The 251531-nt window shown below is 42.6% G+C and overlaps 18 protein-coding genes across 33 annotated transcripts; 6 read left to right on the top strand and 12 right to left on the bottom strand.

Moving 5' to 3' along the window:
* Positions 1–25536: 25536 nt before the first annotated feature.
* ndufs4 (NADH:ubiquinone oxidoreductase subunit S4) lies at positions 25537–43559 on the bottom strand. Its single transcript, XM_086111770.1, has 5 exons — positions 43438–43559; positions 41226–41304; positions 27595–27767; positions 27438–27511; positions 25537–25744 (listed from the first exon to the last, which is right to left on the bottom strand). Exons 1-5 carry the CDS (start codon positions 43530–43532, stop codon positions 25641–25643), a joined length of 525 nt encoding a protein of 174 aa, XP_085967896.1. The 5' UTR covers positions 43533–43559; the 3' UTR covers positions 25537–25640.
* Positions 43560–45588: 2029 nt separating this feature from the next.
* Positions 45589–52976, bottom strand: fsta (follistatin a). Of its 3 annotated transcripts, XM_086111792.1 has the most exons (8): positions 52943–52976; positions 52479–52523; positions 52086–52293; positions 51289–51486; positions 50924–51142; positions 49784–50008; positions 49098–49328; positions 45589–46874 (listed from the first exon to the last, which is right to left on the bottom strand). In XM_086111792.1, the coding sequence occupies exons 3-8, from the start codon at positions 52174–52176 to the stop codon at positions 46792–46794; spliced, it is 1047 nt and encodes a 348-aa protein (XP_085967918.1). In that variant the 5' UTR covers positions 52177–52293; positions 52479–52523; positions 52943–52976; the 3' UTR covers positions 45589–46791. The 3 variants fall into 3 exon arrangements, with proteins under 3 accessions (XP_085967918.1, XP_085967920.1, XP_085967919.1); XM_086111794.1 differs by lacking the exons at positions 52479–52523; positions 52943–52976 and having other exon boundaries at positions 45589–48965; positions 52086–52443; XM_086111793.1 differs by lacking the exons at positions 52479–52523; positions 52943–52976 and having other exon boundaries at positions 51295–51486; positions 52086–52438.
* A 1127-nt stretch (positions 52977–54103) lies between these two features.
* Positions 54104–72015, bottom strand: itga2.2 (integrin, alpha 2 (CD49B, alpha 2 subunit of VLA-2 receptor), tandem duplicate 2). 2 transcript variants are annotated; one of them, XM_086111829.1, is made up of 31 exons: positions 71865–72015; positions 71399–71629; positions 69793–69919; positions 69367–69476; positions 69160–69251; positions 67503–67617; positions 67241–67368; positions 66932–67080; positions 66695–66845; positions 65524–65689; positions 65327–65403; positions 64752–64890; positions 64470–64615; positions 64229–64372; positions 62895–63098; positions 62673–62803; positions 62253–62416; positions 62005–62156; positions 61544–61654; positions 60864–60949; positions 59579–59720; positions 59397–59480; positions 59235–59311; positions 59055–59138; positions 58670–58772; positions 58460–58570; positions 58126–58236; positions 57926–58039; positions 57752–57841; positions 57554–57670; positions 54104–56586 (listed from the first exon to the last, which is right to left on the bottom strand). In XM_086111829.1, the coding sequence occupies exons 2-31, from the start codon at positions 71436–71438 to the stop codon at positions 56503–56505; spliced, it is 3549 nt and encodes a 1182-aa protein (XP_085967955.1). In that variant the 5' UTR covers positions 71439–71629; positions 71865–72015; the 3' UTR covers positions 54104–56502. The 2 variants fall into 2 exon arrangements, with proteins under 2 accessions (XP_085967955.1, XP_085967956.1); XM_086111830.1 differs by having other exon boundaries at positions 69793–69916.
* A 3428-nt stretch (positions 72016–75443) lies between these two features.
* paip1 (poly(A) binding protein interacting protein 1) lies at positions 75444–81189 on the bottom strand. The gene is made up of 11 exons (XM_086112271.1): positions 80806–81189; positions 79196–79347; positions 78884–79081; positions 78627–78739; positions 78418–78529; positions 77764–77889; positions 77571–77677; positions 77357–77471; positions 77227–77281; positions 76959–77043; positions 75444–76143 (listed from the first exon to the last, which is right to left on the bottom strand). The coding sequence occupies exons 1-11, from the start codon at positions 81017–81019 to the stop codon at positions 76056–76058; spliced, it is 1365 nt and encodes a 454-aa protein (XP_085968397.1). The 5' UTR covers positions 81020–81189; the 3' UTR covers positions 75444–76055.
* Positions 81190–84553: 3364 nt separating this feature from the next.
* LOC147205130 (fibroblast growth factor 10-like) lies at positions 84554–93420 on the bottom strand. Its single transcript, XM_086111480.1, has 3 exons — positions 92852–93420; positions 86185–86288; positions 84554–85232 (listed from the first exon to the last, which is right to left on the bottom strand). The coding sequence occupies exons 1-3, from the start codon at positions 93303–93305 to the stop codon at positions 85041–85043; spliced, it is 750 nt and encodes a 249-aa protein (XP_085967606.1). The 5' UTR covers positions 93306–93420; the 3' UTR covers positions 84554–85040.
* An 8620-nt stretch (positions 93421–102040) lies between these two features.
* On the bottom strand, positions 102041–127648 carry adamts12 (ADAM metallopeptidase with thrombospondin type 1 motif, 12). 2 transcript variants are annotated; one of them, XM_086111429.1, is made up of 26 exons: positions 127537–127648; positions 126973–127459; positions 126141–126490; positions 117791–117968; positions 116968–117158; positions 116253–116336; positions 115873–115997; positions 115629–115778; positions 114126–114269; positions 113601–113745; positions 111743–111835; positions 111518–111663; positions 111270–111439; positions 110263–110396; positions 109986–110106; positions 108463–108707; positions 108214–108355; positions 107694–107820; positions 107402–107612; positions 106347–107336; positions 104955–105107; positions 104706–104882; positions 104482–104628; positions 103447–103600; positions 103312–103387; positions 102041–102279 (listed from the first exon to the last, which is right to left on the bottom strand). In XM_086111429.1, the coding sequence occupies exons 2-26, from the start codon at positions 127076–127078 to the stop codon at positions 102225–102227; spliced, it is 4614 nt and encodes a 1537-aa protein (XP_085967555.1). In that variant the 5' UTR covers positions 127079–127459; positions 127537–127648; the 3' UTR covers positions 102041–102224. The 2 variants fall into 2 exon arrangements, with proteins under 2 accessions (XP_085967555.1, XP_085967556.1); XM_086111430.1 differs by having other exon boundaries at positions 102041–103387.
* A 2069-nt stretch (positions 127649–129717) lies between these two features.
* On the bottom strand, positions 129718–133674 carry LOC147205128 (THAP domain-containing protein 6). 2 transcript variants are annotated; one of them, XM_086111431.1, is made up of 6 exons: positions 133500–133674; positions 132022–132214; positions 131557–131679; positions 130647–130857; positions 130308–130461; positions 129718–130234 (listed from the first exon to the last, which is right to left on the bottom strand). In XM_086111431.1, the coding sequence occupies exons 1-6, from the start codon at positions 133577–133579 to the stop codon at positions 130042–130044; spliced, it is 954 nt and encodes a 317-aa protein (XP_085967557.1). In that variant the 5' UTR covers positions 133580–133674; the 3' UTR covers positions 129718–130041. The 2 variants fall into 2 exon arrangements, with proteins under 2 accessions (XP_085967557.1, XP_085967558.1); XM_086111432.1 differs by lacking the exon at positions 133500–133674 and adding an exon at positions 132998–133457.
* Positions 133675–134635: 961 nt separating this feature from the next.
* On the top strand, positions 134636–144538 carry agpat9l (1-acylglycerol-3-phosphate O-acyltransferase 9, like). Of its 5 annotated transcripts, XM_086112564.1 has the most exons (14): positions 134636–134738; positions 136027–136239; positions 136555–136621; positions 138923–139071; positions 139150–139295; positions 140121–140195; positions 140286–140375; positions 140453–140546; positions 142170–142285; positions 142938–142993; positions 143163–143248; positions 143482–143610; positions 143681–143760; positions 143950–144538. In XM_086112564.1, exons 2-14 carry the CDS (start codon positions 136096–136098, stop codon positions 144056–144058), a joined length of 1341 nt encoding a protein of 446 aa, XP_085968690.1. In that variant the 5' UTR covers positions 134636–134738; positions 136027–136095; the 3' UTR covers positions 144059–144538. The 5 variants fall into 5 exon arrangements, with proteins under 5 accessions (XP_085968690.1, XP_085968686.1, XP_085968689.1 ...); XM_086112560.1 differs by having other exon boundaries at positions 143482–143760; XM_086112563.1 differs by having other exon boundaries at positions 134644–134738; positions 136074–136239; positions 143482–143760.
* Positions 144539–147343: 2805 nt separating this feature from the next.
* On the bottom strand, positions 147344–149194 carry myl7 (myosin, light chain 7, regulatory). The gene is made up of 7 exons (XM_086112567.1): positions 149086–149194; positions 148925–149026; positions 148785–148860; positions 147874–147978; positions 147719–147797; positions 147589–147637; positions 147344–147499 (listed from the first exon to the last, which is right to left on the bottom strand). Exons 1-7 carry the CDS (start codon positions 149086–149088, stop codon positions 147395–147397), a joined length of 519 nt encoding a protein of 172 aa, XP_085968693.1. The 5' UTR covers positions 149089–149194; the 3' UTR covers positions 147344–147394.
* A 665-nt stretch (positions 149195–149859) lies between these two features.
* On the bottom strand, positions 149860–158808 carry gck (glucokinase (hexokinase 4)). The gene is made up of 10 exons (XM_086112565.1): positions 158586–158808; positions 156970–157132; positions 156728–156882; positions 155516–155635; positions 155345–155440; positions 154462–154561; positions 154187–154370; positions 153067–153222; positions 152527–152760; positions 149860–151970 (listed from the first exon to the last, which is right to left on the bottom strand). The coding sequence occupies exons 1-10, from the start codon at positions 158592–158594 to the stop codon at positions 151823–151825; spliced, it is 1365 nt and encodes a 454-aa protein (XP_085968691.1). The 5' UTR covers positions 158595–158808; the 3' UTR covers positions 149860–151822.
* Positions 158809–160550: 1742 nt separating this feature from the next.
* On the top strand, positions 160551–165202 carry ykt6 (YKT6 v-SNARE homolog (S. cerevisiae)). Its single transcript, XM_086112566.1, has 8 exons — positions 160551–160748; positions 161057–161199; positions 163155–163237; positions 163476–163576; positions 163642–163746; positions 163846–163911; positions 164064–164165; positions 164289–165202. The coding sequence occupies exons 2-8, from the start codon at positions 161096–161098 to the stop codon at positions 164322–164324; spliced, it is 597 nt and encodes a 198-aa protein (XP_085968692.1). The 5' UTR covers positions 160551–160748; positions 161057–161095; the 3' UTR covers positions 164325–165202.
* A 685-nt stretch (positions 165203–165887) lies between these two features.
* On the top strand, positions 165888–167924 carry LOC147205123 (uncharacterized). The gene is made up of 5 exons (XM_086111378.1): positions 165888–166021; positions 166394–166445; positions 166852–166923; positions 167026–167110; positions 167183–167924. The coding sequence occupies exons 1-5, from the start codon at positions 165959–165961 to the stop codon at positions 167217–167219; spliced, it is 309 nt and encodes a 102-aa protein (XP_085967504.1). The 5' UTR covers positions 165888–165958; the 3' UTR covers positions 167220–167924.
* A 947-nt stretch (positions 167925–168871) lies between these two features.
* On the bottom strand, positions 168872–205767 carry arhgef28a (Rho guanine nucleotide exchange factor (GEF) 28a). Of its 5 annotated transcripts, XM_086111373.1 has the most exons (40): positions 205612–205767; positions 204859–204905; positions 201236–201377; positions 200131–200240; positions 199495–199681; positions 197738–197921; positions 197009–197210; positions 196707–196782; positions 196249–196295; positions 194856–194922; positions 186158–186279; positions 185375–185748; positions 184665–184797; positions 184252–184363; positions 182978–183058; positions 182343–182385; positions 180825–180914; positions 180152–180275; positions 179300–179444; positions 178995–179050; positions 178355–178412; positions 177000–177141; positions 176713–176834; positions 176482–176622; positions 176127–176377; positions 175928–176053; positions 175730–175847; positions 174528–174782; positions 174373–174449; positions 174114–174292; positions 173868–173965; positions 173575–173766; positions 173206–173337; positions 172982–173115; positions 172844–172891; positions 172179–172283; positions 171937–172101; positions 171587–171838; positions 170652–171027; positions 168872–169878 (listed from the first exon to the last, which is right to left on the bottom strand). In XM_086111373.1, exons 2-40 carry the CDS (start codon positions 204889–204891, stop codon positions 169694–169696), a joined length of 5484 nt encoding a protein of 1827 aa, XP_085967499.1. In that variant the 5' UTR covers positions 204892–204905; positions 205612–205767; the 3' UTR covers positions 168872–169693. The 5 variants fall into 5 exon arrangements, with proteins under 5 accessions (XP_085967499.1, XP_085967500.1, XP_085967501.1 ...); XM_086111374.1 differs by lacking the exon at positions 182978–183058 and having other exon boundaries at positions 174060–174292; XM_086111375.1 differs by lacking the exon at positions 182978–183058 and having other exon boundaries at positions 205612–205766.
* Positions 205768–207086: 1319 nt separating this feature from the next.
* On the bottom strand, positions 207087–211725 carry utp15 (UTP15 small subunit processome component). Of its 2 annotated transcripts, none has more exons than XM_086112461.1 (12): positions 211548–211725; positions 210945–211076; positions 210751–210843; positions 210464–210648; positions 210075–210253; positions 209867–209992; positions 209097–209232; positions 208910–208994; positions 208656–208811; positions 208130–208231; positions 207917–208050; positions 207087–207733 (listed from the first exon to the last, which is right to left on the bottom strand). In XM_086112461.1, the coding sequence occupies exons 2-12, from the start codon at positions 211032–211034 to the stop codon at positions 207433–207435; spliced, it is 1587 nt and encodes a 528-aa protein (XP_085968587.1). In that variant the 5' UTR covers positions 211035–211076; positions 211548–211725; the 3' UTR covers positions 207087–207432. The 2 variants fall into 2 exon arrangements, with proteins under 2 accessions (XP_085968587.1, XP_085968588.1); XM_086112462.1 differs by having other exon boundaries at positions 211581–211725.
* Positions 211726–211939: 214 nt separating this feature from the next.
* On the top strand, positions 211940–214761 carry LOC147205120 (transcription factor BTF3-like). The gene is made up of 6 exons (XM_086112231.1): positions 211940–212011; positions 212634–212702; positions 212781–212894; positions 213484–213685; positions 213760–213816; positions 214589–214761. Exons 2-6 carry the CDS (start codon positions 212634–212636, stop codon positions 214633–214635), a joined length of 489 nt encoding a protein of 162 aa, XP_085968357.1. The 5' UTR covers positions 211940–212011; the 3' UTR covers positions 214636–214761.
* A 2825-nt stretch (positions 214762–217586) lies between these two features.
* il12b2 (interleukin 12B 2) lies at positions 217587–219905 on the top strand. The gene is made up of 6 exons (XM_086111622.1): positions 217587–217638; positions 217715–217963; positions 218056–218158; positions 218694–218884; positions 219415–219563; positions 219660–219905. The coding sequence occupies exons 1-6, from the start codon at positions 217602–217604 to the stop codon at positions 219822–219824; spliced, it is 894 nt and encodes a 297-aa protein (XP_085967748.1). The 5' UTR covers positions 217587–217601; the 3' UTR covers positions 219825–219905.
* Positions 219906–221862: 1957 nt separating this feature from the next.
* Positions 221863–224116, bottom strand: LOC147205118 (uncharacterized). Its single transcript, XM_086111888.1, has 2 exons — positions 223036–224116; positions 221863–222204 (listed from the first exon to the last, which is right to left on the bottom strand). The coding sequence occupies exons 1-2, from the start codon at positions 223639–223641 to the stop codon at positions 221863–221865; spliced, it is 948 nt and encodes a 315-aa protein (XP_085968014.1). The 5' UTR covers positions 223642–224116.
* Positions 224117–226906: 2790 nt separating this feature from the next.
* On the top strand, positions 226907–245151 carry hic2 (hypermethylated in cancer 2). 2 transcript variants are annotated; one of them, XM_086112017.1, is made up of 2 exons: positions 226907–227032; positions 242718–245151. In XM_086112017.1, exon 2 carries the CDS (start codon positions 242780–242782, stop codon positions 244523–244525), a length of 1746 nt encoding a protein of 581 aa, XP_085968143.1. In that variant the 5' UTR covers positions 226907–227032; positions 242718–242779; the 3' UTR covers positions 244526–245151. The 2 variants fall into 2 exon arrangements, with proteins under 2 accessions (XP_085968143.1, XP_085968147.1); XM_086112021.1 differs by lacking the exon at positions 226907–227032 and adding an exon at positions 238530–238654.
* Positions 245152–251531: the final 6380 nt, after the last annotated feature.

Here is a 251531-nt window from a genome sequence, read left to right as displayed (position 1 = left end):
CTTAAATGCTGGAGGGGGCCACAAATTTTATTCAATGCTGCATGGGGGACCCATATAGAACCACACACTGGCAAAACAGATTTATGACCAAAAAAAAAAAAAAGAGCTATTTTAAAAAGACAAAAAAAAGTGCATACGTGCAACTGAAAATACATTTTTCAATGCATGTATAAAGGATCCCATATCCTAATGCAACAGTAAAGCAATTTTCTTGATGTACGGCACAGGTGTCAAAGTCAAGGCCCAGGGGCCAGATCTGGCCCGCCAAATCATTTTATGTGGCCTGTGAAAGCAAATCAAGCATGTCAAGTTCCATGATGCTTACTAAAGTCTGAAAAAAAAAATTCAAATTGTCATATATAATACACAATAACAGTCATTATTCTTGACTTCTGATTTTAAAACTAGTTTTCCATCAATTTGTTGTGCGCTGTGTATGTCATATGTGGAGGTGATTTAACCTTTATATGGTTTCCCAAAATTCATAACGGCCCTCAAGGGAAACCGTAACTACAGTGGCCCACGACAAAAAATGAATTTGACATCCCTGATGTACGGCTTTTGAACACAGAGAGCTGTGATGATTCCAGTACAGTGGGACGATACATTCCAATAATTTGCAGATAATATGAAGTGGTCTGTACTTTTTTTGTAGGCTTGCCCTCATGTCACCGTCAATAAAGGCCACCCAGCAAGTAAATTGAACACAAGTCTTCATAGTCAGAGCGAGTAAACAGACTACCGGTAAATGCTTTTTTTTTTTCTTCCTGTCCTCTGTGTGATCTTTGTGCGAGGCCGCTGCTCTGAGCTGTAAAAGTCATTAATGCCTGATTGACTCTTAAAGAGTTGAACTTTGAACTGCTTCACACAAGTCATATTCGTCTCGAGTGGCTTTCGCTTACAGTACACGCACGCATAAAAGCAGCCGTGCGCCTTTTTTGGTCTGTTGAACCGCTTGACATTTTTGAATGAATCGTCGGTACTTGCAATTAAGTTGAAGGCGGAGATTAACGATTCATCTGCCTCGTATCCCTCAGTACTCATCACTGTTTGCGGCACTTGTTACGTTTAAAAATGCAAACTCATTTATTTTACAGCACATAACACTTCTGTGTCTGAAAGTCTGTGGATACACGCATTTTTAATATTTACGATGGCAGGGGTTGGGGGGGAGAAGAAAAATCACTCTTGGTGCACGCCACACCACAGGATAATCGCTCAGGATAATCTTTTAGCAAACGCATCATGACTAAAATATAGAAGAGTTTGTGCAAAGGTTACTCCTGACCAATCTTTGCGAAAGGATATTAGCCACAATTTTTTATGGTTTTTGTTTTGTTTTGTTTCTTTCAAGCTCCTCCCAGCAAACATCCTGTCAAGCAGAACGGCACAGGAGCAAAATCTAGTAAGTAACAGTCGGGTGACATGACTCTGAGAATCAAATCAAGAAAAAATTAACATCAACCCCCCCCCCCCCCCCCCCACCACCGCCTTCCACACATTCAAACTTCATCAGCACCGAGAACAAGTGCCCCCCAGCGTACGTTTATCCAAGGCCACCTGAACCCCACGTAGCGTTTTTTTCCCGCCTGGCTTGTGACTTTCGTTGTTTTTCCTGCTGTCTGAATGTGTGTGCGTGTTGTTTCTCTTCCTCTCCACGTGTCCCGGGTGCTGATGGAGACCCGCATCCCAGGTGGGCCCCCCCCCCACCCCCTTAACTCCTCACCACATCAAAACAAGAGCAGGGAGAGCAGCCCTCTTGCTTTTCAGACAAACATCACTCACTTTCTTTGTTGTCAGAGGGACGGGGGGCACGGCGGTTTATCTCCCAAAGCACACCCACCCAGCCTCCCCTTCCCTGCTATCGCCTTGCACCCGTCCGTCGCTAAAAACAAACGTCCGTCAAAGCGAGGGTGGCGCATTCCTTGGAAAGGTCAATTAATGGCGGCCACCGCTGTGAAATGGACTCTGAAAGTGGGCATTTTCATCTTCAAAATGGACCCCACCATTCTCAAGCCTTCCGTGAGTGCTTTGGGGACACTGGACCCAGCAACCCCCCACCCCCCATCAATCTTCCATACCGCGTGCACTCATTAGGGTCGGGGGTGACTCGGAGTCTATCGTGGCTGACTTTGGGGCGAGAGGCAGGCTACAGTCTGGACTGGGCACTAACCAATCACGGGGCATACTGTATGTAGACAAACAACCATTCACACTCATCTTGTGGAAAACAACTGCAAGCCAAGATTTGAACATAGAACGCCACAACTGTGAGGCTGCCGTGCTAACCACTAAACTATGGTGGCTTCATAAGTTTTTTGACCAGCTCCTGCAAAAATACCACAAGGTTGATGGCTATTATTCTGGCTCCTGAAAAGCCATATATAATTTGTTTTCTGTTTCTATAGTTACAGGGCTGCTTTATTTTGTAAAGTAAATGTAAGTTATTGTGAAAGGCACACCGAATGTTGTTGCGTGAGACACTTCGTGTTTTCCGTTATACAGAGAAGCTCCAAAAGCTGTACCGCAGCTACGCGTTCTAAGCCAAGCACAGCATCTTCGTTAGTATCTTGTGAATTTATGCAATGGTATTAATTAGTGGGGTTTGTTCTCCGTGAATTTACATTTGAAAGACGTTGCCATTAATTACGATTAGCATTTACGATAGTGATTAGCGCATGAGCTCGCGAACGTTAGTAATACTAGCTTAGTCACCCGTTCGTCATATACCAGAATAGTTGGGCACATTGTTTTATTTTCAACAGCATGTCAGTGTTTTTGTATGTGTGTTTTACAGTTTTACACTTTCTTGACTCGCCTCTACGGTGAATGAATTGCAAGAAACATCGACAGGTGTGGTCATTGAAGGAGTTGTCTGTCTGTCTAGCCCAGGGGTCAGCAACCCGCGGCTCCAGAGCTGCATGCGGCTCTTAAGCGGCCCCCTAGTGGCTCCCTGGAGCTTTTTCAAAAATGTTTGAAAATGGAAAAAGATGGGGGAGGGACAGTATCTACCGCAGTCCGCCTGCACACATGCAACCGTTTGTATCTTCAGGCATAGGGATGAGGGCCAGTAGGTCCTGACCCATGTGGGCAGGTGATTTGGTGTCCAAGCGGAATGGGAGGGGTTGCGGGGGCTTTTATGAGCGTGACCCTAACATGGCCGTCTCGACCAGTCTAGACTCCGGAGTACCCGTCCTGCTGCTGCCTATCAGACTGTGACTTTTTACAAGGCACAAAACAAAGGCGGAAGAGTGGCAGCGTGTAGCGCCCTCATTGGCACATAAACTCACCAAAAGACCCATTTACTTAACTGTAGAGAATACCGGGCAGGGAGGGAGGCAGTGGGGGGTTGCAACCAACACGCATTGCTGACACGCTAAATTTCTGAACATCACAATGAGATGTTAGCATGACACGCAAAAATCCATCAGTCTTGAAAAAAATGTTAATTTCAAAAATTGGTGTTTTTCATTCTTTTTTTCCCCGTCAATTTAGAATTCAATGAATCAATTATAAATCAATGTTCATAAAGTCATTCAATTCAGGTATTAGAACAAACAAGGGGGACAAATAAAGTATGGTTGCTTTTCTTCCATCCGTTTGTTTTCATCAACATGCGCCTTGTCGGTTGAGCTGGAGCTAATCAGTCATTCTTTGCAGAGGATAAAGAACATATGACTGTGTACTCTTGTCTGTCTCCATGTGTTGCTGCCAAAATGTGTAAGTCGAGTCATGCAAACTTCACACAAGAAAGCCAGCGTTGAGATTCGAACCCAGAACCTCTGAACTGAGACAGAAATGCCAACCACTAAACACAACACTGCCCTGAATTAATCTCCCACTACCACATGTCATTTTAAAATGAAGACAAAAAGAACACTTCACATTTTTAACAACCCTGGGCCTGGAGTGATCCCCCCACAACAAGCCGGCGCTCAATAAACCGCTAATATTGAGCTGTACCTCCTTCACCGTTGCTTCTAAATGCAGCCTTTTGCAAGATGACTTTGCCATGCCTGGTGTGCCGCGTGGCGGTAGGCCAAACGCCGTAGGTGGATTAGCTCATTGAATCCAAACAGTTTACAGCTGACGACACTCTGTGGGCAGCTTGCACGTCTCCACAATACAAAGCCAGAAAAAAATAATAAGAAAAAAAAATGAGCGTCTTTGGCGAGGGACAATCGAGTAAACACGGCCGGGGCGCGCGGAAAAAGAACACCTGTGTTTTCTACACTCGGCCGGCGACCGAGCGGCATGACTCATGCCGGAAAACTGCAAAGTCAGATGAACAACCGCGAAGAAGCGAAGGTGGCCGTGAGTCAGCTTTGTGACGGCGGCCAATAAGCCGGGAGCTGCGTCCAGGAATAGCGCTTGGAGATTAGGGTTAAATGTCACACAGGTTCACGGAAGACACCGGCGGCTTCACTTGGGGTTTACACACGACTGGCTGGAAAAGAAAAGAAAAAAAAAAGGTTCTTGTCGGTAAAACATTCAAGGTCAAGCTGTGTTAAAGCCATTGGACGCACGCACACGTGTTGCTCATGTGTGCATGCGTGAGAATGCTGAAATGTGTTTTCATCACATGATGATCACGTGTTTGCCATTGCGTTATGCTCAGGACGCAGCCTAAACATCCCCTAATGGGATTAACGGCACAAAGAGCCCAGAAGAAAAAAAAATGGAGCTTCTTAACCAACATTTTGCTCATATTTGAATTAATTGTGATTTAACTTCACAATCTAATTGTGAACCCCCCCCCCCCCCACCGAATATTGAGATTGCAATTTAATATGCATTTTTTTCCCCCAACAAGCCATGATATATACTGTATATATATTTATTTATTTATTTTAAGTAATTAATCTGTATTACTAGATAGAGCTGGATCGGATCACCAAGTATTTTGCATTTCATGCGAAATCAGTTGGAATGTCATAATTTGCCATTTGATCAATGACATCATTGATCGGATCCGCAAAATAAGACATTACATCTACACAATCTTGTTCACTCTGGGTATGTTCTGCGCTGCCGTCATTAAACAATCCAAAGTTTCTCATGTTTTTCCTTTTTTTCCCACAATATTCTTTTTTTTTTTGGGCTGGTTTTTGGGTGGCTCTGTTTTTGGGGTTGTTAGTTCTTAAATGATCTTATTTCCTTCCCTCAATGTATTTCTACACAAGTTTTGTCTATTCATGAATAGTGCGGCTCGCCTGTACAGAAAATAAACAACCCAGTCAGCAAAATTGGTCTGGCCCAGCTCTGGGGCAGACACGGCACGTACACTCGGCCCACATACCTCAATGAATGACGGTCCTGCAGTGGCCCACGTCTGGCATCCATCGTGTGGGCCGCATTCGGCCCAGATCTGAGCCGCATTGTAAAACCATATCTGGCCCTACTCCGGCCCGACGCTGGGCCAGAACAGGTTCCTGATATAAGATAAGATAAGATAAGAAAACCTTTAAGTCTCGCAATGGAGAAATTCCCAATTCACAGCAGCAAAGTTATGAAAGGAAGAAGTCTGAATCAGCCTGAATTCAACCTCAACTAAGCCACATCTTTCATGAGCCATATTTGACCCACATTAAAAAAAAAAGGCTCAAAAACGACTGTTATAAAAATATGTTTATTGTCATAATTTGTGAACCTCACATATAACTCTACATACACTGAAAAAATGCACTTTTCTTTATTTAACAGCGAACACAGTGTCCAAATTGGAATGCAGTTTACTCTTGAACGGTATTTTTCTGTTCATCAAATTGTTGCGCTCTCCATGTCCTCTTTTCTTCTCATGCTCTCCTTCCTGTCACCATCCCGATCAGGAGCCAGATGTAGCCGTCTTTTGTTTGTGACATCAATTTCCTGGTCTGAGGCCCAAGATGTTAGGTTGTTAGGTCTCACAGCGGCTTTAGGAACTGTAAGAAAACAAGAATGGACAGTGTGTTAGGAAAACAAACATTTGTACATGTCATGAACAATGAATGGTCAGTAAAAATAACCCCTGACATTTCTTATAATAATAATAATAATAATATATTTCATTTATAAGCGTCTTTCAAGACACTCTAGGACACTTTCCAACCAAAACTAAACTAGGTGTGACGCTGTGGGGCAGAATATTTGCCACCAAAAACTAAACATGAATAACTTTTAAATAGTTTATACAGAATTTGAATTACGTGAATTGAAGGTTAGTGGGTTAATTGACGTTTGTATATTTTACTCTGAATCATATTGAATAACTGAATCTGAATTGTACAATCTGAATTTGAAACGATAGACTTTTTTTTCTTTGAATCTGTATTTGATCCTCACTGAAAATTTAATTCTGTTTATTTTCATATTCAGTCTTACAAATACAAAACGACGTTTTAAATTAACTTTATGGTCAAGTATGAAGTATCCGGTTTGTATTGCAGCAAACTGAATCAAAATTAATTTCATTGTAATTCAGTGCAGAAAGGGTTCTTTTTGGCAGCACCTCTGACTGTTCAATCACCTACATTTTCACAAGTGATGTGTAGGTCACGAACGAGCCGGTACAAAGAAGTCTTTGAAGTGAACGATGAGCCGTTTTTAGCCGAAAAAAACAACTATGTATAGTAAGGCGTTTTTAGCCCAAAAAAAACAACCATGTATAGCAAGGCCTTTTTGGACGAAAAAAAACGACCATGTATCGTAAGGCATTTTTAGCAGAAAAAAAAGACCATGTATTGTAAGGCATTTTTGGATGATATTTTTAGCCCAAAAAAACGACCATGTATAGTAAGGCGTTTTTTGCGAAAAAAATGACCATGTATACGAAGGCGTTTTTAGCCGGAAAAAAACCGACCATATAAGGCGTTTTTGGACGAAATTTTTAGCCGAAAAAAACGACCATGTATAGTAAGCCATTTTTAGCAAAAAAAAACGACCATGTATATTAAGGCGTTTTTAGCCGAAAAAAAACGACCATGTATAGTAAGGCATTTTTGGACGAAATTTTTAGCCGAAAAAAAACGACCATGTATAGTAAGGCATTTTTGGACGAAATTTTTAGCCGAAAAAAAACGACCATGTATAGTAAGGCATTTTTAGACAAAATTTTGAGCCGAAAAAAACGACAATGTAAAGTAAGGCGTTTTTAGCCCAAAAAAACGACGATGTTTAGTAAGGCCTTTTTGGACGAAAAAAAACGACCATGTATAGTAGTGATGGGTCCATGAGGCCTCATGAGGCGTGTCGACACAATGACACACTGTGTTGATACTGTACTGATACTGTGTCGCTGACCACTGCCACCTGCTGGACCTTCAAAATCCCTGCAGCCAACCCACTTGACAGACTGAACAAACTGATTTGATGATGACGTGTATACAATGCACTACCTCACTCTACCCACAATAGCCACAAGCGCCATTGTTTATGTTGTTTATGCTGTTTATATTGTTTATATTGTCTATACTGTTCAGATTACATGTCTTTTTTATACAGTGTAGCTGCTATCCTTTCTTAGCTGTGTGTGTTTAATGCACAGCATGTTTGCATGCATGTATGCACTGAGGATTGAGAGGAAGAAATTTCATCTACGCTGCATGTCATACATAAAGCATATTTGACAATAAAGATGCCATTGACCCTTGACAATATCATTCACATCCATGCATTCATATTGTATCATTCAATGTGTTTCAATAATGTGAAAATCATGTGAATGAGGATGCTTGTGGGCTTTGTCTTCACAAATTTTGATTTAGAAAAATAAGATGCTCCAGTGTTTTAAATTTCACTCTGTTGCGTTTAATGCATGCTATTTCCCCTGTTGTGGAGAACACACACACACAATGGAATAAGACATGTCAAAAATCCGAGAGGCACTTGGAGAGACAAGGAGATTTTAATAAATACCTTATTCTCCAAAAGGAGATCAACATGGCTCTACATGGCGGACAATTTGTATTTGTCCGGAAGCTGCTCCATAATATGCACATACTGTAGCAACGTCACTCGAGTGAAGCGCGTCTCAGCAGTCGATAGTCTGCTGCTCTCTGCTGTGAGCGCGTGAGCGCGAGCACATACTCGCGGCGCCGACCCAACCCACGCCACATATTAAGCTTTGAACTACGACAACAGCTAAACTAGCCTAGCCGATGTAATGATGGTCAGCAGACAAGGTTTACGTTTTATGTGACTTTTAATAGCAACGTGGCAGAGTGATCAAACATGCGGTGTGCTCACTCGCAGTCACTTTCTGGAACTCCCCCTAATAGGCGGGACCTCTCAATCAACTGGAGTATGACGTACAGTACAAACGTTCATAAAGCACTTCTCATATAATAATAGCCTATTATATGACAGCCGACATGACGCTCGAAGTCAGACGGACACATTATATGACAGCCGACATGACGCTCGAAGTCAGACGGACACATTTTTTCTGATAATCAGTGTGTTTTCCGTATTGCCCAAACATATATTTTTATTCGAGCGAGGGTGAGGTCTGGCTTGTTTCGGCAATCGGCATCGTGTCGCCAGACGCACTTCCTTAGGATACACTGTGCGGGCTTTTGCTGCGTCAACGCCCCCTGCACTGAGTCGACGCCCCCTGGACTAAGTGGCGCAGCTTGGACTGTGCCAAGCAGCCGATGCAGTCTAAACTGCACCGGTGCAGTTCACGTGTCAATTAGCAGCCTGGACTGTGTCAACGCAGCCGATGTGTCAATTAGCAGCCTGGACTGTGTCAACGCAGCCGATGCAGTCTAAACTGCGCCGGTGCAGTTCAAGTGTCAATCACGTGACGTAATGAAGCAGCACATGCACCGACACGTGGTTTGCTTTGTGAGCCCGGCGCAGGCGTCAAGGCATCGGTGTCGCTGGACCCATCACTAATGTATAGTAAGGCATTTTTGGACTAAATTTTAGCCGAAAAAAATGACAATGTAAAGTAAGGCGTTTTTAGCCGAAAAAAACGACCATGTATAGTAAGGCGTTTTTAGCCGAAAAAAACCCGACCATGTATAGTAAGACGTTTTTGGAGGAAAAAAAACGACCATGTATAGTAAGGCATTTTTGGAAGAAATTTTTAGCCGAAAAAAACGACCATGTATTGTCAGGCCTTTTTGGACGAAAAAAAGGACCATGTATATTCAGGCGTTTTTAGCCGAAAAGACCCGACCATATATAGTAAGGAATTTTTGGACGAAATTTTTAGCCGAAAAAAACGACCATGTATAGTAAGGCCTTTTTGGACGAAAAAAATGACCATGTATAGTAAGGCGTTTTTAGCCGAAAAAAATGACCATGTATAGTAAGGCCTTTTTGGACAAAAAAACGACCATGTATAGTAAGGCGTTTTTTGCTGAAAAAACCGTCTATGTATAGTAAGGCGTTTTTTGCCGGAAAAAAACCGGCCATGTATAGTAAGGCTTTTTTTGGCCGTAAAAAACGCCAATGTATAGTAAGCCGTTTTTTGCCGAAAAAAACGACCATGTATAGTAAGGCGTTTTTAGCCGAAAAAAACCGACGATGTATAGTAAGGCGTTTTTAGCCGTAAAAAAAACGACCATGTAAGAAATTTTTGGACAAGATTTTTGGCCGAAAAAAACGACCATGTATAATAAGGCGTTTTTAGCCGAAAAAACCGACCATGTATAGTAAGGCGTTTTTAGCCGAAAAAAAACGACCATGTATCGTAAGGCGTTTTTAGGCGGAAAAAAATGACCATGTATAGTAAGGCATTTTTGGACGGAAAAAAACGACCATGTATACTAAGGCGTTTTTAGCCGTAAAAAAAACGACCATGTATAGTAAGAATTTTTTTTGACAAAATTTTTAGCCGAAAAAAACGACCATGTATAGTAAGGCATTTTTGGAAGAAATTTTTAGCCGAAAAAAACAATGTAAAGTAAGTCATTTTTAGCGAAAAAAACGACCATGTATAGTAAGGCATTTTTGGACAAAATTTTTAGCCGAAAAAAACGACCATATATACTAAGGCGTTTTTAGTCGAAAAAAACGACCATGTATAGTAGGGCGTTTTTAGCTGAAAAAAAAACGACCATGTATAGTAAGGCCTTTTTGGACGAAATTTTTAGACGAAAAAAATGACCATATATAGTAAGGCGTTTTTAGCTGAAAAAAACGACCATGTATAGTAAGGCCTTTTTGGACAAAATCTTTATCCGAAAAAAACGACAATGTATGGTAAGGCGTTTTTATCCGAAAAAAAACGACCATGTATAGTAAGGAGTTTTTAGTCAAAAAAAACGACCATTTACATAAGGCGTTTTTAGCCGAAAAAAACTACCATGTATAGTCGGGTTAGCCGAAAGAAACGACCATGATTAATAAAAAAACACAACTCCACTGCTCTATGTGGTGCTTTGGCTCAGTGGTAGAGTGATGCAGTGCCACACCAGAGGTTGAGTGTTCGATCCCTGGTTGCTGCAAGAATGTCTACTCTCTAACCACCATATACAACTTATTTGAGGAAAAACACAAAACAACCCAAAGGTTCATTGTGGTTGCTTAGCTCAGTGGTAGAAAGCTGAAGTCCCAAATCCAGCGGTTGGGTGTTCGATTCCGAGTGTTTGCAACAAGGTCACATCTTTCTGTAACCACCATTTGCAGCTTTATTGAAGACAACACAAAACAAAGAATAGGTTATGTGTTGGTGTGGTTCAGGGGTAGAGAAAACATGTCCTAAACTCGCAGTTTGGTGTTCAATCCCCGGAGGTTGCAACCATATCCCTTCTTTCTTTGAACAACATAATAAGTAAGGCTTATTGAAGTCGTTTTTTGTATCGTAAGGCGTTTTTCGCCGAAAAAAATGACCATGTATAGTAGGGCGTTTTTGGACGAAATTTTTATCCGAAAAAAACGACCATGTACATAAGGCGTTTTTAGCCGAGAAAAAAACGACCATGTACATAAGGCGTTTTTAGCCGAAAAAAAACGACCATGTATAGTAAGGCATTTTTAGCCGAAAAAAACCGACCATGTATAGTAAGGCATTTTTGGACGAAAATTTTAGCCGTAAAAAACGACCATGTATAGTAAGGCGTTTTTAGCCGAAAAAAAGGATCATGTATAGTAAGGCGTTTTTGGACGAAAAAAAAGACCATGTATAGTAAGGCGTTTTTGGACGAAAAAAACGACCATGTATAGTCCGGCGTTTTTAGCCGGAAAAAAAAGGACCATGTATAGTAAGGCGTTTTTAGCCGAAAGAAACGACCATAGTAAGGCATTTTTGGACGAAATTTTTAGCCGAAAAAAACGACCATGTATAGTCAGGCGTTTTAGCCCAAAACAACGACCATGTATAGTAAGGCGTTTTTAGCCGAAAAAAACGACCATGTATAGTAAGGTTTTTTTTACCGAAAAAAAACGACCATGTATAGTAAGCCATTTTTGGATTAAATTTTTAGCCGAAAAAAAACGACCATGTATATATAGTAAGGCGTTTTTAGCTGAAAAAATCGACCATGTATAGTAAGGCATTTTTGAACAAAAAAAAACGACCATGTATAGTAAGGCGTTTTTAGCGGAAAAAAACGACCATGTATAGTAAGGCGTTTTTAGCCGAGAAAAATGACCATGTATAGTAAGGCCCTTATGGACTAAAAAAACGACCATGTATTGTAAGGCGTTTTTAGCCGAAAAAAACGACCATGTATAGTAAGGCATTTTTGGACGAAATTTTTAGCCGAAAAAAACAACCCTGTATAGTAAGGCGTTTTTAGCCGAAAAAAAAGACCATGTACATAAGGCGTTTTTAGCCGAAAAAAAAACGACCATGTATCGAAAGGCGTTTTAGCCGAAAGAAAACGACCATGTATAGTAAGGCATTTTTGGACGAAAATTTTAGCCGAAAAAAACGACCATGTATATAGTCACCTTACTATACATGGTCGTTTTTTTGGGCTAAAAACGCCTGACTATACATGGTCTTTTTTTTCGGTGAAAAATTTCGTCCAAAAATGCCTTACTATACATGGTCGTTTATTTTCGGCTAAAAATTTCGTCCAAAAATGCCTTTAAAATTTTTTTTTCAGCTAAAAACGCCTGACATGGTCGTTTTTTTCCAGCTAAAAACGCCTTACTATACATGGTCGTTTTTTTCGGCTAAAAACGCCTTACTATATATGGTCGTTTTTTTCGGCTAAAAAATCCGTCCAAAAATGCCTTAAAAAAAGGTTTTTTTCAGCTAAAAAGCCTTACTATACATGGTTGTTTTTTTGGGCTAAAAACGCCTTACGATACATGGTCGGTTTTTTTCGGCTAAAAACCCCTTACTACATATGGTCTTTTTTTTCGGCTAAAAAATCCGTCCAAAAATGCCAGACTATACATGGTCGGGTCTTTTTTTCGGTCAAAAACGCCTTACTATACATGGTCGTTTTTTTTCGGCTAAAAATTTCGTACAAAAATGCCTTAAAAAAATGTTTTTTTCAGCTAAGAACACCTTACTATACATGGTTGTTTTTTTGGGCTAAAAACGCCTGACTATACATGGTCGTTTTTTTCGGCTAAAAACTTCGTTCAAAAATGCCTTACTATACATGGTCGGTTTTTTTCGGCTAAAAACGCCTTACGATACATGGTAGTTTTTTTTCGGCTAAAAACGCGTTACTATATACATGGTCGTTTTTTTTTTCAGCTAAAAACGCCTTACTATACATGATCGTTTTTTTCAGCTAAAAACGCCTTACTATACATGGTCGTTTTTTTCGCTAAAAATGCCTTACTATACATGATCGTTTTTTTCAGCTAAAAACGCCTTACTATACATGGTCGGGTTTTTTTCGCTAAAAACGCCTTACTATACATGGTCATTTTTTTCGGCTAAAAACGCCTTACGATACATGGTCGTTTTTTTTCGGCAAAAAACGCCTTACTATACATGGTCATTTTTTTCAGCTAAAAACGCCTTACTATACATGGTCGTTTTTCTCGGCTTAAAAAATCCGTCCAAAAATGCCTGACTATACATGGTCGGTTTTTTCGGCTAAAAATTTCGTCCAAAAATGCCTTACTATACATGGTCGGGGTTTTTTCGGCTAAAAACGCCTTACGATACATGGTCGTTTATTTTCGGCTAAAAAAAAACGCCTTACTATATATACATGGTCTTTTTTTTCGTCCAAAAATGCCTTACTATACATGGTCGGGGTTTTTGTCGGCTAAAAACGCCTTACGATACATGGTCGTTTATTTTCGGCTAAAAAAAACGCCTTACTATATATACATGGTGGTTTTTTTCGGCTAAAAATTTCGTCCAAAAATGCCTTAAAAAATGTTTTTTTCAGCTAAAAACGCCTTACTATACATGGTCGTTTTTTTGGGCTAAAAACGCCTGACTATACATGGTCGTTTTTTTTCGGCTAAAAATTTCGTCCAAAAATGCCTTACTATACATGGTCCTTTTTTTTCGGCTAAAAACGCCTTACTATACATGGTCGTTTTTTTTCAGCTAAAAACTCCTTACTATACATGGTCGTTTTTTTCGCTAAAAACTTCTTACTATACATGGTCGTTTTTTTCGGCTAAAAATTTCATCCAAAAATGCCTTACTATACATGGTCGGTTTTTTTCGGTCAAAAACGCCTTACTATACATGGTCGTTTTTTTTTCGGCTAAAAACGCCTTACGATACATGGTCGTTTTTTTAGTCCATAAAGGCCTTACTATACATGGTCATTTTTTTCGGCTAAAAATGCCTTACTATACATGGTCGTTTTTTTTCGGCTAAAAACTCCTTACTATACATGGTCGTTTTTTTCGCTAAAAACGCCTTACTATACATGGTCGTTTTTGTCGGCTAAAAATTTCGTCCAAAAACGCCTTACTATACATGGTCGTTTTTTTCGCTAAAAATGCCTTACTATACATGGTTGTTTTTTTTTCGGCTAAAAACGCCTTACTATACATGGTCGTTTTTTTTCGCTAAAAACGCCTTATTATATATGGTCATTTTTTTCGGCTAAAAACTTCTTACATGGTCTTTTTTTTTCGGCTAAAAACGCCTTACTATACATGTTCGTTTTTTTCGGCTAAAAACGCCTTACTATACATGTTCGTTTTTTTCGGCTAAAAACGCCGTACTATACATGGTCGTTTTTTTCGCTAAAAATGCCTTACTATACATGGTCGTTTTTTTTTTCGTACAAAAAGGCCTTACTATACATGGTCATTTTTTTCGGCTAAAAATTTCGTCCAAAAAGGCCTTACTATACATGGTCGGGGGTTTTCGGCTAAAAATTTCGTCCAAAAACCCCTTACTATACATGGTCTTTTTTTTTAGGCTAAAAACACCTTACTATACATGGTCGTTTTTTTCACTAAAAACGCCTTACTATACATGGTTGTTTTTTTTCGCGAAAAACCCCTTACTATACATGGTCATTTTTTTCGGCTAAAAACTTCTGACTATACATGGTCCTTTTTTTTGGGGCTAAAAACGCCTTACTATACATGTTCGTTTTTTTCGGCTAAAAATGCCTGACTATACATGGTCATTTTTTTTCGTCCAAAAAGGCCTTACTATACATGGTCATTTTTTTTCGGCCAAAAAGGCCTTACTATACATGGTCGGTCTTTTTTCAGCTAAAAACGCCTTACAATACATGGTCGTTTTTTTCGGCTAAAAATTTCGTCCAAAAACCCCTTATTATACATGGTCGTTTTTTTAGGCTAAAAACACCTTACATGGTCAATTTTTTCACTAAAAACGCCTTACTAGACATGGTCGGTGTGTTTTCGGCTAAAAAAGCCTTACTATACATGGTCATTTTTTTCGGCTAAAAAAGCCTTTCTATATGTGGTCGTTTTTTTCGGCTAATAACGCCTTACTATACATGGTCGTTTTTTTCACTAAAAACGCCTTACTAGACATGGTCGGTGTTTTTTCGGCGAAAAACGCCTGACTAGATACATGGTCGGGGTTTTTTCGGCTAAAAACGCCTTTCTACATGTGGTCGTTTTTTTCCGCTAAAAACTTCTTACTATACATGGTCATTTTTTTTCGGCTAAAAACGACTTACTTTACATGGTCGTTTTTTTTTTCGTACAAAAAGGCCTTACTATACATGGTCATTTTTTTCGGCTAAAAATTTCGTCCAAAAGGCCTTACTATTCATGGTCGGGTTTTTTTCGGCTAAAAACCCCTTACTATACATGATTGTTTTTTTTAGGCTAAAAACAGCTTACTATACATGGTCGTTTTTTTCACTAAAAACGCCTTAGTATACATGGTCGGTTTTTTCACTAGAAACGCCTTTCTATACATGGTCGGTTTTTTTCGGCTAAAAACGCCTGAGGTACATGGTCGTTTTTTTCGTCTAAAAACGCCTTACTATACATGGTCGTTTTTTTTCGTCCAAAAATGCCTTACTATACATGGTCGTTTTTTTCGGCTACAAATTTCGTCCAAAAATGCCTTACTATACATGGTCGTTTTTTTCGGCTAAAAACGCCTTACTATACATGGTCGTTTTTTTCGGCTAAAAATTTCGTCCAAAAATGCCTTACTATACATGGTCGTTTTTTTGGGCTAAAAACGCCTTACTATTCATGGTTGGTTTTTTTCGGCTAAAAACGCCTTACTATACATGGCCATTTTTTTTGGGCTAAAAACGCCTGACTATACATGGTCGTTTTTTTCGGCTACAAATTTCATCCAAAAATCCCTTACTATACATGGTCGTTTTTTTTCGACTAAAAACGCCTTATGTACATGGTCGTTTTTTTGGGCTAAAAACGCCTTACTATTCATGGTTGTTTTTTTTCGGCTAAAAACGCCTTACTATACATGGCCATTTTTTTTGGGCTAAAAACGCCTGACTATACATGGTCGTTTTTTTCGGCTACAAATTTCATCCAAAAATCCCTTACTATACATGGTCGTTTTTTTTCGGCTAAAAACGCCTTATGTACATGGTCGTTTTTTCGGCTAAAAACGCCTTACTATACATGGTCGGTTTTTTCCGGCTAAAAACGCCTTACTATACATGGTCGTTTTTTTCGGCTAAAAACGCCTGACTATACATGGTCGTTTTTTTCGGCTAAAGATTTCGTCCAAAAATGCCTTACTATACATGGTCGGGTTTTTTTCGGCTAAAAACGCATTACGATACATGGTAGTTTTTTTTCGGCTAAAAACGCCTTACTATACATGGTCGTTTTTTTCGGCTAAAAACGCCTTACTATACATGGTCGTTTTTCTCGGCTAAAATATCCGTCCAAAAATGCCTGACTATACATGGTCGGTTTTTTCGGCTAAAAATTTCGTCCAAAAATGCCTTACTATACATGGTCGTTTTTTTCCGGCTAAAAACGCCTTACGATACATGGTCGTTTATTTTCGGCTAAAAACGCCTTACTATACATGGTCGTTTTTTTTCGGCTAAAAATGCCTTACTATACATGGTCGTTTTTTTTCTGTCAAAAACGCCTTACTATACATGGTCGTTTTTTTCGGCTAAAAATTTCGTCCAAAAATGCCTTAAAAATGTTTTTTTCAGCTCAAAACGCCTTACTATACATGGTCGTTTTTTTGGGCTAAAAACACCTGACTATACATGGTCGTTTTTTTTGGCTAAAAATTTCGTCCAAAAATGCCTTACTATACATGGTCGTTTTTTTCCGGCTAAAAACGCCTTACGATACATGGTCGTTTATTTTCGGCTAAAAACGCCTTACTATACATGGTCGTTTTTTTTCGGCTAAAAATGCCTTACTATACATGGTCGTTTTTTTTCTGTCAAAAACGCCTTACTATACATGGTCGTTTTTTTCGGCTAAAAATTTCGTCCAAAAATGCCTTAAAAATGTTTTTTTCAGCTCAAAACGCCTTACTATACATGGTCGTTTTTTTGGGCTAAAAACACCTGACTATACATGGTCGTTTTTTTTGGCTAAAAATTTCGCCCAAAAATGCCTTACTATACATGGTCGGTTTTTTTCGGTCAAAAACGCCTTACTATACATGGTCGTTTTTTTCGGCTAAAAACGCCTTACGATACATGGTCGTTTTTTTAGTCCATAAAGGCCTTACTATACATGGTCATTTTTTTCGGCTAAAAATGCCTTACTATACATGGTCGGGTTTTTTTCGGCTAAAAACGCCTTACTATACATGGTCGTTTTTCTCGGCTTAAAAAATCCGTCCAAAAATGCCTGACTATACATAGTCGTTTTTTTCGGCTACAAATTTCGTCCAAAAATCCCTTACTATACATGGTCGTTTTTTTTCGGCTAAAAACGCCTTATATACATGGTCGTTTTTTTCGGCTAAAAACGCCTTACTATATACATGGTCGTTTTTTTCGGCTAAAAATTTCGTCCAAAAATGCCTTACTATACGTGGTCGTTTTTTTTCTCGGTCAAAAAACGCCTTACTATACATGGTCGTTTTTTTCGGCTAAAAATTTCGTCCAAAAATGCCTTAAAAAAATGTTTTTTTTCCGGCTAAAAACGCCTTACTATACATGGTCGTTTTTTTCCGGCTAAAAATTTCGTCCAAAAATGCCTTACTATACATGGTCGGTTTTTTCGGCTAAAAACGGCTGACTATACATGGTCGTTTTTTTCGGCTAAAAATTTCGTCCAAAAATGCCTTACTATACATGGTCGTTTTTTTTCGGCTAAAAATGCCTTACGATACATGGTAGGTTTTTTTCGGCTAAAAACGCCTTACTATACATGGTCGTTTTTTTCGGCTAAAAACGCCTTACTATACATGGTCGTTTTTCTCGGCTAAAAAATCCGTCCAAAAATGCCTGACTATACATGGTCGGTTTTTTCGGCTAAAAATTTCGTCCAAAAATGCCTTACTATACATGGTCGTTTTTTTCCGGCTAAAAACGCCTTACGATACATGGTCGTTTATTTTCGGCTAAAAACGCCTTACTATACATGGTCGTTTTTTTCGGCTAAAAACGCCTTACTATACATGGTCGTTTTTTTTCTGTCAAAAACGCCTTACTATACATGGTCGTTTTTTTTTCGGCTAAAAATTTCGTCCAAAAATGCCTTAAAAAATGCTTTTTTCAGCTAAAAACGCCTTACTATACATGGTCGTTTTTTTGGGCTAAAAACACCTGACTATACATGGTCGTTTTTTTCGGCTAAAAACGCCTTACGATACATGGTCGTTTTTGTAGTCCATAAAGGCCTTACTATACATGGTCATTTTTTTTCGGCTAAAAATGCCTTACTATACATGGTCGGGTTTTTTTCGGCTAAAAATGCCTTACTATACATGGTCGGTTTTTTTTCGGCTAAAAACTCCTTACTATACATGGTCGTTTTTTTCGCTAAAAACGCCTTACTATACATGGTCGTTTTTGTCAGCTAAAAATTTCGTCCAAAAACTTCTTACTATACATAGTCGTTTTTTTCAGCTAAAAACGCCTTACTATACATGGTCGTTTTTTTTCGGCTAAAAACGCCTTACTATACATGGTGGGGGTTTTTTCGCTAAAAACGCCTTAATATACATGGTCATTTTTTTCGGCTAAAAACTTCTTACTATACATGGTCATTTTTTTTCGGCTAAAAACGCCTTACTATACATGTTCCTTTTTTTCGGCTAAAAACGCCGTACTATACATGGTCGTTTTTTTCGCTAAAAATGCCTTACTATACATGGTCGGTTTTTTTTCATCCAAAAAGGCCTTACTATACATGGTCATTTTTTTCGGCTAAAAATTTCATCCAAAAACCCCTTACTATACATGGTCATTTTTTTCGGCTAAAAATGCCTTACTATACATGGTCGGGGTTTTTTCGGCTAAAAATGCCTTACTATACATGGTCGTATTTTTTTTGGCTAAAAACTCCTTACTATACATGGTCGTTGTTTTCGCTAAAAACGCCTTACTATACATGGTCATTTTTGTCGGCTAAAAATTTCGTCCAAAAACGCCTTACTATACATAGTCGTTTTTTTCTCTAAAAACGCCTTACTATACATGGTCGGTTTTTTTTCATCCAAAAAGGCCTTACTATACATGGTCATTTTTTTCGGCTAAAAACGCCGTACTATACATGGTCGTTTTTTTCGCTAAAAATGCCTTACTATACATGGTCGGGTTTTTTTCATCCAAAAAGGCCTTACTATACATGGTCATTTTTTTCGGCTAAAAATTTCATCCAAAAACCCCTTACTATACATGGTCATTTTTTTCGGCTAAAAATGCCTTACTATACATGGTCGGGTTTTTTTCGCTAAAAATGCCTTACTATACATGGTCGTATTTTTTTCGGCTAAAAACGCCTTACTATACATGGTCTTTTTTTTCGCTAAAAACGCCTTATTATACATGGTCATTTTTTTCGGCTAAAAACTTCTTACTATACATGGTCATTTTTTTTCGGCTAAAAACACCTTACTATACATGGTCGTTTTTTTCTTTAAAAATGCCTTACTATACATGGTCGTTTTTTTTTTCGTCCAAAAAGGCCTTACTATACATGGTCATTTTTTTCGGCTAAAATTTTCGTCCAAAAAGGCCTTACTATACATGGTCGGGGTTTTTTCGGCTAAAAACGCTTTGCAATACGTGGTCGTTTTTTTCGGCTAAAAATTTCATCCAAAAACCCCTTACTATACATGGTCTTTTTTTTAGGCTAAAAACACCTTACTATACATGGTCGTTTTTTTCACTAAAAACGCCTTACTATACATGGTTGTTTTTTTTCGCTAAAAACGCCTTACTATACATGGTCATTTTTTTCGGCTAAAAACTTCTTACTATACATGGTCTTTTTTTTTGGGCTAAAAACGCCTTACTATACATGTTCGTTTTTTTCGGCTAAAAACGCCTGACTATACATGGTCGTTTTTTTTCGTCCAAAAAGGCCTTACTATACATGGTCATTTTTTTCGGCTATAAATTTCGGCCAAAAAGGCCTTACTATACATGGTCGGTCTTTTTTCAGCTAAAAACGCCTTACAATACATGGTCGTTTTTTTCGGCTAAAAATTTCGTCCAAAAACGCCTTACAGTACATGGTCATTTTTTTCGGCTAAAAACGCCTTTCTATATGTGGTCGTTTTTTTCGGCTAAAAACGCCTTACTATTACATGGTTGTTTTTTTGGGCTAAAAACGCCTTACTATACATCACTGGTGATTACAAACTAAGGATATTTCTATTAAATGTGTAATTGTGAGAGTGCTATTTATAGCGTCTGCTGTAATTGGTCTGTCTCAGTGATGGACTGAGGCTGCTGTTGTCTTCTTCTCTAGTCAAAACAGTGTCCCCTAGCGGATACTCAATAAATTGCACCTTATTAAAAATATTAATTCTGTGTTTTTATGCATTTTTTTCTTTTTTAAATTATCCTGCGGGCCTGATTGAACCTCACGCACGCGCGTGTGTGTGTGTGTGTGTGTGTGTGTGTGTGTGTGTGTGTGTGTGTGTGCGTGTGTGTGTGTGTGTGTGTGTGTGTGTGTGTGTGTGTGTGTGTGTGTGTGTGTGTGTGATGAATGGAATTCCGCATCGGTGTGCAATTGTAAAACAAGGCTGTGTGTTGAAAAAATAAATCTGAAACTGCATTTAAGGGTGGCTCAATACTGGCTGGCCATATACGGGCCGGAGTTGTAAATTGATTTCTGGCCCAAATACTTCACTCCACAACTGGCCCTCATCTGGTTTGCCAGAGTCAAGCCAGTGCCTCCTTTGCCACTCCTGGGCCGTCTTTGGCCCACATGCATTATGCCAGTGCCGACTCAAGGCCAGCTGTGCCAGCTTCATGCCGAATCCGGGCCAGATGCCTTTGCTGACTGGGAAGTTGTTTCAATAGTATGCATAGATTGGTCCATCTTCTGTTCAGATCGGTGTTCTGTTTTTGTTTTTGGGTTTTTTTACTCGCTGATTGGTGATTGGCTCGAAAATCCTGATCGTGTAAAAGCTCGTATTAAAATAATCAGTTTTTAGGTTAGGCCGACTGTGCGCTAAAATAAAGGCAAATGCACCACGAGTGAATGTGAAAGGCACTTTATTTATCCACTTCACTCAGACTTGTTAACTCACTAAACTCTTTGACTGGCGGTATTTCAAGTGTTCAGTATGACAACTTCACAAAATTCGACCAAACAAGTGTGGCGGAAACATAAGTCACTAAGTCATAAATCCGATTAGAACAATAAGGCGGACAAATGTGTGGCCTAATCACGTCAATGTTTCATGTTTCCTGAAGGAATCGGCGGTAAACATGGGAACTGCGGTCAAGCACTGAACTTATCGAGAGCACAGGTGTCAAACTCGAGGCCCAGGAGGCAGATCTGGCCTGCCACATCATTTGATGTGGACCGCAAAAGCAAATCAAACATGTCAACTTCCATGATGCTTGCTAAAATCTCTACCAAAATTTTAAATTCTCACGTGTAATAAATAAGAGACATAATGTAAGCATTTTCTTATAACCAAACCCCTCATTACAATAACTTAAACAATAGTTGAATAACACGTTATTAGCAACTTTTTTTATTTGGTTTCAGTCATAACGGCCCTCCAAGGGAAACGGTCACTAAAATGTGGCCTGCGCCAAAAATGAGTTTGACACCCCTGCACTATAGCAACCAATACACAAAACGACCGTACATACCGGTACAGAATATAAAAATAAAAGTGTTGTAAAATGAATGAAAATAAAGACCCTTGCGTTGTGTTTCCAGACTAAATTTGCACCACACGTTCAAAGTTAAGAAGCCAGAGTTCCTCCTCCACTTGGCCAAAGCAAATCGCGCGCTTACGGCAGCGCCACTGCGCTGCTCCGTCGTTGCCCCTCCCGCCACGCCAGCTTCACATACACAAGATTAAGTAGCAAAAGTGACATCCAAGACCAATCGGGCCACCCAAGAGAAGCGCAAGCTGCGGAAAGGCTGTCAGAGACCCCCCCCCCCGACCCCCCTTTGGCCACATTCATCTTCAAGCCTCTCCTGCCCTGCCAACTCACATCGCCTTCAAACGGCGGCCCGGTGAACTTTTCCCTCCCCGGCGCTTCGAGTCGTGCCTATCGCTTAACTCTTTGGGGGACAATTCATCGTCGCCCGCCGCGGCCCGGACCACTTCAAACACGCAGGCTAAATGAATGACTTTTCCAGACTCTGCGAGACTCGCATTTGGCTGCGCCGAGATGAGCGAATACATGACGTGTGGGAAGCTCAGGGAGTCATTTACAGATGGGCAACATGCTAACTGGTCGCCTTCGTTTATCATCCTGGCAAACAGGGAAGCCTCTCTATATCGCGGGTCGTCATTCACCCCCCGCCACCCGCTTTGTCGTCTATTTGTTACAGTACGTGATCGTTTGAGAGAGTTTTTACAGTGTACAGTGGTGTCTTGAGATACTGCAACTTAAAACACTTGTTTCCTATTGAAATAAATGGAAGTTCACCCCCCCCCTCCCAAAAATAACTGGCGCAATATGTATTAATGAAGAAAAACAGCACTACATAATATTGTACTTCAGAAATTTATAAATCAATAACAGTTAAATATAATTAAAAAAATAACACTGTTCAACAGTTCTAAACAGATAGTTTTATGTGGACAGACGGTACAGCACAAATATTTGTCATTCTTCACAGAGGATCAAGAATATATGACTGACTACCAATAGGTAGATTGCCTGTCTACATGTGTTGCTGCACCGATTGGATTCAATCCATCATTTTAAGAGTCATACCACAGTGTGTGTGTGTGTGTGTGTGTGTGTGTGCGTGTGTGTGTTTGTGTTTGTGTTAATTAAGGCAGCAGTTGTTTGAAGGTTTGTAATTGCCATACATCCAATGCTAATATACGTTAGCTAATTCATGTTAAGCTACCTGGCTTTCGTCAACTTCAGGTCAATTACGTGAAGCAAGCACGCTTTACATCTTATTTGGGTCGGCTGTGTTGGGTAAAAGTGACAACAGGCACAAAAAATGACTTGAAAAAGTGTGTTTGAATCATATTAAATGTTATAAGAGTGTGGAAAGAGTACAAACGTTTTTATATGGTCTCAATAGCGCAGATTTTCACGTATTGCTGGAGGGTCTGAAACGTATCCTCCGCCATAAATGGGTTTACTATATAACCAAGGGCATCTTTCATCTCTTTTTGGAGGGGTGAGGTGTGTGTGGGAGGGGAGGGGGGCATCCAACCTGATATTGGTGTGAATGGGAAAGCAGCACAGGCGAATAAATGGCGGAACATGAGTGTGTAATCCAGCGGATGCCTTGGGTCCCAGGAGAGGGCCTTCCCCTAACCCCGAGCTCAGCGCGGGGCAACTCCCACCCCCCAAAAAAGAGGGGGCACGTCGCGCCATCTAAAGCGAGTCACCCCTCACCCCCCTTCTCCCTTTTGAAGACACTGGGAATCAAGCAGCATGCCTCAGATACTTTCTACTGGTTCCAATTTACTCCACTACGCAGAGTTGTAAATCTGCTGATGCGTTCAAGGATCACACCACCGGTATCCTCTTTTTGTTACTTCCTCCAAAAGAGAAGAGACGGACGGGATCCATCAATCGCTACTGTAGCTTTTCGAGATCATCCAATTAGGATGTGGAAATGCCTCCCTCAAATACATGCCTCCTTTTTTCTACATCCCCCCAAAAAACAACAATTGTAACTGTAAATATGTTAGCTAGCAACAGCTACTGAAGCACATGAAGAGTCTCAAGAGTTGGGATGCTTCTCACATGTTGTACATAAGTTGGCTGCACCGTATTAAATATGATCAAATGTTTTGTCTTTAATGTCCATTCCAGCACGCTATTGTCTACACACACCCTGACGTGGTTGCCAGCCAATCGCAGGGCACACAGAGACGAACAATCATTCGCGCTCACACTCACGCCTAGAGACAATTTGGAGTGTTCAATCAGCCTGCCGTGCATGTTTTGGGAATGTGGGAGGAAACCGGAGCACCCGGAGAAAACCCACGCAGGCCCAATGGGAACATGCAAACTCCACACAGGGAGGCCGGAGCTGGAATCAAACCCGGTACCTCTGCACTGTGAGGTCGACGCATAAACCACTGGGCCGAGATTTACTTTTAGCGATATGCAAATTCCAAATAATCTTGTGTTTATTCATGATCTCTTTTTTTTTTCTTGTCATAGCAAAAGCACAGAATGATAATTTTGAACGCTGCTGATCCGTGGGTACAGCGGACATTAACACCCTTGTTCTAAGTATGTTTGCGAATCTGCTGTTGAGCAGCAGTGCGCATGTCAAGCCGCTCATAATGAGGATTTTGTTGTGCAATCAATTGCGCATACATTCATGCACTTATAATGGTTTCAACTTTTACGAAGAGCGTTCCCCCCCCCCCCCTCCCTTCCCCTTCCCCTTCTCACCGAGCGCATTTCAAAGGCTAACAGCAACACATTGCCGTCTTTCACGGCCCGCCGACCCCATCGGACCATTACACTCCTATTAGATCGGTGCCTTTGATGCGCCCGGCGACAGACCAACATAAATAGCGAGCACAAGGCTGTGAAAGATTTGCAATGCGGTGCATTAATTAACGAAGGGTTATACCAATTAAGCGTCCATGGCTGGTATGTGAACGTCAGTGCAGTCACGCAGAGTGGGACCGGGCGGCAGACTAACACCACTGTTTACCGAACACAAAGGCCGCAAACAAGCTCCGGGAGCGAGTCCGCCACCAAATGTGAAGCCCCTCTTTTTCTAACCATTGGCCGCTCGTTCACATCATCACGTTAGCGCGGAAAGGCGGTTGGCTGTTTTATCGGCTGTGATGTGTGTTTTTTGTTATTCTTCTGTGGGAAAGGCTGTATAAATTCCAGCACTATTATGAAAAAAATGTTTTTATTTTACTGAACCCGACATTGGTGGTGTCAAGGTAACAAACGGCATGCGATGATCGACTGTACATCGAACAAAAATTTTTCATGAACGGAATCCAAATCCAAAGACTCTTTCCATGTTCCACAAAGGCCAATTTCTCCCAAAGATTATCCACAAGCCAATTGCAGCTTGTCGATGTTTTCCTACACAGTTGCGCATCAAAACCGTTGTGTGCGCTCAGGATGCCGTCACTCTCGCTCTGAGTTACCGAACGATTTGAACGACACTATGAGTTTCTGAACGTCAGGGGTGAAACAATGCCTACCTGGAGCATATTTTCAACTGCACTCGTGACTGGATGGGGACCATGGCTGTTCCTGGTCTCGGTTTTTGTAAAATACAAAAAAAAAAAAAAAAAAAAATTGCTCTGGACAGCAAAATAAAGCATGTAAATAACACAACCACTTCATTCTGTACATATTGTTGTCATCAGGGTTTAACCATCGTCTAAGGAAAGAAAAACAAAACTCCAATCAAAGGCAGATGGAAACAAAATGTCGCCCAGAAAAACAGAGCAGGTTGAGCCAACACATATATTTACCGCAGCGTTTAAACAGGTTCTGATTGTTGGGTCTTTGTTGCACAAGCCTCCTCACACTGCAGACACTTCATGAATCAAGGGCGAAACATTAGGAAGTCGGTAATGAGGTGAATGTTTGAAAAACGAAAGCAATAATGACTGCAAGGTTTTGGTTGAAGCGTGTGATGAAGCTTTTATTGACAGGAATTGTACAGGTCCGCTGCGGGCGGGACAACGGAAGGTCACGGCGACCAACAGATGCCTCTCGGGTTTACTTAGCGGATCTTCTGGTCCTCTTGTCCCAGGAGAAGTTGGCGCCGTAGGATTTGGCGCGAGGCTTCGGGGTCCGTTTGTCGGTGATGTCGTAGCTCCAACCTGGAGGGCAAAACGATCAGCGTGAGCGGTGGTCGGCCAAGTTCGCCTTGGACGGCTTCCAACTGCGGCGGGCCGACGTCAGCGGGCTGGCTGTTGTCACCCAGCCATAAACACAGCGTGGCCGTCCTTTCAACAAACTTTTCCCAGATGCTTTTGAGGTGACATCGGCCGTTTGAACTTTGGACGCAATTATTTCAAGTCCCATGCTTCAAAGGTCGGGTGACTAGAAATTTTTGTGTTTCATTGAAGGACATATTTTCCATTATTTATGAGTGCACAATGTGTCATCATAGCTATCCATCCAGACTGGCTTAATTAATTATGCTTAAAATAACCTGTGTGCTAAATTAAAAGGAACAAACTTGGGCCAACTGTATTTGCGTCATAAATTGCCATTCAATGATATGTTCTATTTTGATATAAAGGTACATTACATTTTTTTTCATCATATACTACATTACGTAACTTATTTCCGCAGGTTTTGGACATGTGCGATACCAGTATGGCTGCCGTACGCATGTCTGAAATTGCTCTTCTGTGGTCCGAGGAATGCTCAGGGAAGTTTGTGTTGATGCTCATAGGCATGGAAAATTATAAGATGTATTTTCTATTCATAATTTGGTGTCTTTGAAACGGATTACTTGGTTTTACATTATTTCCTATGGGAAATATTGCTTTGGTTTTTATTGTGTCGGTCAGTCAAGACATTTTGCAACAGATTAATCACAAAAACCGAGGCTACAGTGACATTTTGATTTGATATATGGGTTGCTTTAATCCTAATCAAGTTTTTCCACTCCACGATGTCTATCTTATAATATCAGGACATTTTCTCATCTATGAATTCAAGACAGAAGAGAAAGTCCACACGACGCAGTCGCCTTTATAATGAATGAACCCATTTTCTTCCCATGGCACTCATTTAAATTTCACTGTATTGCTGCCGGGCGGCCCAGTAGTCCAGTGGTTAGCACGTCGGCTTCACAGTGCAGAGGTACCGGGTTCGATTCCAGCTCCGGCCTCCCTGTGTGGAGTTTGCATGTTCTCCCCGGGCCTGCGTGGGTTTTCTCCGGGTGCTCCGGTTTCCTCCCACATTCCAAAAACATGCACGGCAGGCTGATTGGATGCTCTAAAATTCTCCCTAGGTGTGAGTGTGGGCGTGGATGGTTGTTCGTCTCTGTGTGCCCTGCGATTGGCTCGCAACTGATTCAGGGTGTCCCCCGCCTACTGCCCGGAGATGGCTGGGATAGGCTCCAGCACCCCCCGCGACCCTAGTGAGGATCAAGCGGTTCGGAAAATGGATGGATGGATGGATGTATTGCTGCCTTCAGACTGAAATTTGTCTCGCACATTTGTACGCCCGAGTGACTACACACTGTGGGTCGCTTTGAGCAAACAAGAAGAGTAGGGACACTCCGCTTTATTTGGCTGTGTGTCTGCTTATGATTGTGACGTATTCGGCACGTTCTCGAAGCTGATTGGCGACGCGGCCAAAACTTCACGTGGGCAGAATGGACAACGGGAGCAATGCTTCTGATTGGAACGCTTCAAACGCGCCACCGGGAACCCCGAGCATGTCTTTGGTCCGCACGTAGCAAATCGGTATGGGACATTTTCGGGTTCCTTTGCCGTTGCAGTGTACCGAACCGAGCCACACATGGAAGTAAGATTTAAAAGGCTGAAACTTAATTACCATTTTTTTCCGCAAAGGCAATGGCGTCTTCCTTGGAGGAGAACGACAGCACCATGTTGGATAAGGGATCAGCACTGTGTAAACAAAGCAAAAAGTCAAACAAGAAACTTGGACGCCGACTACGTTTGACAAAAGTCGTGAAGGAGCGCTTTCGTACGATGAGGCCCAGCCCATCAGCGGGTTCTCCCAACGTTCCCTGGTGTCAAAGTCCATCTTCCACTTCTTGGTGCCGTTGACTCCCGACTGCATGGCGGTTTTGGTAGGCACAAAGATGTGAACTTTACGGGTTTTGATGTGCTCCTCCGGCACCCCCGACACGGTGGTGATGTCCTGGCAAGCACAAAGGCACGAATGACCTTTAACCCTTTCATGCACCCTGTAACCTGATCACATGAAAAGCTGTCCACTGTAGTTGGGTTAAATAAGGTGAGGAATGAATACGTTGTTTGTAGGGTGAACTGAGGTGAGCTGCTTCAGATGCTACGTCATTTGGCAATCGGCAAACCTGCGCTCTTCCAGGTTCTTTCGTTTTATTTGTTGAATGATGCACCCCCCCCCCACCCCCACACAACATTTGAGCATGAAATATTTGTGAGAGAGGGTCGGGGGGGCGCTATGGAAGAAGGTTGACTTGCAAGGTGCTCGAGAGGCTTCAAGGAAACGCCAATGGATTCTCTGTGCCAGAATCAGAGAAGAGAGCAGGAAGCCTTTGCACGCATCAGATAATATTTGTCCATTTTTACACTATACACACAAAAAAAAAACTTTTTATTGCTTCTGATTCGAGCATATATTTCAACGCAACGTCAACGTTAGCATTTGATACGGACAATATATCTTTCCCGCAGTAGTTGGGAAATTCCACCTGTCTTCAGTCTTTTGGGATGGATGAAGTTCTTCGGAACAGAAGGCAAAAATAATAATAAAGCATCTGTGTCCAGGATAGCGCATCGGGCCTTTCCACCAAAATGATTCGAATACATGAAGAATTTTGGAACTAAAAAGTGACCAGGACAAAAAAAGGTTCCTGGTAAAGGCCATTAAGTTCCTGGAGGCGGGTTCCTATAGCCCCGCTGCAAAGATCTCTCGAGGGGCAAGTTGGACAAAGTGAAAACCTGATGCTTGGTTGTGATATATTTCACACAAGAGGTGCCAACAATCGACAACTGATCACATTAATCGACGACTAGTTTAAGAATGGGGAGCCATTGTTCTATTAAAAACAGTCCAGATCGTGTGATCTCAGCCTCTCAAGAGTAATCGTTCTCTGAATTTCTGCAGTCGGCCATGAAAGCGGACCGATTGTCTTTTTGCGTTTCATCAAAATAAAACTTTCCACAAACATCTGCTTTGATTTTGGAAAACAATGACCGGACGGACCCGTAACTCAATCGGTTTCAAAAAGGTTCGCAAGTACAACATCAACCACCCCCCCTCGTGGGATATTGCTTTGATGTTGTTTTGTGTTTTGTTTTCTTTTTTAAAGAATATCAGATAAACATGAATAATTGTTTCATAAACTGTGATGAGTGAAAAATTGTCATCACTAATGCAAAATAATTATTCTTTTGATGAATCGATGGAATCATCGCTTCTAACATGATTTGATAGTGACTGGCCTTATTCACACCAAAAGTAGGCAGGCCACTGTGACAAGAAGACGGGATAGTTAAGGTGGGCGGCAGGTCGTATATTCCTGAGCAAGTGGTGCCCTTTCAAACTCTATCAAGAATCGGGTCCAATTCTTGACGGAATTAGCAAACAAGCGATGGGAAATGGGTGACAAAACCCCGAGGAACCTCCCATCGAGCCGGCAGCAGCCACCCAAGACAACTTCAAAGAATCAAATTTTCATCATTGTCCGTCATCCGCCGCTTGATTTGTCGAGAGGAGGAAGGTGGCGGGGGGGAGGAGGGGGGGGGGGGTCGCTTTGCATGAACCCCGCACACAAAAGCCCGTCTATGCTGCGGCAAAAGAGTTTCCAACGGTATTAAAGCTTTGCACAAATGACATGTCCAACCGCTCGACGACAAAAATGATCCGCGCGGCCGTGCTGCGACTCAATGTAATCATAAACGAGATCTGCGCGTTGAAAGCAACGCCAAGAGGGAAAAAAAGGGGGACAAAAGAGGGAGAAGAATTCACAAGTGCTTGGTAATTATTTCCGTCTGCCCCGTCTACTTAACCTTAACAATTCCTGCGTGTCGCCCAGAAGACAAAAACATGTTCTCTTCACCCGTAGGGAGCGCAGCGCATGGCTGATGACACAAGAACACCCAAGACAGTGTGAAAGTGCAACGAAATTAAGGCGCCGATGTTTGGTTGGTTGTTTGTTTGTTTAAGCAAGTAGGAAGTTACTGAAGAAAACCAAACATGCTTGGAAAAGTTGCTGTGGGGCCGGATTTAAGTAGCAATTGTACGTGGATACAAGAAGGATCCAAGAGGGAAAAAAAAAACATGTTTCTCAGCATTCACATCGGATAGTTTTGGAACCCACTTTCCAACATTTGCGTAAATGCTCGTCTCTCTCGTGATAAGAAAGAAAAATGATTCCTGTAAAGGATCTATTCTCGGCAATCTCACCACACGATTTTCCCCTACAAAACAAAAGACCAGTGCCGAAGCTCGTCTCTCAGCTTGGACGCAAGAAGAAAAACGACGTCAGTAACAAAAATTTCCCGGCGCACAACAGCGTTCGCGGAAATGTTTCTTTGTGGGCCACGACATTTGCACAGAAGCTCTATTTTCAAATGAGGGCATTAAGCGTGTGTTCTTGTCTCGTAGCATTGGCACAATAAGACAATAAAAACTTGAACTGAGTGCTTGATTCTTTGCATTCACATTTTTTTCAGGGGGGGGCGCGTGGGGGTGTGAAACATTTGTCTCCAGTTCAATTTCAATGGACATTGTGCTGCTCTTTCTGGTGTGTGTGTCATGGCCACTTGGGGGCAGCATAATACAGACTCACGAACAGACACGGAGACGGTCAAAGCTCCCAAGTAAGCTGCAGTAATACACGTGGCTCTTCATTGACGAGTATTGTTCTATAATCCAGTGGTCCCCACCATCATTCTGCAGCCCGGCCAATTGGTAACAAGCCGCACAGATTTATTGTGGGGGGGGGGGGGGGGGGGGGGGGGGGACATCCCGATCGTCATCATGAGTGTGAATGTTTGATCCTCTGCATTCGCACCAGAAAAATGATCAGACTCAGACGAGTATGAATGCCTTTTTCTCGACAGCCACACCAGCAGAACGACACGTAATTGAATTAAAATGAATTGGATCCAACTTTATTGTCAAATGTGCTGTATGTCCGACACACAGTACAGATGAAATTTCTTCCCTCTCAACTTAAAACAAAACATAATCAACAGCGACATTAGCGCAAACACTTGATACACCGATTTCACCATCCGGACGTAAAGCGAAGCAGTACGGTGAGTGATTTCATCCGGATGGAGATGGTGCTTGAATCACATCTCACTCCAAAAAGAAGGTCCTTGATGGAAGGGCGGTGTGTCAAAACAAAGGCACTGGAAACACTCGGAGCTCATTATGGGTCCCACTGTAAGCACAAGTAGCAGTCTAGACTCGGGACCATGCCTCGCACGCATGAGACCGAGCACTCACGAGGTTGCCGGCCCCGGCAGACTGCGGGCCACAATACCGGGGATTCACAAAGGGAACGATTGTGGCTGGAATGCGCTGTGTTCCCAGGAGGACTAGGCGGCAGCCTTTACAAAAAAGGGGAAAAACCCGCACGGTGGGCACTTTTTTTTTTTCCTTCTGCCACGTACAGGAAGCAAAATGAGAACTATCAAGTTTGACACTATTCACAGGGCCTTCACGGGGCCCGACAATACCTGGCCGGGCAGACAGAATGCGTAGCTTAAGAGCTGAGGGGGGGAGGCGCCGGCGCTCAAGTCTCCGTCACGTGAAAGCGTGTCGGTATTTGTGACACCTCCGGGCGGCGTGCCAAATAAAGAGCATGGGGGGGGGCTTGTCGCGGTGGGGCCGACGGGGACCGCCACAATGCTGAAAGCCGGTACACCCCCCCACCCCAAAATGCTGAAAGGAGAGACCTGCTGGGGGCCGGTGGCATCGACGCCGCGCAATTTGGGCTGTGCAGGTATTTGTATTGGCGCTTTGACAATGTGTTTTCGAACTCTAGGTTGAAGCAAAAATAATCAACAAGTGCCCCCAATGCTCCAAGCATCCATGAAATCAAAGATGTTTGGCCCTATTTTGGCATTTCAAAGTCAAGACTGACTTCCTGTCCACTGGAGCATTTTGTTATTTTGCACTTGGATGACCTCCACCTCCTTTAATCCTGATTGGTTACGTCCAATCTGCCATTAATGTCATGAATGTCCGACTTTAGAGTCGTTTCCAAAAAAAACTATCAAAGGCCACGGCTACGGAAGCTTACCGAAAGCACGGAGGGACGGGGCTGCGTATGTGTGACGGACACAAACTGTCTTCCGGGGCCAACGCGGTGTCCATTTTGTTTGAATGATTTACACAAAATTGTTCACATTTCCTGCCGTGCGTTTCCCACACTTTGGACAGTGGAAATTCAAACCCACTTTTGCCTCCTCGGTGATATCTGCTCTCGACATTCTTGCTGATTTCATTTGCAGATCTACTTAAAAAAAAAAAAATAAGTAGGGGACATTTTCAGGATTTTTGTGGCTCAACGTAAATGGAAAGAAAAGTGCCTCAAAAATATTTCTGAAGAATGACATCCAAGAAAACGCACTCGGCAATTCATCTGGGATCGCGGGCGGCCAAGTTGGATGACGGCAGAAAACGCGTGGAGGTGGAGGGGGGGGGGGGGGTGGATAAGGCCTAGCAGCTAATACCGAAAGACCTCACGGAGTTTTGGCGGAACATCGCCAAGAGCTGGGAGCGGCGCGTCCTCTGCGCCGTTACTGTTCGTTCGCTTAGCCCCGCTTTCCTCGGGGCCAACACTTGATACTCCCCTCGCGGCTATTGAAGAGAAGAGGATTATTTTAGTCCTAAAACAAACCATAAAAAGACAACTCACATCTGTTTGTGTTGCTCCTTGACAGCTCAATTATTGGAAAATCATCTGCGTGCAACCGAGCCAGGAGGTGGATGTGCACAAAGTTAGTGTAGTGGACTTCAGATCAGAGAGCAAGTGTGTGCTAATGCGTTTTGCTTTTTCTTCCGCACTTGGAAATGCTGTACACAGCCTGTCCATTGACAGGTCATGTTTTTTTGGGGGGGAGGGGGGGGGGGTTCATCATTCAATTTGTCTTTAACTGTTAGCTTTAGCATCCGAACCAACTGGTCCATTGTGGTCACTCTAATTGACTCTTTGTAAGTTTTCCAACTATCTTTATTCTTGACTAAAATGATATCCTATTCTTGACGGTACCTGAAAAAGTAATGAATTCTGTTTATTTGAAATTGATGACGGGCGGCCCGGTGCTCCAGTGGTTAGCGCGTCGACCTCACTGTGCAGAGGTACCGGGTTCAATTCCGGCTGCGGCCTCCTGTGTGGAGTTTGCAGGTTCTCCCCAGGCCTGCGTGGGTTTTCTCTGGGTACTCCGGTTTCCTCCCACATTCCAAAAACATGCACGGAAGGCTGATTGGACACTCTAAATTGCCCCTAGGTTTGAGTGTGAGTGTGGATGGTTGTTCGTCTGTGTGTGCCCTGCGATTGGCTGGCAACCAGTTCAGGGTGTTCCCCCCGCCTACTACCCAAAGACGGCTGAGATAGGCTCCAGCACCCCCCGCGACCCTTGTGAGGATAAGCGGATTGGAAAATGGATGGATGGATGTGACGAGGCTTCGTTTTTCATTTTCACACCGACTACATGAGGTAATGGACTGAACGTCAGACCGATGGACCCCTGGTTATTTGACAAAATGTCTCAGTTGGCGGCAGGCGCCATGACAGCTACGACACGTCAGTCGTACGCTCGGGCTATGGTAGCGCAAACATCCGCACGACAAAGCTGCAACTCGGCAGCACAGAACGGTGGGGGCGGAGTCAGTGGAGCTGAATCATGTTGAGTCAGCATGTGTTGAAAGCACAAACACATCACCCTTAACCCCCCCGAACCCCCCACCACGGTGTCCCGGCAGCACCCAGACCGAGACCCTCACTCAACAACCTCAGCCGGTTCCCACCTTCGCCCCATCTTTGAAGTGCAAAAAAAAAAAGTGTGCCAATTACCGATTGGACGTCGAAACAAATCTCAGGTTGCTTGCCTCATGTATGGCAGCGGTCAAGAAGCAGCTGGCGCGAGGGTCATCTTGGATCTCACGTTACGCATACCATCAGGATGGAAAAGGCCGGATGGACCGAGTCCTTTGTGGGTCTCATGTCCGCTGTTGTGTAGCATCCCATCCCGAGCTCGCTTCAAGTGTTCTTTCGGACAGATGTTGTGAGTTTTTGCCAACATTACAAAATGACATCAATCTTTGGCAAAAGTAGCGCAGATCCAGATAAAATGATTTGCCAACATTGGACGGCAACCAATAAAAAGCCGCTGTTGAAGCATTATTGTCAGAGCACGTGAAGCCCCCACACAACGCGTTTGGAATGACAGGTTCATGAGGCTAAATACCTGAAACGCGATCCAAAATGGAACCGGCTATTAGAATTTGTCACTCATTAATCCTGCCTGTCTGTCTGTAGTCTGGAGTCTTCCAACAAATCTAACAGTGATACATTACTCTTTCGTCCAGTCTGTCCAATTTGTTTTATGGTACATCGATAACAAGTAGCCAGAACAGAGATTAAAAAAAAAAAAGTTGGGATTTCACGTTAACCCTTTTGTGCACCCTGTAACCTGATAACACGATAAGTTGTCCACTGTAGTAACCACTGTCCCTGAAAGGGTTAAAATCACACAACTCGATTGTATCCATAAGAGGGTCTGACCCGGGGGTCGGCAACCCGCGGCTCCAGAGCCACATGCGGCTCTTTAGCGCCGCCCTAGTAGCTCCCTGGAGCTTTTTCAAAAATGTTCGAAAATGGAAAAAGTTGGGGGAGGGAAATATATATATATATATTTTTGTTTTAATATGGTTTCTGTAGGAGGAAAAACGACACAAACATTCTTAACGTTTTCCAATGCTGTAAAAAGGTGTAGAATAAATATTAAATTTCAACATTTGTGTCAACAAAGATTTGCGTCATAGCCTGCGACACAGGTTTCTATTAGCAGAGCGGGATGCCAGGCAAAAAACAAACAAACAAAAAACCCCCACAGTGTTTCATGTACAATTCACCGAGGGTACTGGCAAAGAATGAGAATGTGGAGGGCCGAGAGAAAAATGTTGATCGAAAAGTAGCTCTTCGGTCAAAAACGGTTGGGCACCCCTGCTCTGCAGGATGCAGTGCGGGGAAAAAAAATATTTAATCATTAAGGCTCATTGTGTATTTGTAGCCAACTTAGTCATTTTGATTGTAGGCTAATATAGCTCACATAGATACATACAACATGTTTCCTTCGTTATAAGTCCTTAATTTATTTATTTATTTAGCGGCTCCAGACAGATTTGTGTTTTGTTTTTTGTATTTTTTGGTCCTATATGGCTCTTTCAACATTTTGGGTTGCCGACCCCTGGTAAAAGAAGTAACATCCGAGCTTTTTATTGGATCTGCTCAAACGACACTTTGCTAACTTTCTATAAAACTGGTCAACGCCGACAAGGGCTGAGGACTCCTCTTCAGAGGCTTCGTTTTGAGGGAAGAGAGTGTCGATGAATGAAGTACTATTTAGCGGATGATGCATAATAAAGCCACTTGTCTGACACCCTTCAAAGACATCCCACATCCGCAGACACAGCTGACATTTTTTTTTTCATGTGCTTTTCGAGAGGGCGACCAGACAAAACACACTTCACTTGTCTGGGGTAGGAGTGAGGGGATGGGAGGGTGGGATTGGGGCTGGGTCTGGTGTCGCAAACGTGCTCGGTGTCTGAGGCTAGACAGGCTTGGAGAATTATACACCACTGTTACTGCAGACTTAAAACTGGATGGGCGGCCCCGCCTGTGAGCCGGTTTTATCGTGATTCTGCCTCTTCAGTGGAAAAGAAATGAAATTTTATTTTTTGAATGGATATGTACAAAGGTGTTGGAGTTGAGATGCTCTTGAGCAACACAAGAATGAGTTGATAAGTCGTCATCCTGACCGAAGGCCTTTTTATTTCTTCCGTCTTTGTAAAGGCAGAATGTTTCATACAGGTCCCGCATCGGGTCCTAGTAGATGGCGAAGGTGCGCCTAATTCAGAACAATCAGGTTACATAAACCGCCGCGCCGCTCCATCTTTTGGATCAAGGCGGGTCGTTTTTGAGAAGCCGCCGACAGCCTCGCTCGCACCAACGAGAGCATAGCCCTTGGCAGAAGTAAGAACGGCTCCGTCCAAAACCTTCCCGACACCGTACGAACTAAGCAAAGAGCGTGATTGGTTGTGACACAATTAGGACGATGATAATTGGACGCATCTTGGAGCTGTCAATGGATTTCATAACAAGACGGCACGGACTTGGCGCCAAGAAAGATGCGGTTTGCTTTCTCACAATCAGATCGGTTAAGTTAGACCAGGCGTGTCCGGGCTCCGGTTCTCGAGGGCCGCTGTCCTGCTTATTTTAATTGCCTCTCGCTACCCTAACTCACCTGATTCAAATGGCCAGCTCATCAGCAAGCTTTGAAGAAGCCTGATCCTGCTACCGATGATTTGAATCAGGTATGTTGGGAGCAGGGCGACATCTAAAACAACTGCGAGCTACATTGGCGCTATTGCCACGCGACTAGAAGGGAAGCAGGAACATTTGTGGTTACCGAACCCCTCCAAAAGTTTGAACCGCAACTCTTTTGCTTGGACGGGATGTTCGATACCCGGCAAAGACTTTCCTGTAAATGTTCGAAGAAAGTAAATATTTCCTCAATTAAGAAGCCTCTCTGTGCTACGCGGCAAACAGACCAGCTAGTTTCGTGCTTCAGCACACGTCTTCGCCCCGGCTCACCACTTCTGACCTGTCTCCACTCTCTTGTAAAACCCCAAGTGCCTTTCGAGAACTCTATAACAAGGCTTCACAAGCACTTTAAGATGACGGTGTTGTCTTTATGTGGGGAGAGAGCGAGAGAGAGCTTGCGCCGCGGCTAACTTCAACAGCGCTACTCAGACATATCGGCGGTGGATTAGCCCTTCAATTTGACGCACTTTGCAAGACGAGCGGTGTCAATGATCTCTGCCAAAAGGTGAGAAAGCAAAGCGGGAAGGCTGGGCCACGAGTGAGGGGAGGTCGCAGACATTCCGTGTAAAGCTGTGTATCAGTGGCCTGCCAGCCGGACGCTGGGAGCTGCCCAGCATGCTTAATCAAACAGTAATTACAAACAAAAGCAGGTCGGCATGGGCAGTCTAGGGAATAGCTCTGGGCACCGCCGCTCCATCACGCAGGGCTCCCCCCCCCCCTTCCTTTTGGCAGGGTATCAATTGAGGCATTTTTGGGGGGGGGGTCGACATTATGCTCAGAGACATGTCAAACCGTTGAACATTTTGCGGAAAAGACTCACCGTGAAGGGCAGTTATTGTCATTCTCAAGTTCCTTGACCCCAACTGAAAGGATTTTCACTTAACAGTACCAGCCAATTCTAGAACAAGTCTGAAAAGACGTTTAAAAACGTCTTTGGGAGTGAATGAGTTAAATGACATCGAGAAAACTATTTGACTTTGTTTTGAATGGCCTGGAGGAAAGAATCCTTTTTAGCTCATTGCAAAACGTACTATATGATATGATCTAATTTCTGAATTGTTGCCGTCCCAATCAATCTTATGGTATAGTTCGTTTCTGCAACACGAAGAATGTCATTGATGTGTGTACGGACACATGTCTTTCATTGACGAGTGACAAGACGGTCTGAACTGCCAATGAGAAACAGATGAAGACGGGGAGGGGAAATTGACACTCTCGAACTGAAGGGGGCAGAATTGTACGAATCAGTTTCAGAACAAGAACTTAAAAAGACAAGTCCCCGCAATTTGAACGCTTCAGATGGAAGACCACAACTTTGCTCTGTTTTCTCAAGACCGTAACAACATAAGCTTCCTAGCCACACAGCATCCAAGAAGTAATTGTTTTTTCCCCCCATCTGAGTATTCTTTCTAAACTCTCGCAAAATCCTGAGCTCCAGGAGACTCGCCCCCCCCCCCCCCCCCGAACCTCCCAATCCTTCTGTAATGGAGATGAGCATTGCACAAACTGCAGATGCAAGTTCCTGTAAGCAGCGTTTTGTTTGGGACAGACGGGATCGATGGGCAAGATACTGAATGTCACCCCAAAGACTTGATGGCGCTGTATCAAAAGATCGTTTCGCCGGGGCCAATATGCAAGCTCATCTAAATGAGGTTATTCACAAAGGTTGGCAACCACGACACAGCACTTTTTTCTCCTCGGGCTGCTCGAGAGGGAGACCGCGTGCAAACCCGACATAACCTTTCGGCGCACCGAGACCTTTATTTGATTGGTCGAACCAGAAAGCAATTCGCACATATTGACGTCCGGATGAATGACTAGCGTGCTGACATAGTCTGAATGCCCAAAAGGGAGAGCTCTCCCACTAGCCTCTCCCATGTGAGACGGGGGGGGGGGGGGGGGGGGGGAAGCACCGACTGTCCTGCAAACAGCTGAGGGCCTCTCTTTTTGGGCCTGTCTGAGCAAGTGTTGGAGTTCTCCCGCGACGGCGGCCCACAAAGGGACCTCTGTGGCCGACAGCACTAAAGTGGCCACTGTCTTTTTTTCGCGAGTCTCAGGGTGTCTCACAAACTTTTTCCAAGCTTCTTTTCTTTCACCACCAGCACCCCCTCCTCATTTTTTTGAGGCCCTCTTTTTTTTTTCTTCTTCTCTTCTCCGCTGTTCCTCTCACTAGCCCCCACTGAGAGGACAGAGACAGACACTCCACCCAGCCAAAGGTTTGTCTGCCAGCATGGTCAGATTTTGGTGAGGAACAAAAGCACACTGACGCTGCCCACACACAGCACCGAGCCCCGCCACCCCATCCCACCCCCGACCCAGCAAACCCCAAAAACAAGCCCCCCAACAGACTCCCTCGTTCTTAGCAACCTCCCTATTTGTTATCTTTTATCTCAATTTTCTTTTAATGGCTTTAACAGTCGCACCACTCAGACCAGCACAATCTGCTTGAGGACAAATAGTCCATCTCGGAGATTTGTTGAAAACCAATTTACAATACAATACATCTTCATCTATAAAAACGCTTCCAGCTCTGGCTTTAAAAAAAGCGCAGTACTGAACATTGAACATAAAATAACCGTAATACTACAGCAACTGACCCTTTTTCCCCCTTTGGGAAACAGTGGAAATATACACCATTAACAAATGTACATACAATGTTTGAAGTAATATTTTCATATTTGGGCTCTGGAAAAAATTTAAGCAACCGCTGCAAAATTATCAGTTTGCTATTTATAGATTCCTATTGTGTAAAATGACAATCATTTTTATTTTATTCTATTACAGGACAATTCAAAATCAAATATTGTCATTTCGAGCATTAATTTGGTGTCTTTTTTCCAGAGCAGTGTGTAAACATAAAGTGAAACACTATTTATTAACAAAAAATATATATAATACTAAAATTAAAGGGGAAGTAAGCCCCCCAAAATTCTTCACATTATGTTTCAGGCAGCCCCACTAATCAAAAGATGATCCGATCAATACTGCGTTTGCGGAATATGAAATAAGCAGCAAAATCCCCCCATTTTTGTCCATCCCAGCGGGGCGGCCATTTTGCCGCTTGCTGTCGATTTAAAATGACATCACAGTTGCGCTGGGCTCAGGTAACGACCAATCACGGCTCCGAATGTCACATGAGCAAACTGAGAAAACAAGTGCAGTGTGATCGGTCGTCACCGAAGCGTGAGCAACTGTTTTGTCATTTTCAGTCGACAGAACGTGGCAAAATGGCCGCCACCTGAAATGGATAAAAATAGGGGAGATTTTGCTGCTTATCGCTTATTCCACAGATGCAATATTAATCAGAATGCTGTGTTTGTACAACATTGCCTTGTTACAGCCATAAATAACACTGATTGTGTCGGGTGTTTTGAAAAAAAAATAAAAAATAGCATCCAACATTAGCATGAAGTGCTGTGTCGGACGTCAAGACACGGGCCAGTACACCTTTCGTAAATGAATGCAATAAAATAAACAGCACATTGTTTTACAGAAAACAAAAAGTGTGTCCACATTCGATTTTAGTCAAACCTCCCTACTTACCGCCGTTCGTATTGAGGAACGCTTGGTGCATGCTAATTTGTGCTGCCTCAGCTCCCTGCGAGCTACGGCTTGCTAGCTGACGTGGCCCAAACACGATGCGGAACTGCAAATTCACTTTGCGCCCAGCGTCAACACAGCGCATATCACAAGTCACGAATTATCGCCTAAATGGCCGCGAATAAGCCACACGTCTGACTTGTTGTCATTATCACGCAACGGTTAGAAAGACGGAGAAGTCGTGCTAATTGCTAATCTGTCATGACGGAAATTAGTGATTGGGCTCTGACAGTATACGTGTCACATCGAGAATCACGACAGAATATCCACACACTTCAATAACTGCCAGTGCATTTGCTTCTTCTTGTTAGCATCTTATTTCCCCCCCGCCCCCAAAAAAGTAACATTTTCAGAGAAAAAAATCCTTTAATGCGAGTACAGGTTTTATGCTGTAGTTTTTCGTGGCTTTTGCGGTCCCGCCGTAAATCTGAGATGCTGCTTTTGTTTTGCACATCGCTCATATTGGATTTCAAAAGCAACAGTGCTACTTCATATGACAAGTATGAACAAAGCCGCTAAAGACTCATTGTGTGGGGTGTTTTTACAAGATTAATTTAAGCTGGAAAATATGAGCAAGTTCATGGGTAAAATATATGAGAGATTGGGAATGTGAAAAGTGCAAGTTCAGCAAAGCCAAGGCCCAAACTGGATCATGGGACAAAAGCTACGTTAGCTCCATATTCATTTACAGTGTTGGAACCAAGTAGCCTGTCAAGGTCAAATGAAACAGTTATGAGGTTTGGGGTTCGAATCTTGGCTCGGGCCTCCTTGTGAGGAATTTGTGTGTGTTCCTGTGGTTGTGTGGCTCTTCTCCTGGTTTTCTTCTTCCCACATTCCAAAAACTTGGAACATTAAATTAATTGCAGACTGTGGACAAGAAATTGTCCAAAGGGCTAAATGGCTCTTTTCTTCCTCCAACTGACTGGCGACCCTGGCCAGGGTGTCAGCCGGGACAGACTCCAAGCTTCGCAGTGACCTTTCATGAGGACATGTGCTCTCCACTTTATAGAAAATGGTTGGATGGTATTGCCCATTGCTCATTTTGCCGTCTGTATTCATTACCGGCAAATTATCATAACAATAACAAATGTCACTTTTGTAGGCAGAATAGAAGATTGCTGCTTGGAAAGGAATGACTATTATTACAGTGACTTTAAATATAAGTTTCACGCTTTTTAAAATTTTTTGGGGTCATTTTTCCTGTCACTTTATCTTGAGCACATCGATCAACACAAATCACCGTATCATAATTACAGTGCTTGCCAGGATTTCAGTTTTGACGGATTGCAGGGTCAGTTTGGCAGGTGACGAGGAAGGGTTTGTAACACGTTCTTCCACAAAAGCGTGATTGTTCTGGCCTTTGATGAAAGCATTGTGTGGTTGGAAAGCAGCGCATGAGACAAACATCAACTTGTGCGTCACGTTGTAACGAGGAGGGAATTCCTTACCAGTTTCTCTTCTACTGTGATAAGCTGCGAGTCTCGTCCAGCTCCCTCTGCCAGCCTCTGCGCGGACGTGCTTGTAAACCTAAAACCATTAGATACGTCTTACACGCGGAGAAAAACACATCAGAAATTGCGCAAGAAGCCGCAACGGTGACAATCATGCGAGTCGGACTATCTCGGAAAATGAAGCGCCAAGGTGGGAATGCCCTCCCTGCCGACGATTACTTCTGTCTGGTGAATTTCTGGCCTCGTATGGCTCTCATCCTAATGACAGGGCGCGCTTCGTGTCAACTGCGGTCAACCGTCCGGCGAGGACCGACTGTGTAGGCTCTTTGTCGATGTGCAATGTGGCTCCAAGAGTGTCATTCTTCTGGACAACTATAACGCCGCTCCGCTTAGCCATCTGTAGTAATACACCGATCGCAATAACGGTGTCAAGGCCAATATTTGTTCGTCTATACTCATACTTGGTACTGATAATACTCTAATCTCCATCTACTTACTTCACAAGTAGGTGAGAAAATTTCTGTCGAAACCTTAAGGGCTGAGTGACATGGCCTAAATTATTCATTTATTTCTAACCTTTTATTTAACCAGTAATGTCCCTTTTTTCCCCAAGAGGCAGCAAAATGTCAATGTTTCAATTTAAAGGGAAACTCGACCTAGAAATCTTTACAATAACATTGTATGTTCTCCCCCCCCACACACACACACAAATGAGTCTAAACACAGCAATCGGTTTGATATTGCATCTGTGGAATATGAATTAAGTAGCAAAATCCACCCATTCTTAGCTATCTCAGGGGGCGTCCATTTTGCCACTTGCTGTCAACGTGATGTTATTTTAAATGTGTTGTCAAAACGTTTGATAATCGATCCATACATTTTTGCAGTGTTAGTATTTTTGTTCAACTGAAACGCTACTTCTACTCTGTTATATTCTTTCATTTGTATCCTCAGTTAGGCGTACAAAAATTCTACTTCGAACTAGAGAAAACATGTTGCGGTTTTCTATGTAATCTCAGCCTGGGCAGCATGCGGACAGTTTTCTTATTCCATCACGCACTGCCATGCTGGAGGTCAACGCATTGTTTTCTTACAATGAGTGAGTTATTGTTTGACTAGAGAAGCCTCCTGGTCCCAAACTGCAACAAGGTGGACAAACAAATACTTATCACGTGATCAGACATTGTTTATTGATCTTTTTCAAGAGTGTAAAGAAGGAAAGTTCAATTAAGACCATTTCTGTAGCCTTCATTTACCGTATTTATATAAGTGTGATATAAGTTGGGCAACAGTTTTAAGTTGCACATTTCCATCTCCTGATTTTCAAAAATGCTGTTGTTTTTTTCCAATGAGCACGTATTATTTAATATTTGATTTATAGGACGGTGCTTTCTCCCGTCTTTATGACCGATTTGTTTTACTGTTTATTGTATATGTATGTATATGTTAAATTGCTCCATATACAGCACTTTGTATGCAGCGATGGCTGTTTGAAATTGCTCTATAAATACAGTTGAGTTGAGTTGAGTGAATCTTCACTTTTACTTGAGCCACAATATTGTAGTTGAAATCCGTTATTTTTAAAAGGGACATTGTAATTAATTTAAATTTTTAATCATTGTAATTGCCCCCAGCGAACTGAAAAGCTAATTTTAGGTGAAGGAAAAGACTGCCAGGCTGAATAGCGTTTGCTTCAGGGAGATTGTGCAGTTCATCCTCGCTGCACCCCTCGTAGCTCTATTTGCAACAATACTCTTACTTAGATAACAATTTGGGTTCCACTACCCATCTCCAAAGATATTTTTTTTCAGTCACGACACAAACATTTAAGAACTTATTAGCGCACGTTTATCCTCCGCAGAGAAATGTTCAACTGAGCAAATCTGCGTAATGTTTCACTGCATCTAGCATTGGCTAGTCAACTGGCTAGCCGAAAGTGTTAAAGGGTGTTGTTCGGACATTAATTTTCTCAATCTTGACATAATCATTGTAATGGTTCAATACGCACGTTTGGCTTCCACATTCTAACAATCGTTTCTTTTGATGGACATGAAGGCATTTGAAGTCTATTAGCCATTGACAAGCAAGCCATACGACCTGCGTGCTACGTTTTCTTTTTTCCATCAATTAGAAGTAGCATATCTTTCAGAGTCACTCCAACTACACTCAAACGGGTGTCAAATGACCACACGGGTGGTGTAATGTCTACCTGAGGGGGTTCAGGAACACTTTAGAAGCCGCGTCGATCACAGAAAGACGTCTCAGTCCGACAAGTGACATTGAGGCCGCCATGTTTGTTGTCATCAAGCACCTACGGCAGCTGCGGCGGGTCAAAACACGGAGTGCAAACAGTCATTTGGACGGTAAGGCAACACGTCAAGCCAGAAGATTTCTTTGAAATAACGTCGATTACGCCTTTTATTAGAAGTACAATTAAACAGGTATGTACGAATATTGCCCCTGTTCATTAAGTAAAAGCAAAAAATAAAATTAAAGTACAGACTCGGATTTCTAGAAAAGTAACTTTTTATATAAATATTTAAATGTACTTATTTTCTTTTCAAAGAAATTGAGGAAAAACAGGAACGCATATGTTTAATTTGTATACTTTTTACAACATTGCATCCCTGTTACAGATACTCAGGTACCAGAAAAATATGTACTCCAAAATATTTACAATTATTGCTTTAAACTCATTCACTTCCAAAGACATATTTACTGTATATGTCTTTTCACACTCCACACGTTTAACCCCAGATACTTTTTTTTTCAAAAATTTTCAAGACTTAGGGTAAAAAAAAAAAAGGGGTCGGGGGGTCTAGAATTAGCTGGTACTGAATGAGTTTTAACCGGATTGTAAGTCAATGCTAATGTCAGCATTATTGTTCACGAGTACATGTAAGGTGTCAATATGTTCCGGGAACATGTACTGCCAATATACTAACTGCAATGTCTGCTATTGGCAGTAATTGGGGCAAAAATTGCAAAATAAGGCCTCTACAGAAAAAAAATAGATCCCACAAGATAAGATGGCAAAAACATGATCTCATGACAATTCATTGACACACTTGGTTGATATTGTGCACCTCTTTCATGGCATTCATTTTGACATAGTCTCGTAGCACAGATACGTTTAGCATGATTGTACAAAAAACAGCAAACCCAATATCCACGAAACTTCATTGCAAGGTAGTGCATGAGACAAGGGGGAAAAAATGGGTCAATCTGGATATAGATCCCGACACATCAATATCAGTGGCGGATGGTGCATTTTGGACCTAGACCCTCAATGGGCACTTAAGTCACCTAAATTACTTCTTAATACCACCACTATCACGTGACAATTTAAAAAAACTCGATAAAGTTATTGTTGTGTAGTGTAGTATTCGTTGTATTCTGTTTTGCGTAGTCGGAACTAGCTTGTTGCCGCACTCAAACATGCTCCTGCGCAAGTGCCAAATAAATCATTTTCCGGGTTGAAATAAGACAGCCAGGTGCAGTGTTGGCTGAGCTATCCTCACAATGTCCAAGTTTCCCGTAAAGTCCACCTTGAAAATTATTTTTTTAACAATGTTCGACATTTGTCCTCTCCTATCACCCATTTGACAAATGGCAAGACGATTTAACTCTGATTAACCAATCAGAGGACAGAAAAATGCTGACACCAAGCCAACCCTTTTCCAATGTCAGGTATGGTCAATCTAAAATACAATTGGTTTAAAAAAAAAACTGCCTTGGCTACTAGTGTGTAAGTATCATGGGCCAGCACTCCTGATTCTCAAGGCCTTGGGTAGAATATATTGACATGGCAGCACGTAAAGTTGAAATCTGATTTGACAAAAAATAATAATAATAAATAAAAATTTTAACGGACACTACTGGTAATTGGGCAGCCAAGAGAATGGCTAGGCAATGAAGATCATAGTCTGCTGGAAATAAATTATGCTATTTCAAGTAACTTCTAAATCTAGGTCAGTTCCTTTCGATAGTGTTTAGGCCCACTAGAGTAGGCCTTACAGGCACTGACTTCACACCACAAATGAATATGCAAAGGTTTTTTTTTTTTTAAATGTTTGAGACACCAAGGCATCAATACAAATCAAGCTCATAATCATTCATAAAATAGAAAGTAGCATGCTAATGACTAAATATTGGGACAAACTACCACAAAAATTGTTTTACTTTTTTTTTCTTTTTTAAAGTTTGGTCCTGGCGCTGGCATGTGCTTTACTGAGTGATATCACTAAACAGCAAATCAAATGGTGGCCTTTTAAACACTACCGTATTGAAATAATAGGAGTCTTCCCGTCTAATTTTGCAAATTCAAATCTTCCCAAGACAACAGAGTCAGGAAAACGTATAAGGAAAAAAAACTTTTATTGTTTTACTCTTGATATCTGTACAAATATCCTCAAACTTTTTTGTATGTACATAGGACATTTACATAAAAAATACAAAACTATATATTCATAACAGAATTTTATATTTCTCTTGCTGATGCTTTAAAATCAACATTAAATCCGAAGGAAAAAAGAAACAAAACAAACAAGAGTGACAAAGTGTGATATTGTGTTGAATACTGCAGTAAAACATGCATTTATCCTACCAGAGCTCTTCGAGAGCAACATTGGCATAGGAGAAAGACAACAGCGCACAAATGTTAATGGCACATTGTTTCCAAAGTCATCAAGTATCATCCCAAACATACCTCTTTTTTTTTGTTTGTTTTGTTTTTTGTCTTGTTGTTCTAATGCCACAATATAAATGCTATTATAGAACGCTGACGAATCTAAAGGGCTAAATGTGAACTGAAAAACATGAAAAGAAAAATTAAATGGCTTTTTTCTTTTTCGCTTCCGTGTTAATTACTGCTGTGTTGTTTAAAAAAAAAAAACATTGAGAGTCTCCCTTTGGTCAGTTATTATTATGAACTGTACACAAACCAGAAATACATCTGTACATTAAAAAAAGAAAACAAAAAACAAACGTTGATATATTCCCAATAAATAAACACACAGCCCAAACATGCATTTACGTTGGTGTGACATAAACATCTGTGATAGAGATTTGACAGCAACAAGCAGATTTTCTTTTTCTTTCTTTCTTTCTTTTTTTTTCTTTTTACAGCTGAATGAAAGCGGAATGCAATTTACAGCATTTGTCGAGGACTCATACTTACATGGTAACGTGACAAATAAATAACACTGTTTCTCTTTGGACAAATATATTTCTTCATGGTAATAGAAAAAAAAAGGAACGGAAAGTAAAAAGCACAACAACAACAACAACAAAAAAGGAGAAAATGAGTGGTAGATTGTAAGCCTGACATTGTAAATGTATAAATAAGAAAACACGAAAAAAGTATAAATAAACATCTAGCAGACTGGACTATATGTATACTTCCTTTTTGTTTAAAAATAAATAAGCATACACATCATGTACAGTATGGACATGGTTCCTTGGGACTGGCATGAGCAGGGGGAGTGGTGGCGGAGCGAGGGGGTACGGGTGGGGCTGCGGAGAGGGGTGGGGATCATGTTGGGGTTGGGGGTTGCTTGGGAGGCTATCCATCCAGTATAGAAGGTAAACCCACATAGGCCTTGTAGTCGTCCTCGTCCTCCTCCTCCTCCTGCTCTTCTCTGATGGCTATATGAAGGAATATAGCCGTTGTATGAATACGGACCACAACACAAATCACTAGCGAGTCAGTGGGTCTACAAAATGAGTGGTGAGGGGTGGAGGGGGTGGATGGACGGATGGGAGGTGACAGTGATGGGGTTCATAGGGTTCGGGGTCCAGTGGATCGGGGTGAATTTGGGGGTGGGGGGGGGGGGGGCATGGTGCTTTTCTGCGATGTATGTAGCTTGTTGTCGTTCTTGGTGAGCGCAGGAGGCGTCACGGCGCCGGGCTCGGCAAGCAGCTCAAAACATCATCAACACAACTCTGAGGTATGGTATTTCCTTTCCTTTTTACATTTTTTTTTTTTTACATTTTAGACAAAAAAAATCAAAGCAAAGCAATATATATATATATATATATATATATATATATATATATATATTACAAAACAAACAAAAAAAAGGATATCCCTCGTCAATCCAAACATTCAAACATGGTATATCACATTCAGTGGAAAACAGCAATGACAATAAAGTTTTTTGTTTGTTTGTTTTTGTTGTTTTTTTAAACGATGAAAGGAGGGCGTGGGTGAACTTCCTCCATCAAAGATCACATTGAGAAATATTCAGCCCATGAGGTGATCGTAATGTTGGTCCCTCTGGTGTCATAGCACGAGAAGCTAACAATGAGACATTCTTTTGAGTGGAGCAACATGGAATGTAAATGCGATACTTCCTTCAGGGCTCTTGCTCAATTTCAACACCGCTTAACCTCCAGCACCACCTCCCCCCCCGGTCCTCCTCCCTCCCGACAAATGCCGTCTGCTCTCCAGATAGATAGGTAGTCTACACGCGATTAGCAAGGTTCAACTTTGCCGTTCGTCTTGACCCGTCACGACACCAATGTTACAATCACCATCACGTGAATACGGTTAAAAGGGTTGGCGGCATATTCACAAGAGACATTAGAAATGATTGATTTTCAGCTGACCAAAATAAAACATATTTATACAAAAAAACGGAACCAAAAGCACACAAATACGCTAGTGAGGTCATTGGGGGAATTTGCAACTACGGATGGGCATAATAATAAACCATTCATCGCTTCATTGGTTGTTGAGACAACCTGTGTTATGAAAATATAGAATGCACGATATGAATGGTTGATGTTTGTCCGGCCAAAGTCATTCCAAATTCCAAAAACATGCATTTTAGTTTCAGTGAACACTGTGATTTATTCATACTGTAGGTTTGAATTTGAGTGAAAATGCCTGTTTGTCTAATGTCTAGCGATTGGCTGCACGTTAGCTTCGTTGAAGACTTTGAAATTGTCCATAGATTTTTGGGATACAGCCGAGGGACAGGGACCGGGCGAATATCAAAATAGTGAGCATTTGCGCAAAATTGACGGCCATTGAAATGCTTTGGATTTCTCTCTCCTTTTTCTTCTTTTTTTTTTTTTAAATGATCCCAAAAATTAAATCAAAAATGCGAATCAACCGCCAATATGTGTTTTCCCCAAAAACGGGGTTTGCCCAAAAAAAAATAAAAACCTCAAAAAGATTTTTTTTTTAATTACAAAAATTTGGGGGGGGGGGGGGGAATGTGCAAATATATGAATAGGTCCACTGTATACCTCGCCTGTCGCCCCAAAGTTGGCTGGGGTGGACCCCAACACAACCCTACTGAAAGACAAGCGTTAATAGAAAAAAATGGATGGATGGTGTGCCCTCCCCTGGGCAGCATTATTCTGCCCGGTACAATACTGACATGGAAATAGGAGTTCAGAACATTCAGAGGCCAGCTAAATGGCCTGTATTTGTGAAATTGAGGAGTCCAAATGCCCGCCGCCTACCCAGTCCATTAGTTGCTCGGCTGAATGAGATTTAAGGCAAAAATATACTCCGGCACTCATCACATACATGTGGATATCTACATATGACCACTGCAAACTCCCACCTCACTCGTGCTGAATTAGTCTCTCTGTTATAATGCTTTGCAGAAGTACATGGGGAGGGGGGGGGGGGGGGGGGATTAAAAAGAAAAAAAAGACAACATCATGCAAGTCCGTTCCATTCCAAGTCCGTTCTCCTTGCGAAAGCTGTGCTTGGTGGTGTGTCTGGGGTGGGAATTCAGGGAAAGGAAAGGGGAAGGGGCAAGAGGGTCGTTTAAGCAATGTGGAATACTGTCTTTTTGCCTTGGACAAGGGAGGGGGACGGGGGGTGGGTTCTTTCTTTTTCTATTTACTTACAGTTGCAAGATCCCGAGTGCTTGACCTCCAGCAGCACCCCCTCGGAGCAGGCGGCCTGTTTCATTGCGCATTCGCTGGGGTAGGTGGTGTTGTCGCTAGCGCACACCGCCTCGTCCGTCCGGCTCTCGGGACACGTGCCTTCGCACTGCGAGCAGCGTCCTCGGCTCATGCGGGCGTCCCACAGACACTTCTTGCCGCCGCCGCACTGGATGTCCTCGCATGACTTGGCCTCTGGGGAAGGGGGGGGTTCAGAGAACAGTTGTTTGGCCACTCTATATTGTGTATTTGAACTCATTCACTCCCAAAGACGTTTTCAAACGTCTTTTCAGACTTGGTCTAGAATTGGCTGGTACTGAATGAGTTAAATGGGGTTCATGGTAAAAAGTAAGAATGTATCCTCAAATAAAATACAGACATCTAAAAGAAAAATGTAAAAATCCTTAAGCACAGTAAGGAAAGGTTTGCACTTGGTTGACTTCAATCCCCCCCGCACTGCACTTTGCTGTTCCTCCCAACTCCCCCATAAGGGGAAGTGCTGCCAACATCAGGAAATAATCAAGTGTCCATCATTTCTTGAGCAAACACTCAACATCCAACATGGAATGTTGGCAGCAATAAACGCTCTCGTTCGGGGAGGTGGGTCAAGCCAGTGTGTGTGCGCACACGTGTCTGTGTACGTTACTCACTGATGCATTTGCCCTCGTAGGCCACCCCGATGGATCGGCCCAGCAGGCAGGTGGCCCGCCTCAGGTGGCAGGCGCTGGCGTACACGATGCCGTCGTTGCCGCACAGGTACTGGTCGGGGGACGTCACCTCGGGGCAGATCCGATTACACGTCACACAATAGGCGTTGTTGGTCTGGTCCACCACGCAGGTGGAGCTGCCCGGGCACAGCACGTCTCGGCATGTTTCTGCATGACGGAGGAGCGTTACATCACAATCGGATAACAAGCCGGTCGATGCTGTCGGGCGGAAGCCTCTGATGTTCGCATCTGTTCAATTTTTGATTTTGGACAATATGGGCAGTTCCCATAACTGTTCTTCACAGTTGCTTTGGTACATTTTGAGGACATTGAAAAGCAGTTTCTCATTTCTTTGAATAGGTTGCTAATAGGGACATCCATGCGTGCGATAAGGAGTGGGGGGGGGGGGGGCTGATGTGTACTGTATTCCCATTCGAGTCGTGTATGCACCACTTCAAAAGTTTACATCAGAACTTGCCAAGTTATACTGACAACATTATGAAGCAATTTGACTGTTTTAGCGCATCCACAATAACTTGATATTTCGATGGCACCGACATGTTCATGGATAGATACTAACTATTCAGGATCAAGGATTCTGAGCAAGAGGCTGACTTCTTGCGGCTAATCCACGTTTTGCTATTCATACCGTTTGTTTTGAGAAATGCACTTCGGGTTTTGCAAATTTTGAGAACGATTTGAGAAATGTACCAAAGCGATCTGAAAACAAAACTGTAATAACCCATCCAAAGTCATAACAATAGCTTGGAAACTTGAATGATACAATGTTTAACCCTTTCAGGGACAGCGGTTACTACAGTGGACAGTTTATCATGTTATCATGTTACAGGCTGCATGAATGGGTTAATTTTTTTTTTTTTTTAGTTTCCTGAAAAATAGCGATTTTGGAAATGTGAGGATTCCGCCCTACAGAGATTAGAGATGGACGAGGGGGGTCGTGACATACAGAGAGAGAGTGGAAGTGTTAGAGACAACTATCACGGGAAATGGGGGAGCTGGAAAGATGCACAGACAGACAGACGCAGAGAGAGAGAGAGAGAGAGAGAGGCGAAAGTGACTGACTTTTGCATTTGCCCTGGTACTGCACGTCCAGGTCGGGGTGCGCTTTGCATTTGGCCTTGAGCAGCGCACACTCGTCCTTGTAGGTCTTCCCGTCCGAGCCGCACACGGGTCCCTTCCACGTGACGTTGGAGCAGTCTGGCGCGCAAACGCAGCGCGGCTTACTCCTCCTGTTCATCTTGCACCTCTTGCCCGGCCCGCAGTCCACGTTATCGCACGACTCTATTACGCAGCCGGGTGGGGTGGGGGATGGGGGGTGGGGGCGAAATCAAGTCCGTTATAGTCGCGCGCCAACGATTTACGACAGGCTTCAAAGGAGAAAAGGACTCGTGCTTAATAATGTGCAAACCAAGGGAAAATGAGTGCACCTCCACCTTTGCAAGGTATGCAATTGGGGGCTCCGCCGTTGAAGATCATCCACCTGAACAGCGTGCTGTTGGGGACGTCCTCCTCGGTCCAGGACGTGCCCAGTCTCCCGCTCCTGCAGCACTCCTCCCTGCTCATCCCGGGCATGTAGAGCACTTGGCAGCGGCCATTCTTGCCCTGCTGCAACCAGCAGTTACCAGCTGCAAACAACCCCCCCCCCCAAAAAAAATTATAGATATCGGAAATCAAAAGTTGGCATTTGGGCGCGCGCAAACAATCCCGGGACACCCTCCCTCACGCTATTTCGGCACTCGCTCCCGTGCGTGAGTGACAGCGTGGACAATGCGAGTACCAAATAAGCACACGGGAGGGGGGGTGGGGATGGGGGGGGTGCTCCTGATTCCCACAGCCGCGGAACGTCTAGACTTGCAGCACTAAAGCGCCACAATAAGCAGCAGCGGCGCGCTATGACGCGCCGAACGCGCATCAAATTATTTTTTTTAACATAACGGGACGCAGGCATGGTGACTTAATTCAATCCAAAACATATTTATTTCCCCCCCCCCTCAAAAAAAACTGAGATTCAGTAATAATACTACTCGCAGGTTTGGCACAACTTAGTCCAAACAACTGAAAACTTGTCAGCGTGTCCCGTACAAATGGCACCTGTTTTACGCACTATTTTACCTCATGAAAAATGTTTTTTTTTTTAAAGTTGCCTAGGCACTGCACGTGAAGCTGCGTGTGCTTTGAGAGCGGGAAGGGGAAAAAAAGTGTCTAAAAGATGAGCATGGCTTACCTTGAACTTTCTGATGCTCCATGAGGTGGCAGAACCACACGAAGAAGCAGAACAAGCCCGGCTGGAGGTGATCTTTCAGCATCCCAAACATGATGGAGGAAGAAGGCAAAGTGGAAAGAGAGGAGAAAAGAGAAGAAGAAGAAGAAGGAGGAGGAGGAGGAGAAGCGGCAGCAGTCGGAGCAGCAACACGAAAGCGCCTGTTTTGACCCTGCGAGGCAGCGCAAAAAAAAAAGTAATCTGCTTAAGGTAACACTGTTGAATAAGTGTCAGTCTGAGAATGCAGCCTCTCTTTTTAAATCTATAAGGGGTCTCGGGTTGACTGTCTCTGGTGGGCGGTCTCCTTTTTGCCGTGGGGGTGGGGAGATGTTTTTTCTTCTTCTCTTCTTCACTTACCAAAGTTCTTTCGCTGCGTGCAGTCAGGTGACGTGCAACTTTCTCCTGCACCAAAAGAGAAAATACGGATGCAATTATGATGACATATTTTTAAAAGATATATCATAATAACAATGACAATGCTGAAGCGGTTGCTATGTAAGTCAAGATGTATTGTATCAGAATAAAATACATAATAATCTAAGTTTTATGGCTGAGGGTGCTTTTCTGCGGTGTTACTGGACATTCGTCCTTTCAATTAAAAGCGCTTCTGTGGTGGTAACTGATATCGCCCCCCCCCCCCCCCAACACCACCACCAACTGCAGACAAATGTCTACATCTTGCGATGGAAATGGAATAATGTCCCCCACCTCCATGCACCGATAATATGTGCAAACCCCCCACAGGCGCGCTTGCGTCTAATATTAGCACAGACAGTTGTTTGGGTTTCTCTCCCGGGTCAAGCTTTTAAATATAATCAAACCTGTTTCCGAAGGGGGGCTTCAGACAGAGCGGCAAGGTGTTACGTTTCACTGAATGGAGCTCACACACTTACGCACGCTCGTACACGTGCATGCACACACATAGCGGAGCAAAGTTTGGACCTTTCACAAAGTCCTTGTGCGACCTCTTCAGCAGGAGTCTGGTCACAGTGGAAGAGAAGCGACTTTTTTTTCTTCCCCCCCGAGCAGACGCCGACGAGGGGTGACGATCTGGCGGGCAGACAACCACCGTGTCACCGCCTGCTCCACACCTCTTCCCCCTCGGTGATCCCTTCTTCCTCAATATATCCTGCTGTCGCACACGCATTAGCGCCACAAACGGGTAGTCAAAAATAGTACATTCATTAATTTCATTCATATTGGGTCATTCATTCCCCAAAAAAAAATGCTGCTGTGCATGACTTCATGAGGCTTTTCTTGCAGATAAGATCTAGTCAGTCAAAGTCAGCCTGGGGTCCCCAAATATGCCCTCCCCCCATCAAGGGCCACATGAGTAGCCATCAGGCCTCTTCTAAAAATAGCAAATCGGTGAGGGGACATTGTAATTTCCTAGGTGTGGTGATGGTGATTTGCTTAGAATATCTATCTATGCTTGCTTACCTCATGAAATCATATTAGTGTGATCAGTGTCAAGGGGTTAATTATCAAGAATAACATTTCACAAACATAAAGATGCTACCTAGTACAAATGTGGTTCTTTAGCACCCATTCTTAGTGGTTCTAGGTATAACAAACCATTATACAAATAGCACTAAATGGTTACAACCTAACAAATATATTACCTAAAGAACTCCATAGACTCATATAAAATCATGAAATGATTACCTTTGTGAAGGATCAGTCATGAACCCCCAAAGAACCTCAATGCTGGACAATGTTGCTATACAGAACCATGGAACTGCAATACATAGAACCCCCGATGAACCTTTATAATCGTAGAGGGTTATTTCAGTATTTTTTATTTTATTTTATTTTGTTATTTCAGAAGTGTGTATCAAAATGGTCAGTACCCAAGAAGCAGGTCTGGTGACGCTGGATTTAAGAAATATGACAATGATGAATATTGTATAAGACAATGATATCATACTTAAAGGATTTATTGGGATGCAAATATATATTAAATGTACCTCAGAACCATAGAATTAAGACCAAAACTGGAATTTATTCTCAACCCAAATCCACGATTATTCCACAATTAAATAAACCATAAAAAACAGTGATTAGAATTCATGTGACCTCCCTATGATGCATTATTTTTCATCAACATACAGTCAAATAAACCTCAGATCAATACAAATATTCATCAAATTTGTAAATCTGCACAGTTGTGTCTCTGAATGCTAAATGCAGGGCAACCGTATCAATATTGGTGCCATGTTTGACTTTGTCAAGTGTACATGGCATAGTGTTCCGGTGATCCAACCAGGAGGCGTGTGTGTGTGTGTGTATGAGTGTGTGATGCTCATCATCCATGTGAGCAACATTTGGCCTCCAGATGAAAAAAGCTGCAACAAGGGTTATTTGGAAGGAAACTACAAGATAATTAATGCTCGTTTTTGATTGCCACGACAGGCATTCATTTAACCACATGCTTATTAACCGCGGGTGTAGTTTGCAGCACTATTATACCCAGATTGTAAAGTAAAATGATGAACAGCTCTCAGGATAATAAGAGTGTCGTTTAACAACCACACGAGCTAACTTGTAAATGCCCCCCCCCCCCCCGACTGTGCCAATCAAATGCGGACAATTATGAGCAGGACTTTGTTGATGCCAATTCATTTATCTGGCGCTTGCTTATACAACAACAAAAAAAGAAATCGACCATTAATAAGATTCATAGCGTTCTTGAAATTAAATCCAAATTAAACCGTCTGGAAAACATTCAAAGGCATCTCACACCACAAAGTAAAAACACCCGACACTCAAAAAATTAAGACAAAATGCAATCAAAGGTCCACTAATGACGTGAATTATTTAAGATTTACATTTGGAATTGTACTATCGTGGCTGTACCTGTCATGAGTCTTCCTCTCTCTCTTTTGATTTTGTAATCATCTACGTCCACATTTACAGAACTGCAGTGTACAAACGGATTCCTTAAAATATCCACAATACAACAAAATTGTCCATCGAACCATAGATTAAAAACACACACATTCGAAGAGCATTTGAAGCCCAATTTTCTGTATCCCAAAACATCGACAGTCAAAATAGAATCAGTTTGGCAAAAGCAACCCGTACTGTACACTTTATTAAAAACCAATGAAGGCTCTTTGCGACTTTCATTTATATTTAATAAGGTAATTCAATATAATCACATAAAAGTCATAAACTGATCCACGGGGAAATGCTGAAGAAACTCAATGAGTAATTTAGATCTTGCTGCCCTCTTGTGGCAAAAGTGTGCCAGTGCAAATATGCTGCTCCCTCGTGACGAACCAGTTTTAGTTTGCTACAACCGCTCGGTTCAAATCATTTTGATTTGGTCATTTTCTCATTTGATAGTGTTGGAAGTATTGCACCGTTGCTTAGTGCCTATTAAACAAGATCCGGTTTTAAAGCCCACCAAATAAACACATAAATACAAAAAATATTACTCACAGAAACCATTCAAAGATAAAACCTTAACCATCATTTCATTTTACAGTATATACACACGATAAAAATACATACAACTGTTGAAAGAAACACGCATATTTCACGTTTCGTTCTATTTTGCTTTTTCATTACTGATTCTGGGTGGCACGGTTGTAGACTGGTTAGCACGTCTGTCTCACAGTGTAAAAGGTGCAGGGTTAGATTCCAGCCCCTTTCCTATGTGGGGTTAGCATGTTCTCCCCGTGCCTGGGTGGGTTTTCTCTGGGTACTCCGGTTTCCTCCCACATTCCCAAAACATGTATGCTAGGTTAATTGCACACTCCAAATTGTCCCTGGGAAGGAAGCAATTTCCTCCATTCCACCTCTGGAAAATGTCCTATTTTCAAGAAACCTAACATGCATTCTTTTGGCATGTAGGAGAACCTGAAAACCGGGGCAGAGATTCAAAACTAACCCTCAGGACTGGAAGGTGGATGTGCTAAACAGTAATCCACCATGCTACGCCACCACAATTCAAGTACTCCGAAAGCAAGAAAAAGCCCTGAGGATCTATTACCCATGCCAGTAGTTTAAGCACCCAGCGCACGCACCACTTACTGTGTGTGCTCAAATGAGCCTAAGTAGAAAAAAAAGAGTTCAACTACAGTATCCATGTTGATAGTGATGAGCAAGTATTTTGTCATCACCCGCGTTAAACCTGTAGAGTACAACAGAATGACCTCATTGCGTGTTTTTTTTTTCTCCCCCAGATAAACATTACGTTTGTTCAAAGGGTCAAGAAGTCTCTGAACAAATCCAACTAACTGTGCAAAAGGACCAAACAGGAACAGGGAGAGGGAGAGAGCTTCGGTTGGTCAGTGCGCTTGAGAAGTACCAGTGAGCACGCTGGATGACTAGCCAGTGGAGTAGGAAGGTGCAACTTGGTTGACGTGGTGGCAACTCACAACACGCCATCCTCGTAGGCGTGGCTCTGCGCATCGGCATCTTTTTGCAGCTTCTGGTATTTCCTTTTGAAAAATCCAAACTAGGGGGGGAAAAAATGTACACGCTGAATTCAGAGAGTTGAAGGAGCCACGTAAAAATTTGAGAATGGCCCTCAGCGTCAAGATGGGGAAAAAATGTTGATATGTCACAATCGGTGTGATGTGGTTGCTGCAAATGTTTGCATGGGTAATCTAGTGACTAATTATTCAACCTGACTGAGTGACTGACTGGCTAACTGACTAAATTACAAACTAACTAACCATGTAACTAAGCAATTAACCAAATACAAAACTGACAAATTAAACAACAAGTCGTCACCCAGACAAACGGCAAGCTTGTAGACAAACTAAACAATCTCACTAACTAACTGATGGTCTAACTAACTGACCAATCAACCTACTAACTAACTGTTTATATCTAACAAACTGAATGACAGAGTGACTGACGACTGGCTGATTGACTAAGTAATGTACTGGCTGTTTAATGAACAAATTGCCTCACTCACAGGTGTCAAACTCAAGGCCTGGGGGCCAGATGTGGCCCGCCACATCATTTTATGTGGCCCGCAAAAGCAGCTCAAACATGTCAACTTCCATGATCCTTTCTAAAATGTCTAGCAACATTTTAAATTCTCATATGCAACGAATAAAAGATATAGTCTAAGGATTTTCTTGTTACCAAACGCCTCGCGCTAGTAAGTTGCATCAACAGTTATTCTAGACTTCTTTGTATGGTTTCAGTCATAACGGCTGAAACGGGAACTAAAATGTGAAACGGGAACTAAAATGTGGCCCGCGCCATAAATGAGTTTGACACCCCTGGCCTAATTGATCAACCAACCGACCAACCAACTAACTACCTAACAAGCAACCAAATAATCCAACTACCTAACTTCCAAATCACCTAACTACTCAACCAACCAACTAACCAAACAATGCGAGTGGCAAAATTGCTATGTGAGTTACGTAACTAGCTGGAGATTTGGTGAAATATCGAGATGAGCTGACCTTCCACAGCAGAGCAACAGCCAGGCCCAGTAGCACCAGTCCACCGATCACGCTGCCAACAATCACTCCCACCGGAACGTCGCCCGTCGCTCCTGGTTTACTCACTGTGACCACCACCTGAAAAAAAATCCAGTCAAAAAGTCTTCTCGGACATGATGTCGCTCTTGAATTCATGAACATTATGCGACGTGACTTTACCGGCAGCTCTTTGAAGCGGAGAATGAATAAATCGGGGTTGGAGCTCTCGATTTCCACAGCGGAGGTCAGCTCGGTGGTCTGATAGGCCGCCTGACAAAAGGCACGTACGGCGGAGCTTTAAAATGACCGCCCGTGACGTAACGTGGTACAACATGAGGTCATTATCGCGAATACCGTAATAAATGTCCCGCTCCAAATCCTTGTTTTAACTTTCACATAGTAGTCGCTGGTGACATCAGCGTCTTTGAGGAGGCATTTGATCTGCTCGCACTTTGCACTCTGGCAATCCTGGAATTGAAACAGGCCAATACTAAGGGAGTGCAGACTAAGAGCATTCCAAGAATTAAACTCTGAAGTTCTGTGCGGTGACCGACCAGCTTCTCGATGCCTCGGAGACTCTCCTCAGTGAAGGAGGCTTGGTGGTCCTTGACGCCGATTCTCAGTGGGTCCACCAGGCCTTTGGTATCACAGCTGACAGAACCGCCCTGCGCATGGAAAACAATTAGCCACATGTTACCAATGTTTGATACAACACTTGTTTTGGATGTCAAATAACTCCACGAAGGACTAAGTGACCAGAGGTGGGATTTTCCTTAAGAGACTTTTTGGATACATTGTACGTGTTGGACTAGTTTTGAATGCAACGTACTTTTTTGACCTTCATCGGAGATATGTAAGAAGTCAAAATTGATTGATGTGATGACTCACAAGTTGCGTGTCCACACCGGTGAGGTAGAGGAGCGGGTTTCCTCCCTTGGTGCTGATTGGTAGGGAGATGGTCAGATAGAGGAGGCTGACTGGGAAGTTTCCTGTTGAAACCTTTTGAAATGAAACAAGTTCAAGTCGAGTGAGGCCGGGAAGGAGTCACGTTAGGGATGCGCGAATGGACAAGAAATATTGTAGTCGTGTTAATTGCACCTTCACAGTGAAGTTCAACTCGGGTCCGATGTCATCCAAAGTTTTCACCGTTGTTTCCGGTGCAGTGGTTGAATTTGCTACATAGAAGTTGATGTTTGACTTCCTGCAAGGAATGAAACAGTAAATGCTTTTTCTAATTGTCAAATGGACTTGCTGGACATTAAGACATGGAATTACATCATATGCGAGACAGTATGATTCAAGTCATTTCCAAAGTGGCCATCTGTCTGACTTCCTGTTCCTGACCAAGAGTACCTACCTTGTTATTCAAACAACCGATTGGACCTGACTGGTATTGGTCAATTATTTTACGGCCTAAAGATCGCGAAAACTTAAGCTTGCAGATTTCTATGAATTAAAAAAAATTCTAATAATAATAAATCACCTGGATAAAACAATTCCTGCATCGTATTGAAGAGGAATGGACACATCCACTTGGTTGTCTGCGGGAACCTGCTCTTTACTGTCACTGCAAAGCAGCAAAGAACACAACATACAAACATCGATGCATAAACAAATAAAAACCGAGCCATATTTTTACTCGGCATTATCGCCGGATGTTCACCTTTTAGCCTCAAACTTGACCTTTGCCCGATTCAGCGGATGGTTGAGGTTGTAATCGAAATTGATCTGAAATTTCATCTAGGCAGAAACGACACAAATTTGAGCAAACAAGAGCATGTGAAAGAGAAAAGAAATTTAAAAAAAAAAGTTTTCTGGCACTCACCATTTGGTCTTTTTTCAAAGCCGGGTATCCCACTTGACAAATGACAGTTTGCTCTTGTGTTGAGGTGCATTTGACTCCTTCTGTCTGTAAAAAATTCAGTCCGTAGGAGAATTGCACTGCCACATTTCTCAACTGATCATAATAATAATAATGAAAAATGCAGACAAAAAGATACTACTTACGGGAGGAAATACAGAGGAGTAGAAGAGGTTGCCCGAATATGTGACCAACACTTGCGTGTTGTAAGCATTTTCATTTTTGTTCTTCACCGTGACCTCGAATGACAGTTCCCGCTTATTGGGGCTGACCAGAAAAGGGGCTGAGCTGTAGAACAAGTCATAAACTGGTCAGAATTGGAACCGACAAACTATTTTGGGCCTTTATTGAGTTTTTAAGCAATGTTATACACCCACAAAAATACCAACATTTAAAAAGAATTCTAATAATCGCATCTTAAAAAGGTGACTGTGTTTTGCAGGTCACAAAAATGTGGATGCTTTGACTATAAATACCAACTAAACATAACATGAAATAGACAAAGCTTTGGCAGGTTGTGGCTTCAGAGGTTAAGTATTAAGCAACAGTCAGAGTTAAACATTGACACAAAACATTCTTCGACATTTACTCCGTGTGAGTTTAACCCTTTCAGGGACAGCGGCTACTACAGTGGACACCTTCTCGGGTTATCGGGTGACAGGGTGATCATTATTTGTGCGTGAAAAGGGTTAAAACGGAGACGTGTAATTGGGGTTGTGAAACTGGTCTGAGAAGATCAGTGGCGGTTCTGGATCAATTTCACTGAAATGGGGCCAGGGGTTTTGATGGGGGGGCACATTCAACGCAGGGCTAAAAAGACAGATTCGAAATTGAAATTGCAGTCATAACATTACAGTGATGAGAAAAAAACAGTATTAGGAGGGCTAAAATGTCTGCAAGCGTAACAATACGTCTGTTGAGAATATTCAAGCCAGGGGATGATATGGTACCAGCCTGCCGGGGACAAAAATTGCAAATACACTGAAGCTAGATGTTTTACATGCATATAATTATCCAAATTTTAAAAGGCAATGTCTTATATATTGATCCTGTTAAATAAAAATTAAAATAAAAAGGGAGACTAAAAAAGTTACAGACACACACGCACACACGCACACACGCGCACACACACACGCAAATAGCACTCGTGTCGTGGTAATTTCCTTCTCTGCGGACTGCTTTTCATTTTCCCGCTCATTTTTAAATGGCGCAGCGCACTAAAGGGTCCGACTAGAATGTTAAATCACGCACTTTGGTTCCACCTTTCGCGTCGGCGACTCGGCACGACTGCGTAATCTACGCTCGGAGGAGGGGCCACAGGGGGGGCCAGAATCGGTGCTACAGGGGCACTGGCCCCCGTTGCCCCCCCCCCCCAGAACCGCCACTGGAGAAGATGAACACACACCAGACTATACAATAAGTCACTCTCACCTTGACCCCTTTGTGTCCGTCGTCACACTCAGCGCCAGGTCACTGACGCACACCTCATCTGAGCCGCAGTCTTTCGTGAAGGGGATCTGAAACACGTCAAAACGCAGCCACGCGTCGTCTACTTTGTCACTCAAATATCAGATCTCTCTCATTCATACAGTGCTTCCCAACCTTTATTGAGCCAAGGCACCAAAAAATATATGTAATTAATAATAATAATCTCACTGTACACCATCAGACTAAATTTTATAAACGGAAATAAGAATGGTCTGATTATAATTTATCAACAATTTAATCTGCGGGGAAATCTGGGCCTCTTTTAAGTGAGCACAAAGCCAATATATTGTCCCATTCGGTGAATTGGTCTCAGGGCTTCGACGGAGCCTCTGCCATAGAGGTTAAAGGAAAAAGATAGAATATTTGTAGTTGATAAAGAACATTTTTGGCGACCAATTCAATAGAATTTGAGGTTTTCCTGCTCTAGTAAATACTGTACATAGCTCGGGTGAAACATTAACTTCCCGCATTGCAAAACTGAACTTGTTGCAAAAGGTGGGCACTTATATGACTCCCGCAGGTGCTTGAAGACAGTAATAATCAGGTTATGTCATCTTAAACAAGTGCCTGCAAAATAGCTATTAACTCTGGAGCCTCAAAAAAAGAAATGGACGGCAACTTACGAAGAACTCCCAGGCGGTCACAGAGAAGACGTCAAGGACCGGGTTAGCGTCGGCGTTCTGCTGTTCGATTTCCACTTTCAAACTGACTGAATTGACAAAATCGGGCGTCTCCTGATGGCAAAACAAACGCACCCGGTCATCATTTCCAAACAGCAACCCAAAAGCACAGAGACAATTGAAGTGACAGTCAGTACACTACATAACTCTGGTTGGAAATGTTGCACTTATTCCTGTGCACAAGTCTCAGGCCACCATTACACTTGCTGCCATTGAGTACAGATGTGGGTTTAGTTCCCATTTGGTGATTGAAATTTCCGTGAGTGTATTTGGATGTCTGTTTCGATTTGTGCCCCTGTGTCATCTGCCCTGAGCCCATAGTCAGCTTTGGACAGGCTCCAGCTCCCTGCGACTTTCAAAAGCATGAGCAGAACTAGAGACTCGATGAATGGATCAGCCACTACCTGTACGTAGACTTGGAAGTCTTGACACTGCATTCGAGATGAGATCTTGGCATTCTCCGAAATAAAACGCTCATTATTTTTCATGAAAAGTCCTCTCGAGGTGACACGAGAAGCCTGCAAATCAGCATCTAGCGTCAATGTGTAGGTGACATCTAGAAAAGGAGAACACACCTTAGTTTCAGTCTTTCATGTTTCGTTGGAGAGTGAATAGTGTGATCAATGTAACTGCAAAGTTACATTGGATTTACCAATGGGTCCAACTGGATTTTTGGGCCTGAAGGTCGGGCTGAAACAGAGGTTGGTGGTGAAACACGACATCTTGCGTCCACCGACGTCGCAAGATTTGCTTAAAATGTTGATCATCTCGGGTTTAAAGGAAGCACTGGCTGAGAGTTTGGCCACACCTCGGGACCTGCGGGATAATCAATAAAGCATCAGCTCCATCCATTCATCTATTTTCTGCAGAGCGTGATCTGGCTAGCTGACTTTCCAGCCTGGACTGGTCACCATTCAATTGCAAAACATAGAGAAAGAAATATTCAGACTCCCATTCACACAAAAGGACAATTTAAAATCTTTAATTAATGTGCCTAACGTTTGAAACGTGTGAGGAGCGCTTGAAAATGTTCATCTAAATCGGTTTAGACAAGTTCTTAATTTTGTCTCACCAGAGCTGGACCACTTTTCCATACGCACCCACTGAGATATCAGTGAGAGTGTCATCATTCAAGTCCTTGTAGCTATCCAGGGACCTCCCAAAAAACCTGAACTGCGGATCCATTTTGGAACCGAGTATTTTCTGGGGAAAAAAAAGAAGAAACAACCGGTCATGTATGGAATTTGCATCCATGAGTTCAAGACCACGACATCAGCAGAGAACATGTCTGTACCTGTGAGAACTGCTTGTCTAGAGCCTTCTTCCTCCCATTGTAGATATAAATGACGCCTCTTCCTTTGTCCTCTAAAGGCGCGCCGACGACGACGTCATTGTAACCGTCAAGGTCCAGGTCGGGTATTGCCGACATGGCCATCCCGAAACGGGCGTTCTCAATCGGAGGGGACCCTTTGAGGAATCCTTGCTCATTCAGGATACCCTTCAGATCGGAACATAGAAAATAACACGGATCTTTGGGCGGCTGATTAATTTTGATGTTTGGGTGATCAAGTAAGCGCCCTTCCACGGCGAGGTCATATCGGTTACTTTCAAAAGGTGTTGGCTTAAAGGGGAAAATGAGTCAAAAAAGTTCTTTGGACTATTAGCTCATTCAGTAACAGCCAATTCTGGACCAAGTCTGAAAAGACGTTTAAAAACGTCTTTGGGAGTGAATGAGTTTTTAAGTTTGATATGGACTTGTCAGACCACAGAACACTTTTCCACATGGGATTAGTCCATCTCAGATGAGCTCGGGCCCAGAGAAGCCGGCGGCATTTTTGGATGTTGTCGTTATATATAACTTGCTATGCATGGGAGTATTTGAAATTGCTGTTGATTTAGCAACAAAATGTTTTAACAGACAATGGTTATCTGAAGCGTTCCTTAACACAATATCTTGTCTTTGTCGTGCATTCAATTGAATATAACTTCAAAAGGATTTGCAAATCATTACATTCTGTTTTTAGGTTCATTTTAAACGACATCCCCAATTCAGTGGAATTGAGTTTGTCAATTATATTTATCCTGCTCATCTAAAACCACGTTACATTTCTATTTTTTTAAAACAATTTTTACATATATTGTTTCCACAATTCTATTAGCAGGTCAGTCCACATGTGTAGGTGTTATTTTTCGAAATGACTGACCAATCTAAAGTGTTGTAAATGGTTGCTTCCCTTGGATGATGCAATGTTAACGGTTGAGCAAACCATTTTGGGATCCTCCTCAAAAGTGATGATTGTGGAGGTACAAGGATTCCGTCCAAAGCCAGCCAAATATATTACGATGTATACATAATATAATACCATAATATATACGGTAGTTTCATTTTATTTGTATTAAATAATTGGTTATTATTTATTGTAAAAAAAAATAGTAAAAAAGTATTTGAAACACACAGAATTTTATGGACATTTTAACTTCACATTTTTAAAAAAAAATCTTATCTACAAATAACCTGGTCCATTCGTTCATTTAAAAAATCAAATTAGGACGCAAAAGTTAGCTCCAACAGCTCCTGAAGAGGGTAAACATAATTGAGTAGCAAATGGATAAACGGCTGATCGTTACCCTGGTGACGGTGAAGAGGTAAACACGGCCTTGCTCTCTCTTCTGTTCGCTCATAAACATGGGCGCGCCAACCAGCAGCAGGTCCGTCACCCCGTCTTTGTCCACATCCAGCGAACACAGGACGCCACCAAAATAAGCTCCAATCTAGAATGCAAAAAAAAAAAAAAAAAAAAAGCCACTCACTGACATTTGACTTCAAATCGATCCGCATCATTGTGTGGAATCTGGTTGGGTGTCCTACCTGCTTTCCTCTTTCCGAATCGATGATCGTGAATTGCTTCTGGGCGTTGAAGCTGTAGACGATTACTTGTCCGGAGTGGTTGGAGCGAGGCGCACCGGCCACAAAATATTCTGTGGTGCCATCACTCAGCATGCAGACAGAGTAACCTGCAAAACGGCAGACAAAAAACCCCCCCAAAGCCATCAAATACTTATGTTGAACCCTTTGAGGGACAGCGGTTACTTACTCCAGTGGACAGTTTATCATGTTATCGGGTTTCAGGGTGTATGAAAGGGTTCATACCCAGTAAGGAGCTGTGGTTTCGATCTTGAAGTGTTCCCTCAAAGACGGAGACAGGAAGAACATCCACTTTTGAGCCCGTTTGGTGGACGACAGTCCCAGCCCAACCATAGGCACCCACTGCTCCCAGCATCAGCATGTCCTTTAACGGCAAATTCACCAAAGAGGTTTTAAACTTTTTTTTTTTTTACACACACAAATACATATTGTGATGGTACAGTATAATGAGGATTCATTTCACTGTAACTCTGAATTGTATGGATTTGATTGTTGATTAATTGGGTCTTGAAGCCGCAGCGGCAAAATGGAGTGCATTGAAATCAACAGAGGTTGAATCACTCTCAACTAATGGTTTGAATGACTTGGGACATTTTGGAGTCGACTATAATGAAAAATTGCAACCGTACTTCACAGACTATAAAAAAAATCACAAGGTCTCATAATTTTGACTTGCGGTTGGTTCAACTACAGAGCATGACACAATGACTGCTGCTGAAGTAAGTAAAAAAGTCAAGAGTAAAAAATATTATTTTCCATGTGCTGGGATGATTGTTGTTTGAATGAAAGTATCGATGTACCTTTTTGCTGGAGTAGTGAGCGCTGAAGCCCACCTGCGACATCTCCATCTTGAAATTGTCACCTCCCTTTCCTGTGCCTTTAGTGAACACAAATAGGAAGGAATGAATGGAAGAGCAAACATGTGGAGACGTGCCTTGGATGAGAATCCACCGTGACGTGCTGAGGAAAAAAATAACACGTAAGAAATAATCCGCACCTTCGATGTTGAAGATGCGGCTGCCCAGCGTTCCGGCGATGTTGGACAGGGCCGCTTCTTCCGACACGTTAAAAAAGTAATTTTCCGTGGGCGTGCTGGCGATGGATTTGATTTCTTTGATGAGGTTTTCGGTGTCGATGTTGTTTCTGGTGTAGTAGCCCAACACCTATGGAGGAACGGGAGCAAATAGTTCTGTGTGTGAGCAAGACACAAATTGAAAAGCCTGTTGACTGTCACAAGGAGAGAAAAAAAAAAGACAAAAAAACAAGAGCGGAAGCTTACACGTATGGAACAAAAGTGAATCACATCATCCATGTATACGGCACTGTAATATTTCATTGCTGTCGAGGGGAACTTTGCAGTTCTAAAAATGGTCAATTCCATTTTTTTCACAAACTGACACGATGTCCTCTTGTCTTTTATTTCCCATTTTAAAGTGTTTGAGGTCCCCCCCACCAACCCCTTGGGCATTTTAGCTGTTCAAGAAGTGTAAAACTCCGCCTTTTGCTCTCTCCGAAGGAGCTGTGCAGCATTAAGTCACCTCAACATTGAAAGTCAAGATGTTTTTTAGACCATAACAAGGGAATTAAGTTTGGTTAGATTCATCTGAGTCGAGCCGTTTTGTTAAAAAAAAAAGATTGCTATAATGCTTCGGTGCAGAAGGAACTGGTAAGCCACAAGGATTCATCTGCATGCAGATTACAAGTGATGCCAGTAACGTGTTACAAAGTAGCGCATTACTTCTAATTATTCACATTTTTGGGATCACCTACGGAGCTTAAATAATAATACGTCAAAAACAGATCAGGGGTTGTGCGCTATCAAATTCACACCAGGTTTTGTGACTGCGTGAGGTCCCTCAATGAAATGGTTATTTTATCAACAATGTATATTACAAATGCTGAGTTTTGCCATTAAAATATTAATGTTTAAATATGTCAAGTAAAAAAAAAAATAATAATATCAATTAAAAAAAAATACAAATTGGAATCTTGGAATAAATATACAAAACTGAACTAGGGCCCACAGGACTGAATTCGACTTGAATACTGAATGTAATAAGGGTTGTTTATGTGACCTGGAAGTTTGGTAACAAGCGTTAGTCAAGATGCAGGACGTTCGTCTGGTTATACCGTCGGGTGGAAACACGGCGTGGTTGGTCAACACTCACAGCAATACCGAAGCGTGTGATTCCTTGCTTTTCACATTCACTGATGACTGTATCTCTGAAGGCTTGGTCATGGGACTCGCCATCAGTGACGACCACCATTACCTTGGAAGCGCTCGGTCGAGCACCGTAGATCGGATTAAAACCCCACTGGCTTCAAGAGCAAAGACACACACGCGGTAGAACCATTTCACATAGCGCGTATGTGCACAGAAGAACGTCACGCTGCGAAACACCCACCTGGCGTACTGGATGGCATGGAACGTATTGGTTAAGGAACCTTGCATTTGTGTGAGTTTGGATGCGGCATTCAGCACCTGCTCTTTGGTTCGGTACTGGTTCAGCGTGAATTCGATCTTGGGATCGACGGCATACTGAATGACGCTGACCTGGCCACACAGTGGGATGAGATGATTGACAGCTGATCATTTTATCAGGTTACGGGGTGCATGAAAGGGTTAAACTGAGGAGGAAGGAATCTATCGAGCGCAACACAGTAACTATAGCAATGGCGTGTACGACGGGAGGGCCAAAGACGGCGGGCGTCACCTGGGTGTTTTGGGGTCCGATTTCGAGAGACGGTAAGAGTTTCTCAATGAACTCCCTCATTGGAGCCCAGGGGTAGATGCTGTTGGAGCCGTCCAGTACGATGACAATGTCCATCGGCCCTCCGCAAGCTGGAGAGGAGGCGGACACAAATTCTAAAGCAAGCAGCCTCGCGCAACTGAGATCGATGATGATTAGACGGTATTCATATGCAGTATCACAAGTGGAGTTGTATGGTTGATCAAATATTTTTAGGGGCTCTCACTCTGGATGGCAGGAGCGAAGGCAGGTTGAGGCTGAAAGAGCGGGCTCAGTTTTGAGCAGATTCCAGGGTAGAAGTTTTGATCGCCACACTTCTGTGCCCAAAGGGGACCGCACATCTGCATGGCAAGACAAGATGGAAGACAAGTTGAACATATCTGTAAAGTTCTGAAAACATACTGTAACTTCTTGGACTGTAACTTGTTGTTGAGCTGTAGGTGGCAAGTATGAAACGATTCACATAAATATGCTTCCCGTCCCACTGTGGACGTCGTCAAAGTTATTTTAGAACTTATTACATACAGTCAGGTTTTCTTACGTTCACTCCATCTTACTAACAGGCAACTAGGTTTCTCATCTGCAGTGTGACTGCCGTGGCAAATATTTTGACCATTTACACATTTCGCCGGGCTTCGTATCGGACAAAAAAATATTCCAAGAAAAAATATACACTTAACAAAAAAAATTTTTTTTAAATCTGCGGGTGCCGAACCTGAAGTATGCGGTGGTCCATTGTACGTACACTACAGTTCAAAACTTTCGGGATCAAATAGAAATGCACTTCTTTTTGAAAGAGGATCAAGCTCTGTTACCACCAAATCAATATCTCAACTTTAAACTATCTTTAATTAATTTCCTTTATCTTCATTGAAAATAAACTGCGTTTTCATGGAAAATGTGATGAAAATATGTTATATCATACACAAATTAATTAAACATTCAGCATGGAAGTATAACCCTAATTTCTGTGTGCTGTGAATCTAGGTGAGTTTTTGAAGTGAACCACTAAATGAATTCCGTTGCACCTATGAGGGAAAAATGTAGGAGACTGGACTGTCCCAGAATTGTTTATGTTATTTTTTCCTTTATTGTGTGTTCACAAACCCCCAGAATTTATTTTGTGATTTCCTAGCTTGATTTTCTATTCTGGTGGACTCTTTTCGATTTTCTTCGTGTCATTGAAGTTATCGTTAATTTACGTTTTTTGGAGGCGGTCCTTGAACGCCTCTCGAGTTGAATGACAGAAGAGAAGGCACGTGCCTGTATTTGTTGAGACTGTGAAAAGCATTAATAAATTAGACGTTTTCAAAACCAACACCACAGCTCTCCTTTTTCGGAGCTGCAACAAAAATGAAAATTATATTTTTGTCAACACTGACGCAAAGAACCAAACGCTACAGTAAATATTGTTACCACTATACACTGTTGCTTGCTCATAAAGGGCCCAACTATCTCACGCAGAGGGTAAGCTATTTTTTCCCCCCCACATCCGCCTCTCGCCCACTTCCTTTGTGGTGTCCAGAAGATAATCAGACACCAAAAACTTTTTTTTTTAATCACCTAGTTCAGTCTCCTTCCTGTCCCTCTTTTTGCTTCCGCACTCCAAACACACCATTACTACTTCTTTTGTAAATGGACCTCCTTAATAATATTGCGAATCGATAGAAATCCGTGATATTGATTCTCTTCCCACATTCAAAACTCATCTCAAAACCCACTTATTTAAAATTGCATACTCAGTTTAAACTCATCTCTTCTTTTATTAGTTGAATTTTATCTGTGATTTTATTGTTCTTGTTTGATTGTAAGGTGTCCTTGAGTGTTTTGAAAGGCGCTTATAAATAAAATGTATTATTATTAAAGACAAGACGGATGCGTACCATCAGACCGTTGACTGCAGGCATGCGAGTCAGGGTCATGCCCAGAGACATGTTGACGTTGACGTTGGTCACGTCTGGAATATTCATGGAATCTGCGGGGATATTTGCAAAGCGGCTTTTAGGATGAAGTGCGTTTTTATTCGGTAGCAATGGTTCAAGTAGCAAGAGGTGAGGCTCAAAGGTGGAAAGCCAAAAGCCACGCCTCACCTTCAAGGTCGAGCTTGTCGCATCTTGTTCTGGACCCTGACACCGGACACTTGTACAAATCCCCCTTCCTGTTTTGAGGATAACCACTCCAAGGAGCACCAACCAGAAGCCTATACAGACAATAATATTTAGATCTTTCTTGCTTGACGCAGTGTTTTGGACAGATGGATTTACTTTGCTTACTTTGTCCAAAAAAAGTGGAGTAAAGTGCATTTGTGTCAGCTTTCTCAGACGCTAAACACTCAAAGCTCGGTTAAATCAAACAGGACACTCCTCCAGATGATGAATCAGTGTGTGCTGAGGACTAATCGTACACTTACTGGACTAAATAAATCCTCAACATTCCCAAGTACAACATATTCAGGAACGTCTGAAAGCATGAGGAAGTCGTGACGGCTGAAGGAAAACCTGTGAATGAATTGTTACCATTTGCCCTCATGGTTGGCGGCCTGTTGGACCGTGTAGCCAAACGCTTCGATCGGCGGCCCGCTGAAAATCTTAGCCCCCGCAGTGCCCACGTTGAAAGAGTGTGAGAGGCCGATTCTGTCAGCTGCTGGAAGTCACACATGAATAAACGAGGCATTAATCATCGTAATATTAACTTTTTCATGCACAAATAATGATCATCTGAAACCTCGGCCTTGTGATACTTTTACTGGATAAATGGTAGGCATACTTAAGTGTTGCTTAACGCGCTGTGCTTTTGTCTCATGAAGGGATTGAAATTGAAATTTGCTTTTAATCTGATTCATCAATTCATCCCCAAAAAAATACTGACAAAATAACTAGTTTCAGCCCTAGTTGGTATCATGAACCGAGAATAGTGGTGAGCATGTCTGCCTCACAGCGTTGTGATTTTGGGTTCGAAACCGGGTTCCGGTCATGGATTTTGTCCGGGTATTCTGACTTTCTCCCACATTTCAAAAACATGTGTCAGTAGTGACCAAGACGATGCCCGCGGGGGACCCCCAAGGACCACATGAATAGCCCGTGGGACTCTCCTAAAAGTAATTCAGCATTGACGAAACATTGTGATTTTCTAGGAATGTTGTCAAAGTGATCGTAAAAATCGGTGAGGATGTACAGAGATAACATGTTGTATTTATCCAACAGCACTGCAATTTATCCATTTTGTATTTATATTGCGCTTAATTGAACGGTGTTTGTTTGTTTTTTCTTCTTCTTTCTGCCTACATTCTTGCTTCTGGAGGCTGTAAATTTCCCCAGTGTGGGACAAATAAAGGATATCTTATCTTATTTGGATATTTTCCTTTTTCCTAATTATTGTACAAAATTGTTAACATCACCAGACTCTGCATAAATGAAAAACATAACACTATCGATAATTTGAGTACCGGGTACACTTTATTTTATCATTATTATATCAGAAATATGTATCAAACTGGTAGCCCTTTGCATTAATCGGTGCCCATGAAGCAACTCTATCGAAAATGAATGAAAGAATATATTTTGCGAATGATTTAAAGAAAATCCTCTTAAATTGAGACGTAAAAACATGTCCCAGCCTCAAATAAAGGAGTTCTTTGGGGGCTTAATCACAAGCAGTCAGCTTTGACTCATGGTGGCAAAAAGCTTGGCAACAAATGTGAGGTCCTACTGCATATTGTGTTTTCACATAGGAGCGAAATTGCACATCTCGCAGCGAAGTGCATCCATGTGAACTTGCGCCCTGAGGACAGGGAATCTATAACAGCCAAACAGGTCCACACAGGCACAAGAGTTGAAGAATGTGAACGTTCACCAGCACAACCACGCCCGTTTTACCTCTGACACCCAACTTTTTTTAAATCACATTTTATTTGCTACACGAATGCTATTTCTACTATTTCTTAGAGCTGACGCATAATCGGAATGCGATTCGTTATAATTGCTAGTTACTCGTCTTTCAATCTGCTGCAGCCCAATTATGGGGGGGAAAAAACAGCAACAAGGGAATTCTGACAGAGAGACTTCGGAGCATGCGGCATGGCAGTAAAAACAAGTTCAATGGTCGAAAACGTTCAATACTCACTCATGACAATCAACGCAAAGCAGACGACGAGGTACTCCATGGTCAACTTTTATTCCATGTGACTGAAGCGCTTTAACGAAGTCGCAGCTGAGGCTCCGCTCAGCGATCTTGAACCAGGCACTGACGCACGTTTCCAAAGCAAGGATTTGCGCTTCTTCTTCCTGGCTGTCCGTGTGCGTACGTTTGTGTCTGTGGTAATTTTGACTCAGCTGTGAGTGCGCCCCCTGACACCTGGACGTGGGGGGGAAAGGAAGCTAGTTAGGAAGAAAAAAAAAACTACAACTAAATTTTATGCATGTTATAACTATAGACAACTGTAAATGTTCTATGCCTACAAAAAATAATAGTTGGTATAAAGAACCCTACCCCCCCCAAAAAAAAAATATATATATACAGTATATATACCGCCCCCGAATATTTGGTTGACAGTACATATTGTCGGTGTTATTCAGCAAAGACAAAACACCTTTGAGGTCAGCGTAACGACGAGTCTTGAACGCAAACAGGCCAAGGACTTCTTTGTCTTTTCTATTTACGAAAGAACAAAATTATACAAAAAAAGGGGTCTCTTTGTTTGTTTGGTCAAAAAAACAACAACTATTGCTTCTGGCTTGAGCTTGACCTCATCTACCTCTCATGTCCGCCTCGCTCCTCCTCCTCCACATTGTTGCCAGTCACGTGACGTCATAACAAATAGTTCCATCAACGAAATATTGGAATTGTACTACAGTATATTTTAAACAAATGGAATCTAACATGTGCGTAAAATTATAATGTCAATTACTTCAACTCGGTTATGAAATATGCCAATTCAACGTATGAAGACGACACGGCAAATGGAACACGCCACAAAAATCTATAAAAGGCAATTAGAATATTTCAATTGGAAGGTGGCAACTCTCTCAGTGGCTACTTGTATTGCATAATCATGTTTGCAAACGTCAGATTTTGCACATCGAATGCATCATCCGAGGAAGACTTTTCAGAGTTGCTGCATTTCCTTCTGTCGTCTTCTGGATGTAGCAACCCTGATGACATCATCAAAACGAGGACATTATGGGAGTTTTAACAATAAAGTCTTTGTGGTAAACTGAGCATGTGGAATTTGAAAAATGTGGGCTCTTAAAGGAAAATTAGTTGCTTGTTGATAGGTACGTTTGAACTTGACAGCAAAATGAGATGGCTTCATTTGGAAAGGGACTAAAAAGACAGCAATATGCATTAATTTTTGGATCACCAATTATGTTTTTTTTTTTTGCGTGCAAGAGGATATAGTGTGTGAAGTTAGTTAGCAGCCTGTCTCAGACAAGTGTCGGGGGAGGCAGAGAGCGCACGCAGACAAACAAAACTTCAGTTAATGATTCAGCCCAAGTCATGAAGCCCCGTTGAGAAGTCATATACAAGCGCCTCCTCTGTTTGTACACTATGAATGGAGTATAAACTATGTGGTTAACTACTCAGACATGCTAAGTCACCTCAGATCATTTATTATCTTTTGAGGTAGTGGTCCATTCTGCCCCATACAGTCCACTGTACAACATTGGACTGATTTAAGGTCAGGGTCAGATCATTCCTGGATCTGAAAGGTACAAGTCGTCAATCCCAAGATGTCAAAGTCAAGGGGACAAAAAAAAGACACAATCTGTGACAAGCCATTGGTCACGGGTTGTTGGGCTGTCAAATCAAGAACACTGAACATGGTTTGTCCAAAAATATCCGATCCCTCGCGAGGCCAATTTCATTCATACGTCCATTTTCCATCACACTTGTCCCCATTCGGGTCAGTCGTGAGTCAAAGCCTATCCCAGCTGACTTTGAATGAGATACAGGGTAGAAATCTACCCCACAACTACAGCTGGGGCCAGCTATGTGAATCACTACACTACTAATCAACAAACCAAATAGCTGTAGTGACACTAAAGTCACAAATTCCCATTCTTTTAGTCCCCCTCTTGCTACAGCTTCATGAAAACAAAATGCTTGAGTCAGCGCCTTTCTCATAAATCAACATCCAAGTTCTTTTCCTCAATAAGGAGTGACGTCAACCAAGTTGGGAAACCAGTTGATTGTCCTACTCAGACATACAATAGCGTTGCGGCCGTATGTAATGAACACTGGATCTGTTGCAACTTCCTCAGGAAGAGGAGTACCGTATTTGTTTGTCCATCCATAGTTTCCAATGAATGTCGGGGGTTTTCTTAGTGGATACACAGGGTTGTAAAAATGGAACAATAGCTGTCGTGATCACAGTTAAGAGCAATTTATGTTGTTGACTCGTGTTTGGTGACACAAATTTTTGCTACGTGGGTCCGACATAACGCAACAATGTAGGCAAGTCATTAAAAATCCCCACTGATTCACCAGTCTAGCTCCTTATCAACAGACTTTGTCCCCATGTTGGTTGTGGGACTGTTTCAGTCAGCTCAAATGGTATTTGTCACTTAACCTCATACAAATAAATTGTACATTAAGACGTCAATGTTGTCTCAAACAGAAGAATGACTGTGCATTCCAATAAAAGAGTCACTAGCAATTCTTTTTTTTTCCTCCTAAAAGGACTTTTATTCCATTTAATGTAAAATTTGTTGTTTTTAGCCATAGAGTGCCTGTATTTTTGATTTTGGATGAGCCAGTGGATATTTTGCCATTCATTCAAGAGTTTTAAAGGCACAATTTACAAAACATACACACACAATAGGAATCCTGGGTGAATGGATTGCAATGCTGAGCTAATCCCTCTTTTGCACTCATGTGCTGACCTCTTTAATCTCTTTTTGTGGACCCACAAAAGCGCATGCACAGAGGGTCTTATGACTCAGAGACTGCACATTAAGGATGGGGGACAAAACATTATTTGACATGCATAGAAGGGGCTGTTAGGGACATCATATATGTGTGTGTGTGTATATATATATATATATATACATACATACACACACACACAGAGAGAGAGAGATCTCAGTGGTTCTTAACCTGGGGGTTCGACGAAGCCTCTGCCACGGAGGTTAAGACACGCCCGACTCAAACTGTCCATTAGTTATGACACGCCCGCTTGGCTATCGCTAGCTGCAGATGATCACATTACATTGCTTGTCCAATCAGTGCTTTATTTTTCATTAATGAATGGTTCGGTGAACGTGCATATGAACTGGTTGGGTTCTGTACCTCTAACAAGGTTAAGAACTGGTATATATACTGTATTCATATATTTTCTTACAAGCAACTGAAAGTTTTTAGAAATATTGTACAGAACGTTTGGTCAACATTGAGGATTTTGTCACCAAGGAAATTTGGCAAACTGTACATCGACGACTGTTGTATCCAGTGGCTTAGTCAATCAGGATGCAGAACATAATGCACTATTTATTTAAAAAAAAAAACTAAATAGAGCGAAAATGTGAAAGACGAACCGTGTTATAGCGAGGGATTACTGCACACCAATGTGCAGAACCCAGTTTGATTCACCTCTACGGTGCCAATGTTTTACCTTAAATTGCCAATAGAGGGCGCGCTGACACCATTCTCAAGTGATTGACTGCATCCTTTGAACGCGGAGTGCTCATCTGAAAGAGGCAGAACATCTATGCGATGTTTTAATTTTCAGTTAAACAATGCGGCAATAATTGTACAGCACAAATCGGAAACCATACAGAATGTGTTATGCAATTTCAATATGACGAGACAAGCACAACACTGCTAACTGCAATTTCCAACAACATTCAGTTCAAAACAAAATCACCAATTCTGCAGTTTTCTCCATCTTTGCAAGTATTTGGAAGACTGTGAGGGTGACCTTTAGCTTCAGCGCACCGAACCTCGTTCGCGAAGACTATTTGGAGTTCAGAGATGGCAACAAAGAATGTGACAAACTGTTTTTACAGGAAAATGGTTGTGTATTGTTACAGAAAAATTTTTCAAGTGGTGTCAGTAAGAGAGCAGGGCCGATAAAGGTCAATAATCTTGAATTACTGTATGAGAAAGTGGTTACTAGTTCTAAATATACATTGACCTTAATAACCTACTTCAAATGAACAAACATAAAATGTCACATTATAAAGGTTTTATTGCAGGCAAACAATACTATAAATAATATGAGCACACTGTATATATAAAACAACATTCTTTTATACAGCCTCTGTAGATTGCCAATAAACAGTCTGAGTCTCATGACAACGAACGTTGATGCAGTGGAGGTGATCCACTGACTGATTCCTACATTCAGATTTTATTTTTTTTTTTAAACACAGTCTCAGACTTATACTCACCTACTGTAGACGTTTGACATTTGAACAAAATGTGAACACTTCTGAGAAAAAGAAACGTCACAGCAAACTATGTTCCTCTTGGTGGTTATTTGGAGCTTCAACTAGTTTCAAAAAGGCTAAAATATACTGCAGGAAAAACAAAACAAACAAAGTGTCCAGGAACGAAGAAAATATTAATACCTCAACTTTTTTGTTGTTGTTAATAAATCATTTCACCGATTGTCTGCCTTTTCTATTCTACACTGACCAGAAGCCAAGGATCAGATGTGCATCTATAAACAGCTTTGTTACAACGCTTTTTGTCGACAGTCAAATAATTTTTGGAGGCTATGACACAGTAGTTTGTTTTGCTTCACAACATTTGGGCAACGTACTTGAGGTGCCCACCGGTGTCATTGCTGTCGTTTCCTCTCCGACTCTAAACAGAAATTCTCAAAGGCTTCTTCGATCTCGGGATCCATTTCGTCGTCAAAGTCGTCTCTGTGAACATGGCAGGGAGACATTTTGTTTTTCTCTAAATTGTGAAGGGACACATGTAGCCTTGCTGTGAATAGACTTAAAGAAATGTAACACGCAGGCACTCAGGAGTGATCTTGGACCTTTTTTTTTCCTCCTTTGCACAGTATTAGTAAACTGAATGGTAGGCCCATGCTATTTTCAAGGTTACGAACGGCATGCAACAAGGCCCTTGAACAACTGCGCTTAGCACGCTATGCCTTTGACCAATGTGCCGCCACGGCGCAAGTGCGCAAAAGTGTTCCGCCGAGGTTGGTGCCACGTCGGGTGGGCTCAAGCCTTCACTGTGACGACATCTCGGCACATCCAATGGGAGCGATCGTGGCGGAGTGATTACAGAATGAGCAACGGCGAAAAGATCATGATGCTGAAGTTCGATTGTGAAAATGAGCATTGAAAAGAAAACGGCGGAATCAGTAAAGACCATCGTTTCTTGAGAATAACACGCACTCAAATATGAGACGCTCCACCAAAATCGCTCTTCAAAAGATGATTTTCCTTTGGACACAACTATTGTGTACTCACACAATAAAAGTAAAACACGAGAATCAATCATGTTTAAAAGAAACTATTTTACAAACTATTTTGAGTTGCTTTTTTCCCCTTTTACTTCATATGTGAATAAAATGTCTCACTTATTCATGTAAAAATTACACGAAGCCCTTAAGCACCGTTTGCCCACGCGTGGGTCTATTCAATTCCACTGTTGGCCACAAACGGAATTAAAGAGACGACAATGTGGATACAAGAAAAAAAGAAAATGGAATAGGACGACTTACTCATCATTTTCAATTTCATTTTCCCCACCGAAATCGTGGAAATAGTCTTGTCTTTCCATGAGCTCCTGGTATTTCTCAGCATATTCTGTGAAAGCAAAAACGGCCTCACTTAGGAGAAAAGCTTTCCTTATAAGACTTGTCGTCTACTTGAACAGAGGAAACACAGTGAGCCAAACAAGGGAAAAAAACCCCGCAAATAGAATCATAACCAAAGCAGTGCAAATCTGCTCCTTTTTTTTCTCATACAGCTCCTCCACCATAATCTTACCTGGGTCTGCTGCTGTAAAAGGCGTTCCGTCCTCTGTGTAGAAAGTGGGCTCATTCTGTCCGAAAAAAGCAGAGATACAGTAATAAACAAATAGAGGAGGAATGAGGAGTCCAGCACACGTCGCACTCACCATGAAGTAGTTGGGATCGTTGTCGGGTGTAGCATTGCTGGCCGCTGCGGCGCACACTCTTCCCCAGTCACTGGACCTCAGCTCTACCAGCTTCAGAAGCATTTGTCGGACATCCCTGAGGCGAAAAGTCCACTTTGTCATGCTGCTTTGCTATTTATAGCGGTGCTGCCTCCCCCCGTTGATACAACATGTTGAGGTGCTTCCCAGCACACACCTACTGCATGTGGCATCCAGGACAATAGTTTCGATCCTCTGGATCAGTTCTTCCATGAATGGGTTTCCTCTTTCTTTCCAAGCATCATCCAAGGCGGAACCTGTCAGCTTCGAAAAGTTCAATCAATTAAATAAACCAAACAATATAGCAATTGCAAAATTTAACATGAGCTAAGTCATTGCGGCTTTCGAACCTTGAGCAATTTGACAGCGCAGATGATGTTTGCATCCACGGGGCTCGAGAGCAGCGTGTTCAACAGGTCTTTTAAAGCGAACAGGAGGACGTGAGCTCGATTTAAAGCTCCTTTGCTGCTCTTTATCTAAAAAAAACAAAACAAAACAAAACAACAACAACAACAAAAACCGAATGAAATGCCTTTTCGCACACGACGCTACAGTGGTGGTCTCTCTGTTGACCGATTGGCTGCCAGTCAATTCCAGAGCACACGCAAACCTTTTGACAGTGAGGCAGATGTGCTACAACCCCGTCCCCCCTGTCATAATGCCGACTGGTTACCTATTTGTCTCATATTCTCTTCAGGATCACGGGGGACAGGTAGCCTCTCCTATTTTGCATGTGGGAGAAAATTGGAGTGGCATTCACTCACATGCATACCTTAAAGCACGGTGCAGGCATCAACCCCACACTGAGTGCACAAAACTCATTTGGTGTAGTGCACAGTGCTAGCGGTTAGTACATCTGCCTCACAGTTCTAAGGTTCTGGGTGTGAATCTCTGCTCACAGAGGCGTGCGCCAAGCGCATCTGCAGCCCTAATGAGGACAAGCGCGATAAAAACGGATGGATGAGTGAGAACGCTAGCAAATGAGTTAAAAAAGGATTTCTTACCTCCAGATGAAGGTAGAGCTCTCCCAGAAAGAGCACAAACGCGTGGAACCTTTTCTGTGTGTCAGGGTCTCCTTGCACGGCTACATCTCTCTGCTCAAATTCTTTTTGACACCTGGAAAGACACAAAGCTTTGTTGTTGTGTGGAGGAGGAAAAAAAAAAAAAGAAGTTACATACCGGGCGGGCACTGTATCATGGAAGGAAATGTTACTTTTGTAAGAGCAGCTGACGAAAGTTCCCGCTGGGTGGGCTGAGGTTGAGATGATGAGACAGATAGTTGCAAAATCGTGCTCCCGTGTAAGCGAAGTTGGGAATGGCGGTGGACTGCAACGAAAGGGAAAATGAAAAGAGAGCTGCGGCCCCCAATATTTGCACTTCTGTAAGAGACTTTTTTTTATACAGCGAATGTGCCTGAGAGCAACCCGAGTACAGACAATGAGGAGCTAAACCAGACAGAAGGAGCCATACCTCCGTGTAAATCAGATCCACCAGTTCTGCCAACAACTCCACTGTAGTAACGTAGGAATTAAGCACGCTTGTTATGTGTTCAACGTCTGACTCAAACATTCCAGGCGAGGAGCTCAGGTGGCAAAGGAAATCCCGCACCATGTCGGCCAAGGACGGAGCAATGAAAGTGTCATCATTGTCCTCATAGAAAGTCTGGACCTTAATAGGAAAAAGCCAAGAAAACAAAAGTGAATCTTCATTTTGACATTGTTTTGGATGAGGAAATAAAAAATAATAATAAATGAATAAGAATGGCCTGATTATGCTACTTACGTCATTTTGGTACACACTAGTCGGGACAAATTCTGGAGCGCTTGCAGAGAGCTTGGACGACTCAACCAAGGAATCCAAATTATTAAACCCCATAGACACAGAAGGACTGTTGGCATTGACATTGTGCTGGCCTCCACTCTGTCTTTTACTGTCTAAAGGCAGAAAACGGGAGATTGGTGACACAATTATCTCAAAGAGAGTACAATAACTTCCCACAATACGGTGGTGCTTTGAGATATGAGTTTAATTCATTCCATGACCGTGCTGGAAACCCAAAATACTTATACCTCAAAGAATCTTTCCCCATTAAAATGAAAGAAAATATTATGAATCAATTCCAGCCTCCCCGGAAAAAAAAGACAAGTCACAAGTAGAAACAAAAGCAAATCTGTCCACCGAAGTTAGTCGGTCCCTCGCATCTCAGGGCACCACTGTGGTCTAAATTTTCAAAGACACAGAATTTGGGGGTTTCAAGTCCTTTAATTGGAGGTATAATTATAACTTGAAATATTTCACTCTGTGTGGAATAATGTGATGGCAATATAATCTATGATGTGTGTCAAGAAAAGTTCCAGGAATAGCCTGACAAAAGATATGCTTCAAATCAAAACTATTAGTTTGCCATACACTCTTGGAAGGATTCTTCCAGGATTCTCCACAGCTCTGTCATCCAAATCATGAAAACGGATCCCCCTTGACAACACTCTTGAGCTTGAGATGGGGTGGGGGCGATGACACAGAGCCAAGTCGATTAAGTCGGGAGGTTGCTCCAGCATAGCCTTGCGCTTCTTAGCAAGGAACTATCAGATGCTCGAGCCGTTGTCATGATGAAGCAGCCACATGTTCTCAGGCCACAACTTGTTTCTTCTCGCTAAAATGAACAAAGCAAACGCCACAGGGTCTTTTTGTAGACGTGCTGGTTGATCATCTGGCCCACACTGATGGGAATAAATTGATTGTCGTTTGCAGTTTGGGTTTGAATGATATTTTTCGCAACTGTAGTCCTGGAACCTTTCTGACACGCATCGTGTGGGTTTCACTTTCTTAACCCTTGTGCGCGACCAATGAGTGACAAAAATATTTGCATTTTGATGATATTCAAATGTTTGCTTTTTTTAAAAAATGATATGGGAACATTACTTGGAAAAGGAACAATGGCATTATTATTAATGTCATCAAGTATGTTGGCTTGACAGAGATTTTGCAATACCGGTCACCTGACTACAACATACAATTGCCACAGCGTTAATATATTTCTGTGTACTGGTGGATTTTACTTAAATGGCATTTTTAAATGGTGCTTATATATTAAACGTCGCGAGTAGCTTCGTAATAGCCTACGACACAACATAAAAACGCTAAGTGCTAAAATAGCTCTATCCGGAGGTTATTTTCGACTTGCGCTCACAGTAACACTTCCACATTTGGACATGGCGAAAGTAGTTTGCCTTTTCGTCAAGAGAATACTCAAACAAGATGTGTTTAAATCGAGGTGACGCACTTTGGCCTATAGTAACCTAACAAAACAGGTGCAAGTTCAGAAGATGGATTCGAACCTGAACGCTAAAGGCTAGCTAGCATTAGCCCGCCTGTCTGTATATGCTCCTTACCTCCACTACCACCTGCAGCGCCATTTTCAGTGGCCGTGCTTATGTTGCAGTCCCCGGGAGCTGGGTGGTATGTTCGAGGCTGCCTCAAAGGTTCCCTTTGATTGAAAAATCTTAACCGACTGTCGCTGTCCCAACCAGTGCTTGGGATTGCGGGGTCTGCTGGAACATTTCGGCTTCTCCCTGCTCCGGGAGCTCTGTTAAAATTCTCGTTCATGACCCGCTTGTTTTTTTCAGCTTTACTGCTCAGAAGAAGACATCTACAATGAATAAAGTCCGTTTTCCCGAAAAAAATCCTGGTTGTTTTTATGCGCCACTATTTCCTTCGGTTAGATCATGTTGGTGTTTAGTCCATTATTAACTTTTTGGGCCACTTCCTGACAACAACCCCGCTGTTGTTTTAATATTAGAGGGTGAGTTATCGTCATCTACTGGTGTGGAGTGGAAGCTCAGTAAGTAAGTATCGGGAAGAAAAGGTTAGGTGGAATGAAAAGTTCAAAGGGCAAATCTTTGACATAAAAAGGACCTTGATAATTTATTTCATAAACATTTCCACCAGCAATGTGACTTACAACATAACGTAACCATTTCATCAGACCATAACATCAATCCAATGACAGAGAGACAAGCAGGAGTTTGGGAGAGTGGAGGTTAATTTGAATGTACATTTGAACATACTCGCAAATACGTTGGAACGCACTTGTAGGCTAAATTCTACAAATGTAGCATTTTTCCATCATGCCACGGGGTATTGACTAGCCCGTGGCATTGTGGGAATAAAATACGGAACGCAAATAATCCACTGCAGATCAAAACATAAAATTATGATTGAACAATATAATTTAATTTTTTAACGCATTGGTATAATTTAGGGCAAAATCTAAAAACAAAAACAAAAAAAAACCAACAGCTTTTTTGAGTCACACATGCGCAAGTCGATACCTTGTGGTATTATGGGAAAATGCTACGTTTATAGCATTTAGCCTACTTTCATACTTTCTAATGTAAGAATGAACCTGCAAGGGTCTTGTGAAATTGACCCCTCAGAGACCTCACTGTTATGGTCCTTACTATGTTTTCAAACTTTTCTCACTTTATGGGTGAAATTGGTGTTTAAATAGTTTAATTGCAGAAAATCTAAGAACAACGAAGAGTTTTCCTTGTGACATTGTCCATTGTAACGCAGTGTAACATTTTTGCCTGACAGAATATACAGTAAATATTCCCATCCCCGGAATTCTATGGAAAGGAATATCCTTCACCCGGAATAAAAACCTATGCATTAACATTTTGACTACGATATTACGTGTTACCGGAACTTGCGTGAGCGGAAATTCCAGTACCCGTTACCCGGATGGAGGTGTAATGCCGCGGGAGCTTAAATACACGTAATGCCCACCCGATGCGACGTAAAATACACAACGCTGAAAACAAGTTTTCACTTCGCGTTTTTCGATCATCAGATTCTAAACGACGACGTGTAAGTGATTTTTTATTGCCGTGCGTTTTACTGTAATTGTCAATGATTTTAACTTTATTCACTTACGTCCTGGAGAACGCGGCACTAGCTTAAAAGCAGCACCCACTCGACTTGACCGAAGAAACGTGTTCGCTTCGCCGTTTTCATTCATCAGATTCGAAACGAAGACGTGTAAGCGACTTTTTATTGGTCTGCGTTTTACTGTAATTGCGAAAGATTTTAACTTTATTCACTTACGTCGTGTAGATCATCGCATCGAAACGTAGAAGAACTGTAACAACTGGAGCGGAGCGAGTGAAATGCAACCGTTTGAGCGAGGCTGGACACAAAGTTAAAAAGATCCAGCATACACTTGGAGTTGGAAAGACGCAAATCTACGAAACTTTAAAAAACAAGGCATCGATTCAACTCCTGATGACAACCCACCATCCAGCAAGAAAGCAATGCAAATGGCAACAAAAATCCTTCAGTGTGCACAAGAATTACCAGACATCGGTGATCAACGGGACACTTACTTGCAACTAGCAAGAAAACTGTATGACACGCAGGCAAACATTGTCATAAACCAAAGAATGCATCCAACAAAACAATCCAAAATACAATTTTTTTCCCCAAGACAGAATAAAATAAACATTAAAATACTGTACGTATTTTACTGTTTTAATCTTTTTTGGATACACCTGTATTGCAGTTTTTGTTATATAAACAGTTTTTGGACAGTATATTTTTGTATTTTATTGATTGTGTTGTTACACGTGCATTTTGTCAACATACTTGCAGGTTCATAAAGGACATGTACCATGCTCATTTCCCAAATGAGGAATTTCTGTTATCAGGACAAATTGGACAGCGCAAACACGAGTCCGTATTAGAGAATATTTACTGTATTCAGAAGCCTTTCTCCCAGCCGCAACACATTCGGTAGCGGCCCACTACAAACATGTGTTGCACCAGACTTCTCAGTATAAGTATTCATTAGTTGTTTTCAGCCTAGAGCCATTTTCCACTTGTTTCCCCAAGCTGGATCGCATTATGCCGCAGTGAATTCCCGCGCCACAATGCGAGGACCAACTTTGATAAAAGATTGCCGTAGCTATTTTCTCTTATTGCTGTCCCCCATATACCAGCGTCCCGGAGGAAGTTCGAACACTTTCAAGTGTCTGGGGAGTGCAAATGCACACGATGACAAACGACACCGGTGCTAATGGCGGAGGAGGGGTCGGGGACAAGGGTGTCTGCTGATGGACCACGCTCCCTACAAGGCCGCTATTCATTAGCTCCATTTAGGTTATTTCCCTTGTGCCTCATTATATAGTATCAAGAGCCATTAGGAATGAATTAAAGAAAATTCAAGGCTACTCTGTGGTTTAATTTCATCCAGGGGGCCAAAGACTTCCCCCATGGGAATGTGTAAGCTAAATTAGCTTGGATTTAGTAACGCCAACTGTCTGATAAAGTAAATACCATGCCACTGGAGGATTTCACTGCAGCATTTTTTATTCCTTGAGTCACCACAAAAGGAAAATATAATGTCTATCTGTCTATCTATCTATCTGAATCTCTTGCTAGCTAGCTAACTATCTTGCTAGCTAGCATTTGGTCGGTCCGCCCGTCCGTCCGTCCGTCCAGCCATCCATCTATCGATCCATCCATCCATCCTTCAAGGGGTCTTGACTTGGTGGCAATAGCAATATGACAATACGAGTCTTGTTGAGAACCACACCCCTGTACCTTCCCAGTGTGCCGTAGCTTTGCCAATATTGATATTTGTCAAGACAAGATAAGAAGACATGAGGCCCAGCAGATTGTGGCATTAATGTCCCACACCGTGCTCTTTTGATCTGCCATCGAGGCATCTGTCACTGATTAGCATGGTCACGCATGAGGATTGAGGGAAGTGGGTGGTCAGATATACACTGTAGGTCATGTCGCAGCAACCAGTAAGCATCCAAGGACAGGCAGGTTTTTCTATATTCATATTTTTAGCAGGTGCTTCAAAGTCGTTGTTCATCATGGGTGTCCTCAGCTTGAAGTCAATTCTGCCTGCATCTACAACCCATATCAGTGCAGCGTTCTCCCTCCCTCCTGTCTTGTCTTTATGTTTCCGCTCAGTTAGGGAGATAATGAGAGCAATGGTTGCCACATGGATTAGCCAGCCCTCAGACATTAATGGTTGCCTGGTCAGCCATGCAGATAAAGACTCACATACCGCGACCTGAACACTCACAAGTCCAGAGTGTGCGGCGAACACAACAGATGGGATGCAGAGGATTAAAAACAGTATTTTATTTCCACTTGATAGAAATCCTTTAAAAAAAACATGAAGAATGCCAAGGAATGCTCAGGACGTAAGTGTACCCCTCTAGTTAAATAATCACAAAATAAATAAATCAGTACAGTGCAGACAACACACGGGCATTAAGTAATCAACTGCTTTGTTGGGCCCCCTAGAGTTTAATGATAAAGGACACCCACTTGTCTGCTTCTACACTTGCATATTAGTTGAGCGAGTCATGTTTATTTATATTTGCCATTTAGCTCAATTTTGGCACAGAAATAAGATAAATATTGCATCCTGTGCCACATCAAACACAAAAACACGCTCCTCTCGCAAATAAAGTACATGATCTCTGTTCTTTGTCAGTGTTAGTGCCTTGTTTCTAAAATTTCCTAGTAAGAGTCTTCACCCTCAGGAGAGGAATGCCTCTCTTTGCCAATGCTGCATTTTGTCATTTTTCCAGCGCATTTGACGATGGGCTCACGCCATGATGGGAAGGAAGTGGGTGGCCGTGTTTTTCCTTCGCGTTCTCTTCCCTCGCACAGGCCTCCCGTGGATGTTCAGACCCACAAACATTTGCCGCTTCTTGTTCTTCCACTCGGCTGACGCATAGGTGTTGTAGCCGTTTTCCTCGATGCGCTCCTTCAGGGTGCAGTCAATGCCAAACTCCCTCTAGAAAAATCCGGAGGCACCATGTGTCAATTTCACACTCCTTGTGTAAAACAGTTTTACTTGCAAATATGTTAAGTTTGTCCATGCAACGACTCCCTAATATACACCTGGACACCCCTGAAGTTGAAAATTCGAAGAATTTATGAAAAGAAATACACCACTAAAATCAACAATTTGAACTGTCATTTAGTATGACATTGAGTAATTCATTTCAGAACCTGATTTGTTGTGAGACTTTATTTTTAAAGGAGTAGACTTTACACTCGTTTTTAAGAGAAAAATGTGAAGAGAAATACCAAATTACTAAAAGCCAAATTTCATTCTTTTGTCAGTTAAGAATTTCTGATAAAAAAACAACAACATGTATTTGTGTACGCATGACTTTGAATGTGTGTGGCTTTAAAAGGCGGGGCCTGGCCTGGTGAGTGACGTTTTCATCAGCGAATGAAAGTAGTTGGCTGTTATTCACTCAGGTTAGCCAGTCTGCAAATTGAGTGAGGTCAGTAAATGTATTACGTGTTTCTTTTTTTGCATTAACGTTGGAATTTCATATTAAAAGTGATCAACTTGTTTCATTATGTTAAAATGTTACAAACTCTGTAAGGGTCTTCTTTTTTTATTAACCCTACAGTCTGACACATTTACACTGTAGTTGTGTAGTTGGGAATGAGCCTGCAGTATGTTGTCTGCATGGAAGTCAACCACTGTACAGTACCATCAGTGACTCGCCATTATTACCAGAGGGAAAACTTGTTTAAAATCAGATCGTGTTTGACCTCAAAGTTCACTGTGATCTAATTTGAGACTGCACTGTTCTTTCTTGTGTTTCCTGTGCGAACACTTGACAAAATGTAACTGCAGGGGATTAACAGATAAGATCTTTTTTTTTTTTGGATAAGATCACCATGATGTGTCTAAAAGCATCTATGGGACCTCTGACCCGGACACTCACCGCTCCGTACAGCTCTCCCTTCCTGCTGATTGCCAGATAGTAGTTGCTATTCAGCCCTTTGATAGCCACCACTCCCACATCCACCGATGTGATTTCCAAAATACCTAAAATACAGTAACAACAGCATTTTATTAACATGCGCCCCCATTCAGAGTGTTTCTATGGAAAAATGGGAATCGCTTTTCGGTCCACAAAGACAACACTGAGATGGCAAAGGATGTAAATGTGTTAAATGTTTTCCTGCTGCAGATAAGAGAAGAGAACAATGCACATTGTCTGTCACCTGTGTCGTGTGGGATGCTAATGAGTCCTTTCTTTCCTTCTAAACATCAACAAAAGTATGATTACCGGTGCATTTTAGGAACCCCTACGCAAGGGAACACGGAAGGGAGATTTAAGGTTTTACAACTGTAAACAAGATTTACAACTGTGTAATCGGTTTCAGCTGCACAATTTGAAAATGAATGGGTGAACACGACTGAGAATCTCCGGCTTGTTTAATTGCGTTTGCTTGGTCAGGTTTCTGAGTCCCTAGGCAAATAATTCAAGGTTCTCAATGGTTGTTAGTGGGGCTAATTTATACCCCAGCTATGCGGTCTTTGTAAGAGGTCAGAGAGATATAACTTCCCAATATGTCCTTTGACCACAACAACTACTTGTCTCATTTTCCACTGGCAGTATGTGAGAAGAGAGCTAGCAATGAGCACGTAGGGAGGACATATTGGGGCACTTATGGGCCCCTAGGGGATAAAATGCAAGTGTGCATAACACCAACATTTTTTTGGGTACCGGTAGGTTGACAGCAGCTGATAAAATGAGAAAGTTGTACTCAACGACCCCGTAAGGTGAATTCAGAGATGGGTTCCAAAATACATTACAAATATTTGAAAACAATTGCTGAGCCTGTGCAAGTTATAGAGATTTCTTTTTTGCGCCTTGACCTGCGTCAAGAGTGACATACTGTAAGACAGATGTAACAGAGTTTCCGGTAATTTTTCAAAATAAAACATTGTTCACATTGCGAAATAAATCAAATGGAATGAATGTAAGTTCCTTCTTCTTTCTGTGCGGCCCGGTACCAAATGACCCACGGACCGGTACCGGCCCGTGGCCCGGGGGTTGGGGACACACAGTAGTACAGGATATATAATATATGCTATATACCTTTTGTCATATTTTTGTTTTGTGATCGGTCATTAGATTTTTCTCATGTAATGTATGTTCCTTTGGCCCACAAAAGGGTTGGGTAACACTCATGTAAAAGGGCTCCTTCAGTGCATATGAGGACAGTGTTCACTCATTCACTCACAAAGACGTTTTTAAACGTCTTTTCAGACTTGGTCTAGAATTGGTCGGAACTGAAAATTAAAGGATTCTGGTTGGAACGGTGGTGACTATGGTTATGGTTAGGCATCAGGAAACGAGCGCCAATCAATGTAATGTGCTCGGGAAGTGGCTGTCTGGAGTTCCCGTGATTTGTTTGATGTCATGACTGCCTCCCTCACTTCAGTAATTCCTTGAGCCGCTGCACCCTTGCATGTGGAGACAACCCATCACGGTGAACGGGACGACACGCTTTGATCAACGCTAGTCTTCTCTCTGATCACTTTTTGGATGGCACCGGCTTCCGCGATAGGCCTACACCCTATTCCGGATCTGAGGCCGGAAGCTGTATCGCGGAGTGGACAGTGGAGCACGCAGGTGTGTCCCAAAAAAGAACAATCCCTCCCTTAAAAGGCACGGTGGCTTCTCTCCTTGTCCGCGAGGTCGTGACTGTATCAGTTTCGAGTTCAAACAGTGGCACCTCAGGGCGATGAGGTCTGAAGCGGCAAGGCGGCAGTGGGGACTGTGACACAACGGCCATTGAAGATCTGAGAGGAGCTGGTTTCTGTGTGGGGATCAGGTGTCTGGGATGAAGTGAGGATGTAAGACAATCTATGGCCGGGTCTGGCTGCTCTGTAAACACGGGAGGGATGAAAAGTGAGAGAACAGAAGAGGATAGTGGAGCCATGACAGTGAGACTGGTGGGGGGTGGAGGGAGGATTAGAAAAGGCTGTAATGATCACTGATCAAAGTCAGCCACCGGAGGCAGGGGCGAGACAGCTTGTATATGCTCCGGCTCACACGCACACGCGTTCATGTGCTCATGTATGCTTATGAACACATTAAGCAGACGGATGTACTGTACATTCAGCATTGGCTACACGTGTACAATTTCATACGATCTCATACAAGAGCTGGAGCAAACATTCTGCTCAGTGCTGCATATTACGTACATTTTCAAGAAGTAAAAATTGTAGTTTGCAGTAGTGTAGAACTGCACTGCAACATTCTGAGAGCTGCCTGGAATATTTTGTACGTCTCACGTCGCTAAACAAGGGATAATACGCAAGTGCAATTCTTCACCAATGCTAAATGCAACTTTAATACTGTACTCAATGTGCCAAACCAAAGGACATCCTTCAATTGTTTCTGATGCTCTAAAGGGGATTCTCGGTTTATGCATTCCGTTCCTACTGCGGCGAGATATCCTGAAGTTGTTAGAAAGTCAGAATGCGCCAGTGGCTCCCTCTCACCTTTGCTGTCACTATAGTCAAGTCAATTCCAGCAAATACCCGTATGCCAAACACTATACATACTGTTTAAAACAATAAAAAATAAACACGACAGTAACTTTGCAAACTAGACCCTTGCGAATGAAAGCCCGGCCTGTGCACAAATGCCAACCGTTGTGAAATGACTGTGACTAATTGATCTTCTTGTAGCCTCACAAATTTTCCTGTTTTCTCAGATTGGTGAAACCCCAAAATAAGTACGAGTGGAGTTTTCACAAGCAAAAGCCAAATCATCTCTTGTTGTTGTTTGAATTATCCCTTGTAGAGGGGGTCTTCAGTTTGCAACTTGCCATAGTCTAAGTCACAACTGCTGTATGAAACAACCAAATGAGAAACAGTAAGTATAGAGGAAACTGAGCATGGCCTCTTGAGCAAATTGACAACATTGTACACAGGACCAAACCGAGGACTCCTATGTATGCACAATACATGCAAATGTTTTTTTTTTTCAACAAAACAATCGGGTTTCATTACAAAGTCAGCCCAAATGAAAGCGTAAACGGTCTTGTCAAAAATGTCTTCCTTCATTAAAAGTGAAGCAAGAAATACTATTTTGAGCCCAATTGCTGATTGAAAGTACACGTACACACAAAACTGACCTGTGACAAATGTGTGAATTATGAAACTAAAATCCCCTCCCAATCCCTGTACTGAGTCCTATTAGATTGTGCATGTATACCTAATGAAGCAACTATGTGGATTTGGAATGCAGCAACATAGCTAAGGTAATGTGTGGCTTGTTGGATACGCTCAACAACTGCAAATGGTGCGTTGGTTGTGGAATGGAAGCGTTTTTCCCGAAAAGATACGAGAAGGCATGCAATTTGCAGCTTGTTTTGCGATCCTTCCTCACTCATTACCTTTTTTTTTTTAACATTTAATCTTCACACCTGGCGCAAAATAACATGTCCTTTTCGTGCTGATGTGGGAGTCTGGACATGTCCCAATAGCACTAATAAAAAAGGACCACACTGGATGTATTTACACAGACTGAATATCCATCCTGAGCGTCATTTCAGTGAAAAGATACAAATCTCTCTCTTTGTTTTTTCCCCAAACCTCGGTAAGAGCTCCATCTGTTTTTCCCATGCAAAAGGGCCATGGCTCTGATTAAAGAAGACGAATGTGTATGAAGGAAAAACCCACTTGCCCAAACTCAACATGTCCACAGGCATCTCCGTGCACACATGGCACCTACACACTCCGACACGCATACGCACGCTTGTTGACAGGCTTGTACCATAAGCGACCAAGTCAGGGAATTTAAAGTACAGTGGTACCTCTACTTACAAAATTGATTGGTTCTGGAAGAAATTTCTTAACGAGAAAAGTCGAGACGCCGTTCGAAGCCCCCCAAAATTCAGACATAAATGTTTTCTAATGCATAGAAATGCATCAAAATATTGAACAAATACATATTATTAAACAGCTTCTTCCCTCTAGCCATTAACTCCTTAAACAGTCACTCTTCTTGTACTACAAATACTGCTACTGGTTACTCTAAAATGGTTCAATGATTTGTTGTTTACGATGATACTAATGCAGCGTGTTATACCGGAGACAAATTCCTTGTGTGTTCTACATACTTGGCCAATAAAGATGATTCTGATTCTGATAATTAGATTATAGCACAATAAACGAGAGTTGTACATAATGTAAAAAAAAAAAAAGAAAAGAATAGCATAAAGAGTAAAAATGATGGTGATTTTAACTTTTAACTTGGTCCCAATCGTTTTTTTGCCCTCTTTAGTTCATGTTCTCTCTCAGAAGTGATTTTTGACTGGCGTTTTGTAAAGAACTGATTCAGGGACGTTTGCTTTTATCGGGTTTTAACAATCCTCCGAAAATGTCCAAGGCAAACATCAGCATCGTGAGCGATCGCCTGACTGGTGAACACTTTTTCTGTGTGATCCACATTTACGTAAAACTATCCGAACGTTTCACGGCCCGAGGGGCGAAAGACCAGGACGCTGCATAGACATACTGTAGATCTGTCGCTCTATTTATCTATCAACACACATAAACACATACGGTAGCGGTCCCTATTAGCCAATGGGATGCCAGGATGATGCTCGGCAATAGCCAATCGCAGAGCAGCTATAAGTATGTGGCGTTCAGGAAACTTCGCAGGTGCGCGGAGCATCCCATACCTTTTGTACAGTAGCTTGAAATTTATTTTGTAACAAGAGGCAATAATTTCTTGTTGAGGCGTTTCACAACTTGAAAATTTAATTGGAAGAGACGTTCGTAAGTAGAGGTACCACTGTACAAGGTACAGTAAGTTGCAAGTGGTCTATAAAAAACAGCACTCAGCCAGTTAACATATAATGTATATTTAAACACATGCTTATGCATTTACATACATAGCAAAGAAGCTTGCTCTATCTATACAGTATCTCGTTCCAACCTTAACACATGCTCCAGCGGGTTCGAAAGCCACGTGGGACAGTTTTGCGCTGGCATCCCTATAAATCTGTGGGAGACTCGGATCCTAGCTCTTTAATTCATTCAGTACCAGCCAATTCTGGACCAAGTCTGAAAAGACGTTTAAAAACGTCTTTGGGAGTGAATGAGTTAAGAGACACTGCGCTCGGTCCTCGTTGGGCCACAGGCAGCACCCTAAACCAGCGCTTGCGCATCCTAAGCACCTTCATACATCTATCCGAGGTACTGTCACATTTGAACTGCTTGCATTTTTTATGCTCGGGGACGAGCAAGGCTGTTCTAGCACTCATAAGAACAAAAACGAGATATTTTGTCACTTCAAGGGACTGCGTCGAGTCGACAAAAGACATCAGACCTGGGATCATGTCTGGCCCCAGGGAGCAAAGACTGAAGCTACTGTTGTGTGGTGTCCTTTACCGTGTGAACCTGATACAAGAGCACAAAATCCACACAGTGTCCCCGGACCCCCTCAGGACAGAGCTTTTTGATGGCAGCCCCATTGATGTGGAGGACACGGCTTTGATGTGACCACAATGATCAGCCTCGCCATTCATGAACTTGTAGCTCCAACTCATCCCATCATTTTCGCTGCCCTCCCTGATGGACAGGCCACGCTAAATCCTCCTGACGTTTGAAAAAGGTGACGCACATGCTCTCGAGAGTGAGACGTTCTACGCCGTACGTAAAGTTCAAGGCGCATTTGCGCACACCACTCGTATAATGGAGTCAGTTACCTGTGCACCCTGCATGTCAGTTTTACAACTGAAGAGAAACATCGAACAAATATGTCAGTAAAGGCATCGCCGTATAATACGCCCTGTAAATAAAGTTGCTTCTGTCATGACCTTGTCAAAACAAAATCTCCCTCTGACATTGTTGCCCCCTTTGATTGAAAGTGTGGTTTCAATCAATCAGGGGGGCAGGGGGGGGGGGGGGGGGAGAACATTAAAAGGTTCCACACACTCACTCGGGGTTGGGAGGGAGAAAAAAAAGAGCACGTGAAGAGAAGATGTGAGCGAGTACTCGCTGAGCACATGTGTCGTTGTCGGCAGCTCTAAGATCACACACCCACTGGAGCATGTGAGTGGCCGGGAGTCCGATAGGCAACGCTTATCGAGAAGCCCGATACGTGTAATTGCTTTAAAGTTTTTTCTGAAACCAAATCTCTCTGACTGGGAGGGGGGGGGGGGGGGGGGATGTAATTTGTTCAACTGGGAGACACAGAGAGGCAGCAAGATTATAGAAGCATGATCGGGGCTGACATCCATATCCCCTTTCCCTGTCGCTTGGTGGTTGTTATCAGCGTTTACTCTGGGCTGTGAAGACTGGCTGATAATGGGCAGGTTATCTGTCTTTGCTTCTTCTAAAGCCGTTTGAGAGCTACCAATTCAATGCTGAGTGTTTGGACAGGACAGATACCAGTGGATGTCTGGTTTGAAACTAAACAACCGGGGATGGCTTCATTTCGTAGGATAGAATCGGGTTTCCTCTGAGACTCTTGGAACAACAGTGCAATGAAGTCACATGCAATACGTATACAGTAAAACTCTAAATTGATGACGTTAGATAAACCTGTGCGGCTTCTTTTTTTTTTTTAAATTACTTACTGAGAGGGTCATCCTTGCTCTTTGTGCCATTGACCCTTCCGTTCTTGTCGATCCTCAGGAAAAACTTCTGGAAAGAGAACAGCTTCCTCCTCCGTATGTCTCCTTGGAGATGGTTGTAACTGCGCACGTGCCTACCCTGTGGTCCCCCGGTCTGACCCGGGGGCCCCCCAGTGGCCCTGGGCTTGTAGACACCCTCGCTTTCTGAAATGTTCTGCAGAGCCCTGTGGCTCCACGGTATGGTGAGCCTCAGTCTGTCTCTCCTGAGCTGATGGCAGGTTGCGCCGGGGAGGGAGATGGCGAGAGCTACAAGAGCTAGCAGGAGAGGCAGAGACCACGAGGAAAACAATGTGGCGGGCCTCAACCAGTGGCTGGTCCCAGAGCGAGAATGAGCCCCAAAGTCAGTCCTGGAGCAGGACAAGGCAGCCTTACTCCCTCCAGCAGCACATCTGATCATGGTAGTGTGCTGTGTGGAGGACTCGAGGTAGCCTCGGAGCCTGGGACATGCTGCTGGGGGCGCAGATAGGCTGGGGAGGGCAGGGAGGGAAGCCCTCCACAGTCCGCCAGTATGCGTCGGGTCAGATACCCCCCCCCCCCCCACCCCCGCGCAGAATCCAAATTATGAAGCACCTGTATGAAATCCTCCGATTTCCCTTCTGCTTTATGTTTGACTCAAAAGCTAGTCACTGATCCTCCAGCTGGTATTCCTCTGAGGTCTCTACTTTTGGGAAATCAGAAAGTCTGCAGTCCAAGTTACGAGCAAATCTGGTTGGAAGGAACAACAGTTCGGAGAAAAAGAAGGGATCGATTTAATGCGTATTCCGGTAAGACACCTGCTTCTTAACACTGCAAAACTGTTCTCTCGGTTGCCGTTCTGTGGGTCTTACTTCCAGGCAGCTGCGATAATTAGGCAAAAAAAAAAAAAAAAAAAAAGTTCACGGATAGGTGGAAGTCTTCCTCATTGAGTGAATTAAAATGAAGGGTAGCACACGGTGTGCTTGCTACCAGCCAGACTCTCCATGCGCAGTCAAGACTTTGTACAGTTTGCTCTGAGAGCCCCCTCAAAATTTAAGCATCATGTCGGCCAATCCAGGCTGGTGTCAGATAATCCATTTGACTTGTATCGCTCTCGTTCTCTTCATCTCCGTCTGTTGTCTCTTTTGATCCCCCTCACCCTCCCAAAAAAAATGACCGCACAGCGTCACACAGCACCAGGGAGCTCAGGTACTGAGGCAGCGGTCCAGTTGGGGTCACACTTTGAGCCTTCCTCTTCCTCTTCGTCAAGTCTTTGATGTGAGGAATTCTGGTACCATGTCCTCACCTGAAGGCTGAACACAAAAAAATGAGTGTATTGCACAGAGCCGTGCGACTTTTAGTGACTTGAGCCCTCCCTCCCTCACATATGGGAGCAAGCGTTCTCGGTGTGTGTGTGTGTGTGTGTGCCTCCTTGCTAACTTTTGAGACTGTGGGAGAAGTGATACTATATCTTGAGCTGTTGCTCCAAAACAGTGAGAAAAGATCTGCAAGGATCAGATGGGTGTTTGTATTTTCAGTTCCTGGACTGGATTACAAAAGTGGAAGTATGTTTAGCGGAACAATTTTTATCTCAGTACCGTGCTTCAAGCCATCATTATTCGAGATGTTGTCTCGCAACGCTGTGATGAATTCAATTGGTAAGTACATAAAAACAAAGAAAAAAAACCCAAGCTGTCACATCAACACCGCATGGTCATTTGTCACAGTTAAGTGTGTGTAGCATGCAATGAAAAAATAAATTCTGTTCATGTTATGTAATACCCTAAAAAAAAAAAAGAGCAGTGTTAGCAAACAATTGTTTTTAGTTTTTATTATTTTTGGAACCTAAATGAAAAAAAAAGACATTTTGTGTGGATTAATAAAAAATCATTTCCAAACGCCTCTATTGTTCTTATTTAACCCTTTCAGGGACAGCGGTTACTACAGTGGACAGTTTATCATGTTACAGGGGGCACGAAAGGGTTTTAAATATACAGTAATTCAAAGAAGAAAGGTTTTGCTCAGTACTGCACATTTAAAAAAAAAAAGAGTCCAGTTAATTACTGGAGTGTACAGATGTCAAACTCATGGCCCGGGGGTGCCATTTCTGGCCCACCACGTCATTTTATGTGGTCGGCGAAACATGTGCCAACTTGCATGATCCTTGCTAAAATCTGTACCAAAATGTCAAAATGTCATGTGTAATAAATAATGTTGAGATTTTGCAATAATTTTGTGAACCTGTTTACACTCACTTGACCAATAATTAAAGAAACTATTGTTGACTTGAGTGATTTCAAAACGAATTGTGTATATATAATATGGATCGATCTACTGTATGGAAATACTTTGGGCATGCACATTTTAATTACGGTCTGACCATTCTACAGTACCTGCCGTAAGATACACACAAAGAAAGTACGGAAAGCCCTCCCAGATGAATTGAGTCAATCAAGTCGGATTCCCCCCCCCCTCATGCATTTCAATATGCATATGCAGATTTCGCTATTTGTGAGCTTGCCTGGTCCCAATCTCCCATGAATCGCAGGAATTCACTGTATAGATAAACAACCATTCACACTCACATTTACACCAACCGTGGATGTGAAATAAAGTCAACCCACCCCTGTTCGAATGCCCGTTTTTTGCTGTTGGTGAAAAGTAATAGAATTGATCAGCATCATAGTCACGGTTGACCTCCGGGTGTCAGTGATAACGATGAAACCATAACTGCATACTAGCTATGCGGTGGAGTGTATCGCCGTTTGCTGCACATGTTATGGCTAACGGCTAACCCTTTTGACTTCTGGCCCCGGTCTGTCCTGGACTCATTTTGCCTGGCCTCTGTTTCTTTTCCATTACAACAGGCACCGATCAAAAGTGGGAGGGATTGTGGCAGGATCAAGAAGGTGAACACCAGCCCATTCATCATTTCCCACATTCTTGCTTCGACAATGGATGTTGTGGAGACTGTGCTGTTTTTCTTCCTTCCTGTTTTATTCAGTGGATGAAAACCCGTACTCAGAAGCGTAAACGTCTACTTTGTATCAGCCAACCAAATGGCAGTGATGACATTGTGGTTCATAAATGTCTACATCTGTCTGCCAATCAGATGACCGTGACATCATGGCCTAACTCGCCCTGCGTTCTGCAAAGTAGAAGCAGAGCAGAGGAGGTTCCGAGAAAGAGTGCCATTGTCACCGCTTCGAAAAAGTGGAATGGACCACAAAAGATGGAAACAGGTCAGCTTTGGGTAGAAGCGGTACAGTGGAAAAGCCGCTTTTGTCAAGTTGCAACAACCTGCTTATCTTTGGTATATACGGGGACACATTTAACGTCATTTGAAATGAAACAGCAAGAGCATCAATCTTTTCTTTTTAAGAAAGCGCAACATTCAACCTTTGGTGTGGGAACTCTTAAGAATCGTTCCATCACATACATAATTGCCGGAGCATTTGGTTACTAACGTTTTTATGATTGGATAATTCGTTTTGAACTGAATGGTGTCAAGCTTTCACGGGAGGCGGGCGGGGGGGGGGGGGGGGCACATAGAATGACGCAGAGTGAGTTTGACACCTGTCATTGGGGACCAAACCGTTCCGCTGTGCCGTAACATAACATGCGGTTAAGATATTAACCGCATGTTATGTTAACCCGGCGGTCAAATATTGTTTGAAGATGCTAGTAAGGGGGAAACCCAGTGCTAAAAAGACAACTCACTAACTGTAACGCTTTGAAAGCTTGTTGAAGTTTTCAGGCTTTTGACCTTGCTGACATAAATCAGATGGCAAGCTGACATTTTTAACCCAACCTGTGTGATAAACCAAACCAGTGCTGGCACTCTTATCTAATTCGCGCTGACCCTCGTATCTTTAAATGTCGACGTCTGGTCTGTTGCTCACTTTCCCGGCATTAAGTCCCACTTTTTACTGCCCGCTTTAATGTCCATCAACGATGTACGGCGAGAGTGGCGGTCTGGACTCAACTGCGCATGCCGCGCTTTTATCTGGGGATGCAAACATAGCAATCTTATCAGCACTTCCTTTGCAGTGTCCCTTTCCCGCTGTGATAACCACAATCACTGTGGAAGGAGCGGAGCAGGTAAAATATCAATTTGGGTTGCGGCAAAAAAAAAAAAAAAGCCAAGCACCTTGTTGATGAACCTAAACTCCAATACAATGTATTTATGTCATTGTGTCTTTGGGTCATTTTCTCGAATTAAAAACAAAATGATCAATACACAAGTCGGGGTGTCGAGCCTCTCAGGGATGAAGCCTCCCTTGCAAAAGACGTTAACATACTCACAAGCTTTGCAGGATTTCTCGAGAGGCCAAGGAGCAAATTCTTCTCCACGTCAGCACACGTGTGTTGTCCTCCTAAAGGCAATATAAGAGAGATTTGCGGGGTCTGGAGATGGTCTCAACTCAGCTTCAGCATTTAGTGTTTCTTTATAGACGGAGCTCAGAGGGTTGCATTTCAAAATACCCCCCCCCCCCTGAAAAATTGGCAATACATGATCTCCTGATCCTGGCCTACAGGCTGCAGCCCATAAGTTATTCTCCAAAATATGACGATATAAAATGAAAAGTCAAATGCCGGAAATTTAAGCACCCGAGCAGAGATTTAGTTTCACATTGTTCCAGTTACAAGAACGGTTTCTCGATATGTTCATACATATGAATATTGAAATTGTAATTGTATAATCTACAGTAGGTCAGTGACTCTTTTACGCCCTATGCAGAGATTATATTTTGGAAAATTTTAGGCGCAGTGCAAAATACTCTCCCCAAATCTACCAATGCATGCATGCATTTATACACAACCTCCATGAGCTTCCTCCACTGTCTATATTATTTTTTCATGATAGCGTACACGAGATAGGTTAGAGGAGTTCATACGTCAACCAAAATTAATTTACATGAAATACATCAATATTAATCTTATGAAATACATACACACCAAATCCCGGCTATGGCCTCCTTGTGTGGACTTTGCATGTTCTCCCTATGCCTGCGTGGGTTTTCTCCGGGTGCTCCGATTTCCTCCCACATTCCAAAAACATGCAAGGCGGGCTGATTGAACACACTAAATTGATTTTAAAATCATGTCTGACATCGTCCTCCCTTGTAAGTATATCTTTGGTTCATATATTTAGTTCAACCAATCAGGTGGGTAAACATAGCAGTCTATTTAGCTCAACCAATCAGTCGACAGAAAAATGAAGCCATCACTCTGCGCCCTTGAGTGGTAAATGTCAAATCTGGCGCTAACGGTAAGGACTGTGAAGGCCTTGGGCAGATTACATTTACATGGCAACATATAGAAGCTGAAATCTGACTGGATAAAAGAAAAATCAGCATTTACGATATAAGTCTTAAAAACTGGGCAGCCAAGATACATGCTGTGAACTGATAATAAATTCTTGGAAATGAATTACCATGATGCAATCAATCCAAGCTGTAAATGTAGGTCAATGCTTCTGATTAGTGTTTGCTCCAGCAGAGAAGGCCTTGAAGGCCCCGAGTGTATTCAGAGCAGGTTTTTACCACCGCTGACATTATGCGTCTTTTTTTTTGTGCGGATTGCAAGTGAAAAAAAAAATCTTGCTCGCAGGGGAATGTGGGATTGACTTAAACGTGCTGAACATGGTGTACAACAACAGAGTTCAAGCGTGGAAATTCACCTTGTTCTAGTCGTGTGTCCCGACTTTTGCCGAGCCCCCTCAGCGCTCGCCCCTCCCCTTGGGTACGCTATCATTAAGCAGATGTTTTGTGGGGAACGGCCCCTTGCGCCTTGTTTCTTCGACTCCCAATCCACATGTGGTCTGCGAGAGAATCAAACGCGCAAGTCACAAACAAGCCAAATGACCTATGGGAACCATGTGTGAGCGTACCCCGAGGCCCACTCTGTGTGTGCCGGGTCACAGGAGGCTGAGGCTTTAATAAAGGAGCAGGCCTGGTACAGGGATGCCAGTCTGATCGCCTGCGGACATGCAACCTGATGGGGTCCAGATGAGCCACACCGCACTGGACCTTTTACTCCAAAGGATGCACGTGTTCCGGACATATTTGTATCATATTCTGCTTGGATTGGATTTAAAAGGGCTCTTTGCAAATCACAGTAGAAGGTGTAAAGTGGGGTGTGCTACACACACACACACAAAGCGATAATTACAGCAAAAATGGCGTTTGTCAATTAATATCATGCATGAACGTTCATAGTCCGTTTTAAATGTATTGATTTCGGAATTGCTGAACATCCATACCGAAGAAAGGAGGTTAAAAAATCGTTTAGAATTGTAGTTTACTTCATTACACTTTGTGACCTTTTTTCTTAGATTGTATTTAATAAATAATCCGTAGACTTCAAAAAAAAACTAAAACCAATAATAAAACTAATAAAAAATAACGTTACAACAAAGCATTTTTTGAAAAATAAAATTTTAATAAAAACTGACACGTCTGCTCCAAAACCTACTGAATACTGACTGAATTTAAAAAAAGGAAATAAAAACTACTAACAATGAAAAATCCACAACTATTATAGACTAGAGGCGCAACAGTATGGCAAGAATGCCAGTTAAGTTTGTTGGTCCTTGGTTTTAAGCAGTACCCAAATGAATCTCAGTTTCAGAAAGTTTGGTAACCCCTGATTTAGGGACAAGGCGCGTGGCTACACCATGACGCAGTTATGGTTTTTTTCCCCCCCTCACCTAATATGTACCATGTGGGCCCCTGCCCATTTGATCATTATCATTTTTATAGCTAGTTTTGAACACAAGTCAAGGAATAATTGTGGGAAACTTTCACTGGTCATATAAAATGAACTGGAGAGCCGGATGTGGTGCATGGGCCTCAAGTGTGACACCAGACTGATATATGCAACACAATCAGTTGCTTAATTTGTGCTGGGCAACAGCACGAGCTTCAGGTCCCTTCCGAATGGGGTATCGTTATGTTTCACACCACAATCGTAAAGACTGTGGCTCGACCCGACTTGATGTTGACCATAAAATTAAGGATTTTCCACCCAAAATAATGCACGACTTTAATTTCTACGATTGTCAGACCGACCACGAACTGAGCAGATCGGGGAGCAAAAATCACTCTTAACACACCCCAAACCACCAGATAATCACATAGGATTATCTGTCAGAGACAATCGATGGAAACTACTCCAATTTGGCCCAACACCGTCATTGCCTGTCAACCTGTAAAAATACCAATTTCTATATGTACCATTTTATTACATTTTAAACTCAGTGATACATGGATAATCTTACTTTTAAATACAGTAATATCAAAATCGACTCTTTATCTTTAGTTGGGCACTTACTATATCTTGCATTGAGCAGCTAGCTGTTACTAGCTAGTTCGTTGTCAATTCCCGCCACTGGCAATGGCAACGCTTACCTCATATCATCTTGGGAAGTTCACCATTTTGCTTTCTCAACGCTGCTGATCGCTGCCAAGATGGTTGGCGATTAAATGGTGGCCAACGCAAGCTACTCTTCCACAAATAACTGTGCCTCAGAGCTAGCAAGCATGGTATTTGGAGGCCATTTTGAGGCATTACAGAAAGAGCACAGCAATAGGCCGATATGTGTTTTTCAGTGAAACGTTGCTCGTTAGGTAGGCAAATGGTTAGTTGCGAATGACGATACAATAAGCGAATGAAGATACATACCGAGGCCTTCATATTTTTTTTTATATGTAAATATTTAATGTGTCCCCAGCTGTTGTGTTATGTTGTCGGGGTGTCTGGTAACTTCCCAGGTTACAATTTCCTGCCTTACAATGATCAATGAATGTTTGTCACGTTATCTGGACAGGTTTACGTCACAGTGCCCTGCTGAGTGTCAGTTTCCACAGGACCAAGGAATTTACTGACAGGTCACACACTAGATCAAGTCATCAGTGCTTGGCCTTCCTCTGGCTAATGTAGGAACTTAACTTGCATTAACAGGGAGCATGTTATAATGCAAATTTCACTTGTTCTTGTTTCATGTTGTGCACTTACTGGAATTTAGGAAAAATAAGGTCGATCCATGAAAAAAAAGAGATACATGGACATTTTGTAACCCTCATTTTTGTTATTGCAAAATAATCTGGCAGCTGGTGGAGGGAGCGCAATTGAACCGATGCAGGAACATTTCTAAAGCGGTGTAAAAATAAATTGTGGCTGACATTATTATGGCATTCTCAAATGTTCCATTTACGACACTGACGTCAGCATAATATACGGCCATATGGATGCGGAAAGCGTGTGGAAATATTTTACCAAAAATTAGACCCATAGCATGTCTGTCCTCAAATACAATAAAAGTTATCCATCCATCCATTTTCTGAACCGCTTTATCCTCACAAGGGTCGCGGGGCGTGCTGGAGCCTATCCCAGCCATCTTCGGGCAGTAGGTGGGGGACACCATGAACCGGTTGCCAGCCAATCGCAAGGCACACAGAGACGAACAACCATCCACGCTCACACTCACATCTAGGGACAATTTAGAGTGTTCAATCAGCCTGCCACGCATGTTTTTGGAATGTGGGAGGAAACCGGAGTACCCGGAGAAAACCCACGCAGGCACGGGGAGAACATGTAAACTCCACACAGAAAGGCCAGAGCTGGACTTGAACCCGGTATCTCTGCACTGTGAGGTCGATGCGCTAACCACTGGGCCGCCAGTTACTTATATTCCTACACAAAAACATTTTGTTGTTCAACACTTATTGTGCAATCATGATCAGATGAAGCAACACTTGGTGACAAGAGCTGGTGTTAGGTGATGTGCAAATGGGTGCAAATGGGTGCTTGCTTCATCATGGTAACACACACGCGCACGCGCACACGCACACACACACACACGCGCGCACACACGCACACAGTTTATTTTGGAACACTGGAAGCACACTAACCCAGTATTGTGTTACTCCTTCCATTACTACTGACTAAGTCTTGGTTTCTGGCTTGAAATACAGCAGTGGGGGAGCATGAGGTGATGCTGTGTCATTCTGTGTCCTGTAATCTGGCGCAGAGGAAGCGGGAAGGAGAAATGTGGGCCAGATGAAACTGATCCATGAACTTGAGCTCAGCGCTGCTCAGGCTGTTGTTACACATACCGCACCGCAATATATTGGGCAACAACGGCCTTCCGAGTCACAGACGACAGAAAGCACCTGGGGTCTTTAATGGTCACATTTATTGCTGTGGAACCACATGCGTGACATTGGTATGTACAAGGTCATACAAACAAAATAGCCATCCTTTGAGGGACCTGAGAGGGATGACCTGCAACGCCTCTTTGTTATTGGTCAATTTCACGTCAGAGGAGCACCTCAGTTCAACTACAGAGTTCTGCAGGTCACTTAACAGAAGTACAGTTGAAACTTTTCCCCCCACACAGTGCCAACGCAACACTGAAAAGCACAATTATACTAAATGAGCCCGTTGTTGCTATTAACAATTAAAAAAAAGGTAAAAAATATCATTATGTACATTCTGCTTGTACCAGTTGAAAATATAAAATGTCTTTTGCACATAAGAGAAAGCACCTAAAAGTAGCTATACATCAGTTAATTTATCAGCAAGTCAAAGTCAACTGCAGCACTCTCACAATGCACCTTTTGCATCAATTGATGAATTGGTCAAAACATGTTCGTTTTTCATGATGTCGTGTGTACACCATGCACTATACCAATAAGCACATGTACATGTTACTTTGTCAATTCGCAATTCAGAAATTGGTGAGGGTGTTAAAAATCATAATGTATGTACCACGATTTAGACAATTAAATTTGCATGATTCGATATTCTGAATGAAAATACCATCCATAGATGGATGGACGTTCATCCTAAAAAATATAAAACTTCAAACCGTTAACACTTGGTGTCAGAGTAACACCACAATATGTCAGTTTACCAATGTAGTAGCCGTGGCTAACGCCGGCTTGTTTACAGTTTTAAGTCTGTCTAAATATGGCTTGTGCTTGATGACAGAGGATAGGCATTCTTTATCACAACTACTCAACGACATGCCGTTATGAATGGCCATGTTTGAGAATTGTTCTCATGTGCGGGAGTGAGGGGCGTGGCTTTGGTCAGAGACCTGAGCGGGGGAGGGAATAGTAAAGTGAAACTCTATTATTTAAATCTTCTGAGCAATTTTAACACTTTAAACAGCCCACCACACTCAACTGGTTAGTATTTCTATTTACATTATTTCTTGTGGGAAATTTGATTCCAAATCCACTCATACTGGAGGTCAACCAGCATTCCCTAACTGATTGTGTTGAACTTTAAAGGTGTCGGTGGATTTCAAATGTTCCATATTACTAGCTGCTGACCAGTTTCATGTATAGTCCAGTAAATAGCTGCAGGAGGGAGGCCTAGCAACAGAGGGTGTACCCGGCTATGACCTGCAAGTGCTACAACACTGTTTTTGCACCGACCTGAGGGAACATCGGCCCAGCAGCTTCAGCTTGTCACAGAAGCGAGAGGACATTGTGTTCTTCCTACACACTGTCCCTAAGAAGAAACGAGGATTATTCACAGCCCAAGGAGTCGAGAAGAGTTGTGTAACAAACCTGTAGTGGTCCGGCATTCCTGCATATTGCACTTTCTGAGCACTTCTGGTTTGGACATCTTCTCGCACAGGTTGTCTGGCATGACTCCAGAATCCTCGACATTCACACAGATGACGTCACGCTGCTGCTGACCACCTCCGCAGCTCACGGAGCACTGCAAAGTCAGAACATACTTTTCCAACCAGCAGCCTCTTTTTAGATTGGTAAGAGGTGGTAAAAGTATTCATACTGAGTACTTGAGTAAAAGTACAAATATTGGTGTTAAAAAAAAGTACAGGCTGAAATGTACTTTCAGTACAAAAGTAAAAAGGAAACCATTTTTACTGTCAGTTATATACAATATTCATCGAGATGAATTATGAACAAAAAAAGAAAACCTCTCAACACAAAATTGTTCCCCTCTTTTATTAACATACAGAGTACTCGAAGCCCATGGGGAAGAAAAAAACACGTCGCATGCTGTTTAAGAGCTAGCTAGTGCTGGCTTGGTTTTTATGCTATCAAAAAAAAAAACTTGCTGATAGCTTTGTTAACATTGTGTTCATTCATTCATTCATCTTCCGAACCGCTTCATCCTCACTAGGGTCGCGGGGGTGCTGGAGCCTATCCCAGCTGTTTTCGGGCAGTAGGCGGGGGACACCCCGAATTGGTAGCCAGCCAATCGCAGGGCACACAGAGACGAACAACCATGCACACCCTCACTCACACCTCGGGACAATTTAGAGTGATCAATCAGCCTGCCATGCATGTTTTTGGAATGTGGGAGGAATCATGTTGCCAAAAAAATGTTAGTTAGCTAACTGTAACTGTAAAAAAAAATAACACTCCTGACTTGTATTTTTCCCTTTGTGTTACTGCTGTGGGTATGTCCGATGAATGCATAAAAAGACTCTTCGCCCGCGCAAAAAAAAAATAAAATCCTCAACTTTAGTCAAGCACATATTTCTAACCAAAGAAAACACAGAAGTACAATCACAAAGAATTTCTACTTTGTTACTTCCTACCACTGCTTTTAGTTGATCATCTGTCACAAACCTGCTCCCACTCTTCCGTCCTCCAGTTGGTGCAAGGCTTCAAGCTGCACGACTCTGTGCTGTTTGGCCTCGATGTAGCACCGCAACCTTGAGGCACTGGACAGTACACCAACCGCTCGCGCATTCCCTCACCGCAGCTTCCGGAGCACTGAGGTACACCAATACATTCATGACTTTTTGAATTGAGCGAGGGCCTCAAAGCATTGATACGGCAAAGACACATACGGGTCCCCAGGGTGACACACTCCAGTCCACACAGGCCTTGTGGGGACAAGTCAAAGTACTGACAGGTTTGCTGGACACCGCCTGACAGTGGAACGGCCTAAGAGGACGATGATTCTGGGAATCAACACATTGGACATCCCGGTACCGCTTTCCCACCACTGCACAGTTCTCTGGACACTGTGGACAACACAACAGCTCGAAAGCACGGACAAACGACAAGTGGGGGATTCAAATCTTGGTGGTTGTTACCTTGCTCCAACTGCCACTTTGCCAGGTGGCACACGGCTGAAGATGACAAGTGCGAGCAGGCTCGGGTTTCTTTATGCCGGCACAGTCCTCGTCCTTTTGGGAACTGCATGTGATCTTTCTCCATATTGCACCAATTCCACATGTGGTCGAGCACTGGAGTGGGAGAAGAGGTCTTAAGTCTAGTCAGTGAATGCTGAGGAAAAAAAATTAGCAAATGAAGAAAATTACAGGTTTCAGCCATCATTTCATCCTTTTTTTCTATACCTTTCATACAGTGTAACTGGAAGAGTGGTTCTGAAACTAGGGACCAGGGACCCTCAGGGGTCCATGTGCCATAATTTGGAGGGTCCCCAAAATATTATTTTTTTCTGAAGTAACATAATGGTATCTTTTCCAGAATTAAATGCCTAATATTACAAGAATAAAGTAGCATTTTTTAAATTCACCTCTTGTTTTTGTTCCCTCGTTATTCTTTGACTTTAATATTACATTACATTTCTAATCTTAACAACAAATACGTAATTGTTTTTGGAAAGATTACAATTTACTTGTATTTAAAAAAAAACAACCAACAGTTTCTCACACACAAAAGTGAAAAGTTGTCGGAATACATATATATAAATATATATATATGTATTCCGACAACTTTTCTAGATAGTGGGCAACTTTTTAAATCCTATGGCATTTAGCGGCACACATTGGTTGTTAGATGTATATCAGCAGAATTTTCCACTGTACAGGCTCAGTGCAGCTTGGCTGTTCTCTGCTTTGTGGCAGTTAAAGTTTTCCATAAAATATTATCTCATAAAACTGCGGAAACTTTGTTGCTCTGAACGCATCAGTTGGAACAAGACCTGCTAATAAAAAAAACCAACAATGGAAAAGAACAAGAGATTGCAGAATTTACGAATGGAATTCAAGAGATTTAGTGCAGCGAGAAAAGGAGCCATGTCAGGAAAGGAGAGAAGGGATTCTAACATTGCGGTGCCCGGTGCTAAGGTAGATGGTTAAAGTAACGTTATTGTGTGGTTTTTTTGTGTCCTTTCAATCAATTTTCTCAATTGTTGGTTTCAGATGGTACTAGAAAGTACGATGGCTGGCGAAAAGGACAACTCAAATTCACACATTCAGGCCCAATGCAACAGCAACAAAAAAAAGTGATCCTTTTCTGCCTTGGGTAAACTGCTGAAGACGCAGAAGCACATGTTATGATCCCGCAAAACAACTTTGGTTTAATATGATAATAAATAATAAAACCTCGAAATAATATTGATTGATGGCGGTCAGCATGAGAACATGTGTCGTTAAAGACCTGGAACACTGTGATATTTTCAAATTCTGGCATAGCACTTTATTGGGATAATGTATGATGGTCCTAAATTTTGTGCCTACCTCACTCCAGTTTCCTACAAGCCAGAACACGTCCACGCTGACCGTCTCTCTTCGGCCATGGGTGCTGTGAGGAGGTGGTGGATCCCGGTTCTTGGAGCGGGTACCTTTGGACCGGGTTGAGGTTTTTTTGGCAGTGACACTTTTCTTGGGGGTCACGGCAGACTTCTTCGTTTTAATAACCTTTATTGTGGTCAGAGGCAATGATGCAGTGCCGAGTGGTGCGGAGGGAGCTTGTGTTGTGTGGAAGCCAGTTTTGGGTGGAGCCAAACGGCGCTTCAACATGGGAGTAGTTAGAGGATCGTTGCGCATCCGGGCGCCGTATGGAGTGATGCGAGGAGTGCTGTGATGACTGATCTCGACAGTAGCATGTGGGGTGAAGGAGGAGGATGTGGCGGCTTCTGTGGTTGAGTGCGAGCCGGGACCACTTGTTTGTAAACCGGGTGTGATGATTACATACGGCGCTGGTGTGGTTGATTTAAGAGGATTTTTGAACCAAGTCGTACCGACGTCCAGGTCTATGATCTCTTCTTCCTCTCGTGTCCTCTCTTCTGTGATGTAGTCATAACCAGGGATGTTCATCACCACATCGGGTGTGCTTCCCTCCTCGCTGTCCACTATCTCCTCTGATTGCGTCTTTTCTTTACTTGGACTTTCCCCATCTGTCTTTGCCTTCTCCACAACAATGACACCATGATGATCAAGGGATGGGATTTTAGGGGTTAATGATTCAGTAGTAGTCATAGCGGTGGCCAAGGTACTTGTGGGAGACCCGGTGGGTGAGGGAGTCCTCGTGGGGTATCTCTTTGGCGGGTAAATGCGTCGGTATTTTGGAGGAGGCCCAGGTCGTCGCTGAAGACTGGAACTGGGGCAGCTCTGCAGAGCGCACAGCGATCTGGTGCGTGGTTTGGTTGTGAGGTCGCAGGTTGTTTTCGGTGTTAATGCACATGTCACATTGCGCGACCGGACACCTCCTCCACATGTCACTGGACACTGAAGAGAAGACAGAAGACCAATTACGATAAGATAGAAAGACATCGGAAGGGGTAGAGTCTTACTTCTTCCCAGAGTCCAACAACCCAGTCCTGCCCGCAGGGTACATCTCTATTGCACGGCACAACAGATTTGGGTTTAAGGAGGTGCTTGCACTCCACAGGATGAAGCACCCTCTCCTCACCGGAAACTGTGCGGACGCAAAGTACTGTACGCTTCCGCAAACCTTCCAATCCACAGGCGGCCGTGCACTGCTGCCAGCCTCCGACCCACCACCTGGATGAGGATGAAGAGAAACTCAGTCATGAAAAGATTGTTGAGCGATGTCGCCGTCCAGGTGGATGGGACGTTACGAACCTGGCAGGACAATCCATGTTCTTGCACTTGCGATTTCTGTCTTCTGGACGGATCTCTGGGTCACATAGAGACTCGTCTACAACGCCTACATCCATCTCAAAGCAGCGTGCAGGCTGGTACTGTTCACCTAAGACAGACAGACAGACAGACAGACAGGAGGATATAAGGTCTGATAACATTCAAGCCTAGAAAAATAAATCACAATCTGCCTACTAACATGTAAAGAAAGCAGAAGCCAAAAGAGCACCAAGAGAGTGCATACCTACGCTAAGGCCCAGCAGTGCATGAGTCTCTGGCATACATGCCTGGATCTAAAATGACATGCACCGTAGATCCCGAACAGATATCAGATCTTGATCTAGATCTAATATCTGAGCTTAGGATTGTATTTTCACTTGACCCCCTGCAGAGTTGCACAGGGATACCCGTGCTTTGAGTTTTACCGCTTGATGCCTAAATATAAAGTAATACACACACGACCCGAACATAAAACATCTTCCATATTAAACACAGGTCTGACCTTTTCCGCAGGTGGTGCTGCAGTCTGTCCACGCGCCATGTGTCCACGTGTAAATTGGTTGGATGACCTCATTTCCTGTCTCTTTGCTCTTTCTAATAGTGTACTCGTACTTGAGGCCGGGGTTCTTCTCCTGAAACAACAACTGGACAATCGCATGGACAATGATGCAAAGAATCAGGAGGGACTTTTGTCAATGTACCTACCAAATCTATTTTTCGATACCCACATTTTGTCTTTGGATGGCCATACCTGGAGCACGACTGGCTCTTTGGTGGGTCCTGGTGCAGTGAGGTTCTCCATGTTCCCGCTCCGTTCGTAATAGAAGGTGGTCCCACCGGCTTGGTACTCTCCATTCCATTGGATGATGTAGTTGCCGTTGAGAAAGTAGTCCTCCGAGCCCTGTCTCCTCAAAGCCAGGAAGTTACCTGCCTCCTCGGTTTCCTTCACCAGGATGTCCCGGGCCCCCTCAGGTATCACCCCCACGTCCACGTACCCTACGAAAGATGGGAGGAGGGGAGTCAGAGTCACAGAGAGGTAATGGATGGCCCACCAAGGCTGCTGGTGCACGCACATCCAGACTACCACAGCTTCTCTCTGATCTTTAATAGAGGGTGGGCTCAGTCTGTGGGGTTGGTTGGCATGTGTGTGTTCGGCATGGGGGGCATTGCCCCCGTCTCTGTTTTTTTATCGCCTGTGAATGGCGGAGGAACAAGCAACTGTGAGTGGGTCTGTGGAGTTTAATGATGTTTGCGGGATGGTGTGTGTGTGTGTGTGTGTGTGCAGCCGAGGAGGGGACGGTGGGGGTCATGTGCTTATGTCTTTTGAAGTGTTACACATCTGGCTGGTTATCTGAGAAGGACGCTGTGCCCAACAAGAGAGGGAGAGAACATGGGCACAGGAGACATTCTTTATCCTTTAAGGACCTTTTTATCTTTTAAGCAAGCTTTACTCAGTGTGGATGTTGAGTTACACTTGTTAGCTCTACACAAAATACACACTCGGCCCCAGACGAGATGAACAAGACAAACAGCTGCACTATCTGAACAGATGTATTAACAGGTGTATTAATTCATGAACCCATCTAGCTAAGCTTTCAAGAAATGGTTACCAGTAAATTATTGTGGTTTTATTTCCATTGTGAAAAAATTGCTGCATCCTAGAACAGATTGCATTTTGACCTTTTTTGATCATTTTTTTATACCCCTGATTATATTTCGGGAATAGATCTGGTCCAAACAGCACAGTTCTTAGACGGACTCGTGGACGCATGACCGGGGTAGAAGGTGCACAGTTGTTGTGACTGCACTTTGAGCGAGACTTGCACTGGGCACAAAAATAGCGCCCTCTATGGATAAATTCTTCTACCTCAAGGCCCTGGGGCCAGATTATTTTTTTTGTGCCTCACGAAAAGCAAACAGAGTGGGTCAAATTCATTTTTCTGGCTAAATGAATTTTTTTTTCATTTTGGCGAAACTACTATTTAGCAACAGTTATTTTTTTCTTCACTTTTTACAGACATTACAAGCATTATTGTAACCAAATCCCATAAAATTGAACAATAGTAGATAGATTTGGCTATCACTGTTTTGGTTTTAGAATTGTGGATCTGTAATAATAAAACGTTATAATAAAATAAAATGTTTATACATTTATAACTGCCTTCTAGGGGAAAGTACAACTTGAAAATTCAGGCCTAACATACGTGATTGAATTGATGTGAAAACATTTCGATTCTGGTCAATGTGCTCAGTTATTCTGTGCATTGAACTCACCGAAGCCCTCTCCCTCCTCAAACGATTTGTAGACCGTTTTGCAGCTCGTGCCGTCACCTAAACACACTCCGCAACGATCTTCTACTGCGTTTGAGTCAATGCCAAAGTCACAGCCCACCTCCTTGGGACAAATCACACACATAAAGATCACCAAAAGGCTCATTACAAAACAGCAACGACGGGAAACACTCCATGAACCTGTAGCGGCATGTTGCAGATGTTTCATAACTTGCTCTACCTCCCCAGTCTCTCTGAGTCTCTTACCCAGCCACACTACCTTGCACACTCCGTTGACGCAGATGTTCCTGGAGTTGTTGTTCATGAAACACGGCGTTCCGTCGGTCACCGTGTCGAGCATCTTCTCCGAAAAATACTCAGTATCGGGCCGGCAGTGGAGCTCGCAGGGGTTTACTGCAAGCAGATAGTGTGAGTTGTCTGTTATGTGCCCTGACACCCAGTCCGCCCACCTCTCTCCCAAAAATCATCTGGGATAGGCCCTAACCCGCAACCCTACTGAAGGCGTGCTGTCGGATATGAATGGCTGGGCTGTGGCAAGTGTCCACAAAAAATAGTTTACTGTGGAAGACTTTATTTTCAGGGCATTGATCGATAGCAACCGGACTGTTCAGGTTGTCTTGGAAGACATTTTGCCACTCATCTGAATAAGCTTCATCAGTTCATGCATATAGGCAAGATAGGACAGCTCCAGCATGACAGTCATTTGGATGGAATCACCATCATTAATATGACAATGTGATATGATGTGATGGTTAGCTTACGCGAGTCCTGTGAACACCACATGTAGAAAAACGCAAGTTTTCAAAAATATACGACCTGTAGTTCAACAAAGCAGGTGATTACGTGCAAAGAGCCCAACGCTAACAATTTACACAGGAGATATGTGGTGTCATAAGACCCCTTGTCTGTTTTGAGATGGTTTCCCAACCATCATGTAGATGGCTTCCCTCACGCCGCTTTCAAACCGTCTGTCCTCCCTGTCCAGAATATGTTTACATTCTTATCTTCAAATGAGTGCTGTTTCTCTGAGAGGTGCGGGTAGACCAGCTATTGCAGTGCATTCTGGGATGTATAGCATTTGCAGTGTTGAAAATTAAGGGGAAAAAAATTATGGTGTTTTTTGGGGTGCTAAAATTAATCTATACTTACTTACTACTTAAGTACAGGTTCAAGCTGTGGGTATTACATTGTAAATGCTGCCCCCTACTGGAAGACCTACACACCAACTTGTAAAAAAACTTGTGTGGGGTCTGTCTGAGTACTCACAGGGGTTGGCCACAGGAACCCACTTGTAGAGCTCGTTGTGGTAGGGCACAGTGTCAAACTCGCTGCACAGCATCTCTCTAAAGGAAGGCTTATCCTTCTGGCAAGGTCTTGTGTTACACGTCCGATAGCGCTTCCGCTCCCCCGTGCAGTACTTCCCACCAAACTCTGGCCTGAGGGTGGGGAAAGTCACATTATTTCACCGAGTGCAGACTTTGAACTCTAAATATAGATGTAAAATAAGATCTTACTTGGGGTTGTTACATTCTCTCTCAGCTGACTGAACTCCAGTCCCACAAGTCCTGGAGCAATGAGACCAAGCGGTCCATTGTCCCCATCCTCCATTCACCGTCTCGGGCAGCTTTCCCACAATCACACACTCTCCAGAGATACACCACTGAGGCGAAAGTGCATGACACTTGGTTATGAGGGAACAAATTCAAGCCAGCAACATCCTGAAAGAGTTTTACACATACCTTCTCCGGTCCACAGCGAGTCCCATCAATGGGCGAGTCCAGTTTGGAGCGACAGGAACCATTCACGGAGCACCAAAGAATCTGGCAAACATTCTAAAATAATAAGAGAAATCGGCAGCAATCAGATTCAGTGGGCATTGGTGAGGGCTAGCATAGGCCTTCTCTACTGGCCTGAACACGATCCAAAACATTGACCTACATTTGCAACGTAAATTCTAGTGCTGGTTCCAAGATGTTATGATTCCCAAAAGGCTATTCTTTTCATTTTGTAGTGCTTCTTTTGGATGTGCTGCTTCCAGTACAGTATGTAGATGGTTTTTTTTTCACCAATTAGGTCAGAGTCCGAATCGTCGAAAGATAGTTCAGCCTGAATGGGCTGAATGGGCGACGTTGACACTACTGTATGTTCTCGGTGGCAGCAGCAGCCCCATTTGCTTGAAACATAGTTCGCCGTGGGATTTTGAGAATGTTTTTCTGTGTGATGCGAAGATTTCTCATGGTCTATTATTGTAACCGTGACGGGCCAGAGGCTCAAAGGCGCATTACGGTTCAATCCGTGGCTTGCCTCGGATGCCAGGACATTCCTCTGCACCCCATCGCTTTCTGACAGTGTCCCTCATGTGTTTCACATTCCACCAAGGCTTTCTACTGCTGGAACGTGAATGCCGGGCAATTTTGGAGTACGTTTGTGGCCGTGGCAGTCGACAAAATCTCCCTTGCTGGGGGTGTCTTCAGAGGCGGCGTCAGCGCAAGTGGAGGAATCAGTGCCATGTAATACAAGATGCATTCCCGGGACAAACATAGGAAAATGATGCACCCTAAATGGGGGAAAACAGAAGATTTTGAAGCTTACTGTCGATATCAAGCATCTGCCTGTAAGGCTGGATGCCCTCTTTTTGAATTGGAAGACCGCGTGTGCTGTGCCAGACCGGATTAAATTGCAACATGCAATATCACAACAGGTCAGTTTACCATCGTATATCGGGATGCGCCATGATTGAGCACCACAAACCTTTGCTGGTCATGAGAACTATGGCAAAATGTGACGAAATTCATAGCAACAGCAGCAGAATATGGCACAATTCGTAAGGACCGTGAAATGCCGGTGAATACTTATAGATACTTACCGCCTCATTAAAGAATTCGTCAAAGATTCTATTATGTGCTGTCAGCCGACTAAGTTTCACATCCGCATCCGTGAACGCTGGGGCAAATCTTTCCAAAATTCACCGGCCAGGCACGACAATTATGGCCTGTCATGTTTACCCATCCCGCCCCCCTCCTGCCTCATGACCATCCCAATGTGTCTACTGTGGCTTGAAATTGGCTCTTGTCAACAACAAGAACAGTCTAAAATTCTAAATTTTAGACTGTTCTTGTTGGTGACGAGAGCTGGCATTTTAAGCTACATTTAGACTGAATGTAGCTTAAAATGCCAGCGGCCATTAGACTCAAACTCCAACTATGATAGTGTTGGGACGCAATCAGATTTTAGCTGGCTGGCCCACACTAATGTCAGCATTTTCCCATACCCTGATTGGTTAGTCAGTGCAAGCTGTGTGTGACGCGCAAAATACGCCTGGAGTGAACTGCACACATTTGTATTTTATTTCAATGTTTCATGTTTTTGTCAGGCTATTAGATCCACAGTAAATGTTGATTCTAAACTGCTCCAGATAATGTACGTGGCACTGTTGCATGTCGTCATAATTACTTTTTGTGTAGTATTACTTTTTTTTTTTTAATGCAAAGCAATAGTGGTTGACTTAAGAGGTGGATTAAATTAGGCAAATCTACACTGAAAGCCCTGATTGGTATTAATACTCAGTTTCAAATGGATCTGATTGTGATGACTTACATCCACTTCATGGCAGTAGGTGGCGTTGGGCCCGTACTGGAGCTGACACTGGTGGTGTGTTGTGTAGCGAACGCCAAGGCGTGCCAAAGGAGTGGTAAGGTCTCTTTTGGAAGGGCGATCGTCCAGACAGAAACCCCATCCACGACTGACAAGAGAGGACAGTATGACGGTGAACAAGCTTTAAATTATTCATTAAAAAAAAAAAAAAATTAAATTTAAAAAAATAAAGAGAAAAATAATTATATAATAATTTTGTAGCAATTTGTTTTCATGTTTACATTTTTTTTTTTTGCCATGAAGATTTCCAAAGGGTAGAGGAATTTGAGGAGAACAGAAGGCTTAACAGTAAAATATACCTCAAACGCCATAAATTGACCAGAACTCGGTGGGCGGGACATAGAACAATAATCGCTGAAAGAGCTAACAAGATGCCAACTGAGGTGATTCCAGGGTTGGACACCTGTCAACAGGGCTTTTGCTTGGAAAGAAGACAGGAGAGAAGGGTCAATGTGAACGGGGGCTCACTCGAGGAAACGTGTGATGTAGTCCTTGGAGCAAGACGACCACGTGAGAGGCGAGCTGTCGTACATCAGCTGTCTGGACATGATGAAGGGGTGCCTCCCGCCCACCTCGCAGTCGTTCCCTTGGCCGTCGTGATGGATTCCAAAGCTGCACTCAAGCATATCCGACCAGAAGAACAACTGCTCTTTTATGGGAACTTTTTTTTTTTACAGTCACTCTCACTGTATGCTGTCAGACGTAAATTAACATCATTTTCGACACTATTTTCTATTCTCTGTCAAATACGTTAATAGGTTCAGTATTTTGCATTTGTCAAGTCAAGTCAAGTCAACAGTATTTATAGAGCACTTTCAAACAGCCATCGCTGCATACAAAGTGCTGTACATGGAGCAATTTAACATGCACAATAAACAGTAAGACAAATCGGTAATAAAGGCGGTAGAAAGCACCAAACGGTAAAACCAAGAACAAATCTAAGTCATGCTGAGTCGAATGCCAAAGAATACAAGTGAGTTTTGAGGAGGGTTTTGAAGATGGGCAGCGAGGAGGCTTGCCGAATGTTCAGTGGGAGGTCATTCCAGAGAGAGGGACCAGCAACAGAAAAGGCTCGATCCCCTCTGAGACTCAGTTTAGTTCTTGGTACTTCTAATAAAGTCTGGTCCACAGACCTGAGGCGCCGGGCAGGTGAGCTCAGAGAGGTAAGGTGGCGCGAGATTATTCAGAGATTTGAAAACAAATAAGAGGATCTTGAAAATAACTCTAAAATGAATGGGGAGCCAGTGAAGGGATGCCAGAGTAGGAGTTATGTGCTCCCTCTTACGAGTACCAGTCAAGAGGCGAGCGGCGGCATTCTGGACCAGCTGAAGGCGCTTAATGGAGGACTGGCTGACTCCAAAGTAAAGGGCATTGCAGTAATCGAGCCGGGATCTGACAAAGGCATGAATTACTGTCTCAACGTGTTCATGTGAGAGGAGGGGTTTTATTTTGGGCAGCTGTCTAAGGTGAAAGAAGCTGGATTTAACAACGGCACCAATTTGCCGATCGAGTTTGAAATCACTGTCCAGTTTAAGGCCCAAGTTTGAGACTGTTGACTTAAGATAAGGAGACCCAAGTCTGCAGGATGGAATGTACAAGGGCCACTGGGACCAAACAATATCACCTCTGTCTTCTTTTCATTGAATCTCAAGAAATTTTGTGCCATCCAGGTTTTGATTTCTTCCAGACAGGATAGGAGTGGCCTTAATGAGAAGGCGTCTTTCTTGCTCAGTGGGACATAGATCTTGTCATTTGTGTCTATGACAATGTGAATTCCAGCGTCAAACTGGTTTCAATACCAAATGCATTGCATGTATAGTACTGTTGATACATGTATAAGTATAAAGTGGATCAAAAAGTCTACACACCCCTCTTCAAATGCCTTTAAATGTTTTTGTGATATTAAAAAAAAAAAGAAACCATGTTAAATGGAAGTCGTCACATATTCCTGTAACACACGCACGTATGCACCTATGACCCATCTCATGGGCAATGGTGAAGGCCACCGGTAAGCCTGAATCCTCATTGATGTTGCAGCTGCGGTGCGGTTGGCACATCCCAGAAAGATGAGACAGGCCTAAGGTCTCGCAGGGTTGGTTCATTCCGGCACAGATGTCCTTCCTGGGAGTCCAAACACAAGCCAAGGAACATTTGGAATATCTGACTCCATTCTCAAACCATATTTTGTATATGTGTGTGTGTGTGTGTGTCTTGCCTGGTGACCAACACAGCCAGGTCATAATGGGCGGGATGTGTGTCACTCTGTGGATTTAAGTTCTTCTGCCAGGCACAGAAACTGGTCAGAGTGGTGTCTGCATGGTGGACGATCTTTAGGCCTTTCTGTGTGTTTGGAATTACCATGACAACCACACTTCAAATGAGTACTACGAATATCACAATGAATGTACCGGTAGTTGTCCTATGACAATTATTCTGGTGAGCAGTATTCATGACATCAAGACAGGAGTTCAGAGCCTTCAGATCCATTAGCAATTATTGCTTCCCAACAGTGAATCGATAGAACTCAAATTGAAATGACAAATACTGTATAATGGAAAGATAAATGCGACAAAAAGAGACAATCGGTGTCTTTACCTCTTCTCCTTGTAGTAGTATCAGACGAACCAAGAGGACATGGATGGCGTTCCCAATGCTGGCGTCGTGGAAGATACCTGCCACCTTGCCAACAAACATTTCAAGGGGGAATATTATTGAAAAGTAGACTTTTTAATTCAGTGTGTATCAGTAGTTGAGTATCTGGCCTGCCCTCAAGTGCAAAGTGTTATCTGCCTCTTGCAGGAAATGTGTCGTTGTGCAGTAGGGTTAATTTATATAATAATGACCCCCCCACCCCCTCAAAAAGGTTTTCTGATATGATCAGCTAGGCTAGCTGAAGATCCAGAGCCACTTTTAGTGACCCCCGAGGGGCATCCAAAGGAGAGTTGATGGCCATTCAAGCCGACGGTGAACTCTGATTCTCATTCAACTTCCGGTGACTATTTTGAGAGTGTGAGAGAAAAAACACCAAATTTAACACACCTGTTCTCCATTTACACTTGGTCCTTGTAAGAGTACTCGTCACATGACACAGTGGAGGTAAAATAGATCATTGTTCCAAATTAGTAAATTTTCACTGAGAGGTGTACTCGCTTTTGTTGTCAGTGGTTTAGACGGCAATAATGGCTGTGCGTAAATTTACAAGCTGTACACTGACAATTTTACATTGTGACAAAGTGTAATTTATTTATTTTATGCATCTGGAGAACAGGAATATTGAAAAAAGTGATGGTAGAAAATAGTAAAGGCTCACCATGTTCATGATCGTGAAGATGTAAGACTCTACGTTGTCACTGCCGTGATATTCGATGAGCTTGGAATCGGCCACCACCATGGTCTCCACCCAGCGCTCCCGGCTGACCGAGCGCCGGGAGCGAGACTGTGCCCGACCGTTCTCCCTCTCCCACTCCTCTCTCTCCCGCTCCAGCCGTACAGAGTCGCCATCTGGGGCGTAGATTGGAAAATTAGTGCGTCATTCTGACATAGAACTACATAGATATTGGTCACTGTCATTCTCCGTGAACCCGGAAGTAGCCTGGCAACTAACAGAATATTTTGTTTACTTTAAATAATGCCTTTTTCCATCCATCCATCCATTCTCTGAACCGCTTTATTCTCACAAGGGTCGCGAGGCATGCTGGAGCCTCTCCCAGCTGTCTTCGGGCAGTAGGCCGGGGACACCCTGAACCGGTTGCCAGACAATCACAGGGTTTTTTTTAATGTGGGAGGACACTGGAGTACCAGGAGAAAATCCATTCAGGCATGTAGTGAACATGCAAACTCCACACAGGAAGGCCGGAGCTGGGCTCGAACCCACAACCTCTGCACTATGAGGTTGACGTGCTAACCACCGGACCACCAGGTCACCCTAATGTCTTTTTGTTCAACTATTTATGCCAGCTTTTCTCCATTTTCACTCTTGTTACCAACGTTTGAAACAAAACTGCTGCACACCGATTTAAGACTTTAATCTTGCAACATATTCATTTTAGCTTTCATTGTGGCCGAGGGACTCCCTTTGTAGACACTGCATAAACAAGTGAAAAAAAGATTCTTGAGAAATGCCAAACAAATACCTGTTACTCCGCACGGGCCGAGTGTCTGCCTGTCCTCGGCGCTGCGTTTTTCCCTGTGCGTTTCCATGGCAACCCTTGGGGTAATGATGTGCGGCTCTGGGGAACCTGCAGGATCACTTGGAGATTTAGGGAGCGGCTCGATGAAAAAGTGTCCTTCAGGCAGGGAGAAGAAGCCTCTCTGTTGGAGTGGGGGAAATGCATGTGCAATGAGGATATGTAATTAAACATTTTTATAAATATTTTTTTACTTTGATACGTGATGCTTGTTTTCCCAACAAGGAAGGATGAAAAAGGTCATTTCTCAGTCAGTTTCATTATTATTCATCAGGTGAGCTATTAGACGTCGCTCCCTTTCTCCTTTTGTACCCCGCAGGCACATTCTGTCTGCAAAAGAGACGTCTTGCCAAGTATGCTCTGCAAGTTCTTACTGGTGTTCAAGCGCTTGCCTTTTTTTTTTTTTTTTAAACGTGCGCCCACAAAAGTTCATCGACATGCGCCCTCCAGCACAAACAAAGTATCTCGGATGCACAAAAGAAGGCTATGGATATTTTTCTTCAGTTCTTCAGGGGTGGACTTGACACCCTGTCTTTGAAATCTTTTTTTTTACCTGGGCTGAAGGCGCTCTTCATCTGATTGTGTGAGGACGTTCGGGTGTATGCGGATGTTAGTGTGTGGAGTCCAAACAAGCCTAGACGGTTCACAGAGGAACTCCTCCCTGTCTTGAAAGCCGCATGAATAGCAGGCGGCCAAATAATGCTGAATGAGAAGATATTATACGATTCACTACAAGAGTTGTAGCAACGATACTCCCACTACTAAGAGAGTCATTCTCACTTTTTATTGACACTTCCTGTCTGATTATGCAAAATTTACAAATACTTTGCTGCCGTACTTTGGTAGATTTCTCAGGCCTCTGCACTTTACTTGGATAATTGTATAGTTGAGAGGAAGAATAAATGTTTACCTTTGTACATTTCAGTCTTTGTTAGTTTTATGGTAATTTAGCAAAAGAGTTGAATTAGCACTCCTTTTTTTGTCTTAAATATATCGTGAGTACTTTTGCCACCTCTGCAGGAATGTAACTAACTACTGTATACTGTATATGTATTATTGCGGTTGCGGTGGCGTATAGAAATGCGCTGCATCATACAAAGAGGTATTTGTATTATTTTGCCAATTCTTGCATCTGATTGGCCGGTTTCTCCAGTGCGCCCGGAGCCAAAAGCAGCTGTGAAAAATCAGGACATGTTCCACATCCTGCTGTTCCGCAGGGCTCCGGATCATGTGTAGTTCCAATTTCTGGGTCATCCTGACCACTTTTGTAAGAGGGGGAGAAAAAAACTAAAAACAGATCCCCAAACATGCTCATTCAACAATGTGTAGAGAATATCATTTTTCCTTTAGGGGGTGAGGGAGGGGGTAGTTCACAGGGTTCATATGGTGAGACACAGCCCCTTTGGACTTTGTTAACCCACCTGTTACCATGAACCTTGCAAAATAGGCAAAAGCACGATTCAGTGATTTTTTTTTCTAGAGGTAGGAGATACTCTCTGAGAATGGTATGAAGTCCTAATTCCATACCAGACAGCAAACAACAAGTACAGTCCAAATTCATCTCTGCTACTTCAAGACATGATTCATCAACAATTTCATGCAATCGACAGAATACCTAATAATGAATTATTAATCCTACCCATAGATCGGTTATTCTTAAACTGCGGAGCATCCCTTGTGGTACGCAGACTCCCTCTATTGGTAGGTCAAAGAATCACTGAATTCAATATACAAATAAGATTCATATTCTTAAATTTAAGAAGCATGAATACTATTAAACATATTAGAACAAGATTTGTTGCTATGCGTTCCTGTTTAGTGCAGTGCAAGTTAAATACAACTGAGCTTATAAAATTAACAACTAAATTGCTTTTGAAAAATAAATTAACATTTAATTTGTAACATTTGTTTAAATATTTAACTTTTATGTACAATAAACTGTCAATTGTGAGATTGATTGGCAATCAGTCCAGGGCGTGCCCCGCCTCTCGCACCAAGTCAACTGAGATAGGCTTTTCGATTTTTTTTAAATATTGTCACAACATTTCAAGATGGTGACCATGCAAATGTCAAATCCTTCGGGATACAAGCATTTCTATTTATTTATTTGTGTCTGTATTTGTAGCAGCCTCGTGCTTGTGCTGTCCCGGTGGAAAACATTTTTTGGGAAATTAGAACAACTTGTATTCGGTTTTGGTGGCTGCGCTGTTCGGAGTTGACTTTTATTTAGCGTCCCCACCCAAAATGAGAAGAAATTAAATTGAGAGGAAAACCTCTGGAGAATGGCCTTTGGCTGCGAGTGTTGATGGACTCATCCACAAAGCATGTAAGTTGATAAATCTCCAGTGAAGTGACGTCCGTTTCCCAGACTCTCAGTGCACAACTCGCGGCTGATTTCACTGCTCTCCCACTCTTTTAGTGGCAGCGCGTTCTCACGTTCGAAGATAAAGCTCGCAAGACAAAACACATACAAGTACCCAATATGCTGGAGGAAAAAGAGCGACCGAGGGTTTTTTTCTCGCTGCTATCATACCTCCATGTCATCTCCTATATATTTGCAATGTTTAACTTGCAAAGAGCAAAGCAGGTGGTGGAGTGCAGATGGGCCGGGAAGGAATGCCACAGGGAGGCCCATCCAAACACAAAATTGCTCTGCGTGATTCATATGATCTGCAAAGCGAATGTACGTCTGGGCTTGCGCTCTCTTTTATTTACACTACCTGTGCTCCGCAAATGACCGTGTGCACACGGCAATGGTGGGGAGTAACAGAGTGCAAATATTTTGGTACTGTACTTAGAGGCCCTGTGAAATGAATTCAAAGATTTATTTATTTTTCTAAATACATTAAACATAATTTGAAGAGAATTGCTGAAAACTTGCAAAGACTGAGAATGCCATGTAGTCCTAAATGGTGGAGCTATCGCGTTAAACTGTTTACACCATTTCAGTTTTCCAAAGTTTTGGTTTGGCTAATTGGACAACTCGGTCTTCTCTCTGCCACAAAAAAAGAACTTGAGGGCCTTTGTTTACATCAGTGGTTACTTGGCAAAATGGTGACTTAGTTTGCTCTTCTGACTAGGACCAAACCTGTTAGTTTGCTGGCTAGCTGGTGGCTAGCTAGCAAGGGTATTTACAGCCTAAGAAAAGAATGAAGAGACCGCCATGTTTTCTTCAATTTCTTTTTCATTTTAATGTCTGGTGCCGCTAAAAGTGTATCTAGTGACTAACGGACACAAAAGAAAACAAGGAATGCCTACTAGCACAGTTTTTGGCAGCCCAATGCCATAGCTAATTATGTAAGAATTTGTGAAGTGATTTTGGTTGTTATCAAGAAAACAATGTCTCGATTCGTTCTAGAATTGAATTCTTACGAGCTGTTCTAGTTGTCATTGATGGTCCGGACATGCCTTGATTGTACTAGTCATTTTAAAAGAACAGGAAACAGAAGAAACAAAAATAGTCTTTTTCATTTTTCCATGGCTGTACTTTTAACCATCGAAGGCTTGAAGCGGATATATTTTCACGGCTCTAACACGTAGCGATATGTAGGCACAAGAAAGATGCTAAACAAAGCAGCATCCATTTTTCACTAGAGGTATTTGATTGACAGGTGACAGCTGAACAAGGCGTGCCTTCAGTGCCTTCCCACGGCTTTCGAGAGCGGAAAGAAAGGCCCGATTTTGTTGGATTTGTTGCCTCATTTTATTAAACAGTATACTTGGCAATTTTATCAGGCCTTCAAATTTGGCAGAGTTTACAACACTCCTCTCTGTGGTGTGTCCAATTTACAAGTCACTTATTTTCACTTTACAAGGGCTTTAAGTAGATTTTTCAGGTGTCTGTGCTTAGCGCAAGAGTCAATTTTTCTGATGAATTTTGACTTTTTATTCCTTTTGATTTGATTTCCAATTCCTTGTCAAAATATGCTTGTTACTTTTTCAACCCGGCAGAGGATAACATTAACATGGAGAGGGAAAAAAAATCACTCTTCCGATTGAGAATACCTGGGAAGACATACTTGAGGACAAAGTAACCTGTGCGTAATCTTCGCAAAGAGGTCAGTCAGTTTGACATTCCAACATGCAGCATCGCGAAGCTCGTCTCAAAAGAAATGATTATTCTTGATCAGATCAACTGGCTTGCAAGTAATATAGATAGTAAACGCTTTGTAAATTATTTTGCAGGAACACCCTGAAACATTTCACATTACACGAAGATTTAAAAAAAGACATGAATTGAGAGAAAAGGCAACCGTGGTTGAGATCTTGATTGATTGATTGTGATCTTGGGGACTTATAAGGGACAGCAGAGACATTGGGTATCATGAATCAGGAAGAATTAATGACAGTTGTAAACCAGATTCGGAGCGGCAAGGCATTCCCATTCAATGGCCTGAGAAACTTTAGAGTTGTCGGCTCCAAAATCATTTGTGGTGAGTGCATTGTGGTGCCAGTCAAAAGCCATCAATTTCTGCCATTCAATAATTCTTAATCTAATCTGAATAAAACAGAAGGAACATGTGTTGTTGTTTTTTTCAGATGTCATCATGAGATAATTTCCCCTTTTTTTTTGTTACTTGAGCAAAGTTACAGGACCGTGTTTTTAATAGCATAACGTCTGCTACAGTAGTTCTTAAACAACTTGCAACGTGTACAGTAACGTGATTTGTTTTCTTCTTCTTCAAGCACTGTAATAAGAGGGAAACTATTTGTGTGCCGAGAAGTTATCAAAACGGCTATTGTATATCGTCATCCAACCATTTTCTGGAGCTGACTTTGAGCCAGAGGTGGGGTACACCCTGAACTCATCGGCATCCAATCACAGAGCACACATACTGTAGACAAACAAGCATTCACACTCACATTCGCTACGGGCAATTTAAAGTCTTCGATTCACCTCAGAAATGTGGGACGAAGTTGGAATATTGTGGGAAAAACCCACGCACGCGCAGGGAAAACTTGCCAACTCCACACAGGGAGACAAGAGCCCGGATTCAAACTCCCAACCTCAGAACTGTTCGGCGGTTGTGCTAATCATGACTTTAACATGTGTCTGTATTGTATGCAACTAAATATTACATTTTACTTTTGTACTTGTCAGTACAGGAGGTGAATAAGTACATACTTTGACTTTTACCAAGTATCATTACTTCTATTTAAGTACAGTGTGTGAGTGTGTACTTTTGACAACTCTAGCACATGCTAGTAACTATGCTAACTGAATGCATGAATATTTGGTCGATTTTTATCCCCTTTGGTCTTGAGCTGAAAATCTGTTTGGAAAAAAAGTATGAGACCAGCCTCTGAATCCTTGAAACCTGGAGCAAGGGTGTTTTCTGTATGAGGTAGCAGGACCACAGGAGGTTACCATAACATGGGTCTGTGTTGTAAATACAACGGCCATGTGGAACTGCTTTACGGCGGTTTCCTGCTTCTGTGTGTTGCATTGCAATAGGAATAAAGTGTCAACTGTTGGTGACCTTCTAGAACTTATTCGTGGTAAAAAAAAAAAAAAAAAGTCAAGGGGTGGGGGCTGCTTATTATACAATGACCACCTTTCAACTTTCTCCCATGAAGAGCGCTCTTAAGAATAAGGTGAGAGGGGGGATCATTACGAGAGAATTTCTGTCTGTCGTTTCAAGAAACTTTTCTCGTTTATCTTGGTGTCAGAAGACAAAAAAATTGTATAATAGATCTGAACTTGTTTGTACTTGTTCAGAGGTGTGCCTCAGGGAATGGCCAAGCTTCGATGGATCTTACATGAAAGGGGAATTTTGAATCTCACCACTTTCCACCCAGCGCTAATGACTGATTCACACGTGCGCTCCATAACGGAGATTAGGTCAATTTGTTCGAGCAAAGGTGACTTTGTCTTCTGCTAATGGGGAAACAAACAAGTTTTTAAAAGACTGGTACATTTAATTTTACCAAAAAGATGCATATGATCCCTGTCTTCATGCTGGCAGCTTTTTAGCCTTTTTGTCTCAGAAAGACAACGACAATCAGGCTGAATTTGAGAATTTAAGTAGTTTAAGATTTACACATTTAAGCTGCTAGCAGCTTCTATGAGCTCCTTTTCAAATGTGTGTGGTAATCTTCAAGTTGCCTTCATGGTGACAAAAATGCAGGCAAAGTAAAAAATAAATCTCTGAAAATCGAACTGCAATACAGTGGGAGAGCGCAAAGTTACCAAAAAAAGGGAACAGCTAGCCTAGCTTTTTCTATTTATTTTTCGTCAGTCTGGATGCCCACGCTGCCTCTCACAGGTCAGTCTTGGTACTGTGGTGGACATCCAGGTTGGAAAAGAAAAATCGCGCTTGTCGGAGGACATAAGGTTGTAAATGTGTGGTGTGTTTTGTTGGTGTGTTTTGTTTTTTTTTGCTCGTCATGCGTGAGGTATCGGACATTTTTTAAAAAATCGGTTAAAGTGTTCAATATCGGGAGGTGTGTACCACGCTTCAGTCACAGCGGTGCGACTTTTTGTTTCTCGAGGCCGAAGCTGGAAAGGTTTCCACCCCACATCTGCCTATAAAGTGGACTCTGGGTTTTTTTAACAACTGGAAACCTTCTACCACAGCGAAAATTCAGAATGGATCCCCTGGAGTTTGGAGGAGGGGAATTTAAAAAAAAAAACACCAACAACAACAAAAAAAGCCACTGGAATTCCATCTTAAAGATATGAGGTATGAGTGACATGCATCTGTGCGTTGGGCTGGACTATCAGGGAGGGTCTAAAGTGGGTCAGTTGTAAATTATGCCGCAGCAGGACAGGCTGTCATTGACTTGGCTCGGTTAGTCAGATGTAACAAATGAGGCTCAGCAGCGAGAGACGAGATAAGCCTGGTGAACGCAATAGAACACGTTTTGCTTTGACACAATCAAACACACCAAAACAAGACAAAATGTGCCATCCCGTCAGATCCAGGGTATTATTTCAAATTGCTTTGGGGTTCTCAAAGTCTAAAGCTCTCCTGGTTGCCCACTGATGGAACAGATTTGTAACGTGATGTTACACAGCTGTCACTCAGGCTTAGCTCTGGATACTGCAGTACTTTAGCACACACTCTCCATTTGGCTGCAGTGGCCCAATTTATGACTCCCCTTATTCTCATCGAATTGTCTCATGCCCTGAGGTAAATACAGTAGACCCTCAGCCTCCAGCTGTCTTATCCTCCTTGAGGGTTAAACCTTTGCCATCCACAAATTTAAACACTATCCAGGTCATGTTTTCTGTAATATTTTAACATACTGTAGGTCAAAATGTTATTAGTACACCTTAAAACGTGTGATAATTCTCACCTTAAGGTCATTTTTTTCCCCTTCTATAATCATGAGTACCGCTTTCCACTTTGGCTAATTAACACTTTTAGCATATATGCACAAAATATACCGTAGGTAAAAAAAAAGAGGCCAAAATTGGGCTTGATCTTGATGTCTGGACCCTGCGTCAACAACGATACTGGTCTGCAGACTTTTGTCACCGTTGTCGCCATCATGGGCCTATTGTTGATACAGCTGTTGTTGTGCCCATTGTTCTCTGGTCCCTTCACCCCTCTATCCTGTTTACTCTCTCAATCGTCCTTCTCTCTCCCCATCTCAAATCAATTGGTCAAGGCAAGACGGTGGAAATGCCTAGCCTGTCTTAATACATCCCCTATGATTGACAGGTGACCAGATTGCCCAAAATCAGATGGGATATGCCCCAACTCTCCTCAGCCTTGAAAAGGATAAGCGCAATAGAAAACGGATTGATGTATATGTCCAATATTCTCCACTTCCTCGTGTCAACCTTAGCTCTCCAAACTTATGCTCCAACTAAAGCCATCCCTCAAGGGGCCAGCAAAGTAAAATGGGAGCACTATTCGGAGTGTCAGTGAGAGCGATCTAAGAAAGGGAAAGCAAGACCAAGAACACAGGAAAGAGTCTCATGGTGAGCTGTTGAGGATCAGCAGCGGTCGTCAGCGCGTCTGCGGGGCGGCCGCTTTGCAAACAGTGTCGGGATGTCTTTGAAGAGCAAACGTACAGACAAGACAGTGTCTTATGATATTTGGAGCCTTGACCTCATTGCAGGGAACTAAATCAGAACACAAAACACCAGAAAAATATCAAGGACGGCAACACATTTGTGTTTCTTATTCTTACGCGCTTGAGTTTTTTTTGGGTTACCCCAACTTTGAAAAATGAGATCAAGAGCGACCATTGCAATCCGTGTACCAGTTTTGTCTGCAGCACAAAAATAAAACTAGAAGCCTTTTTCTAAGAGTGACGGTGTTGGTACCACAATGTGATTCCTTACCAGTCCATTACACGTGCTGATGGCAGCAGTCCCTTTCACACCCGAGACTTCCACGGTGCCGAGAAGGTGGCAGGACGACCCCGCGGGCGTCCGTTGACTTTCCGTCCGGTTGGGGCCGCCATTGCGCCTCTCCAGGATGTAGTCGCTCGAAAGCAGCCGATGGTTTTCTGTCAAATTGAGCATCAAAGCGCGTCCGGTGTAGTTGAACTTGTAGTAAACCTGCGCCACCGCGCTGAGGTCTCGCTTGACTCGGCCATCCTTGAAGTGGTGAGACAGAGAGTGGGAGATGAATTCTCCAACAGCGTTGGTTCTCACTGGATGGATGACGGACCCTGCCTGAGGCTGAGCACCTGTGCGGTTGAAAGCAGGATAGTACAAGAGTCATATGGAAGATGATGATCATGAGCATGTGTGGAAAAAAACAGTGGTGGCCACCAAAAATGAGAGTCCGTCATCTACACACCTACAAAACTACAGCACAACACAGTTTAATTTTTTTTTAAATTCTTAATTAGGTCAAACTATTGCATGGCCACATACGCAGCTTTAAGAGTGTATGTAATACTTTATCATAAAAATAACCCAGATGCACTGGATTCGTCTGGCAAATACAAAACGGGGTTCAGGCACCGCTTTATGGATTATGATAAATGAATCAAAATGGCAGTTCTGAATCACTCCTCGGTATCCGTATGAAAAATAGCTGAAAGGCAACACATCTGGATTAGAACGGGGCAGCGTCCCCGACTGCCCCTCAGGCTGTCAGTGCTGGCTGAGTGCAGGCTTACTTTGCGGCATATTGAGTTGAGGTGTGAATGAGCAGCACACTGACCTTGCGCCGCAAAAAGAGAGAAGTTCAAGTCTCCGTGGCCGCCTGCCAGCAAGAAAACAAAGTGTTGCAGCAGCAGAAGACGCGTGCATTCTTGCAACCATGGCATTATTTCATGGAACCAAACTCCCCAAGCGATGGAAAAGCAGTCCACGGGGGGCGTCGGGAGCGACTATACTGACTGTCTCATGACATGGACATGCTCAGGAGGAGGAGTGCGTCCTGCCTCATTGGGGGAACCGAGCGAGGCTGCATGGGGAAGGAGCAAGCTGCGGCTCTTGGAAGGAGGGAGAGTGGGAGGAGAGGGAGGGACAGAGGAGTGTACTTCTGCGAGAGCTGGTGTCTGCTTTCCTTCTCGGAGGAGCAACGTGGAGGAGCAACAGGCTCCATTGGTTCATGGGCTCCAACCTTGCCTCAACTTGCAGCTGGATGCATTTCAGACCCACGGTTGCGTGTCATGAAGCCTCTTGTTATCATGACCTGTATACGGCTGCACACACAACTCAATTCAGTCACATGATCTAATGATAATGATGATATAAATAAATGAATAACAGGCAACGTTACCATTTCCGCCTCAGAGTATAGAAGCCATCAGTTTGACGACGGGTCCCGGCCTTCCTGTGTGGAGTTTGCATGTTTCTCCTCGTGCCTGCGAAGGTTTTCTCAGTGCACTGCGGTTTTCTCCTACATTCCAAAAATATGCATGATAGGTTATAATTGATCACCCCAGATTGTCCCGAGGTGTGATTGTGAGCGCAAATGGTTGTCTCAATGGCGGAGGTACCAGGGGTGTGCAGTGCCGTTTTCGGTCGTTTGTTTATCTACGTGTGCCCTGCGATTGGCTGGTAAACATTTCAGGGTGTCCTTCGCTCAGTGCCCCGAAGACAACCCTTAAAGGCATAAAAGTTGTAAAATAAAATAAAATATAAAAAATAAGGAATACTTGAGAGGAAATGTTGTTCATTTTATTTGTATATGAATAGAAATCCTGTAGCGCTGAGCTATTTCACATTTTGTTATTTCTGAATCCTTTCATCATTTCGATACATTCCATGTGTACGATCTTGGATCTTGATAATATTGTATCAAATAAATGAAAAATGCTGAATTTAAAAAATGATTGCAAACTAATAAATACACCAAAGTCCACTTTGCACTGTGAGCAAGGTACAGTACTTTACTTTACCTTGAGTGGGCAACTGTCTCATCACTGTTTATCACGGAAAAGGTGTAAATAGTTACCAGGGAGTCCAATACTATACAGAAGGGGTATGTTCGTGTATATTGTACCCAAAAGGACAGAAATGGACCACTACTGTTTGTCTATATCTTCTTTGTGACAGCATGGAAACATTAACTGCATATCCACCCCCCCCCCCCCCCCCCCCCGCCGCCAACAAGGAAACGTCAAACAAAAGATAAATTCAGCGCAAACACATGCAACATTTAAGTTTATCTGGGGGTGAATTGCAGTCCTTGACTAATGTTTGCTCATTCCACTGCTACTTCTGCAATTTGCTTTGATCAAAGACTTTTCTGTATGTAACGTTATACTAGAAAGGACGCCCATTTGCTGCAATGTTTAATTGATCAGCGAGAAACTCATTAAAGGGGACCGCTGGTTATTTTAGTAACAAAGCAGCTGCGGTTTCTCACTAACGTGTTCGGACATCAAAATGAAATATAAATATTGATCACAATCTTCTTGAGTTTATCTCTTGACCTCTTCCTTCCTGTTCATAAATAATGACCCAAAAAAAAAACCCCAGCAATAACACCCAATAAAATCGTCAATCAGATTAAAATTGAGCTTGTGACTTAATGTTGCCTTTATTATTGTTTTGATGTGTCGAACGGCACTGCATCATAGAGATAAATGTTGATTTTTATTTTTTTGGGCTCTCTCATGGGGCTAAATAAAACATTAAAAGCAAATCTCGGTATGATAGTGTAGTTGCTCCTCTCCGAGCGACAACCAATAATAATAAACAGAATAGACTTCCCTGACAGTACTTTGATACGTTCTCATTTAACAACTCTGTCCTCCATCTCTCTTACAGACATTACCCAAACAGACCCCCACAAAGGGCCCCGTTACTGTAATGTGCAGTAGACTGTGAAATGTCTGAACCTGGAAAATAATCGGGAGCTTTTGTTCGTCTTAGGTGGGACAGAGAGGGTGCCCCCCTCTTTTCCTTTCCAGAAGGATCTTGTGGCCGCATTCCTCGTCAAGGCCTCCTTGTGTTGTGGTGAGTAACACGTCTGGGTGGTTTGGGGCTTTTCTTGATCGAGGTCAGCATTTCTCGAGTCAAAGCCTTTAAATGATGCGGCCAGTTCAAAGGCCGCAACATTAGGTACACTTCTCATTGCCTTTATGAAAAGGTATTTATGCTCACCTTAAACGTAGTTAGGGTTTCCTCCCACGTTCCAAAAGCAGGGATTTAATGGAACACGCCATGGTGTGAGGAGTGTGAGTGTGAATGGTTGTTCGTCCATGTATGCCCTGCGATTGGCTGGCAACTATGTACCCTGCCTACTCTCCGAAAACAGCTGGGATAGGCTCCAGCACGCCCGCGACCCTCGTGAGGATAAGCGGATTACAAAATGGATGGATGGATGGGTTGTTATTGTGGTTGCAGCACATTCGCAGGAAGGCATTTGTAAATTCCCTTATTTGTGGATATTGTAGGGGGGAGAGAGGGGTTATCCTGTTATTTCTTGGAAAAACAATTTCAGTTCACACCATTGAAGTAACTCGTGTGCTTTACTGTGCAAATGTTCAAAACTTGTTGTATATTAAATGGTACAAAACGGTGTTCTGATTCTGGAGGTTTTAGATGAGGATTTTTTTTCTTAAAGTTATTTGCAACAGCCTCTCAACATGTTTAAAAGCAAAGGAAGAAGTTCTTAAAAAAAAAATCAAGCTTCACTTTAATTCCGTGGTACAAAAATCCAACAAATAAGAAATTGAACTGAGCATGTCTAATCTTATTAACAGTCTATGTACATTTTAGAGGTCACTCTTGTAAAAAAAAAAAAAAAAAAAAGAATAAATAAAATACTGCAAGTTTATGATACTCCTGGGTTGTCTTCTGATTGGGGGACTGTGTCCACATCTTTTAAACAGATTACATGTATTATATTTTGCTGAATATCGGTTTCTGTGTCAGCGAGGGTCTCACATTCATCCTCGGCCGCTTCTTCGCCGGTTCTTTCCAACACAGAATCAAGCCCAGGCTTGTCATCTACGGAGCTCATCCACCTTTTGGGACAAGACAACTGCTTTCATTTCTGATTACTTTTCGAAGGAGTTTCTCAAAGTACAGTTCACATACCTTTGAAGAGTGTGTGGGTGTGGCAATTGGAGGTGGAGAGACTTTCTCAGGTAGTTATAAGCTTTTGGACCATGTAAGTGGAGAGTGAGGGCAAACTCTCTCTGGTCTCGAGTGTAGTCGTTGCCCTGTTTGGACAATAGGTGGACTGGCAGACCTGGAATTCAAACGCAGCCATTTTGGATGTGTGTCACTTGAATTGACCAAATGTTGGGTCAATTGTATCTTCAGGGACCAACGTACAGGGGTTCCGTTAAATTTGGCCAGTTGGGCCTGCAGTGGCCAAATTCATGCTTGGAGGCCAGACAACGACGGCAAAAACAAGATCATGCGTCACCTCACCCGAGTATGAATCCAGCTTCTCTCTGAGCTCTTCGTTGATGAGGTTCTTTCCCCTCAGATCCTCCAAAAGATCAAACACTGTGTTCTTGGCCCGCCGTTCTCGGTCCTTCACGTTCCTCAGCTCGCGCTCTAGACCCTCCACCCTCGCTAGGGCCTCTGTCAGTCGGGCCTTGAGACCGGCAGGAGACGCAGGCAGCGCATAGCAGTGCTCCTAGAATAAGATAAGATAAGATAAGAAAACCTTTATTAGTCTCGCAATGGAGAAATTCCCAATTCACAGCAGCAAAGTTATGAATGGGACTTTCAATTAAAATTCAGGGCAAAGGGGGCATGGGACGGATTTTTTTTTCAAATTCCAATTTTATTTTAAAGCCATATCAGGAGGCCCCACTTAAAGATGAAAGAAAATATCATGGAATGGATTCCGTTCCATCTCTGATATTCCACTGTCATTTTCTGATGGTAGCAAAACATGCCCACATCGAATCGTATCCGCACTCAAGCATGTGAATGTGACGTGTTTCAGAAAAGGGAGCAAAGCCAATGACACGGATGTCGGAGCACGCGACGCTCACCAGCATTTCAGCCATGGCAAAAGTGTTGCACTTGTGGCCGACATCTGCTCCTGCATGAGGGCGTTTGTTGTGTTTGTGTTTTACCGGTTTACCAGCAATCAGTAAACGGGTGAAAAATACATCATGATCGTGGCTCTCCTTTCTTACATACAGGGGCATTAGACAAATTAAGTATTCTGTTAAAACAGACAAAAAGCAACGGCGATAACCTACAGCTTCCTGTGACAGGGAGGGGATTTCCGCAATCGATAAATGACACAAAAGTCTAAAATATAAAGAATAAAGATAGGTTCACCATTAAAAGAAACAAACAAACAAAAAAACATTATACTCACAACATCAGGAAGAGGGGATGGCTGTGGTGGTGGTGATTCAGTCTGCGGCACATTCTTTGAAGCAACAGATGCCACTGACTCTCGAGCTTTCTTGGAGGTTTGTGTTGTCCTGGTAAACACTTGCTGATGTGGAGGGTGAAAAAAAAAAATCACATTCATAAAAATACCTTTTTATAATGTTTGTAAACAGGAGCTGTAGCACCACTGGCAAAAAGTAATTTACTACCACTGACTTGGAATACATTTCTTCCACTGAAAACTATGTTAAGATGGATTGAATATAATTTGTATATAATTGAGACAACTAGAATGGCTCTCCTGTTCGCTAACGTCAGCTCTACAGTGCACTATTTCACCATCAAAAAGTACACCTGGTCCATAAATCCGGCAGCGGAAAAGTCAATTAATTAGCCAGTCCTTCAATGATCATGAATTCCCACAAAGTTTACACTCGACGAGACTCACTTTTTGGACAGGAGACTGGAAGCTGAAGACAGAAGGTTTGGCTCCCTCCCTAATCCTGACAGTCTGGCCTGTGGCGTCAATGTCCTCGAGTTTGAAGTGCTCGCTGCAGAGAACCGATGACTTGGTGGCGGAGAAACCTCTCTTCCTTGCTGCCACTTCCCACTGCCTCCTCAAGAACTTCTCTTTTGGAAACCTGCAAATATGACCACATACGAGTGCTTATGAATCAGCAATGTTAGCTGCAGAGCGATCGATAGTTTAACATACTCTACTCACAAATAAATTGGGGATATTTGGCTTTCAGGTGAAATTTATGGAAAATGTAAAAAGTTCACGCTAGTGATATCATATCACGAAAGTAGGACATTTAAATAAAAGGATGCACTGGTGAGTTTCTCACTTTAAACGATTAATTGAAAGAAAAGCTAACAACAATGGTGGGTTGTGGCCAAAGGACGTCCACTTCTATATCTTTCTGTGACTCTTCCCGTCTCTCTGTAGCTACCTGTAGATTACACTCTGTGACACTTTAAGCTCAGTGGCCACTTCCGTTTGAGAATGTCTTGTTTGAAGCATCACAATGGCAAGGTACTGTTGATTCATTGTTAGGCGTCGTCTTGGTCTCATGATGTCAAAATGTGAACAGCATGATGAGGACGACCAGCTCAAATTGAACCAGGACATTTATTGGTCGACTGATGGATCAAACGCCTGTTGTGAATTTTGCTGTTAAGATCATCGTTAGAGAATAGCAACTTGTGCAAAGAGGACTGAAACATTCAACAGTTGAACAGTTGCATTCAAAAGCTTCGAGAAGGTCACATTAAGTTCACCTGTAAAGGTTGGTTTGAGTTCCTTTTAGTCTCGTCCTGAAATTTCACCTGAAAGACAAATATCCCTAACTTTTTGAGGGTAGTGTAAGTGACACGCTAGTTCTGTGCTTCATATTTAACCCCAAAAGCTCATTCTGTTTTACCTGTGAAAGGTAATTCCCTGCAATTTGCTTTGGGCTGTGCGGCGATTTGTACATCCCCATGCTGCACACGAGTCGGGCATCTTTTCTTTGAAAAGTCAGGCTTGCAAAGGACGTATTTGGTGTTTATTTTGTGTGGGTTTTGTTGCAAAATCTACGTGGGATTACGTTCGGAAGCCAAAACCGCGTTCACGAAGTCTATTTTGCCCGGGAAAAGATGGCGACAGATTTGACGTGCGAGTGTAAGAAGTGTTTACTTCCGCTTTATTTTATTTTGTTGACGTGTTTCCGCAACATCGGCCCATCTGGCAACAGGGACCGTGTCGGGACATCCAATGTTATCGGAGTGGTTTTTTAAAACGGATATAAGAGGAAAACACCGCCTTCTATCAAACGAAAACAAAGCCTGGAGCGATACTAGTATTAGCTCATTCCTGTCACCGTTTAAACATGACTACAGTAAATTGTTAAGTGAAGTCGCATTCTTCAAGTTTTATCTACTTACTTATGGAATGTGATTCTCTTGGCTTTGGTCTCCGCCGTGCGCTTATTCACGCAACCCAACGCAGCACAGTACTGAGGCATATCTTCATTTTGCTTTAAAAAAAACTAACATTGATGTGCCGCTCGCAATTACCGCTCAAAAATGGCGTCTACATAGACGTAGTGTTGTTACCCACAAGCCCCTGCGGCAAGGAATTTCTTGTTCTAGTAAATTTAATATGGCGGATGGCAAACCAATTTACAGTGCATTGCCGTCATCTACTGGGCTGGAGTATAGATGAGGGAAATAACCTACTCACAATGTAGTCTGAATTTGGTTGGAGTTGCGGTTCCAAGAAGATTTTCACAATAGGACAGGAGATATGAAGCATCCTTCTGTATACTGTACTGTATATGCTACTTGCCAACAGATGAACAAAGGCTACAAGAAAACTCCAGTTGTTTATTTACAATGCACGCTCTCATCGCAAGATTACCATTGGAGCATCCTGCCATGCAAACTGTGCAATTACATGGAATAAAACTCTGAAAACTCATCTTGTTGCAATGCACGGTCACGTCGCAAGATTACCATTGGAGAATCCTGCTATGCAGAGTGTGCAATTACAGGGAATAAAACTCTGGACAGGGAATACAACTCTGGGCCAGTGAATACTGCTTTTCTTGTATATTTTAATTGAAAAAAGAACTAATGTATATATTACTTTAATTATATTAATTTAATTCGGATTTTTCCTTATTATATATTATTGTATTTATTGTGGTTTGTTTCCCTTATGATCTTATGACCAGCACTTTGTTACAGCTGGGGTTGTTAAAGCAGTCTACAAATAAAGTTTTTAGTTGCTCATTTCTGTTTAGTTGCTGATCTCGTGTAATGGTATACTATACATGTATACAGTACTATACTTTATTAAACCTATGCGTCAATGAACTTTATTGTCATGACTATCATTTGAGTTGTAAAGCTTCTGTGTCATTCAGGGATGATATCACGGCACGGCTCTGTCCTAATAAACGAGTTTTATTTTTTAAATTTTGTTTAACACCAATCAAGCATCGCTCGCGTTGCTTTGACGCCGTTGAACGCAACTCGTTGAACTTTGGCACGCAAATGGTGAAATGGGCGTGCCCAATCCGCTTAGCGTGCAGTCTTGTCGCGAGTGAGTCAAGAAAGACAAGCCGAGTTGCAGTTTCCTTCCGAAATAATGACGCTTTTCGCCACAAGGGACGAGCCAAGGTAGGAAACATCCAAATATGTTGACTGTGCAAGGTACTGACGAGTCGATCGAGGAAAACGTTGCATGTTTTGTCGGTTTAAAAGTGATCGCTGACGGCTTGTCTTGTAACTTGGAGCTGTCCTGAGTGCAGTCCAGTATTGTCCAAGTATTAAAGCTTATGAAGTGGTTACGAAGAGCAGCATTTCACAACTTTTGTTGAACCCAAGCTCATATTGAACATTTAAAATAAATTTAAAAAATCACACCACCAAACAAAAATGTCAATAGTTAAGTGTTTCTCTTTTTTTTAAATACACAACGTGGCACCTTAAAAATACTCACAAGCTTTCCAAGTGCACTTTATTGACGAATAACCAACATTTCAATAATAAACTAGTCTACATACAATACGAGGCAGTCTTTCTTTCTAAAAATGATACCTGTATTTATTTTTGTAAATCAACATTGAACATTAATGCTGCACTTAATGCTTCAATTAAAATGTTTAACAGACATTTTTAATTCAATTATATTTTTGGGGTTTAAAATCGTCAATGTTCTTAAAGAGTAAAAGCAAATGTTTTGTACTGCACTTGAAAAAGTGAAATACAACTGAACCATAGTTTGCTGGATTTAAAAGGTTATACTGACTGTATGCTTAGCTAATTCTAATAGAAAAGCTTTAATTGTAAATGTAATTTGTATTTATTTCAGTGATTGTTTTGTATTTTCTGCCATACCCTGAATAAATAATGCTCTCATGCAGGGGTGCATTCGAGTGTCTCGCTTCTCTGATCTATTGTCCTTTTTGTGAATACCCCATGGTTCAATTTCCTTGTTTCTTTTGTCCCTGTTTGGTTTTTTATGCCTAATAGGACCCTGAGATCTTGAAAACAGTTGACTTAACCTCTGATGTCTTCTATTATATCATGTTGACATCCGCTGACGACGAAAAAAGTAATACAACTATTTTGACAGAGTAACAGAAAGTACAGAGATGAGCATTTTAAAATATAAGGAGTGAAAAGTCATCAGGAAAATGAATACTGGAGCCAAGTACACACAGTACAAAATGTATTTAACAAGTAACAAAGTCATTGAACTTCTTAATACTGCTCTTGTTTCAAATTAATCACGTTCCAAGAATGTCACCAGGATACCTTCTGCCATCTAGTGGAAGAGCATTGAATTGTTTTGCTTCTCACTACGTTGCTAGCATAGATAGATGAACAAATTGATACTTTATTTTGTCGTCAATCAAGAATAATTTTCGCACTAATGAAATGAAGTTTGGTGATTTTTCAACAGCAGAGTAGCTGGAAATCGCTGACATTGAGTGTGACAGCTTCTGATAGGCTCTAAAAAGAAGAGTTGGAGATGGAGGACTTTTGGGCTGTTGTGGTTTGGGCTGGGAGGATCTGGCTGTGCCTGATCGTCAGCCTCATTATGATCCCTGCCATGTTTGGCTTCTCACTGGGCATCTCGGAGACCTACATGGACATCTTGGTCAAAATATTGGAGGTACACTACTTCAAATCTAGGCTCCAGTTTTTTTTTGTGTGTGTGTGCTTTGGTTAAAAAAAAAAACTTGCATCTATGGTTAACTGAAGTTTTTAAATTGTGAGAGTGTGTGTGTGTGAGTGTGTATGGAGAGTTGTTTGTATCTGCCAAGCATTTAATTAGCTGACGACCAGTCGAGGGTGGACCCTGTCTCTCGCCCAATGCCAGCTGGAATAAGTTCCACCTTATCTGCAACCATGATGAAAACAACTAGACTATTAAAAAAACGAAGTGTAAAAACTTCATCGTGGTCATGTTTTTTTTTTCTCTTATTAGTGGGCCACACTAAAGTTGCAGAAGGCAACGGCAGAAGAACATGCACTCAAAGCTTCTGCATCCAGTGGTAAGTACAATTGATGGATTACAACGTGTACAGGCTGTTCACGCGCCAGGTTTTTGCGATATAAAAATAAATAAATAAATTGACACGCACAAGTCAACTGAAAATGTAAAAAATATCTTTTGGAAAGGGGCAGGGAGAAATAACTAGATCATGTGGTTGAACTAAGGTGCACGCCCTCTTCTGAGTGGGGGCGTGGCTGTATGCAGAATCAACCAATCAAACTTATGTTAAATGGGATTCAGCACAGACTTGTCACGTTTTAAATGAATTTCATTCATCAGGTCGAGCTATTCCAGTGGCTTTTTGCTGACTTTTAATTTCATTTTGTCTAGCAGAAGCCCAACTGCTTTTTGGAGTTGGCATGGGCCCATATTAGATTCTACCGGTATGACCACGGTGTGTATTAAAATTACAGCTCTAAAATGACCTTTTTTGAAATATCTAGGCCAATAAAAACAGTTTTTCCATTGAGCACAATGTATTGTATTTGGTAACAAAATCTAGGATATTTGGCACATTAAAAATGTGTACAGTGTTAAGTTTAAATAAACAACTCTTCTGTGTTCATTTTTAGTAAATCACCGTGTCGCATCACCGGTGACCTATTTTTAAAACGGACTTGTGGACTAGACGTTGTCCTTGGGGCTAACTACGACTTGCTGGCCCTTTTTTTTTCTTCCCCCCCCCCCCCAAGGACAACGCACATGAGTCAACAGAAAAAAAATACATCTGAGTTTGTTTGTATCCATGCCTAACTGTCCATGTTACAAAAACCTGGCATTTGAACAAGTAGATTGATCGATAGATAGATAGATATTGTGAAATATGGAGGCGCCGCAACGTGCCATTTCCTCATGTAGTTCGAGCCAGGCGAAGCATGCTGAAAGACCACAAAAAATAAGATGTAGCAACGAACGTGGCTTTCTTTGCAGGCAGTAAACACAAGTCGCCGTGTGCGTTTATGACAGGCCACAGGGTCAAGTTGCGGAGGGAGCTATCTCACAAGATGCTATTACTCAACGCCGGTGTCACACATGCTGTGGTAGACCCCTTCGTAGGAAGGGGTGGGGGGGAGCGTTTTGCAGTCAGTGCGCATTTCAAATCCTCCCGTATGGAGAATTATTTTGATGAAAAGAAAACCATGATTACGCCACAAGTTAAAAGTCGTTATTGTGTGAGACTAGAAAGACAGAAAGAAAGAAAGAAAAAATTACTTATATTTTGGATAAGTCCCATATTAACAAAATGAAAGTTCCTATGTATTTGTGATTAAAGTAATATATTTTCCAAGTTAATACTGGCACATTCTTAAGAAGAAAAAAATTGCGCAACATATTTTGGAGCGAAGTTTATTAAATAAAGTAATTTATTTAGAGAGAAAAAACTTTTTTTTGTGATTCAACTCATACTGTATAAGATTTTTTTTTTAAACCTTATATCACTCGAAAAACCTTTTATATCACGATTTGGTAAAATGAGTATGTTTTCACAAATCTGTACACATGTGGATATTATTTTTACAAATTATTGATAAATCTAAACATATTGAAAATGGCTCTCTGTGAACATTGGGTGTTAATGGTTGAACAAATGTGACGTTTTTGGGGCTATCCTGAAAAGTGGTGATTTTGGATGTGCATATTTTCAAGATAAAAATAATAGTTTTGAGCAAAGCCTGCGTTTTGCGATTTAAAAAGTCGTACATTTTATGAGAACCGCAGTAAAAGAAAAAAATATATATTTTTAAATAAGTATTTTTCAAAAATGTCTATTTTCAAGACTGAAGTTGCAATTTTCAAAGAAAAGTCTTTTTTGGGGGGATTAAGTTATATTAGAGAAGAATGTTATAAGATTTCGCGATTGAAAGCCACAATTTCCAGATGGCCTCCTCAAACGTTCGTTTTTAGACTTGCGTCACCCCTTGCTATGAAGAAAGAAACAAGCTACGTCAGCATTGAGCGCTTGCAAAGTGTGTCACTGTTAAATGTATTGTTACATAACCCGGTCTCGAGTCAATATAAAAAGCATGTGTGCTTAAGCGGATAGTACTGCACCAATAATTGTGCGATTGGACATTTGAATCTATGCTGTTATCTGTCATCCTGGATTTTGCCCTCTCTATCAGTTGAAACCAGATCAACTTTTGTGATGACATCTTTCAAGTGGATCGTCATATTTGCTCGCCCCGTATTGTGTCGGGTCAAGCTGACATTAAAATGCATGTGCATAACTGAGCTGTCTGAAAATGTTTTTTTTTATGTCATTTGTGTGTGTGTGTGCATGCGTGGGTGTGGGTGTCAGCTCTCATCCAGAGGGAAGACGGCTCCATGGAGAAAGAGTTAGAGGAACTAAGGCGAAGTCGCCCCAAACCTCCAGTGGGCGGCGATTTCACACTTAGCGACTGTTTCTATTTCACCCGCCGAGGAATTGAGAGCATTGTGGAGGATGAAGTATGACCCGTGACTTTGTTTCACGTCATGAACAGCAGTTATCATCCGAATTTTTTGAAATTCAGCTTTCGATTGAAGGTGACCCAGCGGTTCACTTCAGAGGAGCTGGTGTCTTGGAACCTTCTGACCCGCACCAACAATGACTTCCAGTACATCAGTCTGAGGCTAACACTGGTCTATGGACTTGGCATTTTTGTCCGATACTGCATCCTCGCACCTCTCAGGTTTACACTCATGATTTATTTATTGTTGTTGTTTTTGATGTGTCCCTTGGGTGTCTTTGAGGAAGCACTACTCACCACAAAGGGAGTCCCGGAGACATAACATCATAAGATTCCATGAAATAAAAATTTGCTCCTCATTGTTGGGGGTAAAATAGGAGCTGTAGCCTCCATTTCATACTATAATCAGTACTCTGCATTACCATGAGACAGAACTTCCTCCTTAAAATTAGTTATTTATTCATACTATTCCTTAACTGTAAAAAAAAAAAAAAAACCTTAAATCAATAATCATAGAGTGTATTATATTAGACTCACTCTTCAGGCTGGACCATCTAATTGAAACTCATAAAAGGTCATCAACATGACACACTATTATTCATTACTGGCTCTGTTAGTGGGACACATTCTCTTTTTGAGAACATCGAAATGCTTCACTTTTTCGACTCTTGATATAGAAAGCTTTACCAAACTTAATCTTCTGTGGACAAGACGGAATAATCGTAAGCTTGACGTCATTGAAGTACACCGATTGCTGACATACGGACACCTGCGTCTGCTCAAACAACACAAACAAACACACTTAAGAGATCACATTCTGCAATTTTAGACTCCAGTGAAAGCATAGAAAATTGAAAGTGGTCTAAATAGGCTACGATAGAAGTGTGTCCATCATTAAATAAGCAAAGTAATGACTGACGGCGGCTAGAAGATTAAAACCAAGGTTACTCCAAGGTTATGTTCACAGGAATAGAAAAATTGGTTCCAGGCTTTTTTTTTTAACAAATCCGTCAGTGTTGCAAACCACGCGTTGTGTTCTCTCCTCAGGATAACTCTGGCCTGCATTGGCCTCACCTGGCTGGTCATCGGGACATCTGCAGTGGGGCTGCTCCCCAATTGGAGGTAGCTACAAACCACATTGTCAACTATCCCTTATGACTTTTTATGATTAGCATCGCAGTTTTCAAGGTCATGCTCCGTATTTGTCATCAGGGTGAAGTTCTGGCTCAGTGAGTGGGTCCACGTCATGTGTTACAGGATCTGTGCCCGAGGCCTCTCCGCTGCTATCCGCTATCATAACAGGCAAGCGAAACCAAGACAAAATGCTGCATATGAAGGTCTTTGATTTGTCTTGACACGCTTTCCTCTTGGTACATCAGGGAAAATATCCCCCAAAAAGGAGGCATTTGTGTGGCTAATCACACCACCCCCATTGACATTGTGATACTCTGCAATGATGCCTGCTATGCCATGGTAAGAAGGGGAATACCCATTCCTGACCTACATTTTAGTAATTCCTAGACGAGATAGCTTTAGTTGACAAAAAAAAAGGATTCCTCATTAAATGCACATCACATAACTCAAATTCAACAGCTAATTTTTGACAAAATACTACAGTATTATGATAAGAAAATAGAATGGCCTCAACTATCGAACAGGTAAAACAAAAATATTTAGTAGCATATTAACCACATGACCAGCACCCACCCTATACTTCAGCTTTCTGATCTTTCTTTTCGAGCAATGGCCAAAACTATCACGTATATGTAGTTAGTTTTGTTTTGTTTGTTTGTTTTAATTTATTTCATTGGGACAGTGCACATTAATCAACACAAGAATGAACAGTGTAAATTCGCCGGACTTAGCATAAATGCTCATTTTCAGCAGTAGTCCCAAAGAAGGTTTCTAGAATAACACAGTGAGACACATAAACTTTAAGTCCACAATGACAGAAATAAAAACCAAATGATTAAGACATCATGAAAGAAGGCGAAGCAACCAATTGATGTAGCCCAGGTAGCAGTGAAGCTAGCCCAGGTTGCAGAGGTTGATGTTCAGGTAGCAAGAAAGGAATGGATGTAGCCCAGATAGCCTAGCATCCAGGTGGTTTATGCTCTGTTGTAATGGTCCTGGGTTTATTTCAACATCGCCAGCAAGAGGCAGAATCAACAGCAGGTGCACAACTCTCAGGAGAGATTTAGAAGATGGTGACAGTTCATGTTTACCAGGGGGTGGCCTAGCATGGCCCTCACCCAGTATTTTTGTAAAAAGAAGATGTTGGCTCACCTTTACTTGTCAGGCTTGATCACTGGTTTTATCCTTCCTTTGTTGAAACGTTTGACACAGCAACAGGTACAGAGTTACACAAACAAGTAACAGATGGGCTGAAAACCCCTCGTCTTTGAAGGTTTCCTAAGCGCTTTTGTGACTGTTCCACAGTGGCCATCTTTGATTTAAAAAAAAAAAAAAAAAGATTGTGTATGTGTGGGCCCCCCAACTTTATTGTAAGCATGCTGCTAACGTTACAGAAGCCGAGTGTGCTGTTCATTTCAACAGATGGGGAACAGGAACCTGTCTAAAATGCTACATTTCCCTCCATTTCTCAGTCACTCAAAATTGGGTTATTGGGTAACGCATTGACGTTAGCACACACAAAGCTAACTCTAGCCTGAAAATGACTAGCAACCCCTTAATGCCAGGAGTTATGTGGAAAACTTTGAGCTTCATAGAAAGTTTTCCACAAGGCACTTGTCGAGTTGTTTCGTCAACGGAAACTTACGCACATCTCTTCCTCTTTCAGTCATCAAAGAGTTAGCTTGTCACTGACATGTAAAAAAATAAAAAGGGTATCAATGAAACCATTCAATATGGTCAGCAATGAAGAAAACCACACCGTTGGGAGTCTCTGTGTAGAACACAGGAAGAAACGCAAACTACGCACGGGAAGGCCATAGCCAAGATTCGAAACTGGAACCTCAGAACTGTGAAGTAGACAATCACTAATCACTCTACACTTGTGTTGGCGAAGATGAACATGTGACTCTTTATTCTTGTAAACCATGTCAAAAGTGTGCAAAATCAAACCACGTGTGTTAGGTGGGCCAGGTGCACGGAGGTCTCATGGGGGTGATCCAGCGGGCCATGGTGCGATCCTGTCCCCACGTGTGGTTCGAGCGAGCCGAGATGAAAGATCGTCATCTGGTGACCAAGAGGTCAGTTGCACATATTTGACCCTCCGTGCTTGCCATCGCTTTCCTAAAGTTCCTAAAGTTGTGATATTACAATTCAAAAAATGTCATTTTGCAAGAAGTCCACATTTTACGTGAAAAAAACAAATTCTACATAGAATCATCATCTTATGAAACAACAAGACAAATGACAAAGTTGTGGTATTATGGCAAAAACACCCTAAGGTTTACAGTAAGAAAGTTGAAATCGTATGAGGAAAAAAAAAATCCATAATGAAACAAGACAAAATAAACTATAATACAAGGAATATCACAATTGAATTATATTTATAAAAGAAAAAACGTACATATTTAGTAATTGAATAAAAATGTCATGCTCATAAAAAGAAAATAAAAATTACATCTCAAAAGTATAAAACAAGACTTAAAAATTACATTTGAATGTCTTGACCCTTTGTTCGATGCATTTGGTTAGTACCAGCAATTGACTCACATACCGCTAGGGGGAGCCTTCGTACCACTACTGGCACGCATACCACACTTTAAGAATCACCGCAATAAAGCATATATTTGCAGAAAATGAAAAATGGTTAAATTAATTTGTTTGTTACTTAAAATTTCCTGTGCTGTATTTAAACTGGCAACGGCTTCCATGACCTCTCTGTGCCACCCTCAGGTTAAAAGATCACGTGAATGACAAGACAAAGCTCCCCATATTGATATTCCCAGAAGGCAAGTTGAAACGCCCGTGTGATGTTTTTCTTGGTAGCGTCACTGCAGGTTGTTATTTCATCTCTGAGTGATGAGGGGTACGACAGTCCATAATGTGGTTTTGGACCTCACGCATACACATGCTCTCCTTGTCTCACTTTTGGATGTTGTTGCTGTTTGGTGTCCATAGGAACCTGCATCAACAACACGTCAGTCATGATGTTTAAGAAGGGGAGTTTTGAAATTGGAGCAACAATTTACCCCATTGCCATAAAGGTATTTTGGTCACTTGTTTTGTCCTGTTTTTTTCTGATCATAAGGATTCATCACTATATTTTATTTTACATTTCATGTTTTTTTTTTGTATGTGAACGCTTTGATTTGGTTAATCAAATCGAAACTCATTTTCTGATTGAAACTTGTTTTTATTTCGCCCCTAGTAATTAGCTTATTATTGATTTTTTTCCACTTTTTTTTTTAATGTTATTCTCTTGGTTTTCCAACCCCAGTATGACCCCAAGTTTGGAGATGCCTTCTGGAACAGTTCCAAGTACAGCATGGTGAGCTATCTGCTGAGGATGATGACCAGCTGGGCTCTTGTCTGCAATGTCTGGTATCTACCCGCCATGCATCAACAGGTCTGTGCAACACGTCACTGCATATCGCACACACACACACACACACACGTGATTTTAAACTGGCATCCAGGAGGGGGAAGATGCCGTCCAGTTTGCCAACAGAGTCAAGTCAGCCATCGCTCACCAGGGAGGACTCGTGGACCTACAATGGTAAGACATGACTTTTGTTTATTTGGTCTGTTTTAAAGTCAGGAGCAAAGAGTCGCTTTTAAAGTCATACACACCCAGAGTTACAGATAATACAGTGTAGAGTGTGAAGCTGGTGACAACAGTCATACTTACAGCTCCTATGCTCGATGGGATGATCGGTAGAATAACGGCTTGTAAAAATATTCACAGGGACGGAGGCCTGAAGCGAGCGAAGGTGAAGGAGTCGTTCAAGGAGCAGCAGCAGAAGCAGTATAGCCACATGGTGGTGGGAGATGACAGCAGCAGTAACAGCGACTGAGAAGATGTCGCCAGGACCAGACCCCCCCCCCCCCCCAAAAAAACTCCTCTCCTCGCGACCTGGACGGACGTGCTATCACATACTGTGTCTTGCGCAAGTGCAATAGTGAACTTTGAGGAGATGAATGGCGAATGTGCTGCTGTTATTTCTATATTTCTTGATCTTGGTTGTCATGATGTTGAACGTAACTCATTGAATACAAAGAGAGTATTTGATACAAACACCGGATGCCTGATGACCACTTCATGTGCTGCTTTTTTTTTTTTTTCTAAATTAGAGTTTACAAATGTTGCCATCCTCTAATTGGCCGGGATTTTTTCCTGGTGCATGACGTGAATGTAGCAGCATGGTGTCGTAATGGTTCGCACCGCAGAGGTTCTCGGTTTGAATCTCAGCTCTGGTTTTGCTCTGTGGAGTTTTGCATGTTGTACCCGCTCTATCGAGAACGGCTGGAGAACATTAAATGTACATGGGAAAACATTGTGATACACAATCATTTGGTATAAGGAAATAATGCCACTCCGTTTGTAACATGCTCCAGATTTTGACATTACACACGGATTCCTAAACAGCTGAAACAAATTGTGCTGTATGGCACGTAAATAACACCAAACCTGACAATAAATGTGCCGAATGCAATTTGTGAGGTGATTAAAGTAGAACACACAAGTGTGACTTTTTGGTTGGCCGTGCGATGGAGGCTTTGCTGCATATTTTGTCCTCGACGTCTTCCGTCTTGTGTTGTTCTTCAGTCTCGTTACCTGAAAACCAAATCAAGTGTTAGTATGTTGGGTAAGCGTGCGGGATGCATGTTATTGATCGGGACCGACGGGCACCTACTTGAATGATCGGCACTGCCTTCAGTGTCCTGAAACATCAACAGATATCTTCAATGTAAGTACTGTATGTTGGGGGGGGGGGGTTACTTGAAGGCATCTCTTACCTCTGTTAATTTACATTTGTTTTTCTTCCTCTCTTCCAAATATCTGCAATTTGAATGACAATAATAACAATGAGATGCCAATGTATTGACCTTGAAGTAAGTCCAAAACAGTTGGTCACAATTATGAATACAATCATCTTCAAACTGCAGAACTGTACTACTGTAGTCGTTTACTCGATTTATTTATATCTGTGTCAGTGGTTCTCACCATTTTACACCAAATTAACTTACAAATATTCACCCTCTGAGTACCACCGTTGTTATCAATATTAAAGACCCTGTATCCTGAAATCTGAGATTTGTTTCTAACTGCATTACTGCCGGGCGGCCCGGTAGTCCAGTGGTTAGCACGTCGGCTTCACAGTGCAGAGGTACCGGGTTCGATTCCAGCTCCGGCCTCCCTGTGTGGAGTTTGCATGTTCTCCCCGGGCCTGCGTGGGTTTTCTCCGGGTGCTCCGGTTTCCTCCCACATTCCAAAAACATGCATGTCAGGCTGATTGGACACTCTAAATTGTCCCTCGTGTGAGTGTGGGCGTGGATGGTTGTTCGTCTCTGTGTGCCCTGCGATTGGCTGGCAACTGATTCAGGGTGTCCCCCGCCTACTGCCCGGAGATGGCTGGGATAGGCTCCAGCACCCCCCGCGACCCTAGTGAGGATCAAGCGGTTCGGAAAATGGATGGATGGATGCATTACTGCCTTCACATCAGGGATGGGATGGATAATTGGCAGCCCGCAGACTGAGTAGCTCTTGATGACTTTTTGAAAATACACGTTTAGTGTAGATGAGCAGTTAGGACCAAATTTGGTCAAAAATATTGTGTCTTTTAGGTAAAATAGGCAGCGCATTACATTCTCATTGAATTTCATCACTACCCATCTGGTTAGAGACGCTATTTGCCATGAAAGATTTCATCCAGCCGCCACTCCAACAAAATTCCAAAAGTAAACAGCAGCGACGATTTGTTTACATTTTTTCCCATGTGAACCATTGACAGTTCGTTGAGAAGTCTACATTTGCTCCATGTGCAGCATTTTGTATACAGCGGTGGTTGTTTTAAAGTGCTCTAGAAATACAGTTGAGTTGCTCTATCGATACAAGTTGTCAGTAACCTTCCCACCTTTGCAGATATGAGTCGCAGTTCCTGTGGTCAAATTTGGCCGCTGTCTTCAGTCCATCCGGCAAGCCTACGTCCACTCGACCCGACGCTCCAGATGCAATCGGCATCTTGACCCGCAGGATCCGGACGCCAACCATACGGGAGAAGAACTTGTGCTCATTTGGATGCAACCCAGCAGCCCATTTTGTCATGCAGGATTTCAAAAGATCCCAGAATTTATTGTTCTTTTTTCTCAGTGAATGAGCAACAAGTAGTGGCCTCTTTAAGTTCATGTGAGGGGTTTGTTGTCATATCCATGGCAACTGTCAGGGGTGTTGTAAAAGGGGCTTGGCGCTGCAATCGGGGTGAATTTGAGAATATGTAAAATTGGATCCTTGACACAGAATAAAAATGAGGACCAAATATTTGTGTTGTCATAGTGACTAAAATCTTAAACAGTGATGGAAGCACTGACACATTTTTTTTACTTGCCTCCTTTACTCCTCTCCTTTTACTTGCCTCCTTTTGCCTACTTTACTCCTACTCATTACTGTATATAATGAGAATGATTAAAAATATATAGAATATATTTATACAGAATTTGTAACCTCCGTGTTTTTTTTGTGCTCATGTTATAAAAAAAATTTGGTGATATTTGTTCTAAAGTAAATATTTTATATCACACATATAGAGTAGATTACGTAGTGTACAAAAATTCGATGAATTTGGATATATGAGCAAATATTTTTTTCACTAAATCTACATTGGCTTTTTAACTTGTGCGTCTTTCTTCGACTTGCTGGGTGATGAAAACGAAAAAAAAAGATTCCAAAAAAACTGCATAATATATACAGGAAAATCTACTGACTAAAACTTGCCTGTACATACTAAGGTCTAACAAATTAATTTTTAAAAATCCGCTAAATTAATTTTCTCAATAAAGTTACAATAACTTGAAATTACAAATGTATTTGTAATTTTTACTTATCTCTGGGTGTATTTCCTTCTTATTTTCTTTTTCACTCTCTATAACAAGAAAGGATGTTAAAATATGAAGCCTGAAGTATTGTGGAATTTTCCATCCATTTTTAATGTGGTTCAACATTGAGTGGGGTAGTTGAGATTCGCTGTTTGGGACTTTTGAGCTCATGCATAAATGTGTGGGTGGTATGACAAGAAAGTTATCTGAAACTTGGAAGAAAAAAATTACAGAGTTATGGAAAATATTGACTCTGTTGTGAACAGTACAGTTACAGTATTTATTCCAGCGATTTCAAGGACTGTTACGGGCCTCGTTCAGGACTCTTCCTTCTCGTCTCCGTGTGTGATGATGTAGCAGAGGGACTTGTAGTCGATGTTTCCTGTCGGGTCGATGGGAGCCAACGCAAAGGCCTGATCTACCTTTTTAAGTAAAGCCAGAGGGAACATCACTGACGGCTCACAGTTGGAAAAAAAATGATATTTAAAAGGTTGAAAGAATATAAGCCGACCTCCTCTGGTGTGAATTTATCCGCCTGGTTCAACAATAGTCGTCGAAATCTGGACCAGATGAAGAATATACCGATTGAGCTTGCATTAAAAGTAAATACAGTGTGAGATGGGTGGATTGTCAAGACCTACTCTTCCTTGTTGACAAAACCTGTCGCGTTGGGATCGAAGAGCTTAAAGGCAGCGAGTATGGTGTCCTCTGGATCAGTGCCTGCACACGAATCACGAGCAAATCACAACCCAGCATCGTGGAAACAATTTTTCTTGGCAATGAGATCAATTCTCACCGTTGAGTTTCTCGCCAAACAGGGACAAGAAGACGGTGAAGTTGATTGGTCCTTTGCCCTCGTTCAACATTTCATCCAGCTCCTCTTCCTTCACGTTGAGCTTTCCTGACACACGCAAACACGTTGAATGACGTTGTTAATTTCGCATTTTCTGAGCACAGAACGGCGGCTCTGCAAGAGGGAGGGATGCGTTGCTGAGGGTGTGGTCACAGGTGACTTCAATCATGCCCAACCAAAGGGGCTCCTTTCATTCCTTTTAAAAGCAGCATCCTAATAGTGTACTTGAGGCTCGACATGCCAGAAGCCCAGTTGCAACATGGCGTGAACCTTTGGAGCATCCCCCCCCCCCCCCCCCAGCCCTTTTAAACATACAGTGCATGTATTTTTCCAACTTATGTGATAAAAGGACCACAATTTATTTTAAAAACGAATATAAAAATAAGCAAAATTAAGTACTAGTGGTACACATGTCACAAAGACTCCTCATGGCAAATGAAAAAATTGCTACAATACTATATAGAAAAAAAAATCTGGATCCAGATACATTTTTCATTTTTAAAGTAGAATATACATCTACTTTAAAAAAAATGTATCGGAATCCAGATGGTTTTATTTCGTGCAGCTACTTGACAAAATAAGCTAATTCAACACACCATTTTGGGGGGGGGGGTTCAGTATAGTTCACTTAGAGCATATTGCGCTTTTAATTTAAATATATTTGGATTTTATCTGAACCCTTTCCTGCGCCCTGTAATCTGATAACATGATCAGCTGTCCACTGTAGTAACCGCTTTGTTTCATTTTTAGGACTACTAGCTACTGCATTTTAATGTTGTCATAGTGATGGTACTTGGAAAACTGTTTTTTTGTTTTTGTTTTTTGTGAAGCACTAGTACAGAAGAAAAGCCTACCGAGTTGTGCATAGGTCTCCTTCAGGTCTTGCTTCTTAATAACACCATCTCTGTCTTGGTCGATGCAGCCAAAAGCCTATGGAAAACAACAATGGAGCCCTTCTGATGCGTTCACTTCGTTGATATGTTTTCACACTTACCTCCTTGAACTCTTGTATCTGGGACTGCTCAAACATGGAGAAGACATTGGAGCAAGCCTTCTGTGCTCCTCGCTGCCTCTTATTAGACGCTTTCTTGCTGGCCTACATCATTGATAACATTAAAATCACATTGTGGGTCTTGTCTTGTTCTGAATTCTTACCATGACTGCGTGATCCCGCGTGGACTCCCGGCCAAGGCCTGATGCCAGGGTGGGTTTTATGCGGGGCCAGTGTTATCTTCTCCCGCTTATAATAACCAGTGGTGGGAGCGCAGACCCTTACATGGATACAACTGCTGTCCGCATGTCGCAGAAGGGAGCTGATAAGAGGAGATGCAGGATTCCACGTGGCTGGGGAGTGGAGATATGCCAAGTAGGGTGGGCCAACGAGAGTGACCCTTGATGCTTGACAGTTCTATAATTTTGCTCGGCTCAGATTGTGACTTCAAATAACGATAAATCAATTACCAAGTAAATGGATGGATGGATGGATGGAGGAAATGCAGTAGTTCCAAAGATGTTCTGAAATAGCTCAACAGTTTGAAAGCGAAATGTGGAAATTGCAGTAGTTGTAGTAGTCGTAGATGTGAAATGAGCTGAACAATTTGAACTTTGAGTGGGTTCAATTGGTCAAAAAATGTGGAAGGAGGAAATAAATGTTCCTTAAGTGTCCTAAAGGGGTTGAACATTTCAAAGCTGGAATGGCTTCAAACGGTCAAGATGTAGAATGAAGTAAAGTAAAACTGAACTCTATCCTAAATTCAGAATTTTACTGTGGAAATTTAAGAATGCGGTAAAAAAAAAAAAAAAAAAGAACATGCAAACTTGAGATTCAAAAACAAACCCCTAGATCTGTGAGGCAGATATGTAAAAAAATAGCGATATCGTGGTGGGTCATATTTGTGGTGCGGGATTGATACAAAAGCATCAAATCGCTGTGTACTTATGGAACTTTTATTTTTCACCTTTACACAGATTTTCTTGATGCATTGTAGACCATTTTCTTCCAAGGTAGCCCAAACTGTATTGTTACATTATTGCCATCATTGCTCCAACCTATAATTGACTGCATGCTGTCCTCTGCACTACACAGCGATTCTCAAAGTGTGGCAGTAGGGCCACTGATGGTCGTACGGTTGTAGTTCACTTTTAGTACAATTTTACTATATTTAGGCACAGTGTTAATGTTTTCAACTGTGCATAATGGTAAAAAAATGCACAATCATATGATTTTCACGAACACTTAGACATACTACACTACTGTATTTTAATGTTGGTCATGATGGTGGTACTTGGAGCGCTCAGTTTTTAAATTTTTTTTTAGGTTGCACTTGGTGAAAAAGCTTTGAGAATGACTCCGTTGGAATATCATAGAAGAGTTCATTTATTTCAGTAGTTCAATTCAAATAAATAAAACTCATGATTCTGTCAGGTTCAGTCAGTACAAAGTACAAAGTACAAATACTTTACTTTTCAGGTCGTTTCCTTCCCAATTTGTACATTGTACTTTGATGGTCTCTAATTTCATAATTTGGAAACATGGTGATTAAAGCCTTTTCGTTAGCTGTAAATTACAGTGATCAAAATTGTAAAGAATCATGAAAAATTCCACTTTATAAACAAAGTGAAATATTACATGATTTTTTTTTGATGACTTGACATATGAGGTTCACTTTTTGAGCTGAACTACTGAAAAAGAAATCCGCACAATATTCTTATTGAGATGAACCGGTATTATGCTTGTATGCCAATGGAAATTACCCAATACTCCACAGACAGCGACTGTCAATTACATTTTCCAGAAAGCAGTATTGACTGAAAATGAATATTACTCCACAAGGCAACGTGTTTGATTCAGTCAAATTGTTTTCTACAACATATGTATAATAATATCAAAGCTTACTTTTAGAGATCAACCAGTCACTAGTCCATAAATCAGTAGGAAAAAAATGAACTGCCATCTTAATTTCCTCTGAAGAAAAAAAAATAGTAGTGGTCACTACCGGACAATCTGAGTTAATATCACGATACGGTGCCTTTCAGACATGCCCTTTTTACACAAAAAAAGTGGAGATTTTCCATTGAACTTCATTTATATTGTGTTAAGTAGATGTTATGCCGCTAGAAATGCATGTCGTTCAAGCTGCCACACTTTTATTTCTACAACCAGGCCTTTTAGCAAATGTTAGCATATGCTGGTCCTGAACATAGCAATATGATTGAGTTAGCAAGTTAATTGTGTATTGTTTTACAAATACAGTGGTACCTCTACTTACGAACGCGTCTTCAAACTAAATTTTCAAGTTACGAAACGCCTCGACAGGAAATTATTGCCTCGTTACGAAAGAAATTTCAAGATACGAAAGGAAAAAAATACAGTATGGTTGGCTATTCGCAGCTGCGAGTTTTCTGAACGCAACAAACTTATATCTGCTCTGCCATTGGCTATTTCCGAGCATCTTCCTGGTCATCATTTTTTGTTCTTTACTGTATTCTTAGTTTTTTTTTTTACATTATGCACAACGGTCATTTATTGTGCAATAATCTAATTGTAACATGTATTTGTTACATATTTTGATGCATTTTTTTTTAAATATGTCTGAATTTGGGAGGGGGGGGGGTTGGAACGAATTAGGGCATTTTACATGGAAAATGCGTCTCTACTTACAAATTCTTCTAAGAAATTTCTTCCAGAAACAATAAATTTCGTAAGTAGAGGTACCACTGTATACCGTCGTGCCTTGAGATATATCAACGGATATTTCACTATGACGGAAATCCAGTGAACTTTCCTTGTTGCCGTCTTCCTCTGCTCTCAAAAGACAATTATGGATGCAGCATACAATTTTTTTTTGGAGATGTCAATAGTCAAATTCAACAGTCTTGCCAGGTCCACCTTTCACCGCGCCAGCATGCTGGCCGCCATCTTGCAGGCCACCGCTGAAATGAGAGCCGCCCCTCGACCGCTTCCTTCTTCCGACTGGATGAAGGTAATCTCACAATGTGGCGTCAGCTCTCTGACTATTTTGTGGAACCTGTCACGAAAGCTACAAACAAATAAACAAACACCAAACACATTTAGCCTCATTAAAAAGAAATATTTTGATGGTGTCGGCTACTAAGGAGTCGAGTCCGAGACAGGTCCAAGACCATTAAAATGTGGTCTTGAGACCAAGACCAGTCTTGAGTGTTTCAACACAAGTTAACAGTACAAGTTATTATTTTTGGTTTGTACAGTACATTTCAGTCTGTACTTTTACCTAAAGGGGAAGTCAAGTCAAAAATGTTCTTTGCAATATGTTTTATGTGCCCCTACTAGCCTAAAAAGGCACTCTGTGCAGTATTTCATTTGTAGAATAAGAATTAAGATAAGATATCCTTCATTTGTCCCACACTGGGGAAATTTACAGTGTGTAAATATTAAGTCACAAAATCCACCTGGTTTATCCATCTGAAGGAGCGGCCATTTTGTCATTTGTTGTTGACTGAAAATGACATGGCAGTTACTTAGGGCTGGATTTTGCCACAAGTAATTTTGTACATGTGTATAGTTGACATAAGTAGAGAGCGTGAGTATTTTGGCCTTCTCCGTCCATTTCTTACCATGGGTGCATCTTGTAAACGGAGCCATCCACACCCACGGTGATGTTGAGTGCCTCCAGGCCACGTCGTTCCCTCATCAGGTTGATGACGCCAGCGAGGCCGGCGGCACACATGTGGGCAGAGCGAGTAGAGACGCTCTCGCAGACCAGACCCACGATGTCGCAGTCCAGCTCGGACGGTAGCACACCCATTGATGACAAAATATTGTAGATGTGCTTCCTGTCACCCGAGTCACTGGAAAGGGTCATAAATAAATAAATAATTGGGGGAAATTTGGTCATATTTTGAGCATGAAATCCACCTTTTTGTCAAGAAAATCTGGTAAAATTCTGAGAATAAAGTCATACATTGAAAGAATGGATGGTAACGTTTTCACCCTAAAGTAGGTCGCAGTTGAAGAGTTTTGTGGCAAAAAGCTGAAGGACCCAAGTGCAGTGAAGCAAGGAGGCGAAAGAGGTCAGAACCTCTTCCAACCTTTTTTTGGAAGGGGGCTAAAATTCTGCCGTTCTCACGAAGCTCACCTTTGACCCTAATGCTCACCTTTCCACCTGTGAGACGTGTCTGGTCTCAAAGCTGCCACGCGTCTTGAGCATCTCCGAGACCTCGCCGTTGAACAGCAGGTTCTCGTTGACCAGCTTCATCATGACGAGCCTCACCAGCTCGCCCATGTACTTGCCGCTGATCAGCTTCTCAAAGCTGCCAGGGAACACAGGCCAAAAAAACCCCCCAAAAATTAGTCGGGCTTGAAACCGACACAAGCAAACACAAGACGCTCAAAAAAGGCCGAGTGACGCTGGCTTCAGCGGCTGTCCGGCATCAAAGGTAAACAGCCATTAGGCCGACAGGCGCTTTGGCGACCTCATTAATCCGACACCCTCAACCAGAGGCCGGCCGCTGACGTATGAGGCCCCACGGCCATCTATAAACATCCTTCAGCAAGAGCAGCCCGTAGCTGAGCAACCAGCACCGGGAGCGTTGGCTGAGCAGTACCATATTGCGTTAATTGATGCCCAAAAGAAGAGCACCCAGGGAACACAGATCTCCACCACATCCATGCTTCCAACACAAAATAAGGTCAATCAAGACACGGATGAACTTGACTGGCCTTCACAGAGTCCTGACCTCAACCCAATAGAACACCTTTGGGATGAATTAGAACAGAGACTGAGAGCCAATATTATTACTGTCCAATGTCTAAATTAAAATGAAGCCTTACAGCAGTCTTCAAGGGCCGCTGTCCAGCCTGTTTTCCAGCTCACACACCTGATTCAAATAATAAGGAGCAACACACCTGATTCAAATAATCAGGAATGTTCTAATGCTGCTTCAGAGCTGGCTGATGAACTGATCATCTGAATCAGGTGTGTTGCAACCGAGAGAGATGGAACATAGGCAGGACATTGGCCCTCCAGGCCCGGAGCTAGACATGCCTGCCTTACAGGGATAACCGTTACTACAGTGGACAGCTTATCATGTTATCAGGTTATAGGGTGTATGAAAGGGTTAAAAGTCTTTTGTCATTTCCAACTCAAGCAATAGACTGACTGTACCGACTGTACAAATGGACTTGAACTTAAAATGTGGCTAGTTGATAACTAATTTTGGGTTTAAGTGTTTCTGTGATCCATATTTGGCCTGTTTGACACATTGTCCGACTCACAGCTGCTGTCCAGGGTTGATGGAGGTCTCGTCCACCACTCTGTCGTACTCCAGCCTGAAGTCCTCCAGCTCCCCGTTATCTCCAAATGCCCCCCATTCTGTGTTAACACACATGCGGCCCTCCTCGCCTTCCACCAGCTCCACCGTGCTCATCTCCTCCATGTAACAAGCGTTACAACCTGTACCTGAGAAACGGAAATATACAGGAGGTCATTTGTGTTAAGCCATGTGAGAAGAGAGGTTTCGGCGGACTCATTTGTTGTCATCATTTCATACCAACAATCATTCCCACTTCACAGCTGCGGTCTTCGTAGTAGCACGAAATCATGGTGGCCACTGTGTCATTCACCATGGCAACGACGTCCATCTCAATGTCCTGAATGGCATCACAGTGGCAGTCAGTGTTTTTTTTTTTTTTTGGTGCAGCCTTCCATCCAGTTTGTATAGCACTTGTTATCTTTACGGTCGTGTAACCACAAATGCATCCATCCACTATCTCATAGGTGTCAAACTCAGGTCCTGGAGGGCCGCTGGCCTGCATGTTTTCCAAGTCTCCCTGTTGCAACACACCTGATTCAAATGAACGGGTTCAATGTCAGGCTTGCGCAGAGCTTGCTGATGATCTGATCATTTGAATCAGGTGTGTGTCAGGACCTGAGTTTGACACCTATGCACTATCTGAACCGCTTTAGAGCGTCGCGGGGCGTGCTGGAGCCTATCCCAGCTGTCTTTGGGCAGCAGGCGTGATGCACCCTCAACTGGCTGCCAGCCAATCGCAGCATTACCACAAATTAAATGCCATATGGTCAGATTTTAAAAGCCATAGTATAATGAAAATAAAGCTTTATTTTCTTTATTAATTATAACTAATTTATTTTTTACAGAGTTGTGATTCAATGAGAAAAAAATTTGTCAATATGTGAACTTTTTTTTTTACTTGGGGGCAAAAAAGTAGCCATATGAGGAAATAAGATACAAACATGAAGTCTGATTGATGTTTTTTGAGTTGTCATATGACAAGGAAAAAAAGTTGTCATTTCACAAAAATAATGACTGTTAAAAAGAAATTATGACATAAGCAACAAAATACTCTTGCATGCCCGATTTTGCTTTTCCTTGGTTCTGATTGTTCCAAGTGTTTCCTTGTGCACAAACGTACCCCTCGTCTCTTGATAGCGTCTCTGAGCAACCCCACAACATTGTTCCCCTCTGCCCCAGAGGCCTTGAAACCTTTGGTCCAGTTGAGTAGGATTCCCTGCACAAGCACAAACATGGCTGGGACTGTACCATACAAACGGTAGGTGACGAGAAGTGACGTCAATGGTGCTACCTTGTCGATATCCTCGTGACGCACCGGGAAAGAGAAAGTAAAACCCAGAGGAAGTTTCTTGTGCTTGATGTTGTGCTGGTCTAAGAAGTTAGACATGCACTCTGCAATGTAGTCAAACAACTGTAAACAGGAGGACAACAATAGAAAGTGTAGAAATGATTAACAATTAACACAGGGATATATTCGTTGACTATTTTATACTGCTACATGACACGGATGCTATTTGCTAGCCCGTTTGTGGCATTTCCTATTATTAATGTAACACCCTTTAAAGTCAAAATTATGTGGTGGTTTTAAATATGCAGCGTATAGGTCACTTTGTTTTATGTTTAGTTTGACAGCAAACTTAGCAGGAGTGGCAATAAATGGCCTTGAAGCCTCTTTTCAAACAATTGTTGATGAGTGAAGGCTAACCAAGAAATCTGTTACCAGGTTATCAATATAACAAAAGAATACTATTTTTTGCTCTTAAGTTTTGTTCAGAAGAAGAAGCAAATTTCCCCTGTCAGGGGTTACTTTGACAAGTCACTCGCATGATGCATTCTAAAAACAGTTGAGTCAAAAATAACCCGATTTGGGTCAAAAAGGAACCAACCCAATTTTTGGTTACTCACTTAACCCCCCAAAATATTCACTTATTCAACCCAACTTTTAGGCTTACTTATTTAACCCACAAAGTTGATTCAAATAACCGATAAAACACATTTTTGAGAGCAAATACGTGGTGGCTCTTTGCAGTATCCAAGTTTGCTAATATGCTGTCAAGTCACTCAAGGCTACAGAGAGAAAATATATTAAGCTAAAGCTAAATATTCCAAAACAACAACCCACGTTTTGGGGTGGGTTGTGTTGCCTTTCTTGACCCAATTTTGACCACTGGATGCTCTTCTTGACTAATTTGACGGGGTTTTGAATCCCAATCCCATTAGCCAAAGTCAGCAGTGTTACCCAGTGAGCCACATACCCACAACAACCCATGTGTGAGAAGAATATATCATGAAATTTACTTCAATTTCAGTTCACTGAGACCAAGTACAGCTCTTCAGCTTGCCAAAATCCAATCCTCAATCCAATCTGCTTGGTCAAAAATAATGGAACCAACTTTGGATAAAGGTATGCCAACGTACTCAAAATCCACAGCTACCTAGCTAGCGAGTCAGGAAAATAACTTTTCTTTATCCGATGCAGCGTTCACAGTCCCATGGGTCTCACCATCTCTGCAGTTCCCGTCATGGCATCTTCAGGAATGGAATACATCTGGTTCTTGGTCTCGATCTTCCAGCTCCTCTCTTCGTCGGCTCCCACCTTGACTAGCATCACCCGGAAGTTGGTCCCCCCCAGGTCCAGAGCCAGGAAGTCACCCACCTCTGCCCAAACGCAAACTTCATGTAAATACACAGAAAGGCGACGAGTACGTTACGAGTGAGAGACATGATGATGTGACGGCAGTTTACCTGATCCCTCGGGGGTGGAGCAAACGTAAGTGGGCAGCATTTTGACGCTGGCCACCTCGTGCGTCTCTAAACGCAAGCCTCTGTCCATCTCACACCGCATCCTTTTCATGATCTCTTGCAGCTCATCCTTCTGCAGCATGAGCTCGGACAGGATTTGATCAACCTGCAGACAAACCGCAAATCAAAACCATTCCTCACAAGGCAACATTAGGCCGGCCATAAGATCTCGAGTACCATGAAGTCATGCCTACACAGCTGAGGCCACTTGACCATCTGCTCCAGGCATGAGCTCACGCATGGCATCTTCACCAGCAAATGTGTTTCTAAAAGTGTAGTGAGTGTCCACGGTGTCCGTGTGTGTGTGCATGTATGTGTGTGTATATGCAGAGTCTGTCAAGTGTGCATGCCAGTGTGGCATTGGATGTTTTTATGCTAAAGAAAGTGGGCCGGCTCAACCTAAATGCAAACATCACAGGCCGACGCCTTCCGCAAATCGCCCCATCTATTGCGTACACACACACACACACACACACACACACACACACACACACACACACACATATGCACATTTAAACTTAAACTTTAACGTCACGACTCACAAGTACTAGATGTACTTTTTCATTTTAACACAACTGAGTCAATGTAACCATTTGGAGTCTTTGAGACTTCCTCACTGCACTTATTTTCCATAAATCCTCATTTTCATTGTATGAAGTAGATGTTAAGCCGTTCGAAATGCGCATTGGCCAAGCTCTTATGATATGCAGAGAGTGAGCAATGACAGGAAGGACAGTTTTGGCTAACATTAGTATTTAATGAGCACGTTATGGACCTGAAGTAAGCAAGATGATTCACTCAGGGAGATAACTGTGTTCTGTTAAATAGATATATTTACATTTTCTGAAATATTTTTAAAAATCTTGATTCACTTTGTCTGTGACAGAGTGACAATGTGACGCTTGAAAAAAAATCCGGCAACACAAATGATGAAATATAAGTGGAAATATTTGTTTTGCAACTATCGACAGTTTGAGCCTCCATTGAAGAAAGTCAAAATGCTCGTCTTAATGTCACTGTAAACACAAAATTAAATTTTTATTTTGGAAACGTGTTTGTCCTCATATCTTCTGATGAATGATCTGCTGGTGAATGCTGTCAAATAAATACATTCAAAATCTAATTATTATAATAGTAAAAGACACAAACAAAAGAAGTCTGTGTCACTTTCAAGAATGCAGTCAGACTGCATGTGTTCTGTTTTCTGTCTTCTCCAATTTGTGCACCAACTTTTTCCGTGCAGCATGGTTGCACAATATACAAGGAGGGAGTGGGGGGTTACGCAACTATTTGCAAAACAAAAAAAAGGCATCTCAAATTAGCAACAGTAGAGGATTATTGACCTGTAAAGTTAACTATGGCAAGCAACAAGGGAAGACCTTCTGTGCTTATCGGGCTTACTGCATGACCTTCTACCGTGCTGATTAGTGAAGCTTCCCACAACCTTGACACAATGACACGTACATGTTTGTTGTAACATAACATAACATAACATAACATAACATAACATAGCTCACTAGGACGGACGGACAGACAGACAGATGCTTTAATTTATTTACCTTATCCATTGTATGATGACGAGGACGTCCTGCCGATCATTGGTTCTCAGTTGCCCTCCAAAGATTTTCATATGCTTGTTATTAAATTTGAACTGTCCTGTCTTGAGATTAAGTTGCGCTTGTGGCGGGGGTGTAGGGGGTGGAATGGACTTACTACATTATGAACAGCAGGAAGTCAAAGCACAATTACATGACTAGCGTATTCTTTAAAAAAACAACAACAAAAAAAACCCCACATGAGATCTTTAAAGCAGGATGAACGAGTAATGGATTTATCCCCACTGATGCCTCGTGTTAAATCAACGTGGGAAGATCATCACCTCCATTCTGAGAAATATCATATGACAGAATTGGCAGTCTCTTCATCTCCATCCCTCTTATTCCAATTTGAGAGTTTTTCCACACAGGATGAGTCCCGAAAAATTCTCCTACTTTGAAAATGAATTTGTATCCCATCCATTAAATCCAGAGGTGCATTTTGGCACACACATAAAAAGAAATAAACCAAACAAGCTGCCGTTTCAAGTTTTTTTCCACGCTGTCGACGCAAGCCAAGCTTGAGTTCTAGGAAAAGAAGGATGATTGCCGCCTTCCCAGCTGGCCTGTCAAACATTTGCACCCAAAACCATCATCCAAGTGTTGCCTTGGAAACGAATTATAGGCACACGTGTGCCGTCGAAAACACTCACCGCTGAGGTAAGTGGCCAGCAGGAAATTGTTAAATGGAGCAAAGCTACCGGAGAAAACATCAATTGCTAGGCTTTGGAGGGAAAAAAAAAGTTGACAGACACACAATTTTACAAGTAATAACTTGGCTGACTCATCATACAAAGAGGAATGATTATGATTTTTTTGGAGGAGGTGAATAATCATTCCATCATTATTAATTAAATTTGTCATAAAAAGACAATCCCTATAAATTCTTGACAATTTACCATTTTGAAAAAGAATTAGGAGGTCACCTCCTCCTTCAGCTGGCACCTTATCGTGCTCAAGGTGTTTTTGTGTGCCCGATGAGCCTAGAAGCTAAATTGTTGAGGTGCTTTCTGCCGCATGATAGTGTCACCCAGAGCCAACAAGACCTAGGTGAGGGTCCAGACAACATCTGGTGGGGCTCAATGACAAGGGCCTGGCGACTGGTATGCATCCACGTGATTTGGCCAGGCACAGATCAAGGAGAACATGTAGGTCCTCCTTCCCATGGGCTCACCGCTCATGGAAGGGGCAAAAGGGCTTGGGAGTGCAGTGTGAGCTGGGGAGCAGCTGAAGGTGAGGACCTTAACCATCTGCGGCTCCATTGTTGAGGCGGCCTACCAAAGCTGCGGGTTTGACGTGGTTGGTGACTGTGGTGGCAGCAATCCCTGAACCTGTTGGTGGACACCGGAAGTGAGAGATGCTGTCAAGATGAAGAAAGGTTTATATCGGGTATTTTGGGTCATTGGGATTCTGAGGCAGCAGATGAGTACTGCCAGGCCAAAGGGAATTCAGTGTTGTTGGTCACTGAGGAAACAACTTGGGTGTGGGAGACTTTACATGAGGCTGTGAAGAATGACTTCCAGACAGTTTTGAGGAACTTGGGTGGTGGTATGACATTATATTTGTATTTTAAATTTCTATTTACATTTGTACACAGTTTTTGTGTTCACTTACACAATTTTCTTTTGCACGTATTGTCAATAATGCAAAGAAAAACTTCTTTGCATTATTGATTACGATTTGCACTTTTGTAAAAGTAAAGTACTATGTAAATAAAGGAATGAGAATAAAAGATTTGAAAACATTATTTTCATATACATATAGCCTAATGATGAGAATAATAGAAATGATAAAACAATAACATCAAAAATAATTATTTTTCTACTTCTCGCTTTTATTATTAACATACCGTAGTTATATTGTTGTTCATGATCCAGGGGGAACGATAATTGCAATAGCCTTTTGTTTCCAACATCCAAATATGCCGGGGGACCCAAAGATGGTTGTGACGTGTGATTGGTCACAACAAGCAAAGTAGCATCTTCCAAACTATCACATTTGAGACTACGACGCTTCGGATTTCCACCCTAAAAACGGGCAGCCAATGTATATGTCGTGTAAATAATAGTATATTCGATTTCTTGTTTTAACCAAGCGGGACGTCGCTGATATCTTTTTTTAAACCGGGTAAGTTAGCCGAGAGGCCGTAGGAAAACAAGCTAGCATTTATTTCTAACCACCACTCGGCTTTACTTTGGCGAAGAATCTTGGTCTTCATTCGCACTATTGTGTGATAAGAGGCTTGTAATTAATGTCTGTATATTATGTAAATCTAAACTAAACATAAAAAACTAAATGTACAGTGTTGACAAACTCGAACTTCTACCAGGGCGGCTAGTTGCACTCGTTAGCTATCAAACAACGCTGAGTTTGTTTGCTATTATTTCCGAGGCGGATAATTCTTGTCATCTGACCCACGCCCCGTTCCACTTTAGATTATCCGGCGTGTGGGACCGTGTGTGCTGCGAGGAACCATGAAGCTCTTCAGCCTGAGTGTTCATTATAAAGGAGCTACCAAAGCCAACCTCTTGAAAGCGGCGTACGAACTCTCCTCTTTCAGCTTCTTTCAGAAATCCAGGTGCGTTGTAGTTGAGTCTCATCACACATCATAAAATGTGACACCCCACACACACGAAGAGGAACCCACTGGTTAATTGTGCTCATGCGGAAGTGCACGTATATCACTGTTTTTTTTAACTGTGATTTTTTTAATGTGGTTATTAAATTTCTTATGGTTAATTAACCCATATATTATGTTAAGGGTCAATTTGACCCATTTCAGTTTTTGCGGTGACCAAAGCACTGGATATCCTTTCTTTTTCTTCATGAAATTTAGTGACTTTTCCTCATCTAGGGTCATGAACTGGTGTGTAAAATCTGGACACTCTGATGTGTAGTGGGATGTCTGTGCACAGTTTGAATACAAATATGATGTTGGGGGTCATTTTGACCCAGACACTTTAATGTGGGCAAGCAGCTTTTCAGATCCAAAAGAAACATGTCTAATTGATGAACAGTACTTTGTTTTGACTGCTCAGTGACTGCCAGATACCCAGCCAGGTATGTGTAGAGCAGGAACTTTCTCTCATTTGACTCGTCACTCTTCTCATGTCATTTCTTTGACCAACATACCAAAAATGAGCTACAGAAAATTTACAGCTGAATAAGCTTCATCACAGAGTTTGAACTGGGATAGTGATGCAGAGGAAGGTATTTCAGAGATAGAGGATCTTTCTGGCATGTATGGCATCAAAATGTGGGCAGCCTGTGATGCAATATCTAGTTTTGCATGGAATATGCAAGTGGATACTGGAAAGCTACCTGGAGGAGCATCTGAGAAGATTCAGATGATGCGTGTGGTGCTGAGGATGAGTGAAGGACTGCAAAGTCATAACTTCTTTACAATATTACGGCCTTGGAGATGAAGTTCAGGAGAGAAAGCTGACTATGTTGGCAACAGTCAGAAGAAATAAGACGGAAATTCCCGGTGAAATTCTGAAGATGCAGGGCAGACCTCTGCATTCCTCAGTATTTGTTTTCACTGAGAAAGCAGCAGTTGTTTCATACTGCCCAAAGAAAAACAAAAATGTTCTTGTAATGAGCACAATGCACACAGATGCATCTCTGAGCACAAGAGAAGACATGAAGCCACAAATGATCCTGGATTACAACTCAACCAAAAGGGGACTTGACAATCTGACAGCACACATACAACTGCCAGTGCAATACTTTGTAGATAAAACACTGAAAATCTCAGAAAAGTTAAAAGAAAAAAAGAAGCTTGACATGGAAAAACTTTAACTAAACAGTTCTTAAATATACTTTTGGAATTAAAAATCTGTTGTCTGTCTCTTATCTGAATGTTTACATCATCTTAAACAAAGTTGTTACTGGTGTAACCTGTTTTTTGATTATTTTGTGTGGATTTTTACAGTGCGGGTCAAAATGACCCACAACATAACCAATGTGATTTTTTTTTTCAACAGAATATGAGGGTTAATATTAATCATATCATATTCTCCAATTTCTGCAGGCCTCCATGAAAGGACACTCGTCTTTGCGTTTAATCAAACATTAACAAACGTCCGCTTTTACGTACACGCTCACACTTATGATCATTAAATTGTAAAATATTATTATAAAATTATTAAATCTTATTTCACACGCATTTTACAACATTATTGTTCAAGAAAAGGAAACCTTTTCTGTAAGGAGAGGGATGATGGAACAATTAAAATCAGCCCGTTTTTTACATTTGTGTACTGCGCTTAATGCTATAATTGGGTTCCAATGTTATGGGAACAAATGTGATCAGTTCTATTTAGAAATATGTTGAAATGTACAATTAGTCATTGTATTATTTTGTGTGGATGTCTGCTTAATGTTTGAATTTGTTACCTTTCTATTAAATTACCCTCAATATTTCCAAAATGTCTGCGCTTAGCATAGAAATTTCCCGTGAATTTCGCCAGATTAGTCCGCGCTGGTTTCTTTTCCCTACCTCGTAACGTTTATTGTGTGGTGGTTATTCAGCATCCAGGAGTTCATGTCCTTCACCAGTGCCTTGATTGTTGAACGGACAACAGTTGGAACTCGTGCCTCTGTCAAAGAACAAGGTAATAATGTTTTCATGATCACGCTCTTCTTATGTGGATTTTCCTCTGGGCACCCGTATGCATATTAGGTTCATTGAAGACTCATTTGTCAGTCGGTGTTCGTTTCAATGTTTGCCTGCGCCCTGTGATTGGCTGCCGACCAGTCCGGGGTCCAGCTCACCTGTGATCCGAATGTGGATCTCACTGTGTGAAATGCATCGATGGATTGCGTTTTTACAAGTCGAATGTTCTACCACAGAGTACCTATGTCATGTGTACGTGAGGAATGATAACCTGGGTGCGGTGGTCATAGCGGACACCGAATATCCACAGAGAGTCTGCTTCACACTGCTTGACAAGGTGAGCGCGCCATTGCCGATGCCGGTTACCACGCACACTCGTTGTGACGGTATTGTGTGTTTTAGGTGCTAGAAGAGTTTTCCAGACAGGTGGACAGGATAGACTGGCCCTCTGGTAACCCCGACACCGTTAACTACAAAGCCCTAGACATTCACCTCGCCAAATATCAGGTATGTTGGCTCTCAATCAGCTGATCCAAATTAAAAAATGATAAAGCGACTTGTGCGCGTAAGAAAAGTTTTTACATGACTGCCTGTGTTCCGCTTCAGAATCCAAGGGAAGCAGATGCAATGTCAAAAGTGCAGGCGGAGCTGGACGACACAAAGATCATTTTGGTAGCGGAGACCTCTCCTTACAGCAAATATTTGTTTTGAAAAACACGATCAGGCCATACCTGTAAAACAATCAAGTCTGGAACTAACTTAATTTTCATTGTTGCTTCTTTGTACAGTGCTAATTTTGTGTGTGTGTGGTCTGGTGTGTGTAGCACAAGACCATGGAAAGTCTGTTGGAGAGAGGAGAGAAACTGGACGACCTCGTGGCCAAGTCAGAGCACCTGGGGACCCAGTCCAAAGCCTTTTATAAGACCGTGAGTGCCAGGCTTTTTTTTTTTCTTTTTCAAGACAAGCCACTATTTAATGACCTCTTTTGGTTCTTTGGTACCTAATATGACTGCATTTATCTCCACCAACCCCATTTTCCCCTCCAACAGGCGAGGAAACAGAACTCCTGCTGCGAGATCATGTGATGTCGCCGCCTCGTCCCCACGGACACGCCTCTTATCAGTCTAATCTGTGTTTGCCTTCCTGCTCGTCCCGATCCTACATCCCCCATCGAGCGCCGGCCGCACGAGCTCAACGCCACATGAGGAAGGTTAGCTTCCACCGCGATATTCACCGATGGGGGCTGGAGGAGCGATTCGGGTCCGAGGAACATTCTGGAGGACGAATCCGCGTGTCGTTGTCTTTTGATGACGTGTCGTCATCTGGATTGCGTCATGTCTTAAATGTGGCTTTTTGTTTTTTGTTTTCCAGTGACATGGCAAACAAAAGCATTTGCTACTCATCAGCTTCATCTTGTTCATTGAACTTGCTGACGTTCCCGCTGTGGCTGATTGTGTTTGTCTGGTGTTAACGCAGAGTGAACATGTATCCCCCTCTATCACAATGTTGGTTAATGATAAGGACGATATGCCCAAATTGAATTATTGCCCTAAAACACAAAAATTGATTTATTAATTTGGCCGAGGGACACTCCAACATTCCCCTGCTGCACCTTTTTTTTTTTAAATCTTCAGAATGAATTTGATTTGTCTGCTCTCATCCAGTCAAGGTGGAAACATGCCTTTGGTTGTATTTTAGATGATTTCTTTGCTTTCCGCCGTGTGTATGTGTATACACGACATGTGTATGGCTGAATTAATGCGTGACTGTTTCTGGCTTTTACAGTGTAAACTCTTGTGCAATACCTACACGGACTGGTGTCTCACCAACAAAGCGGAAATGTTGCTCATAAGTGGTCAGCAAACTGGCCTTTGTACACTTGTCTTATGAGTACTGTGACTCCCCCACATGAAGCCTGTGCAGGGTTGATTCTTGATTTAATAAATACTTATCTGGGTTAAAATTTGGTTTCTCTGTATTATCAATCGTCATTCTGTAGCGCTTGTCATTACAGAGCTGAAATGGTTGATGCTAAAAAGATGTTTTGACATACGCCAGAAAAGATTTGTGATTTCTTCTCAATGCCCGAGGATGGTTTTGATTTGAAGAGGCTATGGCCTGATGTCAAAGAAGCAATAGTTTTATTTTATACTTGGCTTAGTACACTCCTTGTTTGACATAATACTCGAACTGTGACTGAGCTGTCGGCATGCAAACCAAAACACCATCCCGCTGTCCGCGTATTGCTTTAATTTTTCAAAAAGGGTTTCAGATACATAATTGTTATCTTAATATAGGTAAAGTTGCGACTTATATATAATGTGTATCCTAATATTGGTAAAGTTGAGACTGCAGCCTGAAAAAAAAAACGTTGCACACTCAGCTTTTCTGTGAGGGAGGTCCAATTGAATAGGAAATGCACCCTGAAGAGATTTTAAAAAGCTGGTAAATCTAATAGACACGTCAAGGAAAGTTTCTTTAAAAAATCGCCAAAGTGATTTTTTTGAAGCGTTTGATTAGATTCGCAAAGGTTTACGTCGAAGATTTAGTCATTTACATTGATCAAAACTCGAAGCCAAACGCTTTCCTCGAGTACCACATTTGGGGTTGAGAAATCCGAGGTTTGTCCAAGTACTTGAACACCTCACGCCCACAGGCGCACAGCTGAAGCGAGACGAAAACATGCGCTGATGACTTCTGACCACTGCTCGTCTCCAAAATGCGGACCGAGGCGCAAAACGACAGCAAATTTGCACCCAACCGCATCGTCAACTCTTCGGAGGTAAGAAAGTGATCGGCAAAAGGACTTTTGTGTCGTCCCTCGTCAAGAACAAAGCTTTCTTTGAGTCAAATTACGGTTTTAGTGGGACAGGACTTCCAAGTTGCAAAGCGTTGTAGAGTTATACAACGCCTCACTGGTTTGTTTCAGTCGACTACATGCTGTCTTTATCTTTTGGAAATTCTGGTCAACAGTATTTTCTTATCTTACATGTTTACTTTGTGTCTGCGCCAAGTTGGGCCTGTTTTCTATCCTGAAGTTCCCACTTCTACTATATTCACGCCACCTTTGCCTCTCAAAGAGCAAGCTGCAACTTCACAGCGTGTTTTTGTACGTTATTTATTAAAACGTGATTATCCGGCTACTTTTTTTCAGATAGTTGACCCAGATCTGACCTGGCAGGCATTGCAGGTTCTGCAGAGAAATGGTAAGCCTCCGCTGTTCTTTTTCACTGATGCTCTCTCTCTCCAAAAATCTTCCAAAAGCCTGCAAGAACATCTTAACTTTATTTGGGGTAAATTGGAGGCACTTAAAATAGTGATACGTGCAGCTGCCCCGTCCCCTCTTTAACATGAGCTTGAGTCTGATTGGTTAAGTTGGAAGAGGTTCTGTGCAGTTGTGCAACCACGCTCGTTCATTTTTACACCCCTCTTGAAAAGATTCGCGTTTTTTCCCAAGTGAGTTGTTTTGAGTGCAGGTTGTAGTCCACATTAATGGTGGAAAAAGTTTAGAATGATTCGGTGAGCAACTGGGGGTTTAGGAGACGACAATTCTTCTAATTGGTTTAAGAAATTAAATTGATATATATAATTCAATTTCCCTTCCCCCCTAAGATTCCACTGCAGCAGCCGCTCGTCCATCAAGCACCGAAGATGCGTTAAACACAAGCAATGGAATCATTCCTGGTGAGTACAGCACTGCACAAGCATTTGTTGTACGACTGGTTTCCAGCTGTGTTGATGAAAAATATGACTTTTGGACTCCGGAGTAAAATGATGGTCACACAGGTGCCATTGCGGCCGCAATGTTCATCGCAATGTTACTGGGCCTCTATGCCGTGCTCTGGAAATGTATGGTGTCGCCGCCACAAAGGTATCGACACAACAAATCCACCTTGGTGTTGACACTGAGCGAAGGCTTCATTTGTGGATGTCTCTCTTTCAGAAAACGCCGGAAGGCGAGAGCAAGAATGACCGCATGATGACAGGACCGGGATGGCATGTGGGGTACTGTAAAATACATTTTATTTTTTTAAATAGTTGTTTTCTTCAAAAGGTGTGGCCTGACTTGCGGGCGCACCACTCAAGCGCCTCCATTTTAACCAATGTACAGCTGAAAAGTTTGCTGCTCTTTGCTTTGGGAACTACTGAGGGCTGAGGCCACTCGCTCCTTTAACAACCGATAAACTGTGTGTGTGTGTGTGTGTCAAGTGAAGCACAAGTTTATTGTCAAATGTGCTCTAGAGCACAGATGAAATTCCTTCCCTCTTGACAAGATAACAAGTGTGTGTGTGTCTGGGGGGGGGGGGGGGGCGAAGATTTTGTTTGATGCTGCTGCTGAATAGTTTCCATTCTGAAACCTGAAAATCCCAGTTTGTCTTTATAAATGTTATGTCCAACCCTGAAAACAAAAGACAAAAATGACGCGACTAGATTCAAGTGCTACAATTAAGAGTACATTTGAAAAGATGTGTTATTTTGGTAAGATGATCACTTTAAATTCGTAGTGTAGTTCTTTTTGTCTTTTCAGTATGGCCCTACTACTCCATTCCTACAAGACAAATAACCAATTGCTTTTCGTGCATTTTATTATCTTTCTGCTGTGTACATATTAAGAGTAAGCTGTGACATTCTCCCATTGGGACTGTGAACCTGAATAAATGTGAACATTTTTAATAGAGAAACGATCATGCGTCTTCAATTTGTCCGTGTAACGTCTATCAGTGATGTCAGGCCAAGCTGGTCGACACAAAGACTTGACTGGATACTCTTCACAGCTTTCTCAGACGTTTCAAAAACGTGATTGTTAGTTTCATTTAAGATTCTTAAGTTGTCCTCTGATGCGAATGTGAACGCTTCCTTTTTCTACATGCGCCCTGCGAATGGGCGTCAATGAGTCGAGGCTCTACCCCGCTTCTCATCCCCGGTCAGATGAGCTCCAGCGATCCTAATCAGGACAAGCCGTACAGAAAGTCGATGATTGACTGTCAGAAGTAGACTATGTCATGAGCACTATGTTGTTTTGAGTTCCCTTGTGTATAAAATGCGCCGTATGTATAAAAGCTGCCTTGCCTTTGAAATGACCTGCATCACACACAGTACACATTGCTTGACTTCCTCCAGCTGTGCCACAGCTGGAAATGTACAGGAGCTGCTGGCAGGCTCGTTGTGAATTTCTGAGTAGCAGCAGCATAGAGAAGAATGGGGGGGAAAAAAACAAACTGTCATGTGGTTGCATGGTATTTGTTACAATTGAGATGAACATAGAAAGATAATAATAAATAAATAGCCATACAAAGATCCAGAGTAGTATTTACATAATGAGACTTAATGCACTAAATACGTAAATTTACGTGCTCACACAAGTTGTTGGTTGCGATGGCGCCGCTCTGGTTTTGCGGTCGAGTGATCGGATCGTTGGCGCGAGTGACGGTTGTCATCGCGGAGGCCTCTTGGCTTTTGGGGAGGTGCTTAGGGAACACACAAACACCGAGGCAGATGTGAATTTAAATACCGCAGCCATGATGAAGATTCGACACAAGATGCAACAATTCAAAATGATTTAAACTGTACTTAAAAGTAAAAAAAAAAAAGTGCTCCAATACTCTCAAGATGTTACCTTTCCACGCAAGCAGATGTTTGCAACAATATCTTTATAAGCAGCCCCAAACGTTTACATCCGTCACAGCAGTGATTACAGCCATTGCAGGAAACCGAACATTGTGTACAGTGCATAAAGCCATTTACGTATAATAAATTACCAAGTCGTTCCAAGAGGAAATCACGAGGACGGGAGGGGGGTAGGAAAATATCACAACAATTTGGGCACTTTACTGAGAAAAGAATGAACCTCTCCTAACAGTGTGCATAGGTAGCCCTTTCAATAAACAATACGATACAGTACTTCAACACATCTCAGTTAACTCATTCAGTACCAGCCAATTTTAGACCAAGTCTGAAAAGACGTCTAAAAACGTCTTTGGGAGTGAATGAGTTAATAATTCTTTGCAAATGACTTCATTCCCTAATAAATATTATTTTAGATAACATGTAATTGTACTTTCTAGAAGAGCAATCAATGCTGTACATAGCTTGCAATGGCCGACATTGGCTTGCCCCCCCCCCCGCATGTAATTTATATTAAGTGCTAAAAGGGAAAAAAAATGACCCCAGTACTTTTATCTTGGTATTCCCTAGCGCCATGTTCGAGGCACCTCCAACCAAAATACGGATAGAACTAATTTACAGACAAAAAAAGTAATTACAGCAAACACAAAAGCAAAAGGCACAAAAGTTTGATCAGGCAGGAGGAACACTGACGGTAGTTTATAAAAGGCACATATGCTACTAATCCCTCCCTTGATGATCCACAGTTTCCCCCAAATGTATTGACATCCATCACAGGCCAACAAAAGCAACCAAGTCCAGTTACGTGTCCAAAAGAATGCCTTGGTCATCAGAGGTAAACGATATTCTCCTCGCTTCCGTCCTCCCTGAGATGTCCTTCGAGAGAGAGGTAGGACTGCGGGGGGAGGAGTGGCGTGAGGGAGGGAGAGGAGGCGGAGGTAAATGTGTTTTTGTAAGGTTCGTGACCTGGCCTCCAGACCCCCGGGGAATGTCCATCCAACTGTGGACTGAAGTCTGACAGAGAGGAGGAGAAAAAGAAAGTCAGACGGTAGAGATGCTTTGGAGCATCCTCGGAAGCAGAAGACAAAATCTACCAGTGGTCCACACAGTCATCCGTTTTCGATGTTTGTCTACATTCGAGCCTATGCCGGCTGAGTTTGGACGGATAATTTAGAACCGTATTTAAAGATTAAGTACAAGTAGAGCAAGTCGATCAAAATTTGAATGTAGTGTTTTAGTGCCTTGAGAGATGAGCTGTCGTTTGGCTGATTTATTATTAGTATTATTATTAATTTTATTTTATTTTTTTGCTTTTACTTGTTTTCTCCAATCACTTCACACCAAGCCTCACTTTTTCGTCTTGTACATTATTATTAGTTTTCCTTGTTTGTTTTTCGAAGTATGATCCAGGGTGGTGGACTAGTTAGCACATGGGATAGGCTCCGGCCCACCTGCGATCCTCGTCAGGATAAGTGGTGAACAACAGGTTGACCCATAAAAGCTGCACTGTGAGGTCGATGCGCTAACCACTCGTCCACCGAGATGCACCAACCTCTAACCCCTAATTGATGAATATTACTATATTAGATATTGTTGTTTTTAAATCGCTATAGTGATGAGGACAGCCGCGATGTTTGTTTGTCTATATGTGCGCTGCAACAGTCCAAGGTGTATTTCAAGCTGGAACAGACTCCAATGGTTGGCTGGCTGGATGGATAATATAATTTCCACCTGCCCCTCTTTGCTTGTGTACATCTAAAAAAAATAAAGAATGTTGCACTACGTACGTTTGGTGGTGCTCTGGGGCTGCGCCGTGCCTCTGTTAGTGAAGGGATTGACAGCGTTGTTGGGAGGCTGGTGGCAGCCGGGGTTCTTGGAGTAGTTGGTGAACGTGAGCCCATCCTGAGATTGTTTTCTGTGCGTTTGGCTGAGTAAGGCGTTGAGGCTGTTGTAGAGGCTGGCACTGAGGCTAAGGTCAGCGCCAAAGGTGGAGGCTTGCCGGGGGCCGTCGCGGTTCCGCCTCGGGGCGGAGAGCGGATACTGGTGTGGGTTGTTGTTGTGGTTAGGGGGATGGTTCTTCTGGAGGGAGGCGAGCAGAGCTGCATCGTTCTCGTACGTCCAGCAGGTGCCGTCCAAGCTGCCTGAGCGACTGTGACTCGGTACCTTTCGGAGGTTTAAAAGACACGAGGTCACGTAATTATTTTTGAACCCACTTTTTGACATTGTAAATGCATTTGAATAGCGACCCTCCCCCCCCAAAAAACAAGGATAAAACGAATAGAAAATATTGCAGTGTCTGTATTTTATTCTGTGCCATGAAGAGGCGCAGCCTTGTGGGGCGACGTGTGGCATGAGCGAGTTTACATGTGAGAGTCTGCGCGTGAGCGGTGACCGACAGCAGCTTGCATGAGTGCGTTCATCGTGTTTATGAGTCTGACTCTTTTCCCTGGCATTCAATCAACAACTGAAAAGTGCATCAGTGACTGATGCTCTCCTTTCCTACATGGGAAGGGCATTAAAAAAAAAACTATGAAAAAAATGATCACTTCATAAACTTGCGCTACAGCGGGGGTACAAACGATGAACAGTGATATAGCGAGGAGATCTTTTTCGTGAATTGCTATTATTTGTACTACTAGTCACTTGATTCTCTCATTTTACCAGTAGCAAAATACTAAGGAGCCACCCAAGTGGTCACAGAAACACGTCATCTTTTTCATACCTTGTATCCATCCAGTGGTATAGTAACGGGCAGACTGCTCTGCCGGTTGTGTCTCCAGCTCTGGAGGATCCTCTGCTGGCCTTCCAGCTTCTCCTTCTCCCTGTCGACACTCTTCTGGCCCTCCCGGAGTCTGTCCAGATTGTTACGATACTCCAGCAGCTGAGCCTCCAGCTCCTCTCGTTCACAGCGGAGCCGTTGTGCCTCCAGGATGCAATGCTGCTCACGCTGCTCCAGTGCACTTTCCTGCTCAGTCTGCACACAATATCGCACATTTCCATCATACAGACCGGTGATTCCCGATTCAAGTTGGCCCTCCATTGCTGCGAATCCACCCAGATAGTGAGACCAACCTGTTGTTTCTCCCTGGCCACACATTCCTTGTCCCAGCGCTGCTGGTCTTGTTTCAGTTTCACTTGGAGTTTCTGCACCTCATCCACTTCTTCCTTCTTCCTCTCTAAACCCTTTTTCTCAACTTCCTCTTTCTTCCTTTCAACACCCGTCTGCCTCTCGTGCTCCTGCAGCACAGCAGATGTCCTGTTAGCAACTCGGACGTAGCAAAACATCGATTAGGGCACTTTCAAGGCATTCTTACCAGGCTGTTTTGGAGAGAAGCGAGAGTCTTGAGCTGAGATTTGTCTCCTTCCTGAAGGAGAATTTTCTGGATCTCGAGGCAACTGTCCTGAAGAGTCACGGCAGCCTGCCAAAAAAAAACAAAAAAAAAAACCTCACATTAGTGTCAAACTACTGCTGGTAAAAATGTGTGCAGTTATTTAACGGTGCGGCTTATTGGCGGGTTCTTATGATACTAGGTTTTCTAGCACTGCTTCTCTTTGAACTTACACTAATCGTGTTTAGTGTTCATGTTGAAGGGGAACTGTTCACGGTTTAAAGTTTCGAGTTCAAGCCAATCAATTTGGCCATTGAAAATGGAAATCAGGCCACTGTACATAAGCTCGGACCAAATAAAGATTCTGGGCCTTATTTTTCTGTGCACATTTGTGTTTTGTAACAGTATTTTCACTTTTATGTTACTTTATGTTGTTTCCACTTCGACTTTCCTAGACTGAGGATGGCGGTTTTTGGGTAATATGTGTGGCGAATAAATGTTTGAAAATGTTTTTGATTTTGTTTAATATTTAGTAGCTGAGGCTTATATACCGGTTTGCTCAACAGAATAGATTTCATGACAATTCCATTTTGTAAGAACAGAATAAAAAGAAAAGCTAATTGCGTCCATGCATTTGTGCACTTACTCACCTGCAGACTATAAAGAAGCTGAGTCAGACTTTGGACACTCTCTGCCACCTACAGAAGAGAACTGTTTATTAGTCCAGAAGGACATAAACAAAAGGAAGACTAAATAAATACTCCACTTGGGAACGCTGACAGCCAAACCTTGAACAGTGTTTCTTTGGTGTCGCCTTTCTTTGGCTCCGAAGCGGAACTCCACAAAACTCCATCCATCCCCGTGCCCTCACTATCCGATCCAAGAGAAGTGGAGCTCATACTGAGTGTGCTCAGGTAATCCGCTGTGAGAAACAAAGGGCACAACGATGACACGGGACTGCATACGTCGCCTGCCTTACACTCAAGAATTGCATACGAATGAGCTCGCTTACGTTCCGAGGGAGACTCTTGGATGCTGCTGCCATGGCTATTGTAGTTGCAGCGCTCGGGCCCGCGGATCGGAGAGTTGTCACTTGGGACAGGAAGGTCGTCGTGGACCTGCAGGATGGTGATCAGGTTTTCCGCTACACAGGAAGCAGGCACGTCACAAAAGTTGAATTAATTCCCGGCTGAGCTGGTTATTTTCACTGAGTGAGTAAAAGGGGATGTTGACATTGCACGACCGTGAATTCCTTTTACAGGTTAAAACTGTATGGAAGTTGCTATCTATGCTCCGTTGACTTTTCCCCCTTCGTATTCAAGTCTTGCCGAGCCTCTTCCGGCCGAACACAATTTACCAGTTTTCTCAGCGGTTGTCTCACCTTCTCGGAGGGCAGCTGTGAGCAGTGTTGAGGCGGGTCTTGGGGACTCGCTATCAATGTCTGGTTGTACCAGCAGGTGGCGATGTGGCACGGCTTGTGAAGAGCGCAGGGTTAACTCTGTGAGCTCAGCATATAATTGCAATTTCTCCTCCAAGCTGTTGCAGATGCGCTGGTCCTGGTTTAACAATGTCTCTACAAAAAAAAAAAAAAAAAATACAAATACCGTGATTCATCCTTCAACGCCTTGCATTTAACTCCCATGAGCCCAGTATTAAGTTCGATTCAACCGTTACCTTGGAACTTTGAGATTTTCTGAACCTTTGCTTCCGCTGCTCGCTTGGCCTCCTCGGATTCGGCACTGCGCTCCTCCTCCTCCTCTTCCTCTGGGCAACTGCCGTGAAGGTTAAGTAGGTGAGATGATGATTAACACACGCACACGCACACACATACAGCACAAAAGACTGTACTATAAAACAAAATCTCACAATGTCATTGTCCGCAGTGTCAAACAATCGCTCGCAGTTGACTCCACAACAAACCTCTCGACAGCTTGTCTTATGTGTCTCATCCAAGCATTTCTCTCCTCTCTGGTCGTGGTGTGAACTTCGTACATCTCCGGTCCAGCTGAGGAAGCGGAGATGAGGAACATCCCTCGTTCCTCATTGGCTACTTCTCGAACAATGAGCTTTTGCAGTGGGATCACAGGAGGCTTCTGGTCCTGCAAGTCAACGGAACTCAATAAATGAGAGACGCATTGGTCGTCGGAGTTGCATATTTGCGATTTCGGTTGAGGCTTACCACGGCCGCAAACACAAAGCGTTGATCTTTCTCTTGTAGGAACACCAGAACATCTGTAAGCAGGAGGGCCAATGTATCTAGAGTAAAAATTCACAGAAGTTAGTTTATCAGCTCAACGAAAACGATCCGGCGGCAGATGTGCAGAAGCTACAAACCTTTTAGGCGGCCTGTGGCAGTCTTCCAGTAAAGCAATCCCTTGTGCTGCAGATCTCTGTGTTTGCTGTGCAGGTCCTGCTTGCGAATCACCTTGCCGCTCTTTAGTTTGGCAAAGCTCTTGTTCTCCAGACGGGCGAGCACTTCTTGCAGCTCCTGCGATCTCTCGTACTTACTTACAGTCAGGTCCACTGCTGCGATGATATCACGAATGCGAGCCAGAGCACTTGACAAGTCGGAGTGTTCCTGACTGCCTTCTGTCGAGGTTTAAGGTCATCAAGGTCAAGGTTAACCCTTTCAGGGACGGCGGTTAGGACAGTGGACAGTTTATCATGTTATGGGGTGCATGAAAAGGGTTAAATATAAAATTCTATTTTCAGAATTCATTTTTACACAGTGATTTGAACCAAGATAGAAATATTCATTCATTCATTCATTTGTACAGTTCAAGGTTAAAGATGTCATCAACTACTATGATGCCTTGAGATATGGATTTCGTTTGTTCCTTGACCACATCTGGAACTAAAAAAAAAAAACACCTGTACTGAAATAATCTTTCCACATTGATATGAATGGTGATGCAATGCTCTTAACTCATTCAATGCCAGGCCATTTTCACCGGAGGAAACCCCTCAAAATCCTTCAGTGCGATATTAACACGCAAGCCTACCAAGGAGAAAAAATGAGACTCTCTTCTTTGAGCCGGGAAAAAGTTTGTTTCTAACTTTGTTCTGTTCTTTAGCAATCAGCATGAGAAAATAGCTAAATGTCATCAGATTTCCATTTTCTGGGTAAAAGAAACGGAGGAAAAAGACCTTTTTGGAACGCATGCATAAGTTCAAGTGTGGCGCCAGCATTTTTTGCTCTAAAACATCTAAATAAGACTTTCCGTCTACAAAACAACATAAACAACAAAAGGGCTTCTGATAGCAAAAATCTTCATATGCGCTGCATTGAACTGATGAAATGAACTATGAACGGTGAAGTGAAACAATCAGTTCAGTGAGCGCTTGCACATTTGCGTGTGTTCTCTAGTGAGTTGAATTCACTGCCACTTGTATCATTCATTTTTCTCAGAAGTCAAGCAAAATAAATACACAAATCAATGGAATCAGCTGAATGATGGCTCATATCTCAAAATAAGTGATTTGTGAACGCGCTTGACTCATATCTCAAGGCACCACTGTACATGGAGCTGACTTGCCTTGAGTGTAATGTAATATCCTCTCCAACAAAACTGGGTACTTGGTGATGCGCTGGGTGACTAAAAGGATAAACTCTGGAATCCCTCTCCTCCTGACCAGCGAGTTATGGCTCTGTTGCTGTGAGCAGAGAGGCCGCAAGGATTTTACAACATTGCTGATCTTGAAAACATGCAAAGTTCTACAACCGGGGGCCCCACTTTGACAAAGTTCTGGAGTTTTTTATTCTGTTGTTGAAGCTCCTTGAAGACACTGACAGCTTCCATGTGGTGACTGCAGAAATCGCCGTACACTTGCTTCATTGTCTCAGCATTTTCATCTGAGAACTGAAAGGGTCATCTTCAGTTTTGAGAAAAGTCCTTTGATAGCAATCGTGAACATGTATGCATCATGACCAACCTGCTGAAGCAGGATGTCGCCGATCTGATGGATGAGGTAATTTCTCTGGTTCTCGGCTTGGGTGGAAGCTTGTCTGCACTCCTGCAGTGATCCAAAGAGGTTCCTGTGGAAGAGCAACAAGGAATCCAAACAAGGGAAGATCCGGGCCACACAATCCCAGTCGAGTTGCAGCTCCTCCAGCATTCCTCGTCTGAACACTTCGGACATGACTGTCAGAGTCTGGATGTGGTGCAGCTCAGTCTGCATTAGTTCTACAAGGAGGCAGCAAAGTGGATTATCATAATAATACAACTGATTAACCAAGAGACTGGAATGGCTTAATGACTCTCATTGAGTAAAGCCCGCCTGGCCTCACCATAAATTACATCCTGGCGTTTGATGGCACGTCTGTCATGCTGCCGGCAGAAATCCGGACTCACTGCAAGACTCCACGACTCTGCGTCGAGTCCCAGAAGATCGGCTGATAGATCGCTTAGTAGAGGAGCATCGGCATCATCTGCGCGGCAAGTTTTTAAACCGGTGATAGTGTACAGTCATTCTATAAAACATTCAAAGGTTTACAAAGGTAAGATTAAGCCTCACTGACCCTGCGGGGCGATGGGTGGGTCGGCTGAAGGAAGAAATGTCATTGGGGCGCCCTCATCGGACTGTGAGCCGTAAGCTGTAGGAACGGAATCAATCTCCATTGCTGTTGTGTCACTCAGCCTTCTATAGAACAGAAAGGGGAATACAGAAACGTCAATTAGCTTAGTTTTAGGTACAAATTGCTATTCACAACGAGACCGCAATAAATGCCAGCTAGAAACAGTGTTGTGGTGGAATCCATCTGATTACTGTTAATATGCAGGGTTGAACTACGGCTGTCAATCCTACCTGCTCTCTAAAGAGACGGAGAGACTTTTGGAGAGAGCGTCGAGTGTTTCTCGCTTTTCTTTGGTCGTCGGTGTGAGTGAGGATGGCGAAGAAACGGAGGAGAAGGCGAGGGGTGTGGAGGAAGAGATGTCTTTCACAGAAGCTGAAGGAGACACCGGGATAACAGGAAATGTTCTCATTGTCATGGGAAACAGCAGGTGAAGACGCCAATGTTCAAATTAAAGTTCTGACCACATACCGCAGAAAATGATTATTTTAAAAAAAAAAAAAAACGAGGCACCAAAATCATGAAAAACCAAGCACTTGTCTTCATTCTACATGGGCGTGTCTGCTTGAAGACCACACCACGCTCAACTATATATTACCATATGCCTCTAATACGAGCTGGAGGGGGGGGGGGGGGGAATAACATATCCAAATATACACAAACACACTTTTTATATATATGTAAATAAAATGATGGGGGATGGAGCGACTCCTGCCGAGGCCCATGTGCATCACTGGGCTCAGTTTCTGCCTGGATGCCAATCAAGGATATTGAAATGATGAAAAACATTTTAGCACTAAATCTCCATACTTGAAATCTACATAGTTCTTGGGCTTTGTACATCTTTAAAAATGGTTGATGTATTTACAAAGAAAGATCTGAATTCACTCTAGTCTACAGTCTATAAGTCACAGGTGTCAAACCCAAGACCAGATCTGGCCTGCCGCATGATTTTATGTGGCCCACAAAAGCAAATCAACCAGGTCAACTTCCATGACGCTTGCTAAAATCTGTACCAAAATTTCAAGTTGTCATATGTAATAAATCGGCATTGTTAGCTATTACAAGCATTATTTCAGAAACTTCAACAACAGGGGGAACAAACTAGTCTCCTTGACTTTTGATTTCAAAATCTAATAATTGTGTACAGTACTTTACATGGAATAATACGAGGAAGTGATTCAACATTTATCCGGTTTCAGTCATAATGGCCCTCCGAGGGAAACTGTGACGACAATGTGGCCCGTGACAAAAATGAGTTTGACACCCCTGCTCTAAGTGTTCAATGTACCATCTCATTGTATGGGGATGTCCTCACTCTACCGATGTTATGCACAAACAGATATAAATACAATCCAGGACGGATCCCCCACTGAGGCAGATTAAAATTTAACAGTTTCTTTTTTTTCCTTTTTTTTTAACAGAGTCATATGGGTGAGTCAGTGGCCAGGGTAAATGATTTGCTTTCAACAACAGGGAAACAAGAGAGGAGAGGTAAAAACAAAAAGAATAAGGAAGATGTAAGGAAGAGGGAGAACATGGGGGATGAGACGGGGGGGGGGGGGTAAACATGTAATTTCTGACTCACTCTGTGGGAGGGAAAAGGTCTTGCTTTTTGTCAACAATGCATTCTTCTCCTGCAGCTTCTGAGGAAAAATGTCATATTAACTTAAGTTGATGAACAACATAGCTGCACTGCCTTTAAATAAAATTTGTCAAAAATCAAAATCTCTGGAGGAGAAAACATGTCACAACCTACAGTGTATCCTGTCGCTGTTATTATTTTTCACTGTTCAGAACATCGCATGATTCCAGGAATTTTTTTTTTCTTTCTTTCTTTGTCACCAAGCGCTGGATCTTTTTCTCCCGGCTTTTTGACTGCCCCCCTCCCCCACCTGCCCGTGAGGCAGGAACTGATTTATTTGTTCATTTAGCATTCAGCCTCTGACAGGCATGGCAGTAGAGTGAGAGAAGGGGGAGACAAGCGCAATGACCCGAAACATATTGCGGCACACAGCACTTTTGAGTTTCCAGGAAGGACATCTACAAGGTAAAATTGTCGTCGAGGTGCAGAGATTCGAGCACCAAAAATAAAACTTTTGGCCACAACTGTTTGAATGAGGGTCCACGTACCTCGTGCGTTTGAAAGAACAAGCTAACATGATTCTTTTTTTTTTTTTTTTTGCTCTCATTGTTATGGGAGACCAAAGGCAGCGTTTGATGGTTACCTTTCCGCATTGTGTAACAGAATCTCGACAGTTCTTGTGGACGTTCAAGAAACAGTCTGCAGACAAAAACAGACAAAGTCACAGTTAATTCAATCATTTAACTGATAATAAGTCTAAATAAGCAATGTCCAGATGGCCATCTAAACTGCCCATGGGTGTTGACTTTGCTGGGGGAAGAAAGCTGACTTCATCTTTTGTGCGGACCAGAACATGAAGGCAGCACGTGTGAGGATATTTATACAAACGCTGACAGTTGAGCCACCACAAGACATAAGACAACACCGCCGCCGCTGTCGAATACTTACTGGAGCACTGCAGCAGCTCCTTCCCAGAAACCGACTTATCGCAGGCCACACAGACAGCGGGACCAGATGGAGACGCGGGCACAAACTGATGTCCATTAGCCGCTCCGTTCTTGTCCTTCCCGTCCTTCGCCTCTTTCCCTTTAACCTGAAAAGAAAGCTTGTAAAATAATATGCATTTCCCCGTTGAGCTGACATTGACAACAGTCGATGCCGGAGTGCAACAGAAAAACAACAAAAAGTAATGCGGCCAGCTTCCTGGTCCGATACACCTGTTGAAGTGGTGTTAGCTGAGATAAAGGGATTTGAGTCAGCCTCGCTGTTAACTCTCTTCTGCTTGACGGGTTCTGCTGTTATGGCGCTTTAACTTTGGGGGAGCATTAGGAGGGATTCCTTTGTGTGAGTGTGTGTGTGTGTGTGTGTGTGTGTGTGTGTGTGTGTGTGTGTGTGAGCGAGGAATGTTTGTTTTCTTATCTAACTTTCCAAGGAGTTCATGTTTGTTAGCTCGCATATGTGCATGCTCTGAAACACGTGACAACGCCGCGTATACTATAGAATGTGTTTTGGTTCCTTAGGATGTTCTGGGAGGTTTGGCATTATGTAAGAAGATATTTTTTCAGTGTCCTGTTGCTAAGACCTGAGGAGAGGGGAATTTTCTCCCTCGCCAAATAAAGGCACCCTGCACAGACAGCGGCTCCCCAGCACTGGAATTCTAACCCGGCTTGTCTGAGAGATGGTAAACCCTTTACAGCTCCACTTTAGATGCGAGTCACTATACATGGACACGGTTATTAAACGCAGGGGTGAACCTTGATCCTGGAGGAATTACAGTTTTCAGAGGGGCAAAGACCTCACCTTGGTTTTGTTGCGAGTGCTCGACATCCTGCTCTTGAGGAAGCTGAAGGTCCGGCTCACTTTGTACTTCTCTGACTCGACCTTGGACGGAATTATGTATTTATCCCACTCCTCATCCTCGATCCTGTTCCGGTGTAAACATTTCAGTTAGTCGTCAGTCATCACCTCAGTGGGGTCTTCGAAAGCCACGATGCACAACTCTTAATATTAGTATATTAATACTACCACAGATTTAATAACCTGGGATTCTAGCATCATGCTGAGATGAAAGAATGTCCACAGAGTCTTCCAGTGCTCTACTCTATAGACTATTTCTCTTGATAACATGCTTGGCATGCTTGGGTGTCACTATAGACTCGAGTGGATGCTATTTATAGCATGACCTTGGAGAGATGCAATTAATAACATGTCAACGATTAGCATCAACTTAAAACTAGTTCCATTTGACACTAGACTAGAGAGGCATTTATGTCGGAGCATCAAGGAGAAAATGGCATGCAACAAGACGTCAATGGCCTAAATTTCGATGTCACAGCAGAATCGGGAGGTGGGGGGGGGGGGGTTATATGTGCAGAATGGATGTTGTTAACAAAGCGAAAGGTACGGTCAAACCAAGTACAAACAAGTCGAGCCGCACATGCATGGCTGTGAGGCCGCTTTGGTGAACACATACTCTTTAAGGAACTCTGTGAGGGTGAGGTGTTGGAGTGATGCGCTGCTCTCCTCCTCTGCGGACTGGGCCCGCTTACGGAAACCCAAAACCCTGCATGATGGATATAGCACACCTCAAACCAGGCTGTTGGGCTTCTTTTTTTGGGGGGGGGGGGGGGGGGGCCATTGGGAGATCTATTTTAGTGTGTTAAACAATTGAGGTTCTAAAAATGAGTCAGATTTTAGTAAGCCATTTATTATTACTGGATTCTTATCCTGACTAACAATGAAAGTGACTTTCTTCCATCGGATGTAATGCATTTAAATGACAGCATGGTTTATGGAATTGCCAATGTAACATGATTATCTTAAAAAGTTTCCTCTGTTAGCAACGCATGGTTATTAGTGAGGAAAAAATGCATTAGGGCATTATAGACTAATAAGCCTGTGACCCAAAACACTAGCCGAATTTCATGGAGACATTTCTGTCATTCTGATTGAAATCATTCCGACGGAAGATCTCATTACGCGAGACGTGACCTATTCCGCTCTGTCCTGTACATGCGCGACTACCTTAACTCGGAACAGCCGTCTCACCACGCGGCATCGATGTAAACGTCACGTGATTTGTCAAGATGGAGTTCGTTCGTCTATTTAGCACAGTAGTCGTGATTGTTTTCACTATTTATTTTTAACTCATTCACTCCCAAAGATGTTTTTAAACGTCTTTTCAGACTTGGTCCAGAATTAGCTGGTACTGAATGAGTTAAGGGATTGATGGGGGGGTGGAGTTACAAATAATTTGAAACAAGTTCTCCTGTCGCAGACGAACTCTGGTAAGACGCTGTCATTATCAAGTGCATAGACAACGACGTCACTGCGCACCTACGTCAAGATAGAGCATGCGCAGACTGGACGCAGCCTGGTTATTCCGAATGAATAGTTTTCATGACGCCTGTTCCGGATTGGCATATACAAACCCTGTGAATCGGAAAGAAATTCCCATTCACATTCGGCCTTTTCATTCCGATTAAGGTGTTTATGTCGAGCATTTTCATTGTTTGGTCATTCGGTTTCATTGTAAATCAGAATACAAGGCTCCATGTCAACCTCGGCTAGTGAGAAATTAACAAAGGGAAATGAAAATGATTGTGAGTAAAATAAAAAAAAATAAAATGGGCGTATGGTAAAGCTCATGTTAAAATAGCTTACCGGATGTAGCACGGTCATTCATATTCTACATAGGGTGTTAAAATGGATGTTGCTGTTTACTTGGAGGTTATTTTGAGGTTGCAATCAGAGCATATACTGGCCCTGGCCGGGCTCGCAACAGGAAATGTGTCACATCCTGCCCCGTCAGACCCCCAAACACAGGTCGAACACTGAGGTCTCACACACTGTACACCCGCAGAGCTAATCTCTTACTGCAGGCCAACAGTGATGCCTAAAAAGGGCGGAAGTCTGTTTTGACATCCGAGTAAGGCCCCTACACAGTCCAGTGGATCTCGTCTCAGCTCATATAGCGAGCCAATGCGGTTACCTCTTTTCTTTGGAAGTCTCTGTCAGGTTCAGCACACTCTGCTCTGTAATGTAGTGTCAGAGAAAGCCAAATGAGTGAGTGAGAAATAAATATGTCATTCACGGTAAGGAAGTTATTACAAACCGAGTGAACCCGAAGCCAGAGGTTGAAACGTCCATTCCATTGGTAGAGTAGTGAAAAAGTACAAATGCCGTACACCCAACAAAGACAGACCAAACATGGCAGCAGGTTTTTGCAAAGCATAAACGGGCGGCATTAAAAATAGAACAGCCAAACCAAGAGAAAAACCCCAGATGAAGTCAAGCAGTCACCTTTGAGTAACCTTGAAACCCTTTATTAGACTTCTCCAAAGCTTCAAGGAAGTTCAAATAGACAGGCCCAGATTTCAAATTAAGTGAACTTGTGAGTAAAATGTCACAACTTCTTTATTTGGCGACGTGCCATGATATTTTTCAAACTTTAAATAGGTACCTCGTCTCAATAAAGGCTGGGAAACACTAGATGATCCAAATAGCACCCGGAATGTTGTTTGGTGCATCTTTTGATTGGCACTAGATTTCCCCCATTAAGAGAAACACTTAAATGCCCACAGAAACTCCCGGCGGCGTGTTCTTGCTTCTCTCTAATTTACTTACTAACTTGGTTGAGGCGAGAAAGCGATTTAGAGAGAGATAAAGCCTGAAGTAGAGAACGACCACTGCTGCTGAATGCGCCATCTACACAGAGTTCACACAAAGTAACGGTGTTGTCTTACAACAATGTGAACACTAAACAAATACAGTGATATAAAAAGTCTACACACCTTTGTTTAAAATGGCAGGGTTTTTTTTTTTCATACTGTTAAAAAAAAAATGACACCAAGATGAATGTCCCACTGGACCATAACATACTTTCCCGCATGCTTTTGGGAGATTTGTTTTATGGTCCGATAAAACTGAGGTTGAACTTTTTGGCCATAATTCCACGTGGTAGATTTTGCTGAAGCACAACACTGGTCACTTACCAAAAGAACACCATAACTACAGTGAAGAATATTGCTGGCAGTATGATGCTTTGGGGCTGTTTTTCCTTCAGTTTACACCTCTGGCTTTAAACAAGGTGGACGGAATTATGAAGTAGTCCGGAAAATCAGAAGAAAGCCTATTAGAAGTCCTGAACTTCATTCAGGATTCATAAGGGGCACTTTAAATGGTTGCAGGTTTGTGCTGACTCACATTTAACCTTTGTTTGAATGTGTGTGGATAATTCTGAACACAGCCTCATCCCAGCTATAAGAGGCGCAGTTGCGCAACCAAAATATTTATCCATCCATTTTCCAATCTGTCGCGGGGGGCGCTGGAGCCTATCCCAGCTGTCTTTGGGCAGTAGACGGGGGACACCCTGAACCAGTTGCCAGCTAATCGGAGGGCACATGGAGACGAAAAACCATCCTCGCTCACACACACACCTAGGGACAATTTAGAGTGTTCAATCAGGCTGCCATGCATGTTTTTGGGATGTGGGAGGAAACCGGAGTACCCGGAGAAAACCCACGCAGGCACGGGGAGAACATGCAAACTCCACACAGGAAGGCCGGAGCCGGGATCGAACCCACAACCCCTGCTCTGTGAGGTCGACGCGCTAACCACACGAACACCGAGCCGCCAAAGTATTTCATTTTAAAAATTTTTACTTCCTTTTTCTGAAGATTAAAAATCAATCGACTTGAACTGGTTACATTTCACCGTTATGGTGGAAATGTTTTTGTAATGTTTTATCTTTCTCGTTTGTTTTAGATTACAAAAACCTGGCAGTTAAACAGTGGTCCTTACATTTTTTTAATCAACCGTATCAGCTTTTTATGACAGATATCCGGCCGATTTGTTTGTCTTCAGCCGGCCACAGAACAGAGAGTTCAGAGTCCACTCACCTTCTGCCAGGTCAGTGATGGTTGCATCTCTGTTCAGCAAAGGGCGCGAGGGCCTCGCCTTGGGGGAGGAGTAGGAGTACGAGCGCAGTCGAACCTCGCCTTCCTCTGGGTTCTGGGTAAGAGCAGGGACAGAGCAGAGGGCAGTAAGCAAACAGCTTGAGAACAGAACATTTTCCAATCATGCTGGAAAAAAGAAAATCAATCAATGTGTCTGATCTTTTCTCACAGCATTGAGCTGTTGATGACGTTTACACATCTGCATGTTGGTATTTTAAAACCACGCTCCAAAAAAGTGATCCAACGCTTATTAAAATGTTGTACTTTGTGTCCCATAGAGCCTATTTATCATATAATAGACCAGAGGTGACACAATCCGGTAGATATTTGGAGAAATTAAGCATGCAGTACGATACCTTAGAGGGCTTTTGCGTGCTGTCCGAGTGAGATCTGTTAAAGTCTGGCGAGCTGCACTGCAGCTTTGAGGCTGAGCAGGGGTAGGAGTGTCCCAGGATGTCCTCTTCTTCACTGTCACACTCAAGACTGGGACTGTTGACACATATGCCATTCGCTGATTCTTTACCATGTCGAAAATACAGTTTGTTCCGAGACGCTGCATAAATGGTATCACTTGTCAGCTCAAGAACATTACGTTCTAAAATACTGAAGTAGAATGCTTAATGAAATTACACTCGGAAAGCAATCTCAAATTTATGCCAGTGCAACCCGAAATGTTACCAAAATTCTCTTCTTATATGGTGGTTGATGCACCAGCGTGTTGATGCTCTTTTCCCGAAATGGCCCTTTCCACACTAAAATTCGATTACTATTATGATGTATGATTTTCACAATTGAAAAGCACATTAAAAAAAAAAGAGGTTATGTTATGCATTCAAATATGCAATACAAATTAAAAATCTGTAGTAGTTGCTCTAGATTACGAAGAAAGTAGTCAATCTTCAATCCTCCAAGAAATTATGAATTCATCTACTGTAAATCGAAGGAGGAGAAGCAGGCGCATGTTGAAATATCTGGGGTTTTTTTACTTTCACGTTGAACATGTAGTCAGGATATCCTTTCCACTTTCAAGCAATAATGTTAAAAATCATCATCAGTGCTGTCGTACCTCAGTCCGCGGGTCGCCGCTGGCACGTTGCATCCTCTGCGGTTCAAAGTGGGAGAGACTGGAAGGTTGGATTGTGGCTGTCGCCTCTGACTTCCTTCAAACAAACGGAAGGCGGAAGCCAGGGGGGAGGACGGGAACGATGGGGGGGTAGCAAAAGGAGAAGAGGGAGAGGGAGGAGAGATGTGGAGAGGTGATTCTTTGGATTTCTCTGGGCCTGGGCTTCGGACAGCCCTCTCGCCATTTCGTGGCGTGGGTGGGTGGGGATTTTTCAGACAGGTCCTTGAATCAGGCGGTGTCATGGTGAAAGGCTCCCAGCAAAGGCTGCCAACATCAGGCGGCGGGCTAGAATGGTATTTCATATCAACATCATCCACCTGAAAAAGAAAAATGTAGAAAAGTGTTCACACATACTGTATATGATCAGAGCGCGATATTTGAACCATATACAATTCTTCACAAAGTTTGCTTTACTCCTTTTTTCAGTCAGTGTGGATTGGTTTTTGAGTTGTATGCATTTTTTTCTGTCACGTGGGAAAAGAAGAAACCATTAGATTTTCGAGAAAAAGTGCACCCCCCCCTCCACACACACACACACACACTTTAAAATGCCAACGTCCACACCCTCAATCTAACACTGGGAGCTCACAAACAAACACGAAACATTTTTTTTTTCTCAGCGCATTTGATACAAACTAGAATGATGCAAAACATTTCCAGAATTTGCTCGCACCAACGTAAATAAACATGTTACAGTACAGTACATGCATTCATTGCCCTACTCACTTGCTGCACCACCATGGCGTTGGCATATACTCTGTCTTTCCCATGGATCATCGCTGACAGCCTGGCAGCAGCAGCCAGAGTCGGGGACGAGGTTTGGCTCTCGCCTATCGACTGGCTTTTTTCTGTTGGGAAGCGATTTCTCAATATTACATTTGGTTTCTACAGCAACAGAAAATAACCCCTCACAAACACAGGAAGTGACATAGACATCCTGGGCAGTTAAGCGAGCCAAGACTCCATAGGAGTGTGTGTGTGCGTGTGTGTGTGTGCGTCTCTCAAAGGCCCTTTGCACACACACGTGAAAGGGTGTGTCAGGCGTTGTGCCAAGGCATCTGTATGCTTGTTTCTTCCCCCCACCCGAACCTTCGGTGTGGCAGTGGAGAGAAGATAACTTCCAGTGAGCACACAGTAGCACTGAGGGGGAACATATTCTACACAGTGGAGCCACTGTGAGAGGCAGCCAGGTTTAGCTTTGCAAAAACACGCCTGCTCTTAAAACACATGCACTCTATACAAAACTCAGCTTCGAAGCGCTGTTTCTGGGAACGAATCCAGGCGGTAGTTTTAGTATTAGCTTAGTATCTGGGGATAAAATAATGATATTCAGCCTGACAGTCTTTGTTTTTATGCCTGAGTGTGTGTCTTTTTTTTTTAAGTCCTCTATACATAAAGTTGAGTTGAACTGAATTTCGACACTTTATACAATCAAGTACAGCGCAGTTCACAAGGCCATATGATAATTTTTTTTCTTTCTGTAGTCTTCCTGAATAATCCTGAACTGAATCCTGAAAACACACACACACACACACACAAACACACACAACAGCAAAATAATATGTTGTCGATCAACCTTGTCTGTCCAAATTGGAGAATATAATTTCGTATTCTTTTACTTTGACTTTCTTGTTATATTGTTACAAACTATCTTTTGGGTGACCAATACCACACTTAGAACATAATAACATCGCTGTTGATGAGCAAGCTTTTCAGTGAATGTGGAGTGTATCAAGGTGCAGCGGTATTACATTCGGTGATGCATTCAATGGAAAAAAAAAATCCTAACCACATTAACATCCGGCGGTACAAGTACAATGCTCATTGTGTTAACCTCACAATGACAGCGTCCTTAACTCAGTTAATGTCATGCTTGGATTTATAGCATCACTTTCTGAAGGACCACACTTGCGCCGGTAACCGTGTTTCAAAAACGTTCCTTTTGTACTCAGAAACAGCTGTCACTCAAATGCCAAAACCCGGTAGTTTGTGCTTCCAAGCTGCTGGCACCACACAGTAGGAGGAAAGAAGTCCGACTTTATAGAGGAGAGTGAATCAGACCAGCAAATGGCTCTGCTTCCTGTTGGCTGCGAGTCCAATAAATCTGAGAACCCACAAGGAGTCAAGTAGACATTGATGAGAGAACCAGATGAGTCTTGGTTCATTCATGTGGAACGTAAAAGGTACGAAATCAGATGTAAGTCATACATCTGTATGATATAAACAACACGCATGTCCTTGATCACGACTTCCAAACCCTGGAAGTACACCATATGTCTTAAATCCCAAAGACACCAGATGCTGCAGCAGAACTCAGCACAAAAGATAGTCCATGGAAAATGGTTTAATAACACATTGAAGACCCAGTAAAATGAGAAAAGTCTCGAGTAAATGTACTAAAATGTTTTTGCACCATTTCACATTTTGTAAAACTGTGCCTGGTGATGGCCTCAGGCACCCGACATGAGTTGCCCCTCCCCCAATGTACAGTATATCAAAACTTGAGCTGCCCAATGAAATACAGTTGTTGAGTGACAGGTATGAGTCCCCCATTATATGATTTCTATCACGACAGCATGCAGTTAGCAAGCTAGCTATGCATGCGTCACTGAAAATGCATCTTCCCAAGACGCAAAAATGTACATGTCTGTGTCATTATTTAAATTATTAAGGGAGGAGCCCGCTTCCCATTTGGCTGGTATCTAGTGCCTCTCGTCCTCAATGACCTGGTGAGATAGATTCCAGTAAGCAGATGATTTTTCTTGATATTGGATGTATTTTCGCAGCGCAAACATGTAGCCATGCATAAGCATAAAAAGGTTGTGAGATGAAGCAGCATCAATTTTTTCAACAGGGTTTTTGGCTTCACACATTCAGCGCCCAGAGTGTTTGAGAGTGGAGACAAGGGCTTGGTTTTCCCAGCGTTAGATGCCTCATTCTACTACTCATTGTACTTGCCTTTTTTTTTTTTTAACTATTCAAATTGGGCATGGTTGTTAACTCATTTATTTTGACTTTACAGGTACTTTTGTGCTACAACATCAAATCCAGGGTGAGACAGTAGAACTTTCAAAGACCAAATGTGACACAACTTGGAAAAAGATACTTCAAAAGTTGAGTTGCCCAGTGCAATATGAGTATGAGTAATTAAATTTCAATAGCATGAATAAATTTATTTTACCAAGCAGACAAGCATGTAGCTTGAAAGCATATCAAGTAGAGACGAGCGAGAAAATGACCACAGAGGCTTGCTGATAAATGGCAAACTTTGCCCCGAAAATGTGGAAGATCTTAATTAATTTCACTTCAGTTTTTCAATTGGAGCAACTAATCAATTAATCAAGTCAACCGGTGTCATGAATGGAATGTGTTATCTCGCTTTACTGTATTGGTTGAGGGTCAAACACTGTTTGAAAGAGGATTTCATTTCATATAAACCCCATTCTGGAACACTAACAGAGAGGGGCTAATAATTCAGCTGCTGGACCAGGTTCGAAGCCACAGCTGGCTGCTACGGCCTGGATCATTGTGACACCTCTGACCCATTAACCACTGCCTGGTGATCATTACTGTCAGCCATGAGATCTGTGTTTAACATTAGTTAACGGAGGAATAACAGAGAAGCCGGGAGAGATCGGATTACTCACACTGTTGAGCGATGTCTGCGTGCAGGTTGCCATTTCAAAAGTAGGTTTCGTGAAATGTATAACAGCGTGTCAGGCTATTTGTTTAGGACCGTGCCCAGGAGAAGGTATACGTGGAGAGATGCGATATTCAAAGCATATCCCTGAGTGAGCACTAACTGTATACAGTAGCGGTGCCTGAATAGCTTAAGAGTGTCAGAGCTCTTCCAGAAAAGTAAGACAAAGACGGCAGTCAGTGGCAGGTCTCCAGACCAGGGCAGTTAAACACAGAGAGTGACCCTTCAACCCGTGCACACCCCTGGGAGGGAGTCATCGAAAGGAAGGCAGCGTGGAAAGGGGGAGGCAGGTTTGTCACAAGGGCTCTTTCTCAAGGTTCACTCTGTTTGGAGGCTCCCGGGGAACATTCAACATAAACAGTCGTACCTGTCATTTGGCCGAGCGTTTCATGTTCTTTGGGAGCACAAAAACACGAATCATCGAAGCTTTTCTGCTTTTATGAGGTCATTTTTTGAAGCACTGCCTTGAACATCTGTCATATTCAGGAGAGGCCAAAAACATTGGAAGGGAAATAAAATAATAAATTGAGTCTAAAAATGGAGACAAAAAAAAAATCAAGGAAAATGAGGTTTTGTTTTTTTTTAACCCCGGGATTTAGAAAAGGCTATTTATACAGAAACAACAATTGACCACCAAAATCCACAAATCCACTGTGAGTAACGACACCTGCAATTGGTCCAAGCATCACATTGCGTCTTACCATGATGTTTACATTTCAGCTGACCAAGAGATCCCGGGGGAGGAAAACCTGAGGCGGACAGTTATCAGCCTTCAGAGTGACGAAACAAACATAATTGTTGTCACACCTGAAAATACACCGATTTTTTTTCTTAATTTTATTTTATTTTTATGCAGTCGGACTGTTACCAGACATCCCAAAACGTCAGGTACACAATGCAGAACGTTTCAAGCCACGTGGGTCATTTCAACTACAGTGGTGCCTCGGCATATGATCCAAGCTCAAAACACTCGTATCTCAAATCGCCGTTCCCGATTGAAATGAATGCAAATGCCATTAATCTGTTACAGCCTCCCAAAAACCTGACAAAAATGTTCAGAATGTGTTTTTGAAAAATAACTCAAATCATATTTTACTTTACTAGAAGTGACATAATTCGATAGAGTGTAAAGAAACGACACCGTTTTCAGCTCATTTCATGCGACAATTCGATGCCCCTTTGGGTGTGCGCACCTTGGCCACCTGACAGCAGTACTATACAGACATGGTCATCAACTTCTCAGTAACGCAGAGTAACATTAGTCATTATTGAGGATAAAGAATACATGCCAGCGAGTATTGTCATGTTATCTGTCTGCATTTGTTGCTCCAAGGTTTGTGCTAAAAAAATAGATTTTTAATAAAAGCGTTTTTAGCGCCGCAACACCGATTCTATTCAGTAGATCATCGATGGCATTTCCCTTTGTGTTAGCATTAGGCTAGTGAATTTAAGGCAGAGTTATGCGGTTGTTCTGTACTTTGTTGCAGTGATGTCACATTATTCTTCATGCAGTGCCTCCAGATGATCAGGCCTCAAAACAAAGACAGTTGTGGCAACCTGAACAGTTCTACGCCCTAAAATCCTCTGAACACCGTTGCCCTTGGCTTGTCTGCAGTGTTTGGCTGAGTGATAATGGGATCATCACCTGCTAGTTCATTCATGTAATTGAACGTTGATAAGCAGAGTTTAGTAACAATTAGCATTCACCTAAGAACGAACTCACATTTCTCTATCTATTGTCTGAATTTTTTACCATACAGTGTGATTCACAGCTGAACTTGTTCATTGTTCAAAGTCTGGATGCCGTACGTCCACTTCAAATTCAAGCAAGCCAATCATTTTGGCCAAGTCTTTATATGGTCAATTTGATTGTGGAGTTCATGGTTTTTGGCTTGGTAGTACAAGCGGGCTGGGTTTATAAAATTGGCCAGTGTCAATCTCAATTAAGAGGCAATAACCGAGATTGTGTTGCTGAGGTTTATGGTCAAAGATGAGGGAAAGACGACTGGAGTGAAGCCATGACACAGACACGGCAGTAACTTGAGCTTCAGCTGTGTCTGTCTGCGCGGTCTCTCGCTTCATGAGAAAACACAACGCTTCTACACACAAGCAACAGTGTTCATGCACAATTTTGATGAATTTATAAGGTCTCCTAAGCTGCTAAGGCGGGTCAACCCACCTTTGCACTAAATTGGGGTATAGACAACATACTCAAGCTACTTTGTGAACATCATGGAAGTCAACAGTTACATGGCCCTGCGGGACTCCACAATGAAACAACAACGCGTGCCCAAGATGTCGAAAGTCTCAAAGCAGTCAATCAGCCTCGTGAGGCCATCTGACATTCCGCAACACACTGTCAGATATCACGTTACATCACCGGCAAACAAACAGTTATCTCACTCCGTTGTGGTAACTGCTCGTGAAGAAGAAGTACACGTGATGATGGCACCGGTCTTAATTCAACTTTATCGCTCCAAAATAGTCTTATCCATTTTCCAACCGTCCTAAACGTCGGTTGAACAGTGAAGCTTTTGTGTCAACCAGCATCAGCATGCAATCTAAATGTTACACCTGACCAATACGTTAGATGGGTTCAAAATTTCTGTTTTCACAACACTGCAGATGACAACAAGTATCACGCATGACACAGCAAATAGATTTCTACAGTCATCGGGTACAACACTCTGGTACCTTTTTTGCCAGAACTTTTACGCATCCTCATCCTCGGAAAAGACGGCCATGAGTAGTTGAAAGGAGAATCTGAGTCAGAATCCATGAATTGCTCTTTCCCAATTCCAGCTCAAAACTTGCAAAAAGAAGCCTCAGTCTACATCCATTTCTCTCTGGTAGAAGACACTGCACACTCGCTTCAGCAATTGCTCCTTTTTCCAGAGCCCCACTGTGGACACTCTGACACTTTAGGAGAGAGCCAGCATGTCCCCCCCTGTCACCCCCTCCCCCCAACCACCCCTCCCCCTAAAGCCCTCCCCTTCCCCCTTTAAAACTCTGAAGTGTCCAACTCAGAGTCTCGTGCTGTCCACATCCTCAACTTTTCTTTTTCCCTCTCAGACTTTCCTAACTCTAAATCAATTCCCTGGATCGCTCGGTCTATTCACTCATCTGCCACACACAGTTTGGAAGGAGCAGGGAGGTGAACCTATGCTGGTCGTGGCAGGGCGGTTAGGGAGGTCAGTGACGGGCCGGAAAGAGCGACCGAAGGAGGGTTCCAGATGGAGAGAAAGTCAAACACAGAAGTGACTTCAGAACCCACAGAGAAGTCAAACATGAGTGCAAGGGACCCAAGTGGAGGTGACTCTCAGACACTGGAGAAATCATTAACCCCGCGAGTTCATGATTGTCTCAGAGATGCGCCGGGATGGAACGCTCGGCACATACTTGCAAGGCAGAAAAGCCATTCCCCCTCTAAGTGTGCCGGACAGCTGACATCTGAAGGTATTCCTTCCCGACGACTTCAATCTCTTTGAATCAAGTGTAAGGCATGTCAAATCCATGTTTCTCCTTGTGAGGATGGAGAAAGGGAGTGCAGACTGCCAGGTCAGCAGACTCACCATGGAGACAACAGCCAGAGCCGTGGCTATTTTCTTCTTCACTCTCCACGTCCTGGCCAGCCCCCCCCCCCCCCCCCGATTTTTCAACTCTTGCCAACTTGTAGTTCCCCGGCTTACTGCAACAGGCGCACAAGTAGGCTCAAGTAGATGATAATAGCAATAATAGCACTCACACTGGATGCCAAACGTGCTGAGAATGCACCGAAATGTTGAACTGCGATGGAAAAAGCGTATGAGAGTTCTGAGGGCAGAATGCGTCAGAGTAACGCAGTGTGAAAGTGTGAGGCTGCTTGTGCAGGTTTTGGCACTGTACTGGGTGCACATTAATGCTGGCTTTGTGGGGTCTGTGTGAGGTTTAATCCTTTTTTTCCGCTCCCCAATTAGATCCCTCAGCTGGGGTCGGGGACTCTTGTTAGCATTTTTGGCATTGCGCTCATCATCGGTTGTCGTCCTGCCAAGCTATCTGTATCATAAATTCCCTGCTCTTGCTCTCGATTCCACTGACGCGCACCATTTCTCACACCACTCCACTCGCCTCTCCCCGGGGATTTCGACAAGCTGCTGGAAACAGCTTTTGGGAAAGCCTTGGCAACCCCCATTCAGCCACAATCAGCCCCTTTTTTGTACCCTTATACCCCTTGCCCCTGTTCAGAGCACACTAACCCTGCATTCTCCCTCCTGGAAAACAAATGCAACACACATGCATGCACAACCATGACTTCTTTCTTCAGATATATTGAGCAGTGTCATTTGCTGGTTGCTCACTAAACTCAAATTAAAATGCTGACCTATTGCGAAGGGAATTGGGGGAGTGGGAGAATGAGTCTGTTTGTGTGTGTATTTGGGGGAATAGTGTGTGCGTCACGTGCATGTGTGTCTTCTGGGTTGGGTATTTGAATTTGAGGGGGCATTGGAAGGGCAAAGATGGGGGTAGAAGGAGGGATGGAAAACAAGGGAATGTTTTTTTCTTTTTTTGGTACCAATTGGTAACCAATAGGTTCACATGAACAACCTTAACTCTGATTTTCCAGTTATACATTTAAATTAGGTCCTTTCATTTAAGCCAGCATTCATTTGAGAAGAAGCTGATCCCAAGAAGTACAGGGAGAATATGACGGCTACGCTCAAAATTCCTCATCCCTTTGCAGTCATTGCTGAAGCTCTGACGGCAGAGATTCCATCTGACTATTTGATGGCACCTTGGTTCGAGTCTAGAGTCCGTTTAGCGTGAGATAAAAAGAAAGGAGCGGGGGGGAAAAAGACACTTGTCGAAATCACTTGTCAATAAAGGATTAAAAGCTCACTAGCAATTACACAAAAGTGGTTTCCTGCCTGTGCAATTCATGTATTTTTTCATTGAAATGTTGCACACAGTGTCATGATAAGAGCTTTTTTATTTTTATTTTAAAAAAAAAAGAGCATTCAAGGGATTATTTGAGGTCACCGGCCGTTGTGTTTAAAGACAGCGCAGGAGAAAAAAAGTGAATATCCTCAAAGCCGCAGACGCACACAGATGCAGAGAGCAAAATGGCTAAAGCATAAAGCATGGAAAACAACACCAGCCACAGGAAGTTAAAATTGCAGACGTCCAGTGCCAAGTGTTGTAAAGCCCGCAGCCTCAGCTTGTAACCGCGACATTCTTACGCTCAGGCATCATTTTGCGCACCAACAAATCAAGCCAATCATTAACCCACAGGATGTTTCCCCCTCTCAAGCCTTTTTTCCCTCTTGCCCAACAGGAGATCCGAAGGAAGCCACCTACAGCCACATCGTTACAATTCGTTTGTGATCCAAAACCTGTTGGCAGGAGGAGGATGACTCTGGGGTTGGTTACAGGAGCGCTCTTCGGCACGCTATTTAAAAAGAAAAATCCCTTCCATGTGTCCTGACTGTGGTGAACAAAGAGTGACAAGCATCCAAAATCTCCAAAAGAAAGAGGCCGCGAGGGCTGAAACGTGATTTGTCAAACGTTTCCTACTGTTGAGCTCATTTCATGATTGGAAGCTAACTTGGACACCTAAAACAACAATAGCCACATTCATATCCACACCTGAAGCACCACAAGCGTCAAAAGAAATATTTACACAAGAGATTCATTCTGAAATGGGACTTGAACTATTCTGACGTTTTACTTTTCTAGTAGGCCCCTTACCAGAGTCAGATTGCTCGTCCTCTTGGTCCTCCTGATTGAGGCAAAACATTAGCGGCTCCTCGTAGTCCTGTCCAGAGGAAAAAATGTTCACCGAGCAGCACGCGCACAATTCCACGGCGAGACTTTTCCATCAGGTTACAAGCATTCCACAAAAAAAAAAACCAAGTCTGGCTAAGTACAAAAACATAAGTGTTTGGCAGCGGCTCGGGTGTGCGACAGCGAGAGAGATCAATTAGGTAACCATCTGTAACGTATACAACAAGTCCTACAGAAACATGAAACATGCTCACACTGTGGGCCATTCAAGCCAACTGTGCCAGGTGGAGCCTCCAACACCTTAACAATGATACTGAAACAACGTGGAGCATTGAGGGGCAGTGAGGTGGTGGCGGTGCACTTTACGCCCGGCTGATGCAGATGTTCACACAGGTTGAGCGCAGAAGATAGGACAGTTCAGAAATTTTCAATTAAATATAAAGAGTTCCAAAGCTTTTACACGCAATGAATCGGTTTCACATGTGACAATATTTGGACGGACTGGCACAGAAACAAATATATACAGATTGAAAAGACAACTCCCCATTACACTGAATGTAATTGTTGTAATTTGTGTGAGCTGTGCTTGTTGCACTTCAACAAGACAGTCCCATTTTGGGTGAATGGGAGTCAATGGCACCCAAGTTTGTTACTTAAAAGCAGTCGACTCAGAAAATGTCTGAAAATCACGCTTTGCAAAGATAGGAAGTGAGAAATTAGCAATGTTGGGCTGGGGAAAAAAAACGATCTGAATTGAAAGACCAGTTTTGATTTGACAAGCTGAACTGAATTTTTCCGATTTTGTTCGTCGGCAAATAATGAACATACGTACCAGGACCGCTACTGGAAGCACTTGTTGCAAAAAATAAGTATTTACGTATACTGCTGATATTGTCTCTTCTATGCTGTGTTTTTTTTTTCTTGCACAGTCGCCCTCTTCTGCTTTTGTCTCCTCATCTGGCCTTTTCCCCTTTGTTTTTAACAAATTTTTGCAACTATTTTGAAGGCTTACTTTTTGACTACCATAAGTCAACTGACTTGTGTACAAAGGAACAGGTAAATGCACCCGTCTTTCACGATCAAACTTTTTTGACATTCCGATGATCAGTAAAGATTGTATTTTTTGGTCCAGTCTCTAACCAGATATCTGGTTAATATCTGGCAGGAGGGGACAGACCACTGATGTCGAACATACTACAAATGTTCTTGTTGTAAGGAACAATTGGTTGCCATACTTATAAAACATTAATCGACTCGAAAATAAATCATTATCAGCTCATGGTTTGATGGAAAATAGTTTCCATATTTCTGTTTTTTTGTTTTGTGTGTGATTTAATGAGGTAATCATTGGACTCACATTCTCGTCTGCAGCTGAATTATCTCCACTCTTATCAGGAAAAGGTCCTACAACAAGCAACAAAAAAACCCCTGCATTATACTCAATGCAAGTACATATTTCTCTAAGCATTTGAGTGGAGATGATTGGGGTTATTTGGCCATACAGTACAAAGAGTGCAAGTGCTATTTATGATACTATTATGTAATCACAATGATCCTTAAAGTTCTCAAAGGCAAGCATGTCGTGATTAGCAATGAATTTGGTAACATGGAACACTTCTATTGTTCAAATTTGCTTCCTAAAACAGTCCGTATTTTCCCTTCGCAGTACCTCACAGTTCCACGTGAGGTCAGTCAAGTGGCGACAAAAGCAGAGAAAAAAAAGTGGCTCAAGGTTGCCACATGAAGAACAGTTAAGTCTGGAAAATTAAACTCTGAAATCCCAGTAAGCTTACGGATATGGATTGGTTAGAATACCGTTTTCTGCAGGATCATCCACCAATTGTTCTTTCCCGAAAATTGTCTCTGTCCGTTCTCTTCTTAGCGCTTTAATCTGGGAGAAGAAAAGTACACCTTCAATACAAGAATCATGAAAAGACTATACTGTTACTATACACAATAAATCTTGTTGAATCTTAAGATGAACAATCATACACTCAATACTATTTATGAAATGACACGGCTGAACAGCTTGGTTGTGGCAATGTTGCATCCATCTACTATTTCAAGCGTCCAGTCCCAAGACATTACTAAGAACAAAACAAAACAATCACACTGACCTCTCTGAGGAAGCCCTCATCTCTAAGTCTGTTTCTGAGCAGCTGAATATCAGCATGCCTGCTTTCCTCTGAGCTCCACTTGAGATTTTGTCGGACGGTCAGTGTCAGATTTCCCGTGTCGTGACAGTATCTCAGCAAACGGGAGCGGTCTGCCCATACCTGAGATAGTCCTGCGGGAGGTGTGGCTAGAGGGTTGGGTGGGCTGCCACAAAATTAAAATAAATACAAAACACTGACTTGGACATTTGAACAAGAATTTGGCTGAAGGCATAATTTGAGTAATTGTGCTCCCTAGTGGGGAGGTTTTTAATTACAATCCGTTAAGTCTTAAAAATGTCATCAGTAAATCAATACTGAAAAGGGCGATGAACATTTCTGATCTATGTTGCTGTTTTGCTTGTTGTGCATTACATTGCATATAAAAGTCCCCAAAAAAGTGGAGGAACCATATCTGTTATTTCTTGTACTCTCTATCGGAGTCTGAGGACTACACACTTGCTACATTATGTGACTTTTTTCCCCCCCCCGGTACAAAGGGCTCCCTTGTACACATTCACCATTCAAGGATGGCACAAAACTGCAAAATAAGTAGTAAAGGACAGGATTTAAATGCTACGAAGCCATGTCTGCCACGCCGCCAGTTGCACATCCCTGTACTAGAAGGTGCCCGTGCATCACTCGTGGTACTGTGAACTCAGCTACTTGTTTGAATGGAGTTTAAAATCTTACTGCGTGAGGAGCTCCAGCAGTTCTCTGTTGCCCGAAGAGTGTGCCAGCTGCAGCGGCGTGACTCCCTCCTTGTTTGGCAGATTGATAGCCATCAGACCCCCAGGCTGACAAAGCAACAGCTCGGCTAGTCGACACAGACCCCATCGCACAGCTAGGTGGAGCAGAGACTCTTTGGGGCTGTGATCTGTGATAAGAAGACATTAACATTCAGCTGTAGCAAGCAATCAGGTGAGTGATAAAGAGATTAAACTGCAAATTATGTATCAGTGGCAAGGTTGAAATCACCATTGTGACATGTAATAGTGATCTCCTCTGATGAGTGGCTTTATTACAATAATTAGCCTACTTATCACTGAATCACTCTGGCCCACTGACCCACTTTAAGGCAGCCAAAGATGTTTTAAAAAGCGGCAACGGCTTCATGTTTTCTTGTCAGCTAACAGCAGTCCAACAAGATCTATAACGCAGGGCAGGGTCTTCTCACGACAACTCCTTAGAAATATAATGCACACACTGAACTATAAAATATACATGACTGCCTTGTGACTGTGTTTTAAAATAGGCTGAGCAGTTGTATTCTATTATAATATATGATACAGGTGCACCCAATGAAAGTCCAATGAACGCAGAATAAAAGAGCGTAAAAGTGCTACTGGTCCAGCAGCCAGCAACAAAATCTGGCCCAAAACATCCACTAGTGTGAATGCACAAATTAATAAGGCCTTAAATATTCGTCCCACATCATTCAAACATTAGGGCTGACTAAATATGTCAAAATTTCACAAGGTGAGCGGATTGGACAGATGTGTTCTTAGGGTGTGCAAGTCAATATTAGCCTTGCTCTTTCAGCTGCGTTTAATAGTCAAACACTAAAAGGTTGACAAGTATAATCCCTTTTGAGTCTGATTAACTGCAGACATTCAGCGGGAGGCACTGCAATGAAACAGGCTGCCATAACAACATTAGCCTGAAATCTAGTTTGTTGTTTATGTCTTGTAGGTGGGTGTAAACCGCAAATGAGTTCATATGAACAGACGGTGGCATCTAGCAAACATGGTGGTCAGCGCACAAGCCACACGCAAATGGATGGAGCTCCGCCTCAGGCAACGTCCAGATGGAACGCCTCTATTAACCACATTACAGGCTGCCTAATTAGCTATGATGAATTCAACAAGAAGCACGCATGTGAGCATGATCACTTCCGATTTCGGTCCGGCGAGCAAGCACTGGAAAATGCTAATGATGGTGGCGAAAATGGAGGGGAGTGGTCGAGGGGAACGGAGTTCAAGAGTTCACCTTTCTTGCAAAGGAAGCTTCTCGATCTAGATTCATTTATTAGCATGCACATACATACATTGGATACAAAAAAAAGTCTAGACACATCATGTTTTCCTGAAAAAAAATGAAACCAAGATATATTATTTCACATGTTTTCTCTCCATTAATATCAGCAATAACCCCTATAACAGAGCAAAAAAAAAAAACTTGTGACACTGCCACCACCATATTTGCCTGCTCTTTTGGTGATGAGCGGTGTTGTGTTTGCGGCACTTTTGGAATTATGGCCATCAAGGTTCAAAGCCGATTTCATCAGACTGTAATATTTTCTAACGTGTTTAGGACATTTCAATGTAGACAGGGCTTGAATGTTTATCCTTGTAAGACAAGGCCACTCTTTTTTTAGTTCTAAATTGAAATACAAACGTCATCTGACTGCTCGATGCACAAGATGATACTGTATTGAGGCCAGCTCTCACCGTCTGTTCTGGGACTCCCCAGAACGTTCCAATTTGGAGGAATATCCAGGTTCGCCATGGCGAGAGCTACACGACGATCCATAGCCCAGCGGGAGCTCTGCTGGCCCAGGTTAAAGAGGCTGCTCAGCTCCTCGTGATCCAGAGAGCTCAAACTATATCCGTGGGTGACCAGGTGCTCTGCCAGCTCCTGAAAGTGAATATTACCAATTCTTTTTAACCCACAACCTGATAGAAATGACTCCTTTTATAGAGATGACATGTTTTTCAATTTCCTTCATATAATGAAATACATCTACATTTCTACATAGTACAGTATTATGCAAACTTTTATGACTACATTGGATTTGATGTAATAGCATTTTCAGCATAGTGAATGACAAAAAAGAAAAAAATATATACATCGCTGAATCAGCACTTTTTCCCCCATCATAAATAATGTTCTCGTTAATCACATGCTCCATCCAGCAAGCGACATTTTATCGCAATTGTTTGTGTATTTTTTTGTGGAACCTTCCATCTGTATGTGTCATTATTTGCGAGTTTACAATGTCAAAATAAATACTGTGAAAAGGGGTTTATTATAATACAACACTAGTGGTGGCCCAAGACTTTTACACAACACTGTAGCTTTCATACCTGTGCGTCGTCTTGGACATATTCCAGCATTGCGCCACCCACCCATGTGAGAGGTGTGGTTTCGGAGCTCAAGTAGGCCTGCACAGAGACCACCTCAGCGAGATTATGTCCTAAAAATAATAATAATAATAAATGAATTAAAAATCCACACATTGTTTCCACTCAGTACTTTTGTCAGCATGTCACCAATGTGTTCGTTCTGTACTGCATCCAAAGTTCGGTAACAAGTGACACCAAAAATTTGGTCAACAAATAATCACAGTGCTTCTAAGCTTCCTGAGACATTTCATCAAAGCATCTTTACTGACGGATAATGGCTACTGTGCTTGCATATTTCCTTCTGGTACACGGTGATAATGATGATTTATTTTTTTTTTCGACAAAGGCAGGAACCCTTGGTCTTTAGCCACCTTTGTGCATTCACAGAGTGCACTTTTCGTAGCGGGGAACGCTGGCCTGTGCGACCGCTTGCCATCTATGTCAAACTGTACTGGGGCTTCGTAATGTTGACATATTGTTTGTGGCGCCGTTTCCCTCCTGAGAGGAAGCTGATAAGATTCTGTGCATTTCCAGACGTCAAGTCATGGATTTGGTCTGTGTGTGTGTGTGTGTGTGTGTGTGTGTGCGTGCGTGTGTGTGTCTGTGTGTGTGTGTGTCTGTGTGTGTGTGTGTCTGTGTGTGTGCGCGCGAGTGTGTGTGTGTGTGTCTCTGCATTTACAGTATATGATTGGAATGGTGATATCCAGGTCATGGCTACATCAGTGAAAGCATTGAAAACACCAGTTTTCCGAAGCAGGAGTTCCATATTTAAAAGATGTGTTTTGTTTTGTTTTGTTTTTTCTCTGCGTTAAGTAAGACACACATGAGGTAATATACAGTCCACCTGCCAAAGTCCATTCGCCAAAAGGTGTACAATTTGGAGAAAAATAGGTCATGTCAAGGAAAATTGAGGAGTTCATCTTCGCGTGTGACACCATGCGAGTCTTTAGCAAAATTTAAGACTAATCGGCAAGGAAGAGATGAATTCATTTTGCTTGTTTTCATAAAACGAACCGAGGTGGACTTTGAGGTTCCACGGCACGATCACACATACGCGTGCACATACCAGGCACTATGAAGCAGAGCATGACGTCGTTCTGAGCCCTGGTGACATGGACCAGTGTGGATCCTTCCAGAACAATGAAGACTTCGGCATCTTCAAGCATGGAATCCTCCCCCTCCAATAATGCAAACACCTTGGCCTGGCCCTGAGGTAAAAACAATTGAAAAACGTCATTAACTAGAAAGATTTAGATGCGTAAAATATAGATTCATGGATTTATTTATTTTTTAATTCTAGTGTAGATTTGAGTGATACACTAAATCTGTCAGCAGATTTTCTCTTGAGGGTACAATAAAAGTTCCCCTCAATAAAAACAGGAATGCCTTTTTTTGTGTGTCTGCCGCAAAGACCCGCACTGATCCCAACAGGCCAGAACATTTTGGACGCCTGATCTGAGGAAGGAGAATGTGAATTAGAGCAGAACCATAGCACAGAGACATAGACTGATCGGAGCCTAAAATTGTCAATTGTGGATGTAGCAATATATCTATGGCACTCTCATTTGACTGTAAATCCCAATTAGGAAGGCTGTGTTGAGGTCTTTTAAATGTGGGCCATTGTTTCAATGCAGGCAATTTAAGCACATCAAAACATGTGCAATTGCAAAAAAAAGGTCAAACGAGGGACTTAATTAGCAACATGAGGATGGGCAAAGGTCACAATATGTAAAAGATTTGGCTGACAGACAACATAATAAATTCAAGATTTTGGTCTCCACTCTAAAACAATGTGAGCATGTCCACTGAATGTGTGAATCCAGGCCACGCTGAAAAATGGATGCTCCTTCGTCTAACATCTTTCTTATGACTAGACATCCCGACATGTTTGAGCCGCCAAGACATAGCCACTAACAGCCTCCGGTGACTAAAATGTATCCTGCTGGGTCATAGTGGGGATTTTCTTCAGAGTTGATCTAGTTACTGGATCTTGGGCCGGAGCATCAGCAGCAAGTAGTGTTACAATGCCAGTGCACTGATCAACCGGTGATTAATAATTAATTTAAAAAGAGTGGTTTTCCATCAGGTAATTTTGCCCAAATTTATGTCCAAGTAAAATTACAATTCAATGATGAACATAGAAGGCATGAAAGACATTACAGAAATATTTACGAGCAGAGAATGAGATAATGGACAGTAATGGGGAAAGTATAATTTATTTACTGCTTCTGAGTAACCTCATCAACCTCATCCTGAGAGTTCTCCTGCATTGGACTGCAGCTCACTAGTTGCATGGGGGGCATAAATCTATTGCAAAAGACATAAAGCATCAATAGAGCAGATAGTGTGTGAATTATTCTGGGAAATATGAAGTGAATGAGGTACCAGAAAATGAGACAGGCTGTGGAACAGAAGGCAAGACAAAGCGCCAGCTGTAAGGACGACCTTGAAAGACGGTGTACATGGAATATTAGAATTGTGTGGTAAGACAGTGTGGGCTTCACAAAGTGTTTCCAGTTGTCTCCTATTCTCTTTCTTTCATTGGCATTTTTACATGCTTGGGGTTAGGGTTTAGAACAAAAGGGATGAGATGAGAGATGAGCCAAATTCTTCTGCAGAGAAATGGGGATACATGTTTTCATGTGAAAACAAAGTCCTTGAATTCTCTTACCCATGTAACGTTGATCCGACGCGATTCATTTGCTCATTCATTTCTTGATATGAATTCAAACACACGGCATTCCTTTTGCACAAATGGAATGGCCACCAGCGTCAATTTGTTTGTGTGATCCATGTATCCTTTCGATAGCACTTGTCTTCAATAGCATCACGTTGAGTTAGAGCCTATAGCAGCTGACTTTTGGCAAGAGGCAGGCTAGATATACCCTGGGCTGGTTCCTAGTTGATCACTGGGCACCTACAGACACTTGAGTCTTCAATAAATGTAACATGTATGTTTTTTTCAAAGGCGGGAGGAAGTCGAAATAGGCTAGGGAGGACCCACCCGAGCAGAGGGAGAAGATACAAACTCTAAACAGGAAGGACGCACCAATGGTTAACCCACAATATTGCCCTTAATTTGTACAAATGTATAAATCAAGGAAATACACCACATCGAATTCCCAATCAATTCTGAGTGTATTCCAAAAGGCAGACTATCGTCATGAATGGCATGAAATATGTTGCAAATCTTGTCAGATTTCAGTTCAAGCAACACATACGCAGACTCACATTTAAAGCTATGTGAGTGTTTTGTTTATAAGTTTAACAGTGGTTAATTTTTTAATTAACTTATTAACTTATGTAAAAATAAAGATCAGAAATTTAGATGCAGCAAGACGGATCACCTTCACCCAACTCATCCATTCGTCCATTTTCATTAGCCATTGACCTCATTAGGATTGTCGGTGAGCAGCAGTCTAGCAAATTACATTATGCTTTTGCCTTGGGCTCCATTTTTTTGTGACCGTCAGAAATTCTGCACGGGATGTGGAGTTACTCTGCACGGAGGCATGTTAGACCTGATGTTGGTAATTTTGCAGTCAAACACAAGACGGCAGATTTGCAAGAGAGTGCTACGCCACTGTGGGAGTGGTCACATGGCAATCATGGCCAGTCAAAAGGCTCCTTTCATTCCCTAGAAATGCAGCATGAGTTGCGCAAAAGGGTCTCCACAGGGCAGAAGTACATCAAGCAAGCAGTTAAACTCCTTTTTTGAAGAAACTAGATTATATTCCAAACTGCTGCTTTACTCTATGAACTGTGAGCTGCCACCATCTAGTACGCCCATCTCAATTTTTTGCTCACAAGTCCATGCAAAAACTCCTGTATAAGGCTGGCAGCATTTCAGAATGGTTTATGTTCCAGCTCTCATAATCTTATTGTATCACGCATCATACCAATTAAAAAAATGAATGGCTACACTGCAACAACAACAATTCTATCCCACAAACCAAAAAACAACTATTAAGACTCTGCACTTTAATGATGATGTTGGTGCAAAGATCCGACTCATGGTAAAACAAGCAGCGTGTCTTTCAGTGTTACAAATAGGATGTGCTCTTTATTTGTGTAGCCTTGCGGTGACCTCAACGTGACAAAGCAAACAACATGAACAAACATTACAGCCTAAGAAATATACCACCCCTTTGATCTTCACGTTAATATTTGCGTGCACTATTGGGATCAAGAAAACTGAAAGGCGAAAAATATTTACCCTGAACACATCCGCTGAATGATTTCACAGGTACATATGTGTCCTTTTTAACTGTGAGTAATTAAATGACAAATAAAGAATAAGACTTTGAATGAATCAAATGGTTACTGATTTGCCATTTAGAGAAACATGATGCCAAGTTTCTATTCATAGTGGCACTGACTGATGGGGTTTTTTTCCCCAACGAAACTACAATTGAAAAGACATACAGTACGTGACTCATTGAAATACAGATGAAGGTCCCTATACGACCACGGCATAAAAATACTTCAACCTCAACAACCTTTCTGAAGACCGACAAAGGCCTTAAATTCTTGATATGCTCAAATGACGTGCAGTATTATTTCATGACATCCACTTGAGAGTAATGTACTTCTGAAATTATAGTCCCCGAGTTTAGTTTTGTTCTCCCATTTTAATATTCTAATTCCATATTACTGACATCAAAACTGCAAACTGGAGCACATACTCACATAGAGGGGCACTTTCCTTCTGCTCAGCTCCATTTTTGCTGCACCTGCTGGAAGAAAATGGCACTTAAATAGGCATTTGAGAACAAAAGATATTTGATAATGGTCACCTTATTTTGTTAGGTCTGCCTCTTCAGATCTTGAAGGGATTAGTAAACATTATCTGTTAGAGGCGGAGTTTTACTGTGACATGATTATATTTTCATGAAATTAAGTGGATTATCTTAAATATTTGACTTTTTATCCAAGTGTACATGCTGTTCCACGAGACCTAATTTGATAAACAGGCACAATCGTCACCTGCATTTTGTGTGTGTGTGTGTGTGTGTGTGTGTGTGTGTGTGTGTGTGCGTGTGTGTGTGTGTGTGTGCGTGTGTTTGTAGACATCTCCAATGGAAAAAAAAATATTGAATTTCAGTGATGCATGGTTAAGATCTGTTTTTAGTCCGACTGAGGAGCTTTGTTATCTCTGCAGAACTGAATTAGATTTCAATTTTTACAGCACTGCGAACAATACTATGTAAAGGCCAAAACTACATGGCAAGCTGTTTTTTTGGGGGGGGGGGGGGTTGCAGGTAAATGATTTAACTCTTGTCAGTGGGATCACTACTAGCATATTAACACTTTTTTGTAGAAGGAAGGACGGAGGGAGAGAGAGAGAGAGAGATAGAGAGAGAGAACACGAAACAGTTAGCATAAATAAAAGATAAAATAATAACAAAAATATATAAAGATTACTGATGTGTACTTACTTACCTTTGCAGGAGGGAGACCAAAATACCACACAAAAATACGACAGTCCTCTTCAAAGATACGAGTAAACCAGCCTTGGCTCCATTCCTTTTCTTTTTGTTAATAATTCACGTGTTCGTGCAAATAACTTCAAGTCTTCTCGCCGTGGCTGCTATTTAAAGGGGGAGTGACCGGTGACGACACCACAAACCCGCAACCTCCTTTTCTTTGAGCGATAATTGACACTTCCTCACTTGACAAACTAAAGTGATTGTTTGGGTAGCAGTGACCTCTAAAGCAAAAATCCAGTACTGCAGGTATCACGGAAATCCATTGCAGTGGAGGGGTAACAGTGGCTCTTTAGTTTACAAGTCGAGTGTATTTGTGATGTAACTGATATTGTATATGTTGGAATTGTTACGCTTATAGCTCTGTGAAATTTCATGATAAGGATGTAATATGTTGCTGTTATGCAAAAATGTATTCCATTTAGGTCGCACTTTTTTACCCTGTACAACTTCAGCATTTTTTTTGTATTTATTTTTTTACATCTTCCTTCACGCATTAGCCCTTTGAGGCACAGCGGTCACTACAGTGGACCGTTTATCATGTTAGCATTTTACAGGGTCCATGAAAGGGTTATGGACGTATCGGTCTGATGAAATTAAGTTGCGCTTTTATCCATCACTTCAAAAGCGTTCAGAACAGACCAATCAAATTTATACTCATGCCAAGTGGGAGTCAGCATAAACCTGAGACCATTTAATTAACGTGCCTCAGATTTAACCTAAATAAAGTCCAGCTGTTCTAGTAGGCTGTTCTAGGCATTTTTGTAGTCATATCTTACAGCACAAGTCATGGCTCACAAAGAGCTTCGAAAGCACCGGAGTGATCTCATTGTTCCAAGACATCAGTCAGAAGATGGGCATAAAAGAAATTCCAAATGGACCACGGAACAGAGGGACAACAAAATCCTGCTGTGTAGCCTTTTTATATCAACTCCATCTACAGAATGTGTGTGAAGTCATGTTACTTAACGTTGTATGGTAATCAGATAGTGAATAAGGAATTTTGTTTAGTTACAAATATTCAGGGAATCTGAATCATCAGTTTAAGTAGTAAGTATGTTAGATACCACCTTTTTCAGGCCGATATCAGTTTGATTACTGGTTTTCACTCTAAGGACTCATCGATAACTCCAATCGAATACTTTTAAGATATAATATAAAATTTGTGTCAAACATTCACAGAATAGCACCAACTACTGCCAAGGAGGTCTTAATTTCAGATTGATTTGTAACACTGGCTAGTATCGCGAGCCTCCACGAGAGCCGATACCTTAAAATAAGGCCAATATTGTCACGATACAGATACCTGGTGTCTGGTACTCACCCATAGCTAATAAGCAAGAGTGAATTATTAGGATTTTAGAAGTTAGCTCTATGTGCAGGTGATAAATGAGGGAGGTCCATGCCGAACGTCACTTTTCAAATACTGAACAGGTTCCAAGATTGTTTATTCATGCCTTCTTAATAAATGTTTCTCAATGGATACAATATGAAAACACCCTCCAGCCATTGAGAAATGCTCACTCATACATTCACAATTGAAGTATAATTAAAAGACTTAACAAAAAAAATATTTAAAACACCTTTTTTTTTATAATGAGAATCCTCATTCAGGAAAACACATTTTATTAAATGTCAGTGTGTTTGAAGGTCCTGAAACATGAACCAAACTGATATTATCTGATGGAGCCATGTGTTGCTCGTCACATGAGGCAAATTCAGGCTGATTGGATGTTTAATACAAGCTGTTAAGGGTTACATTCCATCCCAGGATACATTAGGTTGCCTGGAACTGAGGTTGTGAGGCACTCGTCTTTCCTTTGGCCAGGCCATTGGATCTGTCCACACCCAGGCACGGCACCTGCTTCCTCGGGAGATGGCAAGCAAACACAGTGTCCAGCATACCCAGCACTTCCACGAGGTCTTGCTGGTAGTTAACTTCTCTCTCCAGCAGATCCTGGAGACGCAAAAGCTGGCGGTCCACGATGGACGATTGGCCAATGACCGACCCATAAATATCCACGATCATCTCAGCTGCTATGACGAGGACAGGGGTGAACCTGGGGTCAACCAGGTTCCTGGAGAAGGTGAAGGAAAGGAAATCGTAAATGATTATTTACTTAAATTCAAGACAATTATACCGACTTACCATATTTTCACTTTTGCCCTCACGGGCTCCATTCTGAACACCCATTATAGTTGGCCAATGCAAGTATTATGTTTACATGCAGCAAAGTTAACATCCAGTGCGATAGACTCACCCTATTAAAAAGTTGAGCAACCGAGTGACTTCCTGTTCATTCCGTCCTGCGAGAGCATTTTTCAAAGTTCCTCTTCGATCCAAGTCCTTTATAAGAGCGACTGGAATTTCCGGCTTCTTTTGTCTCATCCCTGACTGCAATCCAAGCGGACATTTTATGAACTTATTATGTTTTTGCCTGAAATACAGACTAATGGTGAGCTAAAAGACATACCAGCATAGCTGCATCCAAAGCCTTGGAAACACTAAATTTCTTCAGATGTTTGTCATATTGTGCTAGATGCTGTTTCACAGGTTTACTGACAAGATAATCATCCTGGGGAAAAATAAAGACCAACTCACAAGAGGAAATCATGGCCTGGATGGCACTGAAATTACATTTCACAGCTTTACGAAGAATGGGAAGCAGCACCGCCGAGTTACGCCACAATTTGTGAATGGATTGTGGATGCTTGGGCTAATGTGTCTGCTTTCTACTGTCTTCGTTATTCATTGTTTTATTGTTCCTTGTTGTATGAAATATTTCTGCTCCATGTACAGCACTTGGTATACAGTGGTGGTTGTTTTAAAGTGCTTTGCAAATACAGTTGAATTGAGTTGTGGCCCATGTCGAGAGCAATTAAAACATTTTTTTCATGTTGTCCCTGCAGCTAACCCATATTTCAAACCATTTACTTGCTACTTCTGGAATTAAAAAATAATAATTACAAAACGGACAACAAAATCCCAATAATGCTTACCTGTTGAGGGATGTAGTTCTTCCCTTTGACAAACACACGATATGCCGGTCGTCGCCGATGTTGACCTGACATTTCAGTTGACCCCTCAGGGTTTTTCCTGTGTTTGATGCTCAGGATACCGTTGGTCATACCCACAGCAATAGTCTCATCATCTGGCTGTGAAGAAAAATAAAGAGCCAAAAATAGATTTGCGGTACTGGTGACAACTTGTACAGGTGTGACTTAAAGGTGAAGCGTTGTTTTAATTTCCTTACAGTCAAAGCCAAACTGAGAATGGAGGTAGCATAATCAAAGTTGTGCACCACTTTGTAGTTGGTCGTGTTGTACACCTTCACGTGCCTAAATAGACAAAAATATTAAATAAGAGCGCACCCAAAAAAGCACACTCATGACTGGCTTTTAGAGCATGAGTGTGTCAAGTGCAAATCATAGTTTATGTACCTGTCCAGGGACGATGACAGCATTCTTTGGCCACTGCTGCTCAGACACAGACAGGTGACAGTTTTGTGATGGTTCCTCAGTGACACCAGGGGCTGGCCGCCTTTCAGCAGATCCCACACTTTGACATATCGCCCCCCTGAAAAGTCCAGCAAATTACAGTACAGGCCTTGAGTGAGGCTTCTTAACACTACTGCTTTTGACACTACAACCATTACCGTATTTTCACAAACAAAAGTCACACTAAAAAGTCTTAAATATTCTGCAAAATGGCTGGGGCACCTAATAATAACATTTACTAAGACTGAGAGGCAGCGCCGGGCGAGTTATGCCACAATTTGTGCATGCATTGTGTGCATGGCCTAACGTGTCTGCTTGCACTGTTGTTCGAGTTTTCTCAAAAGCCGGCACCATTTCTGAGGAGCCGCACGACAACCGAGACTGACTCTGACAATGACCTGGCGTGTTTGATTGTGAACTTGTGCAAGCTGTTCGTTTTGGACACAGAAGATTAGGACTTTGAGGGATTTGAGTATGAGGATGGATCAAAAAATAGCGTGAGTACATTGTGAAATACTTCAATAAAGTACAACCGAACTCAGTTTTGCTCCTGTTGCCTTTTTAAAAACATAGGCTACGGTGCATGCATGCTATCGTATTTTTTAAGCTAGTTAATACAATACGTCTTGTGTATGTGTTAAATACAGAAATAGCACCCGTAACTATGCCTTTTAATACGGTGTGCTGTATGGTCTTGAAAATATGGTTCATACCTGCTGAGACAAGAAGTCCTTCAGAAGGGTACAGAAGCACACTTTCCACTGGCTGGCCATGATCCATAGTCATTACAGACTTATCAACTCTGGCATCAAACAGTTTAATTGAGTGGTCGTATGATCCTGAGGGGAAGAATAAAAAATTGTCACATTTTGCACTTGTAATCATGCTGTACTAGCTTTCACTTTATTATGATTTAACCACCCGTAATGAAGAGATCCCTGTTGAGTTTGCTCGTGACGCCACAGCGAATGTAATCTGTGTGTTCTTGGTAGGTGGTGAGCTCTGTCTCATTGGGGATGTCCCACACTCGGCAAGTGTAGTCGTCCGACCCAGTAACGATTTGGTACCGATCAGAGGTGAAGTCTGTCACGTGTACAGCCCTGAGTGGATTTAAATGGCAAGAGGATTAGACGTGCATCTGTATATAGTCATGACCAGGAGATACCAAGCTTGCGCATTTGTAAATGTTGTCAGAGAGTTAAGATCAACATTCAATTCAGTCAATGGGTCACTCAAGAATTCATTATTACACATCTCGAGCTCAAGCAATTTTAAATGATGAAAATATTAAGAAGAAGTGTATTTCCTACTTTGTATGTCCTTTGAATTTCCTGAGTGCCACCTTGCCACTGACGTCAAACAGCTGCACAACCGAATCCTCACATCCTGCCACGAGGAGCTGACCATCCGAACGGAACCTCCCACAGTATGCAGTATCCTTAAATCGTGTGAATGTCTTCACAGGCTCCTGGGAGAATGGGCCATAAATGTGGATCTAAAAGGGAGGGGAAAAATAAAACATGCAAATAAATGCTACATAGCATGGTATTATAAAATTATAAGTTAAGTGCATTCTGGAAAACACAAGCCATCATACTCGTGTAAATGCTGTCACAGCAAAGTTATGGGGGGCCACAGGAGAGACGTCGATATGCGTGACTGATCCAAATTCTTTTATCTGGACTGGAGCCTGTTGAAGGAAAAACAGAACTACAGTATCACAACTGAGAATCAATATGGGATATACGCATTGTATTATCATGTCTAATAACCAGACCTGGAGACACTCACCTTGTAGTTTTTCCAATACAGAGTGTCCTGTGTGACTTTCTCTCCAAGTTTAGGATAAACCGGAATTTTCGTTGGTTTAAATGAAGCCATTTCTGCGTGTGTGTAGTTCCTTTTAGTCACAAAGTACTCTGCCTGTTAAGGTATACAGTATTTGACATGGTGGGTGGGGGGTAATCAAATGTTAATCAGCAAGGACACAAAATATACTGTTGTAGTTTGTCCACGGACACATATATATTTTAAAACTGATATAAAACACCTGGCAGTTATATGAAAATTATAGTAAAACATTCTAACAAACTGGCTAACAAAGGTTTGTTGATATCTTCCTGCTCAGTAAGACATTTCACAACTTTTTCTGATGGCATGGCAGGACTGTACGATGCCACCACTTATGGCGAACAAAATGTGTTTAAATAAGGAAAACATTTCTAATATAAAATAAAATAGATAATAAAATAAATAATGATATAGTAAAATAATATAATAAATAACAAAATAGCTCTAAAATAGCAAGGTAACACAACTGTGATAACAAAACTACAAAACGTGAGTCAACATGCTCAGAGAAGCAGAGTTAAGTTCGCACACCAGCACGTTTACCTTCGCTCCGAAAAACCGCTTGGGCAGTTTTACCTTTGAAAGTCCGGTGGGTTTAAATACTCCTTAAATATAGATCTTTAAAATTACAGGATATGAAAGTCGTCTAAATAGATGAACAAAACATTAGGCTTCAAAAAATTTGATCACGTTGCCACAAGTTGCCACGGAGGCGGCCATCATCGTTACAATATTCACTTCCGTTTCACTTAGAAACAAACTTTATTGTTCATGCAATCTTACAAAAATGTATTTTGATAAAATACTGTTTTATATCACTTCATGATTTAAATTTTAATAACTTTGTGTACTTTATGATTTATCAAAAAGTACAATAATGTTCTCAAATTAATATATTTAGACAAAATCTTTCTCTATGGAGGTTTCCTGAATGCGTCACTTCCGACTTTGGACCCTTTCTCCTAGCTTATATCAGTTGTGTGAGGCGCGTGTTTACAAACTCCCAGGTCAGTTTAGAAAATTCCAAACGTTATCAAGTAATCCATCCTCTTATAATTTTATTCTGTGGTATGCTTAGAATTATTTACCCGATACCGTTTTTAAAAGAGTAATACAACCACCAGACATCTGCTAATGTCTACTTGAAGAGGCCTCACCGAGCCTATTAGCTTGGGTGGCTATTAGCTTTCTTACACGCAAGACTGATAAGTAGCACTACATTTAGCATAGCCCGAAACATGGTAGGCTTAATAATATTGCCCATTGACAACCAATAGTGTAAGGTCAAAATAAATAGCTAAATGCATGTGAGATGATCGTGGTGGACTTGGTCAAAACTTTAGTCTTCTTCTATTTTTAAAGCGTGCGGCAGCTAAACCCACAAAAGTGTGATTTGGGAGCTTGTCATGGTTGACAATTCACTGTAATTGCAAAGCTTATTTACCTAAAAAGTCGGTATTTGAACGAGATGTAATGATTTTAGTTTAGGTTTTAGAGTTGTCTCAAAAGGTAACCTGTAGTTCTGAGTGATTTTCATCAAAAACGTGATGCAAATAACCAGCTTGTGTGTAGATTCATTGTACTTCCTTAAATCTTTGCTGATTTAAACATCTTTTTTTCTGATCATAGATGAAGGAGGCCATAATGAACCAGGAGAAGCTTGCCAAACTGCAGGCGCAGGTCCGCATAGGTGGCAAGGTAAGATGGTACATGCCAGACCAGTTTTAATTCATGTAGAGCACTTCTGCCAACTGACATACTTGTTGCTTTTTATAGGGTACGGCTCGCAGAAAGAAGAAGGTGTTGCACCGAACTGCGACAACAGATGACAAGAAGCTGCAGTTCTCCCTCAAGAAGCTGGGAGTCAACAATATCTCTGGTATTGAGGAGGTATGAATGACAGGATCAGGCTTGGAAACGTTTCCCTCATGAAATACAATACAATGGCTGTATAAAAAAATGTGGAAGTAGAGCCACACCAATGTTGTTGTTTTTTTTCTTTTTTGGCCGATGCCGATTTTTGGTAGATAAAAATACAGATTACTGATTAATCCGCTGAAGAATCAATAAAATTATAATGCATAAAATATATTTTTCCCGTATGCATTTCAGTGGGTGTCTATTATACGCAGATTTTCGCTATTTCCTGGCCGGCATCACTATTCACAAGCAGGAGGGACTGCTTGTGAATAGTGAGGGTCAGTGCAATATGGGCGAAGAAGTAAAAGGTTCACTTCAAATGCTTCATCTGTGCCCCCCTGAACTCATGTACGACTGACCACGTGAACTGCATTGACTGTTTATGGAAATGCAACATCGTACATGCTCAACTTGTGTTGGGTCTGACAGCAGCATAATGAGGAAAAGTGCTGTAGATAAATGGATTACTGAACTATGCTATCAGGAGGCAAAAATGCATGATGAAGGCAAGGTCCCCTTCCTTTCGGACCACTTAAAAAATGTTCTACTGTCTCCAAAGGTGAATATGTTCACAAACCAGGGCACAGTTATCCACTTCAACAACCCAAAGGTGCAGGCATCCCTTGCGGCCAACACCTTCACCATCACGGGCCACACCGAAAACAAACAGCTCACGGAGATGCTCCCGGGAATTCTAAACCAGCTGGGAGCGGATAGTCTCACCAGTCTAAGGCGATTGGCGGAGACGCTGCCCAAGCCAAGTATGACAGACATTTTCAACTCTTTGGTTTTGCTTTTTTGAGTCCACACTCAGCAATGTCTGTGTTCTTCGTAGACGGGGAGAGCGAAGCACCCACGTTCGCTGCCGAAGAAGAGGATGATGAAGTTCCTGGTGAGCAATGGCACATCCGCAACTCACAAAAAGTTTGGAATAGTTGGTGTCTGTTTACAATTTCAGGATGAAATCATTATGACCTAAGAGATTTACATGTGAACTTATCTGACCTTTTCAAAACCTTTGAATGCATATGACCAACTTTTCAGTGTTTCAGCGCTGCCCAACTTGCTGTTCTCTAACAAGCAGCTGAATAACAACTTTCACGACAGGTTTTTGGTTCATGACGTACTGACTGGCAACATGTAGCACCGCTTTCCACACTCTCACTCACCCCGTTGCGAGAAATGCATTTATTTAGTCCATGGTAAGCTGTGACTTTGTCGAGCAATATAACACGACACTTTAGTGTGTCCTTGCGGAAACACTATTAGGGGACGTCAAGGAGAGCATTTAAGCTTTTTTTTTTTTTTTTAAATACGCAAGCTTCGGGGTGCGGTTATGTTCCTTATTTAAAATTAACAGTGTTCTGCTTCTTAAACTTGAATCATATTTTGAGTATTATAAGAATCTGTGTTCATGATTACTATTTATCCAGTGTGTATCAATGTTCTTATGTCATCCCTCCCTTAAGAGCACATAAACACAAATAAAACGTTAAACAGATGGACATTCAAACATTTTGAGAAGGCCAAATTAAGCGCACCTTCATCTGTAGTGTTTATTTTAGATTCGTTCTGAAGTTTCACCCAGAAGTCGAATAGCCCTCACTTTGTGTGAGTAGTGGACAACCATCCGAGACCTTCCTAACCGCTCTCTCATATTTCAGATCTTGTGGAGAACTTCGACGAGGCTTCAAAGAATGAGGCCAACTAACATACCGACAAGCACAAACTCTGAACTCACCGCGGCAAGTTGATTTGAGATCAAATGAGTAAAAGGGATCCTCCCTGTCTTCTACTACACAGCTCTCTGTCATTCTGCAGTAAAGTATTTAATTCAGCTGTTCTTTGTCTTTCTTAATGCTGCCACTCCTTTGCGATGCCAACATACTTAACATGTTCTAGTGGAACTAATCATATAATAAAGATGACATTTAAACAAAAAGATTTCATCATTTTATACATGCAGCAGTATGTTAAAATCAAACTTAGCGGGGGACGTTTAAGACGGTGGTGGCTTGTGACAGTGACGGATAAGAAAAACTATTTTTTTGGCACTCGTCATTTAATCAGATACAAAGTGGAAGTTGAGTTTCGCAGAAGGAAAAAAAATGTCTTGACCTTCACTATCTGAAGCTGAAGATCACAAAACCACAGAAAGGAAAATATGAACAAACCGAAACTTGCATATTTACTAAGTAAAGGACAGTACTATCACACATTGTCATATCTATTCCCGAATATGTAGCAACAACAACCTAGTCATTTACCTCCCATGGATTTGCGAGAATAAGCTTCAGTTTACAGTGACCTGCAGTACAGAAAATGACTGGATACAATATTTTAAACATTACCCCCACCATGGCATAAAAAATACTAACTCCAGAGATTTATGTTCATGTCAATCAGGTTTAGGGTCTAACAGAATCCACGTTGCATAATCAGGATACAAAAACCTTATCTTTTCTGTTAGCTGTTGAAAAAAAAATATGGGCCAAGAAACCTCTTCCAGCCTTAGCAGAGCAACAGCCAACAAGTCACATTGTCACATTATATAGCTCAATGGGCCACCATGGACTGTATCTGCAATCTTGTCGGCAAACTGGCTGATCATTAGTGCCATTTGGACTACGACAGCCCACTGGATGTGTTAGGCTTCCCAAAAGCGACTCCGTTTCAAAGCGACATTAAGGGAATTAAATAAATATTCATTGTAAATAATCAAGGTGTTCCAGGATCTTGGGGAAAAAAAAAAGTCTGAAAAGGTACTGAATCCATAAGCCTAAAAATGTCTTAATTTGCTTTAAAGGGTTTTAATTAAAACAATAAAAAGGATTTTGATTGTAGATCGTGTGAAATCTGAAAATAAATGACAATTCTTTTTGTAAAAAAAGTTCACCGAATGACAAGTGGTCATAATCACACAATCAGCATAACGGCACCAACAAAACTGATGAGGACACTTAAGAGCAGATGGCAAGTCATTTATGAAGGCGCAACTTTGGACAGGATGGGGCATTGGAAAATACTGCAAAGGCGGCCTTCATTTTTAAATTAAATTTAAAAGTCAATCCGAATTTGCTTTAAGAAATACGACCCTTAAATAACATTTAGGGTTCCTATTTCTTACTTATGCATGCAAACAGCGGGCTATCTTGCACTCGAGCACCTTCTGAAGTGTTTTACCTCGCATCACATATCATCCAATGCTTTATTATGAAAACAACATATTAAAAAGATGTGCTTGTCACTGAGAATAAAAAATGGTTGTCATCCCAGGCAATCATCATCACCATATCAAAATGAGTTAGCTAATAGCATATACAGTGAACTGGTGAACTCGCTAGCTATCGGTAGCATGGCGAACAAGTGATTAGCACATCTGTCTCACACTTCTGAAGTTTTGGATTTGAAATTCCAGTAAACCATGCCTATTAAACAGTCATACAGAAAACCAAACAAATATTTATTGTACCAATATTTTATTTATTTTGTCTTTAATATCATATTTCATGTTGGAGTAATCCAGATATTTCTTTGATATTGTGGTACTTGGATTACACTAGACACATTTTGTTTTAGCAAGGAAGCGGTAACTGTATAGGAATAGATAATTTAAGTAACCCTCCCAACCCTGATATTAACATAGTCAGTGAATGAAAATAAAAACGATGATACATAGAAGCAGCCCTGCGGGAAATGTAAGTTGCTATTTACAACACGAAACCACTTTTTGTACACGCACGTCAGGAAGCTGTTATGTGTATGAGGAAGTCTTACGTTGTCATTTGCCAACAGTTTGTTCTTGCCCATTGAATGAGTAATAAGCATGGGAATTCCTGTTTTGGACATCCCTCCGCCATCTTTTCCCATAGAGTTACATAAATGACATTGCATTACACGGAAACCCTTTTATGTGAAATTTAGCTAAAATTCTTTTTTTCCCCACAAATATTTACTAATTTGTCAGTCCACGCGACTGTGTTATTTTTTTTACATTATATTATATAATATTATATTACATTATATTATATTATATTATATCACTGCCATTTTAGGTTAGTATTCAAGAGTTTTTATTTTAAACAGTTGTCATAATGCTGAATTGCATTCTACTCTTCTCACATTACAGATTCCAACACTTCAAACAGTCTTTTTTTTAAATCGAAAGCTGTATATCAATCAAGGGTAACCCCCATTTCTTACTCACACGAGCCCTTTACTATCGTGTTTTTTTTTTTATCTGATTCGAAATCACCCCGCTTCTTTTTCCTTCGTCATACTTATTGTAGAAGTACACTCTCAACCGACTGCTTCTTTGGTTTACTATGTCCTTCAGTTTCTATCTTCACTCCCACACAAGGCTGCAAAAATGGTGCTGATGCTTGCTTTTGTGCATTAGTATAAAAAAGAGTCTTGAGAACACTTGGTGCATATGGTCTTCAGCAACCACTGAACATTTGCTCTACATCAATTTTCAGTATTGTTTCACCAGAATGGTAAGTGAGGCACATTAGATGCTTGTTAATAATGACTCTTTTGGATTGTTGGAGTCAATGATAATCTCAGAAGTAAATGGCCAATTTGTTATGTTCTCTTCAATGGCTAATATTTTTCCTCTGATCCCTCAAGAGATCAATTTGCATTTTCGGGCTCCTGCTCGTCAGCCTGGGGGGAGCAATGGGAGCAAATAGACTCAAATACTTCCCAGAAAGATGTATGTTCTCACATTTTATGCATGATTATCATTTCTTTGTCACTGTAGTGTTTTTGATTGTCTTTTGTCCATGCAGTCACGGTGGCTACATTGCACGACTTAGTCACATTGTCGTGCGATGTAGCATCCAAAGGTGATGAAGTCACATGGAAGTTTAGAGGTGAGGAAATCGATGAAGATTACCAGGACGACATGAAGAAGATTGGTCCCAATCTACTGCTCCAGAATGTAGGCAGGCCCATGCTCGGAGAGTACACTTGCTGGAGCAGAGGGAAGAGCATGTCCACTTATCTCCTGCTGAAGGCTGAGGAGGAGAAGGAACTCGGTGAGAAGACTCTTGCTTTATGCAGGCCAAAAATTCACTGATATTCTGTAATTGGTTTTATGTATTAATTTTTAAAATTGTGTATCTTACAGATTCTTTCCTCACCTGTCGTGCCAATTCTTACAACTGCACTTTTAGCTGCACATGGAACTACACTAAATACGAACTTGTACGCGTTGGACTGGGGCCACATTGGTAAACAAACATCATTTGGACTCTTTGCTAAAGCAGAGTAAACACATATTGATTCTTAAAGGGATATGAAACTCATTTAGCCATTTTCAGCAGCAAAACGTCAATATTTTGTCTATAATAAACAGCAAATAGTACAATAGGGGAGCCATAGCTGCCATCGACTGGAAGCCAGAGCCCGAGTTTTTACTTTCCTACTAATTTACCATACTAATTAAAGTTAAACAAGTGACAACAGGTTGAAAGAAAATGCAGGATCTAGATAAAGTTTTGTCGCTGTCGACTTAGTCATTTGAACATCATTAACTCATTCAGTACCAGCCAATTCTGGACCAAGTCTGAAAAGACGTTTAAAAACGTCTTTGGGAGTGAATGAGTTAAATGCAAAGTGTACAAACTTCTGTCAAAAGTGTATTTTTTTCCAGAAAATGGGGTCCACACACAGTGAAAGCGTCATCTTAATAACGTGTCTGATCTTAGCGATAGATCAGTTTCACACAATGTGTTCTGCATTTTTCTTCTGACATTTTCTCCACAGCCACGAAGGAGGCGACTTGTGCAGCTGGGTCAGCAGCACCATTGACAAACAAGATGGCAGACTCCACTTTGATCTGCGCCACTCGCTTTCACCTTACTCAGAGGAGAGCACCATGCTGGAACTCACAGCCGAAGCCATCGAAAACTACTCTTTCCTCAGGAGGATCAAAAAATTTTATCTTCGCGATATCAGTGAGTCATTGCAACTGATGAAAGGGCACAACTAAGATAAAATAAGATAAGAAAACCTTCATTCGTCTCACAATGGAGAAATTCCCAATTCACAGTAACAAAAAACATGAAAGGGAGAAGTACAAGAACAAAAAGTATACATTTCAGTTTTATTTTATTTTTTTGTACAAATTCTGTTTTATCATCAGGGATGCGATTTACATATCAGATGCAGAGTGTATGTGAATCAATCGTATTGTCCTAGCAACATTATCATTATTAGGATTCATAGTGTAAAATATTTCAGCATTTGCATCTTATTCCAAGAAATCATACACTGCTTTTTGATGTGCACAAGTGACAATGATGTGAAAATTGGACAAGCAGTTTTGAGAAACTCAATTCTGATCTGAGAAATGTACCAGAGCAACTGAGAAAAACTGTAGGATCAGTAGCTAGTTTGCTAGCTAGCTAGCGAGATAGATAAACATGAAGATGCAGTACCAATGTGGGTGCATGAAAAAAATGCTTGTCACTTGTATTGTGCCCAGTTCAACCAGACAGTCCTCAAATTGTCAAATGTCAAGAATTGGAACACAACTTAAGCGTGACCGTTCGACCTCCATGCAGCTGGTCCAGCCCTGACAGCTTCTTCCCCCTGGAACACCAAGTGGAATATAGGCTCAAAAATGATGGACAGGTGCAATGCGGGCAACGGCCCCTCAAACAATTTTTTTTTTTTTTCCCGGGACCTTTTCTCTAATCTTCGTCTTTGCGTTCTCCTCCTTGATATCAGGTCAAATGCTCCAAACCCTCCCAGCTACCCAAAAAGATCAGCAGCCTGAGGGCCCGCTCCCGGGACCTGCTGGTCCAGTCGGCCTGGAGCCGGTGGTCTGAATGGACAAATGTAAAGTGCTGTCTGCTGTCTTCTTCCACCTGTCACATGTCAGAAACGCAGTGAAATGTATACCGCTGTGAAACATCATGATCTAACACTGACACTGCCGCCAAAACTATCTATGTATTTATTTATTTAAAACCAGCCACCAATTACTGAGTAGCTAGTGCTGCTATTATTTGTAGCTAGTGCATCAGCCCCTCAAATAAATGTTTTGCTCTCTTTTACTCTTTCTTTTGTCTGTATTCATTTTGGTCAATATACACAGTCACTTACTAATTTTCTGCATTTTTTCTTTTCTTTTTTTTTTTTGGAGTTGTGAGCCAAAATTTCAGTTTCAGATACAATGTTGTGAAAAATGGGGTGATTATGATTAGGACAAAAGAGCCACATTCACATGCACTTTCAGTCATTTACTAAACAGGACAAATTGTCAAGGTGACAAATCCAAAATGAGAACATTCACTCGGAGCTGCTGTCAGCCACAACTCGTGCCAAGACACTCATGCGCAGCTCCTGATGTCATATTTATTTCTTCAAACTGTCAGTTTTTGTGTTTTATGTTTATTTTATCAACTCATTGCAGGTCCAACGAGGAAAAATGAAGCTTTGTAAACCCAAGACGACAGTCATATATTGCTATCCATAGAGGCATTCTATGTGTAGACGTTTGCCAGTGAAGAAGAATTAGAGCCCAGCAGCATTGGAAAAAAAATGGAACATTGTAAAAATATCACTTCCTTTGAAATTATTTGAAAATATATTGTTAACTATGCATCACTAGATACATCACTGAACCATCAATAAAATTCTTGAGGCATGTGTTCTGTATTGCCAAGTTCTTGGCTAGCTTGGAAAGATTGAGACGATCTTGTGAAAAACACTCCAAATTGTCGGTAGGTGTGATTGTTCAGCGCAGGATGGTTGTTTATGTCCGATGCGATTGGCTGGCAACCAGTTCGGGGTGTACATCGCCTTCTGCCCAAAATCAGCTGGGATGGGCTTCAGCACGTCCACGACTCTTGTGAGAATAAACGGATTAAAACAATGAATGGATGGATAATAATTAACAATAGATACTATTTACATGTATGACAATAGATACTATTTACATGTATGAAGTCAAACTGTCACCACAAAGTTCCATCTCATAAGAGTTATTAGTATGTGTACTCAATGATCCATAAAATGAAACATCTATGAAAACAAATCCATCACCACTGACTAGGAGCTGTCCTTTTTGTTTGGATTTATACACAAGTCTTCCTTTCTACAAAGTCATTTTGCTAGTCGTCTTTTTTTTTCTTAGCCTTAAAACACACACATGAAACAGAAACATGAAAAATGAAAAGCACGACCGACTCAGGCGTGATAATAATGCAATAAGAACTTCACTCTGAAGTTTTATGTTAAGGTGAATAGGTAAATCCGCCGGTGCCGAATCGCGAGTATGCTGGAGTCCTCTCAATTTTATTCAGCTATTGTTTCAGTAAACAATAGAATGAGCGAAAAAATGAGAAAATGGCACGTAAAGAGAGCCCCGTTCATTCAGAAAATAATGACAATACTCATTAAAAACTAACTAAATCATACCTGTCAACTCATATGGTTTAGCCATAGTTCATACGGATTTTGTGGTGAATCTTACGTATATGGCCGTATCGCACAAATCATACGGATTCTGAACATTTCCGGGTTTTTTAAAAAGTAACGCAGGAATACAACTCTGAACACAGTAATGCCACTAAGTAGAACGATGATTAGACATTAACCAGACATTGTATTATGGAGATCTACAATAAATACCATTGAAAATTTCGTGGGGTTTTTTTCTGCCATTATTTTGACATATAAAATGCTTTGGTATGTTATAAGGATTTTTTGCTCTTTATAAGGATTTTTTTGGTAGTTTATACAGGTTGGCGCTCCGAAAAGTTGACAGGTATGCTAAATAAATAAAACAGTGACATCCTCGTGCGTCGTAAAAGAGCTCGCGTTCCTTCTTTCATCACACCTTGGAAGTTAAATCGATTCTGAAACGGAAAGAAAGACATGGCAGTGAAGGCGAAATGAAACTGTCGGCACTGTAAATGTTTGTGCGTTACCTGGCCCTGCGTCTGGGGCACACCCGCTTCCACACGAGCCTCCAAACGGCTCCTCTCAGGGCGGGGCTGCCCCAAATGTACAGAGCCGGGGTGACCAGCGCGTCGAGGCGCGCCATGATGGCGAACAGGTTGGTGGCCTCGTTGCGGAAGCGCAGCCCGGTCCGGGTGAGTTGCCTGACGATGATGTTGACGAACGAGGGGCACCACAGGGCCAGGAAGCAGATAACGACGAAAACGATGATGCGCAGCGACTCTCTCTTGTTGTCCCGCTCGGCGCTGGGCGGCTCTCGGGCCAGGTGGTTGCGGGCGATCACATACAGCTTGACGGTCATCAGAACCTTGACCAGTGGTGGCAAATACAAATAAATGTTACTCTTTCTAACTCTTTTTTTTTACTTAAAACGTCGTTTTGTTAACATAAAATTGGAGCCGAGCCATAACATTAGGTACACCAGTTTCCAATAGGGTCAACATCGCAATAAAGTGCCTTGTTGTCGTCTTCAAAACTGCTCAGTCATCGCGAAAATGTAGCGCAATAATGAAAGGTACTAGTAGAAGTCATCAAACTTTCGCATACGTGCCAATATAATGATAATTCTCTTAGGATGTGTTTCCTTTATTTTATACATTTTTATTGGATGTTTGTTATGAAAATGAATAAAATGACAAAGACCAAAATTGAAAAAAAAATTTTTCGAAATACGGAATAAAATAAAATGCGTTTATTTTTATTTTATATTTTTCTGTTTATGAAAGAAATTTAAAACAATATTTTTTTCATGTCCTTTATTTTCATCTCAGGCAATTAATTTCATTCATGAGTTTAGGTATTATTGTTACAGCCGCTAGGAACAAGGAAGCTTGAACAGTTATTTGAGAGTTGTAGTTTAGGAGCTTAATTACACACTAGTTATTGTGACCTGTCTTTTTTAATACTGTACTGCATTTGACAAATGCTCTTTATTGAAAAAAGCTAAAATTAATAAAGCTGGATCTAATTTAAAAAAAAACAAAGACAAAGCACCCCCCAAAGAAAAACTAATAAAAACCAAGAAACCAGTCCTAAAAGCTCAATAAAACGAATTGAATTTAATAATTAAAAGTCAAAATGAAATGAAAACTAACTATAATGTAAACGTGTCTGTACTTCTTCTTTTGCCAAATCTGACCTTGACCAACACGATGATCTGCAGGGTCATGACCCCAAACGCATTGATCTGGGCCGCCTTGGAGATAGGCACCATGTTCTGCACGGTGAGGATGAAGTAGGTGTAGATCCAGCAGAAGGCGCACACGCCGATCACCAGCGAGCGGCTGATATAACGGTGGTAGAAGAACGGGTGGCACACGGCCAGGTAGCGGTCGAACTGGGCGAACAGGAAGGTCAGCACGTTGACACCAAGGAAGGAAGGCAGGATATAGAAAGTCCCGTTTCTGGATGGGTAACCCTCCTGGACGTCGAACAAGCCCAAATAGTAGACGGAGAAACCGGTCAACGTGTCGCTCACGCTGGTGTTGAGCATGAAGATGAAGCGATTCTGGACGCGCAGCGAGCGGCTGGACGCGATGCTCACGGCCACCGAGCCGGCCACCAGGACCGCACTGGTGGCGAACAGGATGTGGAAGATGAACACGAAGAAGTCACCCGTAGAGTCAAAATCGACCGACAGGCGGACGGTGCCGTTCAGGAGCATTATCACGCGCCCATCGTTGAGTATGGATGACGAGCCTCTCCAGCCCCTTTTAAAGGCACTATCCAGACCTCCGGGGGGCATGTGGAACAAACGGCATTTTTTTGTTGGTGTGTTTTTTGGGTGAAGTGAAGTGCAATTAATCACACGTGATAAGGCCTTGCCACTGAGTCTCAATGGAATCTACAATTGTGTCTCCAGTGTAACTGGTGCGTGTCGACTCCTCTTAACTTTGTTTACAATGCAAAACAGGGGTGTCAATCTAATTTTCGTCATTTACCTTAAAGAAGTGGTTCTCAAACTTTTTACACCAAGCACAATTCATAGCAGCATACTTCTCAATAACACCATCATCATGACCACCATTGAAATACAGTGCCGTAGTATGCTTAAGTAGGTATTCATCAACAAGTAGATTGAGCTTTATTTCTAAAATGTACATTCCGAATCAGACGCACAGCCCCCTCCAAAAGTAGTGGAATGGCAAGGTCAATTCCTGATGATGAACCTGTGTGTTTTGTATCATTAGCAGATCCTTTCATTTGCCATACTTTGGCCTTTCCGTCACTTTGGTAGAGGTTAATCTTGGTCTCACCAATCCATGATACTTTGTTCATCTCTTTACTTCTTTGCAAATTCCAATCAAAATTGCATTTTGTTTCTCTCGAAATCTTCGAATACTGCATTGTGACATCACTTGTGGCCTGTGGAGGTTGGGAGTAATGGACTGACTGTTTTCTTTGGGTGTTTCTTCACCGCTCTCACAATGTTTCTGTCATCAACTGCTGTTGATAGCCTTGGCCAATCTGTTTTTTGTCTGTTGCTCAGCACACCAGGAACTTTTTTTCTTTTTCATGACTTACTAAATTGTTGTATTAGCAATGCAGTAATTGTTGTATTAGCAATTCTCAATATTTCTGCAATAGCTCTGATCTATTTTCCCTCTTCTCTCAACATAAAAATGATTTGCTCTTCTCCCATGGACGGCTCTTGGGACTTCATGTTTGCTTAAAGGTAGTCTGTAGAATTTAGTGCTATCTAGTGGTGATCTAATACAATGCAACGACCTAAAAATGCATGCGCACTTGTTTCTGACAAGTGCTTCTGACACAATATTTCACAAGCCTTTGCGGGATGTCGTTTCCTAAACCAGAGGTTGGTGGTACGATCCCCGGCCATTGCGACCGTGTCGAAGTGTCCTTGAGCAAGATACCGAACCCCTCCCTAGTTCCTCCTGTGGCTGCGTCACCAGAAGGTGAATGAGGGAACAGTGTGAAGCGCTTTGAGTACCTGAGGTAGAAACCACACCATTTAGCTGCAACTTCAGTTTTCACCGGTGGAAACCAAAGCCAAAACAAGGACTATGTAATGTTTAAGCAGTCAATTTAAAAGAAAACACCAAAGCAACTACAAACACCCATCAGTCATGTTCCAATACTTTTACTGATTTGAAATATGGCTGGCTTCAAACAAAAGGTGATCTGCCCTGGATATAAATCCAGATCTGGATATAAATACCATGAAATAAAAGCTGGAATTCTGAACTTTTTTCTTATATTCATCTTTTGATCTGAAACCCAAATGTCTTCAGTATACAAAACAAATGAAGTGACCTTGCCGTTGCAATACTTTGAAAGGGGATTGGGTAGGGTGGCTGGACGGCTCAGTGGGTAGCACTGCAAACTTTGGACACAGATGATTGGGGATCTAAATCCAGTCAAGGTGAACGGTGGCATCCCTTTCGCCGTTTCCCAGCCACTGTTGTTAAGAGGTTGCATCTGGAAGGTCATCTGTTGTAAAAACTGCCCAAGCGCAGAAAAAAACACCCCATGCAAACCACGAGATGGCAGCAGTGAATCTCGATGAAAGAATTAACAAGGGACGTTTGGTATCAACCAAGTACAGTCCTCTTGAGAGGCCGAAGGAGAAACGTTGCAATAAAATACACATTTACCAGATTTCTGTGCAGGCAGTGTGGGTTCAATTCCACTTCGCGACCGTGTGAATTGGTGCCCTTTTTTGTGTCTGGTCCCATGACTGACTGAACGGTGACCGGTCCAGGATCGATGTAGCCTTCCACCCAAAAAAATGGGATTCAAATTAAAATCCACCCACCTTCACAACACACACACACAGACAACCACATGACTCAATTTGTCCGAAAATCGAATTGATTTATTCATGACAAATATCTTTCCTCAGTCTATGCCAGCAATGTATAGTGGCAGGTAGAACACTTAAATGATCTTTCATTACAAGGCAGAAGGTACACTAAATGTGTTGCTATGATGAATCCGAGAAAATCATGGCTTCCTGCGAGTGTATCAACTTTGTGTTCAATAAAACAGTCCCAGATTTCGCACAGGGTAAGTCAATTTGCAAGTAAATTTGGACGAAATTATTCGTTCAATAATCATACTTTTTGTGACATTTTTGTGAGATTAGAATGTCAAAGTTTGGCAACAATGCTAGTCGAGAAAGGCCGAGAAAATTAAGCCAGGTACTGAATTGTATTTGGGGTCAGCGGTTGCAGTTTCCTCGGCGGCCAACCGATGTCAGTAGAGTGCTTTGGCACGACGCCATCGATGAAGACGCCTGCATGGAGTCTCTTCATTGCATTTGAAATTATTAAATGTTAACACCTCACGTGCATGCTCCACACGCGTGACAATTGGAACCCGTTATCCTTATGAAAGACCAGTCACGCTACACCCGAAATTCGTTTGTAACGGACACGACTTGGAGCCTTCTGTGCAAAGAGGAGGAGCCAAATAAACAACCCCGCTTCCGCACATCTGGTGCCCACTTTCTGACCCCCATTCCAACAATTCTGCTTGATTTAGCTCTCACTCGTCTGACCCAGGAGGTCACACAGTATCACCCAGAAAGTGAAAAGTATCAAATACTCGAAAAGATTGCCTCTGCTCCACGTTTCATCTAATTTTTCAATGTTGATAATATGGTTCAAATGACTGTGAAAAGAGAGTGTGTCTAATGTTAGGGGATCAAAACAATGATTAATAATTAGGTTGCAAGTAGCATGTCCGTGTTCGTGGAAAGCTATTTCAGCGTTGGCCAGTTAAACAAGGCAAAGAACAAAACGACGAAATATACTTAATTCTACCTCAGTTAATTAACTACTTGACTTTTTTTAGGTCACATGTGGGTCCGAGAGCGAACAACTCTGCCTTGTAAAACGACTTTTTGGAGTGGGCATCCGCCTCCCATATTCGCAGGTACCACTGCCAGTGAGCGAGCGGGGAGGGGCGGGCTGGTGTTCGAACTCCGAACCCTCCCACCGTGGGCTGAGCTGTGTTTCTCTGTGCCGCTGCACTCCGGGCTGGTTCCTATTCAAATGTGGGTCAGGGGTGAGGAAGCGTAACGTCATAAGCTTGCAACATGGCGTCCCGAAGGCTGTGAGATGAGCAAGAGGATGGTAAAGAACGCTTGAGAACCACCCTACCGATGTAAGAAGGTAATTTGAAACGATTCTTTATCCGTCTACATGTGTCCACGCGCTTGTGAAACGGCTGTTTTTGTGTACGTGTGTGTGTGTGTATGTGTGTGTGTGTGTGGTGGTTTCTTGCCTTTGGTTGGTTTGCAGTGTTGCTCTGGCGTTTTTTCCACGGCGTGCCAACAAAAAAGGGGACTACGCTGGTCCCGATTCTGGTTTCTTGTTGCAGGCGTTCTTCAGGCTGAAACCTAACCATTTATGGCTTCCCTTACAATAATTTCAAAAAAATGAAAGAATGGCTTTGCAAATGCTGCGGTTTACGTTGGCACGGTGGGCTTGCAAGCGATGCCTCCCTCCGGGCCAGTATGGACCAAATCATCACCAGGCTGGCAAAACGATGCATTTCATTTTCTTGCTTTCATAACGAAATACGCTTACATGATCTACATTTACGCTTACTATTTGCTCATCCGCTCCTGTCATTGTCCCTCTTAATGACGAAGTAGGTCCAGTTGTGTGGATTCTACGCAACTGACGCAATTACCATAATGGTCAGCGAGCTGGAGCAGTCGATACTAAATGTATGGCGCGACGTGCATTGTTCGTGTTTAGGTTAATCCACATTTTGTGTCGCGTAGGACCAATTAAAGCGATTTAGCAGCAGCGACTGGCAGTTAGACTCGCGCAGCACTGTGTGGAAATCAGTAAATGCAAGATCTCATCGCCCATCTTTGTTTTGCTCTCCAAACAGCGGTGCTCGTAGATCTATATCTAATTCAAACTCCTAAAAGCTCGTTCGTTGAAACATTTTCCTCCCAGGTGAGAAGGTAGCTTGGATTCTCAGGTGATTAGTGTTGCTAAAAGTACCAAGGGGCATGGAGATAATAAGGCCTAGGAATGCCAGTAATGTTGGTTTCCTTGACTGGCTCTTGTTTTAGTGTAAGCAACTTGTTTTTAGCTGGTTTGTAATGTTTCTTTGAAGTGCAGTTTTCAGTTTCGGCACATGCAAATGCATATACAGCATGATCACACCTGAGAGCCCAAGATTACAGTGACTTGATACCATCTGTATTAACCAATGAACCATGTTGGTGTTTTTTTTTTTTTTTTTTAGTTAGGGAGGAGCAAGCCATCATTGTATTTCAAGCCTATTTGATCCAGTAGGTATTTTATTTCTGCGCATTGTACACCGAAGGGGCCCCATTTATTTTGTTTTATACATGAATGTACCAAGTTGTCATTATCCTCATAGAATAATTTTTTATTGTTTTGACAAAACAAATTCAACAAACAAGTGTCTAGTTAACTCCATTTCAGACTACCGTGACCTGGATAACTGAGAATCTACAAAGTCTTAAAGAAACAACTGTCATTAGTTCGGACATTGGCCATTTAAAAAAAACAACGAATATTGTGACTGTAAGGACTGAGACGATGACGCTATTGTCACTGCATGTAGCTTTTAGCTATTTGTTGTTACGCTACATCTTCTGCAACGGTTATCAAATAACTTGAATGCAAATAGCTCACAGCGAAATCTTTGCAGGGATCATATTTCTAAATGGATTAATGTTACTGCAGTCACAAAGTAAAGTTTGGAAAAGACAGAATGTCCCAGTTTGTGATCATGCCACGCTTTAAAAAGAAGATAAATTGCAATTTGTGTACTCCAAAGCAAAATTAACTAACGTTCCACAACAGCATGTCAACGATTGTCAACACAATGTATCAGTTAGCTAATTTAGTATAGCCTACCAATCTTAATTATTATTTATTGTCATGCTCTGCCAGTGCATTTTCAATCACTTTATTGAACAAACTAACAAACACTTTCATATATGACAGCTACGGTCACAACTGATCCCTAGGCACTCACTCAACATGCAGACCAGCAAATGGTTATCCAGTTAACAGGCAAGCCAGGCTTGACCTTTTAAAGCCACATACAGTCCCAAGTACTGTACCAGGTCCGGTCTAGAAAGTGAGGATGGCAACACCAATAATACCTGCACATCACATGCAGATGTTGTTTTATTAAACAAAGTCCCGTTTTATCTGATTAGTCAATTCATCGATGGGATGAGCAATCGAATAATTGATCCTAAAGGTACATCGCCATCGCAGCGCTAGACAATTCATTGCTAGTTGAACCCCGTTATAATTTTAGTCCGCCCCACAGGCCAGGTTAAAACTGGGAGAGCAACTTGTTTTATTGAGTTGTTGTTGAAGGTTGGACAAACCCAAAAAGTGGAATACATTTTGCGTGCAGTATATGAACTTAATTAGAGAAGGCTTGTCAAGCCGCTAGACTTCTCGCTTAGCCTCCAGCATTTGCTTATGCTGCAATATTAAATGTGGGCACACATGCTTTGTTTATTCTGTCTCGTTATTTGCAAATATGGCACCTTGTTAAAACTAATCAACATACCTGCAGGTGTTGGCTGGATTCACATCACCTGCATTGCATATAATCTTACTCTTCCTCCTTTTGTGATGCCTAAATTGATATGGCACCAAAACCATAGTGAGGGTGATCATAAAAAAGGATTTGATTTGACATCAAACCAAAAACTTAGAGCTGTGCTTTTCAGGACTTTTCTTTTTCTTTTTTTTCTCCTTTTGGCAACCTGTCATTTTACAACCGTGGCCGAACATCTGTTCAGTGCAGCTGTCAGATTCTCAGCAGATGTACTTTCAGTGTCGATTTAGGCGATTGCGTCTGCCCAAGATGAGTCAACTGATCAGTGTGACAAGCTTAACTGATCACTATGGACTACAAAGAGGCGCCTGGAGGTTAATTTTAGGCCTGTGTGTGTGCGCACGCCTCATGATCTGCTACCCTCCTCTTAACACACGTACACACACGGTGCCCTGTGTCCATTGTGATCATGGCTTACAGTGGCGTGTGTAGGCAGCACAATGCCTTAAGAAGGTTACTTAGGCTGTATGTTCTGCTGACATGCGTTCAAGGACTTAACGGCTGGGCCCTTGCGTTCATGCAAGACATGCGTTTCCTGCGCCGCCTGTTGGAGGACAGTTTTGAGATTCGTTCAGTGTCCACAGCACCCTTGGGCAGGGTTGTTGTTGTTGCACTGTAAGAAGAAGAATAAAAAGAATCCGTCTTTGGAATGTGTTTCTGATAGGCACATGGTGATAATAATGTGTTTAAAAGGTAGAGTTAGAGGTGGTTAGCTATGTTTTGGGGTGGGGGGAACCCAATGCTGTTAGCTTGAGGTCATATGGGAGTGCTGCTTTTTTTGAAGGGAGGGGGGTCTTGCCAGTCTTATCTCACCAACAAAGTTCATTCTTCGAAGAAAAGAGTCACGTTATCATACCGATCCTATGTTCACTGGCTAGTTGATTGCTTCACTTCCTCACACACATCATGTGCTGCTGCCAGGATTGATTTACTTTGGCTATTTTTTTTGGGGGGGGGGCATAATGACAACTGAGGTTAGATTGAATAATGCCAGATGTTTTTTTTTTCATGAAAACTATAGATAAGGATATATTTTGCTACGTTGAATCCTAAGTGCTCGATTTTACACCTCAGATCGACTGGATTGGATCAACAGATAGTTTTCATTTCCTACAAAATGTGTCCATCCATCCATTTTCCGATCCGCTTATCCTCACAAGGGTCGTGGGGGGTGATGGGAGTCTGTCCCAGCCGTCTTCGGGCAGTAGGCGGGGGACACCCTGAACTGGTTGCCAGCCAATCGCAGGGCACACAGAGACGAACAACCATCCACACTCACACTCACACCAAGGGACGATTTAGAGTGTTCAATCAGCCAGCCTGCATGTTTTTGGAATGTGGGAGGACACCGGAGTACCCAGAGAAAACCCACACAGGCCTGGGGAGAACATGCAAACTCCACACAGGAGGCCGGAGCTGGAATTGAACCCGGTACTGCCACACTGTGCGCTAACCATTGGACTACCAGTCCGCCCTACAAAATTTGTGACTGTCTTAATTTGCTAATTGATCAATGATGTCATTGATCAGCTCTGCAAAATAAGTCATTACCGCAAACACAATCACTTTCACTCCAGGGAAGTTTTGTGCTGTTGTCGTTCATGGAATGTTTCTAAACGTTTACATTCAGATTTATTTTTTTCGAAAATTGTTTCCCAACATCCCCAAATAATTTTTTTTGTGAGGGTGTTGGGTTACTAGGGGAAATTCCTCACTTCCCTCCACTGTGCAGGAAATAAGATTGTTGTTAACATGAGGACCACAGTTGGCGTTTATTTATTGTTTTTAATATTTGCTGAAATAGTCAGGGAAATCACTGAATGCGGTGACAATGTCTTTAAGTCTATTATTTTATCAGTGTTTTACTATTGCTCTTGGTTGTACAGTGTCCTTGTGTTATGAAAGGCGCTTGCAAATGTGATGTATTATTATTATTATTATTATTATAAGTTGACAGCACTGCAGACAAGTCGCTGTTTTGTTTGCTTGCTTGCACTGTTGACATGCCTGCACATCAAAATAAAAGTACGCCGCAGGAACTATGCCCCACGGGCCCTACTTTGCCTAGATGTGCTTTAAGGCTTTAAATTGATCCATGAGGTTGGTGGGCTGGGAGGGGGGGGGGGTGAGCATCGAAGAATGATGGACCATGTTCCCCGCCTCTATTGGTGAGGCAGCCAATCGGAGTTGTGGCTGTAAGGTGGTCAGGGCCTGTCCTGTTGACAACACCCGAACCCACTGGTGTACACCAGCGGTAAGGGATGCCTTGTCAAGCTGAAGGAGGAGTCTTTCAAGGCCTTTATGGCTTGTGGGACTCCAGAGGCAGATGATGAGTACAGTACAGGCTTGCCAAGCGCAACGCAGCGTCAGCGGACACCGAGGCAAAAACTCAGGCGTGGGAAGCGTTCGGTGAGGTCATAGAAGCAGACCTCCTGACGGCTTCAAGGAAATTCTGGTCCATCATCCGACATTTTAGGAGGTGGAAGCAGTGCACCATTAACACTGTGTATAGTGAGGATGGGGCGCTGCTGACCTCGACTCGGGACATTGTGAGTCCGTGGGCAAAATACTTGGAAGTTCTCCTCAACTCTACCGACACGCCTTCCTTAGAGGAAGCAGAGTCTGGGGTCTCTGAGGTGGTACAAGCGGCCAAAATTAGTTTCCTTCGCAGGGTATCCGGGCTCTCCCTTAGCGATTAGGTGAGGGGTTTAGAGTTGAGCTGCTTCTCCTCCACATTGAGAGGAGCTAGATGAAGTGGCTCGGGCATCTTGTTAGGATGCTTCCTGTATACCTCCCTGGTGAGGTGTTCCGGGCATGTCCCACCAACGGAGGCCCTGGTGAAGACCCAGGAAACGCTGGAGAGACTATATCTCCTGGCTGGCCTGGGAACACCTTGGGATCCCCAGGGAAGAGCTGGAAGAAGTGGCTGGGGAAGGGGGAGTCTGGGCTTCCCTGCTAAAGCTGTTGCCCCCATGACCCAACCCCAGATAAGCGATAGCAAATGCACGGATGAATGTTTCAAACAATAACCTCTGGTGCTTGTTTGAGAACCACACCAACATTTTTATGTACATCCCTGCAAGGCTATTCTAGCGCAACGGTGGTTTAAACAAAGTCTTTTTAGCAGTGCTAAAACACAAAATAAAAATGTGTTACCCCGGTAACTTTAAAAAGCACATATTTGTTGACAGAGTGACAGGATTCTCTGCTCTCTAGCTGTTAATTAATCCCTGCTTAGGGACTGCACTCCAAAATCCCCCATTTTTACAGCATATTTCATAATCATCATGTCTCCGAGTCACAAAACCATGAGAGAAGTATTTTTGCCTCATGAATTAAGTCCTGTGTCCTCCAGCATTGCACAGTTGCACTGAATTAGAAGTATAATGCACATGCTTGTTGTACATGCCGATTACTAGCACAAAAAATCACATCTTCAGTCACCCTTGAAGACTTCCTGTGTCTATAAAGCCTTTTTTTTAAATGCACCGTATGAATTCTGACCAGTGGCAACACAAATTGGACTGAGTCAATTGGAACTAGGACTCTACTGAATTGTATGTGAGTGAGTTATTGCGTATACATGCACGTCAAATATAACAAAAGTGTGCTTTAATTCATTCGTAAGTCTCCTTCATGTGAGCAAACAACTTTATTTCCGTAGCCCTTCAAAAATATAATTCATGAGCTGCTCAGCTTTATTGTTTTGAAGACTTTAGATTCTTTGCATTTTTTAAAGTAAATCTTCAACCTTTTATCTATTGTGTATGTGAACAAACGTTTGAAATTATGTGTACACGATCTCTCCGGTGTGTCTAAGTTTGAATGGACTTGCAGATGAGCCATGTGTGAGATGGAGCTTTCCCCTTTCCTTCCCTGGCTACACAACACTGGCACATATGGGGCATGCAGCGGCCAATGCCCCCCCGCCTCCTGTGATGAAATGGATGGGGCTCTTTTCATTCCGTTGCACCCTGGGCAGGGCTTGTTTGTCTGCAATACGGATGAACTGCCTGACACATAAAAGGAGTCTTAATTGGAAGGTTTTGACCCTGCCCGCAGTGGCGATACTGTAATGCATGCATTTCCCTCTTCAGGCATGCGCCGCTGGGGGGTCGTATCTCCTCACTCCACGCCAGCATTTATATCCGGCAATCAGATTACATCGGAATCAAATCGGTGTTAAATTTTCCCACAGATGCTGTCAATCGGTTGTTTTACTGAGTCAAGTGTTGGGACCTTTATTTATTATTTTGTATTTTTAAAAGAAACCCAATGGATTCTGTGCTCTCTGTGGAACCACAATTCGTCTTCAAATGAAAGTGTCTTAAGTCTCTGCCTTAAATCACAGTTTCTCAAGATGAGTTTTTAATCAATATATAGTACGTGGGTACCTTGTGTAACTGATGTGAGAGGGAGATCCTTTTTTATTTTTTATTTTTTATTTTTTTTACTGGCTCAACAAAGCAAGACCTCCTGCTTGCCATCATAAACGTATACATTTGCAATTCTGTGGAATAATGTTGTATGTAAAAATATTTTTTAAATATTTGAATATTCTATGTTCATGAATGAAAGATTATTCACTATGTACCGGTAAATGTTTTTGTCAGAGACTTAACTGCTTCGTAGACTGAGGGCTAAGTAATATTGCCTGAAATGGACATTGATGGTATCCATTGAATCCCTTTAGAGTAATTGCAAATGTAAACGTGTACAAATCATAATTGAAGTGTTTCTTAAATGTGAAAGGTACATATTTCATGTGAAAAGGATCATAAAGTATTATAGTTATTCTTCTGTCAGCTTCTTTTCATTCAAATTTAGCATTTTCCTGTCAACATGTTTGCTTTTTCTTAAATGTAACAAAATCAAGTTTACATGTTGGGAAAAAAACGTCCCTTTGCAAAGTTAAATTGATTTTAAAAAAATGTATTCATTCTAAGTTTATTTATAGAGCCGTTAATCACTGAAGAGACTCAAAGGCCCACAGTTGACAAATAGTTACGACATCCCCGATCATTTTGTGCAGCCGTTTCTTTTTTTTGTTTGTTTTTGTTTTTAATGCTAGACATGCGAACTAGACAAGTGACTTGTCTTTCTCTAGCATATTTGCTGCAACAGAGTCGAGGTTTAGACACTTAGAGGAGAAGGGTCTGCACCGTGCGTCTTTTAGCTGCTGCCCGTAAACATTGTGCAGCGCAAGTTGGCGTTTCTGAGCAGCCAGGAAAGCTACGAGTCGGGAAGGAAGGTTCTATATGATGTGACGCTGTACCTCGGACCTGGTTAGCGTGACCTGTCCACAAGTAGCATGGCATTTCTTAGATTGGGACCGGGGTGTGTGTGGGGGGGGGGGGGTGATAAGAGCGCTTTAAAAAAATGCAGCTTTGACGATCATGAGGTTGCATCGTCCGAGATCACGATTGTGATTTGAAAATGATAAATCAGCTCTACCCTCTACTTTTTGGTAGAAATTAGGTCTGTGAACCAAGCTACAATAAATAAACTTGGGCTGAATGATTGTTTTTTTTTTTGATTGAAGTTCATTTTTATTTTTTACGTGTTCACCAATGGTTGGTTTGTTTGGTTTTGCAGCGCTCTAGCAAGCTTAGATCACAATCAGAGCGGTATGCTACTCGTGGACTGGCTGAAAAATAAGCTGATAAGAACAAATCTACTCATACTTTATGCCCATTTAAGAGGAAATACTTCCATTTCACATTTCGAAATATCTCATTACTATTAATTCGTCTACTTAATTTTATAGCAATGTATGCTATTACTGCTAAGGGATTCCATTTATACCGCGGTATGAATGTTAGACTATATCGTTAAGACCATAATCTCCGTATGAAGCAGTTTACGTTCTCAAACATATGAAAACAATTTCCTAATGATCTTACATATATACAGGATGTGCAATGAACATGTACATAAGCGCAAAAGTCAAAACATTTTCAGTTAAAAGGAAAATATTTGTACATCGTCTTACACAGTTCCATATATACAGTACATGCCGTATGTATGACAGCAAGGGGTCATTCTTGCTCCATTCAACCTTGAAAAAGGACTGGCTCACACAGTCACTGTCGCTGTGTTGCATTAATGGAGGAGCAGCTTTGAATGTTTTGATGGTATGATGTGACTTCCTGTCGTGTTTGTATTACTGCAGTGAGTTTTGCACCCAAGCACGATTTGAAGAATATCATGCAATATCTTGCATAAAAATCGCAACAAGATCTTTTCTAAAATCGTTCAGCCCTACAAAGTACCCTTCCAAACGGTGCCGCGAAGATCCTAACGGAACTGTGCTGCTTGGTGTAAACGTGGCTATTACACTAAAGGAGGGGGGGGGGGGGGTGATTATGCCACCTCAGATTGTTGACCATGAACCATTTATTTATTGCACGAGACTGATGTTGGCAAGTCAAGCACTTCTTTCACACAAAGTATCTGCATATTTGCCTCGACTGCGACGAGTATACATCATCAACAACGATAAGACATCATGGATGTTGCGGGATTACATAGAATCTTCCTCAACCAGAATCAGAATCAGAATCATCTTTATTGGCCAAGTATGTAGAACACACAAGGAATTTGTCTCCGGTATAACCAATCGTTAGGTGTGCCTGTGCGTGGATTTCCGCCTGACGCGGCACATCTTACTCAGGTATAAGGAAACCCAAGCGAGCGGTTATTTGAAAATGGGCAACACTCAGCTGCTGTCTTTAATCTCCTTATTGTGAGCTTTCCTTTCACTCACTCACTCACGAGGGAGCGAGCGAGAGAATCGAAACCCCGTTAATTGCAACAGTACCGCACGTAGTCAATCTTGAATCAGCCTTACCCATGCAGCCCGCTGTCGGCCATGTTGAAATGGCTCTGAGGTGGTTGCTTGTTTGTATTTCAAATTGGCTTTTGTACCATCCCCCTAACCCTGCCCCCCACCCCCACTCGCACTGCCCACCATTAATACTCTCTGGGTGTGTGTGTGTGTTGTTAGTGCACTGTCTTCATGACTGTGTGTGTGTGTGCGCAAACTGAGGGCCACTACATGTGTGCAGTGCAGGCTTGTTTTTCTTCCTTTTGTCTTTCACGGCACATATGTCTCTCTTACCTTATCACCTGCTCACTATACCATTGTGCGCCACTCAAGTCACTGTTGTAAAAAGTAGTGACGGTTTAGCCCGCTGTAAATTTGAGTTTTGCTTTTCTTAAGTTCAGGCTCGTCGTCTTTTCTATTGGATGTAAGCAGATGACCTTTCACGGTTGTAGGGTGTGTTTTGTTATTGCGCCACGGGACTTTGACTCACCTCTGCCCTTTCACCAGGCTCCCGGTGATCTGTTCTGGAGATTAGTGCCACAGCCCACTGCTCTCTCCGTCATCTTCACTGTATGAAGTTTGCTGCATTGCTCTCCTTTTAATCCTTCAACACCTTGAGGGGGAAAGGGGGGGGGGGGTGGATGCCACAACACAAAGTGCGAAGGGGCCTTTTACGTGATACTGTTTCTGTTCATTGTGCTTTAGAGAGGCAAAAATGAAATAAAGAGAACATTCTAACATAGGAGTATAAATGAAAAGATAACACAATTGCAAAATAAAAGCAGGGTGGTGAACAAAAATCATTTTTGAGTGGCAAACGATACATTTTTCAGGCAAGGTTCAAGTGCTGATCTCAGGTCTTCAAGAGATTTTTATAAATGCAAAGAATGAGTCTTAAATGTCCAGTGGAAAGGTGGAACCATGCTTTGTATAAGCCTGTCGCAAAACGGTATCAAAACAAAATTGCAACGCACAAACCCGGGCCGCCTTTGATATGGCAGAACCGGGACACGCCCCCTTCCAACTCCGATTTTGTCTGCAAACCAAATGCAGCCAAATGAGCGCCCACTTTTTTTCCCCAAGCCCTGTATATTGTGTCTAGCGGAATTGAATGTGTCATCAACTGCTGGCCTTGCATGCATTACAGTGTTTCCTATTGTTTTTGCAGCACCATTTGAATGGGGGATGAGTTTTTGCAATGTATGCGTATGTGAAACCTTACCCAAAAAATGCTTTGCCTTCAATCCTTGTCATGCATGTATAGGGATTAAATGAAGTAAAACCTGATCACCCAGAGCTCTGGTGTAACCAGTTTTAATGAAGAGGTAATTTACATGCATGTGCATGTGTGTTCAACCCCCAGACACCTGGATTTTTTTTTCTTCCCTTCTTCTTATCATGTCTTTCAAGTCTGGGCACACACCCCTGTCAACCTAAGAGAAGATACCCGAAAGAAGTCAAGGTTGATGCTAAGCAGCGGGGTGCTTGAGAGTTTTCAGAGTGAAGCTGCCCCTCTATCATTAAGTCACAGCCTGTTTTTGAAAAGGTCAAAACTGCAGGCAAGGTAAACTGATCCTCTGGCTTGAAGGGCGACGTCTACCCTGGTCTGCACTCAAAGCCCCCCCTGAGCTGGCTTCACTTGGTATGTGGGGCTGTGTTTGGTCAGAGCACGCCTTGTTTCTTAAGGGTCAATAATTCCTTTAGGCTCTCCTGCCCAGCTATCTTGACATCTCTCAGCTTCTCTGCCAGGACACATCATCATACCTTTTTAGCTGAGGGATTAGAAAATGCAGGAATTAACCCTGCTGGAAACTCGCCACTAATTATGCAACCGTACCCAATTGTGGTTAGTAATCTAGGTACAGCGTTTCAGTCACTGCTTGATGCATCCTGGAGTTTATAGTACATCAAGAAAAAAAAAAAGGAAAAACAGACTCACAGATGGAGCAGTAATGGTGGTGCAGGTCCATTGGCAACCCCCACCCCCTGTCGTATTAAGCCTGTTGGGCATCACCAAAGGAAGAGGAGGTAGGCCTACACGTGTCCCACCCTCGCTGCATATAGATCAGCCGTAATCCATTAGCAGCTCCCTGGAATCCAGCCGGCAGAGCACAGCACCAGAGGGGCCAGGGGGGAGCCGGTAGCCATGTGGGTGATGAGGTTGGGGGGAGATGGAGGGATGAGAAAATGAGGGGGGTGGGGGAGTTTTTCTTTTTTTTTTCCCTCCCCTTCCCGGGCTGTCTTCTGTATGCTGTTTCTAGCCACCGTTTTTGGCTGTTTGTTGGAAAAGCCTCTTGGTGCCCTCACCCAGAAAGCCTGCGGAGAAGCAAGCATGAGCGTAAGCGTTAGACAAGATGCTTCAGTGATCTACGATATTCCGATTTGGCATCATGGAAAAGGGTCTTTCTTTCCTCCGTTATCGCCTGTAGAGGTCATTGCCGTACCACCGGGTAGCGCCTCAGACAGATTTAATTGCAGATCTGTGTTATACTGTATTTTCATCACTGGCTCGTTTTGATGCAGTACATGTTGGGGGGTGGTTGAACTCGTTCTGCCTGCTGAGAGATCCGTGAAGGTAGGGAAGCCAGACGAGAGAGAGAGAGGGGGGCAGCCTAGAGATGGGGGGGGGGGGGGGGGTGAAGACCATGAGTTGAAGTGTCAAAGCAGAGGAGGCAAGCCCAGGCCTGGACCCGGAGTATAATGATCACTTCAACTGATTTCTATCAGCCAGACCATCAGTTCTAACAGAGCCAGACACCTCCAGATATCAATTCCTGCTACAGTGGACTTTTGTTCCAATCCTGCACTAACGGAGCTTATGTGTGTTGTTGAGAGTTGTTGGTTCTGGTTGTCCCCTAGTGTGTGTGTTGAGTCCCAGAGGCCACCAGTTGTGGCCGTATTAGCTGATATTTGAATGGGGTTGTTTTGTTACCGTCGGCAGTAGTGTCAATCCTTGATCGCTTGTTCGGGCGTGACAGTTTATTCAAACTAGCTATGATCAGAATCAGAATCATCTTTATTGGCCAAGTATGTAGAACACACAAGGAATTTGTCTCCGGTATAACACGCTGCATTAGTATCATCGTAAACAACAAATCATTGAACCATTTTAGAGTAACCAGTAGCAGTATTTGTAGTACAAGAAGAGTGACTACGTCAGTGACTGTTTAAGGAGTTAATGGCTAGAGGGAAGAAGCTGTTTAAGTGTCTACTGGATTTGGTGCGCATGGATCTGTAGCGTCTGCCTGAGGGGAGTAGCTGGAAAAGGTGGTGGGCAGGGTGCGGGGGATCCAGGAGGATTTTCCGTGCCCTTGTCTTGATTCTTGCAGTGTGCAAGTCCTCAAGAGTGGGTAGGGCGGTGCCAACGATTTTTTCCGCCGTCCTAACTGTCCGTTGAAGTCGGATTTTGTCCTTTTTTGTGGCGGCCCCAAACCAAACCGTGATGGAAGAACACAGGATTGATTCGATGACTGCCGTGTAGAACTGTCGTAGCACCTCCTGTGGCAGGCCATGCTTCCTCAGCAGCCTCAGGAAGTACATCCTCTGCCGGGCCCTTTTCAGGATGGAGATGGTGTTGACTTCCCACTTCATGTCCTGGGAGACTGTGATTCCCAGGAACTTGAAGGTCTCGACGGTTGACACAGGGCAGTTGGATAGTGTGAGGGGCAACTGTGGAGAAGGATGTTTCCTGAAGTCCACGATCATCTCTACAGTCTTGAGCGTGTTCAGCCCGAGGTTGTGTCGGCTGCACCAGAGCTCCAGCTGCTCCACTTGTTGGCGGTACGCAGACTCGTCGCCGTCTTTGATGAGACCGATGACCGTGGTGTCGTCTGCGAACTTTATGAGTTTGACAGCTGGATCTGTTGAGGTGCAATCGTTTGTGTAGAGAGAGAAGAGCAGTGGAGAGAGGACACATCCCTGTGGGGCTCCAGTGCTGGTGGTGCGTATTGATGATGTTGTTGCTCCCAGTCTCACCTGTTGTGTCCGTCCCGTCAGGAAGCTGAGGATCCACTGGCAGATCGTAGGGGACACACCGAGGTGGAGAAGTTTGGGGGTGAGGAGTTCCGGGATGATGGTGTTGAACGCAGAGCTGAAATCCACAAACAGAATCCTTGCATAGGTCCCTGTGCTGTCGAGGTGCTCGAGGATGTAGTGCAGATTAGCTAGTTCAATTAGTTAATGATGTTGATATTATTGTGTTGGCTCCTAAAGCTGCTGCTGTTTTGCTTTGCGGTAGACATATCGCACTTTATCTTTTTTCAATGTGAAATGATCGCAAACTTTGCACGTTGCCTTTTGTGCGGTCTTTTCTCCTGGCCCGCGCTTTTTGTTACGCGAGTCTGCAATAGAATTGATCACTACTGCCATATTAGAAAAAAAAATCGGTTGATCAAATTTGACAATCAATTTCAACATCAACGAAAATAGTAAACCCGTGAAGAGTGAATTGCATTTTCTTGGCAGTTTAGAAACACTGTGACACGTGTGACCTGGCTCATACGCTCATGTACAGTATATGCTTATTGTGGTAAGCACTAGCAGCGCTGTATAATCTCTTGTAATGCAGTACACAGTGTTCTGAGGGGCATTAATGATGTGCGTCCATATTACCCGACTGCCACACAAGTCAGGGGCCGAGATTATTGCGTCACCTCCAGCTGATTTGTCCACTGCATGACACTGACTTTGTTCAATTCTACTCATGACTCACGAGTTACACTTTTATTTGGGATTCACTAATTACTTTTCTTCATAGGTTTTTTTTTTCATATTTTTAGTACTCGCTGAGACCAAGCATTGGTAAAAGTTTCACTCAAATATAATACTTTTTGAATAACAACGAGGGTTGGACCGATATGGATTTCTTTATGCAGATTGCGATAATGGGAAGACGAAATAAAATTCCGATGACCGATTTGAACCAACCAATGAATTAAGAATATTTATAATGAATAAAATAACTTTTTGGGGGGTGCCTTAATGCAATAACAATAAAGAGATGACTTGCGCGCACAACACTTGACTGTTTTTAACAATACTCAACAAGCTGTGTCGCCGGCCCGGCGTCGAACACGGCGTCATATGACGCGAGTGCAGCCGGCATCAACGCAGGCCAAGGTTGCATCCACGCCAATGTAATAGTTGAGAGATTTCTGACAAATCATTCTGATCTGGATTCCTGTACCTGATCGGTTGTCATTGATGTGGTTAGTTACCTAACTCGTGTATGAGACTTGCAATTAAAGTCATTACTGAGTGACAAGTGAAAATGATGTCGATCGTCAAGTGTTTTCATGTTTTCATTTAAAAAAAAAAAAAAAAAAGTAAGACTGCTAAAATGTGTTAGATACACATGATGCCATGTTATCTGTTTGTCTTTTATTGTATTTGATACATTTCCATTTTTTGTCCATCCCTACGCTCGATACTATCCTGACTGTTTTGTTGGTTGAAAGCGAACGAGTTGTCCGAATTCCTCCCTGGAGGTTCGGGTGGTGCTGTCCTTGTCTTTGAGCCACGCCCTCCACCCCCTTCTTTGCCTGAGCTCCTGTCTAGTTTTACCTGCTCAAGTGTCACCTAATCCTCCCCCCCCGGCCCTTCCTTGCCATCGACCCCCCCACCCCCAGACAATGGGGCAGAGCTGACATTACCATGACCTAATGGAGACTAGGGTGAGACGAGTTTCCAAGAAGGGCATCTCACTGAAACCAGAGTTATCTTGACAGAGGGAGTGACGAGAAGTCAAAAGGAGGCACCTTTTAAGGAAAGTAATTCCTTTTCTCCTTTTTCTCCACCCGTTTGGCCTTTGTGCCAGAACAGTGGCAAAATGTATCTGATCTACGCAGGCTCGCAATTTGTTTTAAATGCAAGACGAGAGGCGGAGACTGTTTCCTGTTTCCAAGCTGACATGTTGATGATGTGCCACATTTGGCCAACGTCCCTGCGAGAACTTGGAGCTTATATGGATGCACTCACAGGAACAGCAGTCACACGTCGTGGTTTATTGTCAGTTCAAAGGCACCGGTTGTCTTTTCACCTCCGAGAGGTTAGATTGCCGTTTCTATGTTTGTTGGATTGCACAAAAGGCAATTTGATGGAGGGGGTGAGGCATGAGCCAAGGAAAGAAGAGTGAATTCACGTTGATAAACCTTGCGTGAGTGGTTGACTGTTAACTCATTCACTCCCAAAGACGTTTTTAAACGTCTTTTCAGACTTGATCTAGAATTGGCTAGTACTGAATGAGTTCATCGCAACCGCGGAATTGTAATATTGTGCCCGACTGGTCTGCTCTTCATTGAGAACCTTTCTGGCACTTTTCCCCCCCCCCCATTGCCTTCAACGGAGTGGCTACCCCAACCCCCCGAACTCACCACGTTTTTTTTTGTTTTTGTTCTTTACAGCTTCAGGTGGCGTTGGTGTAGGAAGAGAGCGAGCGAGACGCAAGGAAAGAAGGAAGGTGGAAATGGAACTGCCAAATCATGCCAAACAACTGCTGCTGCAACTCAACCAACAGAGAGCCAAAGGCTTCCTGTGTGACGTCATCATCGTGGTGGAGAATGCCCTCTTCCGTGCCCACAAGAACATCTTGGCGGCGAGCAGCATCTATTTCAAGTCTTTGGTCCTCCACGATAACCTCATTAATCTTGACACGGAGATGGTCAACCCCTCCGTGTTCAGGCAAGTGTTGGACTTCATCTACACCGGCAAGCTGCTCTCCTCGTCGGACCAGGGCAGCGAGCAGAATTTCAGTGCCCTCTTAACCGCAGCCAGCTACCTCCAGCTCCACGACCTCGCCGCCCTGTGCAGAAAGAAGCTCAAGCGCAGCGGCGGGAAACCCCTGCCCGGTAAACCTTCCACTCCCGGGCCCCTGAGCCGCTTACGCCTCAACAACCAGCGCCTTTCCTCTTCCACGCCCGCCGGACCCAACAACCACTATCATCCCGCCCCTTCGGACGCCGACCAGCCGCAGCCGGACGAAGGCCTTCGGGACAAGCTCTCCGACGACGAAATGTATATCGGCAGCTCCGGGAGGAACGGCAGCGGCGGGAACGGAAGCAGTAACGGTAACCTCAGTAGCGGAGGAAGCGCGGGCGAGCCCGATCTCGGGCTGGACCTGACCAAAAAGAGCCCTCCCTCGGCAGGCGCGGTCACAGACGCCCTGAGCCCCCACAGCAACTCCCAAGAATCCCCCCAATCTGCCTCAGTATCCACAACCAACAGTGCCTCGCTGGATGACTCTTCGACCACCCTCCCCGGCGCAGACGTTTGCAGCTCGGAGCCCGCTGAGCTCAACTGCGCATCGAAAGCCGAGAACGCCCACCACGACGGGCCCCCGCCCCAGAAGAAATCTCGTCAGGGCGGGCGCAAGAACGAATGGCCCAAGAAGGAGGCATCGGGGCTGAAGTCTGAAGACCACGACAGGCCTCTGGTGAACGGGGTGATAGTGGCGCCCAAGGACGGCCGACCCGGCGGGGGCAGCGCCGGCGGCCTCAACTCGGACCAAACCCACCGGTGCAAAGACGAGGAAGAGGGAGGAGAAAACGGCCAGGACCACAGCGACGAGAGCGGTCAGAGCGACGGCGAGAGCGCGGGGGGCAGAGGAGGGACGGGCGGGGCGCACCAGAGCGCCAACTACGTGTACCGCCAGGAAGGTTTCGAGCCGGCGTTCGGCGACAACCTGTACGTGTGCATCCCCTGCGGGAAAGGCTTCCCCAGCTCGGAGCAGCTCAACGCTCACGTGGAGACCCACACCGAGGACGAGCTGTACATCAAAGAGGAAGTGGGGACCTACGTCAAAGAGGAAGACGAAGAGGAGGCCGAGGACCTTTCCACCCCCGTCGGGCCGTCCAACTTCGCCTCCGAAGCCCGCCCCTTCAAGTGCACCGTTTGCAATAAGAGCTACAAGGACCCGGCGACGTTGCGACAACATGAGAAGAGCCACTGGCTCACCCGCCCCTTCCCTTGCAACATCTGCGGCAAAATGTTCACCCAGCGGGGCACCATGACGCGCCACATGCGCAGCCACCTGGGCCTCAAGCCCTTTGCCTGCGAGGAGTGCGGCATGCGCTTCACCCGCCAGTACCGGCTGACGGAGCACATGCGCGTGCACTCCGGGGAGAAGCCGTACGAATGCCAGCTGTGCGGCGGCAAGTTCACTCAACAGCGCAACCTCATCAGTCACCTGAGAATGCACACCTCGCCCTCCTAGAAAACGCATCAAGCCAAAGAACTCTGGGAATAGAAAAAAGACCCCCACCCCCACTAAACTCTCGCTCGACAAAGAAACGCACATGAACACGTTCGACACAGTTCTATTCCGCTCGGTTTACGACGGCGCTCCGGCTGAATGAGTGTTGTTGCCATACTGGGCGATGGTGGTGACGGTGTCACTTCGGGGATTGTGTCACCATTGGTTTTAAAGTGACATATATGCTCACCTCTCAGGAGTTCTAGAGGAACAGTTTACTCTTTTCTCTTCTCTTCTCTCTCTCTCTCTCTCTTTGTCTTTCTCTCAGCTGAAAGTCACAAAGCCGTGGCGTCATAGCTTTGTGACTTGTGCTCTTTCAAGGCCGATAAATGTGAATGTGGGTACCAATGTAATGTCCAGCCCTTGTCACACCCCCCCCCCCCCCAAAATTCTTCCTTTCCTCCTAACTTTTGAAAGCTTTTTGCCGGTTGTCCACCAGAACGATGACTCGAGGTCCCCCCTCTGCTCTCCAACGCTATTCTGACCAAATAGATTCAAAGAACCCAATGAAACCAGTACTGGCAATAATATCGCAAAAAAAGAGTGTTTTGAACTCTTTGACAGCTTTATAGCCTTTTTTACTTTCCTTTTAAGCGATGGGGGGGGGGGGGGGTCTCGATGTACGATGAGGGGGTGACTGGGACCATCTCCATGCTTTAACTGATAGAAGGATCCAGGTGGGATCATGTTGGGGGTCAAGGTTTAGTTCCAAGAGTTTTCTCTTCATGGCTGTTGATGGTAAAGGATGTTGACTCTTTTCCTCATCTTGCCTGTTAGTGCACCATGAAACCAAACCCGTTTGGGGGGGGGGAAAGGACCACCCCCTTGAGGTACGTGTTTTACTTAAAGAACTAATAATGTTTCTGTGAATGTTTAAACTGGAAGGTCTTGGGTATTTCTTGTGGAGGGGAGGGATTTGTTTTTAAAGGGGGCTCATAAAGAGGGTGTTTTAGACCGAACAATATGTTCAGTGGGTACGTTTTATTTTGTGTCTGTATAGCTTTCCTCCCCTTGAGAAAAAAAACAAAACAACCAGAAGTCTATTTATATGGGCTTGTGACCTCGCTACCTCTGATTACTCTTAACGAACTCTACATGTTGATTAGTTAAAAGTTCCAATGTAATTAATTGTAAAAAGTGTGTAGATTATCTTCGCCTGATGCTTTAACCTGCCCATCTCTCAACACAGGTTTTTAATGCCTATAGATCCTTTTTTTTTTCTTCTTTTTTTTTCTCATATTCTCGTTAGCAGTTGTCTATTCCAAAATATAAAATAGCTTTCCGGGCGCCCTGCTCAGGGTGGTGCCGCCTCAAAATAATGTACTGTAGCGTCTTTGTGAAGGCAAGTGATGATGGTTAGTTGGTCTAAGTGTAGTGTGTTCCAAAGATCTTGTGAATGTGGAGGACAGAGCTAACTAACAAAATGTTGCTAGGCAAGTTCAAACCAAAGCTTTAAAAAAAATAAAATAAAAATAAAAAGAATAAAGATATACTTAAGATATATAGCATACTAAATTATTTCACTTTTGATTTCCCTTACTTTTGCTCCTGTATAATACAAATTTATTAATTATATTGTCCATATAAAGAAATTCACTCTTTTGCGTTTTGGCCAATGACTGAAGCGGAGAAAGGTTGTGATGGTTTGCAACGGAAAAGCTTGTGCTGATTGGTGGGCCGGTGAACTTTACCACCTTTTTTTTTTTTGTCATGTCATTTTTATTGTCCAAAGTCCTGATCACTTTATATTCCCAAACTTTAAAAACCGGATTTGGTGACGTGTTCTGTTCAGACCAAAAAAAAAAAAAAAAAAAAGCAAAATAAGAAAAAAAAATACAACTTATAATCAGAAATTTAATGTGAATTTCAAGTTGCTTGTTAGTTTCTTTTTGAGCCAGACTTGTGAAAACAAGAAGGGAGAAGCAGAGATGCACTGGACAGCCACTCATTGGTCTCCTGCAAAGATCCTCCTTTTTGTTTTTTATTATTGTTGCTGTTGTCTCTGATTGCGTTCGCCTGTGTCACATAATGGTTTTAAGTTATTCGAACCTCGCCATGCTTTACCTCATAAGCGAGCATATGCTTGAAATCGGGCCGTTGTCGGCGGTCATCATCACTAAAGCCTGTCCAGTGTATCCACTCTTAACACTTACTGTGGACCTTCCCTACAAGTTTTTGGTATAGGCATTCCTTTTTTTCCTTTTTTTTTTTGTCTTGCTGGAATTATTATTTTTTTTGGGTTGATTTATTTGTTGCCCTCATGGTCTGTGAATTTATTATGTAGGGATACAGCCACAGTTACAACCTGCATCCCCGATTTCTGCATTTGTTACTACTTGGTCATGTTGGCTGTTAAGCAATTACTCATTGACTAGTAATTGTGTGGTTGGTACACCGCCACCCCCCCTTTGCCCCCCTCTCAAACCCTTTGCTGTAAACTACAAACATGCATCCACCCTCTGGTGTAAGATGGAGCCCACAGTGCATCGCCTTCTTGTACCTGTCAGCATTTGATAGAGTGCGTCTTGATGTCTGTCATGCAAAGGATATTTTTTTTCTCTCTCCCATACAAGATTTCCAGCCATTGCTGGCCCAAAAAAAAAGAAAAAAAGACTGTAGCTGCGTTTGAATGCTTGCTTGTGGGACATTGCGAAGAAAAACTCCAAACTGTGACCATACTACTACTAATATTACTATTACTACTAGAACTACTACTATACAAATACTTCAGGGATAGTTCTGCAACGGTGAGTGCAGGCTCTCAGCTACATTTGTAAGACATAGTATTGTATCAATTTCTCTGTATTTTAATGATGAAAGCAAAACACTAGTTTCATACATAAAAAAAAAACCAAACAAATACTGGGCGAGGGGTGGTGGTGGGGAGGTGCTTTCAAGTAACGCAAAGAGCCTTGACAAAAGGTGAGGCAGCTCAAACAAGTCTACATTTTAGTTGATAACACGCAATGTTCGTGAATAGTTGCAAAGTTGTACAAAAGAAGAAGAAGAAGAAAAAAAAGAAGCTCACACCCAAAATCCACCAACTATTTTTTAAACCAAAGCACATTTGAATGACTATGGAACCATGTGTGGCTCAAGGGGGCGGGAAAAAAAAGACAAAACATGTATTTATCTCATTGTTTACAAACTTTTACAGTTTTTACAGACCTCAAGTCGAGGCCCGGCCAGTCAGTTGTTTTTTTTTTCCTCTTGCTGCTGCTCCACAGAGGTTGCTGCCAAAACAAAAGCACGGGGTGGACTGCTGCATATTCAATTAGGGGGAGGGGTGTGTTTGGTTTGAGGTGCACTAACCCCACCCTGTGCCAGCTGGCTTTTGGGGTGACCCCGTGCCCCAACTCCCTCCCTCCCCTCATGCCCTCTGGCCTGTCGGGGGGTGGCGGGGGGGCAGTGCATCCTTGATGTGTTTATCAAAAGGCGTTGTTTCGTGGGGCTCTTTTGCTGCATGTTTGCCCACATGCGCTTGACGACTGCCTCCTGGCGCTCGTCAGTTCTGGGCGGAGCCAGGGTGAGGTCACACACTTTAAAAATTTTGGGGGGGGGTTAATCGCATCACGTTGTTGATAGCTTTTGATTTTGTCCACTGCATGTACACAAGAATGATCTTTTAGTCTTAACTGTGAATGTTGCTTCTTTTTTTTTCTCCTTACTTTTTTACCAGCTGCCCTTGTTCTGTGGGTCAAAGCAGCACAAACGTCTGGCTGGCTGAGCCTCTATAAAATTGGTGCAAACACTTCTTGACAGTGGTGTTGTTGTTTTTTTTTTCTTCTCCATTATCAAATGTCTATTGTCAGTGATGAATGTATTTATTTGCGGTCCTGTCCTCACCTCTGCAAAGAATTTACTCAGTGTGAGACTGAGGTGGAGCCAGGACCCCCTATTTTTTTTTCATTTTATTTTGAGGATTCAAGCTGAGAATCAAAAACGTGACACAAAACAGCCATTTACTGCATTCTGTGATGTTTTCTTGGATGTGTTTTTTTTTTTTTAGAAAATGGTCAATGTCCAATTTCTCACTTACACCTGAATGTCCATCAAGTTTTTGTTTCATGTAATTCTCTGCGGGTGTTTTTTTTTCTTTCATTTCTTTTCTTTTTTTTTTAAAAACTATTATTTTCTTAACCTCGTCACAGAAGGCCTCATGAGCTGCATTGCGATTGGAGGCCACTGTATTTTTGAACTTGCTCTCCCTGGGTGTTGCCTTGGATCTGCCTTTTATTCAACCTACCAAAACATAAGCAACAACATGCACATCATTCACCCTCTTCTTCATTGTCAGGATTTTTTTTTTCATCTGAAACCACTTAATCCATCCGAATCTTTCACTTGTTTGTTCCATTTTCAATATTGTTTGCCCCCCTCCCACCCCCTTTACAGAACCATAGGGTGCGATAGCTTTACTAAGTGCACTTTGTATGTTTTTCAAAAGGTCAAGGTCGACCCGGTGTGCTCTCATATCAGTTCCTGCTTAAGCGACGGTTCAACCCGTCTCCCTCACTCTGGTCGTACCTCATCTCTTACCCGTGTTTGGTGGAAAGATCCCGTCTTTATGCAGTGTTACAAAAGCTTTAAAAGGAATACAGCTTATACAAAGTCAAGAAGCTAGAACTGGAGGTTGGCTCCATTTTTCCATGTCACGGTACCTACTTGACTCGCCGCAGCTATTATTGTTTGTAGAAGCTGGTCATCTGAAGTTGGTAGCATGTTGAGCCAGTACCACGTGGATGGGGTGACCGAAACCCACTGCCGCCCGCTCATTGCTCGAGCAGATTCACCTTTTTATTGTTTGAGGATGCACGGTTTAAAATGATGATGCTGCTGTGCCTGGTGTATTATGCCAGAGTGTCTTTTTTTTTTTTTCGTCCCCTTAAGTAAAAAAAACAAACAAAAAAAACCTATCAACCTCAGATATTTGTTTGTTCGGATCTCATTCCGACGGATGCATCCAATGTGGCATGATTTTCAGTTTCCCCTCGGTTCTGAGGTGACGGAGAGCTGAGACGTGCAATGTTAGCTTTTCCTATTTAGCGAGTTTTCCGATTTTGTTGGCTTAAATCGCATGGCTGTCTTTCAGCATTTTACCTTGGAAGACGAAACCAAAGCCAGTCTTAAGAGCATTGACAAGGGCCTTGATGCCACTAAACCTCGTCTTAAGCTTTATTGTCCCTCGCTTTATCTCTTCTACGCGTGAACCACCGCTTTTCAACTTTGACTCTGCCATATTATCTGCTAGCGCCAGAGGTGCGTTTTACATTTCAGTATTGACTGTACCCATCGTGACACGAGACACCAAAATACCTCTTTCAGCGTTTACAGAAATGTGCTCTCATACTCCATTACACCTCATGTTATTTTTTTCCGTCCATCTTTAATCAAACGTAGTGAGTCACCGCACCAAGGTTTATTTGGGTAACGTCATCAGTTTGTGGTCGTTGCCAGAAATACACGACAAGCCGCTGAAAATGATTTGCGGAGCTCTCCATTGAAGTCGTCTTGAACTCCCGCTTCGGTTTCTTTTCTTTGAGATAAAGTTCTCAATAATGTATCGGAATCTGCGGGCCGAGAAGCTCTGTATCGTACGTCTATGGCCTTTCCTGATGAATAATTAATCATCAAAAGCTCTCCCGCGTGTAAAACCGACGGTCCATGTAAACCTGCGCACAACTCGTGTTTTCTACTTGTGCTAGCAGGTGGTCTCGACTTCCCGATACTAAGCTCACGCGCACACATCAGTATTGAAGGTGATTTCCTGTGACCCTTGCGCAGCTTTGTCGGCAGCACCCAGGCTTTGTCGGCAGCACCCAGGCTGGGCTCTCTCTTCATGTCCACTCACTCGTCAGAGAGCTCTCGTATTCAGGTCCGAGCCGCCGCCGTGCATTGCCAAGGGGCTCGCAAAAAAAACCTCTTAAGTGTCATAAAGAAAGTGTACTACAGCTGACCTCAGCATTCATAACCTTGCAGTCTTAATGTACAGCATTGAGGAAAATAAACTGTTATTTTACAATCTTTTCATTAAAAGCTTGATTGAAAAACCAAACCTGTTGGTGGCGAATTTCTTTTCAGCGGGCAAGAGACAAAACCGGCGCAGAAGTGAAACTGGCAAGGACACGAGTCGAATAGAACCCGACGACTCTGCTTATTTCTTCTTACCGAGATGACCCTGAAATCACAGACATCTTGCTTTGTCTCATAGCAAAGTGATACATTAAAAATATATATACAGGGATGGCAATTTTCCACGGATATGCGGAAATCCGCCGTTTTATTTCTTAAATTGATCATTTTTGTGAATCGTCTAAATTCGTTGAGAAGATTTTAGGGGGGGGGGGGGTCAGGTACCTTATCGTCGAGTTTTCACAAGCTCTCCCGATCAGTCTTTCCATCTTCCGATTGTAAACAGCCCTGCGATTGGACGGCTATGATGTCTTACTTGTGATTGGTCGCCCCGTCCAGGCCACGCCCTTTTCCGCTTTTTTCATCACGAGCCATTGCCATCCCTGTATATATCACGGGGAGAGCAAGCCCTACCTTCTTCTCCCCATTATGTGAGGTAATGATTAACATAGAATACATCTTACATGCCAAAAGATGTGTAGAACAGGTCAACTAGCTGGAGTCCATCCCTCCTGACTTTTGGCAAGGTACACCCTGGACTGGTCACCGGCCAATCATATAGGCGGCACATGTAGACCAAATGGCCGCAAACATCAGTGAATGTTCATTTTGAGCAAACTGAAGCTCTACTCTGTCCTTTTAAGAGCTAAAGGGCTGCCATCTCCTGTTCATGAACCGCTCCTGTATTATCTCCTCCAAACTGCCTTGATTGAGGGCAGAGCCAGCTGAGGTAAACAAAGAGACTTTTCCAGGCCTCCCCAAGACCTTCCCGCGCCTCCACCTCTCCCGGTGTCCACCTTTTCATACCCACGGAGGACTGCCCGAGCATCCCTTG

The sequence above is a fragment of the Hippocampus guttulatus genome, chromosome 5 (genome assembly GCF_054856545.1).
Source record: "Hippocampus guttulatus isolate MCC_2025c chromosome 5, RoL_Hgut_1.0, whole genome shotgun sequence".
Taxonomy (NCBI): domain Eukaryota; kingdom Metazoa; phylum Chordata; class Actinopteri; order Syngnathiformes; family Syngnathidae; genus Hippocampus; species Hippocampus guttulatus.
This window is presented reverse-complemented; position numbering and strand designations above follow the sequence as displayed.

What these genes read in the sequence shown, in the direction of transcription:
- LOC147205128 (XM_086111431.1), bottom strand. Translation starts at nt 133,579, where the DNA reads ATGCCTCAGTACTGTGCTGCGTTGGGTTGCGTGAATAAGCGCACGGCG. An exon ending in GAAGCTGGATTCATACTCGG is followed by an intron (nt 130,462 to 130,646) that starts GTGAGGTGACGC and finishes TTTGAATTCCAG; the next exon opens with GTCTGCCAGTCCACCTATTG. An exon ending in CACCCACACACTCTTCAAAG is followed by an intron (nt 130,235 to 130,307) that starts GTATGTGAACTG and finishes TTGTCCCAAAAG; the next exon opens with GTGGATGAGCTCCGTAGATG.
- arhgef28a (XM_086111373.1), bottom strand. Translation starts at nt 204,891, where the DNA reads ATGGAGCTGAGCAGAAGGAAAGTGCCCCTCTAT. An exon ending in ATGTCCAAGACGACGCACAG is followed by an intron (nt 199,682 to 200,130) that starts GTATGAAAGCTA and finishes ATTCACTTTCAG; the next exon opens with GAGCTGGCAGAGCACCTGGT. An exon ending in GGAGCTGCTGCAGTGCTCCA is followed by an intron (nt 179,051 to 179,299) that starts GTAAGTATTCGA and finishes TTTTGTCTGCAG; the next exon opens with ACTGTTTCTTGAACGTCCAC.
- LOC147205120 (XM_086112231.1), top strand. Translation starts at nt 212,634, where the DNA reads ATGAAGGAGGCCATAATGAACCAGGAGAAGCTTGCCAAACTGCAGGCG. An exon ending in GGAGACGCTGCCCAAGCCAA is followed by an intron (nt 213,686 to 213,759) that starts GTATGACAGACA and finishes TGTTCTTCGTAG; the next exon opens with ACGGGGAGAGCGAAGCACCC. An exon ending in AGAGGATGATGAAGTTCCTG is followed by an intron (nt 213,817 to 214,588) that starts GTGAGCAATGGC and finishes CTCATATTTCAG; the next exon opens with ATCTTGTGGAGAACTTCGAC.
- adamts12 (XM_086111429.1), bottom strand. Translation starts at nt 127,078, where the DNA reads ATGCCATGGTTGCAAGAATGCACGCGTCTTCTGCTGCTGCAACACTTT. An exon ending in CGGCCCGTGCGGAGTAACAG is followed by an intron (nt 117,159 to 117,790) that starts GTATTTGTTTGG and finishes TCTACGCCCCAG; the next exon opens with ATGGCGACTCTGTACGGCTG. An exon ending in TACTACTACAAGGAGAAGAG is followed by an intron (nt 115,998 to 116,252) that starts GTAAAGACACCG and finishes CCAAACACACAG; the next exon opens with AAAGGCCTAAAGATCGTCCA.
- ykt6 (XM_086112566.1), top strand. Translation starts at nt 161,096, where the DNA reads ATGAAGCTCTTCAGCCTGAGTGTTCATTATAAAGGAGCTACCAAAGCC. An exon ending in AGCTTCTTTCAGAAATCCAG is followed by an intron (nt 161,200 to 163,154) that starts GTGCGTTGTAGT and finishes GTGGTTATTCAG; the next exon opens with CATCCAGGAGTTCATGTCCT. An exon ending in GCTTCACACTGCTTGACAAG is followed by an intron (nt 163,577 to 163,641) that starts GTGAGCGCGCCA and finishes TGTGTGTTTTAG; the next exon opens with GTGCTAGAAGAGTTTTCCAG.
- agpat9l (XM_086112560.1), top strand. Translation starts at nt 136,096, where the DNA reads ATGGAGGACTTTTGGGCTGTTGTGGTTTGGGCTGGGAGGATCTGGCTG. An exon ending in CAAAGCTTCTGCATCCAGTG is followed by an intron (nt 136,622 to 138,922) that starts GTAAGTACAATT and finishes TGTGGGTGTCAG; the next exon opens with CTCTCATCCAGAGGGAAGAC. An exon ending in ATGATGCCTGCTATGCCATG is followed by an intron (nt 140,547 to 142,169) that starts GTAAGAAGGGGA and finishes CACGTGTGTTAG; the next exon opens with GTGGGCCAGGTGCACGGAGG.
- gck (XM_086112565.1), bottom strand. An exon ending in GTCACGAGGATATCGACAAG is followed by an intron (nt 155,441 to 155,515) that starts GTAGCACCATTG and finishes GTGCTTGTGCAG; the next exon opens with GGAATCCTACTCAACTGGAC. An exon ending in GTTTACAAGATGCACCCATG is followed by an intron (nt 151,971 to 152,526) that starts GTAAGAAATGGA and finishes ATTTGTTTGTAG; the next exon opens with CTTTCGTGACAGGTTCCACA.
- hic2 (XM_086112017.1), top strand. Translation starts at nt 242,780, where the DNA reads ATGGAACTGCCAAATCATGCCAAACAACTGCTGCTGCAACTCAACCAA.
- myl7 (XM_086112567.1), bottom strand. An exon ending in AGATACAAGAGTTCAAGGAG is followed by an intron (nt 148,861 to 148,924) that starts GTAAGTGTGAAA and finishes TGTTTTCCATAG; the next exon opens with GCTTTTGGCTGCATCGACCA. An exon ending in GGAGACCTATGCACAACTCG is followed by an intron (nt 147,979 to 148,784) that starts GTAGGCTTTTCT and finishes TGCGTGTGTCAG; the next exon opens with GAAAGCTCAACGTGAAGGAA.
- itga2.2 (XM_086111829.1), bottom strand. Translation starts at nt 71,438, where the DNA reads ATGGAGTACCTCGTCGTCTGCTTTGCGTTGATTGTCATGA. An exon ending in CATGCCATCCAGTACGCCAG is followed by an intron (nt 66,846 to 66,931) that starts GTGGGTGTTTCG and finishes TTGCTCTTGAAG; the next exon opens with CCAGTGGGGTTTTAATCCGA. An exon ending in TCACACGCTTCGGTATTGCT is followed by an intron (nt 65,690 to 66,694) that starts GTGAGTGTTGAC and finishes GTTCCTCCATAG; the next exon opens with GTGTTGGGCTACTACACCAG.
- il12b2 (XM_086111622.1), top strand. Translation starts at nt 217,602, where the DNA reads ATGGGAGCAAATAGACTCAAATACTTCCCAGAAAGAT. An exon ending in CAAATACTTCCCAGAAAGAT is followed by an intron (nt 217,639 to 217,714) that starts GTATGTTCTCAC and finishes TTGTCCATGCAG; the next exon opens with TCACGGTGGCTACATTGCAC. An exon ending in TGAGGAGGAGAAGGAACTCG is followed by an intron (nt 217,964 to 218,055) that starts GTGAGAAGACTC and finishes TGTATCTTACAG; the next exon opens with ATTCTTTCCTCACCTGTCGT.
- LOC147205123 (XM_086111378.1), top strand. Translation starts at nt 165,959, where the DNA reads ATGCGGACCGAGGCGCAAAACGACAGCAAATTTGCACCCAACCGCATC. An exon ending in AAGCAATGGAATCATTCCTG is followed by an intron (nt 166,924 to 167,025) that starts GTGAGTACAGCA and finishes ATGGTCACACAG; the next exon opens with GTGCCATTGCGGCCGCAATG. An exon ending in ATGGTGTCGCCGCCACAAAG is followed by an intron (nt 167,111 to 167,182) that starts GTATCGACACAA and finishes TCTCTCTTTCAG; the next exon opens with AAAACGCCGGAAGGCGAGAG.
- ndufs4 (XM_086111770.1), bottom strand. Translation starts at nt 43,532, where the DNA reads ATGACAACAAACATGGCGGCCTCAATGTCACTTGTCGGACTGAGACGT. An exon ending in GTGTTCCTGAACCCCCTCAG is followed by an intron (nt 41,305 to 43,437) that starts GTAGACATTACA and finishes TAATGGTTTTAG; the next exon opens with GTTTACAAGCACGTCCGCGC. An exon ending in TGCCTTTGCGGAAAAAAATG is followed by an intron (nt 25,745 to 27,437) that starts GTAATTAAGTTT and finishes TTTGCCCTCCAG; the next exon opens with GTTGGAGCTACGACATCACC.
- LOC147205118 (XM_086111888.1), bottom strand. Translation starts at nt 223,641, where the DNA reads ATGCCCCCCGGAGGTCTGGATAGTGCCTTTAAAAGGGGCTGGAGAGGC. An exon ending in AGATCATCGTGTTGGTCAAG is followed by an intron (nt 222,205 to 223,035) that starts GTCAGATTTGGC and finishes CCACTGGTCAAG; the next exon opens with GTTCTGATGACCGTCAAGCT.
- fsta (XM_086111792.1), bottom strand. Translation starts at nt 52,176, where the DNA reads ATGTTTGGGATGCTGAAAGATCACCTCCAGCCGGGCTTGTTCTGCTTC. An exon ending in CATACCTTGCAAAGGTGGAG is followed by an intron (nt 51,143 to 51,288) that starts GTGCACTCATTT and finishes GCTGCGTAATAG; the next exon opens with AGTCGTGCGATAACGTGGAC. An exon ending in CTACGAGGGCAAATGCATCA is followed by an intron (nt 49,329 to 49,783) that starts GTGAGTAACGTA and finishes CCCCTTCCCCAG; the next exon opens with AGGCCAAGTCATGCGAGGAC.
- paip1 (XM_086112271.1), bottom strand. Translation starts at nt 81,019, where the DNA reads ATGAACGAGAATTTTAACAGAGCTCCCGGAGCAGGGAGAAGCCGAAAT. An exon ending in CGCTGCAGGTGGTAGTGGAG is followed by an intron (nt 79,348 to 80,805) that starts GTAAGGAGCATA and finishes TTCTGCCTTTAG; the next exon opens with ACAGTAAAAGACAGAGTGGA. An exon ending in TTTTACAGCAGCAGACCCAG is followed by an intron (nt 77,044 to 77,226) that starts GTAAGATTATGG and finishes TTGCTTTCACAG; the next exon opens with AATATGCTGAGAAATACCAG.
- utp15 (XM_086112461.1), bottom strand. Translation starts at nt 211,034, where the DNA reads ATGGCTTCATTTAAACCAACGAAAATTCCGGTTTATCCTAAACTTGGA. An exon ending in CTGTGACAGCATTTACACGA is followed by an intron (nt 210,649 to 210,750) that starts GTATGATGGCTT and finishes CCTCCCTTTTAG; the next exon opens with ATCCACATTTATGGCCCATT. An exon ending in TTCTCAGTTTGGCTTTGACT is followed by an intron (nt 208,812 to 208,909) that starts GTAAGGAAATTA and finishes TTTTCTTCACAG; the next exon opens with CCAGATGATGAGACTATTGC.
- LOC147205130 (XM_086111480.1), bottom strand. Translation starts at nt 93,305, where the DNA reads ATGATCAGATGTGCTGCTGGAGGGAGTAAGGCTGCCTTGTCCTGCTCC. An exon ending in GAGCAAGGATGACCCTCTCA is followed by an intron (nt 86,289 to 92,851) that starts GTAAGTAATTTA and finishes ACTGTATTTTAG; the next exon opens with GTATTTTGGAAATCACATCG. An exon ending in AGGGAGAGCTGTACGGAGCG is followed by an intron (nt 85,233 to 86,184) that starts GTGAGTGTCCGG and finishes GGATTTTTCTAG; the next exon opens with AGGGAGTTTGGCATTGACTG.